Source organism: Stegostoma tigrinum, chromosome 22 (genome assembly GCF_030684315.1).
Source record: "Stegostoma tigrinum isolate sSteTig4 chromosome 22, sSteTig4.hap1, whole genome shotgun sequence".
Taxonomy (NCBI): Eukaryota; Metazoa; Chordata; class Chondrichthyes; order Orectolobiformes; family Stegostomatidae; genus Stegostoma; species Stegostoma tigrinum.
This window is the reverse complement of record NC_081375.1, coordinates 20,842,876-21,079,150: the sequence shown is the minus strand read 5'-3', so window position 1 is coordinate 21,079,150 and position 236,275 is coordinate 20,842,876. Positions and strand designations below refer to the sequence as shown.

At 40.7% G+C, this 236,275-nt stretch overlaps 2 protein-coding genes across 4 annotated transcripts; both read left to right on the top strand.

The window, feature by feature from the left end:
• Positions 1 to 16,986: 16,986 nt before the first annotated feature.
• Positions 16,987 to 55,777, top strand: LOC125463718 (transmembrane channel-like protein 7). Of its 3 annotated transcripts, XM_048555331.2 has the most exons (16): positions 16,996 to 17,149; positions 22,007 to 22,259; positions 26,191 to 26,339; positions 31,513 to 31,674; positions 33,172 to 33,266; positions 35,555 to 35,694; positions 37,085 to 37,232; positions 40,117 to 40,290; positions 42,595 to 42,758; positions 44,469 to 44,592; positions 46,147 to 46,244; positions 47,009 to 47,192; positions 48,908 to 49,038; positions 51,199 to 51,354; positions 54,113 to 54,191; positions 55,158 to 55,772. In XM_048555331.2, exons 1-16 carry the CDS (start codon positions 17,110 to 17,112, stop codon positions 55,356 to 55,358), a joined length of 2,298 nt encoding a protein of 765 aa, XP_048411288.1. In that variant the 5' UTR covers positions 16,996 to 17,109; the 3' UTR covers positions 55,359 to 55,772. The 3 variants fall into 3 exon arrangements, with proteins under 3 accessions (XP_048411289.1, XP_048411288.1, XP_048411290.1); XM_048555332.2 differs by lacking the exon at positions 22,007 to 22,259 and having other exon boundaries at positions 16,987 to 17,149; positions 55,158 to 55,777; XM_048555333.2 differs by lacking the exon at positions 54,113 to 54,191 and having other exon boundaries at positions 55,158 to 55,272.
• Positions 55,778 to 58,725: 2,948 nt separating this feature from the next.
• On the top strand, positions 58,726 to 221,085 carry LOC125463873 (E3 ubiquitin-protein ligase rnf213-alpha-like). Its single transcript, XM_059653679.1, has 71 exons — positions 58,726 to 58,786; positions 65,649 to 65,995; positions 67,076 to 67,363; positions 68,402 to 68,573; positions 69,407 to 69,483; positions 72,031 to 72,202; positions 73,455 to 73,627; positions 75,372 to 75,737; positions 80,698 to 80,783; positions 84,203 to 84,358; positions 88,326 to 88,489; positions 93,598 to 93,884; positions 96,696 to 96,964; positions 99,805 to 100,005; positions 103,245 to 103,467; positions 106,240 to 106,295; positions 109,103 to 109,265; positions 111,750 to 111,908; positions 114,361 to 114,459; positions 116,212 to 116,334; positions 117,206 to 117,380; positions 119,051 to 119,218; positions 121,257 to 121,415; positions 123,537 to 124,114; positions 124,901 to 125,060; positions 125,198 to 125,415; positions 125,558 to 125,704; positions 126,757 to 126,915; positions 128,221 to 129,652; positions 130,018 to 130,208; positions 130,954 to 131,109; positions 132,004 to 135,537; positions 138,781 to 138,917; positions 140,050 to 140,148; positions 142,989 to 143,110; positions 143,757 to 143,879; positions 147,688 to 147,734; positions 151,795 to 151,948; positions 154,805 to 154,940; positions 157,539 to 157,730; positions 158,219 to 158,352; positions 160,281 to 160,456; positions 162,436 to 162,651; positions 165,642 to 165,829; positions 166,783 to 166,903; positions 170,266 to 170,366; positions 171,464 to 171,643; positions 173,933 to 174,090; positions 175,530 to 175,629; positions 178,120 to 178,228; positions 178,321 to 178,528; positions 180,046 to 180,239; positions 181,520 to 181,645; positions 181,791 to 181,901; positions 186,818 to 187,072; positions 188,554 to 188,632; positions 191,349 to 191,383; positions 195,128 to 195,225; positions 196,609 to 196,765; positions 197,527 to 197,692; positions 198,962 to 199,059; positions 203,863 to 204,105; positions 206,940 to 207,072; positions 207,356 to 207,445; positions 208,385 to 208,550; positions 208,975 to 209,176; positions 209,250 to 209,327; positions 210,081 to 210,278; positions 210,996 to 211,085; positions 217,314 to 217,492; positions 218,998 to 221,085. Exons 1-71 carry the CDS (start codon positions 58,729 to 58,731, stop codon positions 219,143 to 219,145), a joined length of 16,263 nt encoding a protein of 5,420 aa, XP_059509662.1. The 5' UTR covers positions 58,726 to 58,728; the 3' UTR covers positions 219,146 to 221,085.
• The last annotated feature ends 15,190 nt before the right edge of the window (positions 221,086 to 236,275 follow it).

Genomic DNA, 236,275 nt, shown 5'->3' with positions numbered 1-236,275 from the left:
TCATATAATTCAAAGATAGCATTGAATTTGTGTCAAAAGAATAGCTAAAGAGCACTTCTACCTGGATACAAGGTTCATGTGATTCTTCTTGCCATGACGGTGGGCTTTGAAAGGGGATGAATATCTAAGATATCCATGAAATACGCAGAGTTACTGGGACATGATCTGTCAGAGAAAGAGAGCAACTAAGGTTGAAAGCCTCCATTGTTCACCTTACAGGAATGTCGTGAGACTTCATGTTCAAATTGGAAAGACCTGTTTGTAAGAATTTGAAACAAGGTTGTAAGATTCACTGGAGCAAGAACTCCAGAGAATGCTTTCACTGTCAAGGGCAGTTCTGGTGTTAAAGTCACCAGGCTGGGAAAGAAAAAGAATGGAAGTCAATCTTCGGGAGCTACATAGGAGTAAATTAGTGCAGATGCTGGAATCTGTCCTGAAAATAACAAATGCTGGAGATCACAATGGGTCAGACCGCATCCAGAGAGAGTGAGCTTGCTGTCTGAACTGCTACGATCTACTGCATTTGTTGTTTTCCTAAGGAGCTAAGCATCACTTTGGACCGGAACCAGGAGAATGGAGTGTTTGGTTGTTTATCACTTAAAACAGGAGGGTTTGTTTCTGTAGTCTGTAAATTGCCTACTTATATGGGCCCAGATATTGCCCCTAAAAGAAATGGGCAAAGGCAAGTTAGTTGGGAAAATATGGTGAGAGCAGAAAAATTCTCAATGTTGAGAAAATAGTCTGATTTTCCACTCAAGTTTGGAATGACTGGATGAGAATCTCACCAGTGAGCATGTTCAGCCCCATTTTTGTAAACTTACATCTCATTAGTACCTAATCTCACTTCTTTTGTATGCTATTTCCTATTCTGCCACATGGCATAGAGGAACTGGATAGTGACAAATCCCAGTGTGAAAGTCAGAATGGGTACTGGTGGTTTAAGCTTGCAGCTTCTTCCTCAGGCCTCAGTCTTGGACAGTAGTCACGAAGATCACAGTGTTGCTCCATGGGTAGTGACTGTCTGTATTCCCTGTTCATGGAGTTTGGTATCGGACACACACCAGCCTCATCACATCATCAGAGCATGTTTCAGACTAACTTGGAATATAGTTCTCCAATTCATTTGGAGCACAGAAATGCCTTACATTTCAATAACTGCTGCCAGGCTGTTGTGTGCATGGATAGGTAACCATCTGATGCATTGGAGCAGAGTGCATTTCAGGGCTTATCTCAGCTTGCTCCCTGAGCATACACTTAGCCTGCATCTATCTGGATGCTCACAGCACCTCGACCATGCCTTGCCTTGTTGTGCATTGTCGCTTCATTCAGAACCTACAATACCACCATACGGTGTCTTCCCTTGCTTCTTAGCATAGTCACAAATCCAGGCAGCTTGTCCTGTCTTCTAGTTGCAATGAAATGTTATCTATGTCCCCTCAGAATATTTTTTATCATTTCTCTCCAAATACATGCATTGTTAAAGGCTATTGGTGATTCTCATCATTCGGCCTGGTGATCAACTGAGATTTAAATATGTCACAGAGATAGTAGGAACTGCCGATGCTGGAGAATCTGAGATAGTATGGTGTGAAGCTGGATGAACACAGCAGGCCAAGCAGCATCAGAGGAGGAGGAAAGCTTGACGTTTCAGGTTGAGACCCTTCTTCAGAAATGGGGGAGGGGAAGGGTATTCTGAAATAGATAGGGAGACAGGGGAGGTGGATAGAAGATGGATAAAGGAGAAGATAGGGGCCGGATGCGGTTAGTGGGTAGGGGATGGAGGTGGGGCTTGAGGTGGGAGGAATGGTTAGGGAGGGAAGAAATCCAAAACCAGCCCAGCTAATCCCCGCCTCCCTAACCATTCCTCCCACCTCAAGCCCCACCCCCATCCCCTACCCACTAACCGCATCCCGCCGCACCCCCCCTGATCTGTCCATCCTCCCTGGACTGACCTATACCCTCCTAACTTCCCAACTACATTCACCTTCACTGGCTCTAACCCTGCCTCTTTGACCTGTCTGTCTCCTCTCACCCTATCTTCTCCTTTGTCCATCTTCTATCCGCCGCCCCCATCTCCCTATTTATTTCAGAATCCCCTTCCCCTCCTCCATTTCTGAAGAAGGGTCCCGACCCGAAACATCAAGCTTTCCTGCTCCTCTGATGCTGCTTGGCCCACTGTGTTCATCCAGCTCTACACTGTGTTATCTGAGATTTAAATATGTTACTGTTGGCAGAAATCACAAAAAGTCTGAGCAGTGGCTGGTAAATCTGCCAGTGATGAGCCCAAGGTATCATCAGTGCAGTGCCACAGGGATGTGGTGCTACCATATTGAGATAAGTAGAGAGGAATTGTGTGAGATAATTCACTAGAGTTCACAGACAGAAACCTTCCACAAATTAACACTTGGCCAATTTTTGGTAAAATGGAACCCTATTTCCAACCCTGACCTGACAAAAAAGTTACACATTTACATTTTGATCCGTTCTGCTGTCAAAGTTACTAATAGATGCCTTATGTTGTGAACCAGTGGAGACAAATCCAGAAAAGCTCACAGCCAGCCACTTGCAAATGGAGCAAATTCGAAACCATCCCTAGTTTTCAGCAGTGAGTACCGCACTCAGTAGTTCAAATGCCTTACAGCTACGTTCACAGCTGCTGAAGAAAGGTAATTGTGCAAAGTAACAGTTTGGGCAAGGCGACTGATGGATGAGAGGGCTATCATGCCTGGTGAGTTAGAGTAGGGTGGCAGGTGGGTGAACCCTGATAACATGGCAGGTTTGTTCGAGGGCATCAGGTAAGTGGATGAGTCCTTAGGGTAAGTCGAGAGGTCAGCTTGAGGCTGGGAGGTGTTGGGCCAGGGATAGGGTTTGTCTGATCAGGGATGTTGGCTTCAGTGTTTAGGCCTTGCATCCAGTGGGTTCGAGTGGATGTCCTATCACATTATGTAGAATGACCCATACAAGAGCATTGGATCAGTGGGGGTTGTCAGTTTGATTAGGTGGAATATGTAAGTTCTGAGGATTGGCAGGAATTATTGTTGGGAGGGGTAGTTATGAGACAGGGTTTTAGTTTAAAAGTTACCCAGGATTTAGAGTAGATTTTAATCCTCCAAGTTTTACTGGGTGCATATTAAGCTTCAATGAGTGAAAAGCCTCCAAAATCTTCAATTCTTATTTCAAGTTGCAGACATTTTCACATGGTTCCAGATATCCAGGAAGGTCCAAGCAAGTTTCAATATCCTGGACAATTCTTGTGGAATCCACCTCAGTAGAATTTCTGCATGGTTCCAACATGCAACTTCAGTATTCCTCACAGTAACAACTACCTGGTCACGGAATTTGTGGACAGGTGAATAGTGCTTTTAGACTGCCTATTACAGTGAAGGTTTTGAAACATTGTATCATGTCATATCATCTTTTGCAGTATTACTTGGAAATTCAGATTTTGTTTTAAAAGTGATCAGTCTGTACAGGGATTGTAACAGGAAACCAAGGTTACTATTTAACTTGTTTCAGATGAATAATGCATTAGGAAAATTATATTGTGTACTTTACCATTTTAAATTGTAGAAATCAAATGAAATTAATTGTGACATTAACATCATTATAAATTGATCTGCACTGTAAAATGTATTCTATTATAAATGTTTTACTTAATGTGAATATCACATACATGTCGTCATATTGTGAATTTTTCTTGCAAATGTTAGGTGCAGGGAAACTGATACATCATTCAATCATTGTTATACTATAATTTTTGACAATATTCATGTGCGTTGTGTCAATTAAGTAGAATACTGACCACTTTAAAAGCGAATAATCCATTGTTGTAGGAAGCAGTCAGGGCTGAACACAATATTTTTAAAAAAACCATCAGTAGCTTTGGGACTTTGCAGAGCTGGTCTCTGTAACCAATTCACCTGTCAGCATCTGGAGATTCAGCAGACCCATCCTGAAGTAGTTCTCTGAGCAGCACACAAAACAAATTGTGCTGGAGTGGAAGGTATGGACTTATTTTGGGTTGAATGCTAACCCAGTTTAAAGGAGGCAATTATTGCACTGGAGTCAACCTATTGGATTTACGATTTAATAATTGAAAACAGCTTTTATGTGTACTCCAAGGATCTAGCAGCTTGTGGGAAAGAAAAATAAAACAGACTGCATTAAGTCTTGTTTGTAATAGTTGTAGTTATGCAAGCAAACTGCATGATTTTATTTTAAATAACTCCTCTGATTTCACTAGATTTAGCCCGAATTCACATTCCAGGTTAAAAATGAATCACTTCTCAGCTTAAATAAGTGAGGGGATTAATTCAGTTTGTGAGAGTGGCTAAATTACAGTGAGAAATCATATCTGGCTTATTAATGTAGATATGTACAGCATACACAGGTTACTATAACTGATAAAGGCTGGAGGCAGAACAATTTAGATTTAACAAGAATCATAATTGAGTATGTGCCCAGGCCTACATAAAGCAACAAAGTTGGAGAATTTCTTTTTTATATTTGACATTCCAAATGGCTTTTATGTGCAGTACATTTTCAACATTGACCAAAATAGATCAGGTTTCAAAAAAAATCCAATTGCACCTCAATGACATTTCTTTTCCATTGCACCGTCTCCATGTTGCCAGGGCATTTGTTTGACATTTAAGACCAAATAAGCATAATTTCCTCCTGGAAATTTGAAGCAATGTGAAAATCACTGAATTAGTAGTACTGGGACTCAATCTAACACCCTGAAAGATCTGAATTCAAATTCCAAAATGTCATCAGATTTAATTCATATAAAATCCAGAATTCAATCAAATTTCAGCAGTGATACCACTGGGTTATAAATAATTGTTATAATTCCTCTCTGCTTCACAAATGTCTTTTAGGCAAGGAAATCTGCCATCCTCTCTTGGCCTGGCCTACATGTGATATCAGCTGGCATAACTCCGCAGAGGCATCCCATCACCAAGCCACCCTTTACTTACACAGGGAGAGTCCTTGAGACTGATCCAACTCCATCAGAACCAGCTGTCATAATTAACAGGATGTCTGACCCTTCTGCTGTTACCTTTCAAACAGGGCTTCCTGATTGGACCAGATTAAGAGCCCCAATCAGGGAACTAATATTCTATGAGGCCCACCTGGCTGATCTCATTATAATCACTACACTCCTATCTGTCCTCTGCAAGGGTCTAGCAAGCCATTCAATGAGAATAATCTTGCCAGCAACACTCAATCCATTGAAGCAATAAAAAAGATCACTATTGATAGAATCAAAGCCATTGTCTTGGGGTACTGCGACAAACTCTATTCCCTAGGCACCAATCATTCTGCCTATTGTCCCAAACTCTCTAACATTAATGTTCTACTTAGCCCACAGCTCCTGTCCATCACAAACACCATTAACTTCCAACTCCGTAATATTACAGATCTCTGCCACTTCATCAACTCATCTGCTGTTGAAACCCTCATACACGCTATTGTTACCTCCTCACTCAACTGCTCAAGTGCTCTTCTGACTGGCCTCCATTCTTCACCCTCATTTGGTCAAAATATCTATTGTCTGCATCCTAACTCAATCCAATTTCCACCCCTGTATTACTGTTGAGCTCATTGGCCTGCATGGCATTTGGCCCACCAATGTCTTAAATTTAAAATTTATGTCCAAATCTTTCTCACCTTTGTGGTCCTTGTATCTGTGACTTCCCTTAACCTTACAATGCTCAGACAACTGGATTAACATCATCACTCTATAGAAGACTATGCCATCAGCAGTCTATGTTATATGTTCTAGAATTCATTCCTTAAACCTCTCTGCTTTAATATCTTTCTCCTTTAAGACACTTCCGAAAACCAATATTCTCCAGATGAATACATCTTCTTTGTCTTGGTGCTAATCTTTGCTGCCTGATTAGACCTCACATGGGACACTTTATTATATTAAGAGTACTGTATAAAAAGCGAGCAGTGATGGAGTCTAAAATAAAAACAGAAGTTGTTGGAAAAGCTCAGCAGGTCTGGCAGCATTTGTGGAGAAATAAAATAGGAGTTAATGTTTCAGGTCCAGTGACTCTTCCTCAGAACTGATGGTAGCTGGGAAAATGTCAGTTTATATGCAGAAAATAGGGAAGCATATGTGGTAGGGAGTAAATGATAGGACAAACCTGAAGAGAGAGAAGAGCAGTTGGATAGACAAAGGAGTTGATAACAACCTGGTGAGGAGAGTGAATAGTTGTTAAAGGGGACCGTTAATGACTAACAAAAAACATTGTGTAGCGGCAGGTGATGTGATAACAAGTCCTGGTGTGTGGGGTAAGGGGCTAGGACATGGGAGCATTTAGGCCCTAAAATTATTGAACTCAACATTGTTGGAGTCTAGTTTATTATATAACTGTATTAATATATCTTGTTAGAAATAGCATTTTGTCATATTGTCATATTTTATTTTAAATATTCTGTTTGATTTGTGCCCAGCTTCTTTGGGAATGTTCAGTGATTTGTGACATCTGGCATCAGGAATTTGCGAGTCATTTTATAAATAGCCATTGCTGTTCACCCTGTTCTGCCCTGATGATCTGCTGTGGGTGCAGTGATAGGCCTTCATACCTGAAGAGGTGAACTTTGTGTTAGATCCTGGAACGTAAGAACGAGATTTAGGTAGTGTAGGACTGAAGGGTTCAGTGGACTTTTATTATAGCTGTTGAGGTTTGTTGGCTCACTGGGCTGTTTTGTTGTTCCACAGATGTTTCGTTACAATGCTGGGTGACGTCCTCATGTAGCCTCTGTTGAAGCGTCAGTGTGATTTCCCACCTGGTTTTTAAACTCTGGGGTCTGTTGCGATGGATTGCCTCTCGTCCGGGTTTCCTCCATAGTGGTATGCATATGGGGTCGAGTTCAATGTGTTTATTAATAGCCTGCTTCGTGAAGTGCCATGCTTCCAGGAATTCTCGTGCTTGTCTCTGCCTAGCCAGTCCCAGGATCTTGGTGTTGTCCCAGCCAAAGTCGTGGTTCTCCTTGTCCATGTGGATCGAGATGAGCAAGTATTGGTCGTGTCTTTTTGTAGCCAGATGGTGATCACGTACTCTTGTTGTTAGTTTCCTTCCTGTTGGTCCGATGCAGTGTCTGCGGAACAAAAACCAGTTTGGTGAGCTAACCAACATCAACAGTCACAACCCAAGCTACAGATCTACTCCAAAACCTTTATTACAGCTCCTGGTATATGTGTACATTATAAACATAATGTGGAGGTGCCGGTGTTGGACTGTGGTGGACAAGGTCAAAATTACATGACACCAGGTTATGGTCCAACAGGTTTATTTGAAAACACAAGCTTTCGGAGTCTTACTGACTAACATCTGAAGAAGGAGTAAGACTCCAAAAGCTTGTGTTTTCAAATAAACCTGTTGGACTATAACCTGGTGTCGTATAATTTCTGACATTTTTATCATAGGCACTGCGTGTCTGAGCCAAAGATAGGCAATTTGGATGTAATCTGTATCACAGAGTGGGGTGGCATGATGACTCAGTAGTTATCACTGTTGCCTCACAGTGCCAGGGACCTGGGTTCAATTCCAGCCTTGGGTGACTGTCTGTGTGGAGTTTGCACATTCTCCCTGAGTCTGTGTGGGTTTCCTCCAGGTGGTGAGGTTTCCTCCCACAGGTCAAAGATGTGCAGGTTAGGTGGATTGACCATGCTAAATTGCTCTTAGTGTCTAAGGGAGTTTAGATTAGCTGGATTAGACATGGTAAATGCAGGGTTACAGGGATCAGGTAGGAGGTGATTCTGAGTTGGATGCTCTTCGGAGGGTCAATGTGGACTTGTTGAGCTGAATGACATGTTTCCACTTTGTAGGGATTGTATTTTGTTTTGAGCACAATTGTCAAAGCATGTCTTGTTGCAAGAGGCCTTAGTAAGATGGAAACCAAAATCTTTTTACATCATGTCACATATCATTCGGTGTTTACATCATTAACATGTTCCGTAAAGGTATATTGCATACAAGCTGTGAGACACAACACAATAACTTGTCTCTTAATTTCCTCTTGAGTGGTTGAGGAACAAATGTAAATAAAAACAATGACATTGTTCACAATTTTGTTTTTCTGAGTTCCGAAAACTCAGTGACAATCTTCAAATTAATGATCAATATCCTAAAAAGACTTACCATGCAACCTGAGCCTTCATGCTACATTTAAATCAGGAACAGGAGGCCCTTTGAACCTGCTGTGCTGTTCAATAAAGTCATGGCTAGTTTGAATGTAATCTTAGATCTACATTTCTGCCTAGTTTTTGTACCAGCCTTTAAGGAAGGAAGTTCTAAAGACTCACAGCTGTCTGAGACTGAAAAAAGATCACTGAATCTTTTTCCTAAAATAGGTACTCCCTGATTTTTAAATAATGACCTCTTAGTTCTAGATTCTCCCCGAAAAGGAAACATCATCTCAACATCAACCCTGTCAAGACCACTCAGGATTTTATATATTTTAATCAAGTTACTTCTGATCTTCTAAACGCCAGGTGATACAAACTTTTGCCCTCCAAACCTATTCTCATAAGACAGCTCACCCTTTCATCTGGTAAAGCTCCTCTAAACTGCCTTCATCGTACTTCCATTCTTCATTAAATAAGGTGACCAATATTGTGCACAGCACTTCAAATGCAGTCTCAGTGATACCCAGGATAACTGAAGCACAACCTCTATATTTTTGTATTCAATTTCCCCTGCTGTAAAGTATAACATTCTATTAACCTTACATTTTTTTTTAGCTGTAACTGAATATAAACTTTTGCAGTTCATACACAAGGGCAACCAGAGACCTCTAAATCACAGAGCCCCACAATCTCTCACTATTTAGATAATAAGTTCTCTTGATTTGTTCTGCCAAAATGAACAATTTCATATTTTTCCAAAATATACTCCATTTAGCACATCATCGCCAACCTCTTAATCTATCAGTATCTTTGTAACCTTCTTGTGCCCCCTTTACAAATAACTTTCCTAAGTATATTTATGTCATCAGCAAATGTGGCAACCTTACCTTCTGTCTCTTCATCTATGTAATTTAAACAAATTGTAAATGGTTGAAATCCCAGCTCTGATCTGTGTGACACACCACTCATTACAATTTGTCAACCTGGTAAAGACCTAATTACACAAACTCTCAGCTTTCTTTTGGTCTGCTATCCAAGGCAATGTACTATCCTCAACACCACCTGCTTCTGTTTTCTGCGATGACCTTTGATGTGGCACCTTATCAATGTCTTCTGCAAAATCTAAGTATAGTACATCCGCTGGTTCTCCTTTAACCATAAGCCACTTTTATCTCCTGAAACAACTCCAATAGACTGATTAAACATGATTTCCCTTTCACAAAAGCATGCTAACTTTGCCTTATTACCTTGAGCTTATCCAAGTGTCCTGCTATGACTTATTTAACAACAGTGCCTAATGCTTTCACTATGACAGGTATTGAGCGAACTGATCCATAGTTTTCTGCTTTTTGTCTCCTTCCTTCTTAGATGAAGGCACTTACATTTTCTATCTTACAATCTATCTTCCAATATCCCTGAATCAAGGAATGTTTGGTAAATGGAATCAACACACCAACTATCTCACTTGCTACTTGTTTTAAGGCCCTGGGATTAAGTGCATTAGGATCCAAGCACTTTGTCAGGCCAAAGCTCCAACATTTTCCTCAGCACCACTTCTCTGGTGATTGTGGTTTTATTCATTTTCCATTATTAAGTCTCCAATTTCACTTTCAAATGAGAAATGCTCACTTTGTTCACTTGCTCTCCCTTTCATGTTGAGAATTGTCAATTTCCAATTTCCCTGGTGTTAGTTATCAGATAGAAAGCTGCATATTAATGATGCAAGGCTCACTGTTGATAAAAACGTTAATAAGTTATAATGCCCCATAACAGGCAATTTGCTGCTACCTAGCAAAAATCTCATCTTGTCTGGAACTTATTTGAAAAATGCAACAGATTGCTCCCCATGTTAATCTATCCGTTTACTTCTCCTGCCCCACTTCTCCCCACCCCCCAAACTTGACATCGTCTTTAGCATAAATGCCATCTTTTTCTGACTGCTATCAGGTAGGATGAAAAGTCATTGGACTTGAAGTGGTAACTCTGCTTTCTTCCCATAGATGTTGCCAGACCTGCTGGGTTTCGCCAGCAATTTCTCTTGTAATTGAGAAAGGCTTGCAGGATTTCTCACGCAATTCCACTAGGTTTCTCGCCGTAGCCCTTCTTGTTTAGGATTCTGTAAGATTCAGCTCAATCTTTCTGGATGGCTTTCTGTTATACTCTAATTCTTCCCTCTTTGTTAATATTTTTGTTCATTAAAAAAAATCAGTCAAATATTTGACCTACCACCTGTCTTTGCACAATTATATAATTACTCTTTAAGTTTGATTTTATCTCTAAGATGTTCAATTAGCCTCAGATGATGGGTCTGTCCCTTGGATTTTATCTTTTTCATTGGAATGTGTATTCTGTTTCATTCTGTGTATTCGGAAGTATCCCCTTAAGTATCTGCTACTGCATCTCCATTGACATTTTCTTGGCTAATTAGCCCATTCACGTTTGATGGATTTGATTTTATCCCTCAAAATTATCCTTATTTAAATATTATAAATTTTATCTCTGACCCACAACCCTCTCCCTCAAACTGAATATAAAATTCAATCATATTATGGTCACTGCTACCTAGGGGTGCTTTCTTTATGAGGTTGTTGATTCATATTGTCTTGTTGGACAATATCATTTCTAATATAGCCTGTCCTCTGGTCAGCTCCAGAATGTGCTGTTCGAAGAAACCATCTGAAATAAATCTGTGAATTCCTCACCCTTGATCATCTGATTTTTCCAGTCAATATATAGATTAAATCTCCCATGACTGGGTGGTTATTATTAGGGAGCATGTACTCCAATCCAATACATTACACCTTAGTTTATCGTCTCTCATTTGTACCTAAATGAAGAAATCAGAGTTAGCATTTTGAGTTCAGTGACTCTTCAACAGAATGGAGTTCAGTTCTGATGAAGATTCATTGGACTTGGAATGTTAACTCTGCTTTCTCTCCACAGATGCTGAGTTCACCAGCAATTTCTGAGCTGGTTTCAGATCTCCAGCATCTGCAATTCTTAGTTTTATTTTATCTGTATTTTAGTTTCCTGAACTTAACTCATTCCTCTGTTTTGCACTAAAACCATAATTAATTAATAGAGCCACCCCTCCAACCTTTCCTATTTTCCGGCTATTCCTAAATGTCTCAATCCTAGTCATCCTCCAATTATATCTCTCTTATAGCTACCAGATTGGACTTATTCATTTCTATTTGTAATCTCTATTCATCTATTTGTTTCGAATGCTACATGCTTTCAGATACAAGATCTTTAGTGATATCTTTTTTATTCTCTTTGTTTTATTTATTGTTTGACTGTTAGATCCATCCATTCCCATCATGGTCTATGTATCATTTTCTGTTTTAATACCCTCTTCTTTGGTTTTGCCTCTACTTTTTAATTTAATACATCTTCCCAAATTTGAACCTGTGTTTCCAGTATTCAGTTTTAACTCATCTCTGCTTGCCTAGTTATGTGGTTGGCAAGAATGCTAGTCCCAGTACGGTTCAAATTCAATGTCTGTTTCTTAATTTGGTATCTAACTCGTTATATGAACTAGGCAGAACTCAATTTCTTGCTTATGTCATTGTCATCCACAACTGAATCCTTCTCCTCCCGTTGCAAGTTGTTCTTCAGCCTTGAACATGGCACCTGAAACTGGCATCAATTAGGCAACTGAGCCATCTAGATCACATTATTTTCTGCAGAGAATATTGTCAATCCCCCTCACTATACTGTCCACTACTCCCACTGTATTCCTTCTTACATCTCCGCCACCCCAACCATCTCTTGGGTGGCTTCCTGTACCACAGTGCCAAGGTCAGTTAGTTCATTCTCCTCCACAGTTCTCACTCCCATCCAGACCAGCTAAAAGTACCTTCAACCTGCTGGACAATTGCACAGGTTGAGATTCCTGTGCTTCCGCCCTCTGGGTTGCTTTACCTTCCTCGCTCAGTCACACTCCCCTGTCTCCAAACATTAACCAAACCAGATGACCCAACCCTAAGAAGTGAGGCTGCCTCTCAGTACAAAGATTCCAAGTAACGTTTCCCTTTCCTGTTGAGTCACAATATCTGTAGAACAGCCTCTCACTCAAACTCTGAGCTGAAGCTGCTTGAACATCTCATGCCTTGTTCATAGTTTTCAACAGATATCAAAATTTCCATCCAGCTTCACTGGATAAATCATTCCGATATTCTTTTGAGTAGTGCATATGGGGTTTGATGATGATGATCTCAAATCGTGCCTTCACTGTTTTAAAAACTCAATGACAGGATGTAATCTGCGTTATTTTTTGCTTTAAGCCCATGCTGTTATCTGCACATTGAAATGCATGTCTGCAGTGTCTCAAGCTATGCGTATCTACCCATAAACTGTCTTTGAGGCTGTTTGTTCCTTACCATTAAGTAAGGTTCCCCAATACCACAGGTGCTGCTATACTCCTTTATTTATTCCTTGCTGTATTAGATTCTCTAGTGTAGTGTCTAAGACCTTTCTCTTTACATGATTCTTCCAAACTGGTGCTTTCTGTCTTATTGATGCTAGAGTCACATCATCAATACCATCAATAGGAATCTTGTTATGCCACAGGTACCACTGAAATGTCCAGCATTTATTTCCTATCCCTTATTTCCTTGAAAACATAGTGGTGAGTTGTTTCTTGGATACATTTGAATGGCTTTCTATACCAGTTCAGAGGACAGTTAAGTGTCAATCACATTGCTGGAGGTCTAGAAATACATTTAAGCCAAATCAATGAAAAGGGAACCAATTTCTTTTCTCTAAAGAACATGATTGAGCTGGATAGGCTTTGACAAAAACTTGAGTTTCACAGTCACCATTGTGCATGCATGTGTGCTAGGCCTTGGAATGAGCTTGATACTTGCTTTTTCCAAGAATCAGTACAGGAAATGTTTTAACAGGAGGAGGATGTTATGCTGCAGTTACCACCCAGTTCTAGCTGATCAGGAAACTCCATCTTTTACTGCTTACCACTGGCATATCAGAAGGATTTGTAGATTACTCTTCAAACTGGGTCACGATTATATAGCTTCTTCCTTCCAGATTCATGTTATGAATTGAATTTAAATTCCTCAGCTGTAGTAATAGAATTTGAACGTATGTGTTTGGATATTTATTCCAGGCCATTGGATTCAGTCCGATATACTGCTACATTACCTATGATGCCAAATTTCAGTCAGTAAGCCTCTTAAGGATTCTCATTCTGTGTGACATTTGCTGTTTCTGACCTCCTTTCATTTAGGACTTGGGATATAGTTCATATGCTCAAATCATTTTGCAGCTGATGCTGATTGTGTAGATCAGGTTTTGACTCAGCTGCAGAACAGCTCCTTCTGAACCAGACAATTGTGGTTTCAAGATTTAAGCACATAATTCACGCTGATGCTTAAATGATGTTTAATGAGGTGGTTCTGTGTGGCCAGTGGTTCAGCTTTTTATTCCAGGCACGAAACCTTCTCTTTGGTGTTGAGCAGATTTCAAAGATTCCATGCCATCATGCAGTGAATGGTACAGAACCAACATTTGTCCTTAACCAATTAAATACTGGATTATCTGGTCCGTTATATTAATGCTGTGAGCTAGTTAGCCTGCTGCACTTTCTTACAGAAGTGACTATACAGTTTGAAAATATCTCATTGGCTGTGAAATTCTGAAGCCTTGGGAATGATTGAGGACATGATAGTGCGTATGAATGCAAATTATTTCTTTCGCGTTTATAGTAAAATGTACAGTAATGATATCAGTGTTAGAAATGCAGTTCCACTTGAGGATCAATGAGAACTGCCCCAGATTTTATTGGAAGCAAGTGATGCTTATTGGATTTTGTATTGAAGAGCTGTGTTATTCCTTCTTAGCCATTAGCGACGAGTGGAACCAAGGGGGCAAGACTGCCTTATTTCTTCTCCCAACTCCATTTGAATTTAGCCCTTTCCTTCTTCTTATGTTCCTTCATTCTACTCGTTGCTGCATTGCTCCTGGTGTGCAGTGCTTTTAGTCTGTTTAATTGTTTGGCTATTAGCATAATTTGATGGCCAATTTTCAAAGTAAAAAGCCAGAAAATAAAATAAGTCTTATTGCCCAGTGGGGAGTTTACATTTGGACAGGAGGAGGCTGCAAAGGGAATAGGTGGACATTGATGCTTGTGCTAGATTTTATTTACAATGGAAAGCTTTTAAGTCTCTGCAAGTATTTTGCTGCCTACCGCAGCTTATGGATATTGCTCAGTGAAACATATGATCCTGCTATTCATGTGCCCAATGTACAGTCAAATAAGATATCACACCAAAAATTTGAGGCTGTGTAAGCATTCATGCCCACAATGGCTAAACATCTCCAAGAACTAATGTTTCAAATAACTTTTATGATACAGAGGTTGAGCCCTCTGAGAACCAGTATAAATACAGACAGTCCAGTCATGAAGTAGCAAGACATTAAGACTTAAAGCGGAAATTTCTACTTGAGCAATAAAAGCAGGCATAATTGTAAATAAAACAGCAGAATTCCATTGACATACCAAGAAACACAAGGACCACTTTGTTTAACTTATTGACCTGACAAAGCATTTGGCTCAAAATCATGTACGGCTGGGATCATGGTCCAAAGATTTGAATGTTCAAGAAACTTCATTACTATCCTGAAATTGCATGAGTGTGAGATCTGAAGCAGACACCTTCAAAATCTGAAAAGCATTCTAGCAAGAAGTGTGAAAGTCCCCATACTATTTATGGTCTAACTGACAGCTCATCTCATCAAAGATCAACTGCCGTCTTGTATCTGTAGACGGAAAGCTCAGTTAAAAGAAGAGTGTGCAATCCTCAGTTTACAGATAACTGCAGTATTGTTGTAAACTCTGCACCACATTTGCGAGCCACTCTTGTTCATTTGCAAACACAAAATGTGGCCTGCCCTTGAATGTTGGCCAAAATATCACTCCAAACCCAGTCATCCAAATATTTCAATTTCCAGATATGTTCAAAGAGAGGCTCCAGAATAAGTTGTGAATTTTCCATGCTTTGACAGATACCTCTCTCAAAAGATCCTATGCCAGGTTAACTGCTTCAGCTCAGCCTTCTTAAAACTAGAACATTAAGTGTTTGCTAACAAATGCTTGCAAGTAAACAAAGGGCCAAGCGTACAGAATGGTCGACCTCACTACATTTCAGTCCTGAAGTGGGACATGGATATGTATCAGGGACATATTGGAGTGCTGGAGAAATTCCATCAGCAATGCTTCTGCTGCATCCATTTTCAATGAGAACACCATCGTACAAACACTCATGTCTTCCCGAAGATGTTGACAAGCATTCAAGCAGAACTGCAAACTCAATCTCTATGAACTGGACGCTGTGTCTGTTTGGTTAGAAAATATTTCCTGTCAGGTTACACTTTCTTTACTATCAAATGGCCAGTGTTGTATGGCCAGCAGGACAAAGAACAGATCTCAAAGATACTCTGCAGTTCTCCGTGAAGCACAGTCAGATTGATATAGTGACTGGAAGGAACTTGGTACAATCGTTCAGAACGGTAGCATCTTGCTCTTCATGCTTTAAGCCATCACGTCTTAATGATAAGATAGAATGGAAGCAGGGAAGGGATAAAAATGAAGGAAATCCTGCAATCCAGATCTCACCACTTCTTAGGACATTGTACTAAAGGTCCCCAAAATTCATTGGTCAGAATCAGGCTCATCAGACTCATGAAGATAACTGGCAGTAATTTGGGACCCAGAGTAGACAACATCTTAAAATTGAGGGTCAGCCAACAATGAAGGATGGTTGTTTCCTAGCAAGAAACTAATATTGTTTACTGCAAGAAGTTTTGAAATTTCTGAATTTGTTGTATATCACTGAATAAAATGTCCATTATTTAAAGTTTCAAATCTTCTTCCAAAGAACAACAACAGCAAAATAATTTCTATTTTACAGTACAAATTGGAAGTAAATATTATGTCACCAACTGTGTCTGCTCATACAAATAAAGTGTCTGAATTTGTAGCAAAGACAAATCACAGAACTTATAGCCAATGAATTGGTTTGCATCTGAATCAGCACATTCTGAGACCCTGAATCTTTGTCCATTAAGGTACTTTGCTTTTCTAGTAAAGCATGTACTTAGTCTGTCAATGGACTTTTGTTTATAAGTGCCACAGTTTGCCAGTCCAATGCCTGAAGAAATTAAAGGCAAGATACTGCAGTCAATTGTAGACTAATTTTATTGAGAGACCTCAACCAGATACTAGGCCCCAGTTTGCATACGTGAAGAGGCTAAATATCCACCTCTCAAGAATACACCTCAGACGCCAATAGGGGAGCCTGTACCAAAGTAGAAGGCAGTGTTCTTACAAGCACAGAATGAACATGTCTGTCACCTCCACACTGCGACTTGAAGTACTGATTTCTTATCTGTGAATCCTTCTAAAGATGCTTCTTGAAATCAACTGCTTTTGGTCACTTTGTTAGCATACTTTCTAAGTGTCGAATTCTTTGGATTGACAACTCTTTCCTTTGATTGAATGTAACTCTAGAAGATTATGTTTTGAACCATTTTGGTCTGGTAGCAATGCACTATCAAGCATAATTATGCTTTGTGTCCTATGTGGTGCTTTCCCACAGTGTAAAAAGGTCAAATATGTTGAAATGTTTTAAAGTCATCATTATAACGTGGCAACACATTGAGTCAAATGAGGTTGTTAGTTTAAATAGTAGCTTTTAAGCTCTGTGGTTTCCTTCCAGCTTGCTGTTTGCAGCTTTCTGTGCAGTTTTATGAGTTTCATGCAACAGTTGCATCTTCATTTAAGGAAGTTGTGTGGTATTTCAGTTTCCTGTCACATGATTGAATTGGGCTCTGACATGGATAAAACTGGTCTCTTTTATTTCGAGCAAAGGCTGAAATGTAAATTTGCGATTGGAATGAGGATTCTGTCTCGTATCCCCAATATCTAATGGGAGCAGTTGCAAAACATGGAGCAAGTGACTGTGTATTCAGCAGGCGTAGATTCAGGTGAGACTGACACTTGTAGCATTGAACTGTGAACTACATAAAAATGAGACGTAGAAGGGTGGTTTTTCTGGGCCTCAACAGGGTATGTTCGAATGTATGATTGTGCCTCAATTGTCCTGCACTATAATTGACAGCGTCTTTGTGTACATTCATTTTTTTTTCAAAAGTACAAAATATAAACACAATATCCATAGATATAACTTTTTAACTCAGGTTATGCAACTTTGTTTTATTTCATTAAATGCTGCAGATATTTATTTATGTGAAATACACTCACCAGCAGCTTAATGAAGGAAATTATTTTCAACAGGCTTGGCTGATCAGGTTTTGGAGAAAGAAGTTATCACTTGGCCACATTTTCCTGTATCATTCTAGGAATGTTAATATTTTCTGCCCTTTTATCTGTAACTGCAGTTTTCCCCATGGACACCATGAGTCACTACTTCCTGGGTATTTGTTAATTCCATGCTAAGCCCCTTTCATTCTCTGACCTGTGGTCTGTCATACATAAGTGTGATTCTGTTTTCACTGCTTTCCTGCCTCCATTTCCTCATTGTGCTGAATTTTATGCAGTTTTGACTAAGTACAGGTTGCATCAAGTTTCTTGGAGGGATTATCACCAAGAAGAGAAACGAGATCTTTCACGGTATCTTACCAAACATGTTTCATTAACCACGCACCTCACTCCTATGGCATCCCTCATGTTGAATTTCATCCCCATTTTATCATGCAACATTCCCAGATCAGCTTCTTACTCAACAGATATTTGCTGAATCACCAGCATCGTAGGTACCTGTGCCATCTATTGGATACCGCTGGGCAACAGACAAACATTGGCAATCTGACGTTGCCCTCGCCAGCAGCGTAATAGCACAGTAGCCATAAAGCCCACTGACCATGGCACATAACTGTTATGGCTGACAGTCTTGCACACATGTAGGCCTAGATACTAATCAGCCTCCACACCAAACTTTTTACTTGTCCTAACAGACATCCCATCTAAAGAACCTTTGTGAGTCTTTGCTACTCTTTCCCAATGTCCCAGTGGTCACCCACATCTTGTCATTGTCCGTGAGGCAAACATGACATGGAGGTAAGCATTTGGATGAGATTAAACATGAACGTTTATAGATAGCTGGCAAATGGGAAGATAAAGGAAATGCATGCAGGCTGCAGCTTGAAGCAACGATGCATATCAAATGTTGGCATTTTGATCTCGACAATCCATGATGGTCTTTTACACCATGTAGTGGAACCAGGTGTAAATCAGGTCCCGTCTGGTTTATAGTGCATGATGCAATTGAGCTCTTTCACCCACAAGGAGAGTTTCCTCCAGCTCAGTGTCCTCATCCTTCTCTTTGGAGGATTGCTCCTATTTGCCTGGCTCTTCAGCACCTATCACATAGCCTCATTGCCCACTCTAATTGTGCAGAGCACAGCTGCCAGGATAGAGTGGCATAGTCTGTCCAAGTTAGAGTGGGAAGCCATTAGGCCATCACCCACCCCACAGCATTTTACCTCACATAACGTAACAGTCCATTTCCACTCACATCCCCCTTTCGCAGTCTGGAGGCCCATCATGCTGAATGTCACCTCCTACTGTCCTTGGAGGCCCCAAATCCTGACATTACACTTTAATAATGATGCCCACCCTGCTCCTTCATGTCCCCACCGCTGGAGATGACTGTGATGGTCACTGCCAATAATGCCCACCTTCCTGTACTCTACTTTGATGCTGCTCTGCATATTCCCCACCAAACACTTTGTGTTTCCCCCAGTACAGTCCATGTTTCTACCTCAAAAAATGCTCATTACCCCCGATTGACAATGAGGACCACCTTGAATTCTTCTTGAAGATTGACAGACTGGCACCTGGGATTGTATTCACCCAAGACTCTGACCATCTTCAACAGCAGCCTGACCAGATCTCGACCCTGACTGATATGCAATACCTCTTACTGCAGCTGGTCCTATAGGGATGCTCATTGCCCGCTCCCCAGATTGCAGTCAGACAGATCCCCTGACTGAATCATGGTGAAATTCCTGGATTGATCATTTAAATAATAGACTACAAGTTTCATAGCATCAACCTACTTGAGGAACTTGATTAATGGATATATCTTTCCACAGATTTGTACTTGTATCAGTGCAGTTGTTAATTATTCATTTTCTAACCTGTTAGATTGCAAAAAATAAAGATGTTGTTGAAGAGAGATAACAATAAAGGCAATTTATATCCTAACAGAACCAAAATTATGTTCCTAACTACATTTGTTTTGTCTGGCATTCAAATGTCAGAGAACAAAATTGCATTTCTGTAATACTTTCCACAACAACAGGGTGTTGCAAAGTAGTTGCAAAGAGTTTTGGACTTTTGTGATGGACTTGTGTGGATTGTCCACAACAAGACCTCACAATCCCCAGTGTCATAATGTTTTCATGAGGATCCCTAAGGAGTCACCCCCAAAGCCAATTCTGGATAAACAGCACAGCTCCTTAAGATTTCTTTCGAGGATTTAGTGAGTTAATTTCACATGCTTAATAGAATCAATTATGTGGTTTAAATGTCTCATAATCATGAATTAATGTGGAATAATGATTTTCTGATCTGAAGTCAAACTGCGCCATAAGGTTTTGTTGCATTTGCTAAATTGAAGAAATAGATCATAGCATTAATCTAACAGATGTGCTATTTACTGGTACAGTCTAATTACCATCTTGGTTTTCACAGAGGTATATAATTTTGAGTGGGATAATAAATTACTGCTGTTGAAGTACTACACCAGAATTATATTGTGGCTTTGAGGACACCACAACTGTCTTTTAGACATCGGCTGTGAGATTGATTTACAGGCTTAAATTAACTGCCAATTATCTGTCAAGGAATTACGGTGCTGAACTGAGAAAATAAGGTTAAGTTTGGACTTTTCTTCAGGTGGCAGGGGCTTTGACTGTACTTGCTGGCTCAAACAGTTTGGTGTTGTGGGCAGTACAACGAAGTTTAATTACATCATGCCTTAAATGTACACAACATCACAAAACAAGTGCAAATTTGTTTTTCAACTGTGGTCTAATGGAGAATCAATTGCATAGTGTATAGATGACAGACATTGTTAAACAAATAACAAAGCATTATGTAACAGGGGAGGTGATGGCCCAGTGGTATTATGGCTGAAGACCGAGATAATCCTCAGGATGTTTGGGTGTGTCTCCTGCCATGGCAGGAATTTGAACTAAAAAAAACTTCAATTAAGAGTCTAATGAGGACTCTTAATCCATTGTCATTTGTTGGGAAAACCCTATCTGGTTCACTATTGTGCTTTAGAGAGGGAAAACTGCCATCCTTACCTAGTCTGGCCTATGTGTGACTTCAGACCCACAGCAATGTGGTTGACTCTTAACTGCCCTCTGGGCAATTAGGGCAATAAATGCTGCCTGGCCAGTGATACCCCCATCCTGCGAATGAATTTTTAAAAATCCCAGTCGAGATTCTGGAGATAAAAACTACCTGTCCACAAATTGTTTCCAGGTTTGTCCATGAACCAGGGTTTTACAAGCTTTTTAATTTTTTTTATTACTATTTGAAACTTGAAATAGTAGTAGTTACTTAAATTTAATTTTGCTTACATTTCAGTTGCTCCTCTTACATGGTACGAATGAATTAAACTAAAATCCTTAAAATTACCTTGTATGAACAAGCTTCTCTGTTTATTATGGATATCTGGACATGTTATGATGTGGAATTATTGGAAAGCTGGTTGGAGAGCTAATTTTGGCTTTGTGGAAAGATAGCTTGCCTCAGCTGTGCACTCTCCAGTTCCTCTTTCAGGAACCTGAGCTCATCCAAATCTTTGCAGCCCATACCCGAACTAATATGCACTAAGTTCTATCCAATTTTGATTCTCATGCTTACTCACCTACAAATGTCTCCTGACCTGATAGCCTTTCATCCTTTTGTTTCAAATCCCCTGCTGGGTCCACTCTATCCGTAACCCAGTAGCTTTTTCAAGTGCTCCCTAAATACATTTTCCCCTGTTGTGAATGGGTGTGCCTTATCTCTGAACTTTGAAATCCCTCATGAATCTCTGTAGTACGTTGCTTCTCTCTCCTCCTTTAAATTGTTGCTTCGGTCTGAATTTTTTGACAAGCTTTGGGCCACTTGTCCTATTGTTGTTCAGTTTTAAATTGTGTCTGGCAATGCTGCTGTGAGGTGCCCTGGCTTGTTTATAAATGAAGTATGTAAATGCAAAATGTTGTTGAATAGAACATCTACCAGAGGCTGAGATAATAGGAGCTGCAGATGCTGGAGAATCTGAGATAACAAGGTGTAGAGCTGGATGAACACAGCAGGCCAGGCAGCATCAGAGGAGCAGGAAAGCTGACATTTCGGGTCTAGACCCGGTCTGTCATCTATACACCGTGCAGTTGACTCTCCACTATACCAGAGTCGAAAAACAAATATGCACTTGCCCTGTGATGTTGTGTACATTTAAGACATGATGTAATTAAACATCATTGCACTGCCCACAACACCAAACTGTTTGAGCCAGCAAGTGCAGTCAAAGCCCCTGCCACCTGAAGAAAAGTCGGGTCTAGGCCCAAAACGCCAGCTTTCCTCCTCCTCTGATGCTGCTTGGCCTGCTGTGTTCATCCAGCTCCACACCTTGTTATCTACCAGAGGCTGACAGTTTTTGACTTGGGTGCGTCTTTATGGGCCACTTCCAATGAACCATTAAATTGCAACAATTATGATTTGGGGATACCTATAGTTAGTGAATAGACTGGTTAAAATGACAAAAATAAACCTATCTGGACATTTACTGGTTGGAGAAATCGATTTTTGCTCTTTTTAAACAGACCAGAATGCATCATCATGTGCTTCTCTGCAACCTGACCACGAAACCAACATGTCCCAGGAAATGCCAAGTTACAAGACAGAGGCAAAAAGAAGAAAATGCATTACTTCCAAACATAAAGAGCATTCTTCAGTTTGGTGCTCAGGAAATGAGATGTCAAATTTGCAGTCCATATATGAAGAGATGCAGCTATTTGAAAGTAGACGACCTCTGAGGGAACTTGCAATTAATTTGACAGAGAAAAGAAAAGTGAGGTCAGTTCTGTACCTTTGCAGTAATGCCTTGTATTTATGTTTGTAAAATTGGTAAAATATAACCAGCTGTAGTGTCCTTCCATTTTATATAGAACTTGCATTGGATCGTATTTCCCACAGTAAGGAATAGATGAAAAAAAGCTTTAAGAGGTCCAAGGTTATCCAAAAGATCCCAACCTATATGCTGCAATGAAAAGATCTCTGAAAACTTGAATGGTATTGTTCCTAATGCGTTGCCTGCCATATTGATCTCTATTATTACCTAGGTCCGGTGCGTTTCTTGTTTCTCTTCTATCTGATCACTCTCCCCTTGATATGAATGTACAAATTAGGAACAGAAGTAGGAACCATTCCTGTTTCCCCAGTTTGGGATTACAGCTGCTGGAAGATATTGACGAGAGGAGATCACATGCTCATATGTTTCAGGTTTTCCATGTTATCATGGAAGCTTTGTCTCTCAAGGCCCTGAAACTACCATATCATTAGGATGTGGGTGCCATCGGCTAGACCAGAATTCATTGCCCTTTCTCAATTGTTCTTAAGAAGGTGGTGGAAAAGCTTTTACTTGAACCACGACATTAATTGTGGTGCAGGTACATCTAAGGAGGTGCCCAAGAGGAAATTCTATGTTTAGGATTCACCAATTGCAAAGAAATGTTAATACAATTCCAAGTTCCAGGGATAGTTTGTGGTTTGGTATGAAATGCGCTTGTGGTAATGTTCCTGTACATTATCTGTCTTGTCCTCCTCAGTGCTAGATGTTCCAGGGTTGAAAGACACTATTGAATGAGGCTTTCGATGAATTGTTGAAGCATTTTTTTAGTTCTGCCAGGCCTTCTGAGTTTCTCCAGCAATTTCTGTTGTTGCTTCTGATTTCTAGCATCCATAGATTGTTCAGTTTTTTGCATTTTTTGCTGCTATGTGCAGTGGGCCCTGCTCTTGTTCTGGAGGCAGTGTGTGTTTCAGATGGTGAAAGAATTACCAGTCAGATCTGGTGATTTGTGCTCTATGATGCTGAGTTGCTTGACTGCACAATTTGTGGAATAGTGTAACAAAGCGTAGTTCCTCATATTCCGGCCTTGTAGGTGGCAAATTTTGGGGAGACAGTAGGTGGGTGCCTTGTGACAGCAGTTGAACAGTTTCTTGTAACCACTGCATTTGTAATACTGGCCCAGGAAGTGTATGCCAATGCTATGAGTAGAGGATTGATTTGCACTCATGCACTTCACTATGGGTTGTGATGCTCATGAGATGACTCCTAGTACTTTGTGTACTGAGCCAGAACTAAATTCCATATTTTCCCATGATCTGATCAATAGCTGGCGACTAGGAACGTAAGAACAGGAGTAATCCATTAAGCTGCTCAGGTCAATTCCACAATTGAATGAGATCATGACTGATCTGTATACCTGCCTTTGGCCCATATCCTTTAAAACCTTGGTTCAACAAAACTCTACGTATTTCAAATTGGCTGTAAATTGGGAGAGGAGAGTCCTTGTGCTGAAGGTAGGCATGCAGGCATTGTAGATGGTAAAGAAGCCAAATGATATGTTGGCCTTCATTGCAAAAGGTTTTGAGTACAGGAGCAGAGATGTGTTGTTGGAATATTGTGAGCACTTTTGATCTCCTTTTCTGAGAAAGGCTGCACTTACTCTTGAAGGAGTCCAGCGAAAGTTTACCAGGTTGATTCCAGGGATTGCGGGCCTGATGTATGATGAAAGATTAACTAGGTTGGGATTATTTTTGATAGAGTTCAGATAAATGAGGAGGAAATCTCATAGACACTTATCAAAATCTAACAGGACTGGACAGGGTAGATGTCGGGAGGGTGTTCCTGATGGTGGATGTGTCCAGAACTAGTGGTTACAGAACGAGGATTCAGGGTAGATGATTTAGCATGGAGATGAGGAGAAACTTCTTCACCCAAAGAGTAGTGAGCATGTGGAATTCATTGCCACGGGAAGTAGGAATGTATCCAAGAGGCGACCAGATATAGCAGTTGGGTCGAAGGGGATCACAGGTTATGGGAGAAAGCAGGATTAGGCTATTGAGTTGGATGATCAGCCGTGATCATGAAGAATGGCGGAGCAGGCTCAAAGTGCCAAATAGCCTCCTCTCCTGCTCCTGCCTTCAGTGTTTCTATGTTTAAAATTAACAACTGATCCTCCATCCACTGCCATTTGTGGAAGAGAGTTCCAAACATCTACCACCCTTTGTGTGTAGAACAGCTTCCTAATATCTGTCCTGAATGGTCTGACCCTAGCTCTTAGACCATGCTCCCACATTCTAAAATCCCCAAGCAGTGGAAATAATTTATTTTTATCCATGCTGTCTTTTCCTGTTAACATTTCAAAGTTTTGATTAGGTCATCTCTTAATTTTCTAAATTCTGGAGAAAATATGTCTAATTTGTATAATCTCCCCTCATAACTTATCATTAACAGGAATCATTCTTGTAAACCCGTGTTGTACTCCCTCCAAGGCCAATATATTATTCCTAAGGTGTAGTGCCCAGATCTGCTTACGGTGCTGCAAGTAGGGCCTAAACAGGTTTTATATAAATGCAACTATTTGGCAAATATTTACTTGGAGGGGAGTTGGACAGCAATGGAGAGGAAAGTCAGCAGACTGCCTTTGGGGCTAAATAGCCTCTATGATGATAACCTCTGATTATGGAACTTGAGGGTCAGCCAGTCTACCATCCTGGGTAGCCTGTGAGCTGAGTGTAATCATGCAAATTTCCAGTCTCAGGGTACTGTTTGGATTATGAATGGGACCCTGAGAAGGAGACATGTGCTATCACAAGCTAATCCTTTTGCTGGTTGAAAGCCTTGACATATACAACTTGCATCAAAATTCTTTGCACCAAGGTAAGTAAGGTGTGTCCAAATCCCTGTAGGGAGAGCTTGTGCAACCCTTTTCAGACAAACAGAAATTTGCTGCAGGGAAGTTGCTCATTAGCCTTTGTTTGAAGATGCTTAAACAACCTGGTAGATTTACAGTACAGAACAGCACAGCAAAGGAGCAGGCCCTTTGGCCCATCATGCCTGTGCTAACCACAATGCCTGCATATAGTCCTTACCCCTGTTTTCCCAGCCTGTTCATATGTCTACTTAATGCCACCTCACATTGCGATTGTAATTTATTCCTAATCTAATTCTTAGCAATAGTTATCAAGGAGAATGCTTTATGTACTGTACTCGCTTATTGATTGTAATTCAACAACAATTGAAAATAACTGCTTGATGAAATGGAGTGAAATGAAATGGGAAGCTCCATGAATGGATCCTGCAGGAACACCTGTTTGCTTGAAATACAAAGCAAGCACTTTGGTTTGGAGGGATATAGGCCAGGAGCCAGGTGGGACTAGTTTTGTTTGAGATTATGTTCCTCATGGACTGGTTGGAACGAAGGGCCTGTTTCCATGCTGTATGACTCTATGACTCTCTAACTGTAATATCATCGCAATTCCAGACTGGGCTCATGCCAAATGCAACATGGTAACATTTCTATGTGTTTCCGACATTCAGCTGACTGAATATTAAAAGAATCCTTTTACTTTCCTGCCTGTTTGAGGTCACATCCTAGCTATCATTGTCCATTTGAGAGCACATTTTGAATTTTCTACAGGATGTGTTTAAATTCCATATTGATAATGATGCAATTGTTATTCCATTTGTCATAGGAGGGAAGAAAAACTCGGCGAATGGTTTTGATCGAACAAGTGTCTACAAATCAAAGGAAACCTTTCAGATACATACAATTTAAATATCTCTTACAACTGATTTAATTTTTAGGATATTTTGGGTTCATTATAATCTACCATAACAATCCCTATAATAAGAATGGTCTAAAAATCTATTTCATTTCTATATAATCCAGCACTTACTTATAAATAAGAGATCTCATCCTTTTATCCAACCTATGTACAGAGAGAAGAGAAAATGTGACATTGGATCTCTCAGCAACTGGGGGAGCTGGAAGCAAAGCCAACAGAAATCATTGACAAAGTTCAAGGAAGAAGTGATAGATGTCATTTCCTGGTTTGAACTGTGGAAGAGTTCTCTGAATGAAATAGAAGGTGCGACTAATTTCTTTGGTGCGGAATAACATTCACAGCACAGCAAAGATCAAGATGCTGAGTGCTTAGGTGGAAACTGCTTTCAGAAAGTATTTCCATTGGGAGGAGATGGAGACATATTTCAGTCAAAATAAAAATCTTTTGTTCAAGTATCTAACCAAATTTGATACGAAGTAAGATTTTTTTCAAATGTCTTTCGTCGAAGAAATTGATGAAAAAGAAGATTGGTGTCAAACACAAAATAATAGGCATTTGGAAGCGACCAGTCATTTAGTAGTTAGTGAATCATACAATTTATAGTGACTGGGGGCTAATTAGAACACCTCGTTCAGGATAACCAGATAATAATAGATAGCAATAGGCATAAGGAGTAAATTATGCTAATGCCTTTCACAATCCCAGAATATCCCAAACCATCATCAAGCTAAGAAAATATTTTTAAAATGCATTAATTGTTGTGATGTAAGTAAAACCACCAATCAATTTGTGAACAGCAAGGCCCCAAAATTGGCAATGATGATGGAGTTTTGCTGATGTTGAGTACTGGGCAGTAGTATGACTAGAAGGTACATTTAGTTTTTACAGTTCACATCAACACTACACAAAACTACACGGCTTTAAAGCTTAAAATTTATTCAGAAGTTATGATGTCTTTCATCTAAAATGCATTGTCAGTTTTGACGATTGTGAAGAAAATAATATTCACTATTGTGTTCCCATAATATTTAACATGAAATGAAAATTTGTATTCCTCTGGCATCTTCCCAATGTTACTTTAGTAAGAAAATGCCAGAAAGATTGGCAATTAGGCTGGGACCCAGATCCTGTCACTGGGGATGACCTGTTAGGAATGGAGCTTTGTAACTACACAAAGCAAGGCCAAAATATAGAAGAGGCCATGGGAGGGGCAGGGACACCCAACAAGCGTGCCCCCCAAAGAAAACCTGGTTTTGGAATAGCAGAGAAACACCTTATGCCACTAAATGTACCACTCTGTGAAAATAGCCTATCTGGGTGACCTGAAGAAGAATTGAACAGCATTATTTCAAACAAGGAGCAAATTAAATGCAACTCTGCTACCACAAAATACCATCAAAATGCTTCTGGGGTCAGGGTGAGGTAGATTTAAATCTACAGCAGGTCACTTTTACTAACAATCGCAGAAATTGCTGGAGGAACTTAGCAGGCCTGGCAGCATCTGTAGGGAGAAAAGCAGTGTTTCCAGTCTAGTGATGTCTTGTCAGAACAGGTCACTAGCGGGTTTTGAGAAGGTTTGTAGCTCAGGTTGAGGTTCTGGATGTGAGTTTGCTCACTGAGCTGGAAGGTTAGTTTTCAGACGTTTCGTCACCATTCTAGGTAACATCATCAATGAGCCTCTGACGAAGCGCTGGTGTTATGTCCTGCTTCCTATTTAGGTTTCCTGGGGTTGGTGATGTCATTTCCTGCGTTGGTGATGTCATTTCCTGTTCTTTTTCTCAGGGGATGGTAGATTGGCTCCAAATCAATATGTTTGTTGATGGAGTTCCGGTTGGAATGCCATGCTTCTAGGAATTCTCGTGCGCGTCTCTGTTTGGCTTGTCCTAGGATGGATGTGTTGTCCCAATCAAAGTGGTGTCCTTCCTCATCTGTATGTAAGGATACGAGTGATAGTGGGTCATGTCGTTTTTTGGCTAGTTGATGTTCGTCTATCCTGGTGGCTAGCTTTCTGCCTGTTTGTCCAATGTAGTGTTTGTCACAGTTCTTGCAAGGTATTTTGTAGATGACGTTTGTTTTGTTTGTTGTCTGTGTAGGGTCTTTTAAGTTCATTAGCTGCTGTTTTAGTGTGTTGGTGGGTTTGTGGGCTACCCTGATGCCAAGAGGTCCGAGTAGTCTGGCAGTCATTTCGGAAATGTCTTTGATGTAGGGGAGAGTGGTTATGGTTTCTGGGCCTGTTTTGTCTGTTTGTTTGGGTTTGTTGCTGAGGAATCGGCGGACTGTGTTCATTGGGTACCCGTTCTTTTTGAATACGCTGTAAAGGTGATTTTCTTCTGCTCTGCGTGGTTCCTCTGTGCTGCAGTGTGTGGTGGCTCGTTGGAATAATGTTCTAATGCAGCTTCGTTTGTGGGTGTTGGGATGGTTGCTCCTGTAGTTCAGTATTTGGTCCGTATGTGTTGTTTTCCTTTAGACGCTGGTTTGAAGTTCCCCATTGGCTGTTCGCTCTACTGTGACGTCTAGGAATAGCAGTTTGTTGTTGTATTCCTCCTCTTTTGTGAATGTTATGCCAGTAAAGGGTATTATTGATGGTCTTGAAGGTTTCCTCTAATTTGTTTTGTTCAGTGATGACAAAGGTGTCATCCACATAGCGGACCCAAAGTTTGGATTGGATGATTGGCAGAGCTGTTTGTTCGAGTCTCTGCATTACTGCCTCTGCTAACAACCCTGATATTGGCGATCCCATGGGTGTACCGTTGGTTTGTCTGTAGGTTTTGTTATTGAAAGTGAAGTGGGTGGTGAGGCATAGGTCCACTAGCTTGATGATGTTGTCCTTGCTGATGAGGTTGGTGGTATCTGCTTGGTAGATAACAACAGGTGGATAGACCCGACCCCACAACGAGAGAGCCGAATCACAGCCTTACTCAAAAAACTTCAAAAATCTGGGGAATTAAACAAGAGAGACTTCCAAAAAATGAAACCAGATGGATCCAACACACCACGCTTCTACGGACTACCAAAAATTCACAAACCAGGAGCCCCCTTCAGACCCATAGTGTCGCTACCTGGAACACCAACCTACAGATTAGCCAAGGAACTACACCAAAGACTAAAACACCTAGTGGAAGACTCCCACCACTCCATTCGCTCCACCCAAGAATTCCTGAACACCAAAGACACCAAGATAGAAGAGGATGAAATAATGGCCTCCTTTGATGTAACAGCCCTGTTCACATCCATCAACATCAACCTGGCCACAGAAACACTGACTACACTATTAGAAGAACAGAAGACACATCCACCAGACACCACCAACCTCATCAGCAAGGACAACATCATCAAGCTAGTGGACCTATGCCTTACCACCCACTTCACTTTCAATAACAAAACCTACAGACAAACCAACGGTACACCCATGGGATCTCCGATATCAGGGTTCTTAGCAGAGGCGGTAATGCAGAGACTCGAACAAACAGCTCTGCCAATCATCCAACCCAAACTTTGGGTCCGCTATGTGGATGACACCTTTGTCATCACTAAACAAAACAAATTAGAGGAAACCCTCAAGACCATCAATAATACCCTTCACTGGCATAACATTCACAAAAGAGGAGGAATACAACAACAAACTGCCATTCCTAGATGTCACAGTAGAGCGAACAGCCAATGGGGAACTTCAAACCAGCGTCTACAGGAAAACAACACACACGGACCAAATACTGAACTACAGGAGCAACCATCCCAACACCCACAAACGAAGCTGCATTAGAACATTATTCCAATGAGCCACCACACACTGCAGCACAAAGGAACTACGCAGAGCAGAGGAAAATCACCTATACAGCGTATTCAAAAAGAATGGGTACCCTATGAACACAGTCCGCCAATTCCTCAGCAACAAACCCAAACAAACAGACAAAACGGGCTCAGAAACCATACCCACTCTCCCCTACATCAAAGACATTTCCGAAATGACTGCCAGACTACTCGGACCTCTTGGCATCAGGGTAGCCCACAAACCCACCAACACACTAAAACAGCAGCTAATGAACTTAAAAGACCCTACACAGACAACAAACAAAACAAACGTCATCTACAAAATACCTTGCAAGAACTGTGACAAACACTACATTTGACAAACTGGCAGAAAGCTAGCCACCAGAATACACGAACATCAACTAGCCACAAAATGACATGACCCACTATCACTCGTATCCTTACATACAGATGAGGAAGGACAGCACTTTGATTGGGACAACACATCCATCCTAGGACAAGCCAAACAGAGACGCGCACGAGAATTCCTAGAAGCATGGCATTCCAACCGGAACTCCATCAACAAACATATTGATTTGGAGCCAATCTACCATCCCTTGAGAAAAAGAACAGGAAATGACATCACCCACGCAGGAAACGACATCACCAACCCAAGGAAACCTAAATAGGAAGCGGGACATAACACCAGCGCTTCGTCGGAGGCTCACTGATGATGTTACCTAGAATGGTGACGAAACGTCTGAAAACTAGCCTTCCAGCTCAGTGAGGAAACTCACATCCAGAACAGGTCACTTTTCCATCTCCGCAGTGAGTGGGCATCATAGCTAGTTCTCCACTCATCTCTGTGCCTGGCAAACAGTGGGATCAGCAGCAAGATAATGCCTGACCTGCTGAATTATTTCTCCAGCGTATTTTTTTGTTTCCTCCCAGGTGAGCACTTCTGTCAGTGGTTTCGGAACTTGGGTCTCACTATTTGTGTCATGTGACAAACATACACAGGGAAAATGCTTGTTGCCTCTAATGTTGATATTTACCATATTGCAATGAATCCATTCTCTGATTTCCCTGAATGTAATTGATCAATAACACACGAAGGACGATTGTCTCCACAGTTTGGAGCAGAATGATTTCCTTATACTCACATTTTGCCAAACAGCTGGAACATCCAAGACACCTGTATTTGTAAATTAGGATCCACAATCTATATATTCCTCATTGAATATTAATGACAATTTGTGCCACCTGTAACATACCAACAGAGATTAGTGTTAGATTTGAGAGTTATCCATCGATTGATTTGTGCAAATCTGTAAGTAAATCAATTTCAAACAGTGCAAACCAAACAGCAAGAAATGAAAGGGCAGTTAGAGCTATATGTTATGGCTGGACTGATGGAATTTGTAGGCCCTTTGTGGCCTTCCAACCATAGTTTGGACACCCTGCTTTATACCAAATTTATAAAAGTACAGACTTTCTCCTCACTGTAATATTTAATAAATGTGCACATGACTAATATAGGGGACACATAACACAGGATTTCTGTGCTAGAGAATGGAAAATGCTTTGTCTTTTTGGAGCATGAAATGAAATAATAATTGTATTTTTGAGTACAACAGAGATTGAACTATTTTAGTTTTAGAAGTGTGAGAGTGTGTGGGCTGGAAAGGTGTATTAATTCGCCATTTTGTTCTGTGCTGCGGATTAGGTCAATATGGCACCGGCATCCAGTCATACTTCACCTTTCTGCGTTTTTTGATCTTCCTGAATTTTTTTGCCTTTCTTCTGGTTAGTGGATTTGTGCTCATCCCATTCATCCACATCAGCAAAATGAAACTCAACCTGACAGCCACAGAACAACTGAGGAATAGTGAGTATGGCGAGAGGTTATGTATCGTGAAAGCAGACCATAAACACAAGTCACTTTGAATGCATTTTCTATGTATCTATGTTTAGCTGCAAAATGGGATTAACCAGTTAAATTGACAGGTTAACAACTTTGTTGCTCAAGGAATGTGCCCTATTAGCCATCCATTTGACCACCAATGCAGGAATGGGTGTCCAGATGGTGAGCAGTATTGCAAATTCAGGGGATCAGCTTTACAACATTTTGTTTAACTATCCATAAAGGACAGTATTTGTTTTGGGGGAGGGGATTTACAAGAGTATTTGAGAGTTTCTTTCTGGAATAAGCACACCCCTCTTACTCCTTCATTGGGTGCCCTAAGCTTTGTTGTAGGTCAATTTAATTCCTGAGGTGCTAATTTTTTAAAAATGTCTCTGCTGTTTGTTGTGTTTTAATTAACAAGGAAACTTTGTGAAACAGCTATCCCTGTTACGACTATCTTAAGTTGTCCTGTCTGGTAGTTGGAATCTTAGAATCTTGAAGACCATGGAACCAGAAAATCGATGTGTTTGCCAGATAGTTCTTAGAATAGAACAAACACACGCTTGGTTCAGTCTTTAGGGCACAGGAGGTAATGCATATATGAAGTTCTATTCGAAAGATCTTCAGACAAGCAGCTATCTCAAAAGGAGCAGTGTCCCATTTAGACTATCACTGCTGTTTCTAAACTGAGCAGTGCCCTATTTACAATGCCACTCCTATTACCAGACTGTGCATGCCCACTTAGAATGTCACTGCTATTTTTAAACTGAGCAGTGCTCATTTACACTGTCACTGCCATTGTTAAACTTGATAGTGCCTCATTTATAAAATTGTTGATAGATTTAGACAGCATCAAATGTTATCTTTTGAAACAAAACAGGAATTGCTTTTAAAAACTCAGCAGGTCTGGCAGCATCTGTGGAGATAAAGCAGGTTACTGCTTTGTGCTCAGTGACCCTTCTTCAGAACTGTTCTGGACTCACATGTAGGGCCAGAGCAGGTAAGGATGGTAGATTGCCTTTCCTAAAGTCAAGTGAACCGCCTGGGTTTCAATAACAAAAGAAAGTGCCACATTTATAGTCACCATGACAGAGACTAGCTTTCCAGGTTCCTATTGAATGGCTTCAGACCCCATCAGCTGACAGAGCAGTATACTTGCACCTATGGATTTGCTAGTCCATTGACTTCACTATGATTACACCACCACCATAAAATGTCCATATTGCTGAAATGAGCTCCTGTCTCGTGTCACCTCATTGGTGTGAGGCTGCTGTCCCCCTTCCTGGGGTCTTGATTACTTTGCTCCCAGCCAGATTCAGAACTGTTGCTTGTTTTACAATTGAACTTTAGCATTTGGTGCTCAACACACCTTTGCACTATCATTGTACCAGCTCGCATTGCATTACTCAACTGTCGAGTGAGATGCTGAAGACTACACAGTAAAACAGCCGAAAAATCACTCATAATCTATATTTCCAGTTTCCTCTTCAGCACCTGAGTGTTTCAAGTACAATCCATACCTTCAGGGCTTGGTTCCTTTTTATGCGTACATCTTGGATCTGTTCTCTGGAACGGTATGTAATTATTTAAAATTAGAAATATGATCAAAATTAAACACTTAGCGCAACATTGGGATTATTTAAAGCCAGTTGAGTGATTGTCAGTTCCCATTTGACAACAAACTACAACTGTATTTGAACTCTGTATGGTTGGTCCAGTGACCTATCCAGTGTAATTCAGGAAAAGAACGAATGCAACGAAACCTCCTCGCACAAGAGCTGTGTCATTAAAACAGAAGAAAACTTATATTGAATACACCGTGGAAATGGAGGTGTAGTATAACCACATAACCTCAATAAGTACCACATGTTTGTGTTAGGCACAGAAATATCTACTTCAGCAACTGCCATCTTGGTCTCTGCTCTAATTTATAATTGAGGCTTGGAAGAAATTGTCCCTAAAACATCCCTACTGGTCTCAGTAAACTGCAATTTAGTCAATTAGTTCAGTTAATTAATGAGAGCTGACATTCCAAATCAAAAAGCTGTATCGTATTTACAGTTGGTGATGCAGAATCACTGAATAATGGACATCCTGATTGATTTGGTGCACAGAATTAATTAAGGCTGTCAATATTTTATAACTAGATGTTTTCCTCGCTAGAATTCTCAGCCCCTTGATAATCTCCGGGGATTATACATTGGCAACTGGTAAAGTGTGAATTTTTTTCAAAACTAGAATCACACACATTTCCACTTAAAATTACAGTGTATGATCAAAAAAGACAAAAGGCAGAATGTGGAAAATGCTGAAAAAAATTTAAACGTAAATGTCAGAAGTACAAAAGGCAAATCAAGTTTTTCTTTTTTCATTCACAGCATGAAAGTAACCCACTGTTACAATAGCCACTGAACCATTATTTGTGAAAAATGGTTTAAAGAATTTGGACAATTTAATGTAGATTGCAATATTCATAATGACTACCATAAAACAGTAAAATTGTCCCATCCTCTGTCTACTTACATTCTCATCAACACTATAATGACAGATTTGTGCTGCCCACACTAACATTAACAAGGTTTTTGTAGTTCAGTGGTGTTGTCTCCATCCCGGGGACAGAAACTTGGGATTCAAGTTTTACCTTCCCAGAGATTGACTAAATGTAATGTTACTGTAACATCTACCCACAAGATGGCAGCATGTTCTTTGTTTTATTTAATTAACTTACACCAGTCAAAAAGTTGACACTGCCCTTTTATCACCACACTGAAAAATGCTAGTTGTTTAATTCTATTGCTCTCACTGAAATAACTGTGCCTTTGAGTTCCTCATCTCACCATCCTCCCAGTCAAGAGAGCAGAAAAAGCACCTGTAATTGAGTTTCAATCTACACTGATATGATGCAGGTCATTGCTGCATGTGGAATTCCAGACAAAAAATAATACTAGAGTCTGTCACAATGGCCAATAAATCTAAGAAATTTAGAGAGGAATGCCGTGTTTCTTTATAATCACATCTAGACTTCTGCAACCTGCTTTATTGCAGAGACTGTCTGAAGAAGATGAAATTATTCATCTGCAGTTAATATATTATAAATATTTACTTGGTACATTCTTTAATGTAGATTTGACAAATGTATATGTACATGTGTGTCAATCAATGGCTGAGGGCAGAAGGAGCCCTGGACTCCAAGTTCTTGAGAGTTCTTGGCAATTAATTGACACCAACATATGTTCCTTTAAGTGGAGAAAATTCAGCTTTGGTTTTTTTGTTTGACGAGGGCCATTGTGTTGTTCACAATGAGGCATTGCAGACAACTAAAGCAAGAGACACTAGGGGATAGACTATTGACACCTGGTAGGCTCTCCAGTATCAGCCAGAACTTCATCCAATAAATTCAGGAAGTGAGTATGAGACTGCAAGACATTACATCTGGACACTGAAGTTTGGCACAAAGTGGAAGTTTTGAAATGATTATCAAAAGCTGAACAATAGAGAAATGAAACCCCAAAATGTGGATAATGGCTTCAACAATGATGAGACAGTAACAGGAAAAGAGGAGGACAATGTATGTGGACAGGGATGAGGTGATCGTGGTGATGGTGAGGATATTGGATCAACCAGAAGTGAAGTGGGAGGAGACTCAGATACAATGTCTGTAGTGGGGGGAGGTGTGAACAGAATGGGGGTAGATGTCTATCTAGTGCTCAAACTAAAATTGCAGAACAATTAGCGAGAGTGTTATTAAGGATGCAGTGATTTCAGAGCTGAAAGTGAAAATCAACATGAGCTGTTGCTTTTAATTATAACTTGAAAAGTTATGGAAGTTCCTTCTCTAATTTTGATTTTTTTTAATTTACAGGGATTCATGGAAGTCTCTTACATGTTCTATGGGTATTATAAATCTGATGTATACCAGGATGTTAACTATAAGCTCCCTCTAGCCTACCTCCTGAGCATGTTCCTCTACTTTCTACTTTGCTTTTGCTGGATTATTGGAAGGTTAGAACTTTCACTGCCCTTAGCATTTTCATCATGTTAAATTCAATTCTGTTGACTTAAATGCAAGAATCCCAAATGTTTGCTCCTGGGTCAAGAGCACAGAGATGGGATATTTCCCTGTTCTGCAATCTGACCGGGGAGAAACTGGGCCAGGAGGTTATATATTCATTCTGAGGTAGTAGAGTTGCCTGGAAGACAGACTGGGCGCTCAATAGAACAGGAGTGGAGGCTGACAGCTGTGGGTGTGAGTTGGGCACAAGGCTTGCCTATGTGCCGTGGCACAATATGGACAATTAGTGAAAATCTAATCGATCCAAAACAACCCTCCAGCCCACACTCCTCAAATTGCCACCACACACTCCCCATGCCCCACCCATGTTAATCCATGCCACCTTATCCTTCTGTATCCACCTCTCATGTTGCCCATATACCCACCAGCTTAAGCCCCAGTAAACACATCCATGTTCTCATTCCCCATGCTCCCATAACAAAGCATGCCTTCCATTTATTCCATTAGCCCTTTGTAGCCCTTATGCCAGCTTACTGCCAACATATCCTTCACCTCCCGCAGTCTAATGTTCCCCACACCTCCGTGCTAGTACACTTTGTATCTGCCATGGCCCAACTTCAGGAGACATATATGAAAATTATTTGGCGTTTAATGGAATAACCGCTGGAAGAGTAATTTTCATGGATAAAATAAATCCAGTAGGACCTATCATTCAAATTTTTCACATCACAGGCACCAAACTGAGATGGGGCACACCACTTGCTCACTGGGGGCCTTAACCTGTGTTGGGGCAGGAAGGCTGTCTGTACGGTGGAGGTGAGAAGGTGGCAAGGTCTCACCCACCCCGCTCCCCACCACCAAACCCCCCCACAGGAAGTTAATGAAACAACACCCTCAGTTTGTGGGAATGAGTGTTAGAGCTAAAGCCGAGGGGAGGTGAACTTTTGTAGGTATTTCCCATATCATCAATGGCTCCAATGGAAATTCACTGAAACCTTGGGAAAACATTGTAGACAATACCATATCCTCAGGGCTTCTAAGCAAAAGTCATTGAAGTTGCTTTTGAACAGTTCAGATCCGTCTCATCAAAGTGCAGGCAGTCGTAAAGTGTAACAACTGCTTGGAGTTTTTTTTAGCACCTTTGATGTTGCAAAATGTGCTTTAAAAAAGTGTAATTTGAAGTTAAAATGTTCAGTGATTAATATAAAAATTGGGGTGTAGAACAGGCTGATTTTAGATTGGACTGGAAGAGGAAGAGATGCTAGAAAATGAAGCAGACAAGGTCAGTGTGGGTGACATGCTACAGTAGTCTTGGGATAAAGCATCTAGTAGTGGGAAATTAGTGTTCCTTAAAATAAATAGTCTTTTTCTTTCATACAGGATAGTGAATGGATTTAAACAGGAATGCATGCATGAGAAGAATTACAGCACCAGACACAGTGCCAAAATCTTCACTCTCTGGGACTTTTGTATCAAGGAAACCACAATGGCCACACTTAAGAAACAGAGCATTGTAAATGAATTGAAGGTATTATAACTGTAAATAGTGTAAATATTTATCTTTACCGCAGTGGTCCTTCAAAAACAAAACCACATTGAAACACTGTAACAGGGCTTCTCATACGGCTCTTTAATTTACATTTAATTTACTGTACCTAATCTGTCCGATTTGTATTTGGTTTCTGATGGTATTGTTATAGAGGTTCTACTGTATTTGATTTCTCAATATGAGACTGATGAATTATACCTAATTGTAAAAGTTCCATCTGTTGAAAAATGTCATTTTGCAGAATTTTATTTCCTTAGCAAATCTTAGATCAACCTAAAAGAAAACTAAAAGATTGTGAATTACAGTTTGTGACCTTTATAGCTATCAGTTAGCAATACTTAACATTTGTTGACCCCAAGAATATAGGAGAAAAAACATGGACTGAGGAATATGAAAGCATCAAATATGCTAACCAGGCTGTAGCTTTATTTCAAAATGTAAGTAGATCATTTATCGAGAAGACTGTAGATTTCGTTCAACTTTATATTCATAAACTTCGTTTCTACCCCTTTTTGAATTTTTTTCTGATGCGTATGGTTTTATGAATTGAACCATAAACCATAAGAAGAAGCAGTTAAAACTATAAGCAATGACGGATATCCAATCCAGAATCAGCATCACAAAGCTGGGCATAACTATTCAGCTGAAATACCACCCTCACCATGATATTCCAATGATTGGCATCACATTTCAACGATTGGGCCTCCAAACTAGTTGAGGCAGCATTTAGTAGACTCATACAATATAATAAAAGACTGTCTACAGCAAAGAAGAAGGCCATTCAGCCCATTAAGCCAGCATTGGCTCACTGCAAGGAAAAGTCAGTTTGTCTCTCTCCACAGCTCACATATGAGTTTCTCTTTTGGAGACTGATCCAATTTCCATTTCAAACTACAACTGAATCTGTCTCCATCAGAATGTGAGGCAGCACAGTCCAGATCCGAACCACTAGCTACATAAAAATTGTTTTCTCATGTCACCTTTCGGTTCTTTCATTGTCTCTAGTTCTCAGGGCTCTCCAGCAAAGGGAACTATTATGCTCACATCTACTCTGTCCAGTCATCTCTTGATTTTGAAAATGTTTGGGGCAGCACAGTGGCTCTATGGTTAGCATGGCCTCACAGCCCCAGGGACCTGGGTTTGATTTCACTCGCAGGCAACTGCCTGTGTGGAGTTTACACATTCTCCCCATGCCTGTGTGGGTTTCCTCCGGGTGCTCTGGTTTCCTGCCACAGTCCAAAGGTGTTCAGTTTGGGTGGATTGGCTGTGCTAACTTGCTTGTAGTGACCACGAATGTGTAAATTGGTGGATTACGCATGGGAAATGAAGGGTTACAGGGAAAGGGAAGGGGATTTGGGCTGGGTGGAATGTTCTTTGGAGGGGTGGTGTTGACCTCAGTGATCTGCTTCCACACTGTAGGACTTCTATGATTTGAACATCTCCTCTCTGAGAAGAACAATCCAACCTTCTCCCAATTATCTAAACAGCTAAAGACCCTCAATCATGACATGATGCCCTTAAATATTTTCACACCCAATTTAAAGCCCCTCCTGCAGTGATGTTGAGATTTGGGAACAGTATGCAAGCAGCAGGTGTACTGGTGATTTATAAGTCTTCAAATAAACAAAATCTCCTTGAAAACAATAATTGCTGATGTTTTTGGCCTCTTGTGGCACAGTGTAATGTCTCTACCCCTGATCCAGGAGGCCCAGATTCAAGTCCCACACTCCAAAGGTGTGTAATAATAGCTTTAGAACTGGTCAATTTTTTCCCCCTTTATCCATTGGATGAGGTGTATAATTGCCCAGAGGGCAGTTAAGAGTCAACCACATTGCTGGGGGTCTGGAATCACATGTAGGCCAGATAAGGATGGTACCTTCCTTCCCTGAAGAGCCTGTTAGTCAGCTAGATGGGGTTTCCTCCCTGACAATCAACAATGGATTCACAGTCACTATCAGATTTTTCATTTCAGATATTTCTTGAATTCAAGTTCTACCATCTGCCATCGTGAGGTTTGAACCCAGGTCTCTGTATGAACAGTCAGTAGTAGTACCACTAGGCCATCACTTCCACCTGCCCTCAATTAGGACATAACTACTTCCAGATGCTACTGTTCTTGTGGTGAAGTGGTAATATTCCTACCTCTAAGTCTAAGGACTCAGTTCAAGTCCCAACTGTACCAGTCAAGGATGTAATAGTGTCTCCGAACAGATGAATTAGGAAAATATCAAATTCATGATGCTGAGTAGGCTCTTGTAGTGCAGTGATAGTGTTCCTGTCTTCTGAGCCATGACCTCTACATTCAAATCTCACCACTGCAGAGGTGCATCATCACATATCTAGGCAGACCTGTGTTTCACATGTGTAGATTTAGGACTGTGGTGGAGCAGCAGTAGAATCCCTACCTCTGAGCCAGGAGGTCTGGGTTCAAGTCCCTCCTGCCACAGAGGTGTATCATAACGTCTCTGAACAACATGATTAAAAAATACATAATGTTGATGGTTTATGAAGTTGGCATTTTTTAAAGTAAGTATTTCAAACAACTGGGTTGTTGTTCGGGGCAAGTGTAGCTAATCAACAAAATATGACACCCAGATCAGCTTCTTCTGATTGGATTATGGCTTCAGTTAATGGTTTGTTGGAATTTGACTTTCAATTTCTGGAAGACTCCATTGCTAGTTTTTTTCTCAAAAATCACAATCCAAAATGATAATTAAAGCACTGATTCAAATACAACACCTTCAATGTTTAGGACTCAGTTGGCAACTGAATGTAAATTGACATTAACTGTGCTGAATGAATCTCAAGATCTGAATTGAAACTACTTTCCCAATTAATGGTTTGAGCTTTGCATTTTAAACAGATTGATTTACAAGAACAAATGTGCAGGAGGAGAAAAGCTGAGCGAGGCAACAAGGACAGAACATTCCTATACTTCATACGTTTTGTGCTTAACTTGTTCATCACGATTTTGTTGACTGGAGCTTTTTACTGCATTTATCAAGCAACTGCAACATCCCAGCGGTTTCAGCAGAAGGTCAGTGCATCCGCACTGTTGTTCAAGTTACAGAACATTGGATAACTAGATTACAATATAATTGCATTGAAAGTACAGCACAGAAACAGACCATTCAAGCCATCTAATCTACGACAATCCCTGTACTCTATGTGTGTTTTCACTTACCCTACCTCATTTAATTCCATCCACATATCCTTCTCTATCTTTCACCCTCACATAGTTGGTAAACTTAATGCACCCATGCTGTTTGCCACAATTATTCCATGTGGTTGCAAGTTTCAGAAAGTGTTAGAACATGTTGGCCATGAATGAATAGCAGAGCAGACTTGATGGGCTATTTGGCTATAAGGGACCCTGATGGTTTAATTGATCACTAGGGAGGTTATAACTGACCACTTGGAAAAGCTCAAGATAATTAAGAAGACCCAGCACAATTTTCTGAAAGAGAAGTCCTGGTTTATTAATTTATTGGAATTCTTTAAAGAAGAATTGGTGGTTGATGAACTGGTGGCTCGGTGGTAGATTTCTCGCCAGCCACACAGAAGGCCCTTGTTCGATTCCCGACCAATGCAAAATGTTTAGTGGCACAGTGGCTCAGTGGTTAGCGCTGCTGCCTCACAGCGCCAGGGATCTAGGTTTGATTCCACCCTTACGTGACTGTCTATGTGGAGTTTGCATATTTTCTGCATGCTTATGTGGGTTTCCTCCAGTTGGTCTGGTTTCCTCCCACAATCCAAAGATGCGCAGGCTAGGTGGATTGGCTTTGGTAAATTGCCTGTCGTGTTAAGGGATGTGTAGGCTCAGTGTAATAGGCATGGGAAATGCAGGGATAGGGTGGGATGCTCTTTGGAAGGTCTGTGCAGACTCGATGGATCGAATGGCCTGCTTCCACACTATAGGGATTCTATGTAGATCTGAGTAACATGTGCTGTGGATAAATAGAACCCCATTGATGCATTGTACCTGGGTTTCCAGAATGCATTTGGTATGGTGCTGCATAAAAGGTTATTGCACAAACTAGATACACATGGGTGTAAAATGCGAGTGTGGAGAGAATATTGGTGCACAGAAATGGGTCTTTTTCAGATTGGCAGGATATGATGAGTGGGTTCAAGCAGGGTTCTGTGCTCAATTTGTTACAAGTTATGTCAATATTACAGAAAAAGGAATAATCCAGAAACTACATTTAGAGTATACACTGTTTAATATATATCGACAACGTTTGAGGTACATGTTCTAAATTTTTCATTAGTATCAAATTGTGAGAGTTAACTCTTCAGAAGAAAGGTCACAATTAAGACATGAATGATATCTGACGTTTAAAAAGCAGCTCACCATAATTTCAGTGAGGTGATTAGAAACTATTTGCTCCAAAACCCATCATAGTAGCTTTGAGAAAGGATTGTTTTTCCCAACAGTTAGGATGGAGTTGAGCTATTCCAATCTCGACATTGTATAAAAATATTATTGTAACAATAATATTACATTGTTGCACATTGAATTTACGTACCCAGTAATACAGTAAATACACATTCAATTGTATTAACCACACTGATGAGGATAGGTAATTCTTGTGGCAATTAAAATTACTGAGAAGTATTTAATAAAAAAGTAAGCTATGGTTAAATCTTGAAAAAGTGTATTAGCTTAGCAAATGTTTGCTGTTAGTGCAAAGTCAAAGATAGCACTGGATTATGTTAATTAATGGATACAACAATCAACATTTTTCAGTTGGAAAAGCTCAATTTAATATTAAAATTGATGAATTTTCTAAATGCCAAATAATCATTAACAGAGCATAATGAGAATATTACCAACCTAACGATGAACAAGAGGAAGTTATTGGTCTTGAAATTCATGGGCTTGTGAAGGTTGGTACCCAGTTGTAAATTTGGTGGGAGTGGGAAATGTGCCATGTTGTATAAATTGTGACATTTACCTTGGAGGAGATAAGTGCTTCTTGTGCTCACCGCCCAGGTTATTTTGTAATTGCATCGGTGTGTGGGGCGTGGTGGGTGTGACCTATCTCACCAGTTTCACTGTAGGTAGCAAAACAGCAATATAGACCTGTGTGAGGCTATCTAGGCCTATCTACAACATCAATATGGTCTAATACCAGCTTTCAGACCAACAATCAAGGATAGAGTTAATTAAGTGCCTGTGTAGAACAACCCACTGTGTTAAAAAGTCCTGGTCCAGAAATTCAAAACCAGGGGTAAAGCAGGGTAAACTAGCACATCTGGATGAAATCTGGCCCTTCAGTATGAGGCCATAGTGTATACCTTTTATATTTATAACCCAGTCTACTCTTTTTTTGTCTAGGGGAGTGGAAGTAAGGAAATATATTTTGTCACCGAATTCTTCATGGAATATCTTCCACCCATTGTCATCTCCATTAGTAATATTCTCCTGCCATTCCTATTTCGGATAATTGTCCGATATGAAGAATATCCACCAAACACTGAAATCAATTTAATATTAATCAGGTAAATCTTATTAAATGATAAATTAGGCACAATATTTTAGTGATATTGTGTCTATTTCCAGTTTGTCGCTCATTAAATGGAAGGTCAACAGTGCTTTAAGATTAATTTTATTAGGCTTCATATATTGGGTTTTTTTTCCAGAGATTGGCATAATTTTCTTCCCCAGTGGACATGAAATAATTTTACTTCAGTTGCTTTTAATGTTATAAAGTTGTTAGCTTCTCTAAGCTGGTGTTATATTTGGCAGAGAACAATCTGCAAATTGAAAAAAAACACAAACTTTGCTACATTATCATCCACTGTCAGTATAAAGGGATGTTTTAATGTCTGGACTGCGCCTGAAATAACTCAAGCATGAACCTCTCTATCATTATTGCTTGACTGTATGGTAGATCTTGTAAACACCTTCATGTAAGTCAAACATATCCAAATGTTTATTCAATTTTGAATCGATTTTGAAGTTAAGTCACTGCTGTACCTTGATCAATGTGACAATCTATTGTGGTATTATTGATTAATGAAGAAGTATTGGAGAGGATAATGACAGTCTTGCCATGCTATTCTTCAAACTATTGCCAAATGGGGAGATGGTGCCATAGTGGTAATGTCACTGGAGTATTAATCTGGAGGCCAGGGCTATTGCTTTGGGATTACAGGCTAAAATCCCACCATAGCATCAGGCAGAAGTTAAATTCAATCCATTAAGGAAAATCTGGTGTCAGTAATGGTGAACCCAAAACTCACCTTCATAAAATCCCACCTGGTTCACAAATGTCCTTTTAGGGAAAGAAATCTGTTGACTTCAGACCCTCAGCAATATGGTTGATTCTTAGCTGCCCTCTGACATGGTCAATCAATCACTTCAAGGGCATTTAGGGATGGGGACCAAATGCTACATCAACATCTTATGATAAAACAATTAAAAAACAGTTTGATGGGTCTTAGTTTTAACTTTTCACAGAGATGAAAAGCCCAAGATTTGCTTCTCTAGGCTGACACAGCAGTGGACCTTGCACTATAGCTCCTCATGTGCTTCTTGGTGTGATGAGAAGAAAATATCTGGAATACTTCCTCAGTACTCTGTTGCTGTTTGTTCTCTGGCCTTGAAATGGTCAGATGAGAATCTATGCCATGCATTTTTCCACACTTACACAATTATCAATGCAGTATTCTCATTCAGCACTTAGTCAACATGTAGTCTGCTAGTGCATAAACTGACAGCTGAGCGTAGAATCTCATACAAATTTAGCATCAGGTTGTAACATGGTAGATCATTGGCTTGCATTGCAATACCATCCTTTGTAAAAACTAGAGCATCACATAGATAGTTAAGACCTGAACTGATAGTGGGTGATGCGATATAACTTACAAACAGGAAATTGTTATGTAGCGCCCTAATGCTCTATTTCAGAAAGCTGGGCTGTGAAGGATAGAACTGGGGCCTAATCGCCACATTTAAGGTCTCATTAACATAGATAGATATTTCAAAATGTATCTCCTGACCTAATGACCACAATTTTCAGCAGGAACACAAGAAAAGCTTTCCTTAATGCCCACTGCCTTACTACCATGAAAAACTCATGCACTGTATAGAACAGCAAACACAATGAGAGGATGAGAAGGAAGAAAATGTATCTGGGCAAAAATAAATAATCGCTGTGATTTATAAAATTTCTATATCTTTAATTTTCTCCGTTCATTTCAATTCAGGAGTGTAATCTTAAGATTAACCAATCTAAGCATGCTGGTATTCTCCCTGTGGCAGCACATCACCTGCTCTGACAGTGAAAGTAAAAAGGATTGCAAAGCCTGTGGCCATAGCATACACTATCAGGTGAGTGAGGAAGAGATAAGAGACATCAGTGGTGGATAGTGTCTGATTTTGTCTGCATCAGAGATTGTTATAGGCAGGAAGGGGAATTTTAGATATGCCATTCCTCACTGGATCACGATGGCAGCAAGTTTGCCAGAGACACTAACCTGAGGGTGTAAGTACCATTGATTTTTACATCACCCTCAGGTGCCCGAAAGTGCTTTACCATACATGAACTAATTTGAATATGCAAGAATGTGAAGCCAGTTGGCCTGTGGACAAGAAATAAATAGGCGTCTAATTAATCTGTTTTTTCCTCTGGTAGCAATCATTGAGAGAGAGCCATTGGTTATGACATGGTGAAAATTCCCTGCCCTCTTTAAATTATGCTTTGGAATATCTACTGCACACTGGTAAAGGGAGACTTATCTGAAAGACAAAAATCTCCCATTGTGCAGCCCAGATCACATGTAGAAGTTTCTGTGTCACTTCAGAATCACAGAGGTGTCTTGCTGCAAAAGGATGCCATTCGACCCATTTTGCTTGCACCAACTCTTAAAATAAGCGTCATTTCCCAAATGCCAATTTTCTTTCTTCCTATACCCCTACACATTACTTTTACCCAAATACTCATTCAATGTCCTTTTGAATGCCTCAATTAAACCTGTCTCCATCACATTTCCAGGCAGTGTATTCTGTATCCTAGCAACTTGTTCCGTGAAAAAGTTTTTCCTCACTTCACCCTTGCTTCTTTTGCAGAACACTTTAAATCTACGCCTTCTTGTTCTTGTTCCTTTCCCAAGTGGGAGCACTTCCTCTATATTTACTCTATTCTTCCTGCTCATGATTTCGAAAGCTTCCATCAGATTTCCATTAGTTTTCTCCTCTCCAAGGAGAATGGTCCCAATTTCTTCAGTCTATCCTTATTGAAATTTCTCATTCTTGGAACCATCTTGTAAACTACTTATTCATTCCAAGGTGCTCACATTCTTCCGATAATATCATACTCAGAACTACACGTAGTACTTATGCTGAGGTCTAAAAACTTATTTAAGTTGCTCTTAGAATCTATGCCTTTTAATAAAGCCAAGGTTACTGTATGCTTTACTTGCTGCACTCTCTACTTGTCCTGCCACCTTCAATGATCTCTGCACATATGCTCCTCCACCCCCCTTAGAATTGTACTCCCCGTTTTATGATCTCTTTCAATGTTCTTCCAAAGCAAAATACCAATATGTATCATATCAACAGCGTTACCCTCTTTGAGCTTTTCTGTTACCCTTCAAAACAAAACCCATTAAGTATGTTAAACATGATTGAATATATCAATCAATCTTCTAAAGAAGATCTATATGTACACATGCTACCAAATTTAAAAACTGGCACTTGGAGTAATTTTGGGTGATTCATTAGAAAGAAGGTAAATAAATAATGATGACTAAAATTATGAACATAAAAATATTCTGAAGGTAATTGTTTCTGACCAACCTGTTACTAAACAGATACACTTCTCAGAGAACCAATCAGAGTTGCTGTTTGTATGTTTGCTGATATTATTTCTGTTTCATCCTCCAGTGTTGGGAGACAAAAATTGGACAGGAAATGTACAAGCTAATGTTATTTGACTTTCTATCTTGCATTGCTGTCACCTTCTGTGTGGAACTTCCAAGGAAGTAAGCAATTTAAAAGATATTTCCATGTGCAATAGAGCTGTGGATTGAAGTGATGCATGACAGATATCTTAAATTAAGTGAAAAATTATGTTAGAATAAAAGGCCATAACTTACTTCTACTGATGGTATAACAGTAACATTACTGTGCAAAGTTAAAATTCTCATGAAAACAAAGTAGAATAAGGTTAGAAAACATTCCTTTTTTTATAGGGAATGGTTAGAATAGAATGCCCCTGAAAGCTGTTAAGTAAAAACATGAATTATTTTAAGTGGAAATGTTGTGATAGTAAAAAGAATATTAAATGGATAGCTAGCAAAAGAATACTACTGCAGATCTGATGGGCTGAATGACCTCTAAGTACACTGTAACATCCATCATTATTATAAAGCGGCATAACTGCCAGTTACGCATGAACACTTGGACTGCAGTGGTTCAAGGTGTCAGCTCACCACCATCACCTTCTCAAGGACACTGAGGGAAAAGGGCTATCTGCTGGCCCATCCAATGATGCCCACATTCATTGAGTGAATTTTAAAAAACATCATGAAAAACACATTAGTTTTAAATTTCAAACAGATTTCATTTGCAGTTTAATATGTCTGTCTGTTCAGTTCAAATAAATGTATTTCTATGTTTATTCCATCAAATGTTATTGTACGTGAGCTGTTTATGTGTATCTGCCTAGACCTGAAAACAATGGGTAATATTTCTTTGCACTGAAGCAAGGGAAGAGGCTACTGAAACATTTTTTTCCATTGTTTAGATTCATCGTCGAGCATGCTCCCTTTAAGTTAACTAAAATGCTGCAGAAGCAGCAATTTCTGGTTCCAGAGAATGTTTTGGATATTGTTGATGGACAAACTATTGTCTGGATTGGAATGTTTTATTCTCCGTTACTGCCTCTTCTCAACATCATCAAGTATTTCATCACCTTCTATGTAAAAAAGGTAGACTTGAGAAAAATAAAGAAGTCGATAGCTACAATGTTTTTATTTAAAGATATTCAGTCGGTAATAGCTTATGTTAGAACTCAAGGCAATTTCCCACCTGTGAACCTGATCCTTTGGAAACAGTGAAAATTGGAAAGAAAAATGTCTGGTTGCTTCATTTGTAAAGAGCCTGAGCATATAATCAGATTAATTTTGTACGCGTTTATCATGCAAACCCAATTAGCATATTCAAATCAGACTCCCACCTGCTTGCTCTGTTCCTGTGGAAGCCTCAGGAAAAAGTAGCGGGAGGGACCGAGTGATAAAGACAGGACTATCCAATCCCTGCAGGGGGAATAAAGTGAATGATTGCATATTAGCACAGGTGAATGTTGACCCATTAACTGTTTTTGTGTATATCCTAAACCACTGAATAAACTGGAACTTGGTGTCAGGTTGTTCTTCCCACTGCAGGAAACAAAATTGATGTTTAAATCATTGCCAATCAGAGCATATCGCTGTCCTCCCTCCCTGGTAGCCTCTTACAGGCAATTCTTGTAGGCAGGAAAACGTGGATGTGTTTCTCTAAACATCAACAATGTTTAGAAGACTCACCATACAGTAACTCACCACCATCCAACCTTCCATCTTACGTTCCAAGGCGGGGGTGGGGCACTCTGAAACATCACCGTCACATTCACCACGTTCCCTGCCACTCAGTGAATCAGTCAAATCCAGTCCAAACAGCTGAAATGACAATACAGCACATTGCAACATCCAACCCTTCCATGAATGTTTTGTATTGATAGGGAAACAAAAGTTAGGCCACTTTTATAATACTGCATTCAGTTCTGGTCTGCTATAGGAAAGGTGCTGTTAAACTTGAAAGGGTGCAGAAAAGATTTACAAGTAATTTGCTAGGGTTTGAGGGTTTGAACGCTCAGGAGAAGCTGAATAGGCTGGGTCTACTTTATCTGGAGTGATGGAGGTTGAGGGCTGATCTCATACAGGTTGAAAAATCATGAGGAGCATGGATAGGATGAACAGAAAAATCTTTTTCCCAGTGTAGGGGAATCCAAAATTAGAGGGCATAGGTTTAAGGTGAGAGGGGAAAGATTTAAAAGGGACATAAGGGACAAGTTTTTAACACAAAGGGCTGTGGTTGTATGGGATGAGCTGCCAGAGGAAGTAGTTCAGGCTGGTAGAATTACAACATTTAAAAGCATCTGACTGGGTACAGGAACAGGAAGGATTTAAGAGAGATATGGGCCAAAGCTGGCAAATGGGACTAGATTTATTTAGGATATCAGCACTGACAAGTTGGACCAAAGGGTCTATTTTCATGCTCTACAGCTTAATAACTCTAAGAAACAAAATTACATCTCTGCAGTGTCTTTCATGATGTCAGGTTTTCTCAGAAGTTGTTGCAACAAGTTAAAATATTTTCTGAACTGCAGTTAATGTCGTAAGGCAGGAAATAACATTGCAGCCAGTCTGTGTGCAAAGCTAACACAATAGCAACAGGAAAATGCCAGAAAATCTGCATAGAACTGGGTAATGGTGAATAGCTGATACTTGAAATGTAAGATATCCAAATGCAGTTGTATCTTTCATAAGCACAGATTTGCTACTTACTTATTGCCCATTTCCTCTGTGTTGTGGAAGAAAGTCAGCCAATGAAACACCAGTCAGTGCTTGGGTTCAATGGGTTCTCTTTTCGATTTAACCTGCAGCATTCTTTGTACAACTACTGTCGTCCTGGAAAAAGACTGTTTCGAGCATCCAGCTCTAAGATTTTCTTTCAGTTGGTATTGCTGTTTGGACTGGTTACAGCAATTGTTCCTGTCAGTGTCAACATAGTGACGTAAGTATCGCTGCGCAAGTGGGGAAAGTTTGTACATCCCTTTTACTGTTTCTGGGAGAGGGAATTGGCCAAGGAGGGACTTGGGGAATGTCACTGTTCTCAACAGAGAGTGGATATTGCCTCAATGGGCTAATGGTGCACTCTCTGTGCCTTAATGTCTCTATGGCTCAATTATTGTGACAGGCTTTAATTTTAGAATACCTCGTAATACGAGGAATAGTTATTTGCTTTTGTGCAGTAATGCAAAGCTGTTTTCAGGCCTGGAGTTGGATTGACTAGAATGTTTTATGCAACAAGAGCAAAATGCTTCTCTGGACGTAGACAATAGAGTCATAGACTCATACAACTTGGGAACAGACCCAATGGTCCAGCCAGTCAATGCCAAACATAATCCCAAACTAAACTAGCCCCACCCTTCTGCTTCCAGCCCATATCGTCCCAAATCTTTCCTATTCATGTATCTCCCCAAATGTCTTTTAAACATTATAATTGTACCCACATCCACCACTTTCTCAGGAAGTTCATTCCACATGCAAAGCACTTTCTGTGCAAAAAAAAATGCGCTTCATGTTTTTTCAAAACCTCTCTCCCCTCACCTTAAAATGTACTGTCCAGTCTTTAAATCCCCCTTCTTGGGGAAAAAAAAACTACCATTAACTCTGACTATACCACTCATTTTTTATAAATTCTATAAGGTTGCCTCTCAACCTCCTACACTACAGTGAAAAAAGCCCAATGTTATCCAACTTTTTCCTATAACTCAAGCATTCCACACCCAGCAACATTCTGGTAAATCTTCTCTGAACTCTCGCCAGCTTAACAATAACCTTGCCATAACTGGGCAACCAGAACTGGACACGGTACTGCAGAAGAGGCCTAGAAGTGAGTTAGAACCACAGAACCATAGAAATGATAGAGAAGGTGCAGAAGGGGGCCAGGTGATGCATCTTGTCCATGCTGACCCAAAGACACCCAGCTGCCCTTTCCAATCCCATCGTCCTGCACACAACCTGTAGTTCTGCAGATTACAGCATTTAAGGTGCAGATCTAGGTACTTTTAAAAAGTGTCTAGGGCCTCCGCCTCCACCACCAACTCAAGCATGAATTCCAGACACCCACCACTCTCTGTGTCAAAACATTTTTCCTGACATCCCCTCTAATCTTTCTGCCACTTAACTTGAATCCATGACCTCAGGTTCTAAACTTTCTGCGAAGGGAAGTAGGTTCCTCTTGTCTACACTATTTCCATCCCTCACAATTTTGTAGACTTCAATCATGCGGGGAGAGTGCAGGGAAGTGGAGTTGAAATGCCCATCAGCCATGATTTAAATGGTGGAGTGGACTCGATGGGCCAAATCGCCTTACTTCCACTCCTATGTCTTATGGCCTTATGTCACCCCTCAGCTTTCTCTATTCCAAGGAAAACAACCCCAACCTCTCCAATCTCTCCTCAACACTATAATTCTCCAGTCCTGGCAACATTCTGATAAATCTTCTCTGTGCCCTTTCCAGTGCAATTCCATCCTTCCTGATGCATGATGAAAACTGCTCACTATACTCCAAACCCCAAGTGCAAAAATGACCTGCTGAAAAGATTGGCTATCTCACAGTTTGCCAATGTCAGTGTTGTTGAGCAAGACATCTCCTTGACTGAGAACCAATTTTGAACTCTTTCTGGGAAAAGTTAAAAAAAAAGTAGACATTTGTGGGTAACTTTATTCAAAGTCAGCACTCAGTATTAGTGCTACCTGCAAAATCCAGCTGTTGCTTTAAAAGCTTGGTGGCTGATGCAGGTGCTACAGTAAATAAACATTTCTCAACTTTATCCCTGACATCCATCCCATACCACCCCCATACCCCGATTCCTTCCTATTTTTCTCTCAGTTGAGGCAGCTGCTCTCATGTGGCCATTGGCAGACCTCATCGTTTACATCGTCTGAATTACCAACCTACACGTACAACCCATAACAGTGTGTCAGGACACTTTCCAATAATGAATCATATTCAAGGGTTAAGTGAACTTGGTGCTGTTTTTGATGAGCCTCCACAATTTGTTGCTGTTCACCCCTGTGATGCTGTTTCTGATGGCAATTGTACAAATCTAGCTGGTTTATAAGAAAGCACTGAAAAGGCTCCATGCCACTGTTGATTATTCCTCAGGGTCCATCCATCCATGTCTTGTGGACCATTTCAATACTATGAATCAGCTTGGGACATTATTCCTGCAACAGTTTCAACGTTCCCAATAGAAACACAGAGATTTTTGAAGTACATCGTATCAGAACCCTTTATCCTCTTAGTGATCACCATTTTATGGTAAGGATTGCATTGCATTACAATCGGAGAATTTGTGATTCAGAAACAAGATTGTAATTTGACTTTTGAAACCATACATAAAACAAATGAGCAGTCCAGTAGAGATTTGTGAAACTACAACATATTCCTGCTTTTTGATGGTGCAGTGCAATTGTACAAAACATATGATACAATTTAATAATTTTAATTAAATCTTAACATATAATCTTACATTTGCAAGTGCTTATAATGAGAAAACTAACTGCCGTGTTTATTTTGATAAACAATGAGGAAGTTAACCCTTGAAGGGTAGGTTATCAGCAACTATCCACGAAGAATTATTCATTTCTTCAGAAAGGTGATGGAGAGATAGCTGGAATTCCTGTACCACATTCTCCTAATCCCTCCAATAACTGGGAAAACCATCACAATGACAAATCAAGTTCACATTTCAGGCTGAAGTATGAATTACTTTTCAGTGTTTAACTGCAAATTTAGATAGAGCTAAATATATCACAACATAATGTAATAATATTGCACTTCAGCCTCAGTAATCTTCCCAAAGTAGCAAATTATTTTGCAGCTCTCAAGAGTTAATTTTCACAACTCATGCATTGATTTTTTTGGTCAATGTAAACAAGTTTATTTTAGCTGCATGAAATTTCGCCTTATGTTGTGATATAACTCCAGTGTCGTTGCTAAAGCAGAAGACTGAATAAAATGAGATAACAGGTGATAGAGCTGGGTGAACACAGAAGGCCAGGCAGCATCAGAGGAGCAGGAAAGCTGACGTTTTGGGTCTGGACCCTTCTTCTGAAGACTGCATAAAAAATCTCAGACTGAATAAAAAGCTGTGTTTGAGCTATTGGTCCATTTACCTCCAAACCTCCTATTCATGTATTTATCCAGATGCCTTTTAACTGTTGTAACTGTACACACCTCCACCACTTCATCTTGGCAGCTCATTCTATACAGGCACCACTTTGTTCTTCATTGCTAGAGGGACGGAGTTCAAATATAAGGAGGTTATGCTGTGGCTGTATAAGGTGCCGGTGAGGCTACACCTGGAGTATTTTGTACAATTATGGTCTTCTTACTTGAGAAAGGACATACTGGCGCTGGAGGGGGTGCAGAGGAGGTTCACTAGGTTGACTCTGGAATTGAGGATTGGCTAATGAGTAGATATTGAGTAGGCTGGGACTATACTCATTGGCATTTAGAAGAATGAGGGTGGATCTTATAGAAACATACCAAATTATGAAGAGAATAGGTAATGTCGGAAGCGGGGAGGGTGTTTCCACTGGCAAGTGAAACTGGAACTGGGGGCATAGCCTCAAAATAAAGGGAAGCAGATTTAGGAATGAGTTGAGGAGGAACTTTCTCCCCCAAACGGAATACCCTGCCCAGTGAAGAAGTTGAGGCTACCTTGTTGAATGTTTTAAAGGCAAGAACAGATAGATTTTTGAATGGTGAAGTAATTGAGTGTTTTGGTGAGTGGGTGGGTAAGTGGAGCTGAATCTGTGCAAAAATCAGCCATGATCTTATTGAATGGTGGAGCAGGCTCGATGGGGCAGATGGCCTACTCCTGCTACTATTTCCATGTACCGCATGAAAAGCTTGGCCATCAGGCCCCTTGTAAATCTTTACCCTCTCACCTAAAACATATGCGTCTGGTTTTAGACTCCTCAACCCTGGGAAAAGATCTTGGCTATTACCCCTATACATGCCCCTCATGATTTTTAAAACTGGGGGCAGCATGGTGGTTGAGTGGTTAACACTGCTGCCTCACAGCACCAGGGACCCGGGTTCGATTCCAGCATTGGGTTACTGTCTGTGCGGAGATTGCATGTTCTTCCAATGTTTGCGTGGGTTTCCATCTGGTGCTCTGGTTTCCTCCCACAGTCCAAATTTGTGTAAGTCAGGTGAATGGGCCATGCTAAATTGTTCACAGTATTCAGGGCTGTGTAGGTTAGGTGCATTAGCAATGGCAAATAGAAAGGGTGGGTCTGAGTGGGATGGTCTTCAGAACCCCTGTGTGGACTCGATGGGCTGAATGCCTGTTTTTACACTTCGGGGATTTTATTATAAAGTCATGATTCAGCCTCCAGTATTTCGGGGAAGAAAGCACCAGGCTATTTAGCCTCTCCCCAAAGCTCAAACCCTCCAATTATGGCAACATTCTTGAAAATCTTTTCTGAACCTATCAACAACATCTTTCCTATAGCAGGGAAACCAGAATTTAACGTGGTATTCTAAAAGTGGCCTCACTAATGTCCTGTACAGTCACAATATGACATCTCAACTCCTATGTTCAACGAAGGCAAGTGTGCCAGATGACTGCTTCATCACCCTGTCTACCTGTGTCTCCACTTTAAAGCAACTATACACCTGCATCCTTAGGTCTTTTTGATTAGCAACACTCCCCAGGGCTCTACCATTAGCTGTATAAGTCCTGCACTGATTTACCTTACCAACATTCAAGATCTCGCATCTATCTCAATCAAATTCCATGAATTGGTAAGATTAGTATTACTGGTATTACCTTTCTATTAAATCATCATTGAGAGTCAGGTAGCCACTACCTTCATAAATATCATGTAAAGAATATAGTTAGGACATTCAAATATGAAAAGACATGAAAGCTTAGCATTTTTTTTGTTCTTCTTTTGTTCTTGTGGAAATTCCTTTTAAGAATCTGCAATATTCTTTGTGGCAAATATATATGGTTTGCACAAAAATTTTAATATAATTTCCTCCACTTTTTTTCTCTTTGCAACAGTATGGTGTTGACAACTTTGGTTTCTTTGGTTCAAATTAACAGAGGCACAATTACTCAACTGAAAAAGCATTTAATGCTGGTAAGCTTTTTCTTGCATTGATGGTTGTATATTAAATCTCAGTAAAGTAAGCTGGGTTTGTCTGGCTCCCTCACTCATTTATTGCACTTTATCAGATTGATATAAACTTAGTACAATGAAACAGACTCATAACTTCCAAACATATAATTGCAAGTTATCGTGAGTTTGATGACGGTGGATTATTCAAAAATTGATTTCAATTCGTTAAACAAGAATAAATCTTAAAGAGGATTTTATTTCAAATTAGATGTTTTTTTTTTAACCATCAGACCTAGACCCGAAATGTCAGCCTTCCTGTTCCTCTGATGCTGCTTGGCCTGCTGTGTTCATCCAGCTCTACACTTTATTACCTCAGATTCTCCAGCATCTGTAGTTCCTAATATTTATGATCAAATATTTTATTTAGAGGCTATGTCTCCCAAATTTGTTGATCCTCAGTTTGCAAGCTACAAACATGTAATACCAAATGATTCTTGAACAATTTCATTTTGAGACTTGAGTAGTTCTCTCCTTGAGAGATGCAAAGAGCTGAGATTTAATGAAGGCCATTAGGATTTGCACAATGAAACATTGGTGAATTAAAAATTCTCAGTGCGGGAGATTACAGAATCTTTATCTTTCATCGTTCAATACATTCTTAAACCAATGTGAAAACTGTTCAGAACAAGTTTGCATCAGTGACCCAACTATTGAAACAACTATCATTCCAAACTATGAAAATTACTTGGCAAAGGGTGAAAATAACTTAAATGGATCAAAGCCATTTGTTTGAAGCAAAACAGTGGAAATTTTCTTATGTGCTGCACCAGATAATGTGTTAGCAGTCTTTCCTTCCCTCTTTTAACTCCATATTTTATTGAAGATGCTTGGAGGTAGTAATGGCCTGCTGGTAAGGTCTCTTGAAAGTAACAAGACTTCTCACAAAAATGCAAAATGTGAATAATTATGAACCATCTGTTTTATTAGACAGGGAAGGATAAACGATATTTGGTAAAAAAGCTATCTTCACGTTCTCAACATCCACAACATGGTCCTTTTCGAGATAATTCTTCTGAAAGTGCCGAAAGTGACACTGTATCAACAGCTGGACTTGAAAGTTTCAACAACAGAACTCATTCGAGCAGAATATCTGATAATTCTCTGTTTCAAGAGAACTTACACAATTGAAAGAAGGACCAGTGTTGTTTAATACATCCTACTGTTAATGAAAATAATCTATGATATCTGATAGGCTCTCCACTGCCATACTGCTGAAAAAGGCCATCCCAGAATATGTGCATGGTTGGTCATGTTCTTTTGAACTTGTGAAACTAATTTTACATGTAATAAATTCTGACTGCTACAAAATGCAACTTTGTTCAAGAAAAGGCAGTAAATATTTGTAAATACAAAACAGTATTCTTGAATTAAACACATTGCACTGAACAGAACATAAATTAATTTTATGAGACATAGTAGAGTATTCTTGTTTTGCTGAAAAACAAAAACAAAAACAAAGATGCTCAATCTACTGAGATCTCGCAGAATATAATCAACAAGGGTTAAAATATAATCTCTTCTCCAGATGCCTTATTTTGTTCAACTTGCATCAGCTGAATATGAAGATTTGAATTTCAATTCCATGTTGGGTTCTATTTACTCTTCTCCAGTTCCAATAGGATTTCCCTGTTTTGTATACATCAAAGGAAAACACGTGTACTTTTCTTCCCTAGATCCAGGGAAAAAATGCTGCAAAATTAATATTATTTTTATAGTATCGAGAGATTTAACATAGAATGTTGAGTTGTTTCCCTTAAACATTTCTGAGCTGAGAAATCAGTGAAAGCTGTTAATCGACCATGATATAGTTCCAAATCAGGATGGTGACTGACCCGGAGGGGAACCTGAGGTCCCATGTATCTGATGCCATTGTCCTTCTAGGTGGTAGTAGTCATGAGTCTAAAAGGAGCCTTAGTGAGTTGCTGTGTGTATCTTGTAGATAGTAGTCAATGCTGCTGCCGTGTATCAGTGGTAAAGGGTGTGAATTCTTAGGGTGGTGGAAGTAGAACCAGTCAAGCAGCCTGCTTTATCCTGGATGGCTTTAAGGTTACTGAACATTGCTGAATCTGCAATCATCCAGGCAATTAAAGAACATTCTATCATACTGCAGGCTTTTGTTTTGTGGATGGTGGACTGGCTTTGGGGAGTCAGGAAGTATGTTACTTGTAACAGACTTCCCAGCTACAGACCTGCTATAGGTACAGTATTGATACAGCTGGTCTGGTTCAGTTTCCTGGGGGTTGGGCAGGGGGCGGGTGGTGGGTGGATGTAATCAATGCCAATGACATTGAATGTTACAAACTGATGGTTGGATTCTCTCCTGCTGAGGTTGCCTGGTACCTGTGTGGAGTTTGCACATTCTCCCCATGTCTGCGTGAGTTTCCTCTGGGTGCTCTGATTTCCTCCCACAATCCAAAGGTGTGCAGGTTGGGTGGATTGGCCATGCTAAATTGCCCATAATGGCCAGGGATGTGCAAGCTGGGTGGATTAGTCATGGGAAATGTGGGGTTACAGGGATAGGACGGGATGCCCTTTGGAGGGTCTCTATGGACTCAATGGGCTGAACGACCTCTATCTGACCTGTAGGGTTGATTCAGATTTTATGATTCTTGTGTCACTTTCATGGTACTTACTTTGTCCAAGTATTGCTGCATTTGGACATGAACTGCTTCTATAATTGAGGAGTCCTTGATGGTGCTGCACATTGTGCCATCGTCAGCAAACATTTCCACTTATGACCATATGATGGAGGGAAGGTCAACTTGCTCTATCTGCATACTAAGTTTTTGTTCTGCAATTCATGCACGGGGTATAGCTAGATCTCTCAGAAACTCACAGTTCTTTATCCTCTGTCTGCATTCTAATGCTTCATAGATGCTATGAGGAATGTTTCATAGATACCATGAGCTCCATCTCATCATCTCATCAATTCAAGCATTCCTTAAATGAATGAAGATGTGGAGGTGCCGGTGTTGGACTGGGATGTACAAGGTCAGAAATCACACAACACCAGGTTATAGTTCAGAGATAATGGGAACTGCAGATGCTGGAGAATCCAAGATAACAAAGTGTGAAGCTGGATGAACACAGCAGGCCAAGCAGCATCTCAGGAGCACAAAAGCTGACGTTTTGGGCCGAGACCCTTCATCGGAGGGTCTGGGCCCGAAACGTCAGCTTTTGTGCTCCTGAGATGCTGCTTGGCCTGCTGTGTTCATCCAGCTTCTCACTTTGTTAACCAGGTTATAGTTCAACAGATTTATTCGAAAACTCAAGCTTTCAGAGCCTCGCCCCTTCTTCAAGTGTTCGTGACATAGTTATGAGTAAAAGATCAAAGGTTCACACCACTAATGAGGATGTACTAAACAAGATGCTGTTAAATCTTTAATCAGTTTGAAGGTTTTAATTGATTAATATGTATTAAATCCCCGAATTCCTTTCAACTCATGGTCCTGAGAGAACTAAAAGTTTTATCATTGCACAGAAGAGAAAACATTTTAGGTGAGGCAGTGCATGTTAGATGTGGGATCTTGTTTAGAATCTGTTTGTGTTTTAGTTTGAAGTCAGGCCGATTTTATTTCTAAAGGAAGAATTTATAAAATGCCATATTGACTGTCTGCAAATTGTGTGCTTTTGAAGGAAATAAAATATATCTACAAATACAAACTTAACGCGTGTGTGTGATAAGAGAATTGGGGTTGAATGTGTGTGTGTTGGAGGCAGGGGGGTAGAGTGTGTGTGTGTGAAACTGATGTAAACAGTACGTACAGACAAAACCTGAGAATTATTGGAACAGATAAACTAATTAATAGTGTGTATTGTAAATAAGTAAATTAAATCCTGTATACTATTACAGAAAGGTAAACTATTGTCACGGCTTATAAGAATTAATGTAAACGGGAGTGGTTTCGATTCCCAAGGTGTAAAACTGATATCTAACATTGTCTTCCGCATTCTGCAGTTTCTCTTTCAGTACGTTTGTTTGCAAGAAATAATTCGACTTATTTGTGGCAATCTCGAAACTACCGGCAATGCAATCAAAATTGATCACATGTACCGCCCCGATTTTTGATTCTGTTGAAATCCTGAAACACCAGTTACCTCTCATCGGGGAAATCGAAACCTGGGAGCTCAGCTGATACGGGGCAGGGCTCAGCTCCAAATCTCCACGTTTCCTCCTAACGCTGCAAGCTAAATGCAGATGAGAATAATTTACGAGGATAACTGCAGATAGTGGGGAGTAGACATTTTTGTATATTCTGACCAAATAAATTGTTTCCCAGAAATGACATTTATGTGGTTTGATTTAGTTTCCAACGCTAATCATAATTTCGCGACGCTTCCTAGTAATCGCCCTGCCTTTTTGTGTGACGAAAAGCGAACGTGCTTTTTGTGTGGTCCATTCTGGCATCTGTCAAATAAAACACTCCAATCAGCTTGACTCAGACAAAAGGCACTGGGACCAGCTGCTGTGTACAAACACAGTGCAGAGTCTGAATTCATGCTACAGCTTCCAGCAACAATCAGATCAGTGAGTTACATAAATGTAACGATTCCAGGTAATTGACACTTGGTGAGTACAATGTTGCTTCTTAAACAGACGTAAACGCACATTTAATATTGGAAAGAAATTGTTGTAAGAAGGAACTGTCAAGATACATCTTACAGCAGGGCTGGAGAAGCGATTGAAACAGTAACAAGCGGTGACTGATTTGAGCCAATGTCCAAATTACATAAACAAGTTTCTAAGGAAACGTCATACTCGATTCGAAAAGTTAACCTCTCTCCGCAGATGTTACCTCCTGACTTTTTCTAGCACTGCCTGTTTTTATTCAGATTTCCAGCATCCGCGGTATTTTCCTTTTAGGTGAGGAAAGAGACTGTTCGGTCTTCCCGCACAGCAGAACTTTCGGAGCAATGTCCGGAAGTGAGGACAAACAAGTGGGATGTTTGTACACAAGGCAGAAATACTGAATACAGAAGGATATAGATTCAGCTTTATGTGGTTTCTTTCCCAGCTAAATTCCCACAGTCAGAAAGATGCAGCTAAGTACAGGTTTCTAGCACAGGCTGGGGGAAGAAGGGAAATTGTAAAGACCAGTAACTAGATTTTCGCACTCACAATTCACACTCCTACAAAGGAGTATGGACGCAAACTTAAACAGGTTACAGGAAAGAACAAAATGCTGCAAGTACAGAATTAGAGTCATAGAATCATAGAGCTGTGCAGCGTGTAAACAGACCCTTCGGTCCAACTCATCCATGCTGACCCGGTATGCTAAATTAATCTAGTCCCATTTGCCAACATTTGGCCCATATCCCTCTAAATCCTTCCTATTCAGAAAATACATCCAGATGCCTTTTAAATGTTGAAATTGTACCAGCCTCAACCACTTCTTCTAGCAGCTATTCCATACACACACCACCCTCTGCATCAAAAAGTTGCCCCTTAGGCCCCTTTTAAATCTTTCCCCTCTCACTTTAAACCTATGCCCTCTAGTTTTGGATTCGTCCACCCCAGGGAAAAGACCTTGGCTTTTCACCCTATCCATGCCCCTCCTGATTTTATAAATATCTAAAAGGTCACCCCTCGGCTTCCAAGAGTGCAGGTAAAGTAATTCAGAAGTCACATAACACCAGGTTATGCTACAACAGGTTTATCTTATTCACCATCTAACACTGGTGGTCACCTGTAGAGAATTACTGTCTGACACCGCACTCTCACTGGTTATATGATCTTTTGATCTCTCTGCCCTTGATTTCTCTGCCTGTAAACTCTGTGCTGTGTGCTGTTCTCTCTCACTGCACCTGTCAGAGGGGCTGTGATCTGAAAGCTTGTGATTTCAAATGAACCTATTGGACTATAACCTGGTGTCATGTAACTTCTGAATTTGTCCACCCCACTCCAACAACAGCTCCTCCACACCTGAGAAAATAGCCTCAGCCTGTCCAGCTTCTCCCTGTAGTTCAAACCCTCCAACCCTGGCAACATTCTTGTCAATCTTTTCTGAATTCTTTCAAGTCTCACAGCATCCTTCTTATAGCAGGGAAACCAGAATTGTACACAGTATTCCACAACTAACCTACCCAATGTCCTCTACAGCCACAACAATTCCTCCCAATTCCTATGTTCAATGCACTGATCAATAAAGGCATGCTTACCAAACACCTTCACTCTCCTGTCTGCCTGGGACTCCACTTTAAAGGAACTGTGAACCTGCACTCTGAAAGAGAAACATTTCACATTCAATATAATTTCTTCAGAACTGAAATTGAGCAGTGTAAAAGAGCCATACGTGACTCGAAGCATAAACTGATTATTTCTCCAAAATGCTAACTATGTTTTAACACTATGTTTGTTTCAATTTTTCGGCATCTGCAGCATTTTGTGCTTAGTTCGGTCTTTTAGAACAAAATGCCTGCCTATCCTGTTGATTGGCACATATTATTTGGTGCATAATCTAATTAAAACTGGAAAAAAATACCAATGACGCAAGTTACATTCAGATCTCTGGTTAAAAATTGGCATGTTTATGATATTGAGCAACCCTAATTTCACATGAATGCCCATAGAATGGTCCTATGCAGAGGATTGCAATTTTCCAATAAATCAACATTCAGAATCAACAGGAACTGACACTCCAGTAGCAAGAGAAGTAAGGATTTCTTAAACTTTACTTTCACTTTCATTTTCTGTGCCAGTATTAAACTTCCATTTTTAATCATTCAGAAGTCATTGAACCATTTAAAAAAAGTCAACCAGTGCCACTTTTTCATTTAGAAAAAAGTAGAAAATGTTACAGAAGCTGTAAATCTGAAATTATAACAGAAAATACTGAAAAGACGCAAGCGATCAGGCAGTATCTCTGAAGAGGAAAACAAGGTCAACATATCTTATAATGTTTCAGGTCTGTTAACCCATCTTCAGAACAGTTCTGAAGATGGGTCACTAGACCCTCTCCACAGATGCCTAGAGACCTGCTGAGTTTCTCCAGCAATTTCAGTTTTAGTTTTAGATTTCTAGCATCCACATTTCTTTGATTTTTTTTTTCCTTTCTGCTCATGACTTTTCTTCCGAACTGGGAAATGTAACAGGAAGAAAACAATGGAAAGTCTTTGACAGGATGAAGAATGGTAGAAGGGATAGTGGTACATGGCAAAAAGAGAGGGTAACAGAACAAACAGAATCCAAGTATAAATGTGAGTAGCAGAGAATTCACTTGCAACTGCTGTCTGAGTAAATGAAGCCCTAAGTGACAATCTGAAATTGTTGAAGGTATCAGTTCTGGGAGGCTGCGAAATACCTTATCGAAAGGACAGTGGCTGCTCCATAAGTTTGTGCTGAACATCCGTTGGAAACAGAAGTCAAAGTAGAGTGGGGAAGAGAATTATAGAGGGAAAAATGTGAACACTGTCATGCTAAAACATCATTTTGAAGGATACAAGATGAGTTGAACCAGTGTGTCAGTTTTACTGGATTTTCCTTTGGGGGTAAATGATAGGGTTGATGTGATGTCTGCAGATAGGACAGAGGTGTTTGACACAGCCGACTCCCAAAATGGGTTTGATCTTTCCTGGAGAAGACCTCATCAGTAACAAATGCAATATAGCAAATTGAAAGAAGTACACATGAATTATTGCTTCACCTGGAAGCAATGTTGCAGGCCCTGGATTGTGGAAACTGATAAGTTATTAGTTGAGGCTTTACATTTTCTGTACTTGCACGGGAATGTGCTGTGGGAAGGGAATGGGATGATGGGAGTGACAGAAAAGCTTTCTTTGGAATCCTGAAATGGGGAGGGGAGGGGATGTTGTGTTTAGTGGTGGTATCATGTTGGATGTGAGAGAATGGCAAAGGATGATCTGTTGAATGTGGATGATGGTGGAATTAAAGTTGAGGACAGAGGAAAAATCTTTATGTGACTATGGAAGGAGATGCTAGTGAAGAAATGAAAAGGTTTAGGCCTCTATCAATTGGGACGGAATAAAATCCTCATCTGATGCAAAAGGAGAACATTTCAGACACACAGGTGTGATGAAGGAGAAGTGGTTAGTAAGTTTGCAGATGACACCAAGACTGGTGGTGTGGAGGACAGGAGGAAAGTTACCTCAGTGTACAATGAGACTTCGACCAGATGGGCTGAGGAGTGGCAGATGGAATTTAATGTAGGTAAATGTGAGGCGTTGCGTTTTGATAAGGCAAAGCAGGGCACAACTTGTACTCATAGTGATAAGGTCCTGGAACGTGTTGCTGAACAAGGAGGCCTTGGAGTTCATAGTTCATTGAAAGTGGAGACACAGGTAGACAGGTTAGTGTTTGGGGAGTCATGCAGTAGCTGTACAGGGAATTGGTAAGGCCACTTTAGTATACAGTGTTCAATTCTGATCACCCTGCTAGAGGAAAGTTGTTAAATTCAAAACTGTTCAGAAAAGATTTCGAAGGATGTTGCCAGGGTTGGAGGGTATGAGTTATAGGAAGATGCTGAAAAGGCAGGGGCTATTTTCCCTGGAGCATCTGAGGCTGTGAGGTGACCTTTATAGAAGTATATAAAACTCTGAGGGTAATGGATATGGTGAATAGTCCAGGGTGGGCAAGTCCAAAACTTGAGGTTTAAGGTGAGAGGAGAAAAAATTGAAAGGGACTTAAGGGATAATGTTTTCATACAGAGGGTGGTGTGTGTATGGAATGAACTGTTGGAGAAAGTGGTGGAGGCTGGTACAAATACAACATTTGAAAATCCTGTTTCCATGCTATGTATCTCTATGACGCTATGATTCTAAGCGGCATTGCCAGAACAGATATAATAGAAATGGAGAACTAGCAGAATGGACTAAAGTCTTTGTGAGAAATGATGTGGGATGAAATGTCATCAAAGTCAATGTAACTCTGAAAGCAAGTGCTTTAAGCAAAAGCTTAAAGTTGAAGCTGATTTGGCAGCAGTCTGAACCAAAATGATTGGAACCTTGGTATTATATTTGACCAAGATGAGTTTCCAAATAGTGTGATATCATTAACTCACATCCTGCAACCATTTCCATCTCCTTGTACTACTTCCAGGCTGGTATGGATAGATTTTTAATCAGTAATGGAATGAAGTGTTATGGGGGAAAGGCAGAAAAGTGGAATTGAGAATTATCAGGTCAAGCATGAACTGATTGAATGGTGGAGCAGATTTCGTGGGCTGAGGAACCTATGCCTGCTCCTGCATCTTATGATCTTATACCCAACTCAACTCCTGCCTCATTTCATTTGCTGCTGAAACCCTTACCCATGGTTTTATTAGGTCTAGAATTAACTAATTGATTTACTTCTGGTGGCCTTCCACATTTAAACATCTGTCAACTTGACATAATCAAAAACTCACGCCAAGTCCAATTCTCCCATCACTCCTGTGTGAATGAATTCCATTGGTTCTCTGTTCAAGCATTGCCTTCATTTTAAAGTTCTCATTCTTGTTTTCAAACCCCTGCATATCCTTGCACCGCCGGCCCCGCATAATGCCCCGTCACTCCAATTTCCTATACTCCTACTGTCATTGTGGTGTTTGCACCAACTAATTCTGGCCTTTTGAGCATGCCCAATTTCAACCATTCTAACATTGATGACTGTGCCTTTCAGTTACCTGGGCCATAAGCTTTGTAATTCTCCCCTGGAGCCTTGCTAACCTCTGTTGGTACATTTTAAAAACAACCTCTTTGCCTAAGTTTTAGGTAACCATCTCATTGTAACCTTCAGTAACTGATTTTTGTATCCTATTTTATAGCATCCCCATGAGGCACCTTTTTTCACTTTAAAGGTAGCACTTACAAGTCGTTGTAGCTAGTAATTAAGTGCACGTTTTCCTATTGGTTGTCATATTGCCTAACAGAACTGTAAATAGCTATTACATCATCAGTTATTTGGAAAATCATTAACATATATTGAGTGGATTTCTCAACAAGCACATTTAAATGCTGAAATCATCCTCAACTCTCTCATGTAAACCAGCAGTTATGTGTGAGGGAATATTCATTTTGGTATTTCGTTTGACCCTTGAGGGACCTGTCCAGATTCTATACCCAGCACTGCCCACTGCTTACTGAAATTCCCAGCTACTAAATGCCCACGAGTGAATCACAGTGTAATTGGATAACTTAAGTAAGGCTGCAAATTCTGAAAGTCAGAACATTTGTTTACTTGCATCATGAAACTGACTTAGCACCTTTATGGAAAGATCCTGTGATTTTCCATTTATGTGCAAATCATCATAATCCAAGGGGGACTTGCTCCTTCATTAGAGCAAGAGATGACTGATGGGTGAGTTTAATCTGAGAGTCATCACACCTCAAACAGTAGGGGCAAGGTTGAAAGGCAGTGTCTTCATAATGACCTTAGCTGACATTGGAATTGAACTTACACTGGTGATATCACTCTATCGTGCAGGTTAGACTTCCAGCCGAATGAAATAACCAAACCCTATAAGTTGACGAGGCATCATTTGTTGCTTTTATTTTGGTATCATTGTGTTTTAACACCCATATTTTTGAAAAAGACATTCACTGTTATGTTTTAAAATTTGCGTCGGTTCACAAGTCAATATTGTTAAGGACACCTTCCGGATAATGATCATTCATTATGGTTAAAATGACACATCAGATAAAGAAAAGATATAAGATTTCTTCTTAATATGGAGAAGCTCACACAGAAGATGAACAATTAAGTTTAACTCTAGACTTTAATTCCCTATCTCATAATTCCATGCCTAAATTTTGAGACCCACTCGACATTGAAGGTAACTTCAGATTAGTATTTAAAGAAATTAATTCCTTGCAAAAAGAAAGATATGGTTGCTTGACTCGGAACCAACTCCATCTGGATTAGTAGGTAGATGTTGAGTTCGTAAAATGGTCCTGGAACCAGTTCCTAGAATTGATGATTCCTCCAGGGGCTTTGGTTTCCTCCCACTGTCCAAAAATGTGCAGGCTAGGTGGATTGACCACGCTAAATTGCCCCATAGTGTTCAGGGATGTGTAGACAAGTTGGCTTACAGGGGAATGTGTCTGGGTGGGATGCCCTGAGGGTTGGTGTGGACTTGTTGGGCTGAAGGGCCTGTTTCCACACTGTAGGGATTCTACTCTATTCTATTCCCTCACCCTATTGCAATAGTTCAAAGTTAGAATTACATGCAATATTAGGTTTTTTCTAAATGCAAATAATTGATAATATAAATGTTATGCTGGCACGGGGTGGGGAATATAACATTTACTTTTCCTTGAAAAGGAATGACTAGCTTTGGTTGAACTTAACTTGATCAGAGTCAAGACATGTTTTGATTAAAATCAATAAGCTGGTAAGAAAAGAAATGTTGCCAAACTCAAATTAGTTATGCATAAATTGTTTTAAAATGCATTACTTTTTTTTAACATTCATGTTAATTGCAGGCTGTGCTATCTATTCAAATATAATTTCAGCAAAAGTTTTAGATTTTGAGATTGAAATGGAAGGCAACATTGTGCAACCTGAGATGACACAGAAATTCCCGGAAACTTCTGGATTGGAATCATCTGCTTCACTCACCGATCACATTCCTCAACCCAGAACAGAGTCTGCATTGACCATGTCTGAAAATGTAGACTCCAGTTTCGTTGATATGTCTGAAACTCTAAGTGAGTCTATACTTATCTCTGAGAACATACCACCAGCTAATGGAGGGACAGCTTCTCTCGCATCTTCTGAAAGTTCCATTCAAGAAAGTTCCTGTCTTCTAGAATCTACAAAGAGTCCCGAGGTACAGTATCATCCCAGTTCTATATCCTTGTATAAAGTGCACATTCCCCATTGGATTGTGGTCAGATAAGGGTTTCTCATATTGAATACAAGAATGGTTTATGATTAACCTCGTTAATTCATCATTAAATATATTGCCTTTCCTTCATTATCGCTGGGTCAAAATCCTGTAACTCCCTCCCTGATGACATTGTGAGTCTACCCACAGTATATGGACCACAGTGGTGCAAAAAGGCAGCTTACAATCACCTCAAGGGTGACTAGGGATGGGCAATAAATGCTGGCCTAGCCAGTGACAGCACAGTCCCACAAATGAATAAAAGATGAATTGTTCAATCTGCTGAACTGACCTGTGGGGTAGAGGCATTGGGGATGGATGATGTGCTAAAGTCTGCAGAGAAATCATTGAGTGACGTGATACGACCAGAGTGGATGTTATTTAGGACGCTTAGTTTGACTTTGTAAAAGCTGAAGCAGAGGAACAAATCTAATTAATGAGATTGCAACATGGATTTGACGCAAGTTTGCCATGGAATTAGTAGGTGATTTATAATAGTTAATCAGTTATGGGGACATACAAAGTGAAGTTGGATTATAAACTGATTAATGGGAAGTTGGATGTGAACAAACTGAGCTCACATAGAACATGATTCATTTTATTTATGTAACTGATGCCAGTGGGCGTGAGTAGGAACGGTGAAGTTAATGTCCATGTCCCTTGTTAGAGACCAGATGATCAGTCAAAATCCTTCATCAATATTGAAGCCTCAAGAAACCACACATTTGAGTGAGGGTGATATCGATTTTTTTCGGGGGGCATCTTATGTTGAATAACTTGTTAACAAGTGAGGCACTTGACAGTGACAAACTCTTAAGTGCCAAATCTCAGCAAGAGAGAGGCAGAGAAACCTGGGAGGGAAATAAAACACCAGAGTGAGGAGACCTCTTTGCAGTTTGCAGGAAGATTATACTCCCTTCCACGTGAATGGAAAGTTACAATTGAAGTGGGTATATTGTACTTCAAGTAGCAGAACCTTCATGGTTTATAAGAAATAACGTTATAAATCTCAATTTCCATCAGGTAATGCTACCCAATGAATTGAACAAGAAATTCCAAGAAACTTCTCCAAAATCGACTACAGCAAATGATCATCTAGATTCAGTCTCATTAGAACCTGGATCAAAAATGCTTAAAATTCTACACCTGGGTGACATTGATGTGTCTGAAATTGCGAATGACAATAAAGCTAACTTAACATCAAGCATTGATGATGCATCAGCTTCCAGAGAAAGACTTTCTCCTTCACTTCCTCAAAATGAAACAGAAGGAAGAATGGACCTACAAGAATCTACAGGAAAGAGTACTGAGGTATATTTGATATCACTGACAGCCTAATTTTTTGATTTGTGATTATTTGCATATCATGTGAGTACAGTTATGAGGAAAAATAAATGTTTACAAAGAATTTCTGGTGATCTGAATGTAACAGGACTTGCAATGGTTTTTCAAAAAGAGACGTGACAAAACAATCAGTGTTACAATGTTTAAGGTAGATTGAAATTTGGAAGTTTTACTGCAGAGTACCTTCTACAGTTTTTGTTTTAATTTAGCTTTTCGTCAAAATTGAGGTGTTTTTCTCAGTCCTTTGCTTTATAATGAAGCCTGGCTCCAAGCTGCCAATTAGAATTTGTTAGGTTTATTGACCTAGTGACCATGCAGTTAAGGTGAACTGTTAAGCTTGTTCTGTGTTAAGCTTGAACTACAAAATGGACTACAAGTACTGGGAACCCAGATATTTGTTCATCTGTCTTCCGTGCAATGATTCCTATTATTGTGTCTTTCTTTATTGATTATTGTTGGGTCTAACTTCAAAGCCCTGAGGTATTTTCAAACATCCTTTAGCATGAAAGTTAAACCATATGGATGCATTTTCCACTTGACATGGTACCAGAACAAGTCGTATTATTTCTCCAAAATGACTCATTAGTATAAGACCCTGTAAGGTGTGTATTCTTAAATCTATACTTTTTAAATTGATCAATTATGATTCAATTGACATTTGATTGTTGTACTATGCTTTCTTTCTTTGTCTTTTTGTTTCTTTATGTTTTTCTATATATAAATGTGATGAAGAACCTTAAACCTAGATGCATTGAATTGGGAGCGTGCAATTTTCCACCTTTTGGAAGTGTAAGGAGACATATTCTGCAATGATCTACATCAGCACCAGTTGTTAAAATTGGGGATTGTTATCCAAAACATATATAGACACATTTTCACATTTCATAAAGTTAATAAAGACTGTCTTTTGCCTATGTTCAAAGCAAGTTTGTTCTGAAACAGAAATTTAAAGTATGAATTTTACACTGAGACTTAGTAGCTGATTAGATATTTTCTGTGTTGCAGGGAAACCAAAAACAGAATAGGAAGAAGAATGGAAACAATCGAGCCCCGGCTTTACTGGAGAAAGCTGGAAATGTGCCTCATTTCCCTGTGGAAAAATCACCTGCACATTCAACTCCAGTGGTGTCTGCAAATCAGCAGCAGAAATTGAACATAGTCACAGCAATGAAAGGAGGTGAAACTTTACATAAAGACCAAGGAACTGTTGATGCTGGAAATCAGAAACAAAGATAGAAATTGTATGAAAAGTTCAGTAGGCCTGGCAGCACCTGTAGAGAGAAAGCAAACGTAATGCTTCAGGTCTGGGTGACCCTTCTGTAGAGCATTTTGAGGACGAGTCTCCCGGCCCCAAAATGTTAACTGTGCCTTCTCTTCGTAGGTGCTGCAGGCCTGCTTAGTTTTAATAGCAATTTCTGTTTTTCCTTCTGGAACTTTACGTCCCCGCTCCGAGAAATGCAAGGAATTGTGAAATTTACAACAGAAGAGCATAGCCACTCACATGATGTTTTGATAATATAACGTAAACTTTCCACTAATTACTTCTTACAAAATACTGGAATGATTAAGGGAGAACTGCTGTTCCTAATATACATGTGTGGCCTGGATTCATTCTTCTAGTTCTTGTAAGAACAGGTAGATGCAGGTAGCAGTTATTCATTATTCTCTATAATACTTAGTCATCCTTTGATAAATTGGAGCCTGCTATCCCTTGTCCAGCTTTTACAAGTAATTAAGTTTTAGGTCATAAGTTAACCCCAACTAGAACAATTTTAGGGTGAGCAGACTTTTCCTATATTCTATTTATTCTATCTCCCATTAGATTAATCTGTTGTGATGACTGTTCCAGACCTACTGATGGAACAGAATTTACTTTACACCCAGAATGCACATAAAGAGCATTGTGTTAAGCATTCATACCACTGTGATCTAGCCGGGGAAGTTTGTTAGTTCGGAGGTTAAAACGAGAAGCTGAACTTACTGATTATGACTTTCTATGTATTACTACAGAAGATAAAAACGACTCATCTCTCCAAAAAAATGCTGTCACCAATACTGAGGGTATGCAGAGAAAACAAAAGAGGAAGGTCAGTATTGAACAAGAGTAACAAGACATTTTGTTCCGGAGTCAAAGGCCTAAATAACATTGTACAACAAAACTGACAAGTGATTTGAAACCCTTCTCTTGCGGCTATTTTAACGGAGGTGTTGTTTAGTCTTAACAAATTAAGATTGCTACAAAAATCGTAGGAATGTGATAAATATTTGATTGTTATTATTCCACAGATTAATTTCAGGTCCAATATCATTTACAAGTAGAATAAACAGCTCATTTATATTGTTAACAATACCATTCTTTTTGTCTGCAAACGTATCTAAAGGAAGTTACTGCATTATTGCAGTAAAGAGAGTAATGTTGCCAAAGTTTATTTTATCTCAATTATCAGGGCAAACAGAAGAAGGCAGCATCTGAAACAATCACGGAGTATGATGTTATAGGAGAGAAGAGGACTGACTGTTGGGCAAATTGACTTCAGTTGGCTGAAGTGTTGCCATGGCGAAAAAAACTGGAATCCACAAGTTTCCCAGTCAATTCCACATTGCTTTTTCCATGGCAACACATCAATCATTCAGATGCATCAGTGTCAACCCTTAGTCAACTTGTTTCTGTTAGGAGATTAGGTATCAGGTTTAGTGCTACACATGAAAATATCATGCACCTTCATAATGAGACAATTTCTAACACAGGATTCAATAGTTAACAAAAATGCCACCTGGTACTAAACACAATTTTGGCAGCATCTCAGTTCTAGATGTCACCATGGCCAGTAATAAGATTCTTCACATAAAGTATTTGGTGAAAGTTGTCTCCTTTACTTTTTACGTTGCAGTTAAATTTATGGCAAAACTGTTTCATACTAATGCTTTACCTTCTGATGTGTTGCCATGGAAAAAGCAATGTGGAATTGACTGGGAAACTTGTGGATTCCAGTTTCTTTCGCCATGGCAACACTTCAGCCAACTGAAGTCAATTTGCCCAACAGTCAGTCCTCTTCTCTCTTATAACATCATACTCCGTGATTCTTTCAGATGTTGCAGTCTTCTGTTTGTCCTGATAATTGAGATAAAATAAACTTTGGCACATTACTCTCTTTACTGCAATACTGCAGTAACTTTCTTCTGCTTTTGGATCATGGACTAATCCCATGGGGAAGCATACTGCTTTGAATCAAGGAAACTGTGGAAGATTTAGTTAAGTTTTAAAAATGGGTTACTGAAACTCATTGTGAATTGAATCCACAATGTTGCCCTGTTCAAGCAGTGGGGGTCAACACTGGGAAAATTGGCTCTGTGTATATGTGTTCAGGGCAGATTTGCTCGGAGATAATCTTTTTTCTAATAAACTTGCTTAGCGATGTTATTACACACCCCTGGAGAAGGCAGGTCTTCAATCTGGGCCTCCCAGTCCTGGGATGGGATAATGCACCACGAGAAGGTCTTCAAAGCCAGTCTTCTGATTGACTAACCAATCAGAACCAGCTGTGTGTTCAGGGTGCTCAGCACAGTAACAACCCTCTGATTGGTTCATGTGCATGTAGCTACAGTCCTGTCTGTGGACAGTACAGGAGAACCATCTAGCTTGCAAAGAGAAAGCTTCTCAATATAACTCTCTCCTGGGTGGAGAACTAATCAAAAATCTCCTAGTTGCTGTTCGAATTCATCATATCCCTACAGATTGTTGTCTCTGCCAGTTGCTGGTTGAAAGGAAAACATGGACAAAATATCTTCAGAGACTTCGAAAGAGTGAATTTACAAACACTGAACGTAAGATTGCGAACTGATTTATCCATCACCTTGTGTCCTCACTAATGAGACAGAAAGAATCAGAAGGAACTGAGGGAAGATAACTCATTGTCATCTGTAATCCTGACTAGTGCCAGAACTGTGCTTTTTTACACCTTTCCCCACCTGAATTACTTGTGTTTTGTCTTGTTTCTGTGTGTCTATTGTAGGTGTATAGGAATTTTAATAAAGAGTAGAGCTTAAGTTGTAGAGTTATAAGTTCGCAATTCCTGCTTCATTTTTGCAAATGGCTAAAAACTGTTTGACTGCAATAAATAGTGATTTTCTTGCTAATGATAAAACCGTGGTGTATGTATCCTTTTAATCTGAGTTCAATAATTAGGTGAAATTTGGCAGTTTGATGATTTAATCAAATTTCACATTTGTGATGACTCCAGGAATAATGGGACTTAATGTCTAGTGCACTACACCCGTGAGTCATGACACAGTACAAATGCATCAACGACACTGAACCGAGGATGTTTAAAAGTATTGGCTACAGTATTGCTGCTGCATTTTTGTTCAATCATATTGGTTCATTCATTAACGATGGTTCTTGGCCACTGACTTGTCTTGTATGGTCTCCTTTTATTTGTTTATATTCTGATTTTATAGTATCTAGCACTTTGAAAAAGGACCAGTAAACCACATTTCCTTAGCCTATTCTTTAAATAAGTTGAATGTCTGAAAACCTACGTTCCAGACGTAATGAAGCTCCATGCCGAGCTTATCTGTTCATTTTTCTGGAATAGTTTGTTCCTAAATGCTCAATCGGTTTTTTTTTTCAACAGAAAAGGCGCAGGAACCGAAGTAGAACGAAGTCAAAAATCTTGATACCTCAAACTGCTGCAGCAGACCAAAACAAAGAATTGCCTGCCAGTGATTCAGCTGAGTTAACATGTGGAGAGCAAGCAGGTGGTGAACATGGTCAAGATACCAGCCAGCCTGCTCACTCTGGTGAAGGTGAGACACTGACAGATTAAAGATAAAACTGGATTGACCTACGGATTCCAAGTAAAATGGAAGTGCATTACTTTACCACTGCATTAAAAACTTAACTGTGAAAGTTTGGGGAAAAATAAATTTTTCTGCTTCATGGAGGCACAATGTGTTTATGTGTAAGACCACACTTTAACAAAGGTACATGTTGGTAAAAAGGACTTATTCAGTAGCGTATCAAACTATGCAACTACAAATAGGACCTGAACCGCAACTTTCAGAACTATATTAGGTTTCTTCCCATTTAAAAAAAATTGTGGCGGTTAGCATGTTCGGTAGTGACTAACCTGGCATCTGAGGGATCACCACCTCACCTGCCAATCAGTTCATTAAAAATTTTGCTGAATTTCTCAACCAATCAGAGGGCTGCAACTTCTGGGTCCTAAAGTCCTCCAGTCGAGCTTGTTGCTCAGAGGATACAATGGCAAGCAGAGCTTTTTATACCCTTTCTGATGAGGTGTGGGTCATTGGGGAGTGGGTTGTCAGGAGGTTGGAGGAAAGTGCAGCCTTGTTGTTTTTAGAGGCCATTCCTTAGCCCCCCAACCCCATTGCCTGTGTCTCTGATTGCCCCAGATGAAGGCAATTGGAGCTCCTACATACCCTCAAAGCTTCTTGCCTTTATTTAGTTGATAAGAGAGATAAGCATCTCTTCAGGATCAACTTGCTCAATTATTTCCTCTGCTCACCATCTCCCAGGAAGGAGAATGTTAAGACAAGGACACGGAGACACAGCCTCACGGTGGAGGGACGACCTGGTGGAACTGAAATGAGGAATTTCTTTGGCCAAAGGGCAGTTAATCTGTTGGAACTCATTGCTGCAGATGGCTGTGGAAGCCAGGTCATTAAGTGTATTTAAGACAGAGATAGATAAGTTCTTGATTAGTGAAGGGATCAATGTTACAGGGAGATGGCAGGAGAATGAGGTTGAGACATATGTCAGCCATGGTTGAATGGTGGAGCAGACTCAATGGCCTAATTTTGCTCTTATATCTTATGCTGTTACAATTAACACTATTGTAACCTGAGCCAAGCTGACTTAAGATAGATGGCAAATTGATCTTTTGGAGTATTTATACTCTTTTCTTTGCATAAAATATTGCCATGATTTTCTAAATGTTGTAGCTGTTGACTTTATAATATTCTAACCCAAGCTGTCTAACTTTTAAATGTCTTTTCGAATATTGTGCCCTACACTTGATTTGTTTGTGTCGTCCAGGTGCCAGCGAAGCAACAGAAGATGTTGCTGAATCCGAGCCAACCTCAGAAGAAAAACAATCAGAATCTACTGAAGATGTGAAACAAGTTGATCCACAAAATGCAATCAAACAGCAAATTCCTTTCACAAAGCGTTCTCTGGGAGATGATGAATATATCAAAAGTAAATCAAAGGTAGAATCATGTTAATCTTTAAAATGTGCATCCCATGTTTTGCCAATTTTCTTCATCCCCTGAAGGCATTGACTCCTGCTTGGTGTCAGTCATCATCATTTTTTTCCCCTTTATTCATTCACGGGATGAGGGTGTCACTGGCCAGGCCAGCATTTATTGTCCATCCCTAATTGCGCAGAGGGCCGTTAAAAGTCAACCACCTTGCTGAGGGACTGGAGGCACATGTAGGCCAGCCCAGGTGAGGATAACAGTTTCCTTCCCCGAATGACATTCGTGAACCAGATGGGATTTTCCCCAATAATCAACAAAGGATTCACGGTCATCACTAGACTCTTAATTCCAGACATTTTAGTGAATTCAAAGTCCACCATCTGCCATGGCAGGATTCAAACCCAGGTTCCCAGAACATTGTCTGGGCCTCTGGATTAAGAGTCTAGTGATAATGCCATGAGGCCATCACCTCCCCACATATGTGCCTAACGCAGGGTTTCGGCCTGAAATGTTGACTTTCCTGCTCCTCTGATGCTGTCTGACCTGCTACGCTTTTCCAGCCTCGCACCTATGGGTTCTGCTTGCAGCATCTGCAGTCCTTATTGCATTCAGATATTGCTGGTGAGGCACCGTTCTCATTTTCTAATCAGAGCTGTTAGGACAGCTAGCATTGAGGGCATCTCTGGCTGACTATTTTTCACACTCCTTATTGCAGAGCGCTGAGGCTACCTTCCCAGCAGCTGAGATCAGCGAACTTTGCATATTCCAAGAATCACGTGGCTTTAATATTGTACCAAACTACTCATCCAGCAGGGAGCTGGGCACATGTTGTATTAAAGACAGACAAAGTCTCATAGATAGGATTAAAATATGATATAAAATTATGAGAGGGACAGATAGAATGGATAGTCGGGGACTTTTTCCTAGGGTGGAAATGTCAAATACTAGGGTGGATAGGCTTAAGGTGAGAGAATGAAAGTTTAAAGGAGATGTGAGTATTTTACACAGAGGATGGTGGGCGTCTGGAACACGCTGGCAGGGGAGGTGTAAGAAGCCAATTCAATAGCAATGATTAAGAGGATTTAGAAAGAAGCATCAACAGGCAGGGATTAAAGGGATATGGACTATATACAGGCAGATAGGATTAGTTTAGAAAGGCATCATGGTCAGCACAGACATGGCGGGCCAATGGGACTGTTCCTGTGCTGTATCGCTGTATGTTCTGCGTTATTTCCGATTGGATGTGTCAACTTCCTGGGAAATTCCCACTGATTCAGCAGCGTCAGTGCCAATTCACAGCTCCAGTCAATGCCGCTGCTGTGAATGCCTTCCTATTGGAAGATCTGGTCATCAACTAAGCTCTGATCTGTCACCCACCAGTGTTCACCCATATTGTGTTCAACAACAGGGCTTTCCAAATTCAGTGCTGTGCCATATCTTCACAGTGCAATGCACAACTGGAAAGGCGTGAATTCCATCATTCTTTAAGCGCTTGTGGTGCCAACTTAACTGATTGGAAAACGTGAAAGGAGCATTGACATTGGTGAAATTAAGTTGCACCAATTTAAATTTAGAAAATCAGACTTCTTTTAGTATTTTGGCACATACCAATGTATCCATTCAAATTCATGAGTAGCATATATTGATAACCAATAGGAGGATAAATTATAAAATTCTTCAATCTTTCAAAATTATTTTAAATTTGTGATATGTCAGACATGTGACTAAATTATTTTAATTTTTTTTAAAACAGAAGAAGCAAAGGATGAAGAAGGAAGATGAAGAGAAGGATTCTCCAAAGGAAAGCAAACAGCAGCAGAATATGGACATGGTGGAGGATGAGCCTATGCCTGCTGCCACAGAGAAGGAGTTGGAGTTGGAGGTGGGATCTGCATCTCACATCAGTAACGTGGACTCCAAGGATCCAAAGGAAAGTGGAGAAGTAAAACCTCAGTCAGAAGTGGATGTTAAAGGTGGAGCTGCTGGTGTTTCTCAATGTGGTGAGGGCAAGAGTGGTAAGAACACTGCTGAACCAAAAGCTGCTAAAGATCAGTCAGCCAACCACAACACAAGCAAGAGTGACTCTGTACAAGTAAATCACAAAGCCACCCAACATCAGGTAATATATACACCAGGCTCTTCCACTTTCAGCACAGGTTTGTGTTTGGGTTAAAATTGCAGGTGCCAGAAGGTAAAAGAAACAAAATGATGGCCCCAGGAACTGGTTGACACAGGTCCCAATTCACAGGAAGGAAACAACTGTCGAGGACTATGAAGGAAGTTAAAAGGAAGGAAATCTAAGGAGATATTGTTATTGGACATATCAGAATTCAAAAAGAAGGTATAAAAACTAGCATCAAGGCACTTTACCTGAATGCTCATAGCATTCGAAACAGAGGCACTGAGTTAATGGCACAGATAGATCATCGTGAATGAGTATGATTTGGTAGCCATTATGGAGACATGGTTGCAGAATGGTCACAACTGGGTGCTAAATGTCTAGGGGTATCAGATTATTCAGATGGACAGAAAGGAAGGTAAGGGAGGTTGTGTAGCTCTGATGTTTAAGGATGACATCAAGGCAGTGGTGAGAGATGATATAGGTACTGTGGAGAATAAGGTTGAATCCATTTGTGTGAAAATTAGAAATTCTAAGAAGAAAAAGTTACTGATAGGCGTAGCCTATAGGCCGCCAAATAGCAACTTCACATTGGGGCGGGCGATAAACAAAGAAGTAACTAATGCCTGTAAAAATGTTACGGCAATTATCATGAGGGATTTTGATCTACATGTTGATTGGTCAATCAGGTTGGTCAAGGTAGACTTGAGGAGGAGTTCATTGAATGTATCTGCGATAGTTTTCTTGAACAGCATGTAATGGAACTGATGAGGAGCAAGCTATCCTAATCTGGTCCTGTGTAATGAGTTAAGAATAGTTAATGATCTCATAGTTAGGAATCCCTTTGGAAAGAGTGATTACAGGATGGTTGGATTTAGAATACAGATGGAAAGTGAGAAGATACAATCCAATACCAGGGTACTGTGCTTAAACAAAGAAGACTAAAATAGGATGAGGGAGAAGTTGGCTAAAGTAGACTGGAAGCAAAGACTCTGTGCTGGGACAGTTGAGGAATAGTGGAGGACTTTCAAAGTAACTTTTCAAAGTGTTCAACCAAAGGAAAGACTCTAGGAAAAGGGGAAATCAGCCATGAATGTCCAAAGAAATAAGGGACGCTATCGAATTGAAAGATAAGGCATACAAAGTGGCAAAGACCAGTGGGAAACTAGGAGATTGGGAAAACTTTAAATGTCAACAGAAATCCACAAAGGAAGGTGTAAAGATAAGTAAGATAGATTATGAGAGTAAGCTATCTCAGAATATAAAGACAGATATCAAACTTTTCTATAAATATATAAAATGAAAACGAGTGAGTCTGGTAAACGTTGGTCCTTTAAAGGATGAGCAAGGGGATCTAACAACGGGAAATAAGGATATAGCCAAGGCATTAAACAGGTATTTTGTGTTGGTGTTCACAGTGGAGGACACAAGTAGTGTATTAGTAATTAATGACAAGGACTCTTAGGTAGGTGGGGACCTAGACACGATCATTATTGTGAAAGACGTAGTGTTGGGCAAGCTAATGGAGCTAAAGGTAGATAAGCCCTGGCCCTGATGGAATGCATCCTAGGGTACTAAAAGAGGTAGTGGGAGTAATAGCAAATACACCCATGGTAATTTTCCAAAATTTCCTGGATTCTGGGGCAGTTCCTGCAGATTAAAAAGCAGCAAATGTGACACTACAGTTTAAAAATGGAATTAGACCAAAGATGGAGAAGTATGGGCTGGTTAGCTTAACTTCTGTAGTGGGGAAAATGCTTGGAAGAAATAGCAAGTAGTAAGTAATAGCAAGTAATTGCCCCATTGGGCAGATGTAGCATGGGTTCATGAAAGATAGAACATGCTTAACTATTTTACTGGAATCCTATGAAGACATCATGAACGTGGTGGACAACAGGGACCCAGTAGATGTGGTGTATCTGGATTTCTAAAAGGCATTCAACAAGGTACCACACGAAAAGGCTGCTGCATAATATAAAGGTGCACAGCATTATGGGCAATGTATTAGCATAGATAGAGGATTGGTTAACTAACAGGTAGCAAAGAGTGGGGATAAATGAGTGAAAATGGGAACTGCAGATGCTGGAGAATCTGAGATAACAAAGTGTGGAGCTGGATGAACACAGCAGGCCAAGCAGCATCTCAGGAGCACAAAAGCTGACGTTTTGGGCCTAGACCCTTCATCTCTGATGGTGAGACCACACCTGGAGTACTGCATGCAGTTTTCTTCTCCTCAGTTGAAAAAGGATGTCCTGGGTACTGGAGAGGGCTGTAGAGGAGATTCACTAGGTTCATTCCGGAGTTGAGAGTGTTGGGTTATGAGGAGAAGCTGAATAGACTGGGATTACATTCATTGGAATTTAGAAGAATGAGGGGCGATCTTATAGAAACATATAACATTATGAAGGGAATAGATAAAATAGAAGCAGAGAGTTGGTTTCCTTGTGCAGGTGAAACTAGAACAAGAAGGCATAGCTTCAAAGTTAGGGGGACCAGATTTAGGACCAAATTGAGAAGCAACTTCTAAACCCAGTTGGTAATGAATCTGTGGAATTCCTTGCCCAATGAAGCAGTTGAGGCATCCTCATTGAATGTTTTTAAAGATAAAACAGATAATTTTTTGAACAGAAAGGGAATTATGGGTGAGAGAGTGGGTAAGTGGAACTGAGGCGCTGAAAGATCAGCCATGATCTTATTGAATAGCAGACAGGGCTGAAGGGGCCAGATGGCGTACTCCTGCTCCGGTTCTTACGTGCTAACTGGTTCAATGAGGTACAAGCACACATTCAGTGCAACGTCCGCAATGTTGGTGAGGTCAGGAAAGTGGGCAGTCCTCGATCAGTGCACAAAACATGTGTTTGGTCCTTTATTTGAATACACACTAAACTTAACTCCTATTTAAGGCTTTTTCCAAAACATTAGACTGTCTGGAACAGAATAGGCACTCAGATACTTGACATTTTTCCTGGTGTATGATGGCTGCCACTAATTCCCAAATGAATATCCAAATATGGCTTTCAGCAGTGAATCAGCTCATTAGTTTTCAGGCCTCATAGTTTGAAGCTCCTTGCCAAAACTTCAGAAGTCCTCACTGAAAATCAGGGAGGACGGTGTAAAGTTTGGAAATTTGTAGTTGATGCATGTCTGAATTTCTGGTATTCCAACTGAATATTGGGATGACTAAAGCTATTTTTTGGTCCCTGCACGAAACTCCATTCCCCAAATCTACTGACGTCATCCCACTCCCCAGCAACAGTCTGAGATTAAACTACTTTCTTTGCAAGTTTGGTGTCATAATTGACATTTGGAGGCTCCATCCTCATTCATGAGAACCCCAGTGCCAATTATTTCCACTTCTGTAATAATGCTGATTTTTTTTCCCTTTGTTTCCTGCTGCTGAAATTTCCATCCAGGCATTCGTTGCCTCATAAATTTGACTATTCCAGCACATTTCCAGGTCTTCCATTTTCTACTTTACAAAAACTTGAGGCCATTCCAAAATTCTGACCACTAGATCTTGAGTCTTTTTTTATTCATTGGTGGGATGTGGGCATTGCTGGCTGACCAGCATTTATTGCCATCCCTACTTGACCTTGAGAAGGTGGTGGGGAGCAGCCTTCCTGAACCACTGCAGTCCACCTGCTGTAGGTTGACCCACGGTGCCACTAGGGAGGGAATTCCAGGATGTTGGCCCAGAGTCAGTGAAGGAACGGTGATATATTTCCAAGCCAGGATAGTGAGTGGCTTGGAGGGGAACTTGAAGGTGGTGGTGTTCCCATGTATCTGCTGCCTGTGCCCTTCTAGATGGAAGTGGTTGTGCGTTTGGAAGTTGCTATCTAAGGCTGTTTGGTGAATTGCACCATATGCCATTTCCCTATTATCCCTTTGCTCGCTGATCGGTATTGGCTCCCAGTCAAGTGAGGTCTTGAAAAAGTTCAGACTTGTTTTCAAAATTCTCATGTTCACATCACTGTTTCACTCTCGGTTCTTCCTTAGCCCCAAACCACTCATATGTCTGCATTCTGCCAATTCTGAAACAGAAACAGAAACAGAAATTGCTGGCAAAACACAGTAAATTTGCCAGCATCTGTAGGGAGGAAGCAGAGGTAATGTTTCAAGCCCAGTGACATTCATTAGAACTTTATACCAGCAAGGAAATAGTGGTATTTCTAATGAAGATGAGGTTAAGGTTGGGGGTGAGTCGTAGGAAAGGTGAGTAGATTGGTGTAGGTGGAGCCCAGAGAAAGAGAGATAATGAAAGGGCGGGTAAGTGAGGAGAATATAAATAGAAGGCCAAGACAGAACAGAAGCTGAATGGGTGAAAATGAGAGCTGAGAGTAGGAAAGAATGGGCAGGCTGTGCTAAAAGCAACCCATGTCATTAACAGGACTGGATAAAAACATGGAAGGATGAAATCAGTCTGTAAAGTTATTGAACTCGATGTTGAATTCTAGAGGCTTCACGCTCCTCAAGTGGAAAATGAGATATTGTTCTTCGAGCTTCTGCTGAGGCTCACTGGAACATTGCAGCAAGCCCATGACAGAAATGTTGGTCAGGGTACATGGTGATGTGTTGAAGTGGCAGGCAACTGGTACCAGAAATTTCAGAATTTCCAAAGAAGGGTCCCAACCCGAAATGTCGACTTTCCTGCTCCTCTAATGTCGCCTGGCCTGCTGTGTTCCTCCAGCTCCACACTGTGCTATCTCAGTTTTATTTATAATGATGATTATGAACAATTAAACCTCACTGCATCAGTTTATGAAGCAATATTATACTCTGAAATCAAGGGTGTTTCAAATAAATCCATTTTATGAATTTATAAAATAAATAGTACAGTAATGTTCTGTTATGAAGTACTCAGTGCACTACTTTGTGTGGATTCCATCACTTGTTCAGGTTACAATTTATTTCTGAACTTTAACTTTGAAGGTCAGCTGATTTTTGTAAACTGTTTCCATAGGATGCAAACGAAACAGGCAATGATGACAAGAATGTTCCAGAATCAAATTCAACGCACCAAGGCAGAAACCCACCTAATGATCAGAAGTGAGTGCAACATTTTCCAAACTATAAAAACCGAAAAAAAAACTGCAGATGCTGAAAATCAGACACAAAGACAGGAGTTGCTGGAAAAGCTCAGCAGGGTCTGGCAGCATCAGTGGAGAAAAAGTTTTGTTCTGAGGAAGTGTCACCAAACCCAAAACATTAACTCTGATTTTTTTCCCTCCACAGATGCTGCCAGATGTGCTGAGCGTTTCCAGCAACTTCTGAGTCTGTGTTTATTTTCCTAGCAATGCTTTTTAAAGAGGGACATGTAACATTACTACATTTGTGTTATTGATCAATGACAAGCTTGTAAATAAATAACAACAATGATTTGATATGAAGAAAGGATGGAACGTCTAGTTTTGGATTTAATAAGCAATTTCAAAGGGCTTCAATTCCTTTGTTCACGAGCCCTTGTCAAAATCAAGCTGCGAGGAGATCACACCTCCAGGAAAGGAGTTGGAAAATGTATTTCTGTTCTCTCATGGCAGTTTTTCAGCTTTTATATTTTTGCCCTTCTTCATTGCTACGTTTATCTATCACGAACTATCATAAATCACAAACACCTCTTGTGTCTGCCAGAGATGGAAATGGAGCAGAACAGAAATGCTATTGTTTTTCAGCCTACTATTTTCCATTTGCAGCTGTAGATAGTTTTGTATGTGTCTCACAAGCCCTTTTTCTGCTCAGTCTCCCCTAGCCTTCATTGCTAATTGCAACATGCTGTTCTCTCCATTGCATTCCATGGTCCCTCTCTGCCACCCTCTACTCGCTGCTGTCCCAGACTAAAGCCAATCTTGGATTGCCCAATGACTTTACAATGGTTTGTGATGCAAAGTGATACCAACACAATAGGTCCAATTCCTGCGTTGGCTGAAGATAAATGAAAGACTGTCCTTCTTGACCGTTCCCTTGCCTGAGGTATGGTGACCCTCACGTTAAACACCACCAGTCTCTCGAAGCAGTGAGCATCTGCTAACCTAGTGGACGGTGGTGACCTTTACCTTGACACTTACACATTATCCTGGTTCAATTCATGGAAATCTTGCACTTGACTAGAATCTAGTTCACTAACGGAGACTTCTTTTCTGTCAAGCATTCCTGTGTTTGGTTGTCCATTTCCCTGTTAATGCACACTGATGATGCAATGGTTTACATCTCCATAGTGCAACACAGTGGAAGATATCATGTCTGCTCTCCTAGTGGAATTGTGGGCATTGAATAGATCTGCAGAGCTGGCATCTGATGACTTTTGCAAGTGGTTTGTTGCAGGCCTCAACAGTTGAAATTGGACATTATAGCGCCTGTTTTCTGCTTGTGAAACACAGTGGTTCAGTGGTTAGCACCATGACCTCACAAGACCAGAGACCTGTGTTCAATTCTGTCTGTTTGAAGCTTGCACATTCTCTCTGTGCTGGTGTGGGTTTTCTCCCCTGACCAAAGATGTGCAAATTATATGGATTGGTTATGGGAAATCCAGGGCTGTAGGGCTAGGATGGGGGGTTGGAGAGCTGGTGTGGCCTACTTCCACACTGTAGGGATCCTGTGAAAACAGGCACAAGGAGCAGCACAAATGTCCTGAAACTCAACAAAGCAGAAATTACACTAAGTGTTTTGTTTCTACAGCAGCTGTTTTAACCAGATATTATGTCCCTTTGTGCGTGTGCTAATGTGAGATCTAATGTCTGTTCAAACAATTTCCTCAGGGAGTTTGAGCCGCCCAAGAGCCGAGCAGATTAACAAAAACCCGTTCTGTTGCAGGTTAGAGGTTGCATCCCAAGAAGTTGCCACCAGAAAGATAGTTTTCTTTTAAATTACATTTGGCACGGAACTCATGGCCACATGAGTGTACCATTCGCCTCCATCGTATTCACTAGGGCTATCCAGCTCTTCCATTGTCGCTAACATTCCAACATTTATTTTATGAAATGGCTTACATGCCTATTTCAGACCCTAAACTGACCTGGCAGAGCCATCCCACTACATCTTTGTCTTTCTTCATTCCAGCTTTCCTTTATGAAAATCATATCAGTGATAACAGAAACTGCAGATGCTGGAGAATCCAAGATAACAAAGTGTAGAGCTGGATGAACACAGCAGGCCAAGCAGCATCTCAGGAGCACAAAAGCTGACGTTTCGGACCCCGGTCTAGGCCTGAATCATCAGCTTTTGTGCTCCTGAGATGCTGCTTGGTCTGCTGTGTTCATCCAGCTCCACATTTTGTTATCTTTATGAAAATCTGTCTGGTTGTCTGCTACTCAGATGTTCCATCTCTCCATCTTTGCAACGTCTATTGTGTTTTGTCTCGCTCCTCATCCCTTGCATATACATCATTTACTATTTTGTCAACTGGAAAGTTTTGAAATGAATCCAAGGAAAATGTTCCAGTTCATGTTTTATTCGGCTATTATTGTGTCAGTAAGACCTGCCTGCTGAGAAAAATACATTACTGGCTTTGACCACATATTAATAACAGAACAACGCCAGAACTGCGCTTATTTGGAGTTGAGGAGATATTTAGATTAGTGGATATTTAAATTATAGCTATTACCTAAAAGCTCTAATGAATAAGAAGCAGAAAATATAAGTTAAGAAAAAGCATTACTATAGGGGAATTCGTGTACATTGCAGACTTCAGCAATTTTCTGAGTAATTGTTTGCTTTTGGTTAAATTATCAACTTTAAGCCTAGACATTGGAGCAAATCTGATGCTTCTAAAACAAAAGCAAATTATGAAATAAAAATAATATTTAAGGTTTTCAAAGATGTTAGTTTTCTAATAAATATAATTAGGTCATTAACTTTCAATGACCTGAAACTGGAAGAAATATCAATTTCGAAACAGGAGTAACAATCTGTGTTGAAATGACATCCTAGCTCATCTCTCAGAAAAATTGCGAAGTCTTTCATACATAATGCTCTTGACTGTCACTCATTATCTAATCCTGCGTAGTCAAACATGATAGCAACTTTATTACTGCAAGACCAAACAATGAAATTTATGTTCAACTTAATGGTTTTGTTTGAGGTAAGAATGGTGTGAAGGAGAGTATTTTGATTCGCTATTAGTATCACCGAATCTTTCAAAATATTATTAATAAGTATTCTGGAGTCTTCAACACAAATCAGTACTGCTGACTCTGCGTTTTCTCATTAGCTTTGATTATAACCTGAATTTATATCAGGAAAAGAATGAAACCCATTGGATATTGCTGCATGATAGACAGAAGTTTCGGGCCTTGTGCCACTGTGCAGTGTCCCTACCTCTACACCATGAAGATTGAGTTCAAATTCCACCTGTTCCGGTGTTGTGCCATGCTCATCTGAACATAGTGATTAAAATATCAATAAATAGAGCCACAGAGTATACTTCCAGTTGTTAATCAAACATTTAATTCTTCTGTTTTTCCTTGTTATAGGCAACCAGCAGCTTCTTGCAATCAACCTCCACCAGGCATGCTCACTGTCTATTTCTATGTAATAATTCCAAATGAAATTCCATTTAATAAGAGCTATGATAAGTTGTTTTTACTTCATGAAAATGGAAGGAGAATACTTGAAAGCATATCTATCCGGTAAGGTGGACATAAATGTACTGCATGCTCAATGAATCACATTCTCTACTTTGTTGGATTCTTAGAATTTAATTGATTAGGCAGAATGTTATGATCCAAACTTAGAGTAAAGCATCTCTTCACTTGTCTATTTAGTATTGGATAGGATTTTCATGGGGCAATGTTTATTTGGGTAAAGCTCACACCCACACTGGATACTTATAACTAATTGTTTAGACACGTCATTGGAAAATGCCTCGAGCAAAAGGATGTGAACCCAGGCCTTCTGGATCAAAGGTATGGGCACTGCCAGTATGTCAGGAAAGCAAAATACCTACTTAACTTGTAAGTATATTGAATCAACTAGTTTAGACATGTTGTGACACATTTATAGCACACTACCACTGTCACAAGACCGCTTTATATCGCTTTTATATATAATCTGATTAACCTGTTCAGAGACGTAATGATACACCTCTCGAGCATGTGGGATTTAAACCCAGGCCACCTGGTCCAGAGGTAGGGAAATTACCCCTACACCACAGCAGCCCTTCTTCACACCCTATTTTATGATTATCTCAATTGCTGTTCGAGCCAAATGACATTATTCATGCACAGGAGCAATTTGCAGCTTGTGCAACTATTCATTGGTATAAAATGTCTTCAGGAGTCTTGTGGTGCAGTGGTATTGTCCCTACCTCTGAGTTAGGAGGCACAGTTCATTGTCCCAGCTACTGCAGGGGTGTTTAATAACACACCTGAGTGTGGTAAGTTGGTAAAATTTCTATGATGCTGTCAGGAAGGGTTGAGTTAAAGTTCTAATTTGGAGGAGGGCCAATTTTGACAGTATTAGGCAAGAACTTTCAAAAGTTGATTGGAGGTGACATTTGCAGGTAAAGGGGTGGCTAGAAAATTGATAGCCTTTAAAATGAGGTAACGAGAGTCCAGAAACAGTATGTTCCTGTTAGGGTGAAGGGCAAGGCTGGTAGGTGCTGGGAATGCTGGATGACTGGAGAAATTAAGGTTTCAGTTAGGAATAAGAAGGAAGCATATGTCAGGTCCAGTCAGCAGAGATCGAGTGAATCCCTAGAAGAGTATAAGGGTGATAGGAGTATATTTAAAAGGGAAATCAGGAGGGCAAAAAAGGGGACATGAGATTGCTTTTACAAATGGGGATAAGGAGAATCCAAAGGGATTCTGCAAGTACATGAATGAAAAGGATAACTAGGGAGTGAATAGGGCTCCTTATAAACCAGCAAGACCACCTATGTATGGAACTGCAAAAGACGGGGCAGATGCAAAATTAGTATTTTGCATCAGTGTTTACAGTGGAGAAGGATATGGAAGATGGAGAACTTGGGGAAATAAAAAGCAACATCTTGAAAAATGTGCATGTTATAGAGGAGGACATGCTGGAATCTTAAAATGTGTAAAGGTAGATAAACCCCCCAGACTTGATCAGGTGTACCGTAGAACTCTGGGGGAGCTAGGGAAGTCATTGCCTAGCCCTTTGCTGAGATATTTGTATCATGAACAGCCATAGCTGAAAGTCCATAGGTTGGCTAAGGTGGTTAAGAAAAATGGTAAGGAAAAGTCAGGGAATTATAGACCGGTGAGCCTGACATCAGTGGTGGGCATGTTGTTGGAGGGAACCCTGAGGGACAGGATTTACATGTATTTGGAAAGGCAAAGACTGATTAGGGATAGTCAACATGGCTTTGTGCGTGGAAAATCATGTCTCATGAAGTTGATTGAGTTTTTTGAAGAAGTAACGAAGAGGATTGATGAGGGTGGAGTGGTGGACATGATCTTTAGGTACTTCAGTAAGGCTTTTGACAAGGTTCCCCATGATAGACTGGTTAGCAAGGTTAAATCACATTGAATACAGAGAGAGCTGGCCATTTGGTTCAAAGGTAAAAGAAAGAGGGTGGTGTTTCCTGGTTGGCTTTCAGACTGGACCAGTGGTGTACCACAAGGATTGGTATTGGGCCCACTGCTTTTCATCACTTAAATAAATGATCTGGATGAGAATGTAGGAGGTATGGTCAGTATGTTTGCAGATGACACCAAATTTGGAGGTGTAGAAGACAGCAAAGAAAGTTACTTCAGAGTATAGCGGGATCTTGTTCAGATGGGCCAATAGGCCAAGGAGTGACAGACGGAGTTTAATTACGATAAATGTAGGGTGCTGTTTGGGAAGGCAAATCAGGACAGGACTTATACAATTAATGATTAGGTCCTGGAGAGTGTTGCTGAACAAAGAGACCTTGGGGTGCAGGTTCATAGTCCCTTGAAAGTGGTCACAGGTAGATAAGATAGTGAAGAAGGCATTTGGTATGTTGCCTTTATTGATCAGTACATTAAGTATGGGAGTCAGGATATCATATTGTAGCTATACAGGGCATTGGTTAGGTGCTGTTGGAATACTGTGAGCAATTCTGGTCTCCCTGCAATAGGAAAGATGTTGTTAAACTTGAAAGGATTCAGAAAAGATATGCAGAGATTTTGCCAGGGTTGGAAGATTTAATCGATAGGGAGAGGCAGAATAGACTGGGGCTATTTTCCCTGGAGCATCAGAGGCTGAGGGGTAAACTTGCAGATGTTTATAAAATCATGACAGCACGGCTAGGGTAAACAGACAAGGTCTTTTCTCAGGAATGGGAGAGTCCAAAACAAGAGCACATAGGCTTAAGGTGAGAGGGGAGAGACTTAAAAGGGGATCTGAGGGGAACTTTTTCTCACAGAGGGCGGTGTGTGTAAGGAATGAGCTGCCAGAGGAAGTGGTGGAGATGGTACAATTACAACATTTAAAAGGCATCTGGATGGTTATGTGAGTAGAAATGGTTTAGAGGGATACGAGCCAAATGATGGAAAATGAGACTACATTTATTTAGGATATCTGGTCGGCATGGGTAAGTTGGATCAAAGGATCTGTTTCTGTGCTTTGTATTGCTATGGCAACGACTGTGTGGTGCAGCGGTAGTATCCCTGCATCTGGCACAGAAGCTCCTGAGGTGGCCTCCGATACGGAGGCTCGGAGACTGTTTTGTAGAGCGTCTGCACTCTGTTCGCAACAAACGACAACACCTTCCAGTTGCAAATGATTTTAACTTCCCCTCGCACTCCCTGGGTGACATGCCCATCCTGGGCCTCCTCCAGTGTCACAATGACAGCACCCCCAAACTGGAGGAGCAGCACCTCATATTCCACCTCAGGAGCCTACAGCCCACTGGCCTTAACTTGGAATTCACCAGTTTCAAATCTCCCCACCCCAAGGCCTCGTCCCATGACCGACCCTCCCTCTCATCCCTGCCTCCTTTACCTGACACAACCTGTACATTTTCTCTCCTACCTATCGGCCTCTCCCACCTCACTGACCAATCCCTACCACTGCCTACCTGCGCTCACCTATCACCATCCCATCTACGTTCCCCATCCCCACCCCTCCTCTCGTATTTATTTCTGAGGTCCCATCCTCCTCCTCCATTTTTGAAGAAGGGTCCCGACCCGAAACATCAATATCCTATCTCCTCTGATACTGTCTGGCCTGCTGTGTTTCTCCAGTTCCGCACTTGATTTAAACTTAACTTTTTTTTAAGGCACAAAATAATTGTGTCTGGTCAGATACATTTATAGCACAACCATTATCCTATCTTAAAACCACTGTTCGAAGGAAGGCCCACTGGACCTGAAACGTTAACCGTGATTGCTTTTCTCCACGGATGCTGCCCCACCTGCTGAGCTTTTCCAGCAACTTCTGTTTTTGTCACTGCTCTGTCTTGTTACTCTTCCTGAGCTAGGATCCTGGAATGCAGATCCAGGGCTGATTTCGTTGAGGAATACCTCTGTTATATCATTGGGATCTTAATTGCAATTTTTTAAATATATAGATTGAACACTAAATTCAAGGATTTGGCAAATATTAATGTGCCATGAGGTCAAATATGCAAGGCGATTATTGTTTTCTGATTTTCTTTGTATCGTTTAGGAATGTTAGTAAAGCTGGAAAACTTGTGCAAAGTTTCATCTTTCTACCACTCAACATCAAAGGAGATTCCATCCCTTATTTGTATGCTGTAGAGCGCAGGAATCAATGGATTCAAGAGATTGCTGCACGGTTTTTAACAATACCTTTTGATATAAATGAAAATGGTAAGAAATCATACAGTACCTGTATTGTTATTTCTGTGTCTTGATGTTTTTGTTTGTTTGACAGATACAATGTGAAGAGAACTGTACGTATCATTAAAAGGCAACGAGTACACAAGGAAAATTTCTTATAAAACGGTACTCCACTTCAAAAACTGTATCTGGTAGACAGTACTTTAGCTGGAAGGGAAAGGACTTCAAATATCTGTTGATAAGCTTGTATAAATGAGAGTTAATGTTTTCTAGTCACATGAAGTCAAACAGAAAGTGGAGCAGAGGTAAAAAATTGTTTTCCGATTTTTCTTTTGAGCATCTTTCAAATAATACTGTGTTTATGCTCTGTGTTATGTAGCTACAGGTTTGTTACACCAGGCTTGTCTTCACAACGAGGATAATTTGCTGCAAATTCGAGCTTTCATACTTGTCAGTGAATAGAACTCCATTTGCAATTTTGTATCAGAGATAGTGGGAACTGCAGATGCTGGAGAATTTTGCAATTTTGTTTTGTCTTTTTCTCAATTTACTCTGCAATTTGGGCCCACACATAGGCCTCAATGCTTCAGCTCCTAAACTTTCTCAGCTGCTGTCCACTAAAGTCTCCTATTCACACATGCTTCTCCCAAGTTTGTAATTTCTGATTCATGTATCCATCCTCTTGCATTTTAAATGCTGTAATTGTACCAGCCTCAACCACTTCCTCTGGCAGTTTGTTCCATACTCACACCACCATCTGCATGAAAAAGTTTCCCCTTAGCACCCTTTTAAATCTTACCCCTCTCACCTTAAACCAAGAAGGTTACTTCAGAGTACAACGGAATCTTGATCAGATGAGACAATGGGTCAAGAAATGGCAGATCGAATTTAATTTAGGTAAATGTGAGGTGCTGCATTTTGGAAAGGCAAGTCGGGGCAGGACTTCTACCCTTAATGGTAAGGTCCTGGGGAGTGTTGCTGAGCAAAGAGACCTTGGAGTGCAGGTTCATAGTTTCTTGAAAGTGGAGTTGCAGGTAGAAAGGACAGTGAAGAAGCTGTTTGGTATGCTTGCCTTTATTGGTCAGTGCATTGAGTATAGGAGTTGGGAGGTCATGTTGTGGCTGTGTAAGACATTGGTTAGGCCACTATTGGAACACTGCATGCAGTTCTGTTCTCCCTGCTATAGGAAGGATGTTGTAAAACTGGAAAAGGTTCAGAAAAGATTTACTAGAATGTTGCCAGAGTTGGAGAGTTTGAGAGAGGTTGAATAGACTGATCCTATTTTAACTGGACTGTCAGAGGCTGAGTGATGACCTTACAGAGGTTTATAAAATCACGAGGGGCATGAATAGGGTAAATAGAGAAAGTCTTTTCCCCAGGGTGGAGGAGTCCAAAACTAGAGGCACAGGTTTAAGGTGAGAGGGGAAGGATTTAGAAGGGAACAAGGAGGCAACATTTTCATGCAGAGGGCAGTACGTGTATGGAATAAGCTGCCAGAGGAATTTGTGGAGGCTGGTACAATTACAACATTTAAAAGGCATCAGGATGGGTGCATGAATAGGAAGGGCTCAGTGGGATATGGGCTAAATGCTGGCAAATGGGACGAGATTTATTTCAGATATATGGCAGGCATGGACAAGTTGGACCAAAGGGTCAGTTTCTGTGCCATACATCTCCACAACCCTGAAACTCTTCTAGCTTCCACGCATTCCCCCTCCACTGACATGAATTTCAGTGTACAAACCCCAAAGCAGTAACTTTTGACATTTTCTTTGTGTTGCTTCCTGTTATTGACCCAGAGTGTTTTCCCAGAGGGACTGCATGCCTATTCCCTCTGCCAATGTGGTCTGATTTGCCATCACTATAGTCTTTGTGATCCATTTTGGGCACACCATCAGAGAAGACAGCAGAGACCTACCAGTTGGGTGTCAGTCTTGGCTCAGTTGTATTGCTATCGCCTCAGTAGAAGTTCAGACTCCTCTTTAGAATTTAGCACATAATCCAGATCTGAGAGGCTGGTACATTGCTCTGAGTGTCATATCCAAGATGACACATTAAATCAAAGCAATGCCTCTCCTATCATCTGGGCATGAAAGATTCCACGACACTATGAAAACAGAAGAGACACTGTCTTTACATCCTGGCCCCCACTAACATCACTGAAAACAATTATCTCATATAACAATCTGAAGCAGTTCCAGAACTGACGAAAGTCAATTAGATGCACAGATTAAAGTCCGAAGGCAATGAGATTTATTCATTCGCTTCAGTTGGGTTTTTAAGTGCCGTGATGAATAGGCAGTAACATCTACCTCACTTCAATCTTTTGACCCTTTATATAAGCCATCAGACCCTGTTTCACTGATATCCAATATTATTACATGAGCCTTATCATTATCCTTATTTTAGCCTTATCCTGCCTGTGCTTACCTTTGTTTTTTTTTTGCTTCTATCAAACCCCTGAAATTAGTTGGATCCATAAGGAGAACATCTTGAACAAGTATTTCATTTATGCTCATGGCCATTTCTTGTCAACTCCATTTTTAAAGAGGATTGCAAATTCAGCAAGATCTCTAACCAGAAGCACTTGCCCAGGGAGCCTTGGAACTGAACTTAATGTAATTGCCTGAATTTTGACAATCTATCCTTAATGTTAAAATAGTCTCAGGGGAATCATTCAAACTGACTTCCTGTTTTGGACGCAAAAGTAACAGAGCAGGTCAAAATAATGTGACAGCTCCCGTGATGAGAATCAACAAGTTCAGTGACTTCTTTACTGTCAAACTTTGAGTTTTAAGGAAATACACAATGGATATCCTCTGTGTGGCACATAGTTTAGACAATACCCATCACATTATCGTCCCCACATGTTCGGTTCTGCTTTGCCAGCCTTCACTCTGTATGATTTCCCCATATTAGGACTGCAGGACTTTGTTTTGTGATATGGCCTAACCTGTCACAGAAAACGTTATCATCTTTCACATTTTGACATTGATATGAGAATTTACAATAACCCTTTACAGCTTTTTGCTGCACTTCAGAGCCATCCTTCCTTCATGTAGCTTTTCTGGGGCCTCTGTGTATCTTTAGGCTAGAAGGAGCCTTATGGTTCTGGGAGACCTGGATTATAACGCACTTCGATCACTGGAAGTTGTTACATAAATGGTCACCAACTCCAGGTTGTTCAGCAGCAATCCTTTCCTGACTCATCACAGATGATCCTAAAATACGTGAGAAAGTAAATTATAATGAAGAAATAAGTAGATTGCACATGGATATGCACAGGTGAATAGGCCAAAATTTGGTAGATGGAGTTTAACATGGATTTGTTTGGAAGAAGTTTGGTTGAAAAAGTCATCTTATTATCTAAATGGAGAGAAACTTCAAATGTTTTGACGCAGGTGCATCATGCTGACCTCATGCATGTGTCGCAGAAAGCTTGTATGCAGGTACAGCAGGTCATGAGGGAGTACAAATGGAGTTCTGGCATTTATCTCTGAAGGAATGGAGCTTAAAAATAGGGAAATATTTTTGCAATTGTGCAAGGCATTGGTGAGAGACTCTATCCGCAATACTGCGTACAGCTTTTGTCTCCTTACTTGAGGAAAAACATAATTGCATTGGAGGCTTTTCAGAGAAGGTTCACTAGTTTAATTCCAGAGGTGAGGGGTTTGTCTTATGAAGAGAACTTGAGCAGTTTAGGGCTGAACTCAAAAGAGTTTAGAATGATGAGAGAAGAACTATTGAGGTATGTAAGATGCTAAAGGGATTGACAAAGTGTATTCCCTTTGTGGGACCATCCAGAATGCGAGGTCATAGTTTTCAGCTAGGGGTGGCTGATTTAAAACAGAGAAGAGGATGAATTACTTCTCAAAAGGCATGTGAAACTGTGGAATTCGCTACCCAGAGTGCAGTGGATGCTGCAACACTGAGTAAATATAAGGAGAAGATAGATTTGGAATTATTAAAGGATTATGGAAAGCAGGCAGGAAAATGAAGTTCAGGCCAAGTTGAGATCACTTGCTTTGATTTGCAGAGCAGGCTTGCGAAGTTGACTTGTCTGCTCCTGTTCCTAGCTCCTATTACCTGAATTTCAGTGGTGGAGTTTGGATGAGTTGGTCCAGGACCTAATGGTCAATTAAATGTGTCTCAAGCTTAAAACAAGTGGCCCAACGGAGTTGAACCTTTACATTCAGCAATTAATAACATTAACAGGAATTATTTCCTTCAACTACCCCACAGCAATCTCTTGTTGTCCAACCCCCTATCCTTGACTGAACTAGTCTCTTACCTTTTATCCTTTCAAGCAAAAAGAGGTCATGAAGGCATTTGTTCCTGTAGGTAATCACTAAAGGTAACTTCGAATGAATTCATAAACTTGTTCCAAGATTTGAATACATTTGCTGGATTTTTATTCATTAGTTACAAAACATTTCCTTAACAGGCCTCTCTAAACATTCACTTTGTACACCATTTCCCAGGTTAGAATGATTTTACTCTATCTGTCTCCCAAAATCAATGTGTCAAAAGTTCCAGAGTTTTGACCTCAATGAAGTATTGACCATTGACTATGATGGCAAGGAAAACAAAACGTTCCTGTATTGCCTTTAGTTCCAGAAGCAATTTCACAATTGACTTCCATTGTTCCACGTGACAATTTAGCTGCACAATTACTTGATTAACACAGCTTGTGAGCCAGAAAGGCATTGACTAATTTGCATTTATCTCCCAACTAAGACACGGTAACCACTTTTCATGCCACAGATTTTATAGGGTTCTATGGTTTTTTTGGTTTCAGCGTCTATACTGAAAGTGAGTTCATATTTAGATTAATGAAATGTGAGAATCATTTTGTTGGTAAAAAATGTTGATTAATTGACTACAAAATTAATTAACCTCTTTGTAAACCAATGGATATTTCAAAGATTTTATAGTTCTGAGGAAGGGTCACTAGACCTGAAACATTAACTCTGATTCCTCTCCACAAATGCTGCCAGAACTATTGAGCTTTTCCAGCAATTTCTTTTTCTGGTTTTGATATTTTATAGATCTTCTTTAAAGTAATCAATATGGCATAGCAGAAACATGTTTTGAAATAGTTTTCTTAATTATCTTGTTTGTTGGATTTTTTTTTTAAGAATGGCACCAGTATGATGGCATCCTGAACTGTGCACCCCTGCGGGGTATTATAAATGCAGTGAAAAATTTGAGGCAACTTGGAATGACTCCTGCAGAAAGGATTTTTCAGTCAAAGTGTACAGGAGGACAAGTTATGCTGGAGACTATCTTTAAGCTTCTTGAGTCCTTGAATACTGCAAGATTTGAGCAATTTAAGCTACAACTGAAACATTTTCAGCTGTGCCACGAGTTGACTTTTGAACAAGAGTGGTTTACAAATACACATACTGATTTTGATGAAAAAGAGGTAAACATTTTTTTCAAAATTGCTGTGAATAGATGGATTGTCATAAGAGGAAAGATTAATAAACTGGTTCTATATTCTGTGGACTTTAGAGAAACGAGAGTGATCACATGCACACATACAAAATTCTTACAGCGATTGAGAAGGTAAATGAGGGAAAGATGTTTTCCCTGGCTCAGGGGTGTCTAGAACAGGGACACAGTCTTGGAAGAAGTGGCAAACCATTTTGAAAGGACTAAGATGAGGAAGAAATTCTTCACTTAGAGAAGTCGTATTAATTACATACATCTCACCTATGGTGTCCTTCATGTCCATTCACGGACAGTTCTACCATATCTTGTTTCCAGAATAACTTGACACTCCGTGGATATCTGCTGACCCCTTCTGCCTGAGAGGTGGCTGTTCTCCCAGACAGACATTGGCATTACTCAGACTGCTCCTCAGTACTTCACGTTTGAAGACCATGGTGGCATTCATGGCTAATAACCCCTCCCCCTGTAGAATACTGTGCCCTCTGATGCTCATCTGCATTGTTTCCATCCTCCTTGAACATTCCACCAATGCTCCCCATCACCATGTTTCATCCCACCTCCGCAAATACCTCTACTTGACTCCTCTGTCTCTTTGAGCAGCGATCCATCTGATGCCCTTACAAGCTCCCAGGACTGTATTCACCCACCCACCCCTCACCCGTTTCTAACCAACTTCATCAAGCAGCCTCTCGATGTGTCAGACCAAACCCCTAATCACTGTCTTTGCAGCTGTCTTTGACTGCTGCTGCTGGCCTTACAGGACTGTCCCCAGACTGTGTTCGGTCAGATCCCTGACGTGAGTGTCACAAGCTGTGACTGACTGTAGCCAAACTGCTTGAGTTGTGTGTGGATTGTGCCCCTGAACTGATTGTGTACCAGGAGCTTCTGACTACAATAGCACACCCTCTTTTACCCCAAACTCTTGACTGGACTGAAGGCTTGACCCCAGCCACTTTCCAACATAGCCACATGCAGTGGCACGTGCTGTAGGTGTCAAACTGATGTCTTAGTGTGCCTCTGTCCATCAAAATTTACTCCTAGCCCCAGGGAGATATTGCTGCTGAGAGGCAACCTGTCTGTGTGCCTGTACACAGCAGCTTGTCAATATTGATAGCTTGCAAGTGCCATTGCAATAACTGGCATGACATGGCAGGCAAGGCATGGATGCTGTGAACATGCAGGTAAGTGCTGAGAGGATGAGCACTAAGAGAGCAAGCAGGCAGCACTGAGATGCAGCCTGGTCCATCTATGAGCAGTGCACCCGTTCCTGTGCCCAAAACCTCCTTTGTACAACCTTTCCATGTCAGTCATCAGTAACTGCAGCAATGTAAGCTCATGTATCCTTAGCATTCTGAAAGTAGATTGGAGAAGGGTCACAAATCAGAAGTGAGGGGTTGGGTGCCAGTGACCATGGATGAGGAAGGTGTGCAACCAGTGCAGATGGATCATACCCTGAGAAGCTGTTTGTTGCTGAGCAACATGGAGACCCCTCACAGTTGGTGGTGAGCTGAAGTCACCATGAACCCGCTCTGACTTCCACATCAAGTTTTCTCCATGTCTAGCTTGTCTGGCATGTTTGGTAAGATAGCTAGCTGAATGTTAATGAAGTGAGTTGGGGGTCTTAACAAAGTATTCTCAAGCTATAATCGCCATTCCTTATTGATGGGATCGCGCACTAGCCATCGTTTAAAGCTCTCCCCTTGCTGCCCTTGAAAGGTGGTGGTGAGCTTGGGAGAAAAGGTGCAGTTCACGTTACTGTGCTTAATTGACAACTAGGAAGAAACTCAACAGATGTTTGAAGGTGGAGCAAGGCCCTCCCAATGTCAAGGTAAATCTCGTTCAAGAGGCCTGGGCTCAAGTCTCATCTGCTCCAGAGGTGTGTAACAACATCTGTGAACAGATTGATTAGAAAAATAGGTTACATAAAAAAATTTTTTAAAAATGTTTTAAAAATTCACTTTTACCAAATGCAGTGGATAGCTCAGTTAGGAAGAGGTCAGTTATGTTCTCAAAAATAAAATGCTTGAGCCCACTGTCTTTGCAAATTGCTCCTTCTCTAACCTTTATATTTCCTTTCCAAATTCCCAGATTGTGCAATTGCATCCCAAAATTCCATGTCCATCTTTCCTGAAATTACATTTTTGAAGTTCCCACCTCCCTTACAGTTTCTTACACTGCTACAGTACCAAACCAAATGCCATTCTAAGTGACTGTGACAAGGGTAAATTGGCAATGATGTATGGGGTATTGGCTGATAGATATGATGTTGTGGAGCTATTTGAGGCTCCACTCTCCCATTACTAACCCATACTCTTCCTGCTAGCCTCACCATGGGAATATGTCAATTTCCTGTCTTGGTGTCCATTGCTCACTGGCAAAATGTTAATAAGTTCAGGGCTTACTGTGGTACAAATGAGGAAGGGAAGCTTCCCATTTGATGCTAATGATTTCAGAAAATTACATAAAGTTCAGATTTTCTTATCCTCTTTGAAGCAAAATTCTGAATTTTTTTTTCTAAGTTAGGTGTAATTGGTGGAAGGAATGAGCCTAATAAACCATTCAAATTGAAATTTCCTGCGCTTTTCAGTTTGATTGTTGACTTGCAGCATGAGCTTACACTTGTATTCTCATAGAAAAATTCCACAAGAGTTGGGAAATTAAAAGCCTAATTTTAATTCCTCAATATTGAATCTAATGCTTTAATACAAGAGTCACTTTTGTAAAAAGCATGTCTTTATTTGGTTTCTATTTCCAAACAATTTATTTTTCATTTAAATTACAGGTTAAAAAATTGATAATTGAGCAGGTGAAGAAATTTCTGCTCCCTTACACTAAGCCAGAACCTAAAGAGGCAAAAAAATCCAAAAGAGTTGTGAAAAATCCATTTGTAGCTGGAATGGTGGCATTTGTTATTCAGAACCATTGCTGTTTGGCGTTGGATGCAAGTGACTTGACAACTATCTGCCACATGTTACAAATGCCTCAGGAATGTACAGAAGAGCATCTCCAACACTTGAAAGAATTTGCAGCGTTTTTCCCAAAACATCAGTAGTAAGTTCAGTGAATTCATTTTACTTTTATACCTTGCCTTGCAATTTAACTTTCTTTTCCTGATTGTCAAAATCTGCTGGGATTTTAGAGCTCTAATCCAGAATTTATTTTCAATTGCACATTTTTGTTGTGTACAAAACGTAACACAAAAAAGATAGGTGATTGCTCCATAGAATATAATTAAGCTCCTCCCCACCCCATGGCAATAATCAGGTATGTTTGAGTGATGGTTCAGTACCTCAGACTTGTTGCCAAAAGGTAAGTGATTGATCTGGAAAAGCACTGCAACAAGTTATGTTTACATGTCCAGCTATCTGTTCTAACAACACCACTATGTGTTCTCTTTCTTGCAATTTTCTACTCCATACCTGTTTCTTTATTATTTTCAGGTTTTTGCGTTCCTTGCTCCAAAGTAATTCGAGAAGTGTTTCGAACTTTTAAAAATAGTTAGAAAGTGAGACCCGGACTGCTTTATTCCAGAGAACCAGCTGGGAAAGGATGCAACTGGATCAAATCTTTACACACTTTTATGGTTATTTAGAGTTACACATTACAAAGATTGAGGCATTTATGTACAAAAATGGAACAAAGTGTAACACCTTCTTCGAGAGCAGGCAGACTATTGTATACCACAGAAGGCACATTAGGATTTTGTCTCTGAACTAACTGATAGTGACTATGCTGCTATCATTTGGACTGATTTCTTGGCATGGACAAGTTTGGGTGATCAAATAAAATTGTATGCAGATTTCATCAAACACCCAATGATCGCTTGAATAGTGTCTGCTGCTGAAAGGCGTTTCAGCTGTGGTATTCATGGCCACAATTTTCATATTTTCACTTGTCTCCAAACTCTTCCATTTTCACAAATATATTGAGTCAGGTCCCAAGCTATTTGTCCATTGCTATGTCTATATTAATTCTTTTGTCTGACCTGTGCATTATTGTAGAAAGACTAAATCTTGTCACCTAGTCTACAAAATGTGAAGTGAAAATATTATGTCTTTGTCCCATATCTATAGATGCATGACGGGGCCCTTGCAGACATCCTGAGCCAGTGTAGACACCTTCTGATACTCAGTGCAAATGTTCCATTTGTCATAAATCTCTATTCACTCCACGTACTCAAAAACCGTACCTGTATCTTTTAACAGCATTTTCAACCTTTGACAAGTAAAGTGAAAATGTCATTTTAACATTTTGTGATTTTAAGATAATTTTCTCTTTGATTCACATTACCTGATCCATTAACACTTGTCTAACAGACTGATGAAAGATACCAGATTTTATTAAAGGAATGCTGTAATTTCCTGACTGAGTGAACTGCCAATCCACTAACCATCAAAAACATTGCCTTGTCATATTCGTCAAGTCTCATTTTTATCCTTGTCACATGTTTATTCAATAGCATAGATATCTCAGTAGAGTCTACATCTTCAATTATAAAGTTGCTTACTCCCAATATCTTACTTGGAATTACAACTCAATGCAGTGACCTCAACTTGTTATCCTCACTGAACCTAAATCGAATAGTACTTTTATATTTTCTCACTTGTGTCAATTTTCGTTATATTGTAAATCAAGGCAATGCTTTAGCTACAAACACAAACCAAAACAGAAATTATTGGAAAAGCTCAGTAGGTTTGCTAGCATCTGTGGAGAGAAATCCGAGTTAATGTTTCAGGTCCAGTGATCCTTCCTCAGAACGAGCTTTAACTATTTTATTCACACAAGATTGAACTGCAAGCATTATCTAATACTGTACAATCTTCACATTCATCAGACTAAAACTCTTCGTACTTTGTATACTCCAGTGCTGTCTTCTGCTATAATAGCTAGATTTGATAAACATGCATTCTTTTTCAATCTGCTTTTCTTTAATCATTCCATTGTATTGATGCCTGCATCCAGTATCAGGACCATTTTGAAATGTGGGCATCATTGAGTGCTCTGTTCTTTATGACACCATGGAATGTCCTATTTCTTCCAGGATGTCTGGAGCAAATAACTAAATCCCCAGGAATGTTTTGAAGTCTTTCCATTTCGCAAACACTAGTTAGTGCCAGGAGTCTATCCCTATCAGACATCTTAGCAAGATCCAGCAATGTTAATGTCAGTACTCATCCAGGGATCGTCAGATTACGTCACAAGAAGGGTATACTCTTTAACATATGCCAGTGTCATCTCTACTTTTTAGTTATTTTCCTGTCATTCTACAGCAGTGACATTCAGAAAAAAGGACTGACCAGTCAGCTTAATCTTGAGTACTAACCAAAAACCCAAGAAGTTAGGAACAAGATTATCCATTGACCTTGCTTTACAATTCAATATTATTATGGCTGATGCTCAGCTTTAACTCTACTTTCTCACCCCCAGCTCATTTTTCAATTCCCTGAGAGATCAAAAATCTGTTACCACAGCCTTAAATGTATTCAGTGATGGCATGTACACAACCGTCTGGAGTAGAGAATTCAGAGATTCACAACCCTTCACGTCTCAGTCCCAACTGACCATACTCCTTTATCCTGACACTTTTCCCTGTATTTTAGATGCCTTAGCCACCGAAAGCAGTCTCTCAGGGTTTACCCTGTCAATTCCATTTAGAATTGTTAATAAAATGCAGAGCAGTGTTACATATTCTTCCTTTATCTGTTTGTAGAGCTCATGAATTTTTTTATATTTTGGATAATATTCTACCTTTTGAAGCTGTCTATAATAGTAACTCTCAATAAATTTTATTCACTGGTTCACCTAATCATTTTTTTTTTGAGAAACTGATGCGGGTAGTTCCTTCACTGTGTTTGCCCTGGCACTAACACTGTAATCGTATTTCTTTCCAGTACATGTACAGCATTGATTAATCACTGCATTTCTCAAGAAGTTTTGGAATTTGTGCAAGTTGTACCACTTCTTCACTGGTGTAAGAAACAGTATCAACTGTCAGTGAGCAGTGACATCTGTTTAAGCGAACTAGAACCGCTGCGAGGAGTGTTGTATGAAAACTTTCGATACGGGATAAGAGGCAAACCTGAAATAAGAAGGTGAAATTTATAAGTGGTTTAATTACTTTCTGATAAACTTTGGTGCAAAATCTTAATGCAGTGCTGTTCAGAATTTGTTCATTTGTAAATTCATTTATTTAAAGATTCAATAATGATTCCAGTAAGAATACTTGTTAGCTGTTAATGAGATGTAGACTTCATTGACTGGATCAGCATTTCTTCCCTATCCTTAATTGTCCATGACAAGGTGATGGTAAGCTGCTTTTGCAGTCTACTTGGTCCAGATGTATCTACAATGCTATTCAGAAAGGAGTTTACGGGACACGCCACATACAGAGCAGATAATCAAAGTGTTCTGTTGACATCATGTCAGTGCACAGGATGAATCTTCAGGTTGTTTCCATTTTCTGTCAAACAAAGAAGGCAAAGATAGATTTTTGAACAGTAAAAGAAGTAAGGGTCATGGTGACCAGGCGTTTCGGGTTGGAAGTAGAAGTTTCATGTTTTCAGAAAGTTCACCAATAGTGGGAGGATAGCTTGATGCATTTTCCAGGATGAGGAGAATCTTGAAATCCAAATTTTATTTTCCCCCTGAAGTATTTTCTAAAAACGTCATCCAAAACATCAACAATAAGGTTACTAATGGAATCACGTTATCGCCAACAAAAGTTCGCATTTTATAAATAGCGTTTCCCAATTCGTCAGTCATGTTATAGAGCCAGATTGTGTTGCCAGAACATGCATATAGCAGAATCCCCTGCATGTGTATCATAATACCTTTAATGGAGAAGACTTTACAAGAGAGTTAGTGAATGAACCACAACACACCTACATGAGGAGCCTTCTTTTCATGCATGGGATGCGTGTGTCCCTGGCTGGGTCAGCATTTATTACCTGTTGCCTTTAAGAAAGTGCTGGTGAATTTCCTACGTCAGTCACTGCACTCTATTTGCTGTAGATAGACCCATAATGTCATTCGATAGGAAGTTCAGGATTTTGACCCAGTGTTGCTAAGGGAACATGAACATATCTCCAAGTCAAAATGGTGAGTGGCTTGGAGGAGAACTTGCAGGTCATAATGCTCCCATGCATCTGCTACCCTTGTCCTTCGAGATTACATTGGTTATGTGTTTGGAAGGTACTGTGAAAGGAATCCTGGTGAATGAGAATAGGCTCTATGAACAAGATTTTAAGAAGTTTTTAAAGCAGGAGTGAGAGGCAGAGGTAGTTAGGGAGTGGGGTAAGGACTTCTTCAGCTAAAGCTGCAACAACCAATGTTGGAAAAGTTAAAACAGGAATATGCAAGAGTTTAGAACTGGAGAAGCACAGAGACCTGAGTATCATGGATAAGGGATTAGTGAAGGTCAGCAAGCACAAGATGTTAGGATAATAAAATGTGAGCTGGATGAACACAGCAGGCCAAGCAGCATCTCAGGAGCACAAAAGCTGACGCTTCGGGCCTAGACCCTTCATCAGAGAGAGGGATGGGGAGAGGGTTCTGGAATAAATAGGGAGAGAGGGGGAGGCGGACCGAAGAAGGAGAGAAAAGAAGGTAGGTGGAGAGTAGCGTATAGGTGGGGAGGTAGGGAGGGGATAGGTCAGTCCAGGGAAGATGGACAGGTCAAGGAGGTGGGATGAGGTTAGTAGGTAGGAAATGGAGGTGCAGCTTGGGGTGGGAGGAAGTGATGGGTGAGAAGAAGAACAGGTTAGGGAGGCAGAGACAGGCTGGACTGGTTTTGGGATGCAGTGCGGGGAGGGGACGAGCTGGGCTGGTTTTGGGATGCGGTGTATAATGTTATGGCACAATGTTAACTGGCATGTTCTACAGCGCACACTGAGTTTTGTTATCCAATAATTGATTCATTTCATAAGCAGAGCGAATTTTTCATTCTTTTGTAGTGCTTATCTGTAAATGATTTTGTCTATGTTTTATATCACGGACAGTGATGGTACCATTGTAGGTTTCATGGGCCTTTCCTAGCTCTGCTGTCTGCATGCCATGACCCAGTTTAGACAAAATTGGAGCTGGAAGCCAAGCCTGATGTATTTAATAAAAAATTCTGCATCCAAAGTTTCAACGTGTACAACCATTGTATAAAGCTCCATTCATTTCTATTATCAATTCACTAATCCCATTATTGACTGCATCTTGAAGATGGTGTGAAAATAGAAGCTTAATTGTACCGAAGCTGTCTTGCCCTATTTCTTACTTTTTCTGAATATCTACAGCTTGCCAGTGAACTCATAAAGTTACAGTAAATTGGGAGATCTGGGCTTGAATGGATAGATTCACAGTGACATCATCTTGAGGTGAACCTGACTGCAGACAGTGCTCAGCACATTGTGATGAGTCAATGTAACAGCAGTGCAGAGACCTAGTTGATCAGAGGGGTTATAAAATATTTCATAATGATTGGACTCGTCCTTTTAGCTCCTTGAGTCAGTTCCATTTTTAAATTAACTGGTTGATCTACATCTTGGTTCCACTTGTTGTATCTATCTTTGTTACAATGCGTTACAATACAAAATAATGCAATGAACCTAAGGAACAGGCCCTTTGGCCCACCAAGCCTGCGCTGATTCTAATCCTTACTTAGACCTGTTACATCCTGCCCATGCACAGTTCCTGTTCCTCTGTTCACCTCCCATTCATGTGTCTGTCAATCTTAAATGTTGCTAATGTGCCTGCTTCCACTAACTTCCACATTGTGTTCCAGGCACCCACCATCCTCTGGGTGAAAACATTTCCCTCTACTACTCCCCTAAACTTTCCCCCTCTCACCTTGAAACTGTGCCCTCTTGTAGTTGACCTTTCCATCCTGGGGAGAAAGAACACCCTCTGACTATCCATACAAATATCTTAATACTATCTATGAAGCCCTGTTATTGAATTTTTGACTGACTCCCAGCTTCAATAACTTGTAGTTGGGGATGAGGTGAAGTGTGTTCCAGATTTCCATTGCTTTTTACTGAAGAGATGCTTCCTGACAACACGCCTGAACAGTCTATCTCCGGTTTTGTCATTATGTGCTCCCTTGTTCTGGACACTCCAACAGGGAAAATAGGCTATAGAGAGAAAAACTGTCAATTCTATTAATCATTTCAAACATCTCAATTAGATGACTTCTTCATCTTCTGTACTTCATAGAGTACATGGATGTTTGGTCTTTGCAGCACATTTATAAGATTTATAATAATTTAGCTAGCTAAGGAAAGTACACTTAACATAGAAGAAATGTAACAACTTTTGAGATGTGTGTTTTTTATTGTTGCTTTAGAAAATTACTGGACCTCGTGTTCCAGATGAAGCCTATGACTGAGAAGGACCCGACACTGATTCTCACCTGGTTTTCACTGATTGCAACTGACGATATTCCTGAATATTCAAAGGAAATGGGAATGGCCCTGAAACATGTTGCACAAGGATTCATGTACAGATTACAAGAATCTAAAAAGAAAATGCAAGAGCATAACCGTAAATTGTGCCATGAAGATGTTCAGGTTTGTTTTAAGTGTTTTTGTTGATGAGTTTCAAACTCACTTATGTTCATCACAAACTACAGTTCATCCTGAAGCATTATATTGAAACATGATCAATATAAAACTGCACCCATTGTAATTTACATTGGAATATCTGTCTGAGATATGTGAGTGCATCACTCTGCCAGATCTACAAAACGGACAATATCTGATTTTTAGATTTAAATGCTGCAGAACTCCATTCTGTAGTATCTGTGTATTCCATGCTGATGGTACCAGACAGCAAATTCTCTCGGATATTACTGTGTGTGTAGATGTGTATAGAACAGGAAGATCATGATGGCCATCAACAGGCAATGCTGATTCAACATCAGAGGTGCAACTTTGGAACTCAACATGCCAGTTAACATTGAGCCATAACATTATACAGCGCACCAGAGAAGATTAGGTGGAGCCACAACATGGCTTTGCGAGGATCACCGAACTTTCTTTGGCAAAGAGATAGATTGCTGATTGATAAGGGAATCAAGGGTTACATGGAGAAGGCAGGAGAATGAGGATGAGAAATACATCAGCCATGATCGAATGGTGGGATGACTTGATGGGCTAAATGGGCAAATTTTGCTCTTATATCTTATGGTTTTATGGTGTGAAGCATAGCACACACATTTCTCTGAGATGTCAAGGTGTAGAGCTGGATGAACATAGCAGGCCAAGCAGCATTATAGGAGCAGGAAAGCTGACATTTCGGCCTAGACTATTTTCTGAAGAAGGGTCTAGGCCCGAAACGTCAGCTTTCCTGCTCCTATGATGCTGCTTACCCTGCTGTGTTCATCCAGCTCTACACCTTGTTATCTCAGATTCTCCAGCATCTGCAGTTCCTACTTGCTCTGAGATGTAACTCCAGCAGAATGGATATCATTCTCTCAATATACAGCTAATGCGTTACCATTCACAGGCTATCATGCAAGTGAATGGGTTAATATGTTGATAGGAGTGACTTGGGCAAACAACTAGGGTATACTGGGGAATCTAGTTTTGCAAGCTGGGGAGGCCAGGATCAGGGGACATACTCAAAAATATAGCACCGGACTTTTCACAAAGGATGGTAGATGCTTTCTGCAAGTAGCAATCAATGCTGCATCAATGGTTAATTTCAAAGTTAAGATTGATACACTTTGTGGACCAAATAAGTTAAGGGATATGAGGGAAAGCTTAAGGCAAAATTAAGTGACTGTTCAGCCAAGATCATATTTGGATGGTAGAAGAAGCTTGAAGGGCCAAATGGCTTCCTTCTGTTCTTTTGTTCCTTAGCAACGAAGCCTTCATTCTGTGATAGTCTGTTGTACTGACTACAGTTGATCACTGCAACAAACCAGAAGATCGCTAGGGGGTGAGAAGGGCTATCTGTTAAAAATATGGCTCATGAATGCAATGCACAACTTTCTCAGGCATAAGTAGCATTCATCAAACAAACAGCCTGCTGTCGCACAAAATGTGTTCAAGCAGACCATGGGGGTTTCCAAACAATACTTTCACTGCCTGGACTGTTCTGGTGGAACTCTGTAGTACTTTGCAAGTCAGGATTCATTGTGGCCTACTGTAAGCTGCACCACCTACAACTGCCCCTGCAACTAGGAACATAGTGAAAGCGGAGGAGGAAAAGAAAGTTGAAAACCAATAACTGCACCCCCTTTCTGGGCCTGATTGTTAGTGCTTGACTCACCTGACTGTGATGTGAGTGAATACATCTCAATTCCCCTTCACTAGCCACCCTAAACCTGACCATCTCTCTACTACTGAACGTCATCATGTCCACTTAGCCACACTACTGATCTAGACATTCCTCAGCAACTTTATAAATCAAACTCACCTTTATTTAACCCACCTCATCTAACCTTCCAAATAAAACTCCTTGTGTTTCCCTTGGCGCTTGCCTTCTGTGTGCCTTTGCCCGTATTTCGTTTCCACCAGTCTCACCAAAGTGACTGTAGCATGATGGAAGGCTGCTGACGTCCAGTGGGTGAGTCTACAGATGGCCTTGCAGTTGAGCAGGTCTAGAAACGTAGAAAATAGGAACAGGAGTAGGCCATTCGGCCCTTTATACCTGCTCCAGTATTCATCAGGGCTGATCATTCAACTTAGCAGCCTGTTCATGCTTTTCCCTGATACCCTTTTCTCCCTTAAGCACCAAATGCTATACCCAACTCCTTCTTGAAATCATACAATGTTTAAATTCTATTTTTAAAAGACTCAGATTTAGACTGCATCGCCTCATGGGTGGCGGCACTCTGGGCTTTGTGGCTGAGAGGTATAGCAAGCTGGAGGGCCAGTTGCTGGGGGCTGAGGGTGGGATGTGGTGTGAATGCTTTCAGCTTAGACAGGACAGAACGGTTGGGCTCTGTGGTGCAAGTCCCGGTCACTAGGAGTGGCACCTCAGAAATAATGATTTCCTGGGCCACTTTGAGAGCCTATTAGCCCGAAACACAGCAATGATTACAACAGGCCAAACTTTAGCAGCAAACACAGCACCAGACTGAAGTTGTGTAATTTTAGTCTGGACTAACATTGCACTAGCTGGATGTTGGGTGACTTCTACTTGTGTTGCAATGATAGCTGAGATGGCTATCATCAAATGTGGCATCATAGTTAGTTAATCATCATAGTTAATTTTGCTTGTGTGTTCATGTCCAATTCCACAATGGAAAGGACGTTCTGAACTCTTCATTACCACTTTTTAATTTGCTGCATGTTACAATCAGCAAACTTAAATATTATCTCATTATTTTACAGGCATTTGGCAAAATCATCTGTTTAATGAAAGAAATGGTAGACCAACAATCAGACAGGTAAATTTTACATTTTGGATGTCACTTGACTATGACAAATGCTAACAATGTTTGGTTATCTGTTATTATCTTGGTAAAGCAGTACTCACGAGAACATTGTTCTCACGATTTGTCTTCATCTAGTTTCGTCTTTTCCCTTTAGAAATCTTCTAAAGGGAAACATAGTTTTAATACCATTTCCTTAGTCAACTTCACTGAATGCTCAACACTGCCTCCTTTTCCCTACCTACAGCTTGTAGGAGATTGTAACCAGTTGTCATCGTGATTGCTCTTGGATGTTTCCTTAGTAAGAATTGCCAAACAAGTTTTATTTTCATATATAAAATATCTCTTGAGTTACTTCCCAAACAGAATAAACTATTGTTAAACAAATTATGGAGGAAGAGAATAGAAGGAATGACCAAAGGCCTGAAAAACCTCAAGTTTAATATAGTTTCTAAGGACAGCGGGTGTTGTCAAAGGGATTTAGGGCGTGAGATCCAGAGAGCAGGGCTGAGGCAGCCAAATGTTCAGTCAGTGACAGGAAAAGAGAGTAAAATGTATTAAAGACCAGAAGTTGATAGTCAGGAGTTGGGATAGAATTTAAAGTTGGAGATTGCAGAATTAGGTCGTCTGAGGTCATGGTGTAATTTAAATTTGAATGTGCTTAGTAAAAAGAAATCTGTGTAGCTCAGTGTGGATGGAAATGATGAATGGCTTTTATTGGATGAATACATATAGGTAACCCTGATTTTAACAATTTAAATTTTATTTCGAGTGATAATGGGAACTGCAGATGCTGGAGAATCCAAGATAATAAAGTGTGAAGCTGGATGAACACAGCAGGCCCAGCAGCATCTCAGGAGCACAAAAGCTGACGTTTCGGGCCTAGACCCTTCATCAGAGAGGGGGATGGGGTGAGGGTTCTGGAATAAATAGGGAGAGAGGGGGAGGCGGACCGAACATGGAGAGAAAAGAAGATAGGTGGAGAGGAGAGGATAGGTGGGGAGGTAGGGAGGGGATATGTCAGTCCAGGGAAGATGGACAGGTCAAGGAGGTGGGATGAGGTTAGTAGGTAGGAGATGGAGGTGCGGCTTGGGGTTGGAGGAAGGGATGGGTGAGAGGAAGAACAGGTTAGGGAGGCGGAGACAGGCTGGGCTGGTTTTGGGATGCAGTGGGGGAAGGGGACGAGCTGGGCTGGTTGTGTGGTGCAGTCGGGGGAGGGGACGAACTGGGCTGGTTTTGGGATGCGGTGGGGGAAGAGGAGATTTCGAAGCTGGTGAAGTCCACATTGATTTTATGTCGAGTTTGGTTGGCATCAGGGCCAAATTGAGGGCGAAGTCCATCAGTGTTACACAGGTGACTGTGATGTTTGGAGTTTATCCCTTCAAAGCTTTGCATAGGCAGGTTCAGAACTAGATAAAAATAAGCTGCCATTGTCTCAGAGGACTGCTGTCTTATTAGAGAGGGGCAACAGTTGGTGAATTTAGCCTGAGGGTCAAACGACAAAGGACGAAGCTGAGAAGGCAGGATTGGCCTGGTAACCTCAGCCACTGCAGGAATTGAACTGTTGGTGTCACTCTGCATCACAAACCAACCATCCAGGTACCTAGGCCAAACTGTATACTGAAGCAGTGTGTGATGTATGCGGTGGGTGGGGTCACTGTCAAGGTAGTTGAATTAGTGTTCACGGAGGAAAACAAAGGCTTTTGTTTACTCTGATGACGGAAGTTACAACTCATCCTTGACTTGACATTGAACAGACTGACTGCATGAAATACTCGAGGGTTTATGTGAAATGATGGAGGTTTGGAGGTTATAAGCATATGTGTAATAGTTGGCCCCATCTGTGGATGATGTTTCTGTGCAGCAGCAAGTCAGTAAAGATGGTGTAAATTTGGGTGGGAGGACCAAACTGGAACAGGTCCATTCATACCTGAGAGCTCATTACAGTTTTGTGAAAGTATGTAGTTAGAACATAGAACATAGAAAAGTACAGCACAGTACAGGCCCTTTGGCCCACGATGTTGTGCCGTGGAATATTCCTAATCCAAAAATAAAATAACCTAACCTACATTCCCCTCAATTCACTGCTGTCCATGTGTTTGTCCAGCAGTCACTTAAATGTCACTAATGACTCCGCTTCCACGACTACCACTGGCAAACTATTCCATGCGCTCACAACTCTCTGGGTGAAGAACCTTCCTCTGACGTCTCCCCTATACCTTCCTCCTAACACCTTAAAACTATGACCCCTCATGGCAGTCAATCCTGCCCTGGGGAAAAGTCTCTGGCTATCGACTCTATCCATGCCTCTCATTACCTTGTACACCTCGATCAGGTCACCTCTCTTCTTCCTTCTCTCCAGAGAGAGAAGTCCGAGCTCAGGCAACCTCTCCTCATAAGACAAGCCCTCTAGTCAGGCAGCATCCTGGTAAACCTCCTTTGCACCCTCTCCAAAGCCTCCACATCTTTCCTATAAAGGGGCGGCCAGAACTGGACACAATATTCCAAGTGTAGTCTCACCAGGGTTTTGCAGAACTGCAGCAAAACCTCGCGGCTCTTAAACTCGAGCCCCCTGTTAATGAAAGCCAAAACACCATATGCTTTCTTAACAACCTTATCCACTTGGGTGGCAATTACTAAATTACTAAATTGAATTACTAAATTAACAACACAGTTAAATATGCACGCAAAGTGATTGCATTCAATTCAGAGCATCCAACATAGACCTGGTTATTCATGTACCAATAATGAAATAATCCAAAATTTTTAAAATGAATGATTCCCTCTTGTTAGTAATTGGGTTTCCATGCTTCTTTTTGCAGTAGAAATATCTCTCAGTTCCCAGAAAATTGCTTGAAATGGAGTATTAAGGTGCATACAATAATTTGCGGACTGACTGAGGCCACAGAACTATATGAAGTTCCAGCTCTTTCATTTCAGCTTGTAATTAAATTTGCTGAAAAAATAAAGAGACAACTAACAGAGGTAAGCCTTTAACCAATTGGTATGTAAAATGCAGTAGAACTTGTTGCCTACAAGAAAAATATTGCATTGATATAACATCCTATGTGTCCCAAGTTATTGTAAATAAAAGTTGATGAATTACTACTGTTGAATTCCCTGCTATCAACATCTTGGGAGTTACCATTGGCCAGAAACTGATCTGGAAAGGCCTTTGTAATACTGTGGCTATAGGAATTGGTCAAAGGCTAGGAATTCTGAGGTGAACAACTAGCCATCTGATTCCCAAAGCTTGTTCACCATCTACAAGGTGCAAATCATGAATATGATGGAATATTCCCCACTTGCTTGAATGATTGCAGTTCCGTTAACATTTCAGCAGCTCAACATTATCCTGGGCTCAAGCAGCCCACTTGGTCAGCACCCCCATTCTTAACATTCATTCCCACCACTATCAATGCAGACCAACATCAGTGTTTGTTAATATAATCTACACTGCAGTATTTATCGAGGCTCCTTTTACATCTTTCTAACTCTTCAAACTCTACCACCGAAGGAAAACACAGAACACTGCCATCTGCAAATTCCTTCAAGGCCACAATCATCCTGACTTGCAATAATATCACCATTCCTTCCCTGTTGCTGGACCATAATACTTAAAAACACTTTCTAACAGCACTGCACGTCTACTTGCCCCAACAGACTGCAGCCGTTCAAGAAGGCAGTTCACCACAACCTTCTGAAGAGCAATTAGGGATGGTCAATGAATGCTGGAGCAGCCAGCTGTTTCATATTCCATGAATGAATAAAGGAAGAGATGAGTAGTGGTTTGTCTTTTATTTAACAATTGAATCTGGATCCCTTGGTATCAGTAAAATAAAACTTTGATTCTATTGTTGGAGAATAATCTGGTTGGTTATACCAGTGCCATACATTTGGGCCCCCACCTGAATTTGTGGGGTCACTGGGAAGGCATCTCATTTAAATTAAATTTCTGGTTCATCTCAGCATGTTTCTGCTCATGCCTGCTCACCCAGAGAGGAAAAGAAATATAGTAAAGACAATGTTGATACTGGTAAATGTGACATACTGGTAACTGCAATATACCTGTCTTACTGGTCCTCCATTTTGAAGTGTACATGTCCAGTCAGACCATTACATTTCATTTACTGGCATTAGCACTTTACTTTTGGGCATGCATTGGGCTCTCTGAACACAGGTTCAGTCTACATTAATTTATTATTCTATTCTACTTGAGAGGGGTTTGAACTTCTTTTCTGACCAGAAATGAGACACATATGTATTCTTGTGAAACTCCATTGACCTTTGCTCACTTAGAATTTTGATTGCTGCAGTCATGTCAGGGCATCTTCAAAGTCCATGTCTGGGAAACCTTGGATCTGACCAATGCAGAGAAGGTAGGGGATGTGAACAGGATGGACAGGAAGCAGCTGATCATCTCAGGTGAAGGGTCAAGAATGCAGTGGCACACTTCTATTAGGAAAAGCAGGAAGTTTTGAGGGGAATTGAGGAAAACGTTTTTCACCCAGAGGATGGTGGGGGTTTGGAATGCATTGCCTGGGAGATAGATGAGGTGGGTGACCTCACAACCTTTCAAAAGTATTTGGACAAGCACTTTAAATGTAATAATATTCAAGGCTATGTGTTGAGTGTTGAAAAGTGGGGCTAATGTTTGTTTACTGTGGTTTTAGTTGTACAGACTCGATGAGCTAAGGGCCTGTTCTCTACTGTATGATTCTGTGGTTCGATGAACCTTACTATCAGTTGCTTTGTGCAGACACCTTGAAGGTTCTGGCATCCAAAAGGAATGAGGAACATTATAATAACAGCAGTGTAGCCAGGCTTCTCATTTTTTGGGGGATATTTCATCAATGTTCTTCTGGAGTTTGGTGGAACACCAGAGGAATTTTGGGACACAATTTGGTAATTTAAGATGAGTGGTGTTGAGCAAAGCCATCAACTAGCTGAATCAGGAGTAATTTTAACCTTGGACAATACTACCATGGTAACTCTAGCTATTTATTATCTTTATTTGATGTTTTGCAGTGGTAGGCAGGGAGGTTGTTTCCGCTAGCAGGTAAAACTAGGACTAGAGGGCATCGCCTCAAAATAAAGGGAAGCAGATGTAGTACTGAGGTCAGGAGGAACGTCTTCACCCAAAGGGTTGTGAATCTGTGGAATTCCCTGTCCAGGAAGCAGTTGAAGCTACCTCGCTGAATGTTTTTAAGGCAAGGCTAGATACAGTTTTGAACAGTAAAGGAATTGAGGGTTATGGCGAATGGGCGGGTAAGCGGAGCTGAGTCTCAACAAGATCAGCCATGATCTTATTAAATGGTGAGGCCTACTCCTGCTACTAGTTCTTATGTTCTTACGTATCATTACTGACCCAATGATGGTGCAGTTTTAGCTGAACTTGATTGCCCATTGTGCTTTTACTGCAATGACTTACATTGAATTCATCTTGATTTCTCTCCTTCCTCATTCCAGCAATTGAAGGCTGAGCCAACTTCTGAAGCAAATCTAGTCCAAATCAATGTAAAAGAAATAGTCGACTGTTGCCAAAGTACCCTCCGCACTTGGCGGACGAAAAGCTTGCCGAGAAGCATACTTGCCCAAGCAAAGTTCACTAGCAGAAAAGAACCAAAGGTACTTTCTGTTTGTTTTTATACTTTCATAAGCCGCAGGCTTCGCTGACAAGCCCACCATTTGTTGCTCATCCCCAATTTGCCTTTGAGCTTACTCCTTCACTCAGAAGGCATTTATGAGTCGACCCCATTGCTGTGGGTCTAGAATCACACCAGATCAGGTAAGTACAGCAGATTTCTTTCCCTATAGGACCTGATAGAACCAGACAGATTTTTACAGCAATTGATGTTGTTTGCTGTTGCTGAGATGGGTTTAATATTTCAATTTTTTTAAAAAATGAATTGAATTCAAAGTTGTGACAGTGAGATTTGAATCCATGAGCATTAGCATGGGCCTCTGAGTTTCAATGATATTACCCCAGCACTGCCATCTACCTACATCTGCTTGTTATCATTTGAAATCTACTTAAAGTGTTTTAAGTGCCAAATAAAAGTACTGCATTCTGCACGTTGGCTGTAATTCAAATGATCACTTATAAAAGGAATAGGACGAAGTAGAGAGCATCCTGTTTTGAACCATAGAAGCAAACAGAGAATGAAGCCACTTGAACCCTGCAAGTGCCAGCACTTAATATGAATTTTTTTTCAAAAATAATGAACAAAATTTCCATTTCCCTTTTCCATCCTGTGCTACAAGTATTCATCCAATCTGAGCTGCACTGATTCCTACCTCAAATGCTTTGAGCGGCAAAGCCTTCTGTAAATGGGACTGTAAAATGGATCTTACCTCACTACGTTTCGTGGACCAGCCAGATCTGGTTTTAATGTTCAGAATGAGAATTGGTAATATGTTTAAAGGAGAAATTTGTCAAAAAACAAAAAGTTCAGCCAGTCAAATACTGCAAAGCGCTTTGGCCATTGAATGGAAAATATCATTTGTCTGCCAAATGGTTGTTTAATCATGAATGTAACGACGTTCTTGCCATATTTTTAAAAGAAAATTGTTTCAGCGCATATCTCATTGAAATCAATGTTCCAATAATTCCTTCTCAGTCAACAATCGCTCCGTCTGGGAAAGATACTTTGTGATTTTCTGACCTCTAATGCATGCACAACAGAATTTCTAACACTGCATCCCAGTAGGCATAACTCTCTGTCAGGACTACACATTTGGAATAAAGATTCTTATTGACTATTTTTGTGCTTTAACCAGTGATCCTTGCTTCTTTAGTCACCACTGGAATTTGAGCCATTTCCACAACAGGTGTTTCTGTGGAAAAATTGTATTGGTGGGCTTTGCAAGTCAAAGTGCAATGCTCACAGCCAACTGTCACTGTTGTACCTTGGTTAAAATTAATGCATGGGCGGTCTTGGATTCAAGCAGGAGCCGTGTTTGCAGTGATACATTGGATTTGGAGCCCCTATAATTTACTAGACTATGAAACTCACCATATTAGCTTAACTTGGCATCACGTCCACATCTCAAATGAGAAAATGTTCTGCGAAGGGCCACCCAAGACATGAATCTGTCCCTTCAGCTACTGACCAAGCTGCTGCAAAGGAATTGTTGGTTGAACCGCAATGCATTGAATTCAGCCTAGACAAGGGGGGGAAGAGAGACAATTTGTCAGTTTGTGTCCTCCTCGCTACTCTACTCACTTGCCGAGAGAATGAAGGCTAGCCTATTTTTAGACTTTGGAACTTGTATCTATTCAGAACTCAGGAATTGCATCATTTTGGCATGGAGTGCTGAGACATGGTTCAGTTTGGAATGTTTGCACTTCATTTGTGGATTGATTGTGGCTCTTATATGTAGCTGTGTCTTGCAGTGGAGGCAAAAAGTTGCTGGGCAGTCAATCCATTCTTGGCACTAAAAGTTAGAGTCGTAGAAACGTACAGCATGGAAACAGACCCTTCAGTCCAACTCATCCATGCTGACCCAATATCCTAAATGAATCTAGTCCCATTTGCCAGCATTTGGCCCATATCCCTCTAAACCCTTCCTATTCATGTACCCATCAGATGCCTTTAAAATGTTGTAATTGTACCAGCCTCCACCACTTCTTTTGGCAGCTCATTCCATAAATGCACCACCCCCTGTGTGAATAAGTTGCCCCTTAGGCCCCTTTTAAATCTTTCCCCTCTCACCTTAAACCTAAGCCTTCTATTTTTGGAGTCCCCCACCCTGCAGAAAAGACTTTGTCTATTTACTGTATCTGTGCCCGTCATGATTTTAGAGACCTCTTAAGGTCACCCCTCAGCCTCTGAAGGTGTCGCCAATTATATATGCTCTGGGTCCTGTACGGTTGCATTGGGTGCATGATCCTAAGCTGATGCCTTTTCTTGTGACCTGAGATCTCTATGCTGAAGATGGAAATTCTTCTGTAATGTGCACGCAACAACCAATGTAAGCCTGAGTTCTTTTTTTGAAGTATCTGTCATGCTTCTAATTATTTTGAATGATATTGTAATAAATTCTGAAGCAACTGATAAACAATTCACTCATTTTGCAGATGTGGAGTTGCCATTTCTCCTTAGAATGTGGAGTTGCCGACTGGACAACAGAGTGGAGAGACGTGACAAAAACTGACCTTATAAAAAGATTAGAGCAGGTAGTCTACAAAAGCAGCTCTTTTCTTTGTTTCAGTCTGGTGGTATTGGACAGATGTTTTGTCATACATTTACAGAAAATAAATACTGATTTACTTATAGATAATTATCAGCATTATTATAAATTAGCAGTTTAAAGTTATGAAATCTGCATCTGCAGGGATCCTCAGAAGCAGTCACGACTTTCATTTAAATTCTATTGGTAAAGATAACTGAATGTGTAAGGTGAATGTACGAGCCGTTCTGAAATTGTGCTGTGCATGTGACCAGTGGCAATGAGCTAATTTTGAAGGTACTTTTGTTTGTCATTTATATAAACGATTTGAATTAAAATTTGGGAGGTATGATTGGTAAGCTTGTGCATGGCACCAAAATTGGTGGCATTGTGAACAGTGAAGAAGGTCATCTAAGATTACAAAGAGATCTTGATCAACTTGGTCAGTGAGCTGAGGAGTGGCAGATGGAGTTAAATTTTGATAAATGTAAGATAACACAAACAAGGGCAGAATGCATTCAATTAATCGTAGCAGCCCTGGGTAGTGTTGTAGAACAGAGAGACCTAGGGGTTCTTGTAAATAATTCTTTGAAATTTGCATCACATGTAGACAGATGGGTTAATAAATGGGGGACCGAGAACCGTGCACAGTAATTCAGAAGAGGCCTCACCACCATCCTGTGCAACCTCAACGTTGACAGCCCTAGGAAGGATGTTATTAAATTGGAGATGGTTCAGAAAAGATTTACCAAGATGTTGATGGGAATGGAAGGGTTGAGTGATAAAGCTAGGCTGTATAGTCTGGGATAACACAGTGTGGAGCTGGAGGAACACAGCAGACCAGGCAGCATAAGAGGAGCAGGAAAGCTGCCTGGCCTGTTGTGTTTTTCCAGCTCCACACTTTGTTATCTCTGACTCCAGCCTCTGCAGTTCTTACTATCTCTGGATAGTCTGGGACTTTTTTAACTGGAATGTAGAAGGTTAAGGGGTGACCTTACAAACATTTATAAAATCATGAGGGGATTAGATAAGGGGAATAGCAAGGGTCTATTTCCCTAAGGTAGGGGAGTTCAAAACTAGGGGCCAGATTTTTAAGATAACAAATTGTAGAGCTGGATGAGCACAGCAGGCTAAGCAGCATCAGAGGAGCAGGGAGGCTGACGTTTTGGGCCTAGACCCTTCTTTTTGAAGTGAGGGGAGAAAGATTTAAAAAGGACATGGGAGCAGTTATTTTACACAGAGTGGTTTCATGAACGTGAATGAACTGCTAGAAGAAATGGTGGATGCAGATACAGTTACAATATTTAAAAGACATTTGGACAAGTATATGTATAGGAAAGGTTTGGAGGGATGTGGGCCCAAACTAGGGCAAGTGGGACTAGTTTAGTTTCAGAATATGGTCGACATGGACTAGTTGGACCAAGAGTCTGTTTCCATGCTATATGACTCTGTGACCCCTTTAAAGGCAAACAGAGTATCCCAGTGTTTCAGATGTGATGTTCCATCTATTCTATGCAGTTAGCAAAATAAACTAAAACAGTGATAACCCTTTTTAACTCATAGTAATGGTGTTACAGGAATAGAAATGAAAAGTACTCCATACTGCCAGAAGATCAGGAAGCATTAGTGGAGAGAGAAACACAGTTGCCTGCTTCAAGTACCTAACCTCTCACTAAAAGTCAGACTTTATTTTTTAAAATACCACTCATGTTATAACTGTGGTTAACGTATTATTTTGACTGTTGCATTTACTTAATAGGAGACACCCTCTGATCAGATTGTCATCTACTGGAATGAGAAGGAAACTTTAGCAACATTAAATCCTACTCTTTTGGATTGTTTTGAGTACTGTGCACTTAATGCTGTGAAAGAAGTTTGCCAGGTAAGAGAAAATACCAAAAGAAAACATTTAACTAACAATAGATTAATTTAACATGTAACGTTTGGGAGGTTATTTTCCATTCGATGATATAAGTACACATCTTGAATTCTCTTATCCTTTGCAATAGACAGCAAACCCAAAGTTACTGGTGCTTGCTGCTAATAGTTACTCTTGTTAGATGTGAAGATGTTTCACAGATTGACCTATATGTGAAAATTAATATCTTGACCTTTAATCAAAACTGCTACCACACGGCCAGGAATGCCAATTTCTTGGGAAAGAGTGGGATGGCTGATATAATTTTTCCCTTGCTGTTACCGTCTAAAAATGGAGCGTTGCTTCTTTGTTAAAGAATAAGGGATCTGCTGTTGTAACATGCTTATTGTAAGGGTAGCTGGTAATATTAGTGGGCACAGTCTACCTTAATATTGTGTGTGAGATAAATGGACTCGTAGAGAGTCTAGGATTAATTCCATTGTGATTGTGTGTATATTATCAATGAAAATGGCACCTGGGCATATTACAGAGTTAATTCTGCAGTCTTGAGCATTCAATGAGGAAGTTTCCCAAAGAACTTCAGTTTAAAATACAGCCCCAATGTTTAAAGCCCTAATTCTTTACTTACCCCAATCTCACAGGAAAGGAGATTAAAGAAATTTACTCTTTTATGTGTCCACAAATTCAAAGTGAATGCAGGAAAGTTAAAGTGTAGATGGTGTAATGATAATTCATGACAAGTCATAGCCTTATGAGCGAAAAAAGAACATGCAGATTACATCTGGCTGTGAATTATATTCATGAAAAAACCGTTGTGCTCTGGGATGCAGGGGAATTTATCATTTTAAATGTCTTACTTTCAATTAAATGTTAGAGCAAAAAGGAAGCTGAACTGCTTGAAAAATTGCAAGTATTGAAACACCAAAGATGTGCAAAGATTTTATCAGAACTAATTGAAGAGTCTGGCAAAAGAATGGAAAGCAGCAAATTCAGAGGTGTTGGCTGTGTGCTGAGTTCAGATTATGCCGTGCACTATTGCCTTCTACAAGGTAACCAATTTATGTTAATTTGCTTTACTTTTACCTTGTATAAATACAAGACTTTGCTAACAAGTGGTAAGATAAAGTTGCCATAGTCCTAGCAGGTGATAGGCTGCTCTTCAATCAGCGAGAGACGGCTAGTAATGGTTTAACCTAAGGGTTACCGCTTTACAAGCATGGGGAGAGATTGAGAAGGAGTCTTTCATGGTAATCTCAGCCGGTGTGAAAATTTGAACTTATGCTGTTTGTATCATCTGCCTCCCAAACCAGCCATCCAGCCAACTGAGCTAACCAACTCTTGTACATTGTGTGGTAGATATTCTCTGATTATCTCCGTAGTATTAATGTAGTTTGAGTCCATTGTCAACTTCACTGAGCCTTGAGCTTGGTGAAAATGTGATGTTGAATGGAGTAACCATCTGCTTTCCAAATATCACTTTTCTAAACGCCCAAATACTTTGATTTCCATTCCTATCACTGCATTGAGTAAAGTTCAACAAGTTGTACTTTAATGTTGTTTTGAATGCTTCTGTTGGAGTCTTTGATTCAAATTCTGTGACTTCAAACAGAAAGAACTTCAGTGGCAGAAAGATTTTATATTTGCTCTTGAGATGAGAATGATACTAACGTTGTAGTGTTTGTTGCTCACAGCTGAGCATCCTGAGGTCAGGTTTGGCAGTAGGTTGTTCCCACTGAAGTGACTATTTCGGCTTTTCACATCAATCCATTAGCTTTCATGGTTCATTGTTCCCCTGCCAATGTGTAATATACAAGGTCATCACATTCAGTTTGACCGCTAGGTCCAGCAACCATCATTGAAAGGTTACTCGGCTGTTTTTCATTCCTATTTTAAGTAGTCTGTCTTTTATATATAAGGCTGAAAGAGAGAGAGAGAGAAGGTATTTCCCAGAGAAAGCAAACACATACATAACACAAATCCAGGAGAAGCAGGAACCTGCTTGTCAGGTTGAAGATCTCATTCAATAAAGTGGGCACTGAGCCTAAAAGGGAGGAGAAATTGACGAAAAGTCTTATGCAAAACACAAGCCATCCCAGCAAGGAATATATGTACCAAATGGTCTCTGAAGAGCTATTGGTGCATGAAATTTAAAACTTTTATAGGAAGATATAGTTCTATGTTAATTTCACATGAATGAACATTACAGTCATATAAAACCTGCTACCCACAAACTTTCTAAATGCAACAAGGTCGTTTTAAAGGTTTTATGACCTTCATGGTGTCTGTTAACTTTTTCAAAAAATCAACTTAAACTTCCGGAGGACATAGAGAAAGATGACCTGTTAAAAATTTCACTTTTTAAGACATCTACTGTAACAAAAATACTAAAAGCACCATTGACCGAGCACTATTTCAGCCATCAACATAAATTCTCAACTACAGAACAGAGCTTTCTCTTTTTACTTTTAACACATTGAAAATCCAAATCCAATGCTAAATTTTACCCTGTCCCTGAAGTAGGTTCAGTTCTCCTGGAACCAGTCCAAGTTGAATTTGTCGCTTTTAGACTTTATTTCTTTTGTACAAAAGGCATATTTTAAAAAAGAGAAAATCTTTGAAATACAGTGTATTTTTATTCCAGTTAAATGTTTACAGTATCCTTGCAATTAGCTTGGACACGTGAATCTACATTATACCTGATATCTCTGGTGATCTCCAGGTGACTGCAGTAAACTCAATGTCTCAGAAAAAGCAAGAAATTTACTAAAAGATGCTGAGAAGAGTTTTTGCATGGCGGTTGAATGCCTCTATCAAGGTTCCGTGATGTTTCCGGACCTACAGTTACTTCTGCTGAAAAGAAAGGAATATTTCAATTTATTTAAAGCACGTAAGTCTGGCACATATAACATGGTGTAATTTACTCTTGGCAACTTACTGACTTTATTGATATATGCATTCAAGTGAATGCAGCCCTGCTGTGCTCATTTTGCATTTACAGTGCGGAACAGTTTTCGATCTACGTGTTCTCCTGAATACTATAGAACCATGGAATAACAGTTAATTATTCAAGTAATGTGGTAACATGTGACTCCCACCTTCTGGGTCCCACAAAAAAAATTTCTTTGCTTACTGGTTGGATGACAGACAAGAGACTTAATAAAGCTCTGTAGTTGCCTTGGACCCTGAATCATACATATTCTCTGTCAATCAGAAAAACAGACACCTTACCTCTCAATAGTACAACTACACCAGAACAGTACAGAACTATGAAAAAGAAGTGCGCAATTCTTATTCCCGTTCCACCTTGATTTTCTGTGTGGAGAGGGTTGAAATTTATTTTTACTCACTCACTGGGTATGCGCATCACTGGATAGCAATTGTTACACATCCCTAATTAATTTTTGCAATGTTTGTATGTTGCCTTCTTGAGTCGCTGCAGTCCATTTAGTTCAGGCACATCCACATTGCAGTTAGGAAAGAATTTTGCCCCACCGATGATAAAGGAACCGAGATATAATTCCAGAGTCAGGATAGTTCATGTGTTAAAGGAAAACTTGCAGGTGGTGGTTCTGTCATGTATCTGCTGCACTTCTTCTTCAGTATGGTAGAGGCATAGATTTGAAGTTTCTGTCGAAGAAGTCGGAGTACACAGGGTTTATACCGCTATTACTGGGCAGTGGGTGGAAGTGAATGTATGGATAACCAAACAAGCAGGCTATTTAGTCTTCCATGGTGTTGACTTTCCCAAGTGTGGGTAGGAGCTGCAGGAAAATTGGGAATATTTCATGGTATCCTTAATTTGTTGCTGATAGGTGGTGAAGCGCTTTCAGGTAGACAGAGGATGAGTCAGTCATTGCAGAATTCTATGTCTCTGAGCTGCTTTTAAAACTCAGTGCAGTAAAGTCCCACTGTGGGACATGCATTCTAGAAAATGTTGTGGTTGGTGACTTTTGTGAACAGCAAAAATGGCCAACTGTGCATCACACAACTGCAAATGCGTTTACTGATGGATAGTCATGGATAAGCAAAATTGGAATTGTGGTGGGCAAATTTATTTACAGAAGCTATTGTGTGGCTATGTGAATTTGCCAAATGCAGGCTTACAAATAGGATGTGTTCACCGTGTTTCTATGGATGGTCTAATTCAGTTACTTGATATTTATCAGCCAAATGTGAATGCTGCCAGGTCTTGCTGCATTTCAGCACAGGTGCCTTATAGGTACCTGAGAAGTGGAGATAAGCACTGCATAATCAACAGTGAGCCTCCCCATTGTTGGTCTGATGACAGAAAAATATTCATTAATAAAGCAGCAGAAGACAGTTTATGCTCAGATACTACCCTGAGGAATTCTTGCACTAATGTCCTACAACTGTGAGGATGAGCAGCCAGAAACCACAATCATCATCATTTCTGCTAGGTAGGACTCCAAGCAGGGGAGTGTTTTCTCTGATTCTTATTGGCCACAGATTTAATTGGATGTCTTGCCACCAATTTCTGCCAAATGCTGCCTGATTTTCAAGGGAAGGTACTTTCCCTTTATCACTGGGATTCCTCACCTCTGTCCCGTTTGGGCTGAGGCTACCAAGGTCAGGATTTAAGTGGTCCTGTTGGAAAATAAATTGAGCATCGGTGATTAAGTTGTTTTCATGTGTAATTGCCACATGTTGGCACTGTCAGTGGTACCTTTCAGCAATTTGCTGATGATTAAGAGGAGACTGATGGGGTGGTAATTGGTGGGTTGGGTTGAGTTGGTTTGGATTTGTCTCCATCCTGTGGCCAGGACAATTTTCCACAAAAGTTGTTGTGTGAATCAAAAACAAATTGCTGTAGAAACTCAGCAGGTTTGGCAGCGTCAGTGGACAGAGAAACAGAGTTAACAGTTTGAATCCAGTTACCCTTCTTCAGGTGTGTCCTTCATTTACAGAACAGAAACTCCCAGACCATCAAAGCAAGGCATTTTTTCAAGTTGATGCTGAAAAGCTGATGTCAAGGAGAGAAGCTGAACTTGAAGCCTTTCAGAGTGAGATGAAATCCATTGAAACATTAATAAATATGGTTGAAAAAATTCATGAAACTATTTCAGGTACAGTATTTATCAAAACTCGCTTTCTGAGGATGGTGTATGTCTTACTTGAGTAAGTGATAGACCAAGAAGAATACAGAACAGATGAATCCTCCCATAGAGTTTATTTAATCAATGTTATCAAAATTTATCAAACACAAAAGAACTAAATCTTTTTTCATATTTGGGCAAAATATGGGAGTAATTAGCAACTATTGAAGCAAAAATAAAAAAGGAATAAAATGCATAGCTGTTCACCATAATAGCTGTCCACATTCTGGTGAAAATACATATTGTTTTGCATTGATAAAGAAAATATAGGCTTTTTACTTTGCCAAAAATTTGACTTTGAGAAATGATCATAATGGGGGTCAACCATATTCACTCTGTTCTGATCTTTTAAAAATCTTATTTTCACACCCTGACATGGGCTGAATGGCCTCCTTCTGCACTGTGTAACTCTATGATTCTAGTTGAGAATATCATTGTTATTTTTGTGCATAGCTGAAAAATCTCAAGTCATTCCTTGGAATGTTCTCATTACATTAACTCCAATCATCTATATCCTATAAGGTGAACTTAAATTATAATCGTTGTTAATTTCTAAATCATATTGAAGATCATTAGAGAACCTCCCATTGATTAGATTAGATTCCCTTCAGTGTGGAAACAGGCCCTTCGGCCCAACAAGTCCACACCGCCCCTTGAAGCATCCCACCCAGACCCATCCCCCTATAACCCACACACCCCTGAACACTACGGGCAATTTAGCATGGCCGATCCACCTGGCTTGCACATCTTTGGACTGTGGGAGGAAACCAGAGCACCCGGAGGAAACCCACGCTGACACCGGGAGAATGTGCAAACTCCGCACAGACAGTTACCCGAGGCGGGAATCAAACCCGGGTCCTTGGCGCTGTGAGGCTGCAGTACTAACCACAGAGCCACTATGCCACCCTGTTTGAGAAAAACAACTTTCATTAAAAAGGATCAAAAACAAAAGTGGCTGGAAAATCTCAGCAGGTCTGGCAACATCTGTGGAGAAAAAAAATCAGAGTTAACTGTTCGGGTCCGGTGACCCTTCCTCAGAATTTTCTTGCAGTTTTTACTTCAAATCAAGGACTTGTACCAAGTTTGGCTTACATATCCATGACAACGGTTGTCATTATTTAGAATTTATAAGATTAGAATAGAAGCCATTAGATTATTTTAGTTAAAATGGTCAAATGGCAATAGCCTCAGTTAAGAGCTGGTAAGAACTGCTGATGCTGGAGTCAGATAACAGTGTGGAGCTGGAGGAACACAGCTAGGCCAGGCAGCATCAGAGGAGTAGGAAAGCTGGCGTTTCAGGTCAGAATCCTTCTTCAGAAGAAGGTCCACACTGTGCAACCTCAGTTAAGGTTGGTTTTCCTTTGCCTATGATGACTGATGCATCAGTTTCACTCAAGCTGTAAATTCGTGGGTCAGAATTTTTGGGAGACAGACTTGTGCCACAGCCTCAATGTGCAGGTTGACAGACTCAATACTTTGTTGTTTGAAAGGAAGGTACTTCAAGATGTTTGCAAACGAGTCTTCAGACATAACACCTTATACGGGGTTCCTGATTTACAAACTTCTGACTTACGAATACTCAAAGTTATGAATGCGATCTCCACAGGAGTGTATTTTAAAGATTTAATGTGCAAATATTTCCTGTACTTACGAATGTCTGTATTGCCTTGTATTATGTCCCAACTTGCATACGAATTGATTTGCAAACAGTTTCAGCAATGGAACCCGTTCCATCCAGGGAAATGTCTGTAGTTTAAAGAACACAAACAGTATTGCAGGAAATTGAAATATCTTTTAATTTAAATAAATAACATTTGCTGCCAACATGTTTCACAGGTTTTATTATTGTAGATATTGTAGATTCACTGTTAATAATTATTGGGTTGGAAACGGCTCGTCTCTTTTGTAAATAACTGTTTGAGGGTCTTCCCATCAACTTCAAATTCTGACCTATTGTGCTTAATTTTATTGTCTAAATTGAAGTTTCAAAACTATAATTGTAATTTGTCAAATCTAATTATTTTTAATGCCCTTCATTTAATGCAGAATAGATTTATTTTAAAGAAATACCCATCTCTGCTTCCTTTGTAGTCGTTGACATCCGTCCCCTTGAAGAAAAACACAAGGCCAATATCCAACCCATGAGACTCAATGAGCTCATTGAGACAAAACCCTGGACAGGTGAAGAAATTGAAATTCAGCCAGTTGGGTATGTTAAATACTTTGCCCTGAGCAGCAGTGTTAGAGCCATGGCAATGACAATGTATAAACTCAAAGAGAGCATGGTTCTTCAAAAGTGCTGGCTACAAGCTAGTTCAGTGCCCAGTTATGAAGAAAGATCTCTGGAGGACCTCTGTGCTGGGATCTGGAGCTACTGCTGGTCTCACTACACAGAACTATGCAGGAAAACTGACATGGGCATCATAACATTCCAGGAGATTGACTGGATGTTTTTCAGTCAACGAGAGAACTCTGATGAAATTAGGAATGAGTTAGCCATCATGTTCAAAATGGTAAAAGAAAGCGATTTGCCTGAGAAAAGACTTGAGCAGATCCAACAGTATTTTCAACTTCACTCAGCTGTTGATTCGGCACGAATACTTCAAGACATCGTGAGGGAGCTAAACCTACAGGGAAACTTCAGAAAAATTCAAAACTTGACAAAAGTAGTAAGTACATTACTTTGTAGATTAATGACATATTGGCATACAGTTCCTGGCAAATGAACATTTCTAAAGTGGGCCAAATCTTGGACTAGCTGTTGGCTTTGTAATTTACTAGCTATTAGTGTTGCGTTTTGGCTTTGGGTTTGGATGTGTTGGGAAGAGGCAGTGTTTTCTACTGTTTCTCGGATTAATGCTAGTTTTGAAGTTGCATGATATCTGAGTCTTTTAAATGCTGATGTGACTAATGTAGGAGCTGGAAAAACATTAAATGTGAGCCATAGTAACATTTCAGAAGTCATGCAGGCAGCAAACATTCTGCAATCATTGTAGAGAACCAGTCAAATGCTGATAGAGAATGCCTGCAGGATCTGTCCCAAATGGTTGAATTGTGCTTGGCGAAATACTCTTCTTCACTTACAGGGGAAAAAAATAAAAATAACTCTTGCTTATCTAGTGATGATAAAGTGAAGCAAATTATCATCAGAAAATAGTCTGTTAGCTCCTCCAAATGTTAGACAATAGACAACAGACAATAGACAATAGATGCTGGAATAGACCATTCGGCCCTTCGAGCCAGCACCACCATTCATTATGATTATGGCTGATCATCCACAATCAGTATCCTGTTCCTGCCTTATCCCCATAACCCTTGATTCCACTATCTTTAAGGGCTCTATCTATCTCTTTCTTGTTATGACAGACATTCATAAATGATTCCATAATCAGTGTTTATTTTGAAACTTTACATTCTTCATCAGTAACAGGTATTTTTTCTTGTTTTTTATTCAGACTGAACTTTCTTTCAAGAAACAGTCTCTCGAATACATCGACAGAGACTTAATTGAGACCAAAAAACTGCTGGTGCAAATCACTCCAGAATGCAGGGAGTGTTTACAGGAATTTGTTCAAAAGCAGCCATTTGTAAACTGGGTGAAAGATACTTTGACAAGTAAGCAGAAGTACAATGATTTGATCTCTGTATATAATTCTGGATATCCTTTTGCCACTCTGGACATGTTTTGGAACAGGTTTGATGGTTCTAAAGTGTTGTGGCCCTCATCCTTTGTATCTTTCGCTTTCCCTCAGACTTAAGGGAAGTCAAAGTGTTTGTGGACCTGGCATCCATATCAGCTGGAGAAAATGACATGGAAATTGATCGTGTCGCCTGTTTCCATGATGCTGTGATGGGATATTCTCCTTTAATTTATGAACTGCAGCAGAACACAGATTTTGAAGGGCTAAAGACCACTGTACATAAAATCCAGAAGGCACTGAGGAGTGATTCAAAACTTTCACAAAAACTGGTGATAACCTTAAAATGTTTTAATTCTGAGCCATGTTGTCATTGCAAGTGTGCAAAATTGCTTCAGTTTTTGCTTCAATTCTAAAATTGTCTAAACTGAATGACTTTCTCAGCTCCACATTTTAATTTCTTTATTCCATTAGAGAGATTCTGCTCGCTACTTGGAATGGCTGAAAACCTTAAGAGAAAGTCATGGATCTGTAGAGACTTCCTCTCTATCTCTAGCAGCAGCCATCAATAACAAAGGAGTTTATACTGTGGGCAGCATTCTTCAACGACATGATGAAAAGGTAATTGCATTTAAATAGATGGTTAGTCAACACAAAATTAAGAGAAGGCTGTGGTGAGGTACCACAATAGTAGAGTGAAGTTATACGGGGGGGGGGGCTTAGGTTGAAGCTAGAGTAGGTGATTCTCGGGTGAGGTTGGGTTAGGTTTTTCTGCGATGAGGTTTTGTTTGGTAGTGCAGGGTGTTGCTGGAAATCAGTATCTTAGTAACAAACACTCAGCGGTCTGAATGAATCATAGACCGAATGCAAAGCAAAAACTTCCAATTTTTTTGCCCTAACAGTGTAGTTCTAGCTTCTGACGTATAAGGCTATACTCTGTTTTGAATGTGTGTGAATTTATTTGTTTTTCCACATCAGCCACCACGCATAAGTAAATATCTCATTCTCAAATTTCTGAAAAGGTTCTCATCACACAATGTTCTGCATCGAATCGCTGAAGGTGGCAATATATACCTCATTATTTGGTGACTTTTTTTTCATGCATGGGTGTTATTTTTATTTTTTGGTGGAAACCACTGGCAAAGTCAGCATCTCTGGTCCATTTCTAATTGTCCTTGCACTGAGTGGAATGTTAGGCCATTTCAAAGGTGAGGTAGGAATCAGCCACATTGTTGTGGACCTGCAGCCATCTGTAGGGCAGGCCAGGTATGGATGACCAATTTCCCTCATTAAAGGGCATTAGCGATGCAGACAGAGAATCTATGGTGGGCTAAGATCACAAGATAATTGTGTTCACAAGATCATCATCCTCAGTTACGTAGATAGATTAACCTAACTGAAGACAGCATAAGTTACAAGAGACCCTAGATACATATTGCATTGCACAAGGCTCAATTATTTAGAGTGACAATGGTACAAATGGAAAGCATGCACAACTGCTCCTCCGGAGCAAATTTCCTATAGGCTTTTAATTATGCAATAAGGTCTATTTTCTTAAAGTGTACACAATAGTACTGTACCTAAAACCAAAATTTTCCATGACTTGTACATGTTTGAACATGTTCAACAGGACTTGAGCTGTGTTACCTGAGTTTATTTGTGACCTTGTTTAGCTGTCACTTGAAAGAGTCCTTCACCTGGCTCTTTATGACGAGAGCACTGATGAATGGAAGAAGTACACACTTCATGACCTGAAAGAATTGCAGAACAAATTAATGCTGATGTCAGGAAAAAGAGAACGTGGGAAAGAGGAAGTTGCCAGATTCACGGAGGTAATTTTAATAAAATAGTATGGCTTTGATCTTGGGAGCAAACCTAAAAAATGTTTTATCTATATAAAGACAACTTTTTTCCCTTCTTTTATTCATTCGTGGGATGAGGGCATTGCTGACCAGGCAGCATTTATTGCCCATCCCTAATTGCCCAGATGGCAGTTCAGAGTCAACCACATTGCTGTGAGCCTGGAGTCATGTAGACCAGGTAAGGACAGCAGTTTCCTTCCTTAAAGGACATTAGTGAACCAGGTGGGTTTATCTGACAATTGGCAATGGATTCATGGCCATCAGTAGTCTCTTAATTCCAGATGTTTTTATTGAATTCAAATTCCACCATCTGCCGTGTAGGATTCAAACTCGGGTCCCCGGAATGATATCCGTGTCTCTGGATTAACAGCCCAGCAATAATACCACTTGGCCATCACCTCCCCGGGACTGCAATGGGGCCTGGTGGTGCTGTAAGAGGAGTCTCCAGGGAACAAGTGGGTGAGACAGCCTCCCCAAAGTCAGCTTCTGGTGAGAAGAGAGGCTGTGGAAGGGTCATTGTAAGCCACAGGCGGGGTTGGGGAAGGGAGTCTGGTGAGTGTTTCAATGGGCGTGGAACTTGCTGCAACCATGGCTTTCTGTCCATGTGGTGTATGGCTCCCTTTTAAGCTGGTAAAAATACCAGTGTCAATGGGTTGAGATCCTTAACTAATCGATCACTCAATTGACCGTCGAGTGGGAAGGCCAATCCTGACTTCCCCTGTGCCTGATTTGATTGGGGGAGTCGGGAAGACAATGGGCTGTCAACTCTGCACATTCTCACCTAATTATGCACCCCTCCCCACCTCCCAACCTGCTCTTGTGGGAGAGCTAAGCACTGCCCAGAATGCTTCATCAGGCTTGGTGTGGAATGCAACTCCCTCACACTGACTGGCAAGATATCAAACTTCATTCGGCTATCAGCAATGAAATGCTTGAAAATAACGTTTGCAAAAATGAACACAGAAAAGCTACCAGGAAAGCGTAACCAATATTTATTTTTAATCATTTGATACTTCAAAAGAAACTGATGGCAAGATGCTTTTAGTGTGCAAAGTCTCTTTGTAGAAACAGGTTCCTCAGTTTTAGTATTGTATCCATGTAAAATTTGCTTGGAGCACCAATGACAATTAAAATTTACACAGTATTTAAATAGGACAACTTATTGCACATGCAGCTATACCCTTAAAAAATTTAAGTCCTGAAAATTGCTGTAATTAACTGGACACCTAATTTAATACAGTATTTATAGTCTTAAACACATCTTACTTTCAACAGAATTTTAACAATGTCCAAAGGCTCGGAAAAGCATTTCTTGAATTGTACTCATCTGGAAACATGCTTTATAGAAACTGGAAGGCACATGTGCATTGCAGTAAAGAGAGTGATGTTTGTATGACAATGGACTTTAATGTAAAGGATATTGGACCCCTGAAAGTATGTGGAGATCTCTCAGAGCAGCTCCAGGTATTGTGCAGAGCACTTGAAAATTGCCTTCAGGAGTGGCGTGAGTTTATTGAGAAAAGCCGTGCAAAATACTACCATCTGAATTACTACACAGCAGAACAGATACTGTATCTGTGTTCAGAACTGGGAGGCTTTGCTGCTGGAAGGATTTTGTGTGAGCAGGTAATGACAATGTTATCATTCATCAAACCTGACTGCACAGCAAATGACATCAGAAGGGCAATGCCTCAGCTAATTGCATTGAGTGAGACTTCTGAAGATGAGGAGACAAGTGAATTTGATCATGAAGCTGAAGACAGTGACAGTGAGGAGGTTGGTATGGATTCGACAGGACTTGGTCGGCCAACTGCATGTTCACTGCGGTACTTCACAGAAAGAGATCATGCTCAAACATGCACTCAGGACCATTATGAAGAACGTGATAATGAATTAACAGAGTTCCAGTATGCTGAAGCTTTTGAATTCCAATGCTCAGAACCTGCCCGATTCCAACAGATTGAGCCTACAGAATCTCTATGTGGGGAAATGTCTGATGCTAGCATATTAAAAATAGCTTTCCAAAAGGAAGTCACAAATCTTTCTGAGGCAATTACATTAGTCTGGAACACGTTTATGGAAAACATGACCACTTTTTTAATTGACCATTTAGATCTATCTGCTTGTGGTGAATTACTTAGCTGCCTGTCTCAAATGAATGAAGCAACAGTAAGCAGGCAACTTCCTCCATCTCTGCGTCGCGGAAGACCAAATCTCATAGTGTGTGCACAGCCTGAGATCTTTAGGGCTGCCCTGTGCATCTACATGCAGACTCAAGGGCAACCTCTGCCTACATTTGATGAAGTTCTTCTTTGCTCTGAAGAAACAACTAACGAAGAAGTAGAACTGTTCTTACGAAGGGCTTTGAGCAGAGGGTCTCACGAACAGAAAATTTACACAGTGATTCATGCTGATTGCCTAAGTTATGAGACGGGAGTCAGATTTGGAGAACTTTTTGAGCAATTGCTCTCTCACTGTAATCCAGACTATCAGTTTGTTGTGATTTGCGATGCTAAGCGCCAGCATTGCTATGCCCCATCATATTTCAGTCATTACAAAGTACCTGCAGGACCGAATAGTCAAACAGAAGCCATTAAGCAATACTTGGAACAGCATTTCACTGTCCCCCAGGGGCAGATCTCTGCAGCCCATGTATTCCATGACCGACTTTCAGTCAGAGTCGTATCGTCAAAAAGACCTGGTGTGGGTGAGTACCAAAGTCGGTCCTTCTTTCCTTAGCTTCGTGCTCCATTGACATTATGGGATTGACAAGCGCACCCAACATTTTTGTGCGCAGGGTAACAGAGAGAAGGGAGAGAAGATGGACAAATCCGAGATGTGGGGCAGAAGGATGAGGGAGATTTAACAACTGACCAAAAAAAAAGATTTGCAAGTAGATTTTTCTCCCTTTTCCCATTCTTTAACACTTAAATTTCCCTGAATAGCCAATAATAAACTCATTGGGAGCCGTGACGTTGGATTAATAAATATTCCACTTTTGAACAGAATTTCAGATCAGCTGGGACCTCAGGAACAGCTGTGTAGCTAATTCTGAGATTTGTTTCTCAACAGGAAAGTCACTCTACATTAAACGGTTAAATAAAAAGCTTTCACAGTGCAGTGTTAGGAAACGCACTGCCCTGAGGAGAATCCGATCAATTGAACCTACAATTGATGAAAATCGGATTGTCCAAATGCTGCATGATCCTTCATATAGCTGCGATCTTCGACAGCCAATGATATTCCATATTGACGTTTCGCCTGTAAGTCATCATCATTATTCATGGTCCTGATGTGTTTGGGGTAGATGTGGGGCTGTGAAGAGACAACCTATCAAAGCTGAGGACACACAGGCCAAGACATATTTGGAATGGGAATTGGCTTGCTCTTTTTTTTTAACCTGCTCCCCGACCCACTCAGCACCCACTTCCTACCTCAGTCAAATAAATAAAATTCAGTGCCATATTCCTGAAAAAAATGTCAGTTTTTAGGTGAAAATGAAATTTGTATGTGCTCTGCAAAACTTTTCTACATCGGTCATCTGTGGAAGATCATTCTTTTTACAAATTGTCTGAATTGCTTTCTAATCTTAATTGAAATTTCTTGAGCAAAAGCTTTCTGTAAGATTCTATATCGATAACTAACAGAGAACAATCTCCTGCTGTTTGATGTCCGTTCAGTCCAAGAAAGAGAAAACGTGATACAGGATTGTCCTCCTTTACTTAGAATTTTTCAAGAACTGTTCATATAAGGTCATCATCTGGGGACTTTTGGTTGTCCACCAATTTGCATTCTCCATCAAAGATGGACGATGATACAGGCTGTATACAGAGGGTGGTTTTCACAGCAGACACATTGTATAAATGTTATTCTCTTCCTGGAAAAAAAATCAGGTATTTGTAAAGAACCAGTTGTTCTTCCAAAAAATGAAGTTGACCTTATTCAGAAATCAGCTTTGTTTTGTGCCATTGTTTATGTTAACCTTCACAAGTATTTTCTTTTTGTAAGGTAAGGAAAAGATTGGAAGAATTCCTTTTCAAGATCCTCATTCTAGGATTCCTGAAGGACAGTTGGGGAAGGATCTGGAAACGTAGCATGACTCACCTGTATATTGTGGAACATCTGGATGTCAATGAGTTCCTTTATAAACAGCAAGATCAGCAGGTTATTTAGACCACAGTACTTTCAATGAATGGTATCTCTTGAGGTTTGACACACAAATTATATCCTTGATGTACATGTTTTACAGTAGATATTAATTTACAATGGATTTATACTTACATATTAACAAGAATGTATTTGAGTATGTTAAGCAAGTATATCTAAAACATGCCAATTGAAACCTTCATATAATGGTGACGCAGCACAATTTTAAATATTTTCTGTTCTTCTGGTGACTGTTAGCTGGAGTCTTGCCAACAGGTCAAACATTTCCAAATGAAACAGGACCTGTACCTGAATTAATTAGACACTTACCTAAAGAAACCAACAAAAAAATTTCATTATTATCGATATAAAGAAATTAAACCAAAACTGATATAACTGATCAAGCGTTATGATCCCAAGTAATATTGCTATTAGACAAGACATACCTCTGAATGAAAGTTGTCTTTGACAGTTTGTAATCCTTTTTATTTATTGTGGTGGTCATTCACTGATACATAGTGCACAAGGATTTTCTTTAACAACAAAATAGGAGTTTATTGCATTTAAAAAAGGGGAAAAAGACAAAGGGAAGATGATTAAAAGAAAGCAAGCTACCTAAATATAGAATGCAGGCCAAAGATCATAAAATATACATCAAAATATATATTAGTACATCAGTCTCATCTATTCCCTGACACCAAAACTTTACAGTGAGTGGAATTCTCTTTATATCATATCTTCAGGTTTGACTTAACTCTTGTCCCTGCTTTCATCCAGGCCTATGATTGTTATTTTGTCCACACTAACAACTAATAATGCTTCTTCTTTCCATAATACAATGGATGCAACTGTAAGGAAAAGAAATCTGCTCTTTTATTAATATTTCTTTCAATGCTTTTTTTCTTCATGTAGGCAAGCATGGGACTTCTGGGTATCCTACCCACTATTCACTGCAGACCACCAAGAGAAGTTCGCCAACTTGAATTAAAAAAGCACCAAGGCATCCACCATAATATTTTAGATCCATTAATGGATGAAGATGTATTTGTCAGTGAAGCCTATCAAAGACCTTACCAATATCTCCGTAGGTTCAGTGTGCATAAGGACATTGATGCATTCTCATATAAAAAGTATAGCGTTGAAGGAAATCCAGCTGAATGCCTAACTTTATTCCTACAGTACTGTGGACTAAGGGATCCTTCCTGGGCAGAGTTGAGAAATTTTACTTGGTTTCTGAACCTTCAGCTAAAAAGCTGTGAGCAGTCAGTATTTTGTAAACCTTTGTTTGTTGGAGATACCCTGATTGGTTTTAAAAACTTCATTGTTGAGTTCATGATTCTCATGGCTCAAGACTTTGCAACACCCGCGATGAACATTTCAGATGAAAGCCCTGCTTTCTTAGCTATCCAAGAAGAGGAAGACCTGCTTCCGTTCTTGATCCGGAAAAGATGGGAAACCCACCCTCATCCCTACATCTTTTTCAATGCAGACCATTTGTCCATGACTTTCTTTGGCTTTCATTTAAGAAGTGTTGGAAAGCAAATTGATGCTGTGGATCATCGGACTGGCGAGGTTCTGAAAGGAAATGTCATGTCTCCACAGCTCTTAAATGGACTTAGCATGCAGAGAATACAGTTCAACGAGGATATTGATAATCTTCCCAGAGAAGTGAAAATCCGAAAGCTTTGCCTTGTACTTGGGATTGAAGAAGCAATTGATCCAGACGAGACTTATGAACTAACTTCAGACAACATGATGAAAATGTTGGCCATCCACATGCGCTTTAGATGTGAAATTCCTGTCATTATCATGGGGGAGACAGGCTGTGGGAAGACAAGACTGATTAGGTTTCTCTGTGATCTACAGAAAGGGAAGCATAAGACTGAAACAATGAAACTGGTTAAGGTACATGGAGGCATGACAGCAGAGATAATCTATGCAAAAATTGGAGAAGCAGAGAAGCTTGCCCTTGGCAACAAAGTCAAGTATGGCTTGGACACGGTCCTGTTCTTTGATGAAGCCAACACCACAGAAGCTATCCATGCCATTAAAGAAGTCCTCTGTGATAAAACAGTTCGAGGTAAAACAATGAAAAGCAACACTGGTTTAAAAATAATTGCAGCCTGCAACCCTTACAGAAAGCATTCGGAAGCTATGATCAAACGTCTGGAAATGGCTGGGTTGGGATACCGAGTTAAAGTTGACGAGACTGAAGATAAGCTGGGAAAAATACCTCTGAGGCAGCTAGTTTACAGGGTGCAGCCCTTACCGCCAAGTATGATTCCACTTGTATGGGATTTTGGACAGCTGAGTGACAAAGCTGAGTTGGCTTACACGAATCAGATTGTTCGAAGATATATCCGGATCCATAATCTTCCTTTTCTGCATGCAGAAATCATAATGGAAGTTCTAGCAGCCTCACAGAAATTCATGAGGCAGAAGAAAGATGAGTGCAGCTTTGTGAGCTTGCGAGATGTGGAACGATGCATGAAAGTCTTGGTGTGGTTTTATGCACACAGAGAAAATCTATTCGGCTACCCAAACCCAAACACAAATATGTTACAATCTCTGATATTGGCGCTAGGAGTTTGTTACTATGCTTCCCTGTCATGCAAGGAACAGTATTTAGCAACGATATGCAAATTTTTCCCTGAACCTTATGATTCAGCCACTGAAATCCACAATCAAATTGTCCACTGTCAAAATATTTTCATGGAAAATATAAAGACGCGGGAAACAATAGCTAAAAATGAGGCCTTAATTGAGAATGTTTTCTTAATGGTCATTTGCATTGAACTGAGGATCCCACTATTCCTTGTTGGTAAACCTGGTAGTTCAAAATCTTTGGCAAAAACAGTTGTGTTAGATGCGATGCAGGGGCAATCTGCTTACTGTGAGCTGTTCAAAAAGCTGAAGCAAGTCCACATGGTGTCTTTTCAATGCAGCCCCCATTCAACAGCAGAGGGGATCATCAACACGTTCAAACAGTGTGCCCGCTTTCAGCAGGGCAAAAACCTGGATGAGTATGCTTCCGTTGTGGTCTTAGATGAAATTGGCTTGGCTGAAGACTCTCCACAGATGCCACTGAAAGCTCTTCATCCATTGTTGGAAGATGGCTGCGTTGATGATGACAATCCAGACCCTCACAAGAAAGTGGGCTTCATTGGAATTTCAAACTGGGCCTTGGATCCTGCTAAAATGAACCGTGGGATTTTTGTTTCTCGATTGGATCCATGTCAGAACGAGCTCATTGAGACAGCCAAAGGAATATGTTCGTCTGACCCTGCTTTGCTACAAAAGGTGCAACATCTCTTTCCCAGCTTTGCAAAAGGGTATCTAGAAGTTTGTGAAAATGAAGACGGGCAGTTTTTTGGACTCCGCGACTACTACAGCCTTGTCAAGATGGTTTTTATCACAGTGAAGGAGACAAAGTGCAATCCAACAGAACAACAGTTGGCTGACACCATCTCTCGGAATTTCAGTGGTAAAGATGACTTTAATCCACTTGAAATTTTTCTCCCTAATTTGGACTCTCTTCCTGAAATAAGTACACTGGAGATGGTGAAGAAAAATATCAGAGCAGATTCCAGTGCTGGAGAGTGTCGCTATCTATTGCTCCTCACCAAGAATTACGTTGCCCTTCAGATTGTACTGCAACATGTTTTTCTTGATCTGGATGACAAGCCTGAGATTATATTTGGGTCCAGTTTTCCAAAGGATCAGGAGTATACGCAAATTTGCAGAAATGTAAATCGAGTGAAGACCTGCATGGAGACTGGGAGGACAGTAATCCTTCTGAATTTGAAAAACTTGTATGAAAGCCTTTATGATGCCTTGAATCAATACTATGTGAACCTTGGAGAATACCAATATGTGGATCTGGGCTTAGGAACGCATCGTGTCAAATGCAGAGTGGACAAAAGGTTCCGACTTATTGTTATTGAAGACAAGGACGTTGTCTATGAACAGTTTCCCATTCCTTTGATCAATAGGCTTGAAAAGCACAGCCTGGACATGAGTACTGTACTTAACCAACAGCAGCAAAGTATCAACAAACAATTGGAGCTATGGGTCAAGGAGTTTGTGTCGGTGAGAATGAGTCATGATGGACTTCAAGATGGATTAATGCTAAACCCTTCAGATGTGATCATTGGATTCCACACTGATGCATGTGCCAGTGTACTGCTGCAAGTTCTGGATACTGCAGACCTGACAAACAACGATATCTTTGAAGATCCTCGGATTATACTTAAATCAGCAAAAAGACTTCTTTTAAACTGTGTGACTCCAGATGCCGTGGTTCGTTTAAAACATTCAAAGCTGGGGGATCAGGAAGTCAAGGAGCAGTGGGAAGAATACTTCGTTCAACAATGCCATAAGTCACTGAGTAATTATATTCATCACCATCTCGGAAACACAGAAACACGACGACACAATTTTGTTGAGGTAATAATGTTGAAATGTACACATTTAGAGGAATTTCAATATTGCGACTCCGGCAAAAAGATTACACTGTGTAAAAAATTGAAATCCAATTATGGGATCTTAGCTACCATGATTTATTTAGTAAGAATGAAGTCCCTGAGTCAAGTGGTTCTCTCATCATTTATTGAGTTTACTTAGTACAACTTGATCTGTGGAAGGGACACCCCTCAGTATTAACTTGTTGTGTCTCAGCACAAATACGTTAGGGCTTTGTTTGGCTGTGCAGGGGTTCTGGCTTGTCCTGAACTTATTTAGCACGGACGCTCTCACTGCGGTGCTTCAAAACCTGTCCTCTGTTTGACTCAAGGAACTGTTTTTATGACTTCCCCAATTTCCCATCCCTGGATCCAAAAGGTATTGCTAGTCAATCATGCTCAGGAGGGTTCTTCCAAATGGGATGCTGAGCTAGAAAGTGGGAAGTAACTAGATTCAACAGGTCATTATAGCTTCAGCTACCATTCATCGTATGCTTTCAGCAATTGTAGATTTTCTGTTTTGATAATGAAATTCTGAAGCTTAAGCTGGATAGCCAAACCATATATCCAAATTGCTTGGATTTGATTTATATCTTCAATTTGTACTATTTAAATATACAGTTAATGGTAAAGTCCCCATGGTCCTAGCAGGCAACAGGGCCGCTCTCTCTCTCATTAGAAAGGGCAGTGGTTGTGGGTTAACCCAATGGTCACATTGCCTCAGGCAAGAGGACGGCTTGCATGGAAAATCCTACGTGCTGCCGCAGGAATTGAGCCTGCGCTGTTGGTATCACTCTGCATTGCAGACCAGCCATCCAGCCGGCAGAAACCGAAATTGCTGTAAAAGCTCAGCAGGTCTGGCAGTGTCTGTGAAGAAAATAAATCAGAGTTAACGTTTCGGGTCCGGTGACCCTTCCTTAGGATACCTGAGAAGATTGAAAATTTTCTGGACAAAATGTGAGAAAGAAACGTTGGAAGCTTTGAAGCCACGTAGAATGAAACCCCTCTCATGTTTTAACCATACCTGATACTACCTCCTGTGTAAATGTCTACCTAAGTTAACATGTGCGTTAACATACAGTCATACAGCATGGAAACAGACCTTTCGGTCCAACTTGTCCACGCCAACTAGATTTCCTAAATTGAACTATACTCATTTGCCTGTGTTTGGCCCATATCCTGCTAAACCTTTCCTATTCATGTACCTGTCCAAATGTCTTTTAAATGTTGTGATTGTACCCACCTCCACTCTTCCTCTGGCAGCTCATTTCATACAAGCACCACCCTCTGTGTGAAAAAGTTGCGCATCAGGTCCCTTTTAAATCTTTCCCCTCTCACTTTAAACCTATGTCCTCTAATTGTGGACTCCGCTATCCTTGGGAAAATATCTTGGCTATTCACCTCATCTATGCACCTCATGATTTTATAAACCTCTACAAGGTCACCCGTCAGCCTCCGATGCGCCAGCGAAAAAATGTTTCAGCCTATCCGGCTCTCCTTATAATTCAAACCCTCCACCCCTAGCAACAGAGGTAGTAGGAACTGCCAATGCTGGGGTCTGAGATAACACAGTGTAGAGCTGGATGAACACAGCAGGCCAGGCAGCATCAGACGAGCAGGAAAGCTGACCTTTCGTGTCTGGACCCTTCTTCAGAAATTGTGGGTTTTCCCCGGGCCCTCCAGTTTCCTCCAACGGTCCAAACATATGCCAGTTAAGTGGATTAGCCATGCCAAATTGCCCCATAGTGCCCAGTGTTGCCTGAGACTAACTTCAACATTAACTCAATTCATTTAACTCCACTTTTTCTTACTTTAAATTAATTCATGTTTAGCCCAAGTCTTGCTTTAACTCTAAGTTTGGTTTGAATCCAGCTATACCCTGATTTGAGTGAAGTGGCCAACATTGTTCTCCATGTAGATCTCACTTCATGGTTCCTTGTCTTCTCTGACGATTTCCTTCAGGGCACATGCTTCTCAAATATAGCTTCTTCTCAGAAAATTATTTTGTTCTGTTAACTTATCGGAAAGTGTGCTCTGTTTCCAGAAAGCTCTCTGGCACTCAGCCAATGAATTGATCAAAGCCTGTTCACTTTGTTCGATCCTAACCAATGTAGTTTCTTGGTAAATAACTCCCAGATGTTTACTGAATGCGAAGCTGGTAAAGCACAGTAGGTCGGACAGCATCTGAGGAGCAGGAATGACATACAGTCATGCAGCATGGAAACAGACCTTTCGGTCCAACTTGTCCACGCCAACTAGATTTCCTAAACTGAACTATACTCATTTGCCTGTGTTTGGCCCATATCCTGCTAAACCTTTCCTATTCATGTACCTGTCCATGAACTATCCTACCTTGGGTAAAAGACCTTGGCTATTCACCCTATCCATGCTCCTCATGATTTTATAAACCTCGATAAAGGTCATCCCTCAGTCTCAACCACTCCAGGGGAAAAAACCCCAATGTATTCAGTCTCTCCCTATAACTCAAACCCTTCTGTACTGGCAACATACAGTACATGTGTTTCGGCCCAAAATGTTGACTTTCCTGCTCCTCGGATGCTGTCTGACCAGCTGTGCATTTCCAGCTTCTTATCTATTGGCTGTGGCTTCCAGCAGCTGCAGTCCTTACTGCCTCCAAGTCCCAAATGTTTCCAGCAAGCCATAAACAGTGACATTCCGTACTCCATATAAGGTAGTTGTGGTGGCTGCATGGCTAGGGACCGCCTGACATTTGCCTTATTTGGTCAATGCAGGAAACTGTAGCTCACAGCATGTCCTGGCTGCAGTTTAACTGAGGTCAAAGTCTAAACTAGCTTGACCAAAATTCCCAGCATGCTTGATTGTCGATCTTTGCTGATTATTGTAAGCACTTCTGGCGCTGGCCACCTGACCACACCAGGGATATGCAGGCTGGGTGGATTAGCCATGATAAATATGAGGTTATGCAGTAGGGAGGCGGGGGTGTCTGGGTTTCGCTCTTTTGAGTGTCAGTACAGGCGCGATGGGCCAACTGGCCTCTTTCTGCACTGTAGGGATCGTATGATTGACTCGCCAATTGGCTTCCTTCCACTGTTCCTTCCCTGATTCGTATTGAATGCATTTTTCGAAGAGAAATCAGACTCTGAGTAAATAATATGAACTTAAGCTGCAGGTTGAGCACTGAAAAGGCTGAAGTTGCACCCACTGACATGGGCATCATTGTGCTAACTGTAAAATTCTGTTGTTCCAGGTAACAACATTTTCCAGGCTTCTCACCAAGACAGACGTCAAGGTACTGGTCAAGGAACTTCATAACAATGTCGAGGAATTTTCCCTGCTGTTCCTGCACCAGTTTGACACAGAATATTCCTTCTGTAAAAAGATAAGGTCAGTGATCCTGGGTTTGCCGCAATTGTTAATCATTGCAACATTGCTCTGTTACGTAAAGATACAATCAAACCCCACATCTGGGATGTGCCTCTGTAATCAGACACCCTTCTGGTCGTACACTCTCAAGTGGTTGTTGTCTGTGTACATTATCCAAGAGAAATGCATCAAAGACTAAGATACGTCAGACAAACCAAGCTGCGAGATTGATTCAAGAAGATGGGAAGAGTGGTCACCCAGCCTGTGCAAGTGCAACAATCCCATGGTTGAATAGCCCATCGAAGGTTACCTTCTATAGGAAGGATGTTGTTAAACCTCAGAGGGTGCAGCAGAGATTTCCAAGGATGTTGCCAGTACAGGAGGGTTTGAGTTATAGGGAGAGACTGAATACATTGGGGTTTTTTCCCCTGGAGTGGTTGAGACTGAGGGATGACCTTTATCGAGGTTTATAAAATCATGAGGAGCATGGATAGGGTGAATAGCCAAGGTCTTTTACCCATGGTAGGATAGTTCATAACAAGAGGACATGGTTCTAAGGTGAGAGGGGAAGGCTTAGAAAGGACCTGAGGGACAACTTTTCCACAACAGAGAGCGATGTGTGTATGGAACGAGCTGCCAGAGGAAGTGGTGGAGGCAGATACAATTACAACACATAAAAGGCGTCTGGATGGATACATGAATAGGATGGGTCTGAGAGGGTTATGGGCAAAATGCTGGCAAATGGGACGTGTAGTTGGCGTGGATGAGTTGGACCGAAAGGACTGTCTCCATGCTGTATGACTCTATCAGATATTTGCCCAAGGGAAAATGGCTTTGTATGAGTCAGTGCCTTCTGGATAGTAATTGAGGGATGGGAGGAGAGAAAGGAATGGTTTAAAAACATCCATGTGACCTTTCTTCAGCAATGACTCAGATCTAAGGTTTCTGGATTACTGAGGTACAACTTGCATTTATTTTCATTCACAGGTCCAGAAATTGGTAAAAACTGACTCAGTGCAGTTAAGCAAATGTCCAAATTTTCTGATCTGATTAAAAAAAGACTGTTCTGACCAAATCATTCAGAAAAAATAAAAATCAACACCTTCTTTGTGTGTTCCAGATTGAAAGTGTGTTAATCTTTTTGTGCCCACAGAGAATCATTTCAAAGCCTGAGGACTGGCACTCGAGTGTTACTGATACAAATGGATACTGAAGAGTCCTCCCACAGTTCTGAGCTGATTTCTTCTGCCAAGTAAGTACAAATGGTTTTGCCATCAGGTAAGAACAACAGCGCATTCACACTAAAACAAACAGTAAGAACTGTGGATGCTGAAGGTCGGAAACCAAAACTGAGAGCGCTAGAGAAACTTAGCAGGTCGGGCAGCATCTGGAGAGAGAAAACAAAGTTAATGTTGCAAACCCATTGTCAGAACCAAAATAGCTGGGGAAGTGTGGAATATGTGCTGATGATGGAATGGGGAGGTAGGGAAGAATAGACTATATGGAGACAGTGCTGAGACAGAGAAGGAGGGAGGAAAAAAAGGAATAACTAAAAAACAAAAGCCGAAAGAACTGTGGATGCTGTAAATCAGGAACAAAAAGTCCCTGGAAAAGCTCAGCAGGTCTGGCAGCATCTGTGGAGGAGAAAGCAGAGTTAATGTGTTGGGTCCAGTTCCGAGGAAGGTTCACCGGACCTGAAACGTTAACTCTGTTTTTTACCTTCGCAGATGCTGCCAGACCTGCTGAGTTTTTCTAGCAACTTTGTTTTTGATATAGTTTAAAAAAAACAAAGGGGATTACTGATAAGCCGAGAGGGAGATAGCACCCCACCCAGCTATTCTCTTTCTCTCTCTCTCTCTAAATCTCCTTCCATCTCTGGACACCATCTCCATGTACTTTATTCTCCACCCTGTCACCAGCATTTATTCCACCCTTCCCTAGCTGTCTCCGGTTCTTGCTATTTTCTCTCAACACATGCTGCCAGACTTGCTGAGCTCCTCCAGTACTTTCTGTCTTTGTTCAAGGTGCTCTAAAAGGAATCCTGCTGTGACTAGACCTATTCACACATTGACACCAGGAGGTTATACAATCCAGAAAGATTGAACAGACTGGAGGTCTTTTCTCTAGAAAAGGATTGACCTGCTGAAGGTATTTTAACATTGTAAATCGATTTATTAAGGTGGAAGATGTGCTTGCAGACAAGACCAGAACTAAGGGCCATATATATAAAATTGGTGATTAATAAATGCAACCTGGGGTTAAATGTCTTTACAGAGAGAGAGGCTAGGTTGTAAAACAAAACTGGAATGAATAGCATTTCAAGGAAGTTAGAAAAACGACTTAGGTGGATAGTAATTAAAGGAAATATTGATGCTCTTTAACATATAGGGTTTGGAGAAGCCTTAAGTGCAGCATAATCATGGACTTGTTCGGTCAACTGGTCTGATTTTATCCTGGAAATAATTTCTAATTTTTAAGAAGTTGGTTGATTTGACAGTGATGTTTAGAAATACTGGAGTTTTGCTTTGCAATAATATGTTTATCCCCTCTGCATCATTAGATCTATGAGTTTCAACCACCTCTAGGTTAGTGCTTCAATTTCAAAAATGTCAGACAGGGTTGGATGCCACAGGCAATCTCAAAATTGAACATTTCTTGAGGAGATTTCCAGTGAGATTATTTTTATTTTTGCTGTTTTGAGGTGTTTAATACAGTATTCTCCTGCTTATTTGACAATAACTGAACATTTAGGGGTAATCGATTTGGAATCACCTTTTCCTGATACATTCAGAGGAGTGTGTTGTAAAATGATGCAGTGAGAGCTGGCAGTTTTGTAACCACTAAATGCTGAATGATGGAAAATCACTGTTTCGGTGAATTGGAGCTTCACTTCTCATCTCTAGTTACCCTTGATAAGGGGGTAGTCAGCTCCCTTGTTGAACCACTGCAGTCTGTGTGCTGTAGGTAGACATGCAATGCCCTTCAGGATGGAATTTCAGGATATTGATGTAACGATACTAAAGGAACAGAGATATTTTCCCAAGTTAGGATAGTGAGTGACTGGAGGAGGGCTTACAGGGGATGGTGTACCCATGGATCTGCTGCCCATGTACTCCAAATAGAAGTGGTCCTAGATTTGGAAGGTACTGTCTAAGGAGCCTTGGTGAATTTCTGCAGTGCATCTTGTAGGCAATACACACAGCAGCTACTGAGCTTCTGTTGTTGATGTAATGGCTTTTTTTATGGATATGGGCCCGTCAAGCTGGCTTTGTCCTGGATATGGCTTTTTTTTTAATGGATATGGGCCCGTCAAGCTGGCTTTGTCCTGGATATGTCTTTTTTTTAATGGATATGGACCCGTCAAGCTGGCTTTGTCCTGGATATGTCTTTTTTTTAATGGATATGCACCCGTCAAGCTGGCTTTGTCCTGGATATAGCTTTTTTTTAATGGATAAGGGCCAATCAAGCTGGCTTTGTCCTGGATATGGCTTTTTTTTAATGGATATGGGCCAATCAAGCTGGCTTTGTCCTGGATGGTGTCAAACTTCTTGAATGTTGTTGGAGCAGCACTCATCCAGGCAAATGGAGAGATATCCCATCTTGTCAATATTACATCCTGATACCTTGTAGTTGGTTAACGGGGACTCTGAGGAATCAGGAGATAAATTACACGCAGCAGATTGTTAGCTGTTGGTTAGTATTTAAACAGTATTTACCCTACTTGTCCAGTTCAGTTCCAGTCAGTGGTAATTCCAAGATGTTGGTGGCGGGGGCTTCAGCTATAGTATTGCTATTGACTGTCAAGAGGCTTTGGTTAGGTTCTGTCTTCTTAAAGATGGTCATTGCTTGGCACTTGTACTGCATGAATGTTTCTGCCAGTTGTGAGCCCAAGCTTCGAAGTTGTCCAAGTCTTACTGGATTTGGTCATGGACTGAAGATATGTCTTGGATTTGGAATGACCACCCTCCAACAACTGCAACCATCCTCCTGTGTGCCAGGTATGTGCACAGCCAGTGTCTCCTGTTGATGTTGGTTGGATGATATGATCTTGTTTTTAAATCTAACATTGAGGCCTTATATTTTAATTTCCAGGTACTGTACAATGAACGAAATGAATCTGATGAGCTCTACATCCAAGTCAAACTGCTTTGTGTATTTTATCACAAAGCTCTCTCGAATTGCAGGCCGAACAAAGTATATTGGATTTCAAGGAGGTATGTTCAACTGGAGAGATGGCACAGTTTTGCACTGGGATAGTAGTCATGTCTGGTGTAAACTAGCAGGATTTTTGTCATATTTGATGCAGAAAGCCAAGAATAGTGCAACACATGAGGAAGCTGCATGTGTGTGCCATGCAAATACTGTTGTTGTCATTAAAAAAAACAGCTAGTTCGCTGCTTTCCTTCAGGGAAGGAAGTCTGCTTTACTTACCGGGTGTGGCCCTGATGTAACTATAGACCCACAGTGATATAGTTGACTCTTATCTGTCATCCAGCTAATTAGAGATGTATAATAAATGCTGATGCCTGCAGCATGTGAATGATTTTTTTAAAAAAAATCAATCTTTGCACATAAATCTTTAAGTGGTGGTAACATTCTGTTGTTGCAGTATGAATGTAGGAGCTGACCAATGAGGGCAGAACTACCTGCAACTTGGGGGAGTAGATCAAAGATGCTATATGGAGGAGAAGCACCATCCTGTTTGTGAGTGTATCAGGCCAACTTCCCAATTGATCTTAAAACAAAGTGACTGAAAATAGATAGCAGGGACGTTAGCAGAGGCAAAGAAAACAAATAAATGAGGGCTCATTGTTGTGGGAACACTCTTCAGTCTTGACATGTATCTTGATTACTGTGCAGGCCAATGGCTTTCTGTCCACATTGATGATGTGACTGAATCAGAGGAGATGACCTCCGATCTATCTGCATTCTATAACCTGACTATCAGCGAACTGTTTGCAAAGGCTTTGGGTGCACCCGCAGGTAATTTATTGCTTCCGTCAGAGTGAGTTAAATTGTGCTTCTTGCACTGTTGTATGAAGGAGCATGCTATATAGTAATATTATAAATTAATAAAGTAATCCAGTTCTGAGGAAGGGTCACTGGACCCGAAACGTTAACTGTGTTTTTGCCTTCACAGATTCTGCCAGACCTTCTGAGCTTTTCCAGCAACTTTGCTCCTGTTGTTATAAAGTAATAATGTGTTGAGGTGCTCAGATTAAAATTGCAGGCATTTGCAGATGGCTATCTTCCTCTCTGTTTGCTGTCATTTTGAGGCACAGTGATTAGCTTTTCATCTTCTACAATTCATACAGCACTAAAAATATTTGTACCTGATGAGGCCACATTTTTGTTAGCTTCCATAACATAATAATAAGAAATAGATAACCTAGCCCTCAAAGATTGGACAGACATTTACTACAGCTCCCAATATCTGCACATATTTCGATCATAGACCCTTCAATATTTGGGGCAATGCTAAGCTGTGCAGTTGCAAAAAGTAGCTCCTATCCATCAGTGCATCATGCTTCGTGTGGCCCCAGTAACATGGAATCCAAGAAGTTGTATACTATCAGATCACATGATATGGTTTGGTGTTGATGTCGTGAACATGCCTCTGTAAGGTATACAGTATAATAACAATGAGACATCACACAATAGAGTGTATACAGCTTTAAAAGAACACTTGATGTGAAGGAGCTGATTCCTTCCTGGGCCAACGCTCCCCTTCAAAGTTATCAGCACGTCATGAAGACATACTGCAACTTTTAAGAGAGAATGACGCCTGTGCTTCCTATTAGATTGTTTGGAAAATGCAGTTAAATTGCAGTGTTAGATGTGTAACTTCGTAAGATTTGAATTTTTAGATAGTTGATGAGACTGATAATCATTAACAAACACAGAGAATGCTGAAGAAGCACAACAGGGCTGGCAGCTTCTGTGGAGCGATGATATGACCTTTTTTTCAGTCCCTAAAGGGATTGGAAAACAATGTTTGATGCTTGCGACAGAGGAGCAGTGAGGGGAATAGATGATGTAAAGACCAAGTGGTTGCTAATCCTGGTGAAAGAGAATAGAGATGTAAAATGGATGTAGATTACAGTGTGAAAAAGAGAAAATGGGTCTCCTCTGCTCAGAGAAGAGTAAAGGATATACAGCCACGGGATCGTGGTTGTGGGAGGGACAGAGGTACGAAAAATAGAGAACAGATATTGCACAGTCAGGCTCTGAAGTCATGGAATTTAATATTGACTCCTAGAGGCTACAAAGTACCTAAGTGAAAAGTGAGGGTTAGTCTTCCAGTTTGCTTTAAACTTGGGTGGAACACTGTAGCAGGGCTCAGATGGCAATGTTAACATGGGAGCAAGGTGGTTCATTGAAATGGCAAGCAATTGGGAGATCGGGATCAGCCTTATTGACAGTGCAGAGATGTTATGCAAAGCAAAGATATTACTATTTCCTGCCTTAGGAGTTAATTTATTCATCTATTTCAGGACATTTACTGCATTAAGGATGTCACAGTAATTTAAGTTGTTGTAATAAAATGCTGCCGTGTTCAATTCTCAACCCACAGATAGATCACAGAACTGTACAGCAGGGAAATAGACCCTTTGGTCCAACTCATCCATGCTGACCAGATATCTTAAATTAATCTGGTCCCATTTGCCAGCATTTGGCCCTTATCCCTATAAGCCATTCCTATTCATGTACCCATCCAGATGCCTTTTAAACATTGTAATTGTACCAGCCTCCACCACTTCCTCTGGCAGCTTATTCCACACACGCATCACCCTCTGCTTTTAAAAAATTGTTCTTTAAATCCCTTCTACATCTTTTCTCTCTCAACCTAAACCTATGCTCTGTAGTTTTGGACTTCCCTGGTCAAGGGAAAAGACTTTGTCTAATCAGTTCTTCCATGGCCCTCATGATTTTATTAACCTCTATAAGGTCACCCCTCAGCCTCCAACTCTCCAGGAAAAACAGCTGCTGCCTATTCAGCCTCTCCCTATAGCTCAAACCCTCCAACTCTGGCAATATCCTTGTAAATCCTTTCTGAACCCTTTTAAGTTTCACAACATTCTTCCTGTAACAGGGAAACCAGAATTGGACGCAGTTTTCCAAAAGTGGTCTAATCAATGTCGTGTACAGCTGTAATATGACCTCACAACTCCTTTACTTCATGCACTGACCAATAAAGGCATGCTAAACACTGCCTTCACTATCCTGTCTACCTGTGACTCTACTTTCTAGGAACTCATAATGCATAAAAACTGAAAGAACTGCGGATGCTGTAAATGAGAGACAAAAACAGAAATCGCTGGAAAAGCTCAGCAGGTCTAGCTGCTTCTGCGGAGAGAAATCAGAGTCAACATTTTGGGTCGAGTGACCCCTCTTCCTCACAGATAATGGAAATAGTTTTTACAAGGTGTATTAGTGACCTCTGGTGGCAGGAACCAGAGATACACCCAGTTCTAATTAATCCAATAGAACATAGAACATTACAGCACAGTACAGGTCCTTCGGCCCTCTGTTTTGTGCCGACCTGTCATACCGATCTCAAGCCCATCTAACCTACACTATTCCACATACGTCCATATGCTTGTCCAATGATGACTTAAATGTAGTTAAAGTTGGCGAATCTACTACCGTTGCAGGCAAAGCGCTCCATTCCCTTACTACTGTCTGAGTAAAGAAACTACCTCTGACATCTGTCCGATATCTTTCATCCCTCAATTTAAAGCTATGCCCCCTCGTGCTCGCCATCACCATCCTAGGAAAAAGGCTCTCCCTATCCACCCTATCTAACCCTCTGATTATTTTATATGTTCCAATTAAGTCACCTCTCAACCTTCTTCTCTCTAATGAAAACAGCCTCAAGTCCCTCAGCCTTTCCTCGTAAGACCTTCCGTCCATACCAGGCAACATCCTAGTAAATCTCCTCTGCACACTTTCCAAAGCTTCCACATCCTTCTTATAATGCGGTAACCAGAACTGAACACAATACTCCAAGTGTGGCCGCACAAGAGTTTTGTACAGCTTCACCATAACCTCTTGGTTCTGGAACTCGATCCCTCTATTAATAAAAGCTAAAACACTGTATGCCTTCTTAACAGCCCTGTCAACCTGGGTGGCAACTTTCAATGATCTGTGTACATGGACACCGAGATCTCTCTGCTCATCTACACTGCTAAGAATCTTACCATTAGCCAAGTACTTTGCCTTCCGGTTACTCCTACCAAAGTGCATCACCTCACACTTGTCTGCATTAAACTCCATTTTCCACCTCTCAGCCCAGCTCTGCAGCTTATCTATGTCTCTCTGCAACCTACAGCATCCTTTGTCACTATCCACAACTACACCAACCTTAGTGTCGTCTGCAAATTTACTAACCCATCCTTCTACGCCCTCATCCAGGTCATTTATAAAAATCACAAACAGCAGTGGACCCAACACTGACCCTTGCGGTACACACTAGTAACTGGTCTCCAGGATGAACATTTCCCATCAACTACCACCCTCTGTCTTCTTTCAGCAAGCCAATTTCCGATCCAAACTGCTATATCTCCCACAATCCCATTCCTCCACATTTTGTACAATAGCCTACTGTGGGGAACCTTGGAGTTGTCAGGTCATTCCAGCCACAACTATAATTGGTATCTCTCTTTCATCTACAAAGTGCTCATTTAAAATATATTGACCAAATGTGTGTGATTCATTGTGAGAGTCTGACCATGGGGCACTATAAACTCTGTATTACCTTGACTTTACAGAACTCTGCTTTTTCCTTTAGCAATTGATGAGCAGAACACAATTCTAGAAGATGATGGAAAAATCAAGGTATAAACTAATTAATGAAATGTTCATACTGCAGAAATGTTTCTTCAATGTGATTAATCAAAGATGTATTAAAAAGGAGAGAGATAATGGGAACTGCAGATGCTGGAGATTCCAAGATAATAAAATGTGAGGCTGGATGAACACAGCAGGCCAAGCAGCATCTCAGGAGCACAAAAGCTGATGTTTCGGGCCTAGACCCTTCATCAGAGAGGGGGATGGGGGGAGGGAACTTGAATAAATAGGGAGAGAGGGGGAGGCGGACCGAAGATGGAGAGTAAAGAAGATAGGTGGAGAGAGTGTAGGTGGGGAGGTAGGGAGGGGATAGGTCAGTCCAGGGAAGACGGACAGGTCAAGGAGGTGGGATGAGGTTAGTAGGTAGCTGGGGGTGCGGCTTGGGGTGGGAGGAAGGGATGGGTGAGAGGAAGGACCGGTTAGGGAGGCAGAGACAGGTTGGACTGGTTTTGGGATGCAGTGGGTGGGGGGGAAGAGCTGGGCTGGTTGTGTGGTGCAGTGGGGGGAGGGGATGAACTGGGCTGGTTTAGGGATGCAGTAGGGGAAGGGGAGATTTTGAAACTGGTGAAGTCCACATTGATACCATATGGCTGCAGAGTTCCCAGGCGGAATATGAGTTGCTGTTCCTGCAACCTTCGGGTGGCATCATTGTGGCAGTGCAGGAGGCCCATGATGGACATGTCATCAAGAGAATGGGAGGGGGAGTGGAAATGGTTTGCGACTGGGAGGTGCAGTTGTTTGTTGCGAACTGAGCGGAGGTGTTCTGCAAAGCGGTCCCCAAGCCTCCGCTTGGTTTCCCCAATGTAGAGGAAGCCGCACCGGGTACAGTGGATGCAGTATACCACATTGGCAGATGTGCAGGTGAACCTCTGCTTAATGTGGAATGTCATCTTGGGGCCTGGGATGGGGGTGAGGGAGGACCACTCTCTCCGTGACTCCCTTGTTCGCTCCACACTGCCCTCCAACCCCACCACACCCGGCACCTTCCCCTGCAACCGCAGGAAATGCTACACTTGTCCCCACACCTCCTCCCTCACCCCCATCCCAGGCCCCAAGATGACATTCCACATTAAGCAGAGGTTCACCTGCACATCTGCCAATGTGGTATACTGCATCCACTGTACCCGGTGCGGCTTCCTCTACATTGGGGAAACCAAGCGGAGGCTTGGGGACCGCTTTGCAGAACACCTCCGCTCAGTTCGCAACAAACAACTGCACCTCCCAGTCGCAAACCATTTCCACTCCCCCTCCCATTCTCTTGATGACATGTCCATCATGGGCCTCCTGCACTGCCACAATGATGCCACCCGAAGGTTGCAGGAACAGCAACTCATATTCCGCCTGGGAACTCTGCAGCCATATGGTATCAATGTGGACTTCACCAGTTTCAAAATCTCCCCTTCCCCTACTGCATCCCTAAACCAGCCCAGTTCATCCCCTCCCCCCACTGCACCACACAACCAGCCCAGCTCTTCCCCCCCACCCACTGCATCCCAAAACCAGTCCAACCTGTCTCTGCCTCCCTAACCGGTCCTTCCTCTCACCCATCCCTTCCTCCCACCCCAAGCCGCACCCCCAGCTACCTACTAACCTCATCCCACCTCCTTGACCTGTCCGTCTTCCCTGGACTGACCTATCCCCTCCCTACCTCCCCACCTACACTCTCTCCACCTATCTTCTTTACTCTCCATCTTCGGTCCGCCTCCCCCTCTCTCCCTATTTATTCCAGTTCCCTCCCCCCATCCCCCTCTCTGATGAAGGGTCTAGGCCCGAAACGTCAGCTTTTGTGCTCCTGAGATGCTGCTTGGCCTGCTGTGTTCATCCAGCCTCACATTTTATTATCCTGTATTAAAAAGGAAACTGTTTACAGTCATTAACATGATGCATTGTTTGATCGAAGTTGAATGTTACATGGGAAGTTGTGACATGCTAAACCATTCAGGATGTTAAACATTGGGGCTTGATTATTGGTATATGCTGTTGTGTTTAAAGTTTTATTCTGATATTTTCTTTTCCAAATCCAACAGCACTGATTACATGAAATAAAGGTAGAATGTATGGAGAAACTTACCAGGTCTGGCAGCATCTATAGAGAGAGAAAAAGAGTCAATGTTTTGAGACCAGTACAGCTCAATTATACTGTAGAAGAGTGGGCTCAGAATGTTAACTATTTCCTTCTTCATTGATGCTGCCAGACAAGCTGAACGTCTCCAGCACTTTCTGCTCTTTATTTCAGATTTCTCGCATCCACAGTATTTTGCTTTTATTATACCCCATTTTCCCTATAAATGCAGATACACCCTGACAAGTTCTCCCCAGTTACCCATAATGAATGTGTAACAATCACTTGTTTATTTGTTTCACTCAGACTATGGCATTGTTGCCAGAGCCTATGAAATCATAACATAGGGCATCTGGAGATAATTACCACCACTTTCACAAAATCAAACCTGAAGTATTTTCCCTCATCACACCGTTGTACAGGATGGAAACAGATCTTTGATCCAACCCACCCATGCTGACCAGATATTCTAAATTAAATCTAGTCCCATTTGTCAGCATTTGGCCCATATCCCTCTAAACCCTTCCTATTCATGTAGCCATCCAGATGCCTTTTAAATGTTGTAATTGTACCACCTTTCCACCACTTCCTCTGGCAGCTCATTCCATACACACACAACTCTTTTCTATGTGAAAAAGTTGCCCCTTAAGTTCCTTTTAATCTTTCCCCACTTACCTTAAACCTATTTCTTCTAGTTTTGGACTCCTCTACCCTGGGAAAAGGAGACCTTGGCTATTCACCCTATCCATGTACATCATGATTTTAAAACCTCTATAAGGTCACCCATCGATCTCCAACACTCCCAACAAAAATAGCCGCAGCCTACTCAGCCTCTCCCTAAAGCTCAAACCCTCCAACCCTGGCAACATCCTTAGCAATCTATTCAGAACTCTTTCAGGTTGAACAACATCTTTCCCATAGTATGGAGACCAGAATTGAATGCAGTATTCCAAATGTGGCCTAACCAATGTCCTCTGCAGCTGCAGTATAACCTCCCAGCTCCGTGCTCAATGCAACTGACCTATAAAGGCAAACATACCAATGTCACTTAAGCCTCTGTGCATAATTCAATCCCTGTGACGCTGGGAATCAATTTATCTCCATGACTCCCTAAAATCCTGCCCTCTGGTTTTGATCCCCAAGAAATCTTGTCCTTTTGGGTTTGTTTGCATTCTTGTTACAAACAGATGCAAGGAGCAGTGACAACATATCTCTGTCACAGCTGCTTTCTTCTGCATTGCTGACTTCCTCTGAGTGCAAAACCTTAACCGAGTGGCCCACACTCTTTGTGTCAGATGTGACTCAGATGTAATGTACCCACCTCTGGGTCAGAACATTCTGGGTTCAAGGGCGACTTCAGTGACTGAGCACATAATCTAGGTGACCCCTCAACGTGCAGCAGAGAAAGAGTGCTACTCTGTCAGAGACACTGCCTTTCAAATGAGCTGTTAAATTGGTACCTCTAGGGGTATAAACAGTCAGGTCATGTTTCACATTGATAGTTATGGAGGAAAATCTCACATGTTCTCGATAACATTTACAGTACAAGCCACATCATTACACCAACTGATATGAGCATTATCTTGAGTTGTTTGTGTGACCTTACTGTCCTTTGTGTTGGTTTGTGATGCAATGTGATGCCAACAGTGTGGGCTCAATTCCTGCATTGGCTGAAGTTATCATGAAGGACTGTCCTTCTCAGTCACTGCCCCCTCCCCCCACCCTTACCAGAGGCATGGTGACCCTCAGGCTGAGCCACCACCAGTCATCTCTCTCTCTGTGTCTCTCTTTCTAATGACAGCACTCCTCTGGAACAATAGTGACTTTGCTCTGTACAAGTTGATAACCATGTTTCCCTCCACTGCAATTCAGCGGGTAAAGCACATTGAGTGGTCTGAGAGTTTGAAAAGTGCTACAGAAGTTGCAAGTTATTCCTTCTCTGTTTCTTCTGGAAATTAGTTTTTCCTTATTATTGTTTGTCAACAGGTCAAACCAAGCATTCTCGACACAACATTCCTGTTACAAAGCTGCACACAGAGTGCAGTGAGTAAAATACGTGATGGAGAAGAAGGATCCCATCGAAACACTGACCGTGTTCAGATCCTCCTGGATCTCTTGAGAGAAGAGGGAGAATATGAGGGTGAGCTTGGAGACTGTATGTGATTGAAAATGCATGTATTTTGTTCATACAAATTGCCACTGTAACTTTAATACTGCTGTCAAACAGCTTCAGTCTCACACCACATGAAATATATATCATGTAAATGGGATGTTCAACCCAGTTAACTTCACAAAATCTCCCTGTTGTGGAAAGTCCAGCTCGGACACTCAGTTTACGTTGCATAAGCACAACTGTCGTCGTTTTGAAGCGTGCTTAATTAGGGAGTCACGGAGAGAGCGGTCCCTCTGGAAGGCAGATAAGTGTGGGGAGGGAAATATGACCAAATTCCCCTTGTCCTCAAGTACCACCCCATTAACATCCGGATTCGAGGCATCATTCCCTGCCACTTCCACCACCTGCAATATGACCCCACAACCAAGGATATATTTCCCTCTCCACCCTTACCTGCCTTCCGGAGGGACTGCTGTCTCCGCGACTCCCTTGTCCGCTTCACACTCCCCACTAGCCCCACCACCCCTAGTACGTTTCCCTGCAACCGCAGGAAGTGCTACACCTGCCCCTACACCTCCCCCCTCACCTCCACCCCAGGCCCCAAGAAAACCTTCCACATTAAACAGATGTTAACTATGATGTGGTCTACTGTATCCATTGTTTCCAGTGTGGCCTCCTCTACATCAGTGAGACCAAGCAGAGGCTCCAGATCAGCTTTGTGCAGTACCTACGGTCAGTTCGCAACAAGCGACAACAACTCCCAGTCAAAAGCCACTTCAGCTCCCCTTCCCATTTCCTGGATGACATGTCCATCCTGGGCCTCCTCCAGTGTCACAACAATGCCACCTGGAAACTGGAGGAAGAGCACCTCATGTTCCTCCTTGGAAGTCTACAACCCAATGGTCTCAATGTGGAATTTACTAGATACAAAATCTCCCCACCCCTGGCCTCATCCCAAGACCAGCACCCCCTGTCATCCCTGCCTCATTGACCTGTCCATCTTCTCTCCCACCTCTGACCAATCCCCACCCTTGCCTACCCCCTGCAATCACTGCCCCCTCCTCTATTTATTTCAGAGCCCCCTTTTCTTCTCCCATTTCTGAAGAAGGGTCCCAACCCAAAACGTCAGCTCTCCTGCTCCCCTGATGCCCCCGGACTGCTGTGTTCCTCCAGCTGCACACTGTATTATCTCAGACTCCAGCACTGGCATTTCTTACTATCTCTATGATTATAAACGTGTTGTCCCAGTCGAACTTGTGACCTTCTTTGTCCATGCGTGTTGAGACCAGTGAGAATTGGTCGTCTCTTGGTGGCTAGTTGGTGTTTGTATATCTTTATTGTGAATTTTCTTCCAGTTTGGCCTATGTAATGTTTTTACAGTCCATGCATGATATTTCATACATTACATTTGATTTTGTTTGTTGTGGGTATGGGATCCTTTACATTCGTCAGTAGCTGTTGTTGATTTATGGGCTACCCTGCTAGGGGCCTGAGTAGTCTAGTGGTTGTCTCTGATATGTCTCTGATGTACGGTAGGATGACAAGTCTGTCTGGCCATGCTGTGTCTTCCTGTTGCAGTCTGTCGCAGAGGTCAGGGCAGATTGTGCTGTTTGGATTTCCATTCCTTTTAAAAACTCCATATAAATGCTGCTGTTCTGCTTTGCGCAATTCCGGGTTGCTGTAGCGTGTTGTGGTTTGTTTGAATAAGGCCCTTATGTCGCTCTGCTTATGGGTGTAGGGGTGGTTGCTGGCGTAATTAAATACCTGGTCTGTACGTATGGCCCTTCTGTGTTCGCAGGCCTGGAGTTCCTCGTTGTTGTTATGTTCCAGCATTACATCTAGGAAGGGTAGCCACTTACTAGTCTCTTCTTCTGTGAATGCTGTTTCCAGTGAGGATGTTGTTTTTGTGTCACTCAGTGTCTTCTAGTCTAGTGCATCTGATAATCGCAAAGGTGTCATCTACATAACAGACTCAGAGTTTGAGTTGGATGGGGGGGAGCACTGTCCATTCCAATCTTTGCATTACTGCTTCTGCGTTCACTCCTGATATCAGGGAGCCCATTGGTGTTCTGTTGATTTGTGTGAATATACATTGTTTGAATTTGTTTGATTAATTTGAATGTTCCCGTAGAGAGGAATGTGTAACTGACTTTGTTGCATAGCATAATTGGTCTGGTGGGTTAGTTTGCAAGCTTTGGAAATAAGTAACTGTCTCTCGGAGAAGCTGGCCAGTTGCTCAGGCAGTTCTACAGTCTATAGCCATGTAGCATAGACTCAATTGCTCTCTCAGAGGTGATAACTGTGTATATCACCTTTAATCAATGCAGTTAACCAGTTTTAAGCCAATGTAACCTGTTAGCTCACTAATAGTATGTAACAGACAATTTATTGTTAGCCAAGTAACTCTTCTGCTGAAGACAGTTTTGTGTTTAATTCTTACCATTTGATACAAGTAAACCCTGCAGACTAGTTTTGCAGAAGAGTTGGTGGCAGACAACCTACACACAAACCTATAGAAAGATGGACTGAGTACAGCAAGGTGTCACCTTGCAGCAAAATTTGTCTTTCTGTTGTACCTTTAACGTGATGAGACATCACAAGGTCCTTGACAGATTAGGCCTTAAAATTGACTATTTATGCCATTGAGGAAAACACCTTCTGCTGATGCAACACTATTTTGTGTGTCATTTGTTACAGATCAGATCACATGTTGATCCTTTTTTTATTATCATTGGCAAAATTGACCTGAGTTTGGCTCTGGCAGAATTAATATTTACTGCATTGCATAATTCTAAAGGGCTTTTGCACCCAGGCTGATTTTTGTCCATAACAGTACTTTGATATTAAAGCCCTGCAGTAATGGTCTGTGTGTGTTTTTAACAGCACAGTTTTTGAGGACGGTAACAGAGAGACTGATACTACAGCTGCAAGAACAGGAGGAGATATCTTCAAATCCAAAAGAATGGATGTGTAACGAGGCCAAGAAAATCGGTGCTCTGCAGGAGGGCGGTACATTCAGGTAGCATTCCGAGCAAGGATTCACAACATAGATGGGCTTTATGTTGTAGCGATAGAAGATTACTTCCAGAGCCTGTACTGTTGGACCAGAATGCTGCAACCTGACCTGTGGCTCATACGCACGTTCATTCAGGCTTTGTGCCAACTCGTATTGCTTTGGAAATAGTCTGTGCGCCGCTGGTGATTTTGCTCATTGTTCCTTGTTCACGTGCAACAGAACATATCTCCGAGATGCCTTAAAAAAGAATGGCAGTGTCATCCAAGTCCCAAAAGGCCCACTTTATTTTAGCCTTTGGCGGAGTGAGCTGACGGATGGAGTATCTAATTGTTGGGAATTGCCACCCAAGTGTAGTGACTATGGTCCTGTTAATATCAGACATTATCCTTCATCAATTCCTGATCATTTAATTAATGCTGTGGATTGCATGAGAATGGATGGATTCCTTTCTCCTTGGAATTCCTTACTTGTCTTAATAATGGTGTTTCAATGGTGAAGCAGTGGAAGTTGCATTACTGAAGATTACCCAGTGTTATCTGAATGTTTGTGCTGAATCTCTATCTACGTTTACAAATTCAAACATTCATGTACAGAGCCACTGACTTTCAATTGCTATCACCAGTGAATGAGATGGTCATTTGAATAGTCTAGGAATGTGTTGACCCATACCCAGCACAGATGCTGGTGGGTCAGGGGAATGAGAACAGGGAATATGGTGAAATTTGAATTGCTGAAAGGAGTATGTGTCTTTTTGTATGTGGTCTGTGCCAACCAACGGCCTGAGCCAAATTTGGCTTTTTGCCAACCTCCAGGAGTGCCTTTTAGTTCCAAACGTTAGATGTTCATGGTGACATAAGGCTGGGGTCTACTTTGTTTCCTCAGATGTACAGCAAGTGACTATGAATTGAATTTCTCTCCATAAAGAGCTGGTCCACAGGGCATTGTAAAATGGCCCTTTCCTTGCCAATTGCTATCCCTCAAGGCCAAGAGTTTGGACTGAAACCACTGGGTAGACAGCAAGAAAGAGTTGCATTTGCAGAGCGCTTTTCACCACCACTAGATGCCTAATGGCACTTCACAGCGGAAGAAGTACTTTTTCAGGTGTGGTCTCGATGTAATGTAGGAAATGCAGCAGCCAATTTGTAATCAGTAAATCCGTACAGAGTGGTAATGGCAGCGTTACCTGTTTTCTGCAGTGTTGACTGAGGGATAAGCATTGCCTAGGACACCCACCCATCTTCAAAATATAGCGATGGGGGCCTTTCTCATCTGCCTGAGCAGGCAGAAGGGCCTCAGTTTATTGTCTCACCTGAAAGTTGGCATCTCCAACAGTGCAGCACTCTCTCAGTACCTCACTGGCATGTCAGCAAGGGTGCAAAGTAAACCGGCACATCTCCTATTTGAGTGGAAAAGGTGATCCCCTGTGGGTGGAACATTGCTCTCTGGTGTAACATGAGTACTGGTGAGAAAGCTGGGAATAAGCGGTACGAATGAAAAATAAGCTGATCCTCGACTTTGAGAAAAATGTCCCTGACTTTCCCCTCAAATGGTGACTTCTGAATCTAACGATGGAGTGACAACCAGCCTGTGTCCGTGCATTTACATCTCATTAAAAACCCAATTCACTTTATTTATGCATCACTTCTAATTCTGCACCCCTTCACCAAGAAACTAGGAAGTGCAAATTCCCAACATGTAGGTTAGAGCTGGTATCGTTCTTACACTTGCAGGACATGGGAGATCATTGTCCTGTATGGGGCACCTGGACGCAGCACTAACCTGGGCCACAATCTGTGCCCAGGTCGGTTGTGTTTGACACCCTGTGATGGTTGGATGGATGGACCACTGCCCGCCTCTCCATCATCCACCCACCAACACCTCCACATCCTTGACCGCCGTGTGGGGAGCAAACGTGCCTTTCCTCTGGGCCATACGTTTGATGAACACCACAGTGTGAGGATGAGTCCCTGACCTACAGAGGCTGTGCTTTGTGGACCTGGCCTTTCCCAAAAGGAGGAGTTAATACCAGAAGGTCACAGCAGTGGTGACCATTTCCACGTCTCAGGCCGTTGAGAGAGCCTGGTTGTATAATTGACGAAACGAAGCACGGAAGGTTGTGTGAGAGAAGTCACTGCAAGCCATGGCAGACTGGGCACTATGAATCTCACCCAATCAAACAATTCAACTGAAAATGAGAAATTTATGCCCATATGTTATTTGGAACAGATATTGAATAGTTATTCCAAAACCCTGTAAATTCCTGGGTTCAAATGATATGTACGTGAGCATGGTTTGTGAACATTAAGCATTTGCTGCATGGACATTCTTTCCCACTGAATGGGTGCCTAGTTCCTTGTATGATTCATTCTAGTACCTCACACAGGTAGAAGGCTCATGATGGGAATTGTAATTCTAACCAGATGTACTCCTCCTTTCTGAACCTTGACATGTTGTTGTCTGGATGGGACTGTGTGCTCTTGTCACCATCATGCTGACAAAGATTTAAGCTGCATCAGGAACTCCTGACCAAATAGCTTAGGAAAATGGGAACTGCATATTTGAAAATATAAACATTAAATCTCCTTTCTATTGATAATGTAGACACACAGTCTGGAAGTGCATTCAGAAGGTGGTCACTCCAAATCTGGCCCTGATGATTTCCATTCTAGACACAGACTATAACCTCAATCTTTTGGTGGATCCTAAAGTGGACACAGAAATTAAACAGCTCTGGCTCAACATTTTCAAAGATACACAGCTACTGAAAGTATCTCACCGACAGCGAAGCACAGGGTAAGAAAGCTTTCTGCAGGTGTTTGTGCATCTTTTAGTGCTGCTAGTTTGTATCATGAGATGAAATAGCTTTTGCTTGTGTACATTCAATCCTGTTATTATGTGAAACAAAATTAGAATTGGAAAATATATATTTTCTGACCAGTCAAGTGGAAGCTTTCTGCCTTACACCTACAAGACTACAACACAAGAAAACCAGCTTTTGAAGAGGGTCAAAACCTATATTGCATGAGGATAAGGGCAATGACTGGTGGGACAGTGCACAGTCAACTCTCTCAATCTTCTTGTGGCTTTCTGTAAATTATTGGCTCCATTCTAAAGTTGGGTTTTCTGCGTTTCAGTCCTGATGAGAGTAAGAAGGAAAACTTTTGATTTTATGCTCCTTTCCACAATGCTTAAGTTCTGAAACCGTGTGCGGCGTCTGTGTGTGTGTATGTGTTCAACATAATTACAATGTGATAATGCACATGGAATTGCTTCCCCATTAGGCCAAAGACAGAGGAAATAACAGCCAGTCACAAAGTGAGTAAAGTTCGTGGTGGAATTTCCTCTGCTGCCCCTTTCAGCTGGTTGATCAGACAATACATTGACCACTTATGGGTTGAATTTCACTATTTGGAAGGTATTGCTCATTTTAAACTCCATTAATTACATTGTAATTTTTAACAATAATTTTTAAAAATGATCAAACCTGACTGTCGTTAAAAGTTTGGTCAATAACAGGACAACTTGTGGAAAATCCAACATTAAGGTGCTGCTGATGGAAGAGTATGGTGCTGTTTAACCTATATTACTGAGACCCACATATAAGTATCCTACATGTATCAGAATATGTGTAGTACCATTTTTCACTGTTGTCATGTTCCAATACCATTTTCAGCATAGACTGTTAGTCATCCCCTTACTGTATGCTAGGTATATTAGTTCAAGTGAAGCCCAACTTGGGTCCATTTTAATTTTACAGAAAGATTCAATTTGTCTTATATATAATTTGCATTTTTAGGAAATTAACTCACAAGAATCTTGCAGCATTAAATAAGACCGTTAGAAATAGGAACAGGAGTAGGTTGTTCAGCCTCTTGAGGCTGCACCACCATTCAATAGGATATCACTTGTCAATGAAGCTCAGAAAGCCAGCTCACAGGGTGAAGCAGGGAAGCAGGAAGGCTAATGAGATGTTGGCCCTTATTTTAAAGGTTTTAGCGGGAAGACTTGCTGCAACTGCACAAGGGGCTGATGAGACCTCATCCAGAGTTCTCTGAGCTATTTTGATCCTGTTATTAAAAGAATTCATTGGAGACAGTTCAGAGAAGGTTCACTAGGATAATCCATTGTATGGAGAAATTTTCTTATAAGCAAAGGCTAAATGGGTTGGGACTCTACTCACTTTAGACGAATGAGAGGTGATCGCATTGAAACATATAGGATTCTTAAGGGCTTGAGATAGTAAATTCTGATGTTTCCTCACATGGGAAGTCTAGGAGCAGAGAGCATAGTCTTAGAATAAAGGGGCACCATTTAAGACTGAGATGAGAAGCAATTTCTTCTCTCAGCAGGTTTTGAGTCTTTGGAGCTCCTTGCCATAGAGAGCTATGAGGGACAGAGTCCTTGTCATCGTTAGGATCCTTGTGAGTAATGGTGTTGAGAAACATCTAAACCAACTTCTGGTTATTTAAATTCCTTCCATATATATTTAAAATATTTCTCAAAATAATCACATCTTTTCATTTTTATATTAATTACAAAAATTCATTTTAAATGCAAGCAGGTATAAACAATGAAAAGAAGTGTTTTTTAATCTTGTATTCTTGGAATATGTAAGAAATCATGTACTCAAAATTCATTAAGACTCAAACAAATCTGTACCCAAAGTGTGTTTTCACTGTCTGAGGGAGCTGCAGCATGTGAGCAGTAATCTCCTGAGGGAATTCAGTCCCAAAGTCTGTCCACAATCTCAGAGTGGCCCAAACAGACAATTTAAAATTTTCATCTGCACTGCCTATATAAATATGTACCTTTCACCATCTTTTTGATTGTCAAAAATGTTTTACAACTGCTTATTTTCTTCAAATGTCAGTTACTGACAAATAATTGCCTCTAAAATTTTTATGTTTTCGCATCTCTTGATATGCCCAAGTTATGTAATACCAAAACTCTTGAATGCTTTTGCTACTTCCAGCTCCAATGTTTTCAAGACCCTCCCAGCCAGCCTTCCATGCATATCCTTTTTGGACCTCTTCTTTTCCTATCTCTTACTGCCGTTTAGACCGAAAACCCCTGTAGGATCTCTGTGTGCTCCTCATTCTGACTTGTAGTTCATCTGTAATTTCAAATGCACATGCATTCGTGTCTGTGCCTACAGATGCCAAGGTCCTAAGCCTGGGAATTCCATGCATTAACCACTCAAATATACCATTCAAGGCACTACAAAAATGCATTTATTGGTCTTAATTACTTGCACCGGTTACTAAAAATTCAGCATGTATTTTAGATCTTGTTGGTTCTGTAAATGATTTCATGGTAACATGAGAAAATATTCCTTTCATTCAGGGACTGCCAACAGAGACAGAGCAAAAATGTTGAAATTTATTGACAGTTTTAATGAAAGTAAACTTGGACAGTATCTTGGATGTTTAAGTGAAGATGCAAAGAGTGACCTTGGCCAGCGATACCTGATTGATTTCATTTTAATGACTATAAATGTTTCATCGTCTGCTGAAGTTGAGGTAAACCTGCTAATGCTTGGGAAAACAAAAATGCTACTTATATCTTTCCTAACTCATCCATTATAACTGGGTAGCTAATGGGTGATCTGATGGTTCAGTGTTTAGCACTGCTGCCTCACAGCACCAGGGACCCAAGTTCAATTCTGTGCTCTGGCAACTGTCTGTGTGGAGTTTATGCATTCTCCCTGTGTTTGTGTGGGTTTCCTCCCATAGTCAACAGATGTTTAGGTTAGGTGGATTGACCATGCTAAATTGCATATAGGGTCCAGGGATATGTAGTTTAGGTGGATTAGCTACAGGGCTGGGGTGGATCTGGGTGGAATGTTCTTTGGACAGTTGGTATGGGCCAAATGGCTTGCTTCCACATGTAGAAGTTTTATGATAAATTTTAAATTAAACTTCCAGTTGTCTTACCTTCGTATGTCCCTGCTATCCCACAACAATAAATTAGTTGTGGATCCCTCTGCAACGTGTATCAGTAAGGTTGCTGACTGTACCCTCACATTCATAAGTGAATTGAATTCATAAGCGAAGTGAAGTGCATCTCACTCCATTATGTACAATACTGGAGTGATGACCACATATGCCTCACCTCAGAGGCATTAAAAGAACAATCAGAAGTAAAACCATTCATTTCGAGCGATAGACCTAGGACTTTTGTATCTGGTATTTCTTGCAAATGCAAAATGAAGTGGTTTCCAATTAATATGAGGATTGTGAGCATTATAGAATATTAAAACATGACAAGAGTGTACTAGAAATGAAAATACTCCACTCTTAACCATCACTGGAGTACTCACTACTGGAAACAAAATGTAACTCAAACAAGTGAAAATGATATAGGCAAAACATACGAATTGAACATTGAGATTCCCAAGCTATGTTCAGATGTATTAAATACATTTATTGTACACTGGCAGATAAAAGATGATTCTTGATTCAGCATTTTTAAATGTTGGGTCCAATCAGTTCTGCTAAGAATGCTGACCCCTTTGTCACCCGCACTAGTTCAGCAAGATTTAATGAGCGGTTTCCTTCTCTATGTAGTACAGTCAACATCAGAGGGCTGCTAATCATAGATCAACACATCTTTTAAAGTTCATTCATGGGATATGGCTAGGCCAGCATTTATTACCCATTCCTAGTTACCCAGAGGACAGTTAAGAGTCAACCACATTCTGTAACTTTGGAGTCACATGTAGGTCTGACCATGTAAAGATAGCAGATTTCTTTTCCTAAAAGGTGTTAATGAACTGGCTAAGTTTTTAAAGACAATTAACATGGCCTCCAGTAGTACATCTTTTTAATTCAGCTTTTATTGAATTCAGATTTTGCCATCTTCTACGTTGGGATTCATACCCAGAACATTAACCTGGTGGCTCAGGATTACTAGCCCAGTGACATTACCACTATATCACCACCTCCCCCAGAGCTCTGCTGTAGGTGCTATAAAGCATCTAGCCAAATTGAACCCTGTAGAGGCCCATTATGCACAAAATGGAAATGAAATAACAAACTATAGACTCTGCAAATCTGAAACAAGAAACAGAAATTGCCAGAGAAATGTAACAGGTCTGGCAGGTGTGAAGAAGGGTCACTGGACTCAAAAAGGACTGGACTTCGTACAAATGCTATCAGACCTGCTGAGTTTCTCCAGTAATTTCTGTTTTTGATGCCCATCACGGACTTCTAGTGAGCTTGTTCTAATCCAAAATTGCGCTTTCTCCTGTATTGGAGAAGGAATTCTAAACATTGCTCTGCAGTGACCTTAAATTTCCCCAGACTTCCACCAGCTGCATCACCATAACATAACCAGAGGTGCAGCAGGTTTTAATACAGTTCTGGCAAAGTTATGAGAATTCAGTATCCGGAAATAGGAGCAAGTTTCAGGTAGCTGACAATTTTAAATTATTTTCAGTTGAAAGTAATACAATTCAACTGCATTACATGTTATTTTCTATTTTGTATTTTTATTAAAGGTTTTCAGGATTGCATTTGTTTCTTGCATGAATGAACTTCACAATGATTGTGATCTGACCCTTCAAGACCAGTCACCTCCCTGGATACACATTGCGTACAATGTTTTCAAAAACCGTCTGCATAATTTGTCCAAGACAATTTCACTCTATCCAATAATCCTGGAACACATTTACTGTTACCTGCAGGGAATAATCAGTTCACAGCCTCAACAGATGGTGAGTCTTATAAACAAAAATTGCAAACTAAGTAAAGATAATCAAGCATTGATAGTAAAACTCCAGGGTTTTTTAAGCCCTGTTTTGATGTCTCTATTATATGTGTGGCTGCATTCATTCAACTCTTTACCGACTAGACAGGTACATTTTGTTTTGTCCTTCGGCCATTCAGTCTTAAGTGTACTTTGGATTATGATAAGTAACCGAAGAGACTGATGAGGGCAGAGCAGTAAACGTTGTTTACTTGGGCTTGAGTAAAGCCTTTGACACGGTGCGCATGGTAAATTAATTAGCAAAGCTTGATCATTTGGGATTCAGGGTGAGCTTGCCAATTGGATGGAAAATTGGTTTGACACTAGATGACAGAGGTTGGTGGTGGGGGCTTGTTTCTTGGACCGGAGCCCTGTGACCAGCAGTGTTCCACAGGGATCGATACTAGGTTCACTTTTGTTTGTCATTTATATAAATGATTTGCATGACAATATGGGAGGCATGGTTAGTAATTTTGCAGGTGACACTAAAATTGGTGGCATAGTGGACATTGAAGAAGGTTATCTAAGATTACAAAGAGATCTTAATCAATTGGGCCAATGTGCTGAGGTGTGGCAGAGAGAGTTTAATTTGGGTAATACAACTGGTAATACAAACAAGGACAGAACTTATACAGTTAAGAACAGGGCCCTGGGCAGTGTTGTAGAACCGATAGACCTAGGAGTTCAGGTACATAATTCTTTGAAATTTGCGTAACAAGTAGACAGGATAGTTAAGAAGGTGTTTAGCATACTCGCTTTCATTGCTCATACCTTTGAGTATATGAGTTGTGACATCATGTTGAGCTTCTACAAGACGTTGGTGAGGCCTCTTCTGGAATACTGTGTGCAGTTCGGGTCACCTTGTTATAGGAAGGATGTTAGTAAACTGGAGAGGGTTCAGAAAAGATTTACCAGGATGCTGCTGGGAATGGAGGGTTTGAGCTATAAAACTAAACCGAAAAGATTGGGATTCTTTTCACTGGAGCATAGGAGGTTATGGGGTGACCTTATTAAGGTTTATAAACTGCTGAGGGGCATAGATAAGGTGAATGACAAGGGTCTTTTCCTTGGGGTGGATGAGTTCAAAACTAGGGGTCATATTTTTAAGGCGAGGGGAGAAAGATTTAAATGGACACCAGGGGCAACTTTTTTATGCACGTGGAATGAACTTCCAGAGAAAAGAGGTGGATGCAGGTACAGTTCCAACTTTTAAAAGACGTTTGTATAAGTTAATGAATAGGAGGTGTTTGGAGGGATATGGGCCAAATGCAGGCAAGTGGGACTAGTTTAGTTTGGGAATATGGTCAGTGTGGACTGGCTGGATCGAATGGCCTGTTCCGTGCTGTATGATTCTCTGACTCTATGATATACATATGTGCATGTGTTATTTAATTAAAGGCTTATGTCAGAACAGGAGTACCGCATTCTGGCCATTAAGCCTGTTCCATCACTCAGTACACAATTAGCCATGATATCACTAACTAATTACATTTGGCCCATATCCCTTAATGCATTTGTTCAGCAAAAATGTGACTGTCTCAGATTTAAAACTGACATCTAATCTATCACCTTGTGGAGAGTTCCAAATTTCTACCAACCTTTGTGTGTAGAAGTCCTCCATAACTTCTCTCGTGAACTGTTTGATCCTAATTCTCAATCTATACCCCCTAGTTGTAGAATCCTCAACCAGTGGAAATATTTTATCTTTATCTACCCTGTCTTTTCCTGTTAGTATCATATTTTAAATTGTACATTTTGCCATCCTGTTACATGACTTTCAGTTCCATCTAACACTCAAGTTTGCTGGTTGTGGTTGTGATAACTTCACCCCATTTAACTCAAACGTTGTGTGTTATGAGAGTATGTCCACAGCCTCATCAGAAACAACCAGGAGAAACAGAAAGTTTATGAGAATCAATTAGTTATCTCTTTTGGTTCTCTGATTCTTCCAGTTGATTTAATTGAATTAAAATAACCTAAAGGAACAGTGATTTTCTTGAATCCTATGAGAAAACAGTACCATTCAGTACAATGAGTAATAATTCCCTCCCTAATAGCTTGTGGGTCAACCCACAGCAGGAGGACTGCAGCGGTTCAAAAAGGCAACTCACTATCAACTTCTCAAGGGCAACTAGGGATGGGCAAGAAATGCTGGCCAGCCAGCAACGTCTACATCCCACAAATGAATTTTAAAAATCAATTGTGGATTGTGAAGAGCAAAGTTGAATTCAGTATACTTCAACTTCTGGACAACAGAACTCCATGCCTCTTTCTATTTGCTTTTTGCTAAAGGGTTTGGAGGATATACTTGAAAAAGCATAGCTCGAGCGTGACACCTTTTACCATGGAGCAAGCATTGCCCACTATCTTGACAGAATGAAACCCAGTGGCAAAGAAACTATGATGATTGGAGAGTCTTGTTCTTCAATAATCTTTGTCTGCCCATCAGCCATAGAGATGATCCAAATGACATGTTTCCCTTTGTCTGATCTGCAAAGGACTTGTTTGCCAGAGCCCTGTCTGCTGAGTTCTTCCAGGGTTCCCAACAGGCCTTCCAGCTGAAGTAGGCCAGGATATATGGAGTCCCATTCTACTTGCCCAGTTTGGATTGATCATTTTTAATTCCAAGGCCAGACTCCATGACGAGGACAAGGGAATGGATTTAGAATATAAATCTTGGTCTAGCCCATTCATAAAGAATGGACTATTTCTTGAAGCAAACATTAAAAATATCATAGCCTGTTCATAGCCGATCCGTTGTAAAAATAAGTGAGCAGTCCTAGCCTATTAAAATTATGGTTTTTGTTAATTAAGTAAAGAATGAGCATTAAAACATGACAGTACAACAAAGAAAATTGACATAAAGTTCATGGCTTTCCCAGTTATTTAGAGTTACAGATAATTACTTAATGAAGGGAATACCTCTTCACAAGTGCAATGTTTCTGCTTATTTTTCAGATGCTTGACATATTTGCAATTTCTGCTTGTGCTGAAAAAGCTCAAGCTTTAGACATTGTGGGGCTCAAGAGCTGTAAAGAACTAATAGAAATAACGGAAACCATGCAACCATCAGTTGAACTCATTTATGATAAAAACTACATCAAAGCATGTGGACCACTATGTCAGCAAATCATTGATGAAATCAGGCAAGCCTGACTTCTTGTTCAACTTGAGCAGTCGCTGCTAATAGATATGTTGTTCTAAGTTGCACATGTCCTTCCCTAATCCAGATCTGTGGCGATGTTTTCCTTCAGTCATTAGGGTGGTATGGAGGCTCAGTAGTTCGCACTGTTGCTTCATAGTACCAGGGACCCAGGTTCAATTCCACACTTGGGTGATTATTTGAGTGGAGATTGCATGTTCTCCCTGTATCCACGTGGATTTCCTCCAGAGTCCAAAGATGTGCAGGTTACATGGATTGACCATATTAAATTTCCCAAAATGCCGAGGGATGTATAGTTTAGGTGGATTGGGCATGGGAAATGCAGGATCACAGAGAATAAAGTTTGGGGGGCAGGGTAGATCTGGGTGGGATGCTCTTCATCGGGTCAGTGTGAACTTAATGGGTCAAATAACCTGCCTCCATACTGTAGGGATTCTATGATTAATGTAACTGGAGCTGTCAATGCAATTAGAAAATGAATCTTACATCAATGATCTTCCATTAGTGGCACTAAGCCAAGACAAAAAGAATCTAGTTTATACAGGGAAGTATATAACATTCACACTCTTTGTGATCTGAGACTTCCATTGTTTTAACAGAATGTGAGAAAAACTATTTTAGCATGGGAGCAGAGAGCAGACGCTGATACAAATCTATGAAGAGAGAACAAGACACTGGCATTAGTTTTAGCTAGCTTTAGCGAACACCCAAAGCAAACAGGTTGGGATATATTTTATCCCTTCTTGTGGCCTGCCATGAGGGAGATTGCAATATTAACTTATGACACAACCTCTAATCTATCACCATTAAACACTAAGACAAATGCGGAGTTCAGTTCTGTTTTAAAGTTGACACTTTATTTTACTTTTTACATGAATCGTTTCAATGTTACAATCATATAAAGTGTTGTAATATTATTTCTTTTATGACTGGTAGATCAAATTGGGATTGTGTACTTGTGTTGGGCGTGTTTATTGAACATGTCGTATTCAGTGTACCGGACAATGAGGCCAAGTTACGAGACATTGCTGTAAAATATTGTGCACAACTTCAGAAGGTAAAGAACAAATCTGTCCCAGGAATCAAGTTGTCATGATGTACATGGTGACAAGACATGCATATATCAATGATTTTCCTTTTTCTAAACTTATGAAAATATTATCGCTTGTTCAGAATGCTAAACACTTGAGATTCTTGGATATATTTTTAACTCTTTATTGATTGTCAACCTGACAATAAAGACTTACATGCAAATATTTCCAAAGCCTGCATGGGGCAAAGTGCAATAAGACTGTACTGCCACAGAGCAGAAAGCTAGATTGCAACTCAGCACGTAGCTGCCGAGTGTCATCCTTTTAATGGTGGAAAGTTAAAGTAAAACTTTACATGCTAGCTAAGCAAAACAGTTCTTCTTTAACCTTACACATCTATACCCTCATTCATAATGTTGGTTAATGTAAATATCACTTTTACTGCCAGTAACTTCTTGCTATTGTAATTCAATTGTTTATGACCACCTGCCCTTCACTGAAATCAACTTTCAATTTTTGTTCCCTATTGTAAGTCTTTTCCTGCAGCAGATTCCACATAAAATCTCTCCTATATTAACCTTCCTGTAGAGCATTTCTCAAAATCTCAAGGTTCTCATTCCCTGCCATATCAAGTAATAGAGAAAGAAGGCTGAATTAGATTGAAATGTCGCTGTTACAAAATACGCCTTCACCCTAGATTCAGAAGAAAACGTGACTAGCACAATACAAACTCTTCAAGTTTCCACACTAACTAGCCTTCTCAGAATGCTATTTGTTGTCTGATTGTGGTCATCTTTGTACCAAGGTTTATTTTATACAAGCCCCTCACAGCTATCAAGAAGTTGCTTTCCTCATTTCTGGCTGTGCTGAACAGGCATGGATTATTCAGTCCCTTGCACCTGTTTTGCCATTCAATGGGATCATGCTGAACTGTGACCTATTTCTATATACCCACCTTTGCCCTATGTCCCATTATAACTTTGACCAGCAAAAAGCTGTCAATCTCTGTCGGTTCCCTTTAGAACCTTTGAAACATCAGTTACATTACACCTTTAACCTTCTAAATTCCAGAGAACACAAATGTTGTTTGTGGATTCAAATCTTGGCTTTTAAGATGAAATAAAATTGTCACACCTCATTGATGTGTTGTCTGAATCCCTTGAGGGGTCAAAATGTCAATAAAATTGCCTTGAGGAAATCCATTTTCCAGAAGAAATGTCTCTGACCTTGACGCAGTCTTCTCCCCCCAGTCTAATCTCTACCCACATACATCCATGATTCATCTGACGCCTTATGCTGGTTTAAAAGCTTCCAGTTTACCAGCTCCAGCCACCTCCTCTTTACCACGGATGTACAATCCCTTTACACATCTATTTCCCACCAGGAAGGTCTTAGAGCTCTCCACTTCTTCCTGGATCAAAGACCTGAACCATCCCCACCCACCACCACCCTCCTCCACTTGGCCGAGCTTGTCCTCACCCTCAACAACTTCTCTTTTAACTCCTCTCATTTTCTTCAGGTAAGAGGAGTTGCCATGGGTACCCACATGGGCCCTAGATATGCCTGTTTCTTCATGGGGTACATGAAACGTTCCTTGTTCCAGTCCTATTCTGGCCCCCACCCACAACTCTTTTTCCAATACATCGATGATATCATCAGTGCTGCTTCCATCTCTCGTCTAGAATTGGAAAACTTCGTCAATTTTGCCTCCAGTTTCCACCCTGCCCTCACTCGGACCTGGTCTGTCTCTGACTCCTCCCTTCCCTTCCTCGACATTTCTGTTTCCATTTCTAGGGATAGACAGGCTACTAATATCCATTACAAACCCACCGACTCCCACAGCTACCTGGACTATACATCCTCGCACCCACTCCCTGTAAAAACTCCATCCCATTTTCTCAGTTCCTCCGTCTCCATGGCATATGTTCAGATAAGGCCAACCTCGAACTGAGCCTCCGAAATGTCCACATTCTTCCTCAGCCGAGGATTCCCCAGCTCCATTGTCTACAGGGCCCTCAATCAGGTCCAACCCATCTTCCGCACTTCTGCCCTCACCCCGTCACTTCCCTCCCACAACAGCAATAGGGTTCTCCTTATCCTCACCTAACATCCCACCAGCATCCACATCCAGAAGATCATCAGACGCCATTTCTAACACCTCCAGCAAGATGCAACCACCAGACACATATTTCCCCCCCCTCCCTTGTCCGCGTTCCACAGGGAATGTTCCCTCCGGGACACCCTGGTACTCACTTCCTTCACCCCCACACCTCCCCACAGCCCTACAGCACCTTCCCCTGTAACCAGCGAAGGTGCAACACCTGCCAATTTACCTCCTCCCTTCCCAGTATCCAAGGTCCCAAACATTCACCTGCACTTCCAAGAATCTAGTCTACTGCATTCACTGCTCACAATGTGGTCTCCTCTACATTGGGGAAACCAAGCATAGACTTGGAAACTGCTTCGCAGAACATCTACATTCTGCTTGCAAAAAAGACCCTGAACGACCTGTTGCCTGCCACTTCAACGTGTCACCTGCTCTCTGGCCAACAACTCTGTCTCTGGCTTGCTACAGTGTTCCAGTGAAGCCCAACGCAAGCTGGAGGAACAATGCCTCATTTTCCACTTGGGGACCCTACAGCCCTCCAGACTCAATATTGAGTTCAATAATTTTAGGCCCTAAACTCTCCTATGTCCCAGTCCCACACACAGTCCCCATTAACAACTATGCACTTCCCCAGCCTGTTGGTTAGCAACACCTTTGACTGTCCAACTGTCTTTCTCTCTCTTTGGGCTTTATCTTATCGTTTACTCCCTACCCCACCCACCTCCCTATTTTCTGCATATAAACTGACATCTTCGCAGCCACCATCAGTTCTGAGGAAAGGTCACTGGACCGGAAACGTTAACTCTGTTTTCTCCTTCACAGATGCTGCCAGACCTGCTGAGCTTTTCCAGCAACTTCGTTTTTGTTCCTGATTTACAGCATTTGCCGTTCTATTATTTCTTTTTTAAAATCTGCAAGCTATTTTTATTTAAAAGCTAACGCTGATAATATGACAACACAAAGCCTTAATGAATTCTTATGACTTACATGAGGTACTTCCTTTATCTGCTGTTATAATACAGACACAAATTAATTTAATGTAAACGTACAAGCACATCTTTTAAAATAACAGATCGAAGAAAGTTTTGCAAATAAGTTAAGTATTCTTGTATTCATAGCACAAACAGTAACTTTTAGGCTTAGTTCTCATAATGTGAAATGAGTCTTTGATGAGACGGTTTTTATGTTGCCCTTTAGAAGTTTTCTGTGCTTTTTGTCTCTGAAATTATTCCACTTTATCTCCTGATTGTGTTGAATGGTTTATTTCCTGGTTTTACACAGGTCCTCAGAGTATCCTCTGATTTGAAAAAGGAAAGAACGGTTGAAGGAATTATTAAAGTATTGCAGCTGTGCAATGAAGAAGCCAGTCACTTGGACTACAGGTACATTTTGCCTGTTCAGACACCATTTGTTTTGCCGCATCTTGTGCAGTCCTTGTAACTAATTGTGTCGTTGGCTGTTAAACTGTCATTTTGTGGCCCGTAGCTCTGTCCAACTTGCCTGTGTTCCCACAGTTAGTACTTGTCATCCTTTACACAATGTTGGACATGAATGCTTCAACATAGAATGCGGCAACACTGTCTAAACTGGAGAATGCTAATGGGCCTGAAGTTTTAATATTTCTGAATCTAAAACAAAAAGACGCTGAAGATAAATGTTGCCTGTCTGCATGCATACAACGTATGACTGCAAGTGCAGTAAGACCTGTCCTTACCTTCTAACTGAGGAAGGGTGCACTCAAATTTGTAATGTCTGGAAGTTGAGAGGGCAGGACTCAGCTGAGAGTGGTTCATCTTGGCTGAGCCCCAGACCAAGCAGAGAAAAACTCTGCACTGAAGAGAAAAAAAGTAATCTAAGCTTCATGACTTGCTTGAATCATACCAAATACAAAGCAGCAATGTGCCACATGTGGCTAATTCAGGTATATAGAACCCCTGTAGTGAGGAAACTGGTCCACAATGACCAAGCCTCCCACCCGGACCCATTCCCCAATCCTGCATTTTCCATGACCAGGCCACCTAGCCTGCACATCCCTGAATGCTATGGGCAATTTAACATGGCCAATCCACCTAACCTGCGCATCTTTGGATTGTGGGAGGAAACCCACACTGACACAGGGAGAACGTACAAACTCTACACGGATAGCCACCCGAGGGTGGAATCAAGCTCAGGTCCCTAGCCCTGTGAGGTAGCGGCGCTAACCACTGAGCCACCATGCTGCCCAATCTCTGCTTTTGGAAGCGACTGCAGAATAGCAAATGGGTTAGAGGTGAAAACTGTCTATATTACTCAAAGACAGTAAGAGCTGCTGATGCTGGAGTCAGAGATAACACAATGTGGAGCTGGAGGAATACAGCAGGCCAGGCAGCATTAGAGGAGCAGGAAAGCTGACATTTCGGGTTGTGAGCCTTCTTGAGAAATCTGTCTTTGTTACATATTTTTATTTTTAACATATTTGCGCTATGTTGTTCTATTTCAGATATGGTATCAAAGAATGTCCAGTCTGCTTTGGGGTGCTGAATGATCCAGCTTGCCTTCCCTGCGAGCATGTCTTTTGTTTCAAATGCCTGGATCAATCACTGAGAATTCGCTCTTTTTGTCCAAAATGTAAGGCAGATGTGCTAGATTCTTTTAAAATTGGAGTCTCCGACCAATTAAAGTAAGTTTCACTGCTGCAAATCAAGCTTCAGAGTTTTAACCTTTATCAGATTACTTTCATAAAAGAGGTTGTGGCAAAATTAGTTCGGGCTCTGGGCACTGTGAACAGAATGTTCAATGGGTTTATGTTGAATTACCAAGCTTCAATCTAGTAGACTGGAGATTTGTACAGGTTTCTGTTGAAAATGTGGAGGATGTAGGATATGTCTACCCAGATATGTTGTTTGCGAATGCTGTTAACTGAGACTTAGCTTGTCCCCACCCCAGCCAACATCACTACTTCAACCTTGCATGATGCCTCCCTATTCCGACTTTCCTGCTGCTATCCAAGATTTGACATCCTCTGAGATGAGCACATGGCATCCCTCTGTGTACCTCTCAATGTTCTCTCAAAGTGCCATTAAAGCTTTATCTTTGCCTCCTTTCCTACTGTGTAGCAGCCCCAGCTTCTGCATTCTTCTAAAGTTTTTAAGAAGATTTGTAGCTCAGGTTGTGGATGAGGTTGTAGACACGCTCGCTGAGCTGGTGGGTTTAGTTGCAAATGTTTTGTCACCCTGCTAGGTAACATCAGTGCCCTTCCAATGCTTCAGTTCGCTGGGGTGCCTTGTTGATGTTGTTGGTGTCCTGGGGTGCCTGCCTTCCTGATTTGTCCAGCAGTTTGGCAATTGTCTCTTGAGCTAGGTCGATGTTTATGGATGTAAATAGTGCTGTTACATCGAAGGGTATCATCCTCTTGTCCTCTTCTATCCTGGTGTCCTTGAAGATGTTGAGGAAGTCTTGAGATGATGGAGTGGGTAGTGTTGTCACTAAATGTTTCAATTTCTGCTGTAGTTCTTTGGCAAGTCTATATGTTAGTGTACCTGGTAGTGAGACAATGGGTCTGAGGGGGACCTTCAGTTTGTGTACCTTGGAGAGTTCGTAGAATTTGGGTGTGTTGGAAACCAGAGCCAGAAAACTGACAATATGGATTCACGAACACCAAATAGCCACCAAGAGACATGACCAATTCTCATTTGCCTCACTACGCACAGACAATAAGGGACATGAACCCGACTAGGACAACACATCCATATTTGCACAAACCAAACAGAGACATGCCAGGGAATTCCTGGAGGCCTGGTATTCCAACCGGAACTCCATCAACAAACACATTGAATTAGACCCTGTGTACAAACCACTGAGAAACAGAATCGGAAGGAATACCAACCACCTCAGCAAACCGAGGTACATAAACAACAAGCGAGATGGAACACTGCTGCATTCTTCTCTTGCTCACTTATCTACATAGGCAAGATCACTAGTGGCTAATGTCACCAGCATCCTTCCTATTTTACTTAACCTCCCTGTCCCACCACTGAACCCTTGAACTCTGCCAGCAGACCGACACTAATCAATCCTTTCAGTTTCCCTCCAACACATTCATTCACTTGTGAGCGTAGCCTTGTTGACCCCACCCCTATATGTAACAGCCTCAGGTGATTATACTTCCTCTTGGCTGCCGTCCCCAAACTTCCCCAGTTGCAGGATGAGCCTGGTTGCCAGACTTCACCTTGGTCCATCACTTTATTGCCATTTTTTTTCCTCCCGTAATCTTATTCCATCCCATTCATCTCTCTGGTAAAATTCACGTGTTCTACCAGACATCCAAACCCCAGATTAAATTGCTCACTGAAGTATCCTACTTTTCCTTCCTCAGCATTGACACTGAGTTAGTCCTGATCTCCTGTGATTTCAACCTCCATTTCAACTCGCCTCTTGCCTGACTTGCACTGCTGTTTTCCTGTTTACCTCATCCCCAAATAAACTGTCCCTCCGCATTCACAGCTGCCCCCTTGATTCCTGATGTGTCCCCCCTATCCTGATCTGTGAGGCAAGACTTGACTCGATCATTTTCTTATATTCTTAAGCCACACAAGTGCATTTCAGCATGAAATGAATGCAAACAGAAGTCTGAGGTTCAATGGCTTAAAAGAGGAGCTCAATGAGTCCCGAATGTCTGCATAATATGTAGTGTAGAAGAGGTGAAATTTCAAAAAATCCCAATGGAAATATACATATATTCAAAAGAGCATAACACAAATCTGCCGCTTAACACGATACTGTTGGGGGACTGTAATCGGTTTATGTTAGAAGTAAGAAGCTGTATTTTGGAACTGTTTGTGAACCAGTACCTATGACTTGCTGTACTATCAATGCACAACTATTGTAGGAGTGATCTAGTATTGTAAATTATAGTGTAACATTACAAAGTGCTTATATTCTCAAATTGAATGCTTTTTCAATTTTACAGAAAGGCTTTGGGAAAATATAATAACTTCCGTCAGCGGTGCAATTTGTTTTTCATGGAGGTTGTTTCCAGGTTTTGCTTCAGCGAAGATTCTCCACCCTCTGATGAAGTGATTACATTGCTGCTGTCATTGCTAATAGCAGTCAGGAAACTCCCTGAAGGTATGCATCAAGGCCAAAGTCTCCATTGATCTTCATATTGAAGATTTCAGATTGTCTTCAAACATTGCAGGGACTGATGATATGACAGGTGCCTAATGCATACATTATGCAGATGCCACAGGCGTAAGGTGTTCCATTCTGGGCAATGAGCAAGCTCAACTTAATATGCATTTAGCCAAAATGCAATTCACCTACACGCATCTGAAATAGCAATAGAACATAGAACAATACAGCACCAATAGTCACATGGTACCTGCTTGGAACAATCACAGAATGAAACATGAAATGGGAAATAAAATGTTCCCTTGACTCTACCCTCTGAAGATATTTGGATCACAAAACAAATGGAAGAGCACGGCCTATTGTATTAGACTGGGATTCCTTTCCAATCCACTTACAACTCAGAATATGATCTGTATTTTTACACCAGTTTGCATCGAGCCCATACCCACCTGAGAATGCCCCAGCTGATTCTTTGTGAAACCTCTCAGACCTCACTGGTCTAAGCTGATTGAGAATTCCAACTTCAGGGAGAGAGAAAGCCGAACACTGAGTGAACGTGCTTCCGATCTTGGCCTTTACAATTGAGACTTTTACAGCTTACATGCGTTTCCCAAGTACTACTGACCAAGGTTACTTCTGTGGGTTGGTTAGCTCAGTTGGCTGGATGGCTGGTGAGTAATGGTAATAGTGTGGGTTCAATTCCTGCATTGGCTGAGGTTACCATGAAAGACTCAACCTCTCCTCTTGCTTAAGGCATGGTGACCCTCGGGTTAAACTGCTGCCAGTTATCCCTCTCAAATGGGAGAACAGCTTATAGTCCTCTGGGATCATGGTGGCTTTACTTCTTTGCGACAGGTAGATGACTTTGTGATGTAGGCTCACTGTGAAATTTGTGTATTTTAGCATTCTGTCCTCTCAAGTGGATGTTTTTTGCTTTGGCATTCCCATCTGTACATTATCTGTGTGCTGACCATGAGCACAGGTCCAAATATGTAAGTTTTGCAACAAAAACTGAAATTGTTAGAAAGGCTCAGCAGATCTGGCAGCATCTGTGGCAAGAAATCAGAGTTAATGTTTCAGGTTCAGTGACACTTTTTGTCAGAACTGATAGTAGTGAGGAAAATGCTGGTAACTTATGTAGAAGATAGGGTGGAGTGAGGATAAGGAGTAAACGATAGGTGGAGATAGAGCCCAAAGAGAGAGAAGAACTAGTCACCATCAGTTCTGAGAAGGGATCTTTGAACCCAAAACCTTAACTCTACACAGATGCTGCCAGACCTGCTGAGCTTTTCCAGCAATTTCCATTTTTGTTTCTGATTTCCAGCATCTGCAGTCCTTTCGGTTTTTGTATAAATTTTGCATATAGGTCTGCAATAAATTTCAAATAGAAGCAATCTGTCAACCTATAACAAAACAACCTTTGTTTGTAACGTTAGGTAACCTGTACCAGACTCGGAGTTTAACACCATTCTCAGAATGCGTGGACATTAACCCCATGATACGTTCCATTTTACTGAAACTTATGCTGCATTATAGGTAAGGGGGAGAAAAATATCGCAAATATCACGTGACATGAATTTGATAGAAGATAATTGATGCTTTTATGTTCTGAAGATTTTTTCCAGTCCTTTTTTGCTTTCCTGCTTAATGTTAAGTTACTGTTAAAGCAATCCCTTAGTGCCAGTGAAGCAGAACTAAAATGTGACAATATTGAATCATGGAGTGTCACCGTACAATTAAGCAAAAGTTGATTTATTAACTTTAGTTGGATTATTAATGATCGGGGGGACAAATAATTGCCCCCCACAATTTCTTGTGCCTAATTTTCCTCAGGAGCAGCTACTAAATAGAACGTAGAACAATACAGCACAGAACAGGCCCTTCGGCCCTCGATGTTGTGCTGGCCTGTGAACTAAACTAAGCCTACCCCTCTACACTATCCCATCATCATCCATAAGCTTATCCAAGGACTGTTTAAATGCCCCTAATGTGGCTGAGTTAACTAAGTACCTATGGGAGATGCCTGAAATAATTATCGGTTCTCCCTGCACTTGCTAAACATGGTCATTTCAACCAGTCTGGAAGGACCTACTGCAGGTTGTTAATGGAACTCTAAGCAATATAATGTTCTACTTGGATTGGTGTGATATCAGAAGGACTAGAGTTTTCTTTTCTCTGTCAATATCTTCATACACACCCCTCCCCACCAAACCGTACTCCCGCTCCTCCCACGTCCCTAAAAACCTGAGAGTTTCCCACCAGCTGACATTTCTTGGAACACAAGCCAGACATACAAATATACAAATAAAGTCAGCCACTCAAGCCTCTTCCTCCACTCGATAAGATTGTGTTGATCTGATTTTAACCTCAACTGTACATTCCTGTATATCTCCGATAACTTTTCATCCCCTTGGTAATTAAAAGCCTGTCTACCTCGCTTTAAAAATATTTAAAGATTCTGCATCTATTGCCTTTTGAGGAAGGGAGTTTCAAAGATTCATATCCTTCTAAGAGAAAGAAATGATTCCTCATCTCTATTTTAAATAGGCACCCTTTAGCTTTAAACTATGAGGCCTGATTCTAGATTCTGTCATCAGAGGAAACATCCCTTCTACACGTACTTGGTCAAGTCCCCTCAGGATATTCCACGTTTCAATTTAGTCACTTCTGTCACTTCTCAACTCCAGAGGATACAGAGTTAGCCTATCTATCCTTTCCTCATAAGGTAATCTGCTAATTTTGGGTATTAGTCCAGAAAACAGTCAGCTGCATCAGGGCACCTGATGGCATTCATAGATTTCTGGGTTTATGTAGATTGTGCTCACTTTGAAGTTAGCCTCAGAATAATGTCTTCAGGCTAAAGGTTCCAGGCACACTACCCACTTTGCGCCAGACACCATAAACTAGCCAAAATGCTGCTAGCTTTTTCTACTCTCAACAAAGGAAACAGTCGGGGCTCTTTAGAGATGTCCTGCACACAGAGATTTCCCCAGCTTGTTCCATGAACAACAAAACAAAGCAATCAACTCTTTTTCCTAGAGATAACAAGGTGTAGAGTTGGATGAACGCAGCAGGCCAAGCAGCATCAGAGGAGCAGGAAAGCTGACATTTTGGGCCTAGACCTTTATTCAGAAAATTCTTCTGATTTTTCAGATTTTTCTGAAGAAGGGTCTAGGCCTAAAACATTAGCTTTCCTGCTCCTCTGATGCTGCTTGGCCTGCTGTGTTCATCCAGCTCTACACCTTGTTATCTCAGATTCTCCAGCATCTGCAGCTCCTACTAACTCTATTGCCCACACAGTTCCTGGGACTTGCTTAAAGGCAAATGGCCTGCTGTACATTTCTTTAGCTGCTTCCTGACCAGCTTCCAGCTTCTCAGACAAGGCATAGTCCAAAAGTGAGCCTAAAGGAATTTCAATTCCCAAGCAGCTTGCCTTGCTAACTTTGTCCTCAATACTGTGACAAATGCAACTCCTATCTGCTGACAGGAGTCTGTGGACAACAGTGTAATGCAGCAGGATTCCCTAAATATCTAAAAGCAGGGCATGTGAGTTTGAAAAGTGCGTGACAATATCCCAGAGATTTTAACTCAGCACAGGACATAAGTAAAATTATTTTTGAATATGTCAGGCACTGTCACATGACTTCAGTCGAGATTTAGATCGTCTATTTTAGCACCAGTGAAAAGTGGAAATGACTTTGCATTGACACTAGATTTGCAGTGTGAATATACCCTAAAATTATTCTCCCAGTCTAGAATTACGATAGTCATACAGTGAAGAAAAGGTAATTCAGCCCATTGAGTCTGTGCCATCTCATCTTGAATGTTACATCATTTCAAGAGCTCATCCATGTTCTTTTGAAAGGTGTAGATGAAATGAGAGAAATTGGAGGAAGGAAGGTGAACTTGGTGAATTGATTAAGATTGGAAAGTATTCTTATGTTTGTTCCTGTAAACTAACAACAATTGAATGAAATTCCATTTAATAAATGAAACAGGATGCTAATGCTTTTTGTGTCTCAATAGTTTTGATAAAGTAAAAGTCTTTATGCAGAAGTACCTCTCACGTTTAGAAGAAAATATATTCTTGGAAGACCTGCAGGAACTTTATCTTCTGTTCATCAAGTGTTTTGAGGTAAGGAGAGGGGGTTAAATTGACCTGATTCCTCGAGGTGGCTGAAGGATTGTGGCATGCTTCTGAATCTTTCAATGTATCTGTCTTTTCAGGACTCAATAAACGGACAGTTTGAACAGTCCGGAGGACTTGGCAATTTGGAGCTCTTCACACAGAACTGCAGCTTTGCCAGCAGGTTTGCCAGGCGCAGGGTTGCTAGCTGTAATGAAAATGCTGCAGAATACTTACAGAACATTGCCAGGCTGCGTTTCTGCTTCAGTCTTACAGCTCAGCTGCTGCATGAGTCACCTAACAGCAGAGGTAAAAAACTAACCTTCAATCATTTTATGCCCACCAGTCTACATCGCACATAACCTATTCTCTAGCTGAAAAACATGTGCAGGCTGCCGTGCTTCCAGCCTCTCTAGAAACTGTCCCACAGCTTGGAGCTAGCCTGCTTCAAATTAGTGAGACTGACCGATGCTCACAGAGTCAGGCATATCTCCAGCCTCTCTGTGGGGAAAGACATACACTGAGTTTTGAGATTGTCCCAACCCTCAGGTGAGATTTGACAGTTTAACTCCTATTCTCAGCTGGAATCTAACCAATCCAAGACTTTAATCCAACCGATCCAAACTTTTTGTTCCTCCCCAATTTGACAGAAGGTACAGCTGCCACCATCATGAACATTGGCAGGGGCCAGATAGCTTAGCTGCATTGGAAGAATGCCTCCTCTTCTTATCATCAGTTCAATTCACAATTATCACTCAAACATTTTCCAGCAAAAATACAATGGCTCGCACGATAGTGAGAGGAGTTCATTAGAAATGGAGAAAGAGGGTTACAAATTCATGAAGTCACGCAGGACCACCACATACAGTCATACAGCGTGGAAACAGACCCTTCAGTGCAATTCATCCATGCTGACCAGGTATCCCAGACTTAACTAGTTCCATTTGCCTCTGTTTGGTGCCTTGGCATAGATATTAAGTAGGTTACTTAATGTTAATTGGAAGTGGTTAATTGGAAATGGTTGCTATGAAATCCATTGAGAAGTGTTGAGGCAAATGCGTGCAGAAAGGAAAAAAATGCATTTTAATCGTCCTTTCCAACATCCGCAAGTTGGTACAGTGAGTTAAGTAAATATGGAGTGTAGAGAGTCATTGTGGGAAATGCAGCAGCCAACTGTGCACGGCAAGTTGATTATGAAAATATTTTTGTTAAGGTTGTCATTTGAGGAATAAATGGGGCCTTGGTTTAATCATTTTACCAAAAAGACGGTGTCTTGGGCAGTGCTACGGTCCTTCAGTACTGCAGTGGATGGTGGGGATCAGTTCGCTCGTTTGGCTGGACAATTAGTTTGTGGTGCAGAGTGATGCCAACAGCATGGGTTCAGTTCCTGCACTGGCTGAAGTTACAATGAAGGACTGTCCTTTTCAACATCTCCCCTTGCTGAGACATGATAACTGTAATGAAAGAGCAGTCCTGTAATCCTCTGGGGATATTGGAATCTTATTTTCCTAGTCCACGCGGCAGCCTAAAGTGTGTGCTTTAGTCTCAAGAGTGGAACTGGAACCTGCAGCTACCAACTTAGCAGGACAATGCTACAAGTAAACCATAGCTGACTGACACGCATGTTTTTACCACTGTAGTCAGGTTTTGTTGTTCCTCTACCTTTTGTTAACTATTCCACAATGTTATCCTATTCATAATGTACTCTTTGTGAATAGGGATTCTCTGCTTAGACTCATACAACACATTCCCTTTTATAGTGGCCTGTGCAGTTTGAATTATCGGATAAGTTTGAATTTTTAATTTTCAAATACTTATATTTTCAGACATGAAACACAAAACCATAAAGGCAAATTTCATTGACCACATAAAAATGATCTGTTTGCATTCTGGGAATGACTGGTACCAAGTTTACTTAATGAGGACAGTCTACGATCATTATGGGATGGCATTTGTTCAGTCTTTACAACAACTCAAAGACTACCACTGGATGTTTCCAGACAAAATTATTGAAAAACAGGTGAAATATTTTATCGATTCAGTTGATTTTAAATAGCTAGCTAATATCGACATTTTATGTTGCCAAATGGAGATGGTTAAATTCATTACTTAAATGCATTTAATTATTTGTGTTTAAATGCAATATGTTGAATATTATATGTATATATTATATCTGTTTTTACCAAATAATTCTGCAACATTAATGAATAGATATTACCTCTATAGATTTTTTGAGAAGATTAGCTGAGCAATGTGTCTAACAGCATGTTTGTTGTATCTGAACAAATGAATTTCAGATTGCTGCCCAAAATCATCAACACGACAAGTCAGGGATCATTTCCAAACAGTGGCTTAATTAGCCCTCAAATAGCCCACCAAGAAGATTATGTAAGGAAAGTAGATTTGAAGCTTTTGTCAAAAAATAGAGATAGAAATCTGTAAAATGAAAATTTCAAAAAAATGTGGGCACAACAGGTTCAGTAGCCTAAATGGTCTTGTTTTAAAGTTATTCATGGGATGAGGGCATTGGATGAATATTAATTACCCATCTCTAGGTGGCCTTCAAGGTGGTGATAAACTGCCCATCTTGCTTTCTTGAACCACTGGAGTCCATTTCGTAGAATTGCTACAATGCATGAAGAGGCCATTCAGCCCATTGAGTCATGCACCAACATTCTGAAAAGCATCCCACCCAGATTCAGCCCTCAACCCTATCCCCACAACCTTGCATTTCCCATGGCTACTCTATCTAGCCAGCTAATTGCTGGACATTATGGGACAATTCAGCGTGGTCAATCCACCTAAGCTGCACATGTTTGGGGAAGAACCTGGAGTACCCAGAGAGAACCCATGCAGACACAGGGAGAATGTGCAAACTCCACACAGTCACCCGAGGGTGGAATTGAACCCATGTCCTTGGCACTGTGAGGTAGCTGTGCTAACCACTGTGCCACCGTGCCATCTGAGCACCTGGAGCACCTGAAGGAAGCCCACGCAGACATGGGGAGAACATGCAAACTGCACACACAGTCACTCACGTCTGGAAGTGAACAACCAACCTACTGTACAACCCTGCTGCACCCAAATATGTAGGTCTTTTGTGCTGAAAATATCTGCAATTCTAAATGAAACGATGTGATCCAGCGATGCATTGTCTTTTTTCGAAGTTTTCTTTCAAAAAAACGAGTTCAGTAAAATAATTGGCCATTATTGATGAAATGCAGGGATTTCAATTTTGGTGCAGAATTGCAACACAGTATTGTTCAATGTACTTACATTTAGAGGGATTGTTTCTTTCAGCTTAATTGGACAGATGGACAGATGGATCGCTTTATTTTCTGTGGACAGGATTATAAAACCATTCGTGATGCACTTGCTGAGGCAATCCTGAAATGCCAAATGAATATTGTGACAAGCCAGTTAAAGGTATTTGCAAATAATTCCATTAGGGTCAACTTATTCTACATAATGATGCAATAACCTCAATGCCGTGTATCAGTTTTACGCTAGTTTTAAGCCCAGCATATTTTAGTAGCGCTAAACATTTGTTTTACATCTTTGCTTCTGAAAGGCTTTGAAGTGCTCTTTAAACAATCAACGGGTTTATCTGGCATTGGCCTTCTTCCGTGAAGTAACATCTTTGTTTGCTGTGGAGGATTCCAGTCTGCACCCCAGTCCAAAGGTAAGAATCAGTCACTGATCTAGTTTCAGAAGTGTGGGAAATTATGCCAAGAATAATTTGCGTCTAGCATATTATTGCATTGGCATCAGAATTACTAGACATTCTTATTCAAGAAGACAACAGCAAACCTCAATTGAAATATAAATGAACAAAAAAGAGAACTAATAGCTAATTTGGTTTCTGCTGCACGTCCCAAGGGAAGAAATGGAAGATTTTTAAGCAACAGCCAACCTACTTTTGCTATTTTCAAATCCAGAGTGATCTTGCATACAACTGAATGTTTCTTTTTAATCCCATCTCTAAATCACCCATGGTATCAGCAAACTTAAACATCAGTTCTCAGCAGTATCAATTAGCCTTTGATTAACCTCATTGCAACTTACTTTCCCACTCATTTTAGGGTCATCTCAACATATGAATATAGCGCCTTCTATCCATGCTACATCCAAGTCATTACTATACATTGTAACTCATTGAGGCATGAGGACCACCAGTTACATAGACAGAAAAGGCGTTATATTTGGAGATGATGTTTGTTCACTTGTATTCAGAATAGAAATAAATACATAAAGAAGGTACTCTTGGTGATACAGGCATGTTTAGAAGGTCTTGATGAACCATGCTTGAAACACGCAATCCATAAGGATAACAAAGTGTGAAACTGGATGAACACAGCAGGCCAAGCAACATCTCAGGACCATAAAAGCTGACGTTTTGGGCCTAGACCCTTCTTCAGAGAGGGGGATGGGGAGAGGGAACTGGAATAAATAGGGAGAGAGGGGGAGGCAGACCAAAGATAGAGAGAAAACAAGATAGGTAGATAGGAGTGTATAGGTGGGGAGGTAGGGATGGGATAGGTCAGTCCAGGGAAGATGGACAGGTCAAGGAGGCGGGATGAGGTGGTAGGTAGGAAATGGAGGTGTGGCTTGAGGTGGGAAGAAGGGATGGGTGAGAGGAAGAACAGGTTAGGGAAGCAGAGACAGGCTGGGCTGGTTTTGGGATGCAGTGCGGGGGGACGAGCTGGGCTGGTTGTGCGGTGCAGTGGGGGGAGGGGACGAACTGGGCTGGTTTTGGGATGCATTAGGGGAAGAGGAGATTTTGAAGCTTGTGAAGTCCACATTGATACCATTGGGCTGCAGGGTTCCCAAGCGGAATATGAGTTGCTGTTCCCGCAACCTTCAGGTGGCATCATTGTGGCACTGCAGGAGGCCCATGATGGACATGTCGTCTGAGGAATGGGAGGGGGAGTTGAAATGGTTCGCAACTGGGAGGTGCAGTTGTTTATTGCGACCCGAGTGGAGGTGTTCTGCAAAGTGGCCCCCAAGCCTCCGCTTGGTTTCCCCAATGTAGAGGAAGCTGTACCGGGTGCAATGGATACAATATAACACGTTGGCAGATGCGCAGGTGAACATCTGCTTGATATGGAAGGTCATCTTGGGACCTGGGATAGGGGTGAGGGAGGAGGTGTGGGGGCAAGTGTAGCACTTCCTGCGGTTGCAGGGGAAGGTGCCAGGTGTGGGGGGTTGGAGGGAAGTGTGGAGCGGACAAGGGAGTCTCAGAGAGAGTGGTCTCTCCGGAAGACAGACAAGGGTGGGGATGGAAAAATAGCTTGGGTGGTGGGGTCGGATTGTAGATGGCGGAAGTGTCAGAGGATGATACGTTGTATCCGGTGGGTGGTATGTGAGAACGAGGGGGAGCCTCTGGGGGCGGTTGTGGCGGGGGCGGGGTGTGAGGGATGTGTGGCGGGAGATGCGGTCAAGGGCGTTCTCGACCACTGCAGGGGGAAAGTTGCGGTCCTTGAAGAACGTGGACATCTGGGTTGTGCGGGAGTGGAATGCCTCATCCTGGGAGCAGATGCGGCGGAGGCAGAGGAATTGGGAATAGGGGATGGAATTTTTGCAGCTGGGTGGGAGGTGGTGTATTCTAGGTAGCTGTGGAAGTCAGTGGGTTTGAAATGGACATCAGTTTCTAGCTGGTTGCCTGAGATGGAGATTGAGAGGTCCAGGAAGGTGAGGAATGTGTTGGAGATGGCCCAGGTGAACTTGAGGTTGGGGTGGAAGGTGTTGGTAAAGTGGATGAACTGTTCGAGCTCCTCTGGGGAGCAAGAGGCGGCGCCGATACAGTCATCAATGTAACGGAGGAAGAGGTGGGGTTTGGGGCCTGTGTAGGTGCGGAAGAGGGACTGTTCCACGTAACCTGCAAAGAGGCAGGCATAGCTTGGGCCCATGCGGGTACCCATGGCCACCCCATTTGTCTGTAGGAAGTGAAAGGAATCAAAAGAGAAGTTGTTGAGGGTGAGGACGAGTTCGGCTAGGCAGATGAGGGTGTCGGTGGAGGGGGATTGGTCGGGCCTGCGGGACAGGAAGAAGCAGAGGGCCTTGAGGCCATCTGCATGAGGAATACAGGTGTATAGGGACTGGACATGCATGGTGAAAATGAAGAGGTGTTGGGGGCCAGGGAATGGGAAGTCCCGGAGGAGGTGGAGGGCGTGGGTGGTGTCACGGACGTAGGTAGGGAGTTCCTGGACCAAAGGGGAGAAAATAGAGTCCAGATAGGTGGAGATGAGTTCCGTGGGGCAGGAACAGGCTGAGACAATGGGTCGACCAGGGCAAGCAGGTTTGCGGATTTTGGGAAGGAGATAGAAACGGGCCGTGCGGGGTTGGGGAACAATGAGGTTGGAGGCTGTGGGTGGAAGGTCCGCTGAGGTGATGAGGCCTTGGATGGTGTTGGAGATGATGGTTTGGTGCTCGGGGGTGGGGTCATGATCAAGGGGACGGTAGGAGGAGGTGTCGGAGACTTGGCGTTTGGCCTCGGCGATGTAGAGGTCAGTGCGCCATACTACCACTGCGCCACCCTTGTCTGCAGGTTTGATGGTGAGGTTGGGGTTGGAGCGGAGGGAGCGGAGTGCTGCCCGTTCTGCAGGGGAGAGGTTGGAGTGGGTGAGAGGGGTGGAGAGGTTGAGGCGGTTGATGTCTCGATGGCATTTGGAGATGAAGAGGTCGAGGGAGGGTAGGAGGCCTGGGGGTGGTGTCCAGGAAGAGGACTTGTGTTGGAGGTGGGTGAAGGGGTCAGTGGAGGGAGGGTTGGGCTCCCGGTTAAAGCAGTAAGTGTGGAGGCGCAGGCAGCGGAAAAACTGCTCGATGTCCAAACGTGACTGGTATTCGTTGATGTGTGGGTGGAGGGGGACAAAGGTGAGCCCCTTGCTTAGGACTGACCATTCGTCCTCAGTCAGTGGGAGGTTTGCGGGGATGGTGAAGATGCGGCAGGGCTCAGTGTGGCTGTCTCCTCTGGGTTGCTGGCTGTGGAGGCTGTGGGTGGGGTTCTGTCGGCGTCGGCTGTGGGCGGGGTTCCGTCGGCCGTGGGAGGAGCGGGGTGGGCGGCAGCAGGAGCGGTGAGGGTGATTTGTGTGGTGTTGTAACTGGAAGTGGAGGCGGTGACTGCAGCAGCGGTTGCAAGTGGCCTGTCCGGCGTTGGCGGCTGTGACGTCATCAGTGGGGTCACCGGCCGTGTCCTCATGGTCAATGGCGGCGGATACATGGTGGGGGAGGGGCAGGGACAGGCTGGGGATTTGGGAGGTGCAGGAATCCTCTTGTGGGTGGCAGGAGCCAGTGAGTTTGTTGTACTTACGATTTTTGGTGTCCAGTGAAGCTGAGTCGAACTGGGCGTTCAGTCTGTGGATCCTGTGGAGGATAAAAAATAGCAGAGGCCCTTTGCAGGTCTGGAAGAGGGAGGCTCTGAGCTAGGGCAGGCTGGATTGCAGTGCCTAGAGATGCTGACGCATGGCTGCGAGTGTCTGTTTCAGGACTCGCAGGGAGAAACGCTTCTGAAGGGTCTGCTTGGCCTGCTGTGTTCATCCACCTCCACACTTTGTTATCTTGGATTCTCCAGCATCTGCAGTTCCCATTATCACTGATACAATCGATAAGGATGTTATTTTGATGAGATTTCTATAAAATGAGGACAGACACTCTGTTTGCAATGGACACATGACTACAAAAGTGTGAAGCCATACTGCTCAGTGTTGGAAGTATTTTCAAGATGACTTCTTCCCACTGCAGCTCAAGAGTGTTGCATGTTTTAGCCATAATAAACTTGGAGAATAGATATTAGGAAACATAAATGTTGACGATCATGATTAGAAGAGAACTCTGTCTATTTTCTAGCAGTGTTGAGCATTACATCAACATTTGGAACAATTATCTGTGCACTTTTACAGTAAGAGCACCATCATAGAGACTTTTCATATGTAAGTTGTAGTGAGAACTTTTGACGTTGCTAAGTAGCATAGATAGTACAAGCTAAAGGTCTGTATTAATTCAATGAATTATCACACTTATTGCTCCTGAATGCCAATCTGAAACAAACATTGAGACGCTGAAGCTCTAATGGTTGAGTGTGAATTTACCAAAACAGAATGAGGGAGAAATTTGTTGCTGTAGCTCCAAGGACTCAGGTCAATTTCCCAGGTGCAAGCCTGCACCACATTCTACATTCACATTGTTTTTCCTCATAATATCTGCAGACATTAGCAGCAGTTTTGATGTGAACTTTCAAAGTAAAGTAGTTTCACTGTGATCTCCATTTCTCCTCAGGTTCTGAGGTAGGGCACAGGGATTGTATCTGTGGACGTTGTCAAAACTTTTAACAATAATTAACAGCTCTCAGAACCCAAATGAAATCAATAATTTTAAATCGAGTTTATGAATTGACCTGGTCATTGATCCCAGTGCTCGGTGACAATTTGGAAGAGTGCACTAATATTTCTTGTACCATATATTTGCATACAAAAGAGATATCCATCACTTAAAGCTAAGAATGTTTCACCAAGCAATGAGTAGATTAGCGGGCTCATTTGTAAGTGAAAAAATCAATTGTGATACAAATGCATTGACTTTGTATAATCTGTTATATTTCAGTTAACCGAGATGTTGCAGACATTTATTAAGGATAGTAAACTCTTTGAGGTGGCAGACCTGAAGGATTTCTGCACTAAACTGGTGGAAAATGCAGTTGGAAATCGAAAATCTTCCCAATGGATCATAGCAGAACAGTCAAACCAACAGCGCATCCTGGTTGAAATACTCGTGCACGCCGCCTTGGTTTTTATCTGTGGAAAGAATGTTTTGTCATCCCCACTTTACAAAATTGCTTTCAAATCTGAAGAAATGAGGGTGAGGAAGTCACAAACACACAATTCCTATAAGGCAAATTTGCTTCCAAAGTTCTAAGACATGCACTTGGTCACCCAGGACCCCTTGAAAAGGAAAGTTTGTCAGGCTGTTGCAAAAGAGCCAGTGAGTGGAGCCAGTTGTTAGCTAATTTCAAAAATCAGCATAGCCATTAAAGACTGGATGGCCTCCCCTGTGTTCTGTGTTTTGAAAGGTATACCGTAGGATTATTACAATTTACTAATCTTTTCTCATCCTGGTACTTAAAGTAGCACACGTGAATGACCCTGTCAAAAGCAAATAACAAATGAGACAGTCCTTGCACCTGTCAGTCAATATAATCATATCTGATCTGATGAACCCTTAACTCCCTTTTCTTCCTGTCAAAATTCCCTTATCAGTCAAGAATCGATCCAATTCATTGTCAGTATTCAATAACTCAGACCTCAATGATCACTGGGGAAGAAAATTCAAACAATGACGGTCCTCGAACAGAAAATATTCCTCTTCATCTTGATCTTAATTGAGAGACCCCTTATTTTTGAACTGTGCCTCAAAGGGAAACATCCTCTGAGCATCTACCCTTTCAAGTCCTCTCTATATCATCAATGTTTCAAATAAAATCACTCCTCATTCTTCTAAACTATCAACCCATCCTGCCCAGTCTTGCCTCCTGAGCAGAATTTCACTGCTCAATGCCTATGATACTTGGCCTTTACAATAGAACAGCAAAGCCCCATCACAAAGCATTCCCAGGCTATAGAAGAGGACTGAATGTTTATTACATTTTCTGTCTCCCCCTGTCATCTGTAAGTGTGGACTCCACTACCAATGCTTCATTAGCACATTTCTTCACTTGGTGGGATCACAGTCTGGACCACGTAATTCTCTGTTGCTGTCATCAAATCACTACATGATTGAAAGTGACTAATCCTGATGATTTCCCCTCTTACAGTCACCTCTGCATTCCCAATTTGCCCCCCCCAGCATACTGCCAATGACTGCAACCCAGATTCTCATCACTTTAACAGTAAAGAGAGTCATGGGTGCTGTTTCCGTACCAGTCTGCAAGCTGATCATAGTAGTCATGCTGATAATTTTACCATTATGTTCTATTCATGAACTAGGATCTGAGGTCATGTCTTGCATCTCCAAGCTCTAAGAATAATGCAGTTGTTCTCTGATCTAGTAACCGTGCTAACTTCACTCGGATGACCAAGATCATGAATCTTATTAAAATGATCTGATGTCATAAGGGTGTTGCTCCAACTCTGAAATATTTAAACTTTAGAATAATTTGATACAAAGCCACACTTGGGACTAGAGAGAATTTCCTTGGACTTGGGATTCAGAAATCCAAATGTTGTTTCTTTACTTGTGTATCCCTCTGGATTAGAGAAATCGTTGATGCTGATGTTGGAAACATGTTGACAGCAGGAGGGGACCCATTAACACATTGTTTGTATATTTTCTCCCACTTTTAGCATGCCTATTTACCTACCATGCCAGAAGATGTTTTTAGTGAAGTTCGTCTATCAGTTCGAGAGAAGGTGACTTGGTACCGTAAGTGTCATTCATCGCTGTGTCTTTAATTGTTTGTAATATCCTTACCAAAAAGATTAAATGACGACTTAAAATACATAAAATTGTATGTAATTAAAATTTGGTTGTGTACCTCAAATGTACACTTCTTTAATATTCAGGGATCATACACTTTTCATGATAAGCCATAAGAATATATTTTCCCGGTCCTTATAGTAGCCTTGTATGCTGCAAGCAAACATCAGAATGTTGTAGGAGCCCAGTTGCCTTAATGTCATCAAAATACAAAAAGTAAGGCAAAAGGTGTTTGACCAGTGTGAGTTGTCCCTCATGAAATTAATAGGAAAATCTACACTGTATGATATGTGTTCAAAAAACTGTTTGTAAGGCAAATTGAATACGTTCTTTTAATATTTACATTATCCATTTCATGTTAGCTTTAGAATTCACTGTCTGGCAGGGTGGTCGAAGTTACAATAGTAATTTTCCAAAGGGCATTGAATATATACAATGGTAGGGGACAATGTAGAGGCAGCTTTACTCTGTGTCAAACCCTGAGCTATCCTTGTCCTGCGAGTGTTTAATGGGGACATTCAAGGGAGCTTTGCTTTCAGTTTTAAAGAGTAGAGGCAGCTTTACTCAGTATCTAACCCCGTACTGGCACTGACCTGGGAGTGTTTGATGAGGATAATGTTGAACAATCTTTACTTTCAGTTTAAAAGAGTTAAAAGGACAGATGTTCAGGTTCGGGGAAAGAACTGGAGAAAGAAAATAATTGGAAGCTTTCATTTGTTACAGGTGAATTCTAGCCTTTATTTTCTGTCAGACCAGATGACACTAGGGTAACTTTTTTATAAGTTTATTCATCTGTGTATGGGAGGAATACTCAAGAAAATGGTTCACAACTCAACTCTTCATCGTTAGAACAAAGGTTTTATACTACTCTTATCGATAAGAAACTTCCAACCAACTGCTTCTTCAAGTAATACCTTCCATTTAAAACTTTACACACTTTTCTGTTGTATTTCTGTCCAACCTTGGTTGCATAATTCCAAGATTGTACGTATGACTATATTATCCGATCATATTCAAACTAATACACATGATTATATTACCCAATCATGTTCAGCTGCAATATGTACTTTGTAATTACCAGTAAACCTATGCTGTATGTTGCTCTTTCAGTCCCTCCTGTTGCCCATGCTGTCTATTTTTGCTTTCATGATATATAGATATAGACACAATGGATTGGATGATGTCTTCTGAGCCGCTTAATTCTAAATATATGGTCTTTGAATCTTAATTTGTGAATAATTAAATACAAGAGTATAAAAAGTAGGAGCAGGAGTAGATCATTCAATCCGTCAGGGCTCAAGCTTTATATAAAACCTGTTACTGCTCAACTTTCATGTACTGATAGATCATATTTTGTTACATTGGATTTCTTTCTAAATGGACTTTTAAAATACAGCCCCAATGGTTTAGCATTCCTGGGGGATTTATGAGTCTTCGTTGTCTTTGTTCGGACTCAACTGTATTTAAATATATTGTTGTCCAGAGGCACATTTATCAGCCTAACTAACTTGGTGCTATCCTCTGACTCTACTTCTGTGTCTTTCTCAGTGCTATTTGTTAATACTTACATAATTATTTGTACCTTCACATTGCCATGCTTATTATATTTGCATGAAGCCTTCCAAATACTGAAACATGCTTTCAAATTGTTGAGAAAACTGGTGGTTCTGTAAATAATTCAGACTTTGAGTGACAAAAGCAGAAATTGTTAGAAAAGCTGAACAGGTCTTGCAGCAGCTGTAGACAGAAATCAGAGTAAATGTTTTGGGTCAAGTAACCCTTCCTCAAAACTCCTTTTGAGGAGAGGTCACTGGACTCGAAACGTTAACTCTGATTTCTCGCCACAGCTGCTGCCAGACCTGCTCAGCTTTTCTAGCAATTTCTGCTTTTGTTTCTGATTTCCAGGATCTGCAGTTCTTCCAGATTTTGCTAAACATGGTTTTCTGGAATGGCAGTGGCTCAATAGTGCAGTTTGTGGGGTAATGTTAGAACTGTTCAAAAGTGAAGATAATCACCAAAAAGACCTTAGCACTCACAGCAAGAAGTGAGCCAAATATCTCTCATAAAAAGGGTTATTCTGTTGGTACTTCATATGTGCGATTTATAACTTCACTTGAAGGATTGTATTTATTAATAACAAGAATAAATAATTGCATTTCACTGCAACATAAATTCACCAAAGAGCTAAAGTATTCATGCCAGACCATACTAATACTCTAACTGCTACAAAATGACAGATGAGCAGAAAATGATTACAAGGAATTAAAGCGTTTCTGGGATATCCGGATTTAACCCTCAACTATATAAGAATGTAGAGCTCTTGCTGATGCTAATACAGTTTCCATTGCATTTCTAAGTGCCAAGTCCCACTCTTAATCTAATATTTGAGTGTCTGTCAGAAGTAACATTGACAAATGTTGCAAGTACCACAACGCAACGCATTGTCAGTGTGACTGGCAGATGTATTGCAAGGTATTTCTCCTTGCACGGAAGACAAAGTTAATACTTGATATGTATGGTGGAAAACACTGTTGTATTTAAGATACTTACCGAAGAGCTGGACAATTAAATCCAATTACAGAGAAAGATGGAATTTTCTCTAACCATTTTTCTTTGCTGCACTCTTAACAAAGCACCTCCCACTTTCTGTATTTCATTGCAGAATGTACATGTGGTGAACATATTCAAGTTACTAATGTAAGTATCCATTTTATTGTAAGTATTTATATAAGGTTTAAAAGTGGTTTTAGATGGCCTTTTTTAATTTCCATTACATCTATATTAAAGAATTAAATTGTCAATCATCTCTTTGCTGTATCCCTTTTAAATGAGGCGAGTGCATAGTATATTATTTCCTACATACTAGACAGTAAATTAATCCCAGCACTCATTAAGTTATTGCTTGGGATGTGGAGCTGCTCCACACTTAATCCTCCAGGGGGCAAACATGAGCAAGAAGGGATGAAATTTGAACTATTCACATTTGATTGCTTTTCCACAAATGCTTCGCCAGAGTTAAAGACACTCCAAAGATAATGGTAAAGTAAGGTTCCAATTAGGGCCAAGAATCATGGTTTTTTTCTTCTAAACCTAATTTTCGTTCAGTTTTGCATGAGTTGTCCTGACCTGCTACTCAGATTAACTGTCATCTTTGAATTATTTCATCTGTGCTGCAATGCTAATCCATTAAGTAAGAGCCAGAGAAACCAACTTGTCCCTACTCAACTGCTCCACTCGCCCATGTAACCCACTCATAGAATCCTTACAGTGCAGAAAGAAATTGCTCGGCCCATCAAGTCTGCACCAACCTTCTGAAGAATATCTCACCCAAACCCAGCCACCTACCGTGTAACCCTGCATTTTCCATAGCTAATCCACTTAGTCTGCATGTCAGTAGACAGTATGGACAATTTAGCATAGCCAACCCACTGACTGGCATACCTTTGGACTGTGGAAAGAAGCCAGAGCACCCAGCAGAAACCCATTCAAGCAGAGGGAGAGTGTGCAAGTCCACACAGTATTTTGAGGCTAGAATCAAACACAGATCCCTGGCACTGCTGAGGCAGCAGTGCTAACCACTGAGCCATCGTGCCACCCACTACCATCTACTCACCCGCTTTACGGCTTCTCAATGGTCAGGAGAAGCTGAAATCAAGTGGAGACGAAAGTACACTTAAATGCTTTACCAAACACCACCATTCCATCAGAGAATGACCCGGAGCTCCCACTGGTCTAGCACTTTCTCATTGTGCAGCACTAAAGGAGCATGGCAGTGTCAGAGCCACTATGCTGAGATGGTAGCCTGAGGACCCAGCTGCCTGTTTGGTTGGAAGTATAAGACCCCATGACATTGTTTTTGAAGATGAACAGGTGAATAAATACTGGAGTCCTGGTCAACATTAATTCCTCAATCACATCACGAAACAAATTAACAGACCTGATATCACATTGCTGTTTGTGGGAGTTTGCTGTGCTATGTGTTTGTGTACAAAAGACTGAGAGATCTGAAGTGCATAAAAGCGTGTCAAATCGGTATTATGAATGGCTGTGACTGTTGACTGATCATTTTTTTTCTCATTGATGATTTGATACCTGAGCTCCCCCATTGTTCATGACTCCTCAAGATTGCAGGCGAGTTTGAAATGCCTATCCCTGCAATGAAGCTGGCAAGAGTGGTCGTGCTGCATAAGAACATGAGGAGAAGCAGTTGTAGGCCACTTGCTCCATCGAATTTGCAATGCTGTTCATCGAAGTCATGACTGATTGGAAAATCCTCAACTTCAGTTTCCTGCATTTTCCCCAAATGCCTTGATTCTCTTGTCTGTCTCAACTTTGGATTCATATAATGACCAAGCCTCACCAGCGCTGTCTGGTAAAGAATTCCACAGATTCACTACTCTCTGAGAGAAGAAATTCCTCTACATCCCTCTCCGTCTTAAATTGGTGACTCATTATGTTGAGATTATACCCTCAGGACCTAGACTCTCTAATAATGGGAAGCAGCCACTCCACGTCCACCCTACCAAACCCCTTAAGCATCTGTATGGTTCAAACACGTCTTAGTCCTCTAAATTCAACTGTGTACGAGCCCAACCTACTCAACATCCCAGAAGAAAACCTTCCATAACCAGAACAATGCAGTAAAACTTCACTCAACTACCTTCAATACTTGTATATCCTTAAATAAGGAGATCAAAACTGTTTGCCATATTTTAGGTATGGTCTGACTATTGCTTTGTTTAGTTTTAGCAAGAACGCTTGATTTTTGTACTCCAACTCCATTTGATTAACAAACCAACAATCCATTTGCCTTAGAGATAGCAGGAACTGCAGATGCTGGAACATCTGAGACAACAAGGTGTAGAGCTGGATGAACACAGCAGGCCAAGCAGCATCAGAGGAGCAGGAAGGCTGATGTTTCACGCCTAGACCCTTATTCAGAAAAAAATCCATTTGCCTTCCCTATTACCCACGGCACATAGATACTAGCTGTTTGTAATTTATGCATGAAGACCCTCAATAACTATGTGCTGCATTTTCTGCAGTGCTTCCTTATTTAAATAATATTCAGCTCTTCCATTCCTCCTGCCAAAATGCATTTTCCCACATTACATTTCATGTACCAATATTTATCCCAGTTCCTTAACTTGTCTGCATTCCTCTGCAGACTGCTTGTGTCATCCTCAGTATGTGACATCCCACCTATTTTTGTGTCATCTGCAAACTTGGTAATAGAACATTTGTGCCCATCCTCAAATTCATTTATAGATATTGTAAATTATCGTGGGCCCAGCACTGTTCCCTGTGGCATAACTACTTATAGATTCTCATTCCTGACAAATCCCCCCTTATCCTGACACTGTCTCTTCCATCAGTTAGCCAATTCTGTATCCATCCAAATATGAAATAGCCTTCTGTGCAGGACCTTATTGAACATCTTTTGAAAATCCAAGTATGTTTCATGTACTGGTTCCCCTTCACCTATCCTGCTTGTTATACCCTCAAAAAGCTGTGATAAATTTGTCAGACATGATTTCCCTTTCATGAAGTCATGCTGACTGCTTGCTTACATAATGTATTTCCAAATGCCCTACTAATACATTCTTAATAATAGACTCTAAAAGTTTCCCAATGACAGATGTTAAGCTAACCGTCCTATAGTTATCTGTTTTTCTGCCTCCTTCCCTTTTTAAATATAAGTGCTACACCAGTAATTTTCCAATCTTCTAAAACTTTTCCAGAATCTAACGATTCTTGGAAAATTACTACCAATGCATCTAATATCTCTGCAGCAACTTCTTTAAAATCCGAAGACACAATCCACTTGGTCCAGGGGACTTATTGGCCTTTAGCCCCATTAGTTTTCCTGGTACTTTTTAGTTAGTGACGGCTATTGTGTTTATTTCCTGCTGCTCCCTCACTTTAGCCTCTTGATTATTTCGTATTTTTTGAAGTGCGAGTAGTGCCATCTAAATGTGGGTTGGCTATCTGTATCCATATCCTGTGCTGGCCCAAATGGTCAGAAATGAAATGGAGGAGGGAATCCAGAAATGCAGTCCCTTCCACCATTTAAACGTCTCTGGATTACCCAATTCAGCCAAAATCTGGGCCTGTGACTAAGATGTTTTGTCACTTACCCGTTTAAGCACTTACAACTCATGCTGTCACCTTTACCTTGCACTTTTATCCTCCCTTTTCCATTCATGACTAAATACTGATCATTGACAACGTCACTGTGTTACCAAAGAATTTGTGACAAAAGCTTCCTTCTGTCAGAGATGATGCCTGACCATCTGAATGTTTCTTCTGTTTGATTGTGTTTTGGATGCCCAGGAGCTGAGGCTTTGTGCTGGTGTATACAAATCAATGAGGCAGCTTCCCTGCACATGGCAATGAATGAATTAAGTTGATAACTAACTGAACAATTATTTTCATTGACAGTGTGGAAAACCGACAGAAACTGCTCGTTGCACTCATTGTGGTAATCTGGTTGGCGGACAAAATCACCGTGCTGTTTTTGGATTTACTCCTTTGCAACAGTATGTATATTTCGCTCAGAAAATTAGAAAATAAGAAGTTGGCCACTTGCTCCATTGAGTCCATTCCAGTATTGAATGTGTCCATGACTGATCCTCTACATCAGTGCCAGGCTCCCGCTCTTTCGCCATCCCATCTGAGCCCTTTGGCTTCCAGAAATCTGTTTGTTTATTTCTTAAGAATATTCATTGACTTTGACTCTGTAGCTTTCTGGGTTAGAGAATTTGACAGGTTCACTTCTTCCTGAAATTTCACCACATTGTAGTCTGAAAATCCCTATTCCATACCGTTTGCTTTTGTCTCCCAGCAAAGGTTCCACTGTCCCTACTACCCTAGTTTAAATCCTCCCCCACGGAACTAGCAAATGCCCCAATAAGAATCCTGCTAGGCTGTTTTTCAGTTTATTCTCTAGTTCCCTATATCCTGCTTGCAGGACCTCATTGTACGTTAATACTGTCATGGACCATCATCTCTGTTTGCTCTTTCTCCACTTCAGAATATCCTGCAGTGTCATCCTCAGTGTTGTCCATGATCCTGACAGTAGGCAGGGAACTTACCACCCCAATGTCAAATTTCCAGCTGCAGAAGCATCCAACTATTCCCTTGACACAGGAATTTCCTATCAGTACTGCACTCACACCTCCCTCCCAGTCTCCACTGTGCAACTGACCCACTCCTATTGCCACAGACTTGGTTCTCACATCATTGCCCCAATAAACTATCTTCCTCAGCAGTGTTCTAAACAGAAAATCTGTGTGTGTGTGTGTGTGTGTGTGTGTGTGTGTGTGTGTGTGTGTGTGTGTGTGTGTGAGAGAGATAGGCCAGGTGACTCCTCCTGAACTCTGTATGGTGGTCACCCATTCTCTTTCTACCTGTGCAATCTTCACCTACAGAGTGATCACCTCACTGAACATGCCCAACACCTTTTTATTGATTTATGTGCTGTGGGCATCACAGATGGGGGCCAGCATTTATTGCCCATCTCTAGTTGCTTTTGAGAAGATGGTGGTGAGCTGCCTTCTTAAACCTCTGCATACAGTGTGCTGTAAGTTAATCCACAATGCTGTTAGGGAGGGAGCTCCAGGATTTTGAGCTAGCAACAATGAATAACACTGACCTTATCTCTTGATATACATTTGAAGAAAAGGACACTTTGGTAATTTCTATTGCACAGTAAGATACACTGGATGGTAATACTGACTGTTAAAAGCAGCAATATCATGCCAGCAGAAGTGAGTGGTTTTGAGTCAAATCTGAACTGACCATACACAGCAAATAAAAGTTGGCTAGTGCAAGAAATTGATGAATTCAGGTGAGGTCGCTTCCTGAAACAGAACAGACTTGCAGGAGTCTCAAGGCTGAACTGGTCTGTGGTTCTTTTGTAGTCACACAGATCAAACTAAAACTGGTCATGTCTTGGGACATGCCTCAAGGAGAAGTCAAGTTGTTGCACCTGATCGACAGATGACTCCCGTCACTTTCCTGTTATTGCGGACACTGACACATGTATCAATGATGCTTGGCACATATCACCATCACCAGGTAACTGACTCTTTTCTCATAAAATTATTTGAGCCTGATTTAGTTTTATATAAATTCATTCACCAATCTGGGTGCTCCTGGTTGGATCTGTGTTTTATTGCTCATCTCTAATTGGCTTTGAGAAATTGGGGCTGAGCTACCTTCTTGATCCGCTGCTTTCTGTGTGGTGAGGGTAGACCCACAGCATTGCTTGTGAGGGAGTACAAGGATTTTACCCAGTGACAGGGAAAAAAGTTTCCAATATTTCCAAGTCAGGATGGTGAGTGGCTTGGAGGGGAACTTGCGGTGGTGATGTTTCCATATATCTGTTGTCCTTTTCCTTCTAGGAGGAAGTCGTTGTGGATTTGGAAGGTTCTATAGTGTAATAACAGCATTTTGAGATCTAAAGAAAAGCTTTGCATATCTTATAGAGAATATATTAAAAATTACATATCCACCAAAATAACAAACAATGGACTTCACATCAATGTGAAATGTTGCCATTGCTTAATAATTTTCAGTCTATCATTTCTAATTTTTTTATCAATAACAAATTCATTTGTACAGCAGCCACTGAAAGTAGTTGTTTCAGGGTAGTAATCTGTCATTTGAAATGCACCTAGTGTGGCAGGAGAGTTGAAATAATCCTCTTATTTAAAGGTATGGATTGATGTGATAGTCTCTTGTTTAAAAAAAGTGAACAGTTGCAGAAAGTTGCCTTTTTTGGAATGCATTTTCTACAAAGTTGAAAAGGCCAAAACTCTGTCCATTCATTTCCACAGATTATTCAAGAAATAATTAAGCCATACGTACCAAATGTCTCCGAGTTCCTGTGGCAGCATCTAGAAACCGATCTGACCCAGCTTGGAAAGTCACTGGGGAAGAACATCGATGATACAGCTACCTGCATCCACCTGGTTATTAATGAACTTATGAATCACACTGAAGGTAATGGTAGAGTATTCTTGTCAAAGGATTAGGTCATTCTAAATGAAAATAGTATGTAAACAGCACTCCAATACAGCAACATTTAATCCCAAGTAAAGTTGTAAATCTATCGTCAGTCCATGATGTACATGCCTTTGGTGCTGGGAATGGTTGGGTGGGTAGAAGTCTGGCATTCCACAAGCAGAAGAAGATACCCTGATGGGACCGTTTGACCAAGAGTACAGTACTGTTCACCTCACTTCCCTCAGCATATCGACCTCCAATTTTGGATTTTATAGTGTGAGATTGCAGCACATCATTGGGAGGCTCACTGTTTGTTACTCTCACTCATTTTAACCCAGCTACCCGAATGAAAGGCAGAAGGTCTACTCCTTACTAGACTGTCAGAAGCTGCCAGTGTAACATACAGCAGATAAATACAACCCCACAGTATTCATTTGGATTTACAGGTATTTATCTTACATTATCAGAGAACCCTGCATTGTGGAAGCAGGCCAGTGGATTTTGCACATTCTCCCTGTATCTGAATTGGTTTCCTCTGGGTGCTCCAGTTTCCTCCCACAGACCAAAGATGTGGAGGACCTTTGGCCCGTTGAGTCCACACCAACCCTCTAAAGAGTATCCCACCCAAACCCATGCCCCCTACCCTATAACCCGAAATTGCCATGGCTAACCTACCTTAGCTACATACCCCTGGATATTATGGGAAATCTCGCATGGCCAATCTACGTAACCTGCATATCCTTGGACTGTGGGAGGAAAGCCACACAGACTTGGAGAGAACTTGCACACTGTAACCCAAGGCTAGGATCAAACCCTGGGCCCGGGCGTTGTGAGGTAACATTGCTAACTACTGAGCCATCATGCCATCCAGAGGCTTCACCTGATTCAAGCAGGTTTACATGGACACATTGCACATGGCAACATGTTACTTTGTCTATACCACTAATATACACCTCAAAAAATTCCCCTTTTCTTTATCATTCCATGCACTGACAGAATTCACTTTGAGGAATATTCATGTCAATCATAACTCCTCCTCTTAGGTGTATATTGCATGCACCTTTGAAGTCTGCAGTTTAATTTACCTAGATCATAATATAACTGTTTATTAAATTAACAACTTAGAAACCGATTTTTATTTTCAACTATAAGGACGTTTATCCCAAAAGTCACCAAGAAAGATCTGCAGAGAGTGCACATTATCGGTTTCTATGAAATGTATACACAAAAAGAACTTGGCACTGAATTGTTTTCTTTTCTGCCCAGCGCACCAAAAAGGATGGAACCAACAGCTGTCCTCAAAGACAGAGAGAAATGCATGGGAGAATCAATTCATAAAGGTTGTCATTTCTCCATTGCTTCAGGTTGGTTGAATTATTGTATGTGGTTCTCCTTGGTGGAAGCTGAAGTGTGGGAAAGGTGTTCTTCATTGCAATGCTATTTTCATCATGTGGACTGCAGAGCTATTTCATTGTATAGGTGTGCAGTTAAGAATACCAATATTTTTACAATGCACCTAACAATGCAGGAAGAGACGACAAAGAGCTTCAAAGCAAGAATAAATGCCTTTGGGAAGAACATGGGAAATGTGCAGTAAGTGGGATTAGGATGAAGGGATAATTGGAGAGGAACCGTATGAAGAGCTTTCTGATTGTCAAGCTACCTATTCCGAAAAAAGCTTCAGATGGTTTCAAAGGAATCACTTTGTCAGGAACATCTCACCCTTTGCTCTTGCTTCTGAGTGCATGGGTTTCTGTGTTTTAGTCATGACCACATAATCTGGGCTATAACTTCACTTTGGGCCTGATTGCTTCAGGAGACGATACTAAACACTAAGGCCTGTGCACGAATTTAAGTCAACATGAGAGGTCCCAAGGAAAACAAATCTGAATCTTACCCTTGGTCATATTTATGCTTCAATTGACATCGCTCAAGCAGAAATCTTATCATTTAAACCACTGATGGTTTGGGACCGTTTGTGGGTAAGTTGATTGCTGCATTTGTCTACAGAATAGACTACAAAAATCACCTCATAGGCACAATGTTTTGGTATGTCCTGAGAACGTGAAAGGGACCATGTAAATGTACAAAAAACAAAGAAACCAGCACATGAATAGGCCCTTCAACCTACCAAATCTGCTCTGACACATGATGCCTTTTTGAATTTAAAACCCTTTACCCCTCTATATCCTTCTCGTCCCTGCCTATTCAGGTCTAATGCCTCTTAAATGTTGCTATTGTATCTGCTCCTAATACCTCCACTGAATGCACATTCTAGGCACTTAGTACCCTCTATGCAAAAAAACCTGCCTCTCACATCTCCTCTAAACTTTACCCATGTTACCTTAAACCTATGCCTCCTTGTAATTGACAATTCAACCCTGGGAAAGAGACTTCAACTATCCTTTCTATCCATGTCTCCCATAATTCTGTAAACCTCTATCAGGTCAGTCCTCATCCTCTGATGTTCGAGTGAAAACAAACCAGGTTTGTCATTAGTCATAACTAACACTGTCCAAACCAGGCAACATTCTGATAAATGTTTCTCTACACTCTCTAAAACCTCCACATCTTTCTGGTAATGTGGTGACCAAAACTGTGAGCAGTATTCCAAATGTAGCCTAACTAAAATTCTACACAGCTGCAGCACGACTTGCCATTTTTATACTCTATGCCCCAGCAAAGTGCCTTAATAAAAACCGAAATGACTGCGGATGATGTGAATCAGGAACAAAAACAGAAGTTGATGGAAAAGCTCAGCAGCTCTGGCAGCAGCTGTGAGTCAACATCTCCTTTGTCAGTCCAACTGTTCTTCTCACTCTCAGCGTTCTATCCCCACCTAGCATTAACTGCTTAACCCCTTCCCCCACCATATCTTCTGCATATAAACCAACATTTGCCTAGCTACCATCAGTTTTGAGGAAGGGTCACTGGACCTGAAATGTTAAGACTTCTGCAAACACCAAAGGTGCAACAGCAGCCCATTCACCTCCTCCCTCATCAGTATCCAAGGGCCCAAACATACCTTCCAGGTGAAGCAGCACTTCTCTTAATCCACATTGCGGTCTCCTCTGCACTAGAGAAACGGAGCATAGACTGAGTGACTGCTTTTCAGAACATCTATGTCTGCCCACAAAAAAAGACCATGAGCTTCCATGAGCTTAAAGCTGCCACTTTAATGCACCGCCCTGTTCCCTGGCCAATATCTCTGTCTCAGACTTGCTGCAGCATTCCAGCGAAGCTCAGCACAAGTGTATGAACAACATCTCATTTTCCATTTGGGGACCATGCAGCCCTCTAGACTCAAAACTGAGTTTAGGGCCTGGACTGTCTCACGTCGTATCCCATTTCCCACCATACCAGGCCTTGTTATCACATAGTCTGCCATTACACACTACCTATTGTTCAAGTGAAAACAAAACAAAATAACCAGCTGTCCCCATTAACAGCAATTCACTCTCCTCTCCAGATCATTGTCAATGCCTTTGTCTGTCCACCTGTTCCTCTCTCTCTCTCTCTCTCTCTCTTTGGACTCTATCTCCAACTATTGTTTCCCCTTTACCCCTCATCTTCTGCCTACAAACTGACATTTTACTAGCTACCATTAGTTCTGAGGAAGTGTCACCAGACCCGATATGTTAACTCTGATGTTTCTTCAAAGATGCTGCCAGATCTGCTGAGCTTTTCCAGCAACTTCTGTTTTTATGACATTTGCCTGCTTGACCATCTTATACACTTGTGTTGCCACTTTCGGGGAACCATGGACCAATATGCTTAGATCTCTCTTCATGCTAATGCTTCTGAGGATTCTGCCATTTATTGTATACTTCTATCCTGCATTAGACCTTCTAAAAAGAAATCCAGATTAAATTCCATCTGCTATTTCTCCGCCAAAGCCTCTAGTGTATGTATTTCCATTTTTAAAAACTTATTCACAAAATATAGACGTCACTGGCGAGGCCAGTATTTATTGTCTATTCCTAATTGCCCAGAGGGTAGTCAAGAGACAATCACATTGCTGTGGGTCTGCAGTTACATACAAGTCAGACCAGGTAAGGATGGCATTTCCTTCCCAAAGGATATTAGTGAACCAGGTGGTATCCTGCTTCATCCTCTGGCAAACCTCCTCACTATCTGCAGCTATCCCCAACCTTTACGTCATCCACAAACTTACTAATCAGACCATCTACACTCTCCTCCAAATCATTTAAATACATTACAAACAACAAGGGTCCCAACACTGATCCCTGCAGAACACCACTGGTCACAGACTTCCAGTCAGAAAAACATCCTTCCACCGTTACTCTCTACCTTCAATGACCAAACCAGTTCTGTATCCATCTGACCAATTCACCATGAATCCCAAGCTCACAATTTCTCTTGTCATCTTAGGTTCCTGAATCTTGTAATCCTTATTCTTCATTTTCACAGGAACATGCTGGTCCTGAACTCTAATCAGTAGGCCTTTAAAAGATTCCTACAAAACAGACATGGATTTACTCCCAAACAGCAGCCCGCAATCTACATTCTCCAATTCCTGTCTAATATTTTTGTACTTCCTCAAATTAGCACTTTCACCCAGGTACTACCTATGCATTTATCCATAAGTAACTTAAAACTTACAGAATGATGGTCACTGTTCCTGAAATGCTTCCCCACTGAAATTTGGACCAGGCTCATTCTCCAACACCAGGTCTAGTATGGCCTCTTCCCTAGTTGGATTTTTACATATTGCTTCAAGAAACTCTCCTGGACACATCTAACAAATTACCATCCATGCCCCTGGCACTAAGGGAGTCAATATAGGGGGATTTAAAATCACCCAGCACAACAACCCTGTTTTTTTTATGTCTTCCCATAATCTGCCCAAATATCTGTTCCTGGATAATCTGCTGGCTGTTGAGGGGCCTATCAGTACAACCCCATCAAAGTGTTTGCACTCTTCCTATTCCTAACCTCCATCCATATGACCTGTCTGGATGGACCCTCTGAGGTTGCCTCCATCCAGTACAGCTGTGATATTGTCCCTTATCAGTAACTCCCCCACCCCTTATACATCCTCTCTATCTCATCTGATACATCTAAATCCTGCAACGTTAAACTGCCAGATGTGTCCCTCTCTCAATCAAGTTTCTGTAATAGCCACTAACATCATAGTTATATGTACTAATCCGAAATCTTAAGTTCATCTGCCTTACCTATCAAATGTATGTTCCTACCTTGTGGTATTTATGAACTTAAGTATCCAGAGCACATAACTAGTCAGATCTATTCACAGATTCGATTTGTTTTGACTGCCTTCCGGTAATGATTTTAGCTTAAATTGATTCATGTTAACAAAGCTATAAATTAACTGCAAGTGACTTGCCTCTCCAGGCCTTGCACTGGGTGAGTGGATTGCCTATCTTTCATAGAACCTATCCGACCTTAATTACATTAATGGAAATGAATTAACAGTCGCGTGGCAAAGGCTGAATATTATCCTTTTGATCTCTGAGGTTTGAACCGCTAAAAAGAGTTATGGTCACAACATTAACATCTGTGATATGATTATCCTTTCTATTGCATAAATCATCCTGTCTATTTCTGAATAAACCTCAGGGTCTATATGATTGTCTAAGAATTTTGCTAAGTCAAAGTTATAGTGAGGATCATTAAATTGTTGATCACAAGTGACATTTTGCTTACAGTTTTAGTTTCTTGCAGCACTTTCCTGCTCCTGTATATGATCTTACTTTTAACAAATCTAATTGTTATTTTTAATCTGTACACATTGAGCTGACAATGTGAGATTTATCACTTTACAACCAAAATGAACTATGATCGATTGTGTACCAAAACCTAGAGCAATCATTTATTCTGGACATGCTCTTCCAGACACTGATGGTGTAAAAGGACCGAATCCATTTGTAGGATATTTAGTCTCTTTTCAATACAGTATCGTTTATTGGAAACCAACATCCAAATGTTCAGGAAATTCTACTCATGCATGGATATTAAAAATAAAATGTTGAGTTTAAATGAAACCTGGTCACTAAACTTTAAGTAGTAGTTAAAATGTGTTCTACCATATAGCCATAGACAGTTCTACACTTAACTTGCTGAAGAACATTCAAGTCAAGAAGGCAGTAAACTAAGATGCTTTCCTCTCTTTTTATAATTCACAGAACCTTGATGAAATGTTGTCGCATGTGGGCAAGCAGATCACTTCTGATGAGAGGATTGGTGGAAGTCCTGTTGTTAAAATGCTGTTCGGAGACCCATCAGATTTTGTCACCTCTAATGATGTTTTAAACTGTTCTTCTGCCTGGAAATACAATCGTCGAATATGTGTAGAGAACTTTGCTCAGATTGTAGAGCAAAAGGGGGGAAAGAAAGCAACACCTGTACTGTGGAAATTTCTTCAAAAGGTATTTTGTGTTTTTATTTTAAGTCATTCTTAATTAGCAGAATAACTCTTAACATAAAATGGCACCCGTAACAAGGTTCATTGATGTGATAGTGACAGGAATGTTCCCAGTAAGAACAAAAGATTACGAGAACATTAAAACATTTATGTGATCTAAAGAGTAGGTGTAGCTCTTAAAGCAATACAGTGTGTCAGGGCTCACCACAAAATCCAGGAACAAGAACCACTATCTACTTTCCTGTGCCAAAAGGAGAGTCATCTTATATTCAAATCAGTTCTTTCTTTTTGTAACCTGAAGCCAGTCCCCATGTCTTCTCAAATCTACACAGTTGAAATAATTGTTCAACACTGACATAACCGAGACCCTTCATAATTTTGTGAGGCTTAATAAAACTTGCTTTGAATCAGCATTTTTCTAAGAAGGGTCTGGGGCCCAAAATGTCAGCTTTCCTGCTCCTCTGATGCTGCTTGACCTGCTGTGTTCATCCAGCTGTACACCTTGTTATTTCATTTTTCTAAATGTCTAGTTTGTCCATATAAATGAAACGTTTTGGACATTAAATTAATCTTGTGGCCCTCTTCTGTACTCTTTTCAAAGGCTCAGCATTTTGCACCAAGGTTTTGTGCAAGGACAAATTGATAAGCTTGTTTTGATTTTTGCTGTGAATACAGCTTACAATCCTATTTGCTTTAGCAATAACCTTCCAGCACTAGCCATGGTCATTTCCAGAGATATGCACGACAACTCTCAGATCTCTCATTCCACAACTAGATTTGTTTCCATCCCCTGTTAGATGTATGTATATTTAGCATTAGATCTTTTCATGCCCATAACAGTTGACATTTTAAGTTAAACATAATTTTCTAAAAGCAGCTCCATTCCTTTACCACCTCTTGACTGATATTAGTTAACTGAGTATAGATTGTAGATTGAATCTAAACCTGCCTGATGTTGTCATTCAGCTTTTCAGCTAATAACTTTGCCAAAGAAGCAGAAAGAAGACAGTGAAAATGACCCTTTTAGCAACTGGATTTTCCATCTTTGTCAGCAAAGGTATTTAGAGAGAAAATAGTGAGAGAGAATAATGATCCTTCAGCTTAAGTGGTGACTTGGACACTGAAAATTTTATTGTGTTTGCAAGATATTCAAAGTCAATAAATGTCATATAACAAAGTAATAAGTGTACATATGAATCTCAAAATGCCTTTGATATTATTGTTGTCCTAATAGTCCAGACTTTTGATTGTTTAAGCTTGTCATACCTAACTGTTAGTTGTGCTGCTGTTTAGGCACACCAGTCTCAGCTGTCTGGATAAAAACTGAAAGAACTGTGGATGCTGTAAATCAGGAACAACAACAGAAGTTGCTGAGAAAGCTCATCAGGTCTGGCAGCATCTGTGAAGGAAAAATATCAGAGTTAACGTTTCAGGTGTCCTGAGGAAGGGTCACTGGACCCGAAACGTTAACTCAGATTTTTCTCTTCACAGATGCTGCCAGACCTGCTGAGCTTTTCCAGCAACTTTTGTTTTTGTTCAGTTGGCTGGATGGCTGATTTAAGATGCAGAGTAACACCATCTGTGTGGGTTCAAATCCTGCACTAGCAGAGGTGGGCATGAAGGATGCTGCTGCTCAGCCTCTCCTCTCGTCTGAGGCATGGTGACTCTCTGGTTAAACCACCACTAATTGTTTCTCTCTGATGAGGCAGTGTTCCTATTGGCTGGTACAACTATGGCAACTTTGTCTTTGTACAGTACTTTGATGTGATGGGATCACATTTTCATTCCCGTTTGAGAAGACAGCTTAGCAAGCAGCTGGTTCATCTGGAAGCAGATTGTAGATGTCTAATTGCTGACCATCATGATCATACTTTACAACCTCTTGTGGCTGCAGATCGAGAATAGCAGTCTTCAGCTCAAAATAATTACAATGAATTGTTTATGGAGCCCCTGTGGCTTGGGACACCATGCGGCCTCACAGCCTCCTTTCGAAGCACCTTGCACCCCAGGCTATTCCCCTATTTTCATTCCTCTCGATGGACTAGGAAAACAGTAAAAATAAATGTGAACAATTATATTGACCCTGCAGTCAGATCTCAACACCTTTGACTTGGTGGAGAAGCCATCACTGCTCCCCTCAGCAAAAGAGCCGGTTCTGTTTCAAAGCCTGATCTACATATTTAAGGAAGGAGCCTACAGCCTCAGAACAGAGGCTTATCAGGCAAGAACTGGATGGGTAAGGGCCTCCCCTCCATGTAAACTGCCACTGTCCAATACCTGCTGGCAGGAATTGTTAAAGCTGTTGTCTCTGTCTCAGTGTCAAACAGTACATTCCTGCCTTCTTGTGCAACTTTTTGTCCCTCCCATCTTCATTCCTTGAAAAACATCTATGCATCTGGGTCCTGATGATTGCAATCAGTAAGTCCATTCCTTCATATGTTTTAGAAGGAATCCTCAAATTAGGAATTTGAATCCCTCATTGGGTTTACAAAGTGATTAATTTTGTGCGCTGAGGAAGTAACATTATTCAGCCTACTTTCTCTCTGGGTTGTTACCTTTAATTTCTTTGACTTTCATTAAATCCACCTAATATCAAACTGGAGCTATTTAAAGTTACATGAGTTGTTCACTTGAAAGTGCATTGTACATGTTTCTGAAAAGTAATGGGAGTATTTAACACCTTGCCCTTTCTTAACTAATTTGTTTGCTGTCATGTAATGGTTTTACTAACTGTTAAAGAGAAGCAAAATTTAGAGCTGCTAGAAACTTAATGATCCACGACCAATATCTTAACTTGGTTACCTTATAAAATGACATCCATCTTAACTTATTTTTTAGGCATGTTATATAAAGATGCTTAAGAATTTACCCGATCTTCTTGGACTGCAGTATGAATTAATCAGGACATTCCAAAGTGCCTCAAATGTGAAATCAAAGACCATTTCTCAGTTCCTTCAGCAAATGGCTTCAGGTACTTTTAATGCAAGAAGTGTTCAGTTGTACGAAGCTTGTTTACTATGAATACAGTGGAAATGTACAACAGTAAAGTCGATAGTAGCTGAAATTCCTTGATCAAATAATTTTCTGTTCTTTCTAATCCATATGATGGTTGTTTGTTGGACAATGAAAAGAAGGGGAATTAGGAGAAGCATAGAATATAAGTGGAGTGCAATTAATTATAGATGCATGACAGTGGTATTTATGTTTCGCTTATAGACTCTTAACTTATTCTTGATTCATTTACGTGTTTCTAGGACAACAGGGCCAAAAGCAAAACTTTGAAAAAAGGATCAAGATTTTTTTACAACTTTGGAATCAGCTGCGTTTGTTACTGGCAGAAAAAAGTGAGTGTGTTATGACTGTTGTGTTAACTATTGAATCTATTTTCCTGATGCAGTCATGTCATTTAGTTATCCTATTCTGTCAGACAGTTCCTAATGCTTTTCAGATAATCGCCAGTGCGATTAGAGGCTCCAGAACAGTATAGCCTCTCTTCAGTCTCTGACTGAAGGGAAGTGCTTCCTGAAATCCGTCTGTTTTATGTATCTGTGTCACACGATATCATTTTGAGATTTTCTGACATTAGGGTTTTTCCCACACCAAATTTTTAGCTGAGCAAGTGAATATGGTTTGGCTTAGAGAAAGACAAATTGATTTATATCCATTCTGTAGAACAGGAATGAGCATACAGTTACGAAAACTGTCATGGTGTACAAGTCTATCTTCTAGTAGTCTAAACTGAGATTCTGTGCAAGACCATGCAGTGCAATTAAATGAAGAAGTTTTTGTGAATCAAATTTATAGTAAACCTTTTGATCCTGTGGAAGTGCTGGTCACTTACAAGTCAGAATATTTAGACATTAAAATTTACTGCATGGTTGTTTACGAAAAACCATTTTGTACAACCCAATTATACCCTTCTTTAGGCCCACTTTGAACATTATGCATTAAACTGCCTCCTATCTATCATGTTGCCAATTCCAAACCACCTTCTTGTTGAGGTAGGAATCAATCTGTTCAATTTTTTCAAACAGCCCCTTTCATATTCCTTGCTCAAAATAGCAATTTGCCTCATAGGTTAAGTAAGCGTGATAGGTTAAGCTATTTGGAATTCCCTTTAACTCGGTTGAAAATTAGGCCTGCTGGTTCTCGCCTAGCTCTTCTATACAATTATTTTAGGCTCTCATGATTCTCTCAGAGCTCCAGAAAGATTTAGCAAACTCAGCCTTAGACAAAGTTGCATACATCTCTTTCAGTTATATTTTCAATATTTTGTTTTCCAGATCTGAAAATCCCACAAGAGCTGTGCCAAAAGGATTTAATGTTTGAAAACTCCGTTGAAATTTTGTTGCCTCAACCGCAGGGTCCAGGCCTTTGTGCCATTGAACTCAGCAAGTTTCTCATTGAGATCCAAAATGATCTCCTTGGAGCCATGAGTGATCATAAAATGTAAGCACCTTCCTGGAGTGATTTTCCTGATTGGCACCCAGTCAGTGAATCTACTTGACCAAGATTAGACGCAATTCTTGTTTATGTTTCCCGAATAGCGTGATTCAGTTTTTTTTTGCTCCATTTTATCATTTGTTCCTAAAATCTGCAACATTTGACATTTTTCTTTGCTGCTTTTCTAAGTATTATCACTGAGGAAGTTGTATCTAGGACCTTTGCACCAAAGAAGGCACTGTAAGCTTTTCACTATTCTCACTGAGTACATGTGACGATAAAGCTAATTCTAATTCTAAAGTGAAGTTCCATCATTACTGTGTTACCAGCTACAGTTTCTTCTTTCCATTTCCTGTTTGCCATTTCAGAGTGACATTACTTGATATAATTATTTATAATTCTCACAATAGGTCCGTTTTATTTCTGGCAGATCATCCATCAATCCAGAAGAGGTATCCGATGCACAGTTAATTATCTGTGACCCTGATAAAGATTTCATTCCGCTTGTTTTATCAAACTGCCAGTACTTCCTGGAAAAAGGACACGAGACGTTGCCGGAGTATGATATTAAAAACATTGAACGTCAGCTTATACGACTATTCCTGAAAGGAAAACCGTTCATAGTTGACTCTGTAAGTATATTTTTTGAAGATTGGTCTAACTTTATAATGAAAGAACCAATTAACATTTACTGTTTTTTTACAGAAAATACCCAAATTTGTTGGAAGACATGAAAGAGATTATTCAAGCATCTTCACAGAACTAAAAGCAAAAATATCTCAAGTAAGTATTTCCCTTGGGCAGAACAAGTGCTGCAGTCTGGAGTTAAAATTGGCAGGACATAACTTACAGTCAGATGCATTTATTTCAATATTTGTGTTATATGGTAGACCTGGACAAGTAGCTTCTGTCCAAATTGTTGTCAGAGGCTGTATGGGAAGAATGAATGTTTTTATTTAATAACACACCAATCCGGGAATCTATGAAAGGTTTTCAGCATTTTCTAGTGTGCTATTAGAATGCTTCACTACTCCCACTGAGTGTAGCTAACCTTAGATGACCCACTAATGGAAAAACTGTAGAACAGCAACTTAGTGCAGTGTATTCATTGGTCAGTCTGTCTTCAAGGGATATTTTATGGCCTTGATCACAGACCTGTATGTAATGAGGCCTGGATCTCTTGGACACTAGAATGATCTTGTCTCTGAAGAGCTGTGAGGTATGAATAGGTTGGAACTGAAAAGAATAGATTCAGGATCGTAGATTTTTGTCATCCTTCTATCATTATCCTCCACTTCTGCCTGTTACCAAGTTAAATTTGACTGCTAGTCTATTTCTTTTTACTGTTATTGTGGTTTTCTCTGTCCAATTGGCTGTTGGATCCTCAACAGCCCTGGCAGCTCCATTCTACACAGTGTGATTCAGCCAGTAATAGCACCAGTACCAACAAGGCATCATTACTCAATGTTCACTTACAGTTTTACCAAATGAGAATAAACTGAGGGAATGACATTTATTTTCTTTTCTCCATTGAAGGAAATATTATCACATTCTGTCTGCACTGCAGTCACAACAGTGCTGAAATCTTACAGTGACATTTGTGATGCCATGGACATCATTGAGATTGTGGTCGGATTCCTTGCTACTGCAGGAGGGTCCCCAGACAACCAGCTCCTCTGCTACCTCAAAGAGACTTTACGGATGGATCGGCGGGTGTTAACCTGTGTCAGCAAGGTCTGTATAAACATACTCATTATCTGGGAAATGTCATTAGTGCTTGCGTAAGGTAAACACTTCCTCTCCAACACAATAACCATATTTGTCTTTTCACCTTTCAATTACTTATCAGCAACTTCTTTTACAGCTTTTCCATTCTATTTCATTTACTGGATTTCCTAATAGCTATTGGCTGTAAATGTTTAGTATTTGGATTTGTTTGTCACTGTCCTGTGTCTGCACCCACATTATTAACCCACGGACTTTCTCTTCACATATCCCCACTTGTTCATCTTTACCCAACTCAATCTTTCCCAATAGAAAATACTGACTACCACAGGTGTGACTATAATGACACCATTTAGCCGAGTGCACTGATTTTAATGGATAATGGCTTGCACACAATACAGGTAAATGTACTTGATTGTATTTGCCATACAAACAGCTACCACTGTTTAGTAACCAAGGAAATAAAGCACTCATGATGATCAGAATAAACTCAGATAGCTTTGCTTTTCATCATGCCATTTTATCAACAAATGCACAAAAAGGTTAAAGTACTCTAATACACTGCCAGTCAGAGTACCGAGATCACATGATTCTGGACCATGAGATTTGTAGTTATTTACCAATTACACCATATATGGGCACAGTAATTTGGTTCCTGTCACAATGTTGTGTCAATTTTCCACCTGCCTTATCTTATCTGCAATGTTTTTGTAATTCTCCCACTAGGCGTTTGAAGGATGCAAACTAAAGCACACTCTGTCCCTCTGGCAACTCCTATCATCATGGAAATCTGAGGTCATGCTGAGCACAGGGAAGGTGAGATTGGTCATACTAGTGTTCTTGTTCAGCAACATACCTATAAAACTGAAGTAAAATATGTTACATGGATTAGAAAAGGGAATTGGCTGATACATTAACACAGCAGGCCAAGCAGCATCTCAGGAGCACAAAAGCTGACATTTCGGGCCTAGACCCTTCAGCAGAGCTCTGATGAAGGGTCTAGGCCAGAAACGTCAGCTTTTGTGCTCCTGGATGGAAAGTCATAAGTTACTTCAATGCTGCTTTAAACTATAACTGTGTTGCCCTCTTTACAAGTTGTAATTATTGACTCTAAACATTGTTTTGAGAGTGGCACTCCCTTTATATTAAGATTTTATTTCAGTCCTCTTTCCTTTGCTTTTCATCCGTTGTTCCCAAGGAATACTTGCTGTTGGATAACTGATCATTACCCCTTTGAGGGATGCAAGAATAACCACTTTCTTTCTCACTTCCCCCACCAGTCTCTCTTTCTTTCTATCTGTCTATCTCCATCTCTCCTCCGTAGATTTGTCACAATATGGTCATTGAGCCAGACACAATGCTGCTTTCATTCCGAGAGTGGTCATATGCCATAGCACCTCCCCTTAATGATATCGCTGGCGTGTTTTGAGTTGAGTGTTGAATATGTTCAAAGATATGTTGGAGAAATAGGACCATTGGATTGGGGAGCTGCAGTGCAGGTTAATGTCAATTGAGGAAACATTTAATGATAGAGTATTATTTGTGAAATGTTATTCTAAGACCAGAGGTTGCAAAGTGCCTAAGAATGTTTCAGTCACTCATTTACTGAAGCATTTAGAGCAGAGAAACAGATCTTTCAGTATAACAGTCTACATTGGTGTTTATGCTGTACATATGTCTCGCCAAGCCTTTTATACCTAATACTATTTAACATATCCTTCTATATCTCTGCTATTAATTTCAATTACACTGTGCGATACCAAGTTTTATCATCTAACCTCTTTGCCTGTGCTCATAGCTACTCTTGCCTAGAGCTTTGCTGCAGCCCAGGCAGCATCAGAGGAACAGCAAAGTTGACATTTCGGGTGGACCCTTGCTGTCCTAGTTTGTCACTCTTGTTTGTCTTTGTCTCTCATCTTCATCACCCTCAAAAATCTACTGTGGCTGAACTATGACCCCTTGTATTTATTGTCTTGTACTTTTCCCTCTAAAAGAGATCACTGTAGCTTTTCAGCTCTGATTATGGCATAATACGATTAAGGGGAGACAGTTGTGAAGTGGTAATGTCATCCACGTGCTCAAACAAATGCTCAGGAGAACATGTTCAGATCCTAGCATGGCAGCTACTGGAATATAAACTGAATTCACAAAGCTGAAATTGAATGTCTCAGTAATGATGATCACAAAACTCTCATTGATTGTCATAAAAACCCAAGTAGTTCAATGATGTCTTTTAGGGAAGGAAATCTGCCATCCTTACCTCATCAGGCCTATTCATGATTCCTAGTCCACAGCAGTGTGGGTGACTTATAACTACCTTCTGAAATAGCTGAGCAAACCATATAGTTCAAAGGAAATTAGGAATGGACAACAAATGCTGTCTTACCAGTGACACCCACATCCCATGAAAATATAAAGAAGAAAAATGTAAATCACGATGAGATAACTGATAACCTGGTGACTTCATTCAGAGAGAAGACGATAATGAACGTGTGAAGAGAGAGGCGTAATGCTTTATACTAGAGAGTTATACTTGAGAACCAACTATGTAGCAGTTTAAATAAAAGGGTATTACAAAACATGAGGAGTTAAAGTGCTTTACTTAGAGATGTGGTGCTGGCAACTTCAGGGACAGTGTATGTAGTGATTGTAATGAGGTCAGCCAGGTGGACCTCCTAGAAAGAGATAATGGGAACTGCAGATGCTGGAGAATCCAAGATAACAAAGTGTGAAACTGGATGAACACAGCTGGCCAAGCAGCATCTCAGGAGGACAAAAGCTGACATTTCGGGCCTAGACCCTTCATCAGAGCTCTGATGAAGGGTCTAGGCCTGAAACGTCAGCTTTTGTGCTCCTGAGATGCTGCTTGGCCTGCTGTGTTCATCCAGCTTCACACTTTGTTATCTTGGACCTCATAGAATATGAGTTTCCTGATTGGAGCTATTAATCTGGTCCAGTCTAAGGGAGGCCTGGCTGACAAATAAGAACAGGAGTGTCAAAGATCCTGTTCACTCTGAGAGCTGATTCTTCGGGAGTTGGGTCAGAGTCAAGGACTGTCCATGTGTAAATAAAGGGTAACTTGGTGACAGGATACCAACCTGTCTGGATATTTCAGTGTATATGAAGACATCCATGACCGAGAGAAACTCCAGACTGATATCTCAATGTGCAGAAAGCAGTATTGACCTGAAGTACAAGAGTAAACCATGGTGGCAGCCAAAGATCTTAGCTGAAAAGGGAAGACATGACCTTGGAAGACTTTGAAGGTGCAGCTGAGTAAATAGTGAAAAAGTTCTGAAGACAGGGAAAGACTGTAGAAGATGTTGATTACAGGGCTACAGATGGGAAAGACACCAACGGATAAGAAAACAGTCCTCTGAAGACTGTGAAACATAGTCAATAAATAACAATAATTTAGAAAGATGAACCACTGGATTGAACACTGTCACAGTTAGAAGGAAAACTAGGTCAGTCAAACTCTCTGGTCCATTAGGGTGACAATTCTTGTAGAGATATCTTCATTCCTTCAATTATCTGCTAACATGGAATGCGTACAATGAAGCAGCAGTGAGAGGTCTGGAAGTGGCAGTTTTCAGCTCTGTAATATTTTCAGGCTTACATGTGTAGGAGCTGTGCCTTCAAGTCAATACTTTGTAGGTCCTATAGCTGATAATGTTCTAGTAAGACAAATGTGAAGAAAGTATTATGAAGTATCTTGCATTTATTAAATTATTCAACACGTGATTTTGCCTCAAAAGAAATTTAGTGAGAGCATTTGGAAGAACCAGTAGAAGCCTTTGTGGTAGATTTATATTATCTTGTAAGATTTGCAACTATGGAGCTTTAAAAGATTAATTAATTAATTAATGAATTAGAAACAACATTGTGGCCAGTGTGAAGGATGAGAAGTTATCAGACTTCTACAATTCAAGGAAGACTTGATATTGGAATAAACAAGCCAATTTGCTACACAGGCAGAAATCAGGGCTCAAAATCGGTCATTATTGAGAGGAAGTATTGGGTATTCTTCTGATGCAATTAAATGGATAGATCCAAATAATGCATTATTACCTTCCTGGAACCTCAGTCAAAGAGTGGAGATCAAAATCATCAATCATATTAGGCCAACAAGATGTGGCTCCAAACAGAAAATTTTGCAAGTTAATACCATGTTTTGTCACTTCAAAAGCAAAGAAAATGTCCTGTAAAAGGACCATTTCCAGAGAAATAGAAATCACACTGAAAGGAAAATGATCAGGAAGTTAAAGATACAGAACATATAAAGACAGTGTTCCCCAGGAGATCAAAGTGAGTCAAAACAGAGGAGCAATTGGAAGGTACAAGGTTTTAAAACTGAATTTAAATTTGAAAAATAGCAATTGTTTCAATACTTGCAGACAGCTTGCCACAGTTAAAATTTGAGACTCAGACCAGCTTTCATAAAACTCCAAGGTTCAAGCCCACAAACATATCACCATGAAGCCTAGTCACAGAGGACAAAATCTTTTGAAAGACAATATATAACGAGGAATCAGAAATCCTCATTGTTAAGCAGAAATGCATGAATTCATCTTAGTTTGGTTGGGAGAGTAAATACAGTACTTCAGAATGAAGGCATGACAGAATTACTGCAAACATCCAAGAAAATTCCTCAACCTTTATGGGAAATCTCGATCAGATGGCATCATTTATAGTTGGGGGGAGTTCATATCACCATTGACAGAGCTGAAACAGTGGTGATCAGGGCTACGATTCCTAAAACAAGTGGAGAACTAACTTCGTGTGTAGATCCCAATCAATTAGACAAGGAGTAAGGAGGGAAAGCAACCTTTGTATCTGTCGGTGATAGTTTGGTAAAGTTGGCAACAAATAAGTGTTTCACATATCCGGGTACCAACAGCGGTTTGTGGCATGTGCTTTGAGATCAAGCATGAAAATTGCTGACTACATTTATTACATCTTTTGGGCAATTTTGTTTCATCTATTTACTGTCTGGGATGAACCAGAGACTTCCAAATCATCGTCTTAAATTTTGAAGGGAATGGGGTCCTATTTGGGTGACAATTGACGGCAAGCTGAAACAAAGAAAGAACATGGCAAGAAGGTCAGGGACGTTAAAGGCGTGATAGCAAACAGGCCTTATATCAAATAAGAAATACAATCATCTAAAACAACAATTACATTCCTCGGACATACTATCCAAAAATACTACATCGCAGTAGATCCAAGGAAGACGAGCCATCAGTGAATCTTCAGCACCAAAGTACAGAAATGATGAACAGCACTTCTTTTGTGTGGTGAATCAAATATGAGAATTTATCACCAATTAACCAGTCTTACTCAACGAAAGAGAGAACTTTAGAAAAACAACCAGCAATTGTTTGGAATCATATTAGGCCAACAAGGTGTGACTCCAAACAGAATTGGGACACATCAGAAAATTTTGCAAGTTAATACCATATTTGGCCACTTCAGAAGTAAAGAAAACGCCCTGTAAACGGACCATTTCCAGAGAAATAGAAATCACGCTGAAAGGAAAATAATCAGGAAGTTAAAGATACATAACATATAAAGACAGTGTTCCCCAGGAGATCAAAGTAAGCCAAAACAGAGCAGCAATTTGAGGGTACAAGGTTTTAAAACAGAATTTAGATGTGAGAAGTAGCAATTGTTTCAATACTTGCAGACAGCTTGCCACAGTTTAAAATTTGAATCTCAGATCAGCTGATTGGAGATATTGACAAGATTTTAAAAAGATATTACACTGTACTTCTATTTTAACACATTGCAATACAGGTGTACTCACTCATTATAAACGCCACAGATACATTGCCCATCAGGAAAGCCATTGGAAAGGCTGGCAATGCCTTGACTTGTTTTGTTTTAGAGAGATGTATTTAGTCCGAGGTGTCTATTATTCACGATGGACTGAAGTGGAAATACTTCATTCAATCACTGCAGACTCTGATCAGACATTGAAAAAGGATCATCACAATACACAGTTTCTCAGAAGAATTAGTATTGAATGAAATAAGCCAATTTGTGAGTGTGCCTTTCAGGAAGTTCACTTTGGACGCAGATGCTAACTTCCCCACTCTATCCTTGGTCAAATGGAAAAATGGAAATAATAGTCAATACTGGAATCCCTGCACAAGAATCTAGATTACGCGTTGGCTCTACTCTTTTAAAGAGCAACACCATTGAGCAATGTACTCAACAGCTGAATCACCCATGGGGAGTGGTTTAAAAACAGACATACTGGATTTAGAACCCAAACTCAAGCCAGACATAACCTCTCAAAACCACAAAAGTTAAACAGCTAGGGAAAGTCCACGGTTAAAAAAATAATAAACATGGTACATCTTTAAGCACAGGGCAAAAGCTCAACCTTGAACGTCAACCTTGAACACAAAAGTGTGATTAAAGAACTGGAAGTCAGAAGCCACATTGTAAGGACAGCTGAGATCTCATATTTACAAAACATCTAAAGAGACAGTCAGGAAGAATAGGAAGGCATTGATCTTACTCAAGCCAAAAAGTGGGACAAAGTATGAATAGCAGAGAATATGAGACAACCATATATATGTATATTACTACATCTGACAGTGTACAGAGTGGAACAGTTTTCAGACACTTTACAACACCATCACCCTAGTGCTGAACTCAAGCTGAACCAGATTGAGTCATCCATTCAGAATTCCAGATAGGCTCATTCTGATCATAAGGTGAAAACTGTGAGATTAGAGGGAAAATGATAACATGAAAACAGTAATACTGGTAAAAATGTTATTAATAATGACATTGTGATTACAAAGACAGCTTTTTCTTCTACAGATCTTTTTATCACTGATTTCTGGATGAAGAAGCCAGTCCTAAATTCACTTTTAGATTTTATAGTGACTGTTTGTTGACCCATCATGGCATCCAATTTGGTGCATTAGAAGCATAATTTTGCAGCAACCCTTACTCAATGTTTTAATAATGGCCTTTCAGTAAATTGAAAGGAACAGCATCACAATATTTCTAATTTCCTGTTTTTATTAGGACCCATTTGAGAGAATCCCTGTGGCGTACAAGGAACACTTACTTCCTAAAGAAGAAGCAGAGCTGAGAACCTTTTTTGCATCCACAAACATCAACACTTTTCTCTGGGAGCTGCATGAGATTCTCGCCCTGAAGACTACTCAAAGCAATGTAGATGACAACTTCTCATCGACATGGAGGTAATATGCACTAGATGTTACAATACAACTAAACAGCTTCACTGATTACTTCCCTTTCAATCTGCAACTGGAATAAAGTTCTTCCCAGAAAACAAAGTTTACCCTTCTTGGTTAAAGATCTCAAGCAGAATAAGTTTGAATAATTCTGGCATAAGGGAAGAGCAGAGTACTTTCATAAAAATCAGCACTAATTTTGATTGGCTCGCTGAGGATTACCAGTAGTTTGGGCATTGCACAATTCAGGGTAATTTCTAACCTACCATCATAGGGAACTGATGATTCAGACTGGACATCCTTTACTTGCGTCGGTTGTTTTCATTCTGGACTTGAAGATCTTCTGGCACAGTGGTAATGTCCCTCCTTCTGGGCTAGTGTTTCTGAGATTAAAAATTGATGGTCAGGGAAAGTGTGCCATTGCATGGCCAAGCAGCTTGATCATCAAACTCTAAAGATGTCCAATACAGCTATGGCAGATTGTAAGAGCAAAAGAATTTCTCAGTCACCCAAAACCACATTGCTGCTGCAGCACAGCAGCCTCCCCAAGTTGAAAAGTTCCTTACCCAGGTTCTCATCACAAACAAGTGTTATTGTTTTTCTGAGGCACTGTTGCACACTTAACTTTCATTTTCACGGAATATAAAATCAGTTAAATATTAGACAGGTGATCAATTAAATCTCTTCAGTTTCCTGCTGGATGCTTTAAGTTGAAAGCACCTGTAAAGTGTATAATGCTCGGGTTTTTCTATGACTGAGGTTCAGGTACTGACAGGATAGGATGCTAAAAAGACATAGGGACAAGGTAGTACAAGTCTTTCCATCAAAGGCCATTCCTCCAACACATTAACTCCGCCTAATAGGATGTCATCACCATCATCATCGCCTCACATTGGTGAAGAGAGACACTGTCAATTCCAAATTGCTATCAAAGCCTACGCTCAAGTACATACTGAAGTTTTGAAGGATCTCAGATGGTGAGAAATCAGGCTTTCAATTTTCACTGCTCAATGTATCATGGCAATGGAGTTGGAATGAGGTCTTAGATTGTCACGAGATTGGGCAATTAAGGCCTCAGTAGACCTACATGTCTAGAAACAGTGATGTGTTTTCTTAACTTCCTTTGTCTTTCCCTTTCTTTGCTGTGCCATTGACTATTTAGTACTGTGATAAAATGCAGTAGCAATCCAATGACCCTATAATCTCCAGTAACAGTTATTTAGGGCTGATAGAAGGAATGCTGGCAGCACCTTCAGTTTATAAGATTCTGTCCCAGAGGGAGGTGTAGATGGATTCCCTGTATGCTAGTGTATGTGAAGTATGTAGTTGCAAAATAAAATCAGCCCAAAACATCCCACCAAAGTAAATTGGCAAGTAGACAATTTTTTAAATAAAGGCAAAATCATTGTGGATCTGTTTATTGTGACTTACAACAAATGAGAGAAGGTGCTTCAGTATATATTCTGCATTTTGTTTTGAGTTTTAAGCATTTAATCTTTGTTTGATTTCAGCCTTAGTGACACAATTTTGACTTACATGGAGTCCAAGCATTCCGATATTCTACCAGGACTAGAAGACAACCTTTCTGGTGAAATCACTCTGGCTAAAAGCATCCAGACGTGGAAATTGGCAGTGAATTTTAAGAAAGGAATTCGATAATTCACCCTGAATGAGCCTTAGGGTCTTTTATGCACTGAAGAATTGGTGATGGCAAACCCAAACAAGTGCCTACTTTTTGTCAAGATTGACCTGTGTAAAGGATGACTTGATTCAGTTGTAAAAGATTTTGCACTATGTTCAGAAATGTCTATTGTAAGTGAATTATTAGGTAACTATAATTGATCGGTTATAAAAACACTTGGAACTTTCAGAAAAGTATTCCAAACTGTGCAATGTCCTGTACAATCTTTTGAATGAGTTATATAGTGGGAAGGATCATTTTAGTCTAAAGTTGTCTCATGCAAGGAACATTCAGATCTCTGCAATTTAAAAGGTACCATTTTGTATTAAGAAGTACAAGTGGTTTGACATGGTACAACATTCTGCAACAAATCCTCTGAATTATTTTTTAATGTTTGGTATCACTTGCAAACTCAAGTGCCACAATTCTGCACTGAGGTCCCAAAGCTGGTGACAGTAATGGTTTCTGAGCGGAGACAAAACTGATTTACTCACTTTCATTTTAAAGCCATCTCTAAATCTAGCTTGTTATTAGAAAGCACATGTGGTGTATAGGAATGGAGAAAGGCCATTCAGCCACGCAAAGCCATACTGGCATTTAATTAGCTCACAACTTATCTGTATCTTAACATCAAGTAACCACCTTGGCTCTAACTTGCATAAGATCCCTCCCTAAAAAATTAATTTCTGTTTTTATTTGTCAATTTACTTAGAATCAAGAGGTTTTTTTTGGCAAAGAATGTTTCAGTTTTTCACCAACACTTGTGCTAAAATAGGCTTTCTGACATGTTTCCAGAATGGCGTAGTTTTAATTTGAAGGCTGTGTCTCCTTGTTCCGTATTAATTCACTTTCCAATCAACTCCTCCAATTTATGCATAAAATCATCCTTTAATCATCCTATCCTCAAGAAAATACAAGCCACATCAATGCACCTTTGCTTCATAAATTAGTTGCTTTAATCCAGTCAACATTCTGGTAAATCTGCATACCCAGTTTTCAATGAAAATAGTTAATGCATAATTTAAATCAAGGATGGTATGATAGTACGGCACTCATGCTGAGTTTGCTCACCTTTGCTTTGAAAATTCTGTTTGAAATTGAAAGTAATTTCATATTCCATTTATTTTAGACTAACAGTTGTCTTGATTATTGTTCTTTGACTTCATACGTAAACAATCTGGTTGGTAGTGATTTGAAATGCTGTAATTTACATTCCATCCGTTTTTGGTTCATGTACAAAGGTTAATTGTAAGAAGTGTTAGAACAGTTAAAATATACTCTATTAAAACTGAGCAATTGATTCCATTATTAATAAGAGATGAGATAATGAATTGTAAACTACTGAACGAACATAAGGCTAAGTACATTCTCTTGTGAAGAATTCATTGCTATTGTGTTGTAAATACCATTTAGTGAAACCAACAATTGGAAAAATAATTCAAACTGTTGTGTTAATTTTCACATATTGGATCTTGAAAACCTGCCAATTTTTGGTTTTAGGCTTGGAGCGGTTAATGTGATTATAGTAGAGGTATGCTAAGTAAGATTGATAGACAAATACATGATATCCTGTTGAGTTGCTCGCAAACTCATTCATTTTCTTCAAGTGGGCTTCTGAATCCATGTCGGCTGCAGCTCAATTGGTCGCATTCTGATCTCAGAAGCAAAAGATTACATTTCTAATCTGATACCAGAGATTGGGACAATTTCTAGACCAACACTCCAGTGCAGTACTGAGGGAAAATTGCATGTTGGAACTGCCATCTTTTGAATGAGATGTTTGACCAAGGGCTCATGGTTCGTCTCAAGTGGATGTCAAGGCACTATTTTCAAAGAAGGACAAAGGAATTATCCCTGATGTACTAATGGGGGTTTATCCCCCAAAACAACTTTAATAAAACAGATTATCAAGTCGGTACCTCATTGCTGTATATGGGACCTTGTGCAAAATTGGCTGTCATGTTTCTGACTTAACAACAAAAAAAACTCTTCAGGAGGAAAGACTTCTGTAGTGATTGTAGCAAGGTCAGCCATGTAGACCACATACAATATGAGTTCCTTGATTCGAGCTGTTAATCTGGTCTAATCAAGATAGCCCTGGCTGACAGATAAGAACTGATGTGTCAGATGTCCTGTTTGCTCAGAGCTGGTTCTGAGGATGCTGGATCAGTGTTAAGGACTCACCATGTGTAAATAAAGGGTGACTTGGTGATGGGATACCACCTCTCTGGGGTTATTCCAGAGAAAAGCAAGCTCCTGAAGAAATTTGCTCACAACAGTCATCTTTGATTTGGGGTAAGCATTTCTGGCATCATGCCATTAGTTGGGAAGCCTGATTCATTTGATCCTGCCGTCAAAGACTGGGCCCAGTATGGAGAAAGAATGCAATTTTTTTTCTGGGCAACTGACATTGGGGCAGATGAAAAGCAATGAGTGATTCCCCTGACAATTGTGGACTTGCAGCTTTTTTGGTTTTGAGGAACCTTACTTTCCCTGAGGCACCAGATACTAAAACCTTTGAAGAGTTGACAGATTTAATTAAGTAAGCCAAGCCTCCTCTAATTCTGAGATCCTATCAGTTTTACTCGACAATTCGAGAACCAGGAGAATCGTATGGGGACTTTTGTTGAGGTTAAGATGAGGCATGTGACTTTGGTTTAAATTAGATCTGCTCATGTATTTGCATGATATAAAGCTGGAAATTATCTGACTGGGGTAGCCATTATCCCTCAAGATGGCTTTTTCAGCGTGAAGCTTGAATAGTGAATAATTAGCTCAGGCCCTATTGATAAGTTTGCTGATTAGGCCAATCTCATAGAGAGTCCCAATGCATATATTGATGAATGAAGGTAGGTTTGCAAGAAAAAGTAGGAGAGATCCTCCTGATTGATTTCACAACTTGGCCATTAAGGAAAGTGAGTTCATTTAACTGCTCCATTTCCGATGTGAATTTGAGAACAGAATGGAGTTGACTAAAACACAAGGGAACCTTCTTATATGGAATTGCAAATTTAAATATTTCAAACACATCATGTACGTATCCAAAGTATTTCAAAGGATAGATGTCATCAATGAAAGACACATTTCTTACCAAACCCAAAAACAATGTTTGCAAGAGACTTGGCAGATCCTATGGCAACGTCCTCTATTTGGGCACACGTGGTGTCATTCAAATTGAACACTACAGTGAAAGTTGTTGATTTACATAGTATTGTGAGATTTAGATCACCATGTCATTCTGCTCTACATCTGATGTCAATGTCAACATTACTAGCCTATTCATGAATGTCAAATGTAGACATGGACACTGTGTTGCTATTGATTTGCAAGTTCCAAACGATCTTCATAAATATGAAGGAATCCCTCACCATCTGCAAAGAAAAACTGCTCAGAACTGGTTGCAGCAATTAACCCAACTATTTTTTCAGTTCAAGTTGTACAAAACTGGTCAAAGATAGGAAAGAGCTAAAAGGACATCACTTTTGGGGTTGTTAGTAACCATACACATTCACAGGTGCAGTGAGTCCTGGGGATGAAGTATATCATGTACATCTCTTGTGTAGGGAGGCAGTGACATAGTGGTATAGTCACTGGACTACTAATCCAGAGGCCCAGGCTAATGTTCCGACATGGATTCCAATTCTACCATAACAGTTGAAGGAAAAATCTGGCATTTAAAATACTAGTCCAATGGTGACCATTGTAGATAATTTTTTTAAAAATGACAATCTGGTGCATTAATGTATTTTTAGGAAAAAAAACTCTGCTGCTCTTATAAGAACTGGCCTACTTATGACTGCAGACCCACATCAATGTGGTTATCTCTTATCTGTTCTCTGAAAAATTAGGAGTGGGCAATAAATGCTGGTAAGCCGAGTAATAGCCACATCCCATGAAACAGTAAAGCAAATTTTAAAAAAAACACTTGTTGCTCTTATAGAGACCCTACGCTTTAGAAAGAAGTCATCTGGCCCACGTGTGTCTGCACTAACCCTCTGAAGAACATCTCCCGACAACCTATAACCCTGCATTTACCAAGGCTAATCCACTGAGCCTGCCTACTATAAGGTAATTTACCATTACCAATCCACCTAACTCTGTGTATGGAAAACAGAGCACCCATGCAGAAAATAAAGAGAACATTGCAAACTCCACACATATAGCCACCCGAGGCTGGAATTGAGCTCAGGTCCCTGATGCTGTGAGGCACAGTGCTAAGCATTGAGCAACTCTTGTGCAAGTTTAGTAGATGTTTATTTTTTAATTCACTTTCAAATGAAGCTGTCCAGTCATGCTGAATGACAGGTCCAATAAATAAGCATATGGACCTGTTGTTAAGAGTGGAGTGCTTTTTGTTGACATAGTCACATTGAGCAGACTCGAATTATTAACTCTACTTTGTCCCCACTGCTGAGTTTTGCCTGCACGTTCTGTTCTTGTTCACTCCTTTTGTCAGAATTACTGATGTGTATGGCCACGTTGACTTTGAGACCTTCCAATGTTGCCAGACATTGACATTGCATGTGACAACTGGACAGGTCATTCAGAATCCCAAAATACACACACACTAATCAGCTAGGTGTTCTTATAAACAGTCACCATCTTCAGCAGACACTGGGTTGTTCAGATTAGCTGGGACTAGAAGATGAGTATATGAACTGTTAAATGCCTCAGATGTGATTAATGCTAAATGTTAATTTAATACATTGAAAACAGTAAAGTTAAAGATATTATGTATAAACTGGCAATTGTACAGAAAAAGCTTAAGATTGTAAACTCCAAGTTAAATGTTACTAACAATATAGTTTAAGCTTTTGGGGTGTACATAGACTCTTTCAGCAGTTAGCAATGTGCACAGGTTTATCACCTTCTCAGAGTATACAATCAATTTAAAAGTAGATTTGAGTCTTTAGATGCACAAAAATATAGGTTCAACTCATGTGCTGCATTTTGTGAAAGCAATTAATGAATATATCAAACATTAAGAGAAGACCTTTTATAAATTGTGAGAAATCTCAAGCTTCCCACTTTTAATATAATCCAAGTCTGAGCTAAAAGTTTTCAAGATGAACTATTCTCTGTCTGAAGGGCCTTCTGTGCTTTCAATGTTATTTCAGAATATCAAAAATTTTTTAAATGCCACAATCCATTCATTTTAAAGGCTTTACCACTGTGTTCTGCAGCCCTTATGGCTGTAGATAAATTGTTCTCACACTCTACTGGTGTTATTTTCTCAGCATTGTAAAAATTAATGTGACATGCTCACAAAGGAATTGTGCAATCAAAAGCTACCATTTCTTGTCAGGTTAAAATTGAAAAAGGATGGAAAGAAGTTGAGAATGTGTTGTGTGCAATGTATAAATTAAACTGCTCCCACACCAGAGGATAAGTCTAAAGGGAGGTTTCACTATATTTCAGGGAAACCAGGAGGAGCAGGACTCCTAGGGTACCACTGGGTCCTCCGCCTGCTCAAATAACACCTCACTCCAGTAAAAGATCTACCTTACCTGGTGTCGTAGCAGCCTAGAACCGGAGGCCAGCCCTGGGCTACTCTCTTTCTCTCCATAGTTCATTAACTGGATGCTAACAAGAGACTGCATCAAAATGGATAGATCCTCACTCAGTCCCAGCTATCTGCCTGCACAAAACACACACGCAGAGACACTCCACACCACCCCCACCCCATACATCTCTCTGTCATTTCAGCTTTTTATTTGATGTCCTGCATTAAAAATATTCATATCCTACTGATAAATAGGTAACACAAAAACAAGTTGGCAACAATATTGGATGTAAAATTGGATGAAGTTCATAGCTGCTTCATCAGAGATAGCAAGAACTGCCGTTACTGGAGTCAGAGATAACACAGTGTGGAGCTGGAGGAACACAGCAGGCCAGGCAGCATCAGAGAAGCAGGGAAGCTGACATTTCGAGTCAGGACCCTTTTTTCAGAAGAGTTTTCCACCTCCTCAGATGCTGCCTGGCCTGCTGTGTTCCTCCAGCTCCACACTATTTAGGTACTTAATCAGTTGTCAAGTACTTTTGAAGTATCTGATGGTCATCAGTGATATGTGTAAAGGATAAGAGGCAATAAGAAGAGTCTCAAAGTTGTGTGTTATTCAAAGCAAATGTAAGTGAATACTTTAGCAGTATCCCAATACTTTAGCACAATCTATTGAGTGGAATGGAATAATAGTAATTTTGAGCAACCTTTGCTGGTTGAATGAGATTCTCACTCTTGCAAAACTCACCAGGTGGCGCTATAGATCTAGTATGTTGCCAACATAGCCACCCATTTGCACCGGAGAAACTACAGGTTAAAGATGCTGTTATGCTGTCATTTATGGATGACACCAATCAGTTTCAACTTCACAGTCTAACATAAATGTAATTCCTATATCAGGGTGGTACTCCCTGGGATAGATAAGCACACATCACCTCTTGTTAAACACAGTTTTCTTAACGTTGAGCCTAACTTCCTTCATCGGGCATTCTGCACCTCTCATTTTGGAAAAAAAATAGTATTGATTACAGAAGTTTTCGCGTAAACAGCTCTCAACTTGTATTTTCACCTTCAAAGATTTATATATATTGACTCCTTGTTTGTATAACTCTTTAAAAACTGAACTACTTAGCTTCTTTTTAATGATTTCTTTCATTTTTTCTACCTAAATGTATCACTTTTCACTCCTCTCAATTAAATATCATCTGCTGTGTCTGCCAATTTCATCCATTTGCGTATGTCCATCTGAAATCTGTTACTTACCTCAAATTAGAGATAACAAGGTGTGGAGCTGGATGAACACAGCAGGACAAGCAGCATCACAGGAGCACGAAAGCTGATGTTTCGGGCCTAAACCCTTCTTCAGAAAATTATCTCCTCTGACGCTGCTTGGCCTGCTGTGTTCATCCAGCTCTACACCTTGTTATCTCAGATTCTCCAGCATCTGCAGTTCCTACTATCTCACTCACCTCAAATTCTGATTTCTGAGTTTCAATCACCTACAAATGTTAAAATTATACACAAGCTCAGGTCATTAATTTATTTCAAAAAGAACAGTGTCCTGGGGAACAGAATCTTATACTTCCCTCCAGCCTGAAAATTAGCTCCTCACCATTGCTGTCTGCTTTCTGTTCCTCAGCCAGTTACATACCAACATACCATGTTCTTCTGGTTCCATGGGCCATAATTTTGCTTTTGAGTCTATTATGTGGTAATAAATAACAAAATATGAACTGACATCATGTGCCTCATTTTGTTAATCACGTACTGACACCAGAAAGAAAACCATTTCGCAAATCATTTCTTTCTCTGCCCCCATTATCTCAGAAGATGATAACCGACTGCACAGTGGCCCAATTTCATTGATTATGGCTCGGTTCATAGTATTCTTGTCCCTGAATCAAATAGTCCCTAGCTTTAATGCAGGGGAAACTCTAACTCCAACATGATGCCAAACCAAGTTTGTGAAATCTCAGAGGATTCACTAGTGAGTCCTGCAGATTTTATAAATTTACAGAGAGCGTATTTAAATGCTACGAAAAACTCTCCTTCCGCTCACATTGAATTAATATTTTCAGGCCAGTATGACTCAGTCCTGGTTTTAATTTGACGCTGATAGCTATTATTTTAATAATACACTGCAGCTTCAATCTAAGAAGGTTATTTCAGATATGGTCTCATAAGTGTTTGGTCAGTTTATTGTTCAATGCAGCATTGGGAACAGTGCAGTTAATTGAATGACTGTTTGTTCAGCACAGTTATTTTGTTGAATGTGCATTCTGTTGATATTTGAATAGGATGCCGATAACTGCCATCATTTCTAGACAGATTGAACACTTTAAATGTTCAAAACTCTATTCCAAGGACAAGTAAGTAACTGAGACCAAATTCCCAATTCAAATTAAAGCAAAATGCCAATATTAATGAAAGGAGGGCCAAAGGAAATGTTGCCTATTGTGTATTTTACAAATCAAGTGAGCTGACAGAGAGAAAATGTTTACCAGAATTTATTTCCAACCAGAAGGTGGCAAGATTGAGTTTTAGGATTGACTGTTCATGTAATACAATATTTTTAGGGAATTTGCCAATTTCTGGACCCCCAGCAGAGCATTATATAGAATTATACACAAGAACAGGTCATTAATTCATACCAAAAAGAACTGTGTCCTGTAACCAGTCCATGGGGACCATCACCATATAATTCCTTCCAGTCTGAAAATCATATCATCATGCTGTCTGCTTTCTATTCCATGGTCAATTACATACCAACTGTTCCTCTAGTCCCGTGAGCCATAATTTTGCTTTGAGTCTATTATGTGGTAATAGATAACAAAATATAAACTGAAATCATGTGCTTCCATTTGTTAACCTCATACTGATCGCCAGAAAGAAAACCATTTAGCAAATCATTTCTCCTTCTGCCCTGTTGTCTCAGAAAATGATAACTGACTGCACATTGGCTCAATTTCATTGATTATGGATCTGTTCATTGTATTCTAGTCTCTGAATCAAATAGTCCCTAGTTTTAATTCTGACCCTACGACAGAAGCACAAACATCCAAGCTGACACTCTAGTGCATTTCCGAGGCAGTAATCACTGCCAGAGCAGCCATCATTTCAATGAGACGCTGATCAAAGGCCTTGTCTTCTTGCTTTGCTCGATTCCAAAGATTCAAGGGCACCATCTCAATGAAAAACAGGACAGTTATGGCCCAGTAGTCTGAACAATACCCTTCAATCAACACCACAGGAACAGTTCATCTCTTTTAGCATGCTAGAGTTTATGGGAGGAATCAGTGCACAACCTTTGTAGTGACTACACTACAAAAGTACCTCATTGGCTGTACTTTGAGATCACTTTGAAGACCACAGTGTAAATGCAAGTCTCACTTTCTTTGACTGCTCCCCTGTGTACAGTGATCTCAAATATAATGAGAGACTCCTACTAAATTCCCATTGTTAGCGCGTTTTTATCCAAATCTAGCTTACAATGCTGTTTTATAAAGTATCTGTAGATCAGCTGTTTCAAACTGGATGGTTCCATTATAAGAGATCAAAGGCTTAGGTCGTTTTACTGGGAAGAAAGTGCAAGGTCCGTATGCTTGATGACAATGGGAACAGTCCTTAAGTTCACAATGGCTAGATTCTGCGTTTCCCAAACTCCTGAAAGCTTTACTATGCACCACGCTGTAAACATATATACTGTAAACTGCCTGTTTACTTTTAAGATGATAAAAATACAGAACTTCAAACAGGCACTACAACTGGCTTTATCATTGAAAAGTGCAGCAAGTGGTGCATCTGAGTTGCAGGGTATTCTAAAGGAAGTGGACACCCTCACCAATCTGACTGAATTTGGGGAACACCATTTGAGTGAACACAATTGAGCAGGCTTACTAAATCATGAACAGAGGGACACTAGGTCATCCCACAGCAAAACTCAAAATCAATACCAAGCCTCGGTTAAACAGCTAAAATTTTTTTTAGGATCCAGGCCCGCAAGCCATTGTAGTTGCTGCTGGCATTTCAGACCTGAGTCAACAAAAGAGCTCCTCTGGACCTAAGATGAGTAGCTGAACTCATAGGTCAGTATCCAGGCAAGTGCACACCCTGGAAAGTCCACTTAGGTCCAGTTTGGAACAAATAAATTGCTTAGTGACATCCAAATCTGAACGAATCAAAATAAATTCAGAGATAGTAGAAACTGCAGATGCTGGAGAATCCAAGATAACAAAGTGTGGAGCTGGATGAATACAGCAGGCCAAGCAGCATCAGAGGAGCAGGGAAGCTGAAGTTTCGGGTCTGGACACTTCTTCAGAAAAAAAATTTTTCCGAAGAATTTTTTCTGAGCAAGGGTCCAGACCCAAAACGTCAGCTTCCCTGCTCCTCTGATGCTGCTTGGCCTGCTGTGTTCATCCAGCTCCACATTTTGTTATCTTGGATTCTCCAGCATCTGCAGTTCCCATTATTTCTCATCCTCTGAGGTGTTGGCACACTATGATCCCAAACAAGGTCTAGTACTGATGCGCCCCTCCATGCGGCATTGTGGTAATATTAGCTCATAGGTGGCCCAGTGGAAAGGAACACTCAATGGTGTATGCATCTAGAACATGTTAAATGCAGAGTGTAAATATGCCCAGATAGAGAAGGGAGGCTTGGCGGTCATACTTGGAGTCAGGAAGTTCCACCAATGCCTTTACACACGTAAATTTGTGATTATAATGGATCACAAACCCCTGCTAGGTCTATTTAAAGAGGCCAAGGCAATGCTGCCCACAGCTTCAGGCCGAATTCAACAGTGGGTTCCAATCCTAAGTGCACATAAATACAAGTTGGAACGCTACCTGTGAGGCCAAGCAGCAAATGTGGATTCATCGAGCAGCCTCTGCCAGAAGATACACTGCCGGTGCACCACCACTGGAAGAGTATGTAATGATTTCAAATTTTCTGGACACCCTTTCAGTCACGACTGACAATTTAAGACTTTGGGTGCAGAAAGATCCAGTTTTAGCAAAACTGAAAAAACTGGTGGTGAAGGGGGAAACCAAAAGGCTGTCACAACCAGAAATGAAACATATTTGGACCTGCGGAGACTAGATCACAGCCAAAGACCGCATATGTGATTGACACGAGCAAAGGTACCAGATTCTGGTAACAGAATCTATAACCAGGTACTATCTGTACTTCACCAGGGTCATCCAGGGGTTCCCAAAATGAAGATGTTGGTGAGAAGTTACATCTAGTCGCCAGGATTGGATGCAGACATAGCTGCGTTGGTGGGACAGTATCCCAAAGTACAAACAAGGACTGAAATTACTGCCAGCTGCTCCCCTACATCCATGGGAATGGCCAGGTAAATCCTGGACTCAGTTACACATGGTCCTTTCATGGGCTCAATGTTGTTAGTCATTGGGAAGAATGCCTATTCAAGGTAGTTGGACCTACATAGAGTTCATTCATCAAACACAGGGATTCCTACAGAAAAACTGAGGTTTTTTTTTCAATACACGGACTCCCAGAAGTATTGGTCACAGGTAATGGGCCATCATTTACCAGCAGGGAACTTGAGTATTTCCTAAAGTAGAAAAATATTGGACATGTAAGGATAGCTCCATACCATCCATCAACCAATGGTCTGGCAGAAAGACAATCCAAACTTTGAAGGCAGGCTTAAAGAAACAGCCTACAGCTTCACTAGATACCAAACTGTTCCAGTTCCTGTTTGATCATAAGACCATGCCTGCGCACTACAAGGATAGGTCCAGCAGAGTTGCCAATGCGGAGAAGGCTCCATGCTAGGTTAAATCTGACTGAGTCATAGAGATGTAAAACATGGAAACAACCCTTCAGTCCAACTCGTCCATGGTGACAAGATATCCTAAATAAACCTAGTCCCATTTGCCAGCATTTGGCCCATATCCTTCTAAACCCTGCCTAGTCATATAGCCATCGAGATGCCTTTTAAATGTTGTAATTGTACCACCACTCCCTCTGGCAGCTCATTCATACACACATCACTCTCTGTGTTAAAAGTTATCCCTTAGGTCCCTTTTAGATCTTTCCCCTCTCACCGTAAATCTATGCCTTCTAGTTTTGGACTTGCTTCCCCTAAAGAAAAGACTTTGGCTATGCACCCTATCCATGCCCCTCATGATTTTATAAACATCTTTAAGGTCACCCCTCAGCCTCCACTGCTCCAGGGAAATTTCCCAGACCTTGGTGAGATGTGAAATGGCATCTGGGAGGGCAATGCCAGACACAAGACTCCATTAAGCGAGAAGTACAGTTTACTTCAGGGAATGAAGTTTGTTGTAGGAACCATGTGAATGGCTTGGCATGAGTAATAGGTAAGGGCGATGCGAGGTAAGGTCCAGTGACGTTTAGAGTTAGGCGAGATGCAACAGTCCTGAACAAGCACGTGGACCACATGAATACTGCAAAATCACAAATGGTGTGGGAGCAAAACCTGCCCAGCAACTCGACAGCATTTCCAACTGTTCCAGAACCTAGGGTTCTCCCTTTCCATCAAATGTTGAAGATAACTCGGAGTCTGAGTTGGATTCAGCAGATGTCGTCACCTTGACACCTTTTGCTGCCTGAAGAAGAGAATAAATTTCTTCTGAGACACTCCATGCATGAGAGATGAGCTACTGTACGTTACACATTGTCCATATCAGAGGCAGAGTTGGAGGAACCTGAACCCAGTGCTTAAATGCCTCAGGAGGAGCTACTAAAAAAAACTGGCCAATTTTCTCAGACTCAGAGGGGGAGGGAATGTACTGACTTTAACAAGGTCAGCCAGGACATCACTTGAAATTGACGGTTGATAGATCTAGGACTGATGTCAGAGGTAGGTTCTTTACTCAGAGAGTAGTAAGGGAGTGGAATGCCTGCCTGCAACAGTACTAGACTCGCCAACTTTAGGGCATTTAAATGGTCATTGGATAAACATATGGATAATAATGGAATAGTGTAGGCTAGATGGGCTTCACATTGGTTTCATAGGTCGTCGCAACATCAAGGGCCGAAGGGACTGTACTGCGCTGTAATGTTCTATGTTCTATGTCAATAGAATACGAGGTCTCTAATTGGGATTGTTAATTTTGTCCAGTCAAGGAGCCCTGACAGACTTAAACAGGACAGTCAGGCATCCTGTTCACAATGAGAGCTGGCTCTGAGAGGGGTGGATCAGTGTCACGGACTCTCCACGTGTAAGGGGATGAGGTGAGGAGATACCATCTCCTCTGAAGTTATTTCAAGTCGGAATTAAATATGAAGGAAAAGCATGTATTTAGTAGACCAGTGGAGAACATGCACATAAGCAACGCAAGCCTTTAAGTAGAAATAATTAATTCTGAAAAAGAACAGTGGATGGTGCTTCATCATCAAGATTTGTGAGTTTAGAGAAATATGTTAAATGCTTGAATTGCAATTTGCAAAACATGGTGCGGCCGCACTTGGTGTATTGTGTACAGTTCTGGTCACCGCATTATAAGAAGGATGTGGAAGCTTTGGAAAGGGTGCAGAGGAGATTTACTAGGATGTTGCCTGGTATAGAGGGAAGCTCTTACGAGGAAAGGCTGAGGGAATTGAGGCTGTTTTCATTAGAGAGAAGAAGGTTGAGAGGTGACTTAATTGAAACATATAAAATAATCAGAAGGTTGGATAGGGAGAGCCTTTTTCCTAGGATGGTGATGGCGAGCACAAGGGGGCATAACTTTAAATTGAGGGGTGAATGATATAGGACAGATGTCAGAGGTAGTTTCTTTACTCAGTAGTAAGGGAATGGGATGAGCATATGGACATACATGGAATAGTGTAGGTTAGATGGGCTTGAGATCGGTATGACAGGTCGGCACAACATCGAGGGCCGAAGGGCCTGTACTGTGCTGTAATGTTCTATATTCTATATTCTATATATATATTGTATATATATATATGAGAAATAAAATTGAAGCAATTATTTTACAGGAAGCTAATAGCACTAATAGAAAGGTATGGACTTAATAGCACGGAACTCAATCCATCTAAAAACTGGTGAAGAATGGAAAATACACATATTGAGATATATACATTCAAGAATACAAAACAAAAGCAAACTGATAATGATAGTGAAGGTGAGAATTTATATTGTTAACAGGTTTGCTACAAACCAGGAAAGAGTCAATTGCTCCAAGCTCAAAGAGAGCAAAAAGGGTTTGTGCCATTTGTAAGGAATTAGACTTTGATTTAAAATTAGAGTTAGAATTAGGTTTTATTGTCACATGTACTTAAGCACAAGGATACAGGAATACAGTGAAAAGTGTACAAAGCTGCCATTCTCCAGCACTGTCTTATGCATCCTGGGTCTCCAACTACAAAAAAATGAAATAGGATACCTGCAGCCAGAATGGGGAGCTGGATTAGGAAAAAAATCAAATCATTCTGCTGCAGGTTTTGAATTATCCTATGAGTGAGACAGAGAGAGATGAAAGAGCAAAATCAGAATAGAATTCCTCCAACTATGCAGGATTCATTCCTAACCCACTATTTTAATTAGTTCAAAGGACAGAGGTGTTGCATCTAGTTGTGTCGATCAAAATATTTTGAAAGTATATTAATAAAAAAGAACAATTAAAATTAAAGTGAAACCCAAAGAGGAGATCACTGTAAGTTCGGAGATGGTGATTAAATAAAGGTAGGGATATGTGCTAAATCTTTCCACATGTCTCCACTTGGAGCCCATTCCAGAGATGCCAGCCAACGTCAAACAGTGACTGGAGGTGTAGCAGAGGAACAAGAAGAAGGGAGGAAGATGCTCTCTATTGCAATAAAATCTTGCATTATATTAAGTGTTTCAAGATGGCACCACAGCATGGCAACACTTTGCGAGTAACATGCGAAAGGACACTTTTCACTTTTTTTTATATACATGACAACAGATCTAAATTTAAATCTAAAATATCAGAGGTGAGATCAGTCCTAAAAGTGACAACATTATAATAGATAAAAAGGCCAGGGGAGGTAAATTAATTTGATTAAAAGAAGGCAAAATGGCAGGGTGAACTCTATCTTCCTGAGTTTGGGATTTACAAAAGTTTTGGAAACGATATTACCTGGTTTCATCAGTTGTGGATATTTTCTGGAAACTGGAAAGCAGTCATTGTAGTACCCAGGTTTAAAGAGAAAGGAAATTAGAGAAACCTTAAGGTTTCTGATGCAGATGAAATGAACGTTACATTTAGGCAGAATAAAATATAAAGTGACAGCATGGATTTCTCCAAGGTATGTTGGCATTTTGTGGGAATGGGCTACAAAGTTTGAATTCTAGATCAGTGTAAGGTGATGGATTTGGAGAAAAGCTTAATGGTAATTGCACTGTGCATGCAAGTAGGGTAAATGCCATGGAAGAGCAGAGAATTCTAACCATTACAGGTTTATAAGACATTAAAGTCAGCACCTGAAGTTGATAGGCTTTAAACAATTCAACAGAAGTCTTGGTTTTATTACCAAAGTTTAAAAAAATTAAAAACCCACAGGTAGGTTTTACCTAAATAAAATCCTGAGACTTCATTTTGAATGCTGTTAGCAGTACTGGGCCACAATATTGGTAGGATATTCAGTCTCTACAAATAACATTGGGGTGGCACAGTGGCTCATTGGTTAGCACTGCTGCCTCACAGCGCCAGGGACCCTCGTTTGATTCCACCCTCAGGGGACTGTCTGTGTGGAGTTTGCATTTTCTCCTTGTGTCTGCGTGTGTTTCCTCCGGGTGCCCTGGTTTCCTCCCACAGTCCAAAGATGTGCAGGGCATGCTAAATTGCCTGTAGCATTCAGGGATGTGTAGATTAGTTGCAGTATAGGGCAATGGGTTTGCGTGGGATGCTCTGAGGGTTGGTGTGGAGTTGTTGAGCCGAAGGCCCTGTTTCCACACTGTAGGGATTCTATGATCAATGATACATTACAGGATAGGATGGTACCTGATATGAAATGTTAAAGTTTTTGCTTGTTAAACAATATAGAAGGCAAAATGATCGAAGTGTTTGCAATTTTGAATACACAGACAGCATTGATAGTAGTAGATTGTTTTCATTAGATGAGGGTTTAAAATGAGGGGCTATGGACCCAAGATCAAAACTAGTAGATGAACAACAGAGCAAAAATATGGAGAGCACTGTGAAGTTATGGAAGTTCACTTTCAATGTTAGTGATTATGGCAGAAGCTATGTGAAGATTACGCAGACGAAGGATTGTAAAAACAAGTGGAGGGTAAATGCAACACAGCTGTTTAGGCTAAATGACCTGTTCCCTTATCACTTCTATCAAGTCTAAACTCTGAAAAGCAACCCACTTCCTCTTGGATTGGCGACCTTGGTTTCATGCAATGTGTCTCCTCATTTTCAATGTAAAGCATGTCACAGTATTCACTCAATAATTATTAGAGTTCAAAATCATTTACACTTTTAATGTACAAAACTGCAACATTACAGATTTAATTATAGGTGAAAAGTGAACACATCACAAATTAGACACAGGCAACAAAATATAAAACATATAGTGAAATCTTTTAAAAAAAAAACAAGGACACATACTCAAACCATGTTAATAAACAGTTGTTGGGCATTAAGCAAACATTTTTCAGGTCGCAACAGTCAGTTGAACGCTTTTATCTCTTCCCCACCCCCTCAATCGTTTGATGTCAATAAGGTGAAAATAATTTTAAAATTGCTCCATTGAGAGCTGGAAACCTTGACTGATTGACATAGAATGTTCTTTGAAAAGACAGTAGTGTTTAAGCCTTTCAGTAGACAATCATAATTCAGTAGACAATTATAATTATACAGAGGTTCTAGGGGACAATACAATGAGTCCTGTTTTCAAAGCATTGCTGTTTGGAAGGTTTTTTGCCATTCCCAATCACCTCACAATCAGCTTTGTCAATCTTTTCTGACGATACTTTATTTGGAGATAAGGCTGAAACATTAAAGGAATATTTTGGTGTCCTGGAGACCAATGCATGCAATTTCGTTCTCAAATTCATCCACTGGCATGAAGAACTTGAATATTACTTTGGATTTGAAGTTTTTCCAATCAGACACATTGCAAAGGATAAAGGATAGGTGGTGTGGAGGTGTGTCAGGGAGATGCGGAATGGCCTACAATGTTAGTTTTTCATTTTTCCTTTATTAAATTATAACTTCTTAAACTTGCCCGTTGCCATCATTGGTTACGATTGAGATTACGGATTGTTCACTTTCATGCTGTATTGATTATTACAGTTCACTATACATACAATATACATTTGTACATACAAATATATTGACTTAAAAGATGTCCAAGCAGTTGTAAAGCAACAAGGGATGTGAACTGATTGGAATTAATTTTCAAACTTTTGAACATCTCATCTAAGATTCATTTGATTAAGAATAGGTCTTTGAATTCTAATGTTGTTTCTCGTGTCACTGCTATTGCATGAAGGTGACATTTTATAGACAAGTTCTCCCCTTCATACTCCATAACTACAGTGCTTTGTGTAGTAAGAAAGGTTTGTATTTACACAGGTTTTTATCAGATTGTTATATATAACCAATTGTTTCTCTCTAATGGAAAGAAATGCCAGTAGTTC

Bases quoted from the DNA above. Each gene is read 5' to 3' on its own strand.
- LOC125463873 (XM_059653679.1), top strand. From the start codon at position 58,729: ATGCTACAGCTTCCAGCAACAATCAGATCAGTGAGTTACATAAATGTA. The intron at 125,061-125,197 runs GTAAGCAGAAGT...GCTTTCCCTCAG, and splicing joins GGTGAAAGATACTTTGACAA to ACTTAAGGGAAGTCAAAGTG. The intron at 175,630-178,119 runs GTAAGGGGGAGA...GTGTCTCAATAG, and splicing joins AAACTTATGCTGCATTATAG to TTTTGATAAAGTAAAAGTCT.
- LOC125463718 (XM_048555331.2), top strand. From the start codon at position 17,110: ATGGAGCAAGTGACTGTGTATTCAGCAGGCGTAGATTCAG. The intron at 35,695-37,084 runs GTTAGAACTTTC...TCTTTCATACAG, and splicing joins TTTTGCTGGATTATTGGAAG to GATAGTGAATGGATTTAAAC. The intron at 49,039-51,198 runs GTAAGTATCGCT...ATTATTCCTCAG, and splicing joins GTCAGTGTCAACATAGTGAC to GGTCCATCCATCCATGTCTT.